We start from the raw sequence: 284,449 nt of genomic DNA, 5'->3' as shown, positions 1-284,449 counted from the left end.
AGCACAGGGTGGGGACTCTCAGCTCTGGCAGCACCATCTCCCATCCCCAGTAGATGTTCAACCAATTAAACCTCTTCATTCTGAATTAGGACACTCCACTCTGCTGCCCCGGTCTGTTCTGGTGGGCAGTTCCCAGGTCACCTGAGAGATGGAAGGCCAATCTTTCCTTCCTCTCCAAACCAGAGCTCCAGCTCTCTGCTCTCAGGGTCTGTGCTGGAGTTTCTCAATGGGAAGAGGGAAGCCCTGCAGGCAGGAGGCTGAGCTGGCCTCCAGTTGGCCAAATTCAGGGGCTGTGGAGGGGACTCATCCCAGCTTGCTGGAGCTACACAGGGCTGAGAGTCACCAGCTGAGCAGCCAAAATACCCCCAGGCAGCACAGCCTGCCTGTGCCAGGGAGTGCTGGCATGAGAACCAACGTGCTCATGGCCCACAGGACCTCAGGGGTGGCTGAGATCCCTGCCATGGTGCCGTGAGCCCAAGGAGCAGGTCCTGATGGTGACTGTGCCACCACCATGAAGGAGCAGGTCCCGATGGTGACTGTGCCACCACCTTGAAGGAGCAGGTCCTGATGGTGACTGTGCCACCACCTTGAAGGAGCAGGTCCTGATGGTGACTGTGCCACCACCATGAAGGAGCAGGTCCTGATGGTGACTGTGCCACCACCATGAAGGAGCAGGTTCTGATGGTGACTGTGCCACCACCTTGAAGGAGCAGGTCCCAATGGTGACCGTGCCACCACCATGAAGGAGCAGGTCCCAATGGTGACTGTGCCACCACCATGAAGGAGCAGGTCCTGATGGTGACTGTGCCACCACCATGAAGGAGCACATTGTCTTGGCATGTGGTGGGACTCCCTGTTCACATCAACACCAAGAACCACAGGCCCCTGGTGACAACACTGCAACACCCCTGGTTCAAACACAGGCTCTGTCTCCCCCAGCTTCAGCCAAAGGCAAAGCATAAACTCAAATAATGCATTTCCATCCACGTGTCATCACTCCATGGCACGAGCAGACAGCCAAGGCAGCTCTGTGACCTCCCCTGGTGCTGACAGCAGGTCCCTGGTGCAAATCTTACACGTTTGTCTTAGATTTGTTCTTAAACAAAACGAGCAAAGGTCAAAACTGAGCTCCCAGAGGAGGGCACATTTGCTGTCCAGATGGTAACAAACATGAAGGCCCTTTCTGTGAGCAGAATGGACCCACAGATGCTCTGCAGCTCCAACAGCATTCTGACATTCCTGCTGTTGGGAATGTGCCTTTTGCCTCGGGCTTATGCATTGGAGATGGAGTTTGGACTAGAAAGGGAGAGTGTAGGGAGGTGCCTGGTCTGTATTGAAACCCAGAATCATGGAATTGTCTGGGTTGGAAGGCACCTTAAAGATCATCCTGTTCCACCCCCTCCATGGGCAGGGACACCTTCCACTATCCCAGGTTACTCCAAGTCCTGTCCAACCTGGCCTTGGACACTTCCAGGGATGGGGCAGCCACAGCTTCTCTGGGCAACCTGTGTCAGAGCCTGCCCATCCCCACAGTGAAGAATTCCTTCTATACATCTAATTTAAACCTGCTCTCTTTCAGTTTTCAAGCCCAAGGAAGCTCATCCTACAGCTCGAGAACCTCCACAAAGCCTGGGGCAAAGTTCAGCCTTGGGCTGAAATCCCTCCATGCAGCACGTGGGGTTTCATTGCCAGCCTTTGGCACAACCCTGGAGTGACTCCAGAGTAGTCTCCAAAAGCAGGAGCTCTGCTGGTGGACAAAGAGAAGACAGAGCCAAGGCTTGGAAAAGCCCTCCCAGCCCACGGAGCCCACCCTGTGCCCGATGCCCACCTTGGCAAAGCCCTCCCAGCCCATGGAGCCCACCCTGTGCCCGATGCCCACCTTGTCCCCCAGCCCAGAGCACTGAGTGCCACGGCCAGTCCTGTCTTGGGCACCTCCAGGACTGGACACTCCAAACCTCTCTGGGCAGCCCCTTCCAATGCCTGATCACCCTTTCCAGGAAGAAATTCCTCCTCATGTCCAACCTGAACCTCCCCTGGCACAGCCTGAGGCCGTTTCTTCTCATCCTGCCACTTGTTCCCTGGGAAAAGCAGCTGAACAAGGAGAGGCAGAACCCTCTGAGCCTCCACCGGTGGTTTGGTGACTTCTCCAGGTCCCACGACAGGGCAGACGCCCATGGAGCTCCATCCAGACCACAGAGCACGAACTCCCCCTCACAAAGCACTGAGTGAAATCTCAGAGAGGGGGAAAAAAATCCACCAGGGCCATGGCCTGGAGTCAAGGAGTGTCCAAGAGCGTCCTGCCCCGCCGCCCTGGAAGCAGCTCTGCAGACTGAACTGCAGCGAGTCCCAGTTGGTTCTGCTTTGTTTTCTTGGGCTAATTGCTTTCAGGCTGTCAATAGCTGCATGTCCTCTGCAGAGCCAAGCATAAATCTACTCAAATCTGACTTATCCCAGAGCAAAGAAATGTCCTTATTGTTATTCTAGCCAGGAATGAACACGCTTTTATTGGCCTGAGAAGAGCAACCAAGCCCCTCAGAGCAAGACTGCCCACCTGCCACCTCCTCTGTCCCTGTCCCACAAAAGGGATTGAGTTTCTCACAACCTGGTTCTTCTGGGGCTGAACTACCAGGTAAGAGCAAAGGTCTCCAATGGCAGGAGAGTTGTTGCTCTTCAGCTGGAGCTTCTGTATCTCCCTCCCAGCACTGAGACTGATGGGATGTGAAAACTATTACCCAATGCAGAAGGAAACTAATTCTCCAGGACAGTCTGAAACATGCAAATATAACCATGATCTTTGCCATTTGCAACACAATGGAAAACTGCTAATAAAAGTTCCCATTGTGTCGGGGATGTAATGCCAACCCCATGGCATTTCTCTCTCCCTCCCTCCCTCCCCCTCTGCAGCCAGGCAGCTAAAAATGGCTTCAAACAGGGATGCTGGAGCACCACGAGGAGAGGTCTGGAGGCTTTGGCCTGCACAGCCCACTGGTCCCTCCCAGGCTCAGGGGATGCAGCGCTCCCAGTCCATGCTGGAATGCAGATGGATGCTGCAAGCATCCAGAGATACTGCTCCAAGCCTGACTGAGTCGAGGGTGGACCTCCCTAAAGCACTGTCAGACTCCCCTCTAGACCCCAGTTAATTCCACCCCACCAATTTATGGGATGAAGTCCAACTGGCCTCTCTCATCCCTGACATCTCCAATCCAAAGGCACTGCTCACATTGCCTCTGTCCCATGGAATGTGGTAAAAGACCTTTCCTCATCCTCAGGGGTGTGATGCACCTTGTTTTGGACACATTTCTCCCTCCTCCTCCTCCTCTAAAGAGAAAAAGTACACACACACACGTACAGCATCCATGTGAGCTGGTCCCAGCCCCAGGAAAGGCAGCCCAGACACAAGAAGGAGAAACTGGGCCAGTAATTCCAAGGCAGGATGCCCAAAGTGGGACTCCTTGCTCCATCCCTTGGCACGGAGACAAATGACCTGATTGCTCCCCAGAGCCTCCTCCTTAAACGGGATTGCACTTACAGGGATGCCAAGAGAGGGACTGAAACCCAGCCCAGGGCTCCCTGCTTTGAGGGCTCTGAGTGTTCCAGAGCATCTTCCCAACTCATTACCAGCTTTCCAACTCAATTCCATCTGTCCAACACAATTCCATCTTCCCAACTCAATTCCATCTTCACAACTCAATTCCATCTTCCCAACTCAATGCCATCTTCACAACTCAATGCCATCTTCCCAACTCAATTCCATCTTCCCAACTCAATTCCATCTTCCCAACTCAATTCCATCTGTCCAACACAATTCCATCTTCCCAACTCAATTCCATCTTTCCAACTCAATTCCATCTTTCCAACCCAATTCCATTTTCACAACTCAATTCCATCTTCCCAACTCAATTCCAGCTTCCCAACTCAATTCCATCTTCCCAAGGCTTTCAGGCTCAAGCAATGAAGTGGCAGCAGCAGGACAAGGGTCAAGCAGGCAAGAAGAGGCAAGTGCAGCTCAAGATCCTGCTCAGCCTCCTTGGATGGCCAAACATCTCTCCACTTTGTGCTTTTCCCTTTCCTCCTGCCAACCCCTCATGACCCAGAGGATCAACATCCCTATTTTTCCCCAGCCTGTCCTCCAGCCCTTCCTCAGGAAGAAAGTGTAGGATGAAACTGTGACACCCACAAGATGCAAACCCCAAAGCAGAACCTGAGACCTTGCCAGGCTGCAGGAAAACCCCCCATCACAGGGCAAATGGGGCCAATGAAGAGATTTCAGCTGGAACCAGTGGCTTGAGTGTTTCACTGAGGCAGCCAAATGGCTTTATTTCTGTCTATTTGTTAATAATCTCATTATTTACAGGACACATGTGCTCTCTATTACCTTCCCTATTCCAATATTGACAGCACATCTGAGGCTGGTTAGTCTGTTTGTAACGGGTCCATCTTCAGCTTTTTGGTATTTCCTGGTTGGCATTTGACCAAATCAACACACTCCTCTTTCCACTTAAGAAAAAAAAAAGAGTCCCTTCAAGGAGCTGCACAAACCAATTACCTCGTTGAGCAATTCCTAATGCACCAGCTTTAGGGAATTTACAGGGTTTAGGAAAAGAAACCAACTCAAAACTCAAACCCAACAACTAAATGCAAACCCTCTTTGACTCCTGCAGTTTTCTGCTGTTAGTGCAGGCAAGAAAAACAGTCTAGAGACTACTGGGAACACTTGCAATGAGGAGGAATTGGGGGGTTTTGCTTGGGGTGGTGGTGACTTTTAGGAGGATGGAGGAATTAACTGTGGATCTCACCTGCAAGAAAAGGACACACTGCCAGCACCTGAACCTCCTCCACCTGGTTTTCCCCTTCCAGCTGCAGCTGACAGAAGCCATGGAAGAAGCCACACCAGGCAGCAGCATCTTCCTGGATGCTGAGGGCATCTGCTCCAGCTGATTTAGGGAGCAGCAGACTGAAAACCTCTTATGGCATTTGGAGTAGAAGGAACTCCAGGGACAATTCCCAGGCAGCTGTGAAGGGCACCTGCAGAGGTGCCAAGACAGATGACACCCTTTCTTTGCCCCTTCACGCCCTCCTGAGAGCAGCTGAAAGCCATGAACAAATGATCCCTGAGAAATCTGCCTCCATCCTTGCCAGAAAACACCTTCAGCATCGTGACCTTACACACCAAGGAGGTTCTGACTTCCAGCAAGGATCCCACAGGATGGGTCAGGTTGGAGGAGACCACAGTGGGTCGTCTGGTCCAACCTCTCTGCTCAAGTAGGGTCATCCCAGAGCACCCCCACAGTTATGGACTGTCTCCAGTGAGGGAGACTCCACAACGTGCCCACCAGCTGGGAGTGGTGGGGACCATCAAAGCTGCAGCTCATGACCCCTGAGCTGCTGCCAGATGCCCCTGGCACAGGAGGTGGCTCTGCTGGCATTTCCAGCCCCCCTGAGGTTCCTGGGTGGCCCAAACATGACAAAGCATTGAGCTGTTAGTGGAGCACAGAGATCTGGGCTGGAGTTCCTGCTGGAACTGCCAGATGTGTCACTTCTCTCAGAGATCCTTTGGCTCCTGGGGAGAAGGCTGGGGGGGAAGGAATGGAAACCAAACCCCCCAGTCACCTGTTTGCTCTGTGCCAGCTGTGCCAGCCTCCTGCGGCAAAGCACGGCCTGAAGGTCCAACCTGAGCCAAAGGGGACTCCTCCTGCATCCTCCATTCCTTCCCCACTCCCTCTGCATCCCTCGCCCAGTCCCAGGCATTTCACACCTAATTATTTCCGATCCCTAATGGATGCTCATCACGCATCCACTCCTGCTTTTAATCGGCAGTTGTGCAATCTCTGGGACTCATCAACCACCAGCCCTGTCCCTCCTCTACTTGTTCAATGCCAAATAACGAGTCCTGAGGACTTTCTCTGGCCTGGCTGTTGGGGAGAAGAGGGAGAAAGGGACCTCTCTGCGATGCTGCTCCAGGCTGAGCTTTAACCATTGATGGCCTCATGAAGAGCCCAGCCCAGATAACAACCCTCCAGTGCTGGCACTCCTGGGGGCTAAGCAGGCACTTCAGAAACCCAGGAGAGGTTTGGTGGGAAAGACCAGCCCAGCTCTGTTCCCAGGTGCTTGGGTGGTGCAGCTTTCCAGCCCCAAAACTCTGCTGGGACGGAGTAACCGGCGATAATCGACCCCTCCTGCAAACACCTCCTCGAGCCCCAAGGTGGGACCCATCGGTGGGGGCAGCTGGAGATCTTGGACACCACCTGTAGAGATGCTACAATCCATTCACCCCGAGGAAAAGCAGCACCTGAACCCCCCCCAGATGCCATGGCTGCCATGACAAGCTCTGCCCTCCCTGTTCACTGCTCGGAGCCTCAAATCTGTCATGGCCAACAAGGGAGATGTTGGCTCGTGTTTTGCTCCTTGTGATCCCTTTGCCAGGCTGTGGTCCCAGTCCCAGCTCCTGCCTGGCAGAAGGAGGACAAATAACCAGGGCTGCACCAGCCCCCACCCAGCCTGGAGTCCCACCATGCCCATCCCAGACTGGTGGAGCCTCTCCCAGCACTGAATCCATTCACTTCAAGCCTCCATGAAAAGAAACTCTTTGAAAACTGTGGCAACAAAAAGGGCACAGAGCAGTGCCTGGTGCTGCAGAGTGGAGCTGGGCCTGGCAGCCACCCATCCCACAGGGGAAAATGTTTGCTTTCCACTCCTCCCTTCCAGGCAGCCTGTGCTCTGTGCTGGCCTTGGGGAGGAGCAGCAGGAGATGAATCCAGGCCCGTTACGGACAATTTTCCTCATCCCACAAACGCTCCCAGGCTCCTGCTGCCATTGGCATCCTCTGAGGGCTGAGAGATGAGCTGGTCCAAGGCAGAGAATTGTCTTCTCCTCACAGCCCAGGTCTCCTGGAGATATGCCAGGCAGGATTAGAGCTTGTGAGCATCCCAGCAGGGTTCTCTGGAGAAGTTCAAGGCAGAGGGATGGAGGGAAAGGCCAAGGGGAAATCCAACAGCACAGAAAGTTTTCATTAAGCCTGGCTTCAGATTTGGCTTTCCTGCTCTTCCCAAATCCAGGCTTACTCACAAGACAGTACAGTTTTCACCCCAGTGAACAGCAGGGTTTAGATTTACATGGAGGAACTAATTATTCCTTGGGAGCTCTGGAAATGATGGGACCCTTTCCAAAAGAGCCTGACATGTCCTTGTTGGGATCTCACCTTGCCCTTGGCAGCTGGAGGAATTTCAGTGCATCTACCTTACAACAGGAAACAACCCATGTGGTTTGGAACAGAGAAACAGTCAAGAATCTGGAAAGAGGAGGACACAAAGAGTCCCACAGACCAAACCACTGACATCCAAACCGCCTCGTGCCGGGGCCTCGGTGCTGCTCTCGTGTTCCTCAGCACAAGAATCTCTTGAGACTCTTGATCCACTTATGGATTTTTGAGGTGTTTGAAATCTGTCCCAAATGCCTGTCAGGGCTTGGACCCATCTCTGCAGTTCATTGTTCAGCTCCTCTTTTACTCGGGTCTCCTTCCCAGATCGGTGTATTTATTTTTCCATTTATCCCAGAGTCACAGAATTCCTTCTCCAGAGTTACCCTGCAGGGTGGAGAACATGTTGCAAATTGAAATGAAAATCTTCACAGCATCCCAAGTCCAAATGCTAACTGTGGTTTGCAGCTCTGCCTGGAACAGGCTTGCAGTGACTTAGGCAGACCTGGAAACCAGGTCCTGATCCCAGGGAGCTTCTCCTCCATCCCCTCTGGGGCTCCAGGACCTCTGTCATTCCAAAGCCCTTTTAAAATGTCATCACTTCAGGAGAAGCAAGTCGGTTCTTGAGCCAGGCCTGGCCTGCTGGGTGGTGAGACTAAAGCCTTGAACTCTGAGCAGTCTGGAGAGCTGAGAAGAGCCAGAGCAGGGGTGACATCAGCTCCCAAAATGCCCCGGATTCCCCCCAGCCACCGAGGGCCAGTGATGGGCAGCCAGGGCTGACTCACTGCCTGCAGCCTCTCCTGGGAGGAAGGAGCAAGAGTTCCCTCTCCACAAGTAGCTTTTTTCCACTGTAAATCTTCTAAGTACAGTGATGAGTCTGAAAGGTCACTGGGGCTTGGCACTGGTTTGGCAACTGGGAGCCAAATGGCTTTGATGGGAAGGAGGATCAGGCGCCTCCTCCCGAGGGCCTCTCTGTGTTCAGGCTTCACCTGCACCTCCTCTGGGTCTCCATGGACCAGCTTTCCTCACCTCCTGGCTGCTCCAAGGCAGGCAGAGGTCAAACACGGGGCTCTGCAGGGCTGGGAGTCCTTGTCCTACCTGAGGGAAGGGGAGTTTTGTCTTCCTTTGGCTTCAGCAAGGGAAGGATTCTCAACAAAGATCCCAGTTCTTCAGAGGGATGTCCAGTGAGTGAAGATCCAAACCTGCAGCTGTTCTGAGGGTCCTAAGTGGACCCAGAGCTTTGAAATTTGCAGGGAAGGTCCTGACCCCAAATACCATCAATGCTTTGCCCCCATTGAGGTCAGTGAGGTCCCTGCTAGGACCCAGTTCCTTCCACACATCATGTCCCTTTTCTTGGATTTTGGAGAGGAGCATCAACATTACAGAGCACATGGAAAGGAGACCCTTCATCCAGAAGGTGATTTTCAGTGCTCCATGATGGAGCTGACACTGCTCTGGCATCACCAGAGGTGCCCCAGGGGAAAGGAATCCCACCCTGGAGACCTGAGCACCCCCAGGAGTGGAGGGTGGGAGACCAAACCCCACCAAAGCAGCCCTGCAAAGCTTTAGCCCATCCAAGACTGACCCCTTCAGAAGGGCTGCTGGTAGCACAGGCAGAGGCAGAGCCAGTGAATTGCAGGGCTGCTCAGGGCAAAGGTGAGAAGAAAAGCAGGTGATGATGACAGAAATCCCTCTGTGCAACTGTCCCTCAGCACTTCCATAGCACTAATTAAAGACAAAGGAGCAACCTGGTGACACCAAGTGGGATAATGACTTTCCAAGGTCCTCCCAGCTCAGTATTTTGTCACTGGAAGTGGCCAAAAGCAGCTGGATAGGGAAAGGTTTAAGAATACAATAAACATGCTGTGACTTTTTTCCCCCCAAATATTCCCCCAGCCTAAAAAAACAAGCAGCTCAGGGATTTCCTGAGCTGAAGGAGGTGTTGTCTTTGCATTAAACAGGGCTCAGGGGATTTGCCTTCCACAAACCTCTCCATTGTCCCTCAGTTCATAATGAAAGAAGAGAAAGAAACACTGCAGCCTGTGGTGATGATTAGGTGTCAGCCTGAAATGTAGGGAAAGAAATTAAATTTATTCACCTGCCCCTAAAAGTCAGGTGGGAGAAAGCCCCAATTCTTCCTCTGACAACAAAGTCTTGGTTCATTAACAAAAGTTTTGCTGTAAAATCTTTCCCCTGACTTAATGGGACGGCTCCAAAGTCCTTGGGAGGATTATTTCACCACTCCAGGCTCAATCAGTTGGTTCATTAAGCAGCAAAGGTCGAGGAAAGCCACCGGGATTCCTTCCCTCAGCCTGTTAGTGCTCCCTCCGAACGTCTCCCTGCATTTCTCAAGCAGCTGTTGCTTTTAAAGCGAATCACTTGGAGACCCATCAGCACCCAAACACATCTGGGGCACGTGTTAATGGGCCTGTGGGGCTGAACTTGAGCCCTGGAGAAGGGTATTGAAAGAGAGACACATCCCTGCTCCTCACACATCTGCAAGGGGCTCCAGCTGCACCTTCTCCCCCTCCACAAAGCCCCTTCCTGAAGGAATTTGCTGTTTGCTCCATGATGTTCCCTGGGCAAACAGAGAGGAAAGGCCCTTCTGCACATGCCTGCCTGGATGGCATCCAAGGAATGCTGCTGGAGCTTTCTGCTCTGCTGGAGACATCGGTGTGTGCAGCAGGACAAGTCTGGGCAGAAGGTTTGGCCCAGAGGACCCGCCCCAGCCTGAGTTGGGAATCAGGAATTCCTGCCTGGCTTGAGGAAAGTGGATTTTTTTCTCAGAAAATTCATCACTCCAAGATTTTTATCCTTACTCTGTCTCCTCTCCTTGGTTTGACACAGCTCTGGGTTATCTTCTCAGGATAGTGGGAGGTGTCCCTGCCCATGGCAGGGGTGGCACTGGATGAGCTTTGAGGTCCTCTCCAACCCAAACCATTCCATGATTCTACCATGGAAAAGGGTACTGGGACCTGTTTCCCAGTTCACTCCTGTGCAGAGTTTTAAATTTGATCATGTCCAAAGAGATCAGGAACCCAAACTCCACATGAGCCACATCTTCACAGGTCACAAACACGGGACTGATCTGCAGTGGGACACTCACACTGTACTGGGATCATCCCCAGCTCACTCTGGTTCCCACTGATTTGTCTTGGATATCCTGCCAAAACTGGGCTTGAAAGGATTGAGGGGGAAAGAGTGATGCAGCTTAAGAGCTCCTGGTTGGTGCTTTATGTGCCACCAGGACCATGGAAAACAGCAGAAAGGACCTTGGAGAGGAGCCTGGAGGGACAGGACAAGGGAATGGCTTCCCACTGCCAGAGGGCAGGGATAGGTGGGATATTGGGAAGGAATTCTGCCCTGGGAGGGTGGGCAGGCCCTGGCACAGGTGCCCAGAGAAGCTTTGGCTGCCCCATCCCTGGGAATGTCTCAGGCCAGGTTGGACAGGGCTTGGAGCACCCTGGGATAGTGGGAGGTGTCCCTGTCCGTGGCAGGGGTGGCACTGGATGGGCATTGAGGTCCCTTTCCAACCCAAACCATTCCATGATTCTAACATGGAAAGGGGTACTGGGAGCTGTTTCCCAGTTCACTCCTGTGCAGGTCCTCCCTCCTGGGACACCTCCAGACACCCCAGTGACACCACCAAAGGCCATTTTTTGCTGAAAAGCAGCTGAGGGGCTGGAGGAGTGTCCAACCTGACACTGATTTCCACCCCAATCCCTCCAAACAAGGCAGGGCTGCAGCACCGAGGGGGGTGTGTGGAGGGGAATGTTTCTAAACACAGTGATGGGAAGAGGATTTTGGAGAAAAGAGGAGATCAGCACAATGTCAACACTCAGCAGGACAGAGGAAGAGGAGGGCACAAGGCTCTTCACCACCCAAACCTGCCAAATTCCTCATTTCCATGGCAAACACAAATACCCCCCACCACCCCCTGCCTTGGCTTTGTGACCCACAAGGCCAGGACTGGGACACAGCACTGGAGCAGCTAATTGCTGTTTCAATCATTAGCAGGGTGCCAAATTAGTGGCAGGGCTTCCTGCACCCTTGGGCCGTGCCCTGTTCCTGCAGCACGATCAGAGAGTGGCCCTGCTCGCTGTTAATGAGGCATTTCAGCACCTCCTCGGGGTCCTCCTGGCTCTCTAATGAGGGCAGGGCTGCTCGGGGGATTTGCCCACTCGCCTAATTAGTTTATAGCACAAACGTCCCTGCTGAGCCTGAGATTTACGAGCTGCAGTTTGTCCTGGACAGGGAGGTGGTGGCTGCAAAGCTGCTTTCTCCAAGCTCAGCTCCCACCCACCTGCTTATCCCCCTGGTGAGACCCCAAACACCAACCAGGGGGCACCTGGGGGGCACCTGGGTGGGAAGGGACCGTAAAGCCCAACTTGTTCCACCTCCTGCCATGGTCAGGGACACCTCCCACCAGCCCAGGTTGCTCCAAGCCCTGTCCATCCTGGCCTTGGACACTCCCAGGGCTGGAGCAGCCACAGCTTCTCTGCCCAGCCTGTGCCAGGGCCTGCCAACCATCACATTTTTCCCTGCAAGCAGCAAAACAGGGTCAGCTGCTAAGACCAAAGCTCTTCTGCCCCAGTCCATGGCCTGCAGACCCCTCAGTGGCTGCAGACCCCCCTTCCCAATGGCAATTCCATGGGCAGCAACATCTGGCTATGCCTGGGCACCCTTTGGTGGCACAGATGAAATCCTCCTCCTGCCCATTCCTGCTCCCAGTATTGGGGTGCCAACAACACCAGCTGTACCCTGTGAATGGAGATGGAGACAACACCCCCAAGGCTTAATTTTCCTCCCCAAACCCAATTTGGGTGATCTCCAAACTGCTTTTGCTTCCATTTTTCCTCATGACTCCCATGCCCCTGGGCAGTGCCATGGAGGGGGGCACTCAAGGTGGGCACCAACTCAGTCTGACCCGTTCTTGGACCTCTCCTGCCCCAGCCCCAGCCCCACAGCCCCAGTGGAGGCTCTTTCAGACAAGGCATTGGGTTTCAGTGCTAATGGGAGAACAATTGTGGTGGAACTTCAGCAACGCCTCAGATTAACCAGAAAAAGCATCGGAAATTTTAGAGCTTTTGACCAAATTGCGTCTCAGACCTTTGGGACTGGAAATCCCTGATGTGGCTGCACAACCAAGACAAGAGCTACTATTTGTTGACAACCTCTTGAAATCCTGCTCTCCAAAACGTCCAGTGGCTGGAAAGCATTTCCCTCAATATTTTCAGCTCGTTAAAAAAATGTTATAAATGCAATTTGGATGCCTAAAAATGGCTCTCTTTGCTTTCAACCCGGGGCTTCTTTCATATACATTTTTGAGTCTGATTTAGGAGACTTTCCAAGGAAGAAGCAGTTCCAAGCACTGCAAGAATTCCTGCCTTCCAAACCCCAAAAACCTTAACATCTAAAAAATGTGATATAAATGAAAAGAGAGAAGCAAACCCAGCGTGTACATGTGGTCAACTCCTTAAAGCTCCGTGTCTTCTGCCCGGGAGGAACAGAACATTTAACTCAAAGCACGTGGCACCAGCTCAGCTTTGCCACGGCGACCCCACGAGCTGCCCCAAATTCCCTGGAATTCCGAGACACAACCCCCTCCCACCACCCTCTCCTCTGTTCCCCTCAGCGGGAGGAGTTGTTTGGTTGTTTAAGTCGCAGCAAATGGTTTAATGCAAAGCAGGAGCAAAGAACTGATGGTGCTTGCCAGAGGCAGAGCATCCCAGAATCCCAGAATCCCAGAATCCCAGAATCCCAGAATCCCGGAATCCCAGAATCCCAGAATCCCAGAATCCCAGAATCACAGAATCCCAGAATCACAGAATGAATTGGGTTGGAAAAGACCTCCGAGATCAGCAAGTCCAACCTTTGATCCAACCCCACTGTGATCACCAGCCCAGGGCACAGAGTGGGGGCTGGTGATCACAGTAGGGTTGGATCAAGATGTGGTGGATTCTCACTCAGTGCCACATCCACAGAATCACAGAATGGATTGGGTTGGAAAAGACCTCCAAGATCATCAAGTCCAACCCTTGGGCCAACTCCAGTCCCTTTACCAGATCATGGCACTCAGTGCCATGGCCAAGCTCAGCTGAAAAACCTCCAGGGATGGGGAATCCACCCCCTCTCTGGGCAGCCCATTCCAATCCCTGAGCACTCTCTCTGCAAAGAATTTCTTTCTGCTCTCCAACTTCAATTTCCCCTGGCAGAGCTTGAGCCCATCGTGCCCCCTTGTCCTATTGCTGAGTGCCTGGGAGAAGAGACCAACCCCCACCTGGCCAGAACTTCCCTTCAGGCAGTTCCAGACAGTGCTGAGGTCACCTCTGAGCCTCCTCTTCTCCAGGCTGAACACCCCCAGCTCCCTCAGCCTCTCCCCACAGCACTTGTGCTCCAGTCCCTTCTCCAGCCTCGTTGCTCTTCTCTGCCCCCGCTCCAGCCCCTCAATATCCTTCCTGCCCTCTGCCTGTGGCTGGGCTGCTTCCCCCTGGAGCTTTTGTTCCTTGAGTGTGTTTGGGTTGAGTTTTAAATCCTTCCTGACAGCCCCAGTTGGTGACTGTGCCACCACCCCATGCAGGGACTGCAGGGACTGGCATCAGGCTAAGGCTTGGCTTGGTTGGCACAGCAATGCCCCCCTGCCCCCAGAGACCCTGGTGCCTCCTTCCTTCCCCCTGAATTTCCCCTCCTCTGTCCCCAGGGAACACTTGGAATTACAGGAGTACAGGTGTTGGAAACCCTCAACTCACCTCAAAATCCTCACAGGACAGAAATAATCAATACTAATCCTCCAGCCTCATTTTCCTCTGGTTTTCCCAATTTCTCCTGTTTTTCCCCATTTCCCCTGTTTTTCCACATTTCCAGTTTTCCCCATTTCCCCTGGTTTTCCCTATTTCCCCTGTTTTTTCCCCATTTCCCCTGGTTTTCCCCATTTCCCCTGTTTCCTCCCTTTCCCCTGTTTTCCCCCATTTCTCCTGTTTTTCCCCATCCTTCCTGGTTTTCCCCATTTCTCCTGGTTTCCCCCATTTTCCTTGTTTTTCCCAATTTCCCATTTTCCCCATTTCCCCTGGTTTTTTTTTTCCCATTTCCCCTGTTTTTTTTCCCATGTTCCCTGTTTCTCCCCCCTTTCCTATTTTTTCCCCCATCTTTCCTGGTTTTCCCCATTTCTCCTGGTTTCCCCCATTTTCCTTGTTTTCCCCCATTTCTCCCATTTTTTCCCCATCTTTCCTGGTTTCCCCCATTTCCTCTGTTTTCCCCCAATTCCCCTGTTTGTCCCCATGTCCCCTGTTTGTCCCCATTTCCCCTGTTTGTCCCCATTTCCCCTGGTTTTCCCCATTTCTCCTGTTTCCCCCCATTTCCTCTGTTTTTTCCCATGCCCCCTGTTTGTCCCCATGTCCCCTGTTTGTCCCCATTTCCTCTGTTTGTCCCCATGTCCCCTGTTTGTCCCCATGCCCCCTGTTTGTCCCCATTTTCCCTGGTTTTCCCCATTTCCCCTGGTTTTCCCAATTCCTCCTGTTTGTCCCAATTTCCCCTGGTTTTCCCCATTTCTCCTGTTTTCCCCCATTTCCTCTGTTTTTTCCCATGTCCCCTGTTTGTCCCCATTTCCTCTGTTTTCCCCCAATTCCCCTGTTTGTCCCCATGTCCCCTGTTTGTCCCCATTTCCCCTGGTTTTCCCCATTTCTCCTGTTTCCCCCCATTTCCTCTGTTTGTCCCCATGCCCCCTGTTTGTCCCCATTTTCCCTGGTTTTCCCATTTCCCCCATTCCCCCTGGTTTTCCCTGTCCCCAGTCCTTGGCAGTCACCCCATGGGCTGCCCAAAGGCTGCCCAGGGCAGGAGTTCCCTCATCCCTCATTCCTGCCCCAGCAGCACCTCAGGGGGTTGTGCAACAGCTCAAGGACAAGTGGAACAATCCCCCTTCCAAGTGGGAGGTAACAAGATGCAATTCTGTCTGTGCAGGACCATAAATCACCTCTAGAGGCTTTTCCAGCCTTGAAATATGTGGAGCAGAGGGCAGGGATGTGGCCAAGGGAGGAAGGACTGAGGCTGCTCTTGCCAGAAGGAATAGATGGAAGCTGAGCAAAGATGCAACAGCACTTTCAGAGGAAAGGAATCAAATCTGATCCACACCCCTGAGCATGAGACAGGACATGCTGGAAGATGTTCCCCACCACAGCCCCAACAGTGAATGAGGCTCTGCAGGCAACTCACATTCCTGAAAAGTCTCAGTAAATGCACATTTGGGACAGCAATGAAGGAAATCCAAGCCAAATGTGCTCTGTCACCACCACCCAGGGCCAGCACAGCTCCCCAGAGCTCCCCAGGGCCTTCTCAGCTACAAGTGTCCCCAGAATGGTTTGGATTGAAAGGACCTCAAAGCTCATCCCATCCCACCCCCTGCCATGGGCATGGACACCTCCCACTATCCCAGGGTGCTCCAAGCCCTGTCCAGCCTGGCCTTGGACACTTCCAGGGATGGGGCAGCCACAGTTTCTCTGGGCACCTGTGCCAGGGCCTGCCCACCCTCCCAGGGGATGATTCCATCCATTCCATTTAATGTTTGTTAAGAGCCCAAACGGGACAGTCCAACAGTGCAGTAGGGGAGATAGAAGCAACCAGCAGCACTTGCTAAAGAGGAGGATTTTCCCCAGAAAAGAAGCACTTTCCCCAGAGGAGATTTGTAGAATCACAGAATCATTTAGGTTGGAAAAGACCTCCAGGATCATCAAGTCCAACCATTCCCCAGCTCTGCCAAGGCCACCACTGACCATGTCCCCACATGGCTTTTAAATCCCTCCAAGGATGGGAACTCCACTCCTGCCCTGGCGGCTGTGCCAGGGCTGGGCAACCATTTCCATGAAAAACTTCTCCCTAAAATTCAACCTAAACCTCCTTTGGCACAACTTTCCTCTTGTCCTACTGCTTATTACATAAGAGACTGATCCCCAGCAACTTCCCAAAATGAAGGAGCACTTCCCCAAAAAGCCTGGAGTTGTCTGCACAAACACCTGCTGTTGGCTCCTCTCCATGTCCAGCTGCTGCATAATGGCTCAGATTTCTGCTCTGTTCACATCACACATTCTCCAAATTCTCTCTTGCCAGGTAAGAACCTGCAGCAGCTTCCCAAGGAGAGCTGGCCATGCCAACACATCGAGGAATGCCAGCCAGGACCTCTCCCTGGAGCACATTTGCCTGGTGGATGGTTGGGTGGAGATGGCAGCTCTTTTTAAAGCTTCAAAATACATTAAAAATCCAGCAGTGAAGTCATTTGAGCAAATCTGAGCTCAGCTCCAGAGCCACACTGGCATTCCATGCCTCCTCTCCAGCCCTTTTTGCTGGAGAAACCCCCCCAGGAACGTGGGTTGGGTTGGAGTCTTTGTGCTGAGGTTGCTGGTTCCCCCCTCACCACAGCAGCTTTTGCTGTGTGGGCATCTTTTCCCCCATGAGATCACCCCCCACTTTCCATAAGCTCCCAAACCCTCCTGAGCCATCAGGGCAGTTTGGTCACGGGCTGGGCACTGACCAAGACTCCACAGAGCCCTCTGCCAACCTGAGCTGCTCCATTCTCCTCCAACTGGGCATTAACTTCTCTCCTCTCCATCATTTTGTGGTTTGTGGTGCTCCTGGAGGAGCCCAACTGAGCTGTGACAGCCCCACAAGAAACCAAACAGTGGGGGTGGCTCAAGCTGGGACTTTTTGGAGGCAGATGGACAGATGGAGCCAGGAAGGAGCATCTCCCTCCGAGCCCCATCTGTGTTCCTCCTTCACTACACACACTTGGAGGACATTTCCATTGCACACCTTTGCCCTCTGCAGGCAGGAGGGCTCTGCAGAGGGATCTGGAGAGACTGGAGAGATGGGCTGATTCCAATGGGATGAAGTTCAATAAGGCCAAGTGCAGGTCCTGCCCTTTGGCCACAACAACCCCCTGCAGTGCCACAGGTGGGCACAGAGTGGCTGGAGAGGGACAGGCAGAGGGACCTGGGGGGACTGAGGGACAGGAAGCTCAACAGGAGCCACCAGTGTGCCCAGGTGGCCAAGAAGGCCAAGGGGATCCTGGCCTGGATCCAAACTAGCGTGGCCAGCAGGCCCAGGGCAGTGACCCTTCCCCTGGACTCTGCCTTGGGGAGGCCACACCTTGAGTGTTGTGTTCAGTTCTGGGCCCCTCAGTTGAGGAAAGAGATTGAGGGGCTGGAACGGGGCCAGAGAAGAGCAACGAGGCTGGAGAAGGGACTGGAGGTGGCTCTGAGTGTCCTCTGAAACACCTCCAGGGACAGAGAATCCAACAGGTCTTGATCCAACCCCACTGTGATCACCAGCCCAGGGCACAGAGTGCCCTGGGCTGGTGATCACAGTGGGGTTGGATCAAGGGTTGGATTTGATGATCTCAGAGGTCTCTTCCAACCCAACTGAGAAGAGCAACGAGGCTGGAGAAGGGACTGGAGCACAAGTGCTGTGGAGAGAGGCTGAGGGAGCTGGGGGTGTTCAGCCTGGAGAACAGGAGGCTCAGAGGTGACCTCAGCACTGTCTGGAACTCGCTGAAGGGAAGTTCTGGCCAGGTGGGGGTTGGTCTCTTCTCCCAGGCACTCAGCAATAGGACAAGGGGGCACGATGAGCTCAAGCTCTGCCAGGGGAAATTGAAGTTGGAGAGCAGAAAGAAATTCTTTGCAGAGAGAGTGCTCAGGGATTGGAATGGGCTGCCCAGAGAGGGGGTGGATTCACCATCCCTGGAGGGTTTTAAGTTGAGCTTGGCCATGGCACTGAGTGCCATGATCTGGTAAAGGGACTGGAGTTGGCCCAAGGGTTGGACTTGATGATCTGGGAGGTCTTTTCCAACCCAATCCATTCTATGATTCTATGATTCTATTCTATGATTCCTGCTCAGATAAATCCCACACTGTGGCTTCAGTGCTCATAAATAAAAATGCAGGACACACACAGTCCATGTCCAGCCAGGAGGATCTTCCCCAAAGCCCCTCTGGTGCTCTGCAGGAGGAGCAAAGTGCACTCAGGGTACATTATGTGCCTCCTTGGACCAAGCCCTTGGCTGTGTGTCCTCGTTATCAATTCAAAATGTGCCCTCAGAGCATCCTGACATCCTGCTGGAGAGGAAGAATTTAGAGACAGGACTCTCTGCTCTCATTGCCACAGACATAACTTGCACTGACCACAAGCAAAGCAGGAAAGAACAGAAGTAGAAAATTAATTCGCTGCTTTGAAATTCAAATGTGGGGTTTGTTTTCAGAGGCTCAGAAGGTAAATATTCAACATGAGCCCAAACCACAACATTCAGCTCCAAATCTGAATTTTCCCAGCCTTCAGGGGTACAAGGATTAAAGGCTTTGGTTCAGGAGTGAAGTCTGGCCTTCACGTTTTCCTCAAATTCAGGGATTTCTGGAACAAATTCAGCTTCTGGGCCATCTCTGGGCCACAATCAGTGTCACCCCTGCCTGGACCAAGCAGGGAACCCTGAGCTTAATGAGCCACACCCCAAAATCTTCACATAGGAGAGAGGCATCAGACATGTGTTGGGTACCCCATAATGAGGAGAACCCCAGGAGAAGCTCACCAGGGGTTGAAAAGGTCCAGGGGGGTAAGAAGATGACGTGGGATTTGGAATTCCACCTCCCTTATCAACTTGCTGAGCAAGAGATTACTTTTATCCTTCTTTGGCACATCTCCACTCTCTGCCTGGGAAACAGCAGCATCTCCCAGCCTGAGAGAAGCTTCGTGGAGGTAATAAATGGGTAAATAAATAAGGGGATGCAGTGCCTGGACACTTGTGTGCTGCAGCAGCCCCAGCTCATCACACCAAGGGCTGGAGCATTTAAGGACAAGTAGCACTTGTTGATCTTTTTATCCCCCTCACATCCATTCCCTCACAAGGGCTCCAGAGCAACTGGCCCGTGGTGTTTCCCATCCTTTGTCTAAACTCAGAGAGGAAAAGGCATAAACATTCCAGCAACAGCCACTGAGGCATTTTGCTAATTGGCAAACCCTCTCCCACACTTGCCCCACGTGCTGCTGAGTGCACTGGATGTTTCTGGGACCAACCCCAGCCCTGCATTAACTGTGCTCCTCACGCCACAGTCCTGCCCTGAGACCAAACAACCACCACTGGAATAATGAAGAATTAATAACAGTGTCTGGCACTAATGAGCCCTTCCATAACATGTCCCCAGCTTTATGCAAATTAATGATTCCCATGAGCAACATGAAAGTCAGATGGTGCACGACTCCAAAGGGATCACAGGCAATCCTGGAGCATCAGGAATGAGTTTGCAAAGCATTTGTCACCCCAGGGTGTCCCCTTAGCCTGGAGAATGTGGCAGCTGGTCAGGGAGGAGACTCCAAGCTCTGCATGTTCATGGCCATCAAAGCAGGCAGGAGCACCCTGGGAGAACCATCCACAGAGACACAGCAGTGCCAGCCACACATGGCAAAAGGGAGCTCTAATGGCACCCAAAATAGGGGTTTCAGCAGCTAAAGCTGGAGCCATAAATAGTCCAAGATGAGGGTCATGGTTCCCATCATGGGGTGGGTACAGGTGGTACCTAAAACCAGCCCTAGACCAGCCAAAGTGCCAGCAAGGAATGGGAAAAGTGCCTTGAACCACCTTTAGGTGACCCAGAGGCTGTAAAATAAGGATTTGGAAAGGTTTCCAAGCAGAAACACTCCTCCACCCCCTCCATGTTCACAGGTTGCTGGAGACACAGCTGGGTCCAGTGGAAGGTGTCCCTGCTCATTGCAGGGGGCTGGACTGGATGGCCTTTGAAGGTCCTTCCAACCCAACCCAGTCCATGATTCCTGCCTGCTCAGAGGACTCTGCCTCATGCCAGGAGCACCCTTGGACAGTTTCTCCTGTAGTTCAGCCCACCTGGATCTCCATGAGCTTCAGAAGCCCCTTTATTTTCAGAACTGCTGAAGGGACAAAACCTTTGGTAAAGTCACTGCAGGTACTCACCACCTCCAAAAGCCCTTCCCCACCCAAAACCCAGTTCAGCAAACCCATGGCAAGGATTAAAACCCATCCCTTGAGCTGGCTCAGGTTTGTACACTGTGCTTCAAATGAGCCTCTTGCAGGTAGCCCTGAGAAAAGCCTCCTCTTCCCAGGTTCCCTCCACCAAGTCAGTCCAAAACACACTGTGAGCTGCTCTTTGCTGACCTGAAACCTCCTCCAAGAGGTTTGGCAAGAGCCAGGTGGGTCCCTGCCCTCCTGTCTCTGAGCCAATGATCACAAGTCTGGTCAGTTCATATTTATGGCATGTTGGTACCCAGGAGCTCCAGGAAGGAGAAGGATTCCACTTGGCAAAAGGGAGCTCTAATGGCACCCAAAATAGGGGTTTCAGCAGCTAAAGCTGGAGCCATAAATAGTCCAAGATGAGGGTGATGGTCCCCATCATGGGGTGGGTACAGGTGGTGCCTAAAACCAGTCCTAAACCAGCCAAAGTTGGTGCCCAGGAGCTCCAGGATGGAGAAGGATTCCATCCCACTCCAGGGTGCAAACAAACCACTTGGAAGGCAGAGACTGGCCCTGCTCTGAGATGCTCAGGAGCTGCAGCAGAGCCTGCCCAGCGCCTGGAAAGCCAGACAGCAGCTATAAAACCCCTGCTGCAGGGAGGAACTGGGGCATGGAGGACGAGAGGGAAGGAATTTCTCCATCTATAAGCATCACAGCCCCATAAAGTTGTTTAAAATAGGGAACTGAGATTGTTTTCTTTGTGGCAATCCTGTGTTTATTATTAGTTCTGCCTCTGAGTATAAATAAATACGAAATGGATTGCATGTTGGTTAATTCCCTTCATTGTGCCCTTAATTGCTTCCTTGTTTGCTTTCCACTTTCCACTCTGCTATATCCTCATATTTCAGCATAAGCTCATCCCTTCCAAGCTTGTTTATTGTGTCTACATTCCCAGAAACTGAAAGGTCAAGAGAAAATATGATTTTTTTATGGAACTTCCTAATACCAACAAGGCTTTTACATACAGCACAGCTCCCCACCCACCCTTGGCACACAAAGCCTGACTTCCCTCCTCACCCAGACTCCACCAGGCTGAAGACCAGGAGAGTTCCAGCATCTCTGGAACATCCTCCCTTGTCTTCTTTCTTTGTGTTGGAGCCCTGAGCTCACACCCCTCCAGAGAACATCCTCCTCACCCCCAGGAGGGATGTTCCTTGGGCAGGGATGCTGCCAAAGCAGCTGGAGCCCTGCCAGCACCTCCTCACCCTGGTGTTGTGGGACCACTCCTGGCTGGGAAATGAACTGCCAGCCCTTGTGGCACCACGGGGTGACTCTTCCCAGCAGGACCAGTGGCTGTGGCTGCGTGGATGTCCCTGTGAGTGAGTGGCAGCAGAGACTGCTGAGTGCTCTGGAGCACAGGGAGAACCCCTGGGAGACCCTCAGGGCAGGAGTGCTGGGCCAGGAACCTGGAGCAGGGATGTGCTCCATGAGGTTTGGAATGGTGGAGGTGTCACCAAGCACTTACAGAGGCTAAATCTGCTCCCCAACTCACTGCAGGGCATGACCCACACCTTGGCATGACCCACATTCTGGCAGGACCCACATCCTGGCATGACCCACACCCTGGCAGGACCCACATCCCGGCATGACCCACACCCTGGCATGACCCACACCCTGGCAGGACCCACATCCCGGCATGACCCACATCCTGGCAGGACCCACATCCCGGCATGACCCACATCCCAGCTCCATCTCATCCCAGCACCCTCTGCATCCCTCCCTCCAACACACCATGGCCTTGGCTTCCAAAATGACTGGGATGCAGCTGAAATTCTCATGGCACCCAACGTGTGTCTTAACACTGGAGCCTCCACAGGCAGCTCTGGACACGTGGGAAGGGTTTCCATGTGTGATTGTTCCATGGGCAAAGTGCTGGGTTTGCTCTGCACGGGGACATGGGTGGGTTTGCTCTGCAGGGGGACATGGGTGGGTTTGCCCTGCACAGGGACATGGGTGGGTTTGCCCTGCACAGGGACATGGGTGGGTTTGCTCTGCAGGGGGACATGGGTGGGTTTGTTCTATGGGGACATGGGTGGGTTTGCTCTGCAGGGGGACATGGGTGGGTTTGCTCTGCACGGGGACATGGGTGGGTTTGCCCTGCACAAGGACATGAGTGGGTTTGCCCTGCACAAGGACATGAGTGGGTTTGCCCTGCACAAGGACATGGGTGGGTTTGCTCTGCAGGGGGACATGGGTGGGTTTGCTCTGCAGGGGGACATGGGTGGGTTTGCCCTGCACAAGGACATGCGTGGGTTTGCCCTGCACAAGGACATGAGTGGGTTTGCCCTGCACAAGGACATGGGTGGGTTTGCCCTGCACAGGGACATGGGTGGGTTTGCCCTGCACAGGGACATGGGTGGGTTTGCTCTGCACAGGGACATGGGTGGGTTTGCCCTGCACAAGGACATGAGTGGGTTTGCCCTGCACAGGGACATGGGTGGGTTTGCCCTGCACAGGGACATGGGTGGGTTTGCTCTGCAGGGGGACATGGGTGGGAAATGAGGGCTGGGGATGAGCATATTTCCAAGGTGAGTGCATGGGGAAGGAGCTCTGAGTTCATCATTGGGACTCCAGAGAAACACACACTTTTTCCAAAGAAATACTAATCAAGATGACGTTTGTGCACAGCGGATGAACCAGTTCTTCAGCCTGGAGAAGAGAAGGCTCTGGGGAGACCTCAGAGCCCCTTCCAGGGCCTGAAGAGGCTCCAAGAGAGCTGGAGAGGGACTTTGAAAGGGCCTGCAGGGACAGAACAAGAAGGGATGGTTTCAAGCTACAGAGGGGAGATTTAGGTTTGACTTTGGGAAGAATCCTTCCCTGTGAGGGTCCCTGGCACGGGTGCCCAGAGAAGCTGTGGCTGCCCCATCCCTGGAAGTGCCCAAGGCCAGGTTGGAGCACCCTGGGCTGGTGGAAGGTCTCCCTCCCCATGGCAGGGGGTGGAACAAGATGAGCTTTAAGGTCCCTCCCAGCCCAAACCATTCCTTGCTTCTGGCTGTCAGGCCCAGCAGCCAGTGCTGCTGCAGAGGTGAATCAGGCCATGTGCAATGTTTTCCAGTCCTGCCAGCACTGCCAGCCCCCAGCCAGCACTGGGGTTCATTTGTGTCATTTCTCAAGTCTCTCCTCAGACCATAAAGCTGCCCAGAGTTTCCAATAAGCATCTCCCCGTTGGGGTTCCCACCCTCAGTCTGGTTCCTCCTCTGCTTCTCAAAAAAAGGGCTGAGTTTTGGTAGGGAACCAAAGGCTTAAAATTCCTAACTCAACCTTAGGAGAGGTAAGGAGAAAAATATGCAGGGATGTGGAGCAAATTCCTGTCTAATTCCTCGGGAGACCCAATCAATGGGAGACTTCTCCTCTCTGTTTATTTTCTTCCCAGCAGAAGTCCCAGTCTGTCCTCTTCCCCTTCCAAAAATCCCAGCCCGCTCCACACCCAGGAGCTGTGACATCAGAGGATATTTTAGGAAGGCAAATTTGTCCCCAACCCAGGTCTGGTCTGGTTCCCTTTCCCTCACACAACCCCAGCCCAAGCCCAGAACTCGCTGCAGAGGAAAGTCAGGGCTGGCTACTGGATGCCAAAGCTGGAGGTAAAATGGGAATTGAAAAAAGCAGGAATTGTCTTTTCCAGTAATTTCCCTCCGAAGAAATAATATGCTTGGCTTGTCTGTGTGTTGATACAAGGGTGAGTCATTGAGCCAACAATGTGAGGCTGTTGGGAGGTTAATGGCAGCAGCTCGAGCTGGCACGGGCTCAGTTGGCAGCCCCTGGGCTGGGCTCTGCAATGTGCCTTTATCTCTGGGCTGTACCCAGAGTGCACCATCCCCACACCATCCCCACACCATCCCCACACTGTGCCCACACCGTGCCCACACCGTGCCCACGCCATCCCCACATTGTGCCCACACCATCCCCATGCCATGCCCACACCGTGCCCACGCCATGCCCACACCATGCCCACACCATGCCCACACCATCCCCACATTGTGCCCACATTGTGCCCACACCATCCCCACACCATGCCCACGCCATCCCCACACCATCCCCACACCATCCCCACGCCATGCCCACACCATCCCCACGCCATCCCCACGCCATGCCCATGCCATGCCCACACCATCCCCACATCGTGCCCACACCATGCCCACACCACCCCCACGCCATCCCCACGCCATCCCCACGCCATCCCCACGCCATCCCCACGCCATGCCCACACCATGCTCACACCATGCCCACGCCACGCCCACGCCACGCTCACGCCATGCCCACGCCATGCCCACGCCATGCTCACACCATGCCCACGCCATGCCCACACCATGCCCACGCCATGCCCATGCCATGCCCACACCATCCCCACATCGTGCCCACACCGTGCCCACACCACCCCCACACCATGCCCACGCCATCCCCACACCATCCCCACACCATGCCCACGCCATGCCCACGCCATGCCCACGCCATGCCCACATCATGCCCACACCATCCCCACACCTTGCCCACACCATCCCCACACCACGCCCACACCATGCCCACGCCATCCCCTCGGGTTTCACTGCCAGCCTCCCCTCAGGGGCTGCTGCAGAGCCCTCTGGTTCCTGGCTCCAGGCTTGGCTGCAGAACTACCCTGGCAAACCACATTTGTGCCACCCTTGGTGGTGTCTCAGCCCCTCATTGTGTCTCTGCCTGTTCCTGTTTAATGCAGGTCTGGTCTAAGCAGAGACTCTGGGGCTCAGGATGGGCTCAGTGTCCTCCCTGCAGGAGCTCTGTGACCCTCTCAACACCCCCTTGGTCCCATCCCTGGGGACATCTGAGAGCCCACTCTGAGATACCTTCTGATCCTCACCTGAGAGCTGAGAAAAGCTGCTCTCCCTACATTTTTCATGGATTTTCCAACCAAACCAACCACCAATAGTGGTATTCCTGCTATGAAATAGGGGAGGAAAAAGAGCTAAAACAGCTCCTTCCACCCTCCCTACATCATAAAATAAAGGGGACAAAAAAAAAAAAAAAGGCAAGAATATTCTGTACCCGCACGTCACCTCTGAATTTTCCTTTAACTTTTCAAAGATGTTTGGTTGGTTGGTTACAGCCATCCTGTGGACAGATGCCTGCATCCTTACTCACAAAGTGCTCAGGCAGAATTCCCAGGGAAAACAGTGGGCCAAGTGTTCAACTGCTTCATCCCAGTCCTACCAAAGCAGGGCTCTGTCAGCCAGGGACACGCAGACTGCTGGAAACAGCCACCCTCCGAGCTGCCTCCAGCCAGAGGAGATGGGAAAAATCCCTTTGGCGGCATCCAAAGCCTCCCCTCCCTCCTGGGAGGGGCACAGGGCACCCTGCAAGCTCTGCCACACCAAGGAGGGTGATGCAAGACCGATGGAGTGAGCACCAGAGTGGCCATACCAGCACCAGGGCAGGAGTTGCTTCCAGCAGTGGCTCCGAGCCATGGGAAGAGCACGAAAACCAGAAGCATCAAGTGATCCTCCCCCATGAGCCTCTCTCAGCCTCCAGCTTTTTTGCATCACCAGGATGCACCGTGCCAGGTGCTTTGTCTTTGGAGCTATTAGTCCTTGGCAGCTGCTCCTGCCAAGGTCCCCATGGGGCAAGTTCTCTGCTGGCCTTCCAAGATGCCGTAACCACGCGGAGCTTCGAGGCACAGCACAACCCTCTTGCAAAAGTGGCCTGATGAGTTGAGCATTACTCAGGTTAGGCCTCATTAAACATCTGCTCAGCGTTTGTAGGGCCATGCCTTAATGCTTAGCCTTGTTTTTTTCCAGAGATAATGATCCTTTCTCCGTCAGGTTCCCAGTGACAGAGCAATACATCATTGTAACCATGGGCAAAGCTCTGGAAATGCAAACCTGCTGCTGCAGCTCCCTCAGAAAGGGGAATACTCAGCCTTAGAAGCCCAAACTTCCACACCTTTAAGCAGAACAGACACATCCCAGAGATCCAGGGCGAGGAATCCCATCTGCTGTCAGGCTTTGGGAAAGCTGGCCCTCATCTAATCAGCACAGGGATGTTATAAATGTAAATAAGCCCAAAAAGTTATCTCAGTTTTCCATCTTATGGAATCTTCCAGCTTTGTTTGTCCTGAGGAACGGAGCCCATCATATTCCTAAACTCATCCCTCTGAGATATTTGCTCATGTGCCATAAATTTTATCTGCTTTTTCCTGCCCTGGCTCAGATTTCCTAGAGAAGCTGTGGCTGCCCCATCCCTGGAAATGCCCAAGGCCAGGTTGGACAGGGCTTGGAGCAACCTGGGCTGGTGGGAGGTGTCCCTGCCCATGGAAGGGGGGGGGGAAGGGATGAACCACCTCTCCCTTCCATCATTCTCCTGCATTCAAAGAGCATCTCAGATCTGGTGTATCCCGACATTAGGAAGCCGTCCTGCTGTGCTCCAGAGGCCCTTCCCAGGGAGCAGAGCTGGCCGAGGGCAGCAGAGGGCACTGCTCGATTCCCGCTGCCCCTTTGTCCCCTGGCACAGAGACACGAGTTGCTGACCCTCCTCATAAACTACAGAGGTGGCCAAACTCGACCTCAAAGGTCAACTCTGGGAAATCAAAGTCAGCAGGAGAAGAGGAGGAGAGCACAGAATTCCCCTCGGGACAGTGAGCAGCAGGGATTTCCCACCACTCCTGCAGACACACAGACTGTTTTTCCCCCCTTTTCCTTAAGATTTCCCCCTTTTCCTTAAGACTTCCCCCTTTTCCTTAAGATTTCCCCCTTTTTCTTAAGATGCCAGCACATGGGGCAGTGCCTCACTTCAGGCAAACCCAAAGATTTCAAAAAACCTCCTCAGAAATAACCCCCCAAACGCCCAAATCCAACATGCAGCTCTAGTAGCAAGGATTTTTTTCCATTCTCCATAAGTTCTGTTTTGTAAAACCAGAAACAATTCTCAAGCAAAACAACCATTTTCTGTTTTATTCAACCACCCTGCCAGTGTCAGCCCTAATCTCCTTTGCAATTTGTCTTAATGAATTGCTTTTAATTGAGGCATGAGGTCCAGAACCTTCAGACCCAGCTGAGCATCCTTCATTCCAAGGGAGAGAACCCCAAAAGCCTCCCCAGCAATCCATGTGCTCCTCCTCACCCTCCTCCTCCTCTTGCACATCCAAAGCTGAGACTGTCCAGCCCCTTCCCTTTCATTTTATCAATCACTTTTATTTTTTAATGCAATTCCTCCCCGGGCCAGACAGCCCTGAGAGGAACAGGAGGAGAAGAGGGACAATTAAAAGCTTTTTAAACCGACCATGCTAATGGTGAGCAGCTTTCCTGTTTCACTGCACGTGAGGTCAGGGAAGGGGAGAAGGAGGATGAGGAGGAGCAGCTGCTCTGATGGGTGTCCCAACACGCTCCACACGCCTCCTCCTGCTGCTCCTCCAGCCCAGCCCCACATCCACAGAGCCCAGACCTCCCACATGCAGCCCCACATGGCTCCCCCCAGCCCCCTGATGTCCCCTCTCCCAGCCCCACATGTCCCACCCCAGCTGTCCCCTCTCCCAGCCCCACATGTCCCACCCCAGCTGTGCCCCAGCCCCCTGATGTCCCCTCTCCCAGCCCCACATGTCCCACCCCAGCTGTGCCCCAGCCCCCTGATGTCCCCTCTCCCAGCCCCACATGTCCCACCCCAGCTGTGCCCCAGCGCCCTGATGTCCCCTCTCCCAGCCCCACATGTCCCACCCCAGCTGTGCCCCAGCCCCCTGATGTCCCCTCTCCCAGCCCCACATGTCCCACCCCAACTGTCCTCCTGACCCCTGGTGTCCCCTCTCCCAGCCCCACGTGTCCCACCCCTGGTGTCCCCTCTCCCAGGCCCCTGGTGATCCCTCCCAGCTGTGCCCCAGCCCCCTGGTGTCCCCTCTTCCAGCCCCACATGTCCCACCCCAGCTGTCCTCCTGCCCCCTGGTGCTCTCCCAGCCCCACGTGTCCCACCCTGACTGTCCCCTCTCCCAGCCTGACGTGTCCCCTCGCAGGTGTCCCCCAGCCCCCTGGTGTCCCCTCTCCCCGCCCCATGTGTCCCACCCTGACTGTCCCCTTTCAGCTCTCCCCAGCCCCCTGGTGTCCCCTCTCCCCGCCCCACGTGTCCCACCCCTGGTGTCCCCTCCCAGCTGTCCCCCCAGCCCCAGCCGTGCTCCTCTGCGTGTCACCCTGACATTGGAAGCCTCAGCTCCACAGTGGAGATCTCTTGGCTTGTGGCACGCCCCGGACAGGGAACAGCTGGGAAACCTTTCAGGCCAGACAAGGAGCCCTTTTCTAGCACCGAGAAGGTCAGGAACCAAATCCATCCCTGCGCTGAGGCCAGACTGTCCCTCTGCCGGTGCTCTGGGGACACTGCGGAGTGGGACACCATCCTGGGGATGCTCCAGACCTTTGGAGGGTGTCCACCCCAGGCTCACCCCCCACCACGCCGTCCCAGCTCCCTTCTGAAGGCTTTCCCTTTCTCACTCTGGCCCCGTGCCTGTAGCTGGCAGAGGGAGCATCCCAGCAGATCCATAAATAATTCAACAGCTTGCTAAAAAAAGGGATCAATCTTGTTTATGGTTCTGAGACATGCCCAGGACCGAGGCAGAGACCCCAAGAACCAGGAGTGGGCGAGGAGAAGCCAGGGGGACACGGGGAGGGAAAGCTCTGGAGAAGGTGACTACCCCAGGCTGAAGGAGGGGGGAACCCTCTGCCTTTTAATGAAATCTCCAACAAAAGGGAAAAACCACAACCTTCCTATTTCCAGACGAGGCTATTTCAGGGCCCTCAGCAGCCATGTGAGAAGTTCCAGCGAGAGGAAAAGCCTTTTTACACATCTTCCAGTAGCATGTGCTTTAAAAATCACCCCGGAGAGGAGCACGCACTGCCTTGGCTCTCCGTGCCTATTGATTTCCCAGCTCCAGGAGCAAAGGCTGCCACAGAGACAGAGCCCCCTCCCCACAGCTACTGCTGCTCTGCTTCTCTGCAAACAGCAGCCCTCCCTCAGCCTCTCCTGGAAGGTCATTAAACCCTCTTGCCACGGGGCTGTTGTTTTAGTAACGCCATCCCGAGCACAAATGGCAATTCCACGTCCTGTGCTCTGCAGATATTGATGTAGAATTAAAAGGCTCTTTTCTTGCTCAGAGATCTCCAAATCCTCCTGGCAGGGGAATGGCTGACAACTGCCTGGGCTGCAGCCCACGCTGCTGAGTGCTCCTTTCCCTGCACTTCTCCTTTCTTTGGCTCTTGGGCTAAATGGAGTGAAAAGAGACCTTTTTTTATGTCCCTATCACAGAAATGTATCTCAAATCAGGGCATTAGTTCAGCAGGAGGAGCTGCCAGGGCTCCAGCCCCCCTGGCTGTGCAGGCTGGAAAGGTCCTCCCTGAGCATTGACAGGAGGACACACTGCCCGCATTTGCTGTTGGAAACCCCACTAAAATCCTGGGGTAGAGTCAAATCCTCATTTTCCACCCTATTCAGCAAGAAACCCGGGATGCTGGGATGAGTTTGGAGCTGAGTCAGGATGAACTGAGCTGCCCACCCACCCACAGCCCAGCTGGGCTGGGAGCAGCACCCTGGGCTCAGCCTTAGGTGTCCTGCCCGCCTCCTCCCAGCTCTCTGCAGCCTCCCATTGCTCCATGAAATGACATTAAGGAGGAGGAGAAAGGCACAAAGGGCTTTAGGATAGAAAATGCTGCCTTCTTTTTATTTGGAAGTGCATTTCATTGGGGTGAGTGCTCATGGTGAGGGATCAAACACAGTGTTCAAAGGGTGGAGCAGAATTCCTGCTGCTCTGCCTGGAAAGGTGATTGTAAGACCTTAAAAGAAAACTCCCTGTAATAAAACCTGGTCCCAAACCTTCCAGCAGAGCTTTGGAATGCTGGAATACCCAACACAACCCCTCTGCTCCCCTACACAACTCACACATGGCCCTCAGTCCTTCCCTGGCCTGTCCTCGTGGTCCTGCCCTGCTCTGATTCCACGGGAAGAGCTCTAAAGCAAAGAGACTTGGGAACATCCCGAGTTTCTTATGCAAAACCTCTTCCCTCTCAAGTAAACAACTCTAATCCAAAGTAAAAATAGCACACAGAGTCAAAACTGCTCCCAAATGCCAGCACTTCTCTCTTTCCCTGGAATCAGGCAGGGAGCCGAGAGCAGCAGGACCAGCCCTGTGGACAACTTGGATTAGTGGCCCAAGGAGTGAGATCCTGGATTTCCTGAACATTGCAAGCCACTGATTTTCCTGCTGACACCACGTGCCCCCTTTGTGTCTCAGTGATTCACTCCAGTCCAGCTCTCTCCAAGGCACGTGCTGTGTCCAAGAGCTCTGGAAACAGGGGATGCTTCCAGCCCAGCAGCTGGAGGGGACACCCTTCCCACCCTGTCCTGGGGTGCTCCCCACGGAGCAGGAGGTGCCTCTGGAGCCCCAGCACTGCCCCAGCACCTGCTCCTGCCTCTGCTTCCTGCTCCATCCTTCCCACAGAGAGCCCAGTCCTGAGAGGAGCTTTTCAAAGCATGAACTCCTTTAGCCTGGAGGAAAACCAGCAGGAAAGAGCCCTTAAAAATCTCCCTGCTTTTTCCCACTCCTTGTTTCATCTTTTTCACCTGATGCCAGGAACTTGATGCCTTTCTGGTTCTACCCCACCATGCCCAGTGAAGCTCCCAGGGGTACAATAAAGCCTGGATTGGTCTCAGGTTTGGTAAATGGCACAGTAAGACTCCCCTTGGAGCCATCACCTGCCCAAGGGTCAGGAGAGCAACGACCTGGAGCTCAGGAGGAGAGGGAATGGCCTCCCACTGCCAGAGGGCACAGCTGGATGGGATATCCTTCCCTGGGAAGCCCTGGCATGGGAAGAGGAAGAGGAAAAGGAAGGGGAAGAGAAAAAGGGAGGGGAGGGAAAGGGAAGGTGGAAGGGGAATGGAAAGAGGAAAGGGAAGGGAAATGCAAAAGGAAAAGATGGGAAAAGGGAAGAAAAGGGAAGAAAAAAGGAAAGGAAGGGGGAAAAATAGAGCAAACCAGAAAAGCATCCAGGTAACTGTTTCCTTTGTGAACAGACTCCTCCAGAATGTAGGTGGTTTCTGGAGAAGCTCTATGGAGAACTTGGCCATGGTGAGCTTCCCATCCAAAACATGCCTTGTTGCTGTTGGGCTGGGAGGCTGCTTGCAAGTCCAAAGAAAAGAAAAAAAATAATAATAATAATAAAGAAATCAATGGAACTGAGCTTTAAAGCCAGCGAGTTCCAAATGCTCTTTGAGCACTGACAAGCAGGAGCTCCATCTCAAACTGGAGGAGAAGGGAAAACAAACATGCCATACTGGGAACACACTGGAGGTCCTTCCTGGGCTGTGCAGAGGGAGCTCCATCTCCAAGGGGTGGGGCTGGATGAACTTTAAGGTCCCTTCCAAACCATTCTGGGATTCTGTGATTCCCAGAATGTCCTTATAGGAATAAACTTCCAGCACTTCCTCCTGCCAGCAGCAGGTTGGAAAGCAGTGCCTGCTCCTGGGGAGAGGGTGGGCAGCTCACCCAAGTGGGGGGACAAAGGTAAAGGAGGGACAGGGAGGGCTGGAGAACCATCTCCACCTCTGCCTCACTCCCCAGGCCAAGCACAGCCCTCCATGACTTCCCTGCAGACCAGGAGGGTCTGGGCTCTCCAGAGGATGGACAAGAGAAGCTGCAGCTCTTTGGTCATATTTGGTCACCTGGAGGTGACACTGAAAGGTGACATTCCAAATAAAACCTCAGAGCCCTTCCCAGGGCCTGCCATGCTTAGAGAGAAATGGAAAGGGAGGATTTCCAGGTTGGGGGGTGGTGGGATAAATTAAGAATCAGTAATTAAGTGTTGCCACACACCTCGTGCAGAACCACATCCCACTTGGGACACTCCCCACTCTGCTGCCCAAGCAGGACCCGGCTCTGAGGCTGCTCTGCTAAACCAGAATCAGTTGGTAGGTGACTGGCTGATCCTGCCTACAATACAAATGACTTGCTAGAGAGCAGCAAGAGCTTTTTTGTTTCCTGAAAACATTCCCAGCCATCCCAGGAAGGGTAATTCCCATTCGTCAACTTGAGTGTTTCCTGGCAGTGCCTTCTAATCTCTTGGCACTGCTTTGCAAGGCAAAGCCAACAGATGTGTCTGCAGCTCTGCCTCCTGCACACACCTCGGGGGGAGAGCTGAGCCAGAGCCCCCCAGCACGTGTCAGAGGTGCATTTGATGACAAATTAAGATTTGATTGAGCCTTTGAAGTGATCCCTTTCCCCAGCAGATATTAACGATTCGTCAACAACTTGGGAACGAGTCTCTCGCCTTTGCTCTGTGGCAGTTTGTTCTTTCTCCTGAAGAAAAGCCAACATTTCCCTTGGGCAAACCCCTTTTTCCTTTCAGCTCCAGCCATCTCTCTGTGCCATCACCAAACTGTGCCTGAGCAAGTGAAAAGGATCACAACAAATCCAACAGAAGCAGCAGCACAGAGCTGATTTTTTCTGAAATCTCCTCTTTTCCCTCAGCACTCCCACAAATGTTTCCTGATAACCTCACGACAACAAATCAGCTCCAAGCAAAGCTCGTGTGCCATAATGGGTTGGATCAGCCACTGCCAGGTTCCCTGGGAAAAAATCCCACCTCTTCCCACCTCCTCCCATGGCAGCCCCCCCACTGAACACACCCCCAGCCCAGATGGGTGAGGGGGACAGGTCTGAATCAGCTGTCCAGGTGTCTGCCCAGCCATGGCAGAGCCCAGTCCTGACTGATCAGACCCATGGGAATGTCCTGGAGCTGTGTCAGAGCAGGGTTGGGTTGGGTGTCTGGGAAAGGTCCACCCCAGAGGGTGGTGGGCACTGACCAGGCTCCCCAGGGCAGTGGGCACAGCCCCAAGGCTGCCAGAGCTCCAGGAGTGTTTGGGCAACACTCTCAGGGACAGTGGGGATCTCTTGGGATTGGTCCCACGCAGGGTTAAGAGTTGGATCTTTGTGGGTCCCTTCCAGCTCAGCACATTCTGTGCTTTACAGGATCAGTGGCCTGGAGCTCCCTGTGATGCTCCTGCATCCAGGAGGATTCCAAGCTCAGGGACAGGCTCTGGGATCCACATCAAGTGTAGATCCTAAATTATGTGGGTTGGAAAGGACCTTTCAAGCCCATCCCTTTCAAGGGACATCTTCAACTAGATCAGCCTGCTCAGAGCCTCATCCAACCTGGCCTTGGATGTTTGCAGGGATGGGGCATTCCAGGGATGTTTGGAGGTGCTCCATGGCCTGGATGGGGCTCAGTGCTCCGTTACATCCTCCCCCCAATGCCACCCAGGATTAGGGACACTTCTGCTCACACTGCTTCCTCCCTCCAGCCCAGCCCAGCCCAGCCCAGCCCAGCCCAGCCCAGCCCAGCCCAGCCGGGGTTGTGCAAACCCCACGGCCCCAGGGAAGGCTCTGGATCCCCTCCCAGCAGCGAGTCCAGCCCTGGCCGAGCTGCTCCGCACGCGAAGCTGCCGGGACAGGAGATCCCTCCTTGCAGTTCAGGCACAGGAAGAGGCTCCATCCCCTCCCCATGGCACCATTCCCTCAGCTGGCCAGCCTGGTGGCTCCAGGGGCTCAGCTGGCCAGCCTGGTGGCACCATTCCCACAGCTGGCCAGCCTGGTGGCACCAGGGGCTCAGCTGACCAGCCTGGTGGCACCACTCCCTCAGCTAGCCAGCCTGGTGGCTCCAGGGCCTCAGCTGACCAGCCTGGTGGCACCACTCCCTCAGCTGGCCAGCCTGGTGGCACCATTCCCTCAGCTGGCCAGCCTGGTGGCACCAGGGGCTCAGCTGGCCAGCCTGGTGGCTCCAGGGGCTCAGCTGGCCAGCCTGGTGGCACCAGGGGCTCTGCTGACACTCACAGGGGCTGAGACAGGGTGGGAACCAAGACACAACCAGGCAGTTTGGGAGAGCAGGGGCTGGGCTGTGCTTTGCCATCTCCTGGCTCCCTCCTCACCAAGATGGTCTGGAAGGAGGATCCTCTCACCCTCCTGCTCCCAGGAGTCAGTGATGCTTTGGAGCCATTGCCCAGGAGCCCTTGGGCAGAGCTGCCACCACCAGCTCTGGTGCCACACCAGTCCCCAGGCAGCGACAATTCTGCCAGGAGGTGCCTTAATTTGCCCACAGTTTTTTTTGCAGTGTTTGAATCTGTGCCATGAAAATGTTGACTGAGGTAAAAACGAGCTCAAAAATGTAACCCTGCAGCAGGCCTGGGGTCCTCAGCACAAGAAAGACACGGCCCTGTTGGAGCAGGTCCAAAGGAGACACAAAGATGCTCAGGCTGAAGAAGAGAAGGCTCCAAAGAGACCTTGGAGCTCCTTGCAGTGCCTGGAAGGGACTCATAAAATAAAATGAGAGTGACTTTTTACACAGGCAGGTAAGGACAGGACAGGGGGAATGGCTTCAAACTGACAGAGAGCAGGATTGGATTGGATATTGGGAGACTTTCAGCCATGTAATCACACAGACCTTCAGCGAGGGCAGGGCAGAAGTCCACGAGGCATTTTTCCAAGTGGTTATGCTGCTGGGATGGGAAGCAATCAGGAATCCCCTCAAGGGCTGCAGGAATGCTCGTGGTGCTGCTCACACTCATCTCACACACGCAACACAGTGAGGGGGTTCAAAGGGAACTTGTGCTGTGGGATGGCCCCGGGAAGGTGGAACTGGAATATCAGTTACAGGAAGAGGTTTTAGTCCAGTACAAGTGAAATCTGGGCAATTGATTTACTCCATTTTCCCTTTCTTTGGAAGCACAAACAACACGCTTTGGGAAGTGCAAGTCCTGGTGTTCCTGCTCTGTTCAGAGGGCCAGAAGCAGCTGAAGTTTGGGATCTGCTGAGGTGGTTCCAGGGGGTTCCTGGTGCAGCCTGGAATGTCTGCACTTCCCATGGTCCTCCAGCACATCCCTGCTCTGCTGCCTGGGGCTGCCCAGCCAGCACCTCCCTCCTCCAGACCTCATTGCCTCATCCCACGTATTTCAAATTCCTTCAAAGGTCTCGAGTCTGGAGCCAGTTTTCCAGATGCTGGGAATCTCCATCACCACAGGTCAAGAAGAACCACAAATGCATCACACTTTAGAAACCCAAACCAGACTCACTCCCAGAGCATTCCCCCAGCATGAGGATCATCCTCAGGCAGAACCAGCAGGACAGAGAGGAGGTGACAGGCAGGGCACAGGCCACAAGGGACAGGACCTGCAGTGACCAGGAGTCACCAGCAGACCTGGGAACTGCTTCCCATGTCCCTTTGCCAAGAGACTCCTGCTGCTCTTCCCCAGGGAACAACGAGGTGGGATGCAAAGGAGCGAGGTCTGAAGCTGCAGCAGTGGCTTGTTTGAGTTCCTGCTCAGCTGCAGCTGATGTTGCTCTGAGGCAAAGCTGATGGGCCTTGATTTATTTATTGGGTGATGGACCCAGTTCAAAAAACACAGCTCTGAACCCACAGCTCTGCAGGGCCTGTTTAAAGGGGAACATAAATCAAAAGCTCCAAGATGTTCCTGCACGTCCTCTCCTTCCATCACCTCTTCCCTTGTCCCAAAGGCAGCAAGAGCTGGGGTTGTCCCACTTTGTAACCTGCTCCTGAGGCTCGTGGCCATGGGAAGGTCTCTTCCCATGGGGAGCTCCACCTCCTGCAGTGCTGGGACAGCCCCACGTTGGCACAACATGATGGAGGAAACTCACTTTGACTCATCCCCCCCAGCCAACCAGAAACATCAAGGAAAGCTGTCCCTGATACACTCAGGCATCATTTCTTCTCCCCTCAGGATAAGGGTGGGCAGGGCCTGGCACAGGTTGGGCAGAGCAGCTGTGGCTGCTCCATCCCTGGAAGTGTCCAAGGCCAGGCTGGACAGGGCTTGGAACAACCTGGGACAGTGGGAGGTGCCTCAGACCAGGGGAAGGAAAAGCCACTTGAGAGGCTTTACTGCTGATGTCTATTTATACTTTACATCAACAAATGTCTTCATTTTTAATAACATTGTCATCTCACCTATGTAAAATATGCATTCAAATCAAAGCCCATGAAGTTTGGGGCTGGTGCTGGAGGTTAAATAAACATCCCCTCAATTTCCAGGAGTCCTGTAGCAAATGCTCAAATTGCTCACATTATTCAGCCAACTCATTTTTTATTAAAAAAATGAGAGAACCTACAGATTAATACAATTCATGCTCAGAATCTGCAACTATTCTGTGAGCTTTCCTCACTCCCAAGGGATGACCCAGAAGATTTCAGGCTTATCCCAACAAATCCATGCTGCAGGATTAGAAGCAGCACAAGATCTAAGCTGCTGCTGCAGGTTTTCCACCTGGAGAGAACTGTCACAGTTCTGGATGTCTGTCAGTTTGTTCCCAAGAAATACAATTAACAGAGCCCTCAAAAGAAGTGTGGCTTACAAGGACAGTCCTACAAAACAGTCACACAACTGGGCTGGGGGCTGAAGCAGGTGAGGTTTGTTACAAGGGTGGTAAAGCCCTGGCACAACCCCTGAGAATCCCAAACTTCCACACCTTTAAGCAGAACAGACACATCCCAGAGATCCAGGGCTGGGAATCCCATCTGCTGTCAGGCTTTGGGAAAGCTGGCCCTCATCTAATCAGCACAGGGATGTTACAAATGTAAATAAGCCCAATAAGTTATCTCAGTTTTCCATCTTATGGAATCTTCCAGCTTTGTTTGTCCTGAGGAACGGAGCCCATCATATTCCTAAACTCATCTCTCTGAGATATTTGCTCATGTGCCATAAACTTTATCTGCTTTTTCCAGCCCTGGCTCAGATTTCCCAGAGAAGCTGTGGCTGCCCCATCCCTGGAAATGCCCAAGGCCAGGTTGGACAGGGCTTGGAGCAACCTGGGATGGTGGGAGGTGTCCCTGCCCATGGCAGGGGGTGGCATTGGATGGGCTTTAAGGTCCTTCCAACCCACATCATTCCAGGATTCCAAGGATGTGCTCGAAGATGCAGCTCCCCCTCCCTCTCAGCTGTGCAATCTGATCATCCCTGATGTTTTTCTTGGCTGCACAAGGTTGTTGAGAAGAACAGGCACCTGAGAGCAGCTCCTCACACCCCCCAGGCACTCACCTGGGGGATTCTGGCTCAGCTGCCTCTCCATCCCAGCAGGGATGATGGTCCAGGGGCAGGACTGGGGCAGCATTACATGAGGGTGTAGGAAGTTTCTAAGATTAAACACCTTTGAAATGCAACACTCAGCAGAGCCTTTCCAAGGGAAAACTCATCTTCCAACTGCTTCCCTACAGCAGAGGGAGAGCCCCTCTCCTCCCACCAAGGCTGAAACTCAACACTAAGCATGGATTAAGATACAGGAGGAAACTCTTTATCCCTGTGACATTCAAGTCTGTGTGAACCTACAGCAGTTCTTTGACAGCATAAAAACAACCCCTGTCCATCATTTCCTTCCAGGGAGAGCCCAAAGCAGCAAGTCGAGTCTTGCTGCCCATAAACGTGCTGGGAGCACAATAAATATTATGGAATTCCACTAAACATTACAAACTTTCAAGCCTCATCTGGGGGAGGTGGGAGTTTCTGACAAAGGGATGATTGATTTCCAGCAGAGAGAGGAATGTGATGCTCACTAAAAAGAAGTCAGAGATGCCTCTTTGCGTCCTCCTACTCACCAGGAAATCAACGTGCACGTGGCTCAGTCTCAGTTGGAGAACTGAGTTACTGAAGGGCTGCTCAGTGGTAAAGTGATCCTCAGTTCTGACCTGCTCTGCTCCCAGCTAAATGCACATCACCAGATGGGACAGATGAGCTGTGGCAGCTGCACCTCTCCAAAATGTGGAGAGGGGAAAAAAAACCCTACCAAAACACACCACGCAGGAGGATAATGTTGCAAAGGCCTTGGCTTTGTGTTTGTGCTGAGGAGCAGCTGTGTGTGCACGCCCAGAGCCAGGCTCTAATACCTGCTTGGACAGGCCTCGGTGCTTCCACACCATCCCCTGGATCCCTGGGCAGGAATTGCTGGAAAAGCTCCATGGACAGCAGAGATAACATCAAGAGGAGGTGCCAAGCCGTGCCCAGCACGGGATGTCGGGAGACCAAGCACGGCTGTTCCTGGTGCCACAACACAGCTGGCTCTGTGTTCTTGGCTACACATGGTTCTTATCTCCCCCTGCTTGGCCAGTTCTCCACGACAGCAGTGCTGAAAGCACGAGGATCCCTCCCTGAGGATGGAGCTGGGGAGGTGCCACAGCTGAACACAACACCAGGACTCAGAGCACGAGGATCCCTCCCCAAGGGTGGAGCTGGGAATGTGCCACAGCTGAACACGACACCAGGACTCAAAGCATGAGAATCCCTCCCCAAAGATGGAGCTGGGGAAGTTCCATAACTGAACACCACCCCAGGACTCAAAGTATGAGGATCCCTCCCCAAAGATGGAGCTGGGGAGGTTCCATAATTGAACACAACACCAAGACTCAAAGCACGAAGATCCCTCCCCAAGGGTGGAGCTGGGGAGGTTCCATAACTGAACACAACACCAGGACTCAAAGCACAAGGATCCCTTCCTGAGGATGGAGGTGGGGAACACAACACCAGGACTCAAAGCATGAGAATCCCTCCCTGAGGATGGAGCTGGGGAGGTTCCATATTTGAACACAACACCAGGACTCAAAGTATGAGGATCCCTCCCCACGGATGGAGCTGGGGAGGTTCCATAACTGAACACGACCCCAGGACTCAAAGCACGAGGATCCCTTCCTGAGGATGGAACTGGGGAGGTGCCATAACTGAACACGACCCCAAAACTCTGAGCATGAGGATCCCTCCCTGAGGATGGAGCTGGGGAGGTTCCATAACGGAACACAACCCCAGGACTCAGAGCATGAGGATCCCTCCCTGAGGATGGAGCTGGGGAGGTTCCATAACGGAACACAACCCCAAGACTCAGAGCATGAGGATCCCTCCCTGAGGATGGAGCTGGGGAGGTTCCATAACGGAACACAGCCCAGCCCAGCCCAGCCCAGCCCAGCCCTGCCAGCCCAGCCACTTCCAGGGGCTGCTTCCACGGGTCTAAGGTTTCTAAGAACTGCTCCCAGATGCTTGGAAGCTGAGGATGCAGCTCAAACAGCCTGGAAGGGCTGGGCAGGACAGGAGGAAGCAAACTGGGGTCAGTTCACAGCAAGCCCACGAGGTTCCCATTGAGCCGAGCTTGGGGAGTGCAGCTGTGGGGAGGGAACACAGGACTGGCCCCTGTCCTGCTCTGCATGGAGCAGAGGGGTGTCATGGACCTGCAGAGTGGCCAAGTTCTTCCTGAGAAACATGAGGAACCCAGAGTCCAACACAGCTTTGGCCTGGCTGGTGCAAAGATACAACCCTACAAAAACAATCCCAGGACTGGGTTGGCTCTGAAGCAACTGAAGGTTTGTTACAACAGATTCCCAGAGAAGCTGTGGCTGCCCCATCCCTGGAAGTGTCCAAAGCCAGGTTGGATGGGACTTGGAGCAACCTGGGCTAGTGGAAATTGTCCTTGCCTATGGCAGGGGGTGCCACAAGCTGAGCTTTGAGTTCCCTTCCAACCCAAACCATTCCAAAATTCTGTGATTTTTCTGGGAACAAAACTACAGACACACACAGACTTTTTTTTCCCCCAAATCAATAACTCAAGACTTCACTAAAACTACTCCCAGGGACTCCCAGCCTCTCAGCAGCCATCCCTCCCAGAAAGGCCAGCAATCCCCACTGGCCCAGCAGCAGGTTCCTGTTAACTTGTCCTGGGCTACATCAGCAGGGGCTAAAAATAGTTCTCCTTCAAGGAAATCCAAACACTGCAATCTCCTCTTGCACTCACTACCTAATTAATAGTTTCCAGGTCACCCCTGGTGTTCTGAGAACATCTGTTTGTGTTCACTGCGCTCAGGGGAGGGCAGAGCTGGCCTGGAAGGGGAACAGGAGAGAGGGTTTAATGTCTGCAGAGTGTCCCTGCCACAGGCACAGCCGGTGGTGGGGCCTTGAGTGAAAACAGTGCACCCTCAAAGGCAGACTCATGGACCTCCTGAGGAGCAGGGAGATCCTCCACAGGTGCTCTGAGGAGCATTTTTGTGAAAAATGTAGGAATAAATGCAATAGTATCAAAAGACACCCAAGTTCATAGAATTATAGAATGTCCTGAGTTGGACCCACAAAGGATCATTGAGCCCCTGCCCAGGACACCCCAACAACTCCACCCTGTCCCTCAGAGTGTTGCCCAAACACTCCTGGAGCTCTGGCAGCCTCAGGGCTGTGCCCACTGCCCTGGGGAGCCTGTTCAGTGCCCACTATCCTCTGGGGGAAGGGCCTTTTCCTGAGATCCAACTGAACCCTCCCTGAGATCCAACCTGGCACTCCCTGGTGCAGCTTCAGGCCACTAAAGTTACCTAAAAGTCTTTGGTGGCTTCATCACATGAGGAAGTTGCACTCAGGAATAACTTCAGCCTTTGGTTTCTCCACGTGGTGGTTTCTTGAGCCACCACAGGGGCACACAGTGATGGCCTTGGCTTTTGGTTCCAGTGAGGTTTGCACCTTTCCAATGCTCACATTTGCAGCAGGACAGGGCACGTTCATCCTGTTTGTGTGGACTTGACAAGAGGCAGAAGAACAAACTGCTCCAAATTTGCCCCATGGGCCAGTGGCATCACTCCTGTGATCCAGAACCACTCTGAGACACAGCCCCTCAGCTCCCCTCTGCTCCCCACCTCCATAAAACAACAGGCAAAGCTTGGGAGATGCAACCACAGCAAGAGTTTTGGAGGTACATGGCAAGGAACAGCCACCAGAGCAATGGAGAAGATGGAAAATCCTGGACAAACTGCTCCAGACACCAAGGGCTGGAGGAGCAAGGAGGAGTCAAGAGCAGGAGGATAAGCAGAAGGAAGCACAGGGAGATAAATCTTCCCAAACAGACTTTCTAAATGAAGAGCAATGGGTAATAAAATGAAAAATGGCAGAGGAAGAGCTGGAAGATGCTGGAGATACAAATGTTCTGGTTTTCCAAACACCCTGGGACAGAACCTGGCACCAGGAGCTCCCCCAGAATCTGTCAGCACCTTCAGCCCAGCCATCACTCCTCAGCACAGCCCCGATACGAGTCCCAGGCTGGAGGAGAAGCCCCGTGTGGCGCTCCCGGCTCCTCCCGCGGCCAAGGATGCGCATTCCAGCAGGCAGTGCCGGAGGTGCTGACAGCAGCGAGGCAATCAGTCACTGCTCCTCCTTGTCAGAGCTCTGATCCACCCAGGAACACCGAGTCCTGGGGTGGCAGGCCCTGCAGGGGCCTCTGGGAGCTCCTCAAGCATCGTCAGCCGTGGGATTGCTCCCAGACACGTGGTGGGGACAGAGCTCTGTGTCCCACCACATGATCCAGGGACAACGGGTGTTCCCTCCATCGGGGGGAGCCAGCTCTGTATCCCAGTCCATGACACACCAAAGGGCTCTGTTGTTTTTTCTCCTGGAGCAACCTGGGCTGGTGGAAGGTGTCCCTGCCCATGGAACAGGATGAGTTTTGAGGTTCCCAGTCCATGACACACCAAAGGCCTCTGTTGTTTGTTCTCCTGGAGCAACCTGGGCTGGTGGAAGGTGTCCCTGCCCATGGAACAGGATGAGTTTTGAGGTTCCTTCCCACCCAGATGTTCTGTAACTCTTCTGCTTTCAGTTCCAGCCCAGCACACACAGTCAGGGTCAGTGTCATGGAGCAAGAACATCCCAACTCTGCCCAACCCACAGCAGGGACCCTCTTCAACCATAAGGAACACGGTGTTGGAAAACAAAGACATCCTGTGGACACATTCACAGGGCTCAGACTGCTCACAGTGAGGTGCATGGCTCACAAAAGCACATCCTGACCTCAACATGCTCATTACTAACTTAGTGAGTGTGTTAATTGAGTTAATTATCCAGTTAACTGAGGTCTGACTCTGCCCTTCTTGCACTTCACGGGCATCTAACCTGTGTGCCAACAACCAAGTGACCATGGACCAAGGGTGGGGACATGTCTAGGGACAGCTGCTCCTGGGAGCAGGCCCGAAGGAATGAGGCTCCAGGAAGCTCCACTTCCCATGATCAAAGCCTTAATTAAGCACTCACTCATCCCCATGATGAGAAACTATGGCTGAGAAAGCACCCGGAACGTGGAGATTGGCTCTGCCTCACAATCAGGCAAAGCAGACAATGAGAATCCCTGGCTCGGTCCAGGGGTGAGAGGAGGTCATATTTTCACTAGAAGTGAAAAGCTTTTGATTTATTTTCCCTCTCAGGAAAAAAACCAAACAAAAATAATCCTTTAAATTCAGGTCAACCAAAATGCATGACCAATCCCTTCGCTTTGGTTTGATATTCCAGATAAATCTTTCCCTTTTGCAAAAAAAGGTTTGCAAGCTGTGAATCAAAACCTTACTCCAAACTGGAAGAACAGGAACATGTAGCTCTGAAAATGCTGAAACAAAACATAGTTGCCCTTGTACTAAAAGATTTGCTACTGGTGCCAATTCAGTAAATAGTTTCAGTCAACCCCAAAATTGCATTTCTCGGCAAATAAACTACTTGTCCCAAAAAAGGTTGCCCAGATTGTTGCAGAATCCAAAAAACAAAGTGCTCCTCTCTCTGAGCTCAGATCAAATCCCCACCACCACAACCAGGGTAATGACTTGGATCCTCTCCGAGCCTTCCCAGGCCATTACATGGGAACATTCAGAGATGAATTTGTATCAAAGGGATTTAATGGTGTTTAGTTTTGTTCTTGAGAGGAAAATAAGAGAAATAATGACATTTGCTCCTTTCTTCAGGGGAGGAAAAAAAAGAAGTGGTGTGGACATGGGAACTTCATCAGGCACTTGAACTGGATAAATGATCTGTGGAAGCAGAGATGGTGGTTGAGGAAACATGACCTGGTTACCTGGCTGTTGATATTTTTATGTTGTCCTCAACTGGCCCATTTTGTGGTCTTTTGTAGTGGAAAGAATGGAGGGATTTTCACAGGGGTGGCTTCACGGGAAAAGAAGCCCCAGTGGATGCCAGTGGCAGAACTGGAGTCCCTCTTGGGTTGGGTTTGTGATGGGTTTGCAGCAGCGCTGACAGCAAAGTCCTTTCATCTGCTGGGAAAACAGCAAATGGTCTCCACTAAAGGAGCAGAGCCATGACCCTGGAAATTCAAGTGCTCCAAACCAGGCAGCTCTGCTGAGACTCTCCCTCTGTTCCCAGCACTGCTCCTGCCCTGGCAGAGCCCAGGAAAGAGGAGCCAGCCCCCAAAATTCACTTCCCAAACAGCAAAATCACAACCCAGCCCTGGCAAAGACCTGCTGGGGGGGGAAGGGCAGAGCTCAAGATGTGGCACACTGGACATCAGCAGTAAGAAGAGCTTGTCCCAGCCCTTCCTGAGGAATGACACCCCAAAATCTGAGCCAGCAGAAGCAGCACAACTCTGAGAACGTGTCACCCAAAGGACTTGACCTGCACACACCCAGCAAGGCTCTTTGTGAAAACACTGCCCAGAAGAAACACAACAAATAAAATACTTCAAAACTCCAAGATTTAAACAAGTAATGCTGAAAGAGGGGCTGAAAAAGGTTATACCTGAGGATTAGACCCTCTGTCTGTCAAGGAAACCAAATATTGCTGCTCCAGGTGGGCAAAGCTGCAGAGGGAAACTTGAAGCACCAGCAAGAACCACCCTCGATTTGAGCCACCACAGAGATAGACCCAGTTTAACCTGGTTCAGTCATCAGAGCTCAGTCACTTTGCACAGCCCTAAAGAGAGGTCTGAGAGGTGGCAGAAGACAGGATTCCCCTTCACCAGTGCCCCAGCCCTCCAGGGAGAAGATTTCTCAGGAGTTTTATGCTGCTGTTTGCTTTACAAAATACACCTTGTCCATCAAGCTGTCTGGACCTCTCCATCCCTCTTCTCCCTCCCCTAAGACCTTCTCTTCATCACTAGGATCAGCTTTGCCAGCAAACTAAGAGGGCTGAGGTTGGAACACAAACATCTACGTGAATGCATGAATACATCAACCCTGAGATGAGCTCAGTTGGTTAAAACTTGGCTGGAACAATGCCAAGGTCAGGGGTTCAATCCCCTGTGTGGGCCATTGACTGAAGAGTTGGACTCGATGGTCCTTGTGGGTCCTTCCAACTCAGAACAGTCTGTGAGTCTGTGATCCTTGGGCATCCCATTGCCCCCCAGTGTGCCTTGGTGAGCAGGACTAACCCAGTCTCAGCTCTGGACAGACGATGACCTCTCAAACCAGGTCAGCATGAGATAGGGATTCACTTGCTCCTCGGAACAGACAAATAACTGCCTGAGGGTCTTCTCCTGCTCACACTCACGAGTGCCTCCACACTGGGGGAGTCCAGCAGGTCCCCTGGGAGCTGCCCTGTGGCTGTGCCCGTGAGCAGGGCCGGGGCTGTGCGTGCTCTGCAGTGCTGGCCCCGCTCCACGGCGACCTCATCTCAATCTGCATCTTCATGAGGCTTGTGGGTGGTTCAGAGAGAGGGTTTGATTGGGCTCAGGGACAGCAGGGTGCAGCTGGGAGTTTGCATCCGGATCTGAACTTGCAAAGAGTTCAAATCCAGGGGGTTTGGGCCAGTTTTCCAGATATCACAATCCCACCCTGGGACTCACAAAAGCAGGGCCAGCTCTGGCTGCAGAGGTGTAACAGCACTGCCCTGGTGGAGTCTGTCCTGCCTCACACCAGAGACACACCAAAACCCCAGCCAGGGCAGCAGGGAGGCTCTGCTTTCTGCTCACTGCCACCATTCCAGCAGACACAACCCCAGCTGCTTGTTCCAAGGCAGGCAAATATCCTGATGTGCTTCCCAGCAGTGCCAGAACTCCTCCAAGTGCATTGTGAGCTACTATTTTTGTTTTGGGGGAGATCTGCACAGTTCCTCTGCTTTCACATCCAAATGGTCTTTCTCAGCCTCCTCCCTGGCAGCTGCTCCTGCTGCATCTGTGCTGGGGTGTCTTCTCAGGGCTGGGAGGTGGCACTCGAGGTCCTGGTCCCTGCTGTGCTCTGGCTTCTGCTCCAGACACATCCAACCAAAGCTCCTCAGGACTCCCAGCACTTCCCACTCCATGGAATGTCTCCAGGTTGGGAGGTCCCTCAGGGTTCTGGTCCCTGCTGTGCTCCAGCCACGTCCAACCAAAGCTCCTCTGGACTCCCAGCACTTCCCAATCCATGGGATGTCTCAGGGCTGGGAGGTGGCTCTTGGGGTGTCCTGGTCCCTGCTGTGCTCAGCCATGTCCAACCAAAGCTCCTCAGGACTCCCAGCACTTCCCAATCCATGGGATGCCTCAGAGGTGGGAAGTGGCTCTTGGGGTGTCCTGGTCCCTGCTGTGCTCAGCCATGTCCAACCAAAGCTCCTCAGGACCCCCAGAACTTCCCAATCCATGGGATGTCTCAGGGTTGAGAGGTCCCTCAGGATTCTGGACCCTGCTGTGCTCCAGCCACATCCAACCAAAGCTTGTCAGGACCCTCAGCACTTCCCAATCCATGGGATGTCTCAGGGCTGGGAGGTGGCACTCAGGGTCTTGGTCCCTGCTGTGCTCAGCCATGTCCCACCAAAGCTCCTCAGGACTCCCAGCACTTCCCATTCCATGGGATATCTCAGGGTTGGGAAGTCCCTCAGGGTTCTGGTCCCTGCTGTGCTCAGCCATGTCCAACCAAAGCTCCTCAGGACTCCCAGCACTTCCCAGTCCATGGGATGTCTTAGGGCTGGGAAGTCCCTCAGGGTTCTGGTCCCTGCTGTTCTCCAGCCATGTCCAACCAAAGCTCCTCAGGACTCCCAACACTTCCTGCCCCACAGAGGTTTGTGCTTTCTAGGAGGGTGTTACAAAAGCAAGGAAGAAAATACAACCTTATGCTTAAATAGAAATGAGCACCAAGCGTGTCTTGCCCAAACTGAAGGGCCCATGAGTTAATCCAAGCTCAGGAAAGCTGGGAAGGAGCACAGGAACTTTGACCAAGCCCCCAAAGTCATCAAGATTCTCAGTGCCACAAGACTTTGGATTGCAAAATGAGGGAGTTACTGCAGGAACAAGCCTGGGGCTGTTCTGCCACAACCACCTGTGCTCACACCAAAGGGAGGTCCCTGGGATGAGCACTCAGGGTCAGGAAGATGCTCCAAGGGCTGGAGCTGGGGACAGGCTGGGACATCTGGGGGGTTCAGCCTGAAGGACAGAGACCTTTGCCAGGGCCTGAAGAGACTCCAGGAGAGACAGAGATGGAGTTTGAAAGGGCCTGGAGGGACAGGACAAGGGGGAATGGTTTTAAACTAACAGAGGGGAGATGTAGGTCAGATATTAGGACAGAATCCTTCCCTGGGAGGGTGGGCAGGGCCTGGCACAGGTGCCCAGAGAAGCTGTGCCAGGGCCTGGAGGGACAGGACAAGGGGGAATGGTTTTAAACTAACAGAGGGGAGATGTAGGTCAGATATTAGGACAGAATCCTTCCCTGGGAGGGTGGGCAGGGCCTGGCACAGGTGCCCAGAAAAGCTGTGGCTGCCCCATCCCTGGGAGTGCCCAAGGCCAGGTTGGACAGGGCTTGGAGTGTCAGCTCTCCCTGCACCCCAGCAGTGCTCCCTGGCTCAGGGAGACCCTCAGGAGCTGCAGCCCAGGCTGAGAGCAGGGCTGGCCCGGGCTGTGTGAGCAGGTCCAGCTGCCAAGGTCGGGCTGGGAGCTGCTCGCACGCTCTGTGCGCCTGCACGGGGGAGGTGAGTGCACATTGCACAGGGCTCAAGCACAGCTTAGTAAGAGATTCCTGGAAATTCTCACAGCCTCAAGGGGCTTCACCTTTGGCCAAGAGCAAAGGAAGATTTGCTCCCACTTAGTCCATCCCCACCATAAACAGGGGCCCTTCTCCAGCTGCAGAGAACTGAGGCTGGTGGGAATTCACACACGCAACAATTCCTATGGAAAGCCAGTCCATCCCTTCTTCACTGATGGGAAATCAGGGATGGGTTTATTAATTCTTTTTTTTTTAACTTTTTTTTAACTGCCAGATCCAGTTGCAGGAGCTGGGGAAGCAGCAGCATTGCTGTCCCCTCCAGCAGGTGACCAGAGACAATCCCTGAGGAACATCAGCAACTGGAACTGGCTCTTCCTCCCTGGGCATCATGCCAAGGACAGGGGCACATCATTCCTTCTCCTGCCCTATTCCCACTGCTTAATAAGGTCTCAGGAAAACATGAGAATGTCCCAGATGAGTTTGTGCACCTGGTCTGTGCCACACAACACCCCTGTGATTTCCAACCAAATTCCTTGGCTATAACAGGCAGTGATACACAGAAAATGTTTGTTAATCCATTATCCTGACAACTTAAAGCCAGAAAAATGCACCTTCACCAAATAGATTATACTCAGCATGGCATTTCTATTAAAGTCAGATTTGTTTCAGATGACACTGAAAGCAAAGAGAGCAAGGGGACACTAATCATGGTTGGGTTGGAAGGACCTTAAAGCTCATCCAGTCCCACCCCTGCCATGGGCAGGGACACCTTCCACCAGCCCAGGTTGCTCCAAGCCCCATCCAACCTGCCCTTGGACGCTTCCAGGGATGAAGAAACCTCCACAGAGAGCAAGAACAGGAAAACTTAAACTATTTCTCCACTTACCCAAGCAAAAATCAAACAAATAACAACCTACAAACCTCAGTAGTGCAGGATCTCAGATGCCAGCAGGGGGTGGGATTCTAAAGGATTCCATATAAATAAAGCCCAAATATTGGGAGTTCTCACGTGAAATACTGAGGAAAACCCCTGGAGTTTGGAATTGCTGTACAGCCCCTCCTGATCCAGAGATCTGGGTAAAATTAAACTACCACAAGCCAATCCCCAACCCCTCCATCAGCAGGTGCCCCCACCAGGGGCAGGGACCCCAGGGACACCCTGGGCAGCTGGGCTGATGCCCAGAGCAGGGCCAGGCCTGTGAGGGTGCCAGGTCCCTGCAGCCCCCTGGCCCTGGAGGAGAAACAACTGACAGAAACAAAGAGCAAAGGGTGGCCCGAGGGGAAGGAGCAGAACCAAACAGGGCAGGAGCTCCTCCCTCCCTCTCCTCCCTCTCTGAGGAAGGAGCCAGCCTGGCTGCCCACCCCAGGCACCCTGGAAATGCCCCTCTCTGCCCACAAACCTCACATCCCACCACGTGGTGCCCCTTCAGCTTTAACCAGCCCAGGTGGGCAGAGCTAAGGACACACATCTGGAGCTGAGCCACATCTGGCTTGGCTGGAGCCTTTCTGTCACCCCCACCTTCCCCTGCCTTCATCTCCTCTCAGGATCCTCAGTGCAGCCCTTGCTTTGAGTTCTGTGTTTTATTTGGGTCTCCTTAAAGTGCTCCTTAATTAAACAGAGGTTTTTCTGGGGATGTTTCTGATTGTATCACATTTAAACCAGACCCCCGAGCCCAGATCCACCACTGACACAAACCAGAGAGCTCTCCACAGAACAGCTCCCCAAACCTTAATTACTTTGATGTTATTGCTTTTCTGCTTCAGAGGCCAATGAAGGGGCTTGGGGCAGAGAGACTGAAGCACTGAAATTACCCCCAAAGCAAAGACAACACATCCTGCCCTGGGAAGGTCTGGGCAGGTGCTTTAGGAAGCCACTGGCACCTCATTCCCAGCTCACCCCTGAGGTCAAAGAAGGGGCTGCTCAAATCCTTCCCCAGCGTGGAGAAACACTCAGATGCTGAGCAGTAACTGCCCAGAACCCTCTGTCCTCTGTCCCACCACCTGTGCTGTTACTGCTCCATCACTGCCTCCCCTTGACTATCCAGCTGATCCAGAACTATTCCAGCTGCTCCAAAACTCTTCCAGAACGGACAGCAGGTGCAGAGTTCGGGGATTTTGCAGTCTGGGCCTTTGGAAATCCTGCCTGGAAAGGGCTGGAGTGTGACCTCAAGGTGTTTCCAGGAGGAAGAGCCAAGACACACGTGTGGAGGCAGCAGGGGCTCCTCCCGGCAGTGGAGCAATTAAACCCACGGCCCTCCAGAGCTCTGTCCACAGGCAAAGGGAAGGGAAGGAAGTTGGAAGGCTTGGGAAAAGCTCGGGGAGTTCAGCAGGCTGCTGAGGAGAGGATTGTGTTACTGTGAGCACTCAGACTTCCTTCCACAGGGATCCTTGCAGGGATTGGAGCCGGCCTGGAGCAGCCACTGGGGCTGGCCAGTGCCCAACAGCCAGCTGAGACCTGGGGACATGCAGGGAGGGGCAGAGGAACATCCCCTCCAGCAGCAAACCCTCCTCAGAGCTCCCAGGAACCAGCACACCTCCCTCTGTCCTGGGGCTTTCCTTCCCAACACAGACCAGCCACGCAGTGATATCAGCGAGTGCCTCCATCCCAAGCTGAGCCCCTCCTGTCCGGCTCATCCTCTTGTTTCACTCACCAAACCCACCCAACTCCCACTCCTTTGGACCTCCACTCTCATCAATCTTTGTCCCTGGGGCAGTTTCAGCCACCAGGGAGTTCAAACCTACAGCAGTGAAGTCGCTCTCAGAGCTGGAGGGGCTGACTCAGAGGGGCTCAGCACTTGAGCAGCTCCAGGGGCTCCTCCTGGACCCACCAGAGGGCTCTTTGCTGGCACTGCCCACTGAGGTGTGCCAGGGCTTGGCACAGATCCCACTGGGAATGCTGAGAGCCAAGCAGTGCCACTGCACCCTGCTCAGTGCCCACAGCAATGGGAATGCCCCAGATGATCCACCACCCTGTGCCAGGGGGAGATGGGCTGGCCCTGCAGCAGCCTGGGAAGGCTCAGCTTTGGTCCTATTCCCATCCTCCTGCCATGGACTGAGACTAAAGACAGGAAAAGCAGACCTGAGAGGAGCTTCCAGAACTGCTCCTTGGCAGAGCTACCTGGGAGCAGACACACAGTAAGGACAGTTTGCTTTGGCAACTTGCTTGTAGGAATATATATACATATATATATTTTTATACATTTTAATACCTTTGGCAAATAAAGGATCATAAAAAGAAAAGTTGGTTGGCTTTCCTGGCTGGGCAAAGAATGTACTTTAGGTGAAAAAATAGACTCTGCAAAGGATAAAGCAAGAAAAAAACCCATAAACCATTTACAAAACCCCCATAAACCTTTTACCATAAACATTTGACATCCCTCTGAGCCTGCCCTGTCTGTCACTGATGCCACAGGTCAGTGTTGGGTGAGAGCACGTTGCTCGTGGCTGATCAGCACAACAATCCTGCCACACCTTTAGGGAGACACTTCAGGGACAAACCTCTCTTCAGGCAGGTCCAAATCCCCATATTTAATAATCTGCTCATGCTCTGGAATGAATTTCCCCCAGCGGAAATCCCTGGGCTGACAGTGCAAGGCCAAAGAGCAACCACATGTTCCACTGTGGAGTCCTCCTCTTCCTTCCCCCCTTTCCTCTGCCCCTCCTGATGCTCATCCCAAAAGCTGCAGACCTTCTCTGGCCCCTCAGCTCCTCACCAGCCTCAGGGTCACAGCAGCATCTCCACAATGAATGCAAATGTCTTTCATATGGAGGAGGAACTGCTCAATTTGGGTCATCTCTAAAGCACTGAGACAACTCCTAAACGTTGCCTTCAAATGTTCACGTTTTCTGTGCATGCCTAAAAATCCTGTGCAGAGTGAAAGAGGCATAAAATAAGTTACAGACTGTTAAAATGGTGTCACTCCTGTGTCAAATGTCCATAAAGGTAATTGGCCCGTCCCTTCCATCACGTAAATGGCTCTGAGAACACTCCAGGAGGCCAGTTCTTGGCCAACACAAAGCAGGCCAAGAAGGAAAAGCATCTTGCAAGTCTGAAGGACGTTTATGAACAAGATCTTAGTGGGAAAAGTCTCCAAGCATGTGGCTGCCCAGGGGAAACTTGGTTATGGTGGGGTCCACTCCAAGCCAACCTGCACCTTGGGGATGTGACACTTGGACACGTGCAAGTGGTGAAAGACCATCACATTCCTGGGAGAAGAGGGCTGGGCCAAAGCCCACTGAGTTCCTGGGAATGCATCCACTGATGACACTGGGCTTTGCACCAGACACCCTGCAGGATCTGGAAAGATACTTAGGAAATCAAGGAAGGCAGGCTGGGAATGTTGGGGGAGTTCACCTGGAGAAGAGAAGGCTCCAGGGAGAGCTGAGAGCCCCTTCCAGAGCCTAAAGAGGCTCCAGGAGAGCTGGAGAGGGACTTGAGAAGGGCACAGAGTGGACATTGGTACCTCAGAGGGCACAGGAACTCTGCCAGCCATGCAGCTGGACCTTATTTCTTTGCAGGCTGGGGGCTGGTTCTCCCCAGATGTGCATCCAGCAAACCCAACCGAGCCTGACCCTGGTGCTCAGCAGCAGAAAAGTTCCAGTTCCATTCCCTTCCTCCTCACCAGCTTTTCAAACCCCTGGAAACTCAGAGGGCCATGAGGGGCAAACAAAAAGCTTTTCCAGGGCAATGGAATACCCTGTGCTCTGGGGAGAGAGCCAGGGGAGCCAGGCCATGATGGGCACAGAGAGAGAGCCAGGGGAGCCACCATGGGCATGGGGAGGAGAGAGCCAGGGGAGCCACTATGGGCATGGGGAGGAGAGAGCCAGGGGAGCCACCATGGGCACAGGGAGGAGAGAGCCAGGGGAGCCACCATGGGCATGGGGAGGAGAGAGCCAGGGGAGCCAGGCCATGATGGGCACAGGGAGAGAGCCAGGGGAGCCACCATGGGCATGGGGAGGAGAGAGCCAGGGGAGCCACCATGGGCACAGGGAGGAGAGAGCCAGGGGAGCCACCATGGGCACAGGGAGGAGAGAGCCAGGGGAGCCACCATGGGCATGGGGAGGAGAGAGCCAGGGGAGCCAGGCCATGATGGGCACAGGGAGAGAGCCAGGGGAGCCACCATGGGCATGGGGAGGAGAGAGCCAGGGGAGCCACCATGGGCATGGGGAGGAGAGAGCCAGGGGAGCCACCATGGGCATGGGAAAGAAGGAGCCAGGGGAACCACCATGGGCACAGGGAGGAGGGTGCCCATTTTATGAGTTTTCCCTTGGAAAAAGCTCATGCAGGAAGGGCTGGAGATGGAGAGGGAGAGGAGCCAGAGTAGCTCCCCAAGCAGGGGGTCAGAGCCCTGCCAGCAGCAGCACAGGGGCCACACTCTGAGGCACCCCCAAACCACGAGGGACACCCCAAGCTCCCCTTTGCTGCCAGAGGAACCAAGACCCTTCAAGTTCCAGCCCTGGATCACTGAGGTGGATGTTGACCAGTGGCTTTGCCTTCCTGCCATGTGAAACCAGCAGGTGGGAATGGTGGGTGATGGCAAGGCTGAGGCTTCTCCTCGTGCCAGCCCTGCAGTGACATCACTCCACAGCGACTTGGCTGGAGGGAAGCACAGAAATGCCCAGTGAGAACGTTTGGAGCATGTTCTCATCTCCCTCAGAAGGATGTGATGCTTCCAGCAGAGACCCCACCCCACCTCCTCCTCAGGCACAGCAGGATCCCCTCACAAGACAAATTCTATCACTGCAACAAATCCATGTTTTGGGAGGCAACTCCACAGGGTTCAAAAGTGCAGCTTCAGTGAGAACTGACACACAATCCCCTCTTCAACACCAAGATTTTTCCTATAAATCTGCAGGACTCACAATTCCCAGTGTTCCTGCTGCCCCTCCCTGGAGAGGTGGGGGAGTTCCCTCCAAGGGATGAGCATCTTGAACAGGACAACGACTTCCTCAGGGCCCCAAAGCTGAGACATGAAGCTCCCTCCAATTCCATAAACACTTGCAGGGATGGTGACTCCATCTCCCTGTAATTCCAAAAAAACCCACAAATCTCTCACCAGTGTCCAGGGGTTTTCTCTCTTTCCCCTCCCTGGGGAAGGCCACCAAGAAGAGCTGGTTCATTCCAGGTTTGTTGCTCACCCCAAATCCTCCTCCATTCCCACATTTCTGGCTGTCCTTCTCCCTTCCTGGAGAACAAATCCATTTGCCACCAAGCAAGTCGTGAGCAGCAACTCTGGGGTCGTGTTGGCACAAAATAAACAGCCCCTTCTCCAGGGCATTTATAAGCAAAAAATAAAATTAAATAAAAACTAACCCCCCCCCCCTCCCCGCTTTCCAGTCCAAGAAACTCCAATAACTGCTGATAAATAATCCTATTTTTATTACAAAGGAAAACATTTTTAAACTTTGAGAGCCCTTTCATTTCTGTCTGTACAGCAGAGACCAAATTTATGTCCCTCTTGCCACTATTAATACAAAGCATTAAACCAAGAGGGGCATCCAGGACCCCCAGAAATATTTATGGGCAGGGCTGGGCCTCTCTGTATCTGCAAGGAGTGTTGGAGCAACGACTGGAGGAGACACTTGAAGAGATTTATTCCTTCCCCCTGGGAATTCAGTGTCTGAACCAGAAACAAATTCTGCCATGACATAATATTCCATAAAAGAAAAATATGGCCCAAGTATTTTATTTGTACATAAAAATCGTCCTTTTAATTAAAAGGAAAAACATATAGAGGGTCTTATCGGGGGTTTTGGCAAGAACTAAGTGATGCATTCAGTGTTATACAACCAAAAACTACTGGATTTTTATTCTGAAACGTCATTTTTATCTGCCCTGAGACACATTTCACGAGCAGAGTTACTGCAAGGGCTTTATTCTGGTTCTGCTTAAAGGAATAAAGGGCAGAACTGCAGTTGCCAAGTACATTTGAATTGTGCCACTGCAGAGCAGAGCCCTTGAGGGCACGGCCCGAGGCCCTCCTGGAGAGGAGGTGCCCACCAGAAGGAGCCCAGCCCTGCCCTCCATGGCTCCTGCTCCCAGTTCTGGCTCCTTCTCCCAGTTCTGGCCCCTTCCCTGCCCCTCCATGTCTCCTTCTCCCAGTTCTGGCCCCTTCCCTGTCCCTCCATGGCTCCTTCTCCCAGTTCTGGCCCCTTCCCTGTCCCTCCATGGCTCTTTCTCCCAGTTCTGGCTCCTTCTCCCAGTTCTGGCCCCTTCCCTGTCCCTCCATGGCTCCTTCTCCCAGTTCTGGCTCCTTCCCTGTCCCTCCATGGCTCCTTCTCCCAGTTCTGACCCCTTCCCTGTCCCTCCATGGCTCTTTCTCCCAGTTCTGGCCCCTTCCCTGTCCCTCCATGGCTCTTTCTCCCAGTTCTGGCCCCTTCCCTGTCCCTCCATGGCTCTTTCTCCCAGTTCTGGCCCCTTCCCTGTCCCTCCATGGCTCTTTCTCCCAGTTCTGGCTCCTTCTCCCAGTTCTGGCCCCTTCCCTGTTCCTCCATCCAGTGCTGGTTTGCACCAATCGCGATTCCAGCTCTGGGAGCCAAACTCCATGACTCAAACCTGGTGTGGTCCAAGGGATCAACCTCTGCCTGGATGCTGGTGGAGACCACACAGCACCTTCCCTTCCCCACCAAGGGATCAGCATCTGCCTGGCTGCTGGTGGAGATCTCATGCCATGTTCTCTTCCCCACCAAGGGATCAGCATCTGCCTGGCTGCTGGTGGAGATCTCATGCCATGTTCTCTTCCCCACCAAGGGATCAACCTCTGCCTGGCTGTTGGTGGAGATCTCATGCCATGTTCTCTTCCCCAGCCCTTGGCATGGCTCCCACCCCCACATGGGGACCCACCTGAGCTCCAGTGAGAGCCACATCTGCTCTCTGGGGGTGAAATCCTCCCCCAAGGTGGGAGCAGGACACAGTCTGGGCATCTCTGAGCAAAGGTCCTGGAGGTGCCTCTGTGTCTCCATGAGCCACAACCACTCATGGAGAGTGTCCCACCAGGCATGTGCTTCCCATCACTGAACATTCCCGTTATTTCCTGGAATCCAAGCCTGGCTGACCAACTGCACAACTCCCTGCAAACCACCCTGCTCTTGTTGCCCAGTTCACTTGGGCCGTTCCAGTGGCCACCACAGGATGGTTTGGGCTGGGAGGGACCTCCAGGCTCATCTTGCTCATGCAGAGACACTTCCCACTGCACTGAGCTTCTCCAAGCCCCACCACCAGCAGCACCTGGGAAAGGTGAGAGCCTACACATACCAGGCAGCAACTCCAGGGCACAACCCACCCCTGGAACCACAAGAGGGTCACCCAGCCCTTTGTGCTCCACACCAAGACCTTCATAACACCCCAACCCTCCAACCACTGAGTCCAGGCAGATCCCAGCACGGCTGAGTCACCCCAGAGCTATTTTGCAGCAGGACCTTCCAGGCCCTCAGAGCAGAGCTGAGGCTGATCCCACAGAGCAGGACACGGAGCTGCAGGAGCCCCAGGGTGACTCATGGCACACACACCACTCTGGGCTTCTGGGTTTTATTTTTACTTCAGCGAAATATTCAGCTTGCCCTGGAGCAAAGCCATCAGTCACACTCAGTGCTGGGAACGGGCAGAGCAGAGAGGAGAGGGAGTTAAATGTGGTTTCCTTCTTCTTGATTTCATTGTTATTCATCAGGAGTGAAATTCCTTCCTCGGCACAAGCCCTGTCTGTCATCCCCCCCTCGCATGGAATATGGGTCACCTCATTCCACCCCCACAGGAACAAACATTTGCTGGGAAAAATCCCTTTCAGATTCCCTGAGAAACTTTGCAGGATGCTTTTTCCTCAGACTCTGAGCCCACTTAAATCAGAAATTCTTGAGTTAAAGCACAAGGTCTCCATCCTTTCAGAGGAGAAACATCCAGGGAAAACAGGGACCATCCCAAACAGCAAGTCCTATTGGAGCAGAAGTAGAATGAGAATACGATGAAGGGCTTTAGCAGGACCTCTGGGACTTCCTGCAGGCAGAAATTATTGGTTGTATTTATTGATTCCACCAAGATGAAACCACCTGCTGTAATTTAGGGCCATAACTTGGAGCTCCAACTCAGCTTTCAGATGAATCTCCAAGCAAACCACCCAGTCCTTGGGATGCTCCAAGAGAGGACAGCCCAGCACAGCACCTCCCCAGGCAAAGGGGCTCCAAATTTCCCTCCAGCCATGGAGAAAACCTGCCCCTCCACACACAAACCAGGCAGCCAAGCACTAAATGCAGCATGAAGTGGCTGCTTTCCTCATCCTTTCAGAGAACAACTTGTCCTGGGGGACAGGGGTGGGGAGTTCTGGGCAATGAGCAGAGTTAAAAGATGGATTTGACTCCAACCCACTTCCAGCCATGGGTGCTGGGAGGGTTCCTCCTTCCCAACTGCCCATCCCACACTCTGGGATCACTTCTGGAGCCCCTGCCCATCCATCCAGGTGGGCAGGAAATCACTGGCCAGCAGAAGGTCACCAGCTCTACTTCACCCTTTCCTAACAGAGTCTGGAACTATGAGCAGGACGGGCCTTTTAATGCCAACCCCAAAGCTTTTAGTGGTGTTTTAATGGGGGAAGAATTGCCCTCGAAGAAAAACACCATTAAAAGCAGCATTTTGCACAAATTACTTTCACTGGGATGTAAAGAATGTGAGAAGTTTTCACAGCTTTAGTTGGACCACAAGTACCTTTGCATTAGAAATACAAATAGCAACTTAATCCAAGCCAGACCTTTTCCCAAAGAGGGACAATCCCTGAGATTTATTCCAACCCATCCAGATTTTATCTGACTTGCTGTTAATCCAGCAAACAACTCCTGAGCTACAGCAACAGGGAGAGCAAAATAAAGATCCCTGTGGGAAAACAACAACTTGTTTTCAAGCCTCTTCACTCAGTGCCTGGTCAGACACAACATCCCTGCACAGATAAAGGGCTTTTAGCACTTCCAGTGGCCCTTCTTGCCAGGGCAGCAGGAAAATGGGGCTTGTGGAACTGGGAAAACAGGAATGTGTCTCTAAGGGACTGTGAGAGTCCCATCTTTGCTGCATCTGCTTCTCAGCATCCCACAGTCCTGCCCAGAGCAGGACACGCTGAGCTTTCCATCATTCCCACCACGTGGATCCATCCCCTCCCAGCTGCCTTTGGTTTTCAGCCCCAAACTCAGCATTTCCCAGTCCCAGCCAGTTCTTCTGAGCACAAATCACAGTTGTCTCCAGTTCAGAGCACGAGGAAGCCCAAGGGACACACACAGAGGAATCAAGGAATGGGTTGGATGAGAAGGAACCTCAAAGCTCATCCCATCCCACCCCTGCCATGGGCAGGGACACCTCCCACTGTCCCAGGTTGCTCCAAGCCCTGTCCAGCCTGGCCTTGGACACTTCCAGGGCTGGGGCAGCCACAGCTTCTCTGCCCAACCTGTGCCAGGGCCTGCCCACCCTCCCAGGGAAGAATCTTGGAAGCTTCTCCCTGGAATTGCAGCTCCTTCCCTGGGCTGAAACCACCTGGGCTAAACAATATCTCAGATTATAATTAAAATATTCCACCACATTTGCAGGTTGTGTTGGGTTTTCTCTACCAATTTGTCTTAAAGCCAACACAGGCACAATAAGACATCCCAGGACAAAATCCAGCTCGTTTTCCCCAAGCCATAATGAACCTTTAAGCTCCTTACTGACATTGCACCTGACATGACCCTGAGGGGCATCTTTGAAGGATGTAAAACCAGGCAAAATAAGGGATGTGAAAACTGCAAAATTAATAAAAACAAACAAAAAACCCCCCAAACAACCAAGAGTTTTGAGTAGAGCCACGGAGTGCAGAAAACCTTCTTAATAAAACAGACATTCTGGAGTGAAACACATGCAGAATCCATGGATTTCATCTCCAAAGACTCCAAGATGCAACCCAGGGCAGGATCCTTGGGTTACACTGTGGGACACAGGAAGGAACTGAGGAGGAAAATGTTGTAATGAATTCTAAGAGGGGAAAGACACTCGTAATTCAGCATCCTGATGAGTTTTAAAGCACTTCCAGAAGTCTGCCCTTCCCTCAGATTGCATCAGAACTTTGTATCTAATCAGAGCACACTTTGTTGGAGCAGCAGAGATACATATTTCTGAAGAAAGAAAGAGGCTTTTATATGTATATAAATATATATAAAGGCTTCAGCCTGCCTTGCAAAGCACACACAGGTTTGCAGCTCACAGCAAGGGCCAGGAGCATAAAGGTCCTTTGATTCCCCAACTCCCCCAAGGCACAAACACCCCCTGGGCCTCTGGGCAAAGCTCCAGCTGCAAACAGAGAAAAACTATTAAGACCAAACAAACAAACAAAACCCCAAAATGAAAAGAAAGAGCCCAACAAACCAACCAAGCAAGCCAGAAAACTGCCAAAGCCATCCTGACTCCCCCTCACTGCTGCTCCCTTCGGGAACAGGCTCAGAGATCCCACTGGCTGATAGGAGGAGGGTCAAGCCCTGGGAGCAATCCCATCCCTCCATTTGGGAGGAATAAGTGGGATGGGGAGAGCACAGGACACGGCCCAGGTGGCACCTCCCAAGGGCCTGGGTTCACTCAGACCTTGCAGCTGCCACGTGGGTGGAAGGGCCTGGTGTTCCTCAGCAAAGAGGGGGAGACCCTCACCTGGAAGGTCAGTGCCTCCACCTTCCCTCCAATTTACCTCTGGGGGATGGGATCCCATGGGATTCTCCTGGTTATCTTTCCCAGATTCCTGTCCAGGAACACAGAGAGTTCCTGGAGAAATGGTCCACAGAAAGCTGGAGGTCCCATGGCAGCCTCTGGGCTACACTCACCCTTTATTCCAGCATGGAATAAAGACTGGCTCCCACTTATGCACCAGACAACAGCTCTGTGGCTGGATGAGGAGAGTGGTGGGTGATCCTGAGTCCAGCTCCAGCCCTGGGATCACTCAGTCCATCCAGCTCCAGATCCAGCCCTGGGATCATTCACTCCATCTGAGTCTGGATCCAGACCCTGGGATCACTCACTCCATCCAGATCCAGCCCTGGGATCACTCACTCCATCCTGAGTCCATCTCCAGCCCTGGGATCACTCACTCCATCCGGATCCAGCCCTGGGATCACTCACTCCATCCGGATCCAGCCCTGGGATCACTCACTCCATCCAGCTCCAGATCCAGCCCTGGGATCACTCACTCCATCCGGATCCAGCCCTGGGATCACTCACTCCATCCGGATCCAGCCCTGGGATCACTCACTCCATCCATCTCCAGCCCTGAGATCACTCACTCCATCCGGATCCAGCCCTGGGATCACTCACTCCATCCGGATCCAGCCCTGGGATCACTCACTCCATCCATCTCCAGCCCTGGGATCACTCACTCCATCCGGATCCAGAGCTAGGATCACTCACTCCATCCTGAGTCCATCTTCAGCTCTGGGATCACTCACTCCATCCAGATCCAGCCCTGGGATCACTCACTCCATCTGGATCCAGCGCTGGGATTGCTCACTCCATCCCAAGTCCATCTCCAGCCCTGGAATCCCTCCCTCCATCCCATCTCCAGCCCTGGGATCCCTCCCTCCTGCCCACTCACCCTTTGGCCACTGGCAGAGCAGCAGCTCAGCCCCATCTGCCTCCAGATGGCCCATCCCTGGGTGGTCCTGCTGACAACATCTCCACTCGCCCACTCCCCCCTGCAGCCAGTCCTGCTCAGTGAACAGCAGGGCCCATCCTGAACTGCAGCATCCATAAAGTCTGTGGGGTCACTCATTAACTGTGTCATCCTCCAAACATTCCCTGTTAATGACGTTCCCAGAGTCCCCAAGGGAAGAGTGCAGCGTGGAGAGATGAGTCCACAGCCCCTTCCACTGCTGGAAGGCTGTGCCAGGAGACAGGAGGAGAAGGAAAGACAAGGCCAACACAGTTTGCTGCTCCCTCTTCCCAGGTTTTCCAGCCCTGGATACACTCAGTTCTGCTCAGCAGCAACACCAGGTGCTGCAATCCCTTCATTCCAAATTAAAACATGGATCAGCCCAATAGGAGCTTTGATGCTTTAAACCCATCATTTGCCATGAATCAGATACTCTGGTCACAGTTTGGAAGCCCACACATGACAAGCACAGTTATCCTGCCCTTTCCCAACCTCCAAGACCTCATTAAATGCATTATCCTGGCAGGCAGCAGGAATGGGAGCACCAGGAGAGGAGGGGATGTTGCCACCCCTGGGGAGTCCCACAGGAGAGAGCAATTCCTCCCTGCTGAGGAAGATGGGGAGGTGAGACTCAGTGTCCCTTTGAGATCAGCCCCAGCCTCATCTCCAGAACTTGGCATTACCTCCACATTCCTCTCTGCATGCCCAGATTCCTTCCCCACTCCTGGATGCTCAGAGGTGGGAATTCCTCATGCCTGGAAGTGTTCAAGGGACCTGGAGCAGCCTGACCTGCTGGAAGGTGGTCACGACAGAGGGTGGGATGGGTGAGCTTTAATATCCCCCCCAGCCCAACCCACGACTCCACTATGGAGCTCACACCCCACCCAGGCTGGGAGTGACACCCTTGGGGAACACCCAAGAAGAACAGGCAGAGGGATCACCCCCCTATCCCTAGAAAGGAAAAGGTGTGGGATTCCTTTCCCTCCTTTTCGGAGCTGCTCCACAGCTCAGCAACCACAAAGCAAACAATTGCCATCTGCAGGGCCCGTGCTGGTTCCCCCTGCAGGAAGGAGAGGGGGTGTGGAGAGCTCCCAGGAGGGGGCTCAGCTGCTCTGCAGGATGTTCTGAGGAAAAGACAATTAAATCAGAGCTGCCTAAAAGAAGGCAGGTGTTTGCTCCCTCTTTTCCTCCGTTTTTCTTGCACACACTGAGGTTTCTTACAGGGACAGTCTGTGCCTGCCCATCCCACAGCCCATCCTGCCTCCCCACCTCTCCTATGGCCAGAGGGGGTTTTTACAAGAATTATCCCTTCATTTTAGGGAAGGCAGCACAGGAATGGTGAACAGCCCAGCCAGGACTGACTAGCAGAGTTTGTAGGTCCAGATTCCACCTTCTGGCTGCAATCAGAACAGGATTTGCACTCCTGATGCAATTTCCCCTTCCACTGCTCCCTGCTGGAGATGAGGAGGGTGAGGAAGGGGAGCAAACAGGAGGGATCCCAAGGTGCATCCCGGCTCATCCCTGTGCTGCTCAGCTGTCCAAGTCTGGTGACAGCCCAGAAGACACCAGGAAATGCCTCATTTTCACAAGTGTGAGAAAACCCACAGAAACGCTGTGATCTCAGCTCAGCTCCATCATCATCATCATCATCATCATCATCATCATCATCATCATCATCATCTTAACTCTCCCTTTCCCCCATCAATTCAAAAGAGGCTTCTCGTTCCCTGAGCAATAAAGAGCAGGAAATTGGAAGTTTCAGTAGGATTTTCAGACCCATTGAATCCCCAGGTCAAAAACTTACTTGTCCCTTGGGCGAGTTCAAGGCTGAGAGCTTGAATAAAGGGATTTTCCTTCTTCCCTTTCCCTGGGAGAGCAGAAATCCTGCAGAATTTCCTTTCATTTACCCTCTGTCCACCACGGCCCGAGTGCATTAATGACATTCACATTACACTGAGCTGCATCCAAATGGATATGGAGATCTCCAGATGTTTGCCTCAGCAATGAGCTCAGGGAACTCTTCCACTCCTGTGCACCAGCTGGAACTTTGGCAGAGCGAGGGGGAACATCTGAGTGTGAGGAGCCCCAGCAGGACGTGCTGAAGGACCTCAGTAGGTGTTGGGGAGGGCTTTGCTCCCAGACACCTCAAATCCACACTGAGGCTCTAACTCAGCCCTGTTGTCACACACTCCTGGGGATCAAAAGCTCCTTTGCCACGATGTTTTAGGAGGGAGGAGAGCCCAGAGCTGGCAGGTCCAGCTCCTGTTCCCTCCCACTGTCATCACCAGCCTTTGCTCCAACATCTGAGGGTCACCATGGAAAATTTAACCTGCACATTGTTCTGAGTTTCAACTTGCAAAGTCAACCAGATGAAGGTCTCAGCACTGTTGATGACCTCACCTACACAGAGTCATGGAATGGTTTGGGTTGGAAGGACCTGGAAGCTCATCTCATTCCCATGGGCAGGGACACCTCCACTGCACACTATTAAATTCTTCACTCAAAGTACTACAAAACTTTCCAAAAATACTGAATTATCCTCAACAAAGGCACTTGTGCACAAAGGAGATGTCTGGAGCCCTGAAAACATTTTCCAGCTAATTCCAGTGAACACCCCTAAGTCAAAGGCAACCTGAAAGCACCCCCAGAAGTGACAGGTGACCCACAACTCACACTGATTTCTGCCCCCCAGTGATTGATGACAGCACATCCCATCATTTGGCACCCAGGACAATCCCATTCTCCAGGATTTCTAATTACCCTCATGCTGCTGAGTCCAGAAATCCCCATTTTGCTTGCAAAGGTTCACTACAAATATCCAGAGAGCCATTTTTTGGAGCAGGTTTCCTTGACAATATGATTAAAGCAAACCCAAGCACAAAGCACAGGTGGATTTTCCTCCCTAATTCCTCCTGTTCCACACTGGACAACCTTCTCCTCAAAACCCACTTGGGAGAGTTTATCCATCAGAGGGAGAAGCAGAAATCCTGAACTGTTTTTAGGCAGAGTTTTGGTCCTGTGGGACACTTTGGGTATCACCAACATGAAGGCAGTAAAACCATCCCAGCCTCCAGAATTTGGGGTTGTACCCCATGGAACTCCCCTGCCAGCACATCTGGCCAGCTGTGCCCCCCTCTGCTCCCCAGGGACAATCCTGCAGTGGATCCAGAGGGATATTAAGGCAAAAAGTGCTAAAATCTCAGCATGCCCAAGTGCTGCCCGTCCCCCCACACCCAGTCCTGCAGCCAAAGCACCAGCCTGGGCACTGCCACAGCTTTGCTCCGTGGCATTTGGGTCTGGCATTTTGGGAAAAAAAACCCCCACATTTCTGTGCCCAGGGCCAATTTTGCTAAAAATTCCCAGATCAAAGATTCCTTTGGTGCCACACTGAGCTCTTCCCATGCTCTGCTGGGTTGTCACCCTTCGGAAATATTTGGCCACTCAGCATAAACTTCTGGAAGAAGAGAGCAGCGACTCATCTCCCTGCTTGGTCCTTTGCAAAATGCTCTTTTTTTCATGCTCAAAACTCCACATTTTCAGTTGGCTTCAGCTTGTTGGGATGAGCAGAGAGTTCAGCAAGAGACCCACGCCCTGAAGATCTTTTATCGCCAGCACTTCAGGCATTTTTTTGAGGTTAGAAAACCCATTTTCATTTTGGAGCTTGTCAACTTCTCCCCTTCTTTAGGAATCCAGAAAATGAGAAAATGCTCAGAGACAGAGGTTTCCTGGGGAGCATTTTCCAGGCTGGAAACACAAAGAGGCTCCCAGGATCACACAGGTTTGGGATGGGGAATTCCCTGGGCTTGGGGCACTCAGAACATGGACAAGGAACCACCTGTGGCATCTCCAGGCTGGTGGGGACAAAGTCAAGGCCTGGGGGGCTGCACTGAGGTCTGAGGAGCAGCCAAGAGCTTTTGTGGAGCTGCTCAAGGGCTTCAGTTGGTTAAAACTTGGCTGTAATAATGCCAAGGTCGTGGGTTCAATCCCCTGTGTGGGCCATTGACTTGAGTTGGACTTGATGATCCTTGTGGGTCCTTCCAACTCAGAATAGTCTGGGATTCTTTGTGTCTCCTGGAGGCTGGTCCAGTGTTGGGGTCCCCATTTGTAGGGGTGAAGGGGGTGAGTTAATGATGGTCAGGAGAGGATCAGGCACAGCAACATCAGAAGGTTTGAGCAGAAGGCTCAGAGTTTACAGCTCACAACTACTTTAGTCACAGCTTCACCTTTTCTCTGCTCTTGTATCCAACTTGCCATCACACAGTTGGGCAGCTCACCAGGCAGAGATGGAAACATTCCCCTGCCTAAAGGTGTCCCACGTTCTCCAGGTGGCTCCTTCCTCCCCAGGGGTGCACTCCAAATGCTTTCCTTAAGGATACACTCTGAGCTCCCCAAGATCAATCCCCTCATCAGTGACTTCAGACATCAGAGGATCCACAAACACACCGTCACCCCCCAGTCCAGCTCCCTCTGAGCACCCTCAGCACTCTCAGTAGGTGCAGCCACAGGAGGTTGAGCAGCACCAGAAGCATCGAGATGAGAGAATCATAGAATGGATTGGGTTGGAAAAGACCTCCAAGATCATCAAGTCCAACCCTTGATCCAACCCCACCGTGATCACCAGCCCAGGGCACAGAGTGCCCTGGGCTGGTGATCACGGTGGGGTTGGATCAAGACGTGGTGGATTCTCACTCAGTGCCACATCCACAGAATCACAGAATGGATTGGGTTGGAAAAGCCCTCCCAGATCATCAAGTCCAACCCTTGGGCCAACTCCAGTCCCTTTACCGGATCATGGCACTCAGTGCCACGGTCAAGCTCAGCTGAAAAACCTCCAGGGATGGGGAATCCACCCCCTCTCTGGGCAGCCCATTCCAATCCCTGAGCACTCTCTCTGCAAAGAATTTCTTTCTGCTCTCCAACTTCAGTTTCCCCTGGCAGAGCTTGAGCCCATCGTGCCCCCTTGTCCTATTGCTGAGTGCCTGGGAGAAGAGACCAACCCCCAGCTGGCCAGAACTTCCCTTCAGGCAGTTCTAGACAGTGCTGAGGTCACCTCTGAGCCTCCTCTTCTCCAGGCTGAACACCCCCAGCTCCCTCAGCCTGTCCCCATAGCACTTGTGCTCCAGCCCAACAGGAGTTCCTGGCTGAGGAGACGCTGTTGGAGCCTTGGAGGTCTCTCAGGGTTTTGGGAGCAGACATTTCATGGCCTTCCTGCTGTTCAGGCTGAGAAGAGAAGGATCTCAGTGAGGTCTGCAAGGCAAAGCCATTCTCCTGCAGCCCATCAATGCCCCAACCCAATGGAGGGGCTGGCTTGGGGTCAGGATGTTCTGGAGAGGAACCAGAGCCCTCCAGGTGGGATCCAGGTGGGATCCAAAGGGGCTGGATCCTCTCCTGGGGAAGGGAACTGCTCCAGGAGGCACAACAGGAGCTCCTGCCAAAGTTACACAGCTCAGTCATAAACTGAATTATTAATTCTTTGGTGATGGGAAGAAAAAGAATGAAAAGGACCCCAAACCCACCAGCTTTGAGGTCACAGAGCAGGTGAAGGGAAGGCTGAAGGAATGAAGGATCCATAACAGGAAGAAGCTTTTCCAGACCACTATCAGACCTGATAACATTTTAACAGAAAGTTTTAGGGACACACTCAGTAGAAGGAAATAGTTTTTTAAGTAAAGAACATTCCTACAGAAAAACCATTTTGTTTTTCTTGTGGAAATATGTCCACATTAATTAAAAGTTCACAGCACTCTTTCTTTGCATAATTATTACCCACTTTCAGAGTCAAAATTTAATAATTTACATTTCTGACATAAACACTAAAAATAGCCCTTTTTTCAGTAATATTTTTGATAGACATATTTTTGATTGGGACTCCCCATCAGCCTCAAGTGAACTGTTATTCATCCTATTTAGAATTATAAAACACACTGGTTTGGGTCAGGAGGGACCTTAAATATCATCCAGTGCCACCCCCTGCCATGACAGGGACACCTCCCACTGTCCCAGGGTGCTCCAAGCCCCATCCAGCCTGGCCTTGGACACTCCCAGGGCTGGGGCAGCCACAGCTGCTCTGCCCACCCTGTGCCAGGGCCTGCCCACCCTCCCAGGGAACATTTATATTTCCCATTATCCAGCCTAACCCCCCCTCTGGCTGTTTGAAGCCATTCCACCTTTTCCATAAGATACAGAAATTTTCCAAGGAGAAGAATTTTGGGGTTTAATCTGTTCACACTCATCACCCAGTTGCCAACAGGTCAGGATCCCTCTCCCAAGGGCTCACCTGGGACCTTCTAGACCAGGATGTGCTCAGAGGGTTCACTCAGAGTTATTAAAAACACCAAATATGATCTGGGAAAGGTGCTGTTTCTAATCAGAGCTAGAGGATGCAATCTGGAAAGGCTGGAGCTGAATCCAGGGGAGAGGAAAAGCTGAACAAGTGACAAGGAGCTGCTTTTATGGCTTTCCAATCTCCTCTCATGCTTTGCCCACTCTGAAAAAGGACAAGAATTCTGTGGAAATAGAGAAGAAAAAAGGGGAAAGGGAAAGGGAAAGGTTTCCTCCTGTCAAGAGGGATTAAATTTCCCCAGGGGGAAGGCAGGGTGGGATGATGTCATCCCTCCTCCTGCTTTCCATCACTTGGACACATCGAGTGTGGATCGTCAATTCCTGGGGAAAACCCGGAGCAGCCACGGATCAGAGATGGGAGACAGGACGGGAATGATCCAATCTCCTGTTCCAACCCAAATCCTTTCTGTGATCTTCCCTGGGAGGGCGGGCATGGTGCCCACCCTGGCACAGGTGCCCAGAGAAGCTGTGGCTGCCCCATCCCTGGGAGTGTCCAAGGCCAGGTTGGACAGGGCTTGGAGCCACCTGGGCTGGTGGAAGGTGTCCCTGTCCATGGCAGGGGGTGGGATGGGATGAGCTTTAAGATCCCTTCCAATCCAAACCATTCCATGATTCCCTGATCTTGGTGCTTCCAGGTCCCATTCTGCTCATCCCCACAACCCTCATTAAGTGATGATGAATCCTCAGATCAACATCAGACTCCTTAAACTACACCAAAAACCCCTCTCTGTTCCAAAGTCCAAACCAAAACTAACCCTCCAAGCTTCCCAAAGGCTCTTCCCACAGAGTGAACTCCTCCAGAGCTGGATCCATGCTCCAATATGTGCTGGATCCACCAGTTAACTCCCTTAGGGAAAGGTGTTTCTTCCTCCCTCCCCTCCACTTTTCCCTTGGGATTGGGAGTGTTTGACTCCCTGGAGCCCCAGCAGGAACATCCCCCAATTCACTGCAGGAAACAAGGACTGGAATATTGAAAAGACCCATCCTAAGGCACAAATCCTTGCAGGATTGGCCCTGGTAGGACCCCTGTGCAAGGTGACTCCCCAGAGAAGGAATGTGGTGCTTTTCCAGGCTCTGGGAATGGCACATGGAGCTGAAGGGCAGTTCAGCCCCAACCCACATCAATCCAACCCAGGGTGGTGAGGAGAAATGAGCTGAAGGACCTCCAGGCTGGATGTTTGGCAGGTCCCCATCCCAGGGAAGGGCCACCAGGGCTGGCATCTCCTGCAAACCATTTCTGGCTGCCACAGTGAGGGATCTCACCCTCCCAGACCACCCAGGAGAAGGGAGGGGGTTCAGCCACCGCAGCATCTGCACTGTCACCACTTCTGGGGACACCTGCACCCCCACAGGCCACTCCAGCCACCACCACCTCTCCTGCCACACTCCAAACAAGCACCTCAGAACCACAGAAGAGGTTCTGGCCCCACCTGTGGGAGCCCAACCTGCAGGGAAACAGCAGGAAGCAGCTGGCTCAGGGAGTTCAGGGGAGGCTGAGCATGGAAATGCCACTCTGGAACACTCTAGGCAGGCACAGAACACAGAGAAAAACTGGGACCAGTTTGTTTGCTGCAATTCAGGGGAACCCAACCCCAAAGGATTGTGGCAAACCCAAAGCAGAGGCTGCTCCTGCCCAGGCAAACACAGAGGAGACCAAGAAACCAGACCCAGAGATAATTCCTCCCCAGGTTTGCTCTCCCCACCTGAATCCTGCTGTGTCTGCACAGAGGAGCTCACTCAAGTTCAGGCAAAGAGCAGCAGCCCTCAAAGAACAGGAGAAGTCTCTGCATCCCCAAAACAGGCAGCAGGGGAGATGGTGCAGAGGTGCCAAGTGGCAGAAAACGAGCAGGGAACAGAATATTCCTAAGAAACCTCCTCATTTCCCCCCTTGATGCTCCGAGCCAATCCAGAGGGGTGAGGAGAAGGGGGGGGAGCTCAAACCTTCTCCCTGAACTGGGGGAAGAGGGAAAGAAAACACTGTAATTCCAGAAGGAGCCGACCACACAGGAAAAAGAACATAAAAATAGTAACAGAGAAAGCAAATTTCTTTCCCCTTCTTTAACTCTTTGTTCAGGACTAACCAGACAAGATCTGAAACTCAGATCAATCCCTGCCCATCCCTGAGGACCTCACAGTGCCAAGGCCAGAAACAGGGAAGAGAAAGAAAGGATGAAATCCATAGGGATGGAAGGAACAGCCAATGAAACCTCAACTTGCAGGACAATCCTTTAGGAGAAAATAAAATTCCATTAAGGTTCTCATCACACAGAGTCACCACTAAGGTGGATCAGGAGTCCATAAAATTTAAAAAAACAAACATCATTTTGCCCTCCACAAAAAGAAAAATGTGCCCTGAATCCTGTGGGGCTTGAGGGTTTGTCATGGTCCTGCCAGAGACAGAGCCTGATGTTCCTCAAGTCTTCTGCCCTTCCAGGATTGACAGGAAAACTCATTTATTTAGCCATTGTTTGCATGGCTAAGGAGGAATTACTGGAGCTGCAGCTCCAGAGAGAAGAACAGAACTCCCACCAGAGATCAGAGTTTTCCAGAAGGTCCTGGAGGAAGGAGGAAGAAATGCCAGATCTCCAGCTGGAATCTTTGAGAGGACTCACCTGAAGGACACACAAGGCAGGGGGATCAGCAGGGAGAAGGGATGGGCAGAGTTCTTCCAGCCCCACCACAAAGCAGCCAACCAGCAGCTCTCTGGGACAGACTCCCTGGGCACAAGGGGTGGAGGAGCTAAAGCCAAACCCAAGACTGTCCCTCAGCAGCCCCAAGGCTGGTTTGGATCACAAACTGCCACGAGGTTTGGTGCTTTTGTCAGCATTCCCCACCACCCTCTGGAAGGGCCCCACGCTGTGGTGGCATCTGGAGATGCCCAGCAGCCCTGGTGGAGGACACAGACACTGGAAAGCACCAGCCTTGCCTCCAGGGCACTGTGGAGAGCTGAGTCCAGGGGATGACTCCTACAGAACCCACAGGGATGTTGCTCAAAACCCACAGCATGGCCAGGAAGCTCCATCACTGCTGGGGCAGCAGCTGCTCCATCTGCCTGCCCTGGGGATGGGCTGGAAAACAGCCCCAGGTCCAGGGGAAGTGGCCCCAGCAAAGCAGGAGAGCTCCAGCAGCTCTCCCAGGGGAGCCTGGGCTCACATGCTGGGTCAGTCATGCCAAGGAAGATGCCCTGGAGGGTGGTGGGTTCCCTGAGACCCTCAGCAGCCCCCCAGCTGCAGTGCTGACTCAGCAGAGTGGCTGCCCCTCAGCACAGGGGCTCACCCCTCACCTGGCACCCCCAGCTCAGGGCACAGGGACCTGCCCCCACCCAGCTGCAGCCCAAGTGCCCACTGTTCCCACAGCAAACACCCCTCTGTGCCCTGCTGGCACCAAACACATCTCCATGGGCATGCTCTCCTTTGCCTCTCAGCCATGGTCATGGCTTGCCTTGATCTGGACATTCCCCAGGTCACTTATTTGCAGCTGCAAAACACTCTCCCTGCTCCCTTCAAACATCTTGTTTTGCTGCTCCCCAAGACTGAAACACTTGGTGGGTGTCAGGAATATCTGAGATTGGAAGCCACAGACAGGACTCAGCACAAGGATTTGTCCTTCCTGCAGCTGTGGGATGTCAGAACTATAAGAAAAGCCCTGGAGAAAGGTGGTGCTGGAGACCCTGAGCCAGCAGAGCTTTTTTCTGAGATTTGCCCCCTCCTCCTCCTCCTCACACCGTGACTCTTCTTCACCTCGTTTGCACTTTGCTCTCTCTCTGGTTCTTGTTCTGCCTGGGCACCACCCTGGGCATGACAGATCCCAGGCACGGCCTCCAGGCACTTCCTGACAGCACCAAACAACCCTTTTAATAACACAGGGATGATCCCAAGAGAAGGATTATCACAGGAAGCTTCAGCCCTCCATCTCCAAAGCTGTTTTCCCCTCCAGGATCTCACTTGTCCAGCACTGGAGCTCCCTGAAAGCATCTCACCAAGATTCAGAGTCCAAGATGAAAAGCACTTTCTTCTTAAGCTTCTAATGTTCACATGAAACCCCCTTTTTGGCTAAAAAGCCTTTGAGCTTATTCTTAGCTCATGAGGGATTCAGAGACCTGGAAAGTCTGGGGAAAGTTGGACCAGAGGCTGCACCAGCAGCAGATGGAAACCAGAACCAGCTCCCCAGCCCGACCCCCTGCCCAGCCCCACTCTCAGAAACTCAGGAAATTAAATGGACTTCCTAATCACCCCTGCACGACTCTCATTTGCATCTTGGTTTGCTCATCCCTGTAGTTTCACGCTCACTTTGGCTGCACTTTGACTCCTCTCTCACAAAAGGAGGTACAATGTGAGTTCTGACTTTTGGAAAGATTTTCCTGGCAGATTCAGACAGTTCTCGAGGTCCTTGTCCCCTTGGCTCTATTCTGACTTCTGGATCCACCTGCAGGGATGAACGTGTGGGCAAACACACCAGGACTAACCCACCCTGGCACTGTGGCCCATCCCACAGCTGCTCCTGGGCCACCTGGTCATGATGAGCTCAGTGCCCTGGTATTGCAGCAGGAAAACAGCAGGACAAGGTCAGGGCAGGAGGGCAGGGCACGAGGGCAGGGCACACCCATGTTCACACCCACACCTGTGTATTTGCGCTGCACAAACCCCTCCATGTGCCACCCTCGGGGCTGGCACATGGGCACACGCCCTTGAGTAACCACCTGGATTCCACAGGGGAAAATCAGCCCTTGGGAGTTCCCCAGTGCAGGGAATTGGGCACAGAACCCCAGAGGATTCTGAGCATCCCACAAGGATGATCAAGTCCAACTCCTCAGTGAATGGCCCATCCCAGGACTGAACCCCCAACCTTGGCATTATCAGCGCTGGTTCTCCCAACTCCTGGTGCTCCCATGGACAGGACACAGTAAGTCCATGTCCCCTCTGTCCTCCTCTATCTGCTGCTTGTTCTGGCTCTCCCTGCACCCCCTTTGCTACCCCGGTCCCCTCCCAGCCAGCAGCTCCTCCTCGTGCCGTGGCTCCACCACAGGACACCACGAACAGCTTGCAAAGGTCCACGTGACTTTTGATGTTCTCAAAACGTCTGGATTCCTTCAGGATTTCCCTGGAATGAAGCAAGGGGGGACAGGCAGCCCCAACTCCAGGTGCAGCCCACCCCAAGCCCTTCCCAGCCAGCTGAGCTCCCCTATGGGCATCTGCTGAAACCCCCAGAATGCACAGGAGCAATCAGGTGATCATGAGACACGGAGCTGCTGGCAGGAAATTTCTCCACCGTGGTTTGAGGTTGTGTCTTTCAGTCTTATTTCCCTCAATCTCCCTTCTCCTTTCTTGAAAATAATCAGCTCGCTCAGATTCTTGTGGTGAAAAGCTTCCAGTAAGTTCCAGCCTGGAATCCAGGCCGAGGGACGGATTATCTGCCTGCAGTAGGACACCTCACTTAGAGCAGCCTAATAACATAAAAATGATATATTTGAAGTCCTGCTCCCTCAATAATACCTTTTAACGTACTCAACTTCTTTCAGCATTATAAATAAAAGTTCTGGCACCCACTGAGGTTTCTCTTGGAAGGAGGAGCAATGAGCTCTCCAGCTCCTTCACCTCACCGAGCTCTGGCTGCCAACCTCGGAGCTGGGACTCCAAGTTACTCTAATAAGCAAAATATTCCATTTTCCATGTATTGTTGCTCTTCAGAATGGATCCAGTTCTTGGGACTGACAAGGAAAAGCTGCAGATTTCTGCAGAGCAAAAGGCAAAACTCATCAGAACCACATTAGAGCCCACGACGCTGGGGCTGCGACCATCGCCTCGACTCGGCTTCATCCTCCTCCAGGAGAAGAGGACCAGCTCCAACTTGCCCTGCTCATCTCCATCAGCTTCCAGGTCCCTCCTGCTGCTGGAGGTTTGGTCACTCTTACCATGTTACACTCAGTGCAACGGAAGCCAAAAGATTATTTCAAGCTCCAAATCCCCAGAGTGTGGAGAACTGCAAACCCGACCCCAAAACTTGGTACTTTGAGCTCATCTTTTCATGTGGGAGGTTGGAAATAGCCCTGAAAAGATATTATCAGTGGCCTTTTCCAGAGTTCCACAAACCAAACCCTCACTGCCTTTTGTTTTCAATAATTCCAGTGTGCATTGGAAGCTCGGGGGGATTTTTCCACATGTCCTAACCCGTTGCCTCCATCCCCTTGGATGCAGCTCCGTTGCTGCAGGGACGGCTCGGGTGGTGCTGACAGTTCTAAGCACCTCATCCTCCAGGAAAGAAGAGCTAAGAGCCTTTTCCTGGACAAAGAAAGAAAGGAAACTTGACAAATCTGAGCTGATTGGAGGTGGGATGAGGCTCTACCGCGAGCGCTCGCGGAGCGCTGGGAACGCCAACGCCCGCTCACAACGCGGCCCAGAAACGCTTGAGGAGCTCTGGAGGTTGATTGGCTCCCTGGGTTGATGCTTGCAATGACTTCATCCCGCAGAAGGGTGGCCACTGGCCTTGGGGGGACTGCTGGCAGCAGCACAGAGCTGCTCTCCAATCCTCTTGGCTCCATGCCCTCCCCGAGCCCCATGACCTGCAGTGGTGCTTGGATCCCATCCCACCGCTCCGGAGCGTCCCCAGGCACCTCCTCGCACTCCACGGGCTCCTCCTTGGCCAGCAGAGCCCATCAGCTGCTCCACAGCATCCCCAGGCACCTCCTCACACGCCATGGGCTCCTCCTTGGCCAGCAGAGCCCATCAGCTGCTCCACAGCATCCCCAGGCACCTCCTCACACGCCATGGGCTCCTCCTTGGCCAGCAGAGCCCATCAGCTGCTCCACAGCATCCCCAGGCACCTCCTCACACGCCATGGGCTCCTCCTTGGCCAGCACAGCTCTGACCAGCACTGACCTCCCCGTCCTGGCGTCGCCCCTTCCCGTGGAACGCGCCGCTGACTCCGTGGCCAACGGGGAGGGCTGAGCCTGTTTGTGCTGTGACCCCGAGGCAGCTGCAGGGCTGAGGTTCAGGCATGGAGTGCTGGGGACCAGCTGCCCTGCCCTGCTGCTCCTGGGATGGGCAGAGCAGCTGAGGGGTGGGTGTGGAGCTGGCACAGCTCAGCCCAGGGGTGTTGGCAGCTCCATGCCCGGAGGGTTCCACTGGTTAACCAGGGGTGTGGTAACACCATGGAACCAGAGTGGCATCTTGGCTGCATGGAGTGGGAGAGGCACACCCAGGGGTTGGGCACAGGGAGGAGATGCCCAGGGAGGAGATGCCCTGGGGTGGGACTCTTCCAACATCTGCCCAGCACACCTGTACTCACACCAAACCCTGCAATGCTTGGCCTTTGCTTTCTCCAAACAGGTTAAGTAGCCAAAGGGTCCCACAGCAGCTGGACCTCGAGGACATGGATGGTGGGACACACAGCACACCCACCACAGAAGGATTCATGGAATGGTTTGGGCTGGAAGGGATCTCAAAGCTCATCTCACCCACTGCACACCATGGGCAGGGACACCTCCCAGCAGCCCAGGGTGCTCCAAGCCCCGTCCAGCCTGGCCTTGGACATTCCCAGGGCTGGGGCAGCCACAGCTTCTCTGCCCAACCTGTGCCAGGGCCTGCCCTCCCTCCCAGGGAAGGATTTCCTCCCAATATCCTGTCCAGCCTTGCCCTCTGCCAGTTCAAAGACATTCCCCACTGCCCTGGCACACCATGCCCTTGCCAAGAGGAGCCAAGTTCATGACCAGCATTCCTTGACATAACCACAAAACAAAAGCCACCCATCATTTGTCATGTCAACCTTTGGAGTTAAAACCTGAGACTTTTGGGCCAGGCTCAGTGTGGCCATGGACAAGGCCCTGTGAACTCCCCCTTGGTGCTGTTGGTGCAGCTGTGGCTGCCCTGCTGGAGCTGGGACCAAGCAGAAGGTCAGAGCTGCAGAGGGAAAGGTCTGTCTCTGAACACATTCACATTTTGAACCATCATTTTGTTTCAGATCAGGAAAAAACCCACACTGAAAACCTGGAGCTTTCTCCAGACAAGTTCAGAGGGGAGGGGGGGATTAAATAAATAAATTAATAAATAAAGCTTCATTTGAGGTCAGCTGAAATGTTCCATCTCACTTTATACCCCAAGTATGTACTTGGACGTGTGAGAGTTGGGTACATTCTTTTAATTAAGCCTGAACTGAACACAGCACACCAGGAGAACATCCCAAATCCCTTCTGTGACACGTAACACTTTATCCCAAAAATGCATCTCAGCTCAAGGAATCTCCCCTCAGTTTTAGGCCCTTCTCCCCTCCCAGCCACAGAAACAGCCGAGTCCTCCTCACACCGAGGGCTCCACCTCAGGCAGCCCCCCCTGCTAACAAAGACATCCTGAGCTATCAATCCCTGCAAAACTTCTGGAATGCCTTTGTTTAGAGAGGCAGGACCTACAGCAGGACACTCAAAATATTTCATTCTGTGCTGTGCTCCAGTGCCTTCCTGAGTGGCATTTCACAGAACCCTTGGAGCAGAAGGAGCAGGGTCAGAGCTGCCAGGCTGGGGATGGGAACCCTCAGGAAAGCCAGGAATGATAAGGAAGTCAGGATGGTGAAAAGATTCTATCCAAATGAAAGCTGTTGGCATTGTCCAGACACAAGCAAGCCTCCCTCTGGGAACCATATCCTGTCTCCTGCTCAGCTGGATTTAACACTTCCCTGAGATCTCCTTGCAGAAGCTCCGAGTTTTCCAGCAGAATAACCATTAACGTCAAAGATTAACCCCAAGTGGCACAGAAAATTCCCCAAACATCACCCAGTCCTGCTCTTCAGTCACCCCCACACACAAAACTGGATGTATTTCAGCTGAACAAGAGTCCTCCTGGACAAAAATGCGAGGAGAATGCACTTCATCAACAGCAGTTTTGTAATTGGTTTTGCAACATTTCCTGCTCTAGGCCCTCTCTCAATGTTCTGCTTCTCTTATCAGCCAAGAATCTCCTACAGAAGCAAGAAATGGTGTGTTATTTTCTCCCTCAGCCCCAGCAATGATCAGCCATGAATGCTGTTCCCAGCACTCAGAGCATCTCCGTGTCTCAAGAATAAAGACAAGGGTGCCCCAAACCACTGGGCAGGGATGGCACAGGGCTGGCATGAGCTGCATGGCAGGGACAGGTGAGGGAGGGCAACAGACCCTGCTGGTGCCTCATTGCCCATCTCAGAAGCACATTGAGCTACACATGCCAAGCAATGACTCTGTGATTCCACCAGCTCCTCATCTCTGCAGGAATCCAGAGCCACGTGGAGTCAAACTTGGGTCAGAGCACTGAGCAGAAAGTGCCAAAGCAACAGAGCAAAGCTCAGGTATCGTTTCCCTGCTGAGCTTTGCAGGTTTTCCTGCTGTTCCAGAGGAAAGGAAGAACATCTCCCACCCTGAGCAGCACAATGTCCTGAACCCTCCCCTGAGCCCATCACTGCTCCTGGATTTCAAACAGGTCACCCAAGCAACACCTTGCCCGAGAATTTCAACTCCAGATCAGGCTCAGAGCACAAATCTTGCTCAACCTCACAAAGCACAACTTTAATCCTTGAGCCAGATATTGAGTCTTGCTCAGCTTTAGATACAACGAAACTGCAAAGGAGAAACCCTCAGGTATTTAATTAACAGAGATATGGGACAAACTTCCATATATTCCAATTTTTTATAACTGTGAATCTTGGGTGCTGTGAAAGGCTCAAAGCTGCAAGTGAGGCACAAACAGGAGAGAGCAATGAACATCCATTCAGCAAATCTCCTTTGAAATGGGACCAGTGAAGGGCAGGAACTGGCCATGGCAGGGAGCAAAAGGGCCTGCAGGGGATTCCTCCCTCCCTCTTTAGGGCAGGAAAGGGCTGGATGATTCCTCATGGTGGCTCCTGTTTGAATCAAGGAAGGCTGGGGAAAGGAAGGAAGGGATAAAACAAACAGGCTAAACCTGCTTACAAAAGTGAAGAAAAACTTATCTATGAAACAGAACAACTGAAGAACCACAATTCAACAGTGACATGGCAGGGGAAACAGAAAATAGTCAAACCATGATCTCTGAGCCCCAGGTCTGGTGAATTTATGGATGGGTTGGAAGCCCTGACTCCACAAAGGACCAGCCCCAGCCTTGCAGGGAGATGAAAGGCTGGCCTGAGGCTCAGCCCCACAGGGAGCCCGTCCTTGGCTCGGCACCACCGGCCGATACGGAACGATTTGCTCACGTGCAGATTTCTGAGCGATCTCAGCGCCTTCGGACTTGGCTAAACCTCGGCCCTTAAACACACTCCAGACCTGGATGGCTCAGAGGGACACAGCCTTGTTTGAAAGCTCCAGACCTCCAGGAAATCCATGGAAACCGTTGGGGCTCGCGTGCGAGCGGGGCGGGAGCGCCGGAGGGACAAGCGCACGGAGCGGGGTCACCACGGGGGGCTCAGCCCCTCCAGCCCCTGCCCACGGCAGGGAGGGGAATGGGGGGACTGTTCTGGACCTCCCGGGGGCCAGGAAAAGTCAAGTCATGCCTTGGCCTTGCCAACATCTCCTTGTGCCGAGTGGCTGCGAGGTGGAGCGTGGAGCCAGGGTGGGATCCTGCCAGGGTCTTCCCTCCTTGCAGGGAAGGGGAGGGCAGAGCTTGCCTGGCTCAGGATCCTGCCAGGGTCCTTCCCTCCTTGCAGGGAAGGGGAGGGCAGAGCTTGCCTGGCTCAGGATCCTACCCAGGGTCCTTCCCTCCTTGCAGGGAAGGGGAGGGCAGAGCTTGCCTGGCTCAGGATCCTACCCAGGGTCCTTCCCTCCTTGCAGGGAAGGGGAGGGCAGAGCTTGCCTGGCTCAGGATCCTGCCCAGGGTCCTTCCCTCCTCGCAGGGAAGGGGAGGGCAGAGCCTGCCTGGCTCAGGATCCTGCCCAGGGTCCTTCCCTCCTTGCAGGGAAGGGGAGGGCAGAGCTTGCCTGGCTCAGGATCCTGCCCAGGGTCCTTCCCTCCTCACAGGGAAGGGGAAAGGAGAGCATGGAGCCAGCACAGGATCCTGCCCAGGATCCTTCCCTCCTGAAGGGGAAGGCAGAGCTTGCCAGTGTGGGATCATTTCAGGGTCCTTCCCTCCTCACAGGGAAGGGGAAAGGAAAGCATGGAGCCAGCACAGGATCCTGCCCAGGGTCCTTCCCTCCTTACAGGGAAGGGGAAAGGAAAGCATGGAGCCAGCACAGGATCCTTCCAGGATCCTTCTGTCCTCGCAGGGAAGGGAAAGGAGAGTGTGGAGCCAGCACAGGATCCAACCCAGGGTCCTTCTCTCCTGAAGGGGAAGGCAGAGCTTGCCTGGCTCAGGATCCTGCCCAGGGTCCTTCCTTCCTCACAGGGAAGGGGAAGGCAGAGCTTGCCTGGCTCAGGAACGTGCAGCCTGCCCTGCCATGTGCTCCTGGAGCAGCCCTGCTGTGTCCCAGCCATCCCTACTGGAAAACTCACAGCCTGGTGCCAGCCCTTGCTGGTTGGACTCGCTCAGCACTATATTTAGGTTTTTGGGAAGGAAAAGGGGGTTATTGGTTGTTATTAGAACAAAAACATGTGATTCCGTGGGCAACAGCCCCATTCCACCGGCCCCCAGGATCATGTGAGTCCCAGGAACAGCCCTGGGCCCTCCCAAGCCTTTTGGAGCACTGGATTTATTTACTGTGCTCTCCACATCACGTTGAGCAGAGACAGACCCGCTGCACTCCGAGCCCACCGTGGCCCATCCAGAGCAGAGCAAAACAGCCTGGATTGGGCAATGCAGGAGCTGCTCCGTGTGGTTTAACCCATAAATCTGGGATTTCACTGGCACAGCTGCTCAGTGGGGTTTAACCCATAAATCTGGGATTTCACTGGCACAGCTGCTCGTGTGTAACATCAGCCCAGACATCAATAGGGAACGAGTGTGCTGGCGCTGCAAAAGCCCATCATGTGGCTCAGCTAATTAAAAACTGACCTCGGCCCCCATCATTAAATGTTGTAATCACATGCCTGCGAGTGATTAGATGGAAAAACAGACACCCCCCCTCCTGGTTCCCACAGATCAGCAGCTGAGTAAGCCCAACTCAAGGCGCTGATGCTCAATCCTTTCTATAAACACCACAGCTCAGCTTTTGGAGCTGAGGACCCAGGAATTCCGACCATTCATCGTTTCCTCTTGTTCCACAACCATATTTTTGCCAGACTTGGAGTCAGCATTGACTCCAACCCCTCTGCTTCCCTCTTCCACCAAAGGCTTTGTGCTTAAATTTTGCAGCCATGGTGCTCAGGCTGCTCCATCTCAAGCACTGCTGGGAGGGGATTGAGGTGGAGTTGATACCATCAGACTCTGGAGGACAAATCCCAGCCCTGGCACTCAATCCCTGACAGGTACATGAAGACACAGAGATTGATTTTCAGTTCTCTGGGAACTCTGCCCTCCCTCCTTGGTTCATCTCAGGAGCTGGTGCACCCACCACAGGGGGAGGTTAATGAAGGGCAGGTGGGAGATGATGGAAGCAGAGGAAAGGATGAGAGGGACAGATGAGAGGCAGAGTGTTCCCTGGAGGATGGAGAGAGGAGGTGGCATGGAGAGCCCACAGTGGATGGGGTTCCTCACCCCCAGCACTGCCCTGCTCACAAATCCTGGCTCACAGAGGAAATTACAAAGATAATTATGTGTTTTTCTGCAGCTGCCTGGGTATAGCTGGGGGTTCCCACTGGATCTCTGTCACCACGAGGAGAGGAAGAAACTGCTCCAGGTTATGCCAGAAGCAAAACACCCAAACCTCACCTGCTTGGGCATAAATCCCTTTGTTCATCTTGGTTCATTAGAACCATTAAGGGTGGGAAACCTCTAAGACCACCAAACCCAGCCATTAAACCAGCACCACCATGTTCACCACTGAAACATATTCCAATTACCTTGGGATTTCTCCTCTGGGATACTCAGGGATTTGTTTAGTTGGGATTTTTTTTCTTTTGGGGGTGTTTTTTGAGGGTTTTTAGGGGTTTTTTTGAGTGTTGGGGGGTTTTTAACCTCCTTAAACCTTATCTCAGTGTCAGCCTGTGGAGCTCTTGGCCCCAGCCTGATTCTGTGACAGACACCCCACCTGACAACCCAACTCCTGATTCTCCAGCTTAGCTGAGCACCTCTTTGGTTGTGTATTCTCACAAAGAACACCCAAGTCAATGTATCTCTTTGCTTTCTAATCCCTCCAATCCCTCTAAATCTCACTATGGGCCAAACACCTCCCAAACACTAAACCACTCACCCCTCTCCTGCCTCCTTTGTGAGACCAATTTACTCGAAGGAGACACAACAACACTTCAGGCACAGGCACTCAGCCCATTTATACAATGGCAAGATATTTTCCATGTGTCCTGTAGGCCTCTTAGCACTTCTGTTTGCTTTTTTTCCACCACTGGTGTGTGTGGTGCCAAAGGCTACATTGAGCAACCACTGAGAAGTTTAAGTACTTCTTCTCCATTAATATAATAAACTCCCAGCAGAAAAACTGGAGAGGCAGCTCCAATTATTTCTTCTGCTGTGGATGAGTTGGCATTTGGAGAATTCAGTCCTCATTAATGTCCCCAGGTGGCCAAAGGGCATTTCCCAGCCCTGCTGCTCCATGGATGGACTACAAGGACACCAATGGCCCAGGTAGAGGCATCATAGAATATCATACTGAGCACTCAGCCAGGATTTTCTGGGTGTAGGAAGGGAATAAATACCTGGGAAGGGTCTCTGCATGCAGTGAGGATTTGTCCATCTGAGAATGGAGAAGTCTTCCAGAAGGAAGTCCCACCTCACTGCACAGGGCAGTGCCCACAGACCAACCACTGATACAGACCCAGGAACATCTCAGGCAACACTGAACGTGGCATTACAGGAGATTCAGCCCCTCAGGAGACACAAAGCCAAGAAGAAAAATTTCTTCCCCCTTTTCACACTCCCAACAGCAGCAAATGTGCTGAGTCAGCAACATTTCCCAGGGCTGTTCCCTCCAAAGCCACAGCCAAGCCCTCAGACCCAGGAGCTCTGCAATGCTTTGGGTTGGGAGGGACCTTCAAACTCATCATTCCAACCCCTGCCATGGGCAGGGACACCTCCCATCAGCCCAGGCTGCTCAAGGCATGGAAATAAAGATCATCAGGAGCTGCTGAGCCACCAAATAATTACTTATTTTGAGAAAAACAACCAAGCAAACGTCCTGCCCTTCAGTGCCCCCAACAACCAGGCTGTGAACAGGGTTTGTGAGTTAAAGGTGACACTCATTTTGGTCCTGGGGGCTCCTCCTGACCAGCACCAGACCCTCCCCCTGCTGAAGGGGAACATCTTCCATCCCAGGCTCCTTCTGGTGGCTCCTGGCACAGCATCTCTTGTTTGGAGGAACCCAACCTTTGTTTGGGACATTTATCTGAATCAATGACAACCTCCATGATGGTGATGGAATCACACCCAGAATCCAAAGGTTTCTGGGGCCCAAAAGGCTGGGAAGAGGCATCCAGTGATCCTGGGATTTGTTCTCGTGCTCCTCTAACCCTGCAAACAACGACACTGATGCACAACACACCAAACAAACGTGCTGAGAGACTTCTCTGAGCAAAACCCAAGTGTTCTGCTTTCTGACAACACCCAAAACACCTGCAGAGTGGGAAAACTCCAGGAAAGTACTATAAAATTCTGGAAAATAATGAATAGATTTTTCTGTGCTTTCATAACTCTCACTCGGGTGACCATAAAAAGCGATTATTATGGTAATAAAAAGGATGAATAATTTATTATGAGTCCCAGACAAACTGTTCCCTTCCAGAATTCTAAGATGACTCCATGAATATGAAAATCAGCTCTTCAAAGTCTGGCCTTGCTGCAGCCATGGGGCCAGACAGGTCTGCCATTGTTTTGTTGGATGGATTTTCTTTTCCCAAGTTGAGTGGAAGTACAAACCTGACCCCTCTGGCACTCTCTGGATCTTTGTACCCTGAACATCCAACCCCTTCAGCACAGGGGGCAGTTTGTTGTTTGCTGCATCTCAAAACACACAGAGCCATCTGGGGAGGGGCTCCATGTGCAATTCCCTCCAACTGGAATCTCCTCAACAGGAAAACTGATATCCAGAATGCACTTGGCTTATAAATGTTGTCTGCAACAGCAGCATTCACAACTTGGAGCCTTTTTTTGTTGCATGGACTGACCCTCCCAGTGCCTGTAAACTGCAGGAATCAGGGACTAAACCCAAATAATAAATCTCAAATCCAAGAGGGGAACTTTTCATCACTGAGAGCAGAACATGCCATTAAAAAGCTTTTACAAACTTCAGTGTTATTAAAAACAAACAAACAACAAAACAGAACTGAAGTCCTGTGGCTGCTCCTCAAGAAGGGGCTGCTCTGGGCCAGGTCCCAGCTCTGCCATGGCCTGGATTTATTCTCCTGGATCAGCAGCAAGTCCAGATCCAGCCGTGGCCACAACTCCAGCCCAACATCCCCAGCACCTCAGCACTGACTCCAAGTGGGTTTGCTGAACAGAGAGCCTGAACTTTGCAGGAGTTTTCCCTGACTGGGGCACTGAGGGGCCACACTCCATGGGTTTATTTATCAAGAAGCCACCCTGGGTTCCCTGAGCCTACTCAAACATTTCTGATGCATTTCTCCATGCAAGTACAACCTCTGACAACTCCTTAAACCCTTGTCCCAACCTTGGGTCTGTCCCCATTTTCCTCAAGGGTTGTTCCTTAAGAGAAAAGGTTTTTTGGCCATTCCAAGATCCCATGGAAGAATTTTTCATCTCCTGTTAAACACCAGGTTGGCTCCAGAGCAGAAGAGTCTTCTCTAACTATGACACTTCTACAGCTCAGCCCACCCAGAGCAGTGCAAGGACAGGGAGAGCTTGGAAGGTCTTCAGGGGCTTCCACATGAGGAAATATTGGAAGAGAAGGGGGAAAATTATGAACTTGAGACAGAACATGAAAAGGATAAAGCAAAAGAGAGAAGGGGGAGAGAACAAAACTGCTGCTCATCAGGAGAACATGACAAGCCCAGCAATAACCAAGCCCCAAATGGGAATGGCTTCCCACTGCCAGAGGGTGGGTTAGATGGGATATTGGGAAGGAATTCTGCCCTGGGAGGGTGGGCAGGCCCTGGCACAGGTTGGGCAGAGAAGCTGTGGCTGCTCCATCCCTGGAAGTGTCCAAGTCCAGGCTGGACAGGGCTTGGAGCAGCCTGGGATAGTGGGAGGTGTCCCTGCCCATGGCAGGGGTGGGATGGGATGAGCTTTGAGGTCCCTCCCAACCCAGACCAGTCTGGGATTCCATGAACAGTCCAGTTCAGGGGGATGTTGATCCTCCCTCCACACCTGCAGGACAGGAGGCTCCACAGAAGCCCTGGGTTAGCACAAGGCCTGGATTCCCAGAGAGCACAGCCCAGGGAAGAACCACTGAAACACCTTCCAAAACAAACAGCCATAATTCAGTACTTGAGACACTTCCCAAATTACCTATCAAACCCAGGAGAAGTTAATTCTTAATAAAGCACAACTGCCTGGCTCGGGTTTCCCAGATGTTTGAAGTGTTCCCAGTCTGGAATTAACCCAGGCTAATCTAAACCATGAAGAGGAGCCATCTCTTGGATTGCATCTGCCACCCCCTGGTTCAGTTCACAGCTAATTATTGCAGAGTTCAACAAGTGACAAATAAACCTCAGAGAAAGCAAAAGAATTCTGTGACACTCTCCTGTAATCTACTATTAAATAAGTCCTCACACAAACCATAATAAAATTCAATTTATTGTACTTTGTAAAATGTGATTCCCCACCTTGATAATTAAAAAGATATTGTAATAAAAGTCTTTAGTCCTCTTGTGCTCACATTTGTTACCATCTGATTTTTATCCGAGTGGGAGCATTGTAAGAACATGGAATTGCTGTTGCAGCCTCTGTGTGCAAACACAATGTCAGGGGAGATAATTCTGGGGTTACACCCACAACAGGCCAGGAATTTACATCTCTGAGCCCTCAGCAGCTGCTGGGATGGTCCTGCAGCTCCCGCTGGGATGGTCCTGCAACCCCCATCCGGGACGGCCCTGCAGCCCCCCCCTGGGACGGCCCTGCAGCCCCCCCCGGGATGGCCCTGCAGCCCCCCCCTGGGATGGCCCTGCAGCCCCCCCCTGGGATGGCCCTGCAGCCCCCCCCTGGGATGGCCCTGCAGCCCCCCCCTGGGATGGCCCTGCAGCCCCCCCCTGGGATGGCCCTGCAGCCCCCCCCTGGGACGGCCCTGCAGCCCCCCCCTGGGACGGCCCTGCAGCCACCCCCTGGGACGGCCCTGCAGCCCCCTCCCCCCCCGGGATGGCCCTGCAGCCTCCCCCCCCCCCCCGGGACGGCCCTGCAACTCCCCCTGGGATGGCCCTGCAGCCCCCCCTGGGATGAGCTTGGCTTCCCAGGAGGGAAGATCTTGAGATCTTGGCACCACTTCCAACATGCACATTGGACTGGACAGTGGGATTAGTGCTGCCTTTCCACTTTGGATTTAAAGCCAAGCTCAGAGGAAAGACCCTGGTAGTCACCTGAGAGGCAGAAGAACCAGAGGGCAGTGCCAGCCCTTCCAAGCTGCCAGTTCAGCCAATGCCCAGGAGCTTCTCCCAAGGGGAAGAGCAGAGTGGCTTCCCACTGAACTGGAAAATGTGCACACAGAGCCATTTTCCCCTGCCTCAAGTGGGAACAGAAGGAAAATCCCCTCACAGACATTTCCAAGTCTCAGTTCAGAGCCTGAGGACCCCCTGGCTGTCCTGGCATCACCCTGGGGCACAGCACCACCACCCCTGGGGATCTCTCCTGGCCCATTTGCCACTTGTGCCACATTCCCAGGAGCCAGCTGGGCATCCAGCCCTGCACCCACAGCCACACTCTGGGCAAACCCCCTGGATTACTCTGAGCTAGTTCAGCATCAGCTCTTCTGCAGGGCTGGTGCTATCCCAGGCCAGGGTGGGCTGGAAGGGACCCACCACCCTCTGTGTGGTGAGTCCTGTGGTCCAGTTGTCCTGGCCAGTAAAGGGGCTCATTGCTCCTCCCACCAAGATGGTGAACATGAGCCCCACTCTGAAATGTCCACCCTCTGGAGCAGTGACTGATGCTGGAAGCACAAAAAGGATCTTACAGAATCATAGGCCAGTTTGGGTTGGACCTTTAGAGCTCACCAGGTCCAACCCTGGACAGCGAGATCCAGAGGAGCAGGAGCTGCCCCTCCCACAGCCCTGCTGGGCAGAACCCTCTGAGCTGTCCCCATGGCCAGGGGCTCTCCCTGTGCCATCCCCCTGACCCCCCTGAGCTGTCCCCGTGCCCAGGGGCTCTCCCCCTGAGCTGTCCCCGTGCCCAGGGGCTCTCCCCCTGAGCTGTCCCCGTGCCCAGGGGCTCTCCCCCTGAGCTGTCCCTGTGCCCAGGGGCTCTCCCCCTGACCTGTCCCAAGCCCTCCTGCCTCTCCTTGGCCGCTTCATTCTCCTGGATCCCAACACCAATTCCCAGCCCTGCAGCAAAACAGAAATCCCTCATCCAAACACATCACCCTCCTAAAAATCAGGCAAACACACCCAATTCCAGCAAGAGCCCAAACTTGATGTTTATTTAACATGAATTCCTCCACCTCGTGAGAGATTAAGTCCATCAAGTTGGACAAACACTCCCATAACACAGGGGGAAAAAAGAGACTCCAATCTCCTACAGCAAAAAGTTTGGAGCACAGGGTTAGAAACCTCACAAAAGGATTAAGTCCTATGAGATGAATAATTTTTCAGTGTGTTCAGAAAACAAGCAAGTTGATTCCCAGCACAGGTTTCCCTGCAGTGGCCTCAGAGCACCAGTCACACCTTGGCATCATCACCAGTTCATGGTGCCCAGGGGGGCTCATTTGTGGTGCCCTTGTTATAGGACTGGTCTAAATCACCCCAGCACTTCTAACCCCCAGGTTGGCCTGGGATGGAGTTGGTTTGTTCCCATGTAACCAGACAGAAAATAACATCTGTCCATGAAGCAGCTCAGACCCTTGGGCTGCATAACCTCCCTCACATCAGTCACTGCACAAAGGGAACCAAACCTGGATAATTCAGGGAGTAGCCAAGAGTAAAACGTGGTAATAGATGGAGAGAGAACAACACAAGGACCATCCCTGCCACAGGCTGGACTTGACCTTGGAGTCATTTCCAAGCCTAATGATGTGCAGAAGGCAATTTATGACACCTCACTAGTAAAATGATCACAGTTTTGCAAAACAACTGGAAGGGAAACGTTGCCCAAAGAGCAGCACAGCAGAGAACACTCAGGTTTGTCACTGGGGAGTCTCTGGCAAAACAAGGACTTGCACTTCACTCAGCACCTGAGGAGGTTCCCACTGCAGGGACAAGCAATGACGAAGAATAAAAAACCCCAACCCAAACAAGAGAAACCCCCAACAATGTGTAAGGCAGAATTGGCTCTTTGGGGACTGTTCTGGAATTGGGTTCTACACCTTAACCCCCCATTCCTGGCATGTGAGCCCAGGTGGTGCCACCTGCACACTGAGCAGTGCCACCTGGGCCAGCTGCAGCTCCAGAGTCACACAGAACCACGAGGCTTTTCCCCACTGCAATAAAAACATTGATCCACTGCACTGAACCATCAAATCCAAAAAAAATGCTCATTCACTGCCACGCTTTGAAACCAGCACACAAAACAAGCCCCTCCAGCCCCCACCACCCCACAGGCACCACCAGGAGGCAAAGCCAAGCCTGTGCCCACAGGGCAAGGCTTCGTTTCGCTCCAAGAGCCGGGTCCAGCCTGGGTAGGGCGCTGTGTGCCAGCTGCCCGTGCCGCACACGAGAGGGCACTGTCCCCGCTCTGTGGGCACTGTCGCCCCGCTCACGAGAGGGCACTGTCCCCCCGCTCCCAGGGCACTGCCCCTGCTCTGTGGGCACTGCCCCCCCCGCTCCCAGGGCACTGTCCCCCCCCCCTCCCAGGGCACTGTCCCTGCTCTGTGGGCACTGCCACCCCCCCGCTCCCAGGGCACTGTCCCTGCTCTGTGGGCACTGTCGCCCCGCTCTGCGGGAACTGTCCCCCCGCTCTGCGGGCACTGCCCCCCCCCGCTCCCAGGGCACTGTCCCTGCTCTGCGGGCACTGTCGCCCCCGCTCCCAGGGCACTGTCCCTGCTCTGTGGGCACTGCCCCCCCCGCTCCCAGGGCACGGTCCCCCCCCCCGCTCCCAGGGCACGGTCCCCCCCCCGCTCCCAGGGCACGGTCCCCCCCCCCGCTCCCAGGGCACGGTCCCCCCCCCGCTCCCAGGGCACGGTCCCCCCCCCCGCTCCCAGGGCACGGTCCCCCCCCCCGCTCCCAGGGCACGGTCCCCCCCCCCGCTCCCAGGGCACGGTCCCCCCCCCGCTCCCAGGGCACGGTCCCCCCCCCGCTCCCAGGGCACGGTCCCCCCCCCCGCTCCCAGGGCACGGTCCCCCCCCCCGCTCCCAGGGCACGGTCCCCCCCCCCCGCTCCCAGGGCACGGTCCCCCCCCCCCGCTCCCAGGGCACGGTCCCTGCTCTGCGGGCACTGCTCCCCCGCTCCCAGGCCACTGTCCCCCCCGCTCCCAGGGCACGGTCCCTGCTCTGCGGGCACTGCCCCCCCCCCCCCCCCCCCGCTCCCAGGGCACTGTCCCCCCCGCTCTGCCCACACCCAGCGGTCGGAGCTGCTGCAGAACAACAGCCAAACCCGCCACCAGCGCGGCATCCTCGGCACCTCAGGGGTCCTGCCTCTCAGGAGGGTTTTTCCCGCAGAAAACGCGGATTATCCAGCTGTTTATCTCAGCCCAATTATCAGTGCTGGAATTCATTAACACGGGGCTGGAGCTCTCACTGCACACGGGACAGTTTGTGCTGTGCTGCACAAACCAGGAGACAACACTGGGTGGGAAAACCTTCAGAAGGTTCCCAGGTCCAGCCCAGGGGGGAGAACCATTCAAATTTACTATTTCAGGTTTAAACAAATTGATCCAAACCCTCCTATTAAATCCAGTGCTGAAGAGACTGGTTGGCAATTCAAGTGCCACTCCAGTGCCCCCAACCTGTGCCTCCAACAGGTGCCAACACTTCAGGTGTCTTGTTCTGCTACCAGGTGGCCTCAGGAGCAGCAGAAGGGGCAGGAGAAGGTTTCAGCCCCAAAAGCCAACCAGCAGGCAGGTGTGCCAGGCCCCAGGGCACTCAGAGCTGTGGCTGCTGCACTTGGCTCATTGTGGCACAACCATTGCAGGCTCCCCTTGCTCCAAACCACCCGGGCTGGGCTTTGCCTTCACCCCCACACCCCCTGGCACCTGCAGGTCTAACACATCCTCTGCCCTCTGGGCACACAGTGCCCTCTGCAGCCTCCCTCCCTCCCCCTGCAGCTCAAGGGAAGGGTATTTTCTGCCTCAGACCTGCTGGCAGTGCCAGGGTCAGGCTGCTGTGTGTGCCCTGCAGCACCTGCAAGGCAGGAAATTGCTGTCTCTTGGGTATCAGAGGCAATGCCCACACGGCTCCTCTGAGGAACAGAGGGCAGTGCCCCCAGCTCAGGTTACCTGCACCCCCAGCACTTCACACCCCTCCTGTTCCCATCAGAACTTTCCAAATCTTTCAGCCAAGTGGCCAAAAATTATATCAGTCCAGTCACCATGTCTGCCTTGCGTGTGCCTGTAGCTCCCTCTGTGCTGGGGCAGGGGGCACCACATCACACCCACAGCACCTGGGCATCCTCAAACTGCCCATCGTGGCAGGGGGGACAGCCTGTCACTGCCATCCTGGGGGCCACTGCCATCCCCTGGGGGTCACTGCTCTGCCATCCTGGGGGCCACTGCACTGCCCTCCCCCGGGGGGGCCACTGCACTGTCAGCTCAGTGGCCCCAGCCAGCTCAGAAGATCCCCAAGAGCCACTTGGCATCAAAGGGGCTTCACGGGAGAATAAATGTGTAAAAGCTCTGGATTGGAGCCACCCTGCAGGTGCCAAGTGGAGGTTTCCCTCACCCCCAGCATGCTGGAGGTGCTGTGGGCCCAGCAGAGCTGTGTGACCAGGGCCAGAGCTCTCCTGGAACACCACCCGGTGTCCTGAGGCAACCTGTGAACTTCCTGACCTGCTGAGGCTCAGGAGTTCATCCCCACGTGCCACACCGAGGGCTGTTCGTGTCTCCCCTGCCAATGGATGACGGTGGAGTCATTATATCATCAGCTGCACTTCCCAAAGATGTTTCCAACATCTGGTTGGCTTTAAAGGCTCCAACAACCCCCTCGCACGCAGCGCTCGCTCCGCACGGGGAGCTGCTGCTCCCCTGGCCACGAGAGGAGAACCTCAGGGACTCCTGACCCACCATGGACACTCTGGTTACACTTCAGCTGCCACCACCAAGGGCTTTCCTTTCCAGCTGCAAACAACAAGGAGGCAACACCAGCAAAACCCTCAACATGAGTTCAGGACTCAGCACTGCGTGAGCTCCAGAGGTGACACCACCAAAGCATCCTTAGGCATGTTCCAAAGGGATGAACATGGAGAGCATCATCCCACCTGGTGCTCACAGCCACTTCAGCCCCAAACTGGAAAGAATTTCACACAACAGAGATCACTAAACTTGCTCTCTGGGTTTGATGATAAGAGAAGCAAACTGGAATTGGACTGAGAGGAAGGTGGGGGTGGCACAGCCTGTAGGGACAGGGGGACTCCAGGGGACCACTGGGACCAATCCCCAGCTCAGCACAGGAGAAGAGCAGGAAATCACCACAGCTCTGACCTGAAAACAGTTCCTGCCTGGCTTGGCTACACAAGTCTGGAAAGGGTCCACCAAACCCCACATTTTTCTATAGAACTGCAACTGGAACAGTTTGTTGGTGCTTTCTCCTCCACTGCAGGAAAATGGAGCAACCAAGTGACAGTGAAACCCAGTCTGAACATGGATGGAAACAGCTGCTTTTCCCAGGACTTTGCAAGGAGAGAAGCAGAAAACCAGATCAACATGTCCATCAGTGCAGGACACTTGGAGCAGGGAATTTGGGATTCCCCAGACCTCTCCATCATTCAGTAACAGCTCTCCAGGAGGACAGGCCTGAACTGGGAATGGCTTCAAGAGCCCTCAGAACTGAAGGGTAAATGGAGCGTTCACGTTTCCCTAACACTGCTCAAGTAACACTGAGCTGCTTTATCCAGCAAATCCAGCCCTTGGGCCAAGTCCTGCCAATCCCTGGAGTCCCTCAGAGCCTTCCAGCAACAAAGGACAACCCTGAGGCACCACAGGCAGCAATGAAATGCAGATCCATCCCCTGGAAATGCAGTTCCCTCCCCTGGAAATGCAGATCCATCCCCTGGAAATGCAGATCCATCACATGCTCTCTGAGAACCTGGGAATGCAGATCCATCCCTTGGAAATGCAGATCCCACAATGTGCTCCCTGAGCACCTGGGAATGCAGATCCATCCCCTGGGAATGCAGATCCCACCGTGTGCTCCCTGAGCACCTGGGAATGCAGATCCATCACATGCTCTCTGAGCACCTGGGAATACAGATCCCTCCCCTGGGAATGCAGATCCCACAATGTGCTCTCTGAGCACCTGGGAATGCAGATCCATCCCCTGGGAATGCAGATCCCACAATGTGCTCCCTGAGCACCTGGGAATGCAGATCCATCCCCTGGAAATGCAGATCCATCCCCTGGAAATGCAGATCCCACCATGTGCTCCCTGAGCACCTGGGAATGCAGATCCCTCCCCTGGGAATGCAGATCCCACAATGTGCTCCCTGAGCACCTGGGAATGCAGATCCATCCCCTGGAAATGCAGATCCATCCCCTGGAAATGCAGATCCCACCATGTGCTCTCTGAGAACCTGGAAATGCCGATCCCTCCCCCTGGGAATGCCGATCTCGGGTCCTGTGAGGTCTCCAAGCACCACTCAATTCACCCTTGACCGACACCCCCCAGTCCAAGTTCCCAAGGCTCCCATCCCATCACCTCCCAGTTTCAATCTTCTTGCAAGGAAAATGTGCCCCCCTCCCGTGGCATCCCAAAATATGGAGCCCAGACCTCTGGAAGCAAAATTCCAAAGCAAGCACAGCAATTATTGCAGCATTAAACCCTCTGTGGAATGGCAATAAATGGGAGAACACAACGAAAGAAATGCAGTACCTGGTGCAGGTGAACAGGAGATCAACTCAGCCAGGGCAGAGTCAGGGGGTTGAATCAATAATCCTGCCTGGAAAAAGAGAAGAAAAAAATAAGATTTTTTTTTCAAAATTTAAAGATTTTCTATCATTGAACAAAATAATTAACTCATTAAAACTGTTGACACAAATATATTCATTATTCATTCTCTTATTCATTAAGAGACTGTTTCTTTTCTTTACACCATGACTTTTTCTGTCCAAAAAAAGAACATTTACTAAGGTTTGTAATTATAATTCTTCTGCCTTTTATTCTCCAAAAATATTTTGTACTAACAAATAAAAGGCCTGGAAGAAAAATCTGAAATACTCTTTAAAAAAGACCTATAAGGGGAAAGTTCCATGAAGAGGCTCCTCCAGCAGCTGGAAAGGGACTTGGGACAAGAGATGGAGGGACAGGCCAAGGGAATGGCTTCCCACTGCCAGAGGGCAGGGATGGGTGGGATGTTGGGAAGGAATTCTGCCCTGGGAGGGTGGGCAGGCCCTGGCACAGGTTGGGCAGAGCAGCTGTGGCTGCCCCAGCCCTGGGAGTGTCCAAGGCCAGGCTGGACAGGGCTTGGAGCAACCTGGGATAGTGGGAGGTGTCCCAGCTCATTCCAGGAGGGTTGGACTGGATCACCTCTAAGGTCCCTCCCAACCCAACCCATTCCATGACTCAGCAATCAGGGATCCCCCTCCTCAAATCCACAAGATTCCAATAACTTCCATGCCTGGTTTTCCATCCCAGTTGCAGGTTGGGAAGCCCAGAACCATCAGAAAGCCAAACCCTCCAACGTTCTGAAAGCACTTTGGGCCTCTGCAGCTCAAGAGTTCCAGCTGTGGAGCAGCACCAAGCCCAGCTCGTTCCCAGGGAGCCCTCCTGGGATGTCTCTTGCAGACATCCTGCTTTTCCCACCCTGTAAACTTATTCCAGAAATTCCATATAAACACTTCTCACACTGCATTCCACTCCCCCAGCAGACACAGCCAGATAAGGAACCTCTGCCCACCAGGCTTTCAACACTTCTGAACTTCAGAGAGGCCAATCTGCTCATCCCAGGAAAGCTTTGCCACAGCTCCTGCTGCCAGTGGCCCTCAGGTGGCTGGGAAGCAAAGCAATGGATTTTCCCAACCATTCCCAGGTGACTGAGGAGCTTCTCCTAAACCTTCCAAACGGACCAGTGAGGGAGAACAGAAAACACCCCAGCACGTGGTGGGAGGTTTGAGCACAACGGTTTGTAGAGGAGACAAAAACTCCCCGTGGGCTCCACCTCCTCCAAACCCACCCTGAGAACAGAGAGAGGCCACCCTGGGGTGGAGAATCCTCCTCAGAGCTCCAGCAGAATGTGGGTCAGCCCTCCCTCCTGGGAGCTGCAGGACTCCCCAGTGGTGCTTCCCAAGGGATTCTAAGGCAGCGTTTTATGGAGGAACTGGCAGGAACATCTTCTGCAACTCAATCCTCTCCCAGAGCCAGAAGTGACACTTGCAAAGTGCTGTTGGAAAAACAAGGCTGGCTGTGCCCTCATTCCAGGGGAGCAGAAAAGGAGATGATTCTGGGTAACAAACAGGGTGTCCTCTCCTCCCAGCTGTGACAATCCAGAGGTGTCCTCTCCTCCCAGCTGTGACAATCCTTCCCCCAAGGTCCCCCAGCTCCCACCTCCATCACCCATCCTGTTTGCACCATCCCAGTTTCAAATGGGAAGCAGCCCCAGGAAGTTTTCTATGGCACTGGATTTAAGCAGGACCATCTTTGCTGGCTCTGCAAGGGCAGTTTCTCAGCCCAGTTTTTGGGACTTGGTTCCTCTTGGCTGCACTGGAGGAACTCGGTGTGTTCTGCCCAACCAGCCCACAGGGACGTGCATTAATTTGGACAATCTTTGGTGGAACAGAATCTGAGGTCCAGCACGAGCCTTTTGCTGCCTCCAGAGGGATGGAGGGAGGCACAAAGAGGTGGGAGGGGGAGCTTTTCCTATCCAAAACCTCATGTTTTGACTCCTTTCCATTCAGAGGAGAAAAAAAACCCCAACACCAAAGAACAAATGGTCTCGTTTTCGTTCCTTTGTGAGAATCAACCCCAGTTTAAACCCCTATTTTTGTACAAAGCAGAGTTTTGGTTTCTGGGCGTGTAGAACTTTCCCTCCACAATCAACTCGTGGTCCCAGGGAGCAGGTGACACCCAGGGGGAGTCCCCAGCACATGGAATTCCTGAGCCAGGAAGGGTTTTATTCCCCCTCCAGCCCAAGGCAGGAGTGATTTCCACCAGGACATAAAGAGCTCTGGCTACAAAGTCTCTGTAGAAACAACAACAACAACAAAACCAACCAAACAAAAACCCCAAAACAAACAAACAAAAACATTGAAGGAGAACCTGTCCCTGCATCTCCACCTCACCAAACTGGGATCCAGCTCCATCCCACTCTCCTCCCTCTCCCAGGGCCACCAGTTTGGGGGAGCTCCTGCAGGAGCCCCAGCACAGCAGCTGCAGGACCTGGGGCAGGGCAGGGCAGGAAAATGGGGATGAGGGGAGAGGGAAGGAGGGACATTATCCCCCAATTTTCGCCATTTTACAGCAGCTGGGTGTGCACATGGGGGTGGCTTTGAAATCCCTCCAGGCATGGAGGAGCCACCCCTGCCCTGGGCAGCTGTGCCAGGCCTGGGCAGCCCTTTGAGGGAAGAATTTATCCCAATATCCGACCTGAACCTTCCCTGGCCCAGCCTGAGGCCGTTCCCTCTGCTCCCATCACTTCCTATTGGGAGAAGAGCCCAATTTATGACCTTCTACACCATCAATGAACAAGAAAACAAATCCTGGAGGAGCAACACCTTCTCCAGCCACTCTGCCCACCCAAAGCAATGCAGTGGCTGCATCCACATTCCCGACTTTAGCCAAGTTTTCCCATCCATTCCGTGTCCATTTTGCTGGGTTTATTACCCCTCTCTGTGCCCCACTATCTCCCCAGAGCCTCCAGTCCCTTCCTGGATGAGCCATTTATCTCCAAACCCAAACAAAGAACATTTTTAGGCTGTGCCACTGCATGGGAAACACGCACTTGGAGTTAACGACTTGAATTAACGGGGTAGTAAAACTCCAAATGACCTTCTTTGTGCTTCTTGGCATGGGAGGAAGCAGCAAGTCCTCCTCCTTTTTGTTACACTGGCACGAAATTGGTGATCACAGCACAGCTTATGGTATCAAGTGATCCGTTTGGGTTTTATTTTTTAATAAATAAGAGGAAAAAACCCTTCTTTTTCTTTCCTAAGACGGCTCCTCTCCCAGACAGGCTGATAAACAGGGGCATTATATTTTAAGGAGGCTCAGCCGCTGCACCCTGAGCGGCTGAAAAGGCTCTGAAAAGCCACATTTCAACAGGATGCTCGTGTTTCCCGAGGCAGCGAGCAGGGAGAGGCTCCGACCCCTCCAGCGATCCCTCCGCATCCCTCGGGACGGGGCTCCGACCCCCCCCTCCAGCGACCCCTCCGCATCCCTCGGGACGGGGCTCCGACCCCCCCCTCCAGCGACCCCTCCGCATCCCTCGGGACGGGGCTCCGACCCCCCCCTCCAGCGACCCCTCCGCATCCCTCGGGACGGGGCCCTGACCCCTCCAGCAACCCCCGCATCCCTCGGGACGGGGCTCCGACCCCCCCCTCCAGCCATCCCTCGGGACGGGGCTCCGACCCCCCCCTCCAGCCATCCCTCGGGACGGGGCTCCGATCCCCCCCTCCAGCCATCCCTCGGGATGGGGCTCCGACCCCTCCAACGATCCCTCCAGCCAACCCTCCGCATCCCTCGGACGGGGCTCCGACACCCCCCCCCCAGCCATCCCTCGGGTTGGGGCTCCGGCCCCTCCCCAGCCATCCCTCGGGATGGGGCTCCGGCCCCTCCCCAGCCATCCCTCGGGATGGGGCTCCGGCCCCTCCCCAGCCATCCCTCGGGATGGGGCTCCGGCCCCTCCCCAGCCATCCCTCGGGATGGGGCTCCGGCCCCTCCCCAGCCATCCCTCGGGATGGGGCTCCACTCCCTGGGGATGGATGTTCATCACCAACCTGATTCCAGAGAGCCCAATCCAGGCACCCCTCGAGAAAAGGGATTTTATCCCTTCTCCATAAAATCATGACGGTCTTTACTAATTTTTAATCACACCTGCACTAACTTTGTGTTTTATATGAATTTTGATTTTAGCTTTTACCTGAGTTTGTCAGTCTAAACCCACACAGAGCTTTAGACAAGGAGGAATTTAACCCTGGAGCTGTAGGATGGACTTGGAGAAATAAACCAAAACCTTGTTGTGATTAAAGGTTAAACTAAGAAATAAATCAGAAACCCTGTCTAGGTTGAGGCCTGAAGCTGTAACGTTGTTAATTATGAGATGCAGAGATCAGAGCAGCCCCTTGGAGCTGTTTAAAGTCACCCCAAATATCCTGCTTGGCTTTGGGGAGGAGTTTCAGTTGTAACTCAGGATATAAACCTGGAAACACAAAAACCTCGTTGAACATCTTTGGTGGGGTCACCCCCTCGTGTTCCCAGAGCTGAATAAAAGGAAGGATTTTGTTCTATTCTATTGGATTTGATTGTTTCTTAACTCAACCTGCCCAACCCTGACACCCCCAATGGGCTCCCACCCCCCTGGCAGTGCCCACCTGCCCCAGGGCATCACTCTGCGCTTCCCAGGGATGCTCCTGCACATCCCGAGGGCAGTTTGACCCCAGCATGGCACGGTGGAGCTCAGTGTGCCCCTGGAGGGGCTGCCAGGGGTTGGCACCACCCAGGAGCAGCCCCTGCCCATCCTTCCAGCAGGTGATGCTGCACTTGGTTTGGCACTCAGAGCTTCAGGAGCTCATCAGCTTTGAGGCAGCAGTGCAGGACATGCCCCATCACCCACTGGGGACAGGGAGAATCCTGGAAATCCTGGGCTCCAGCACCACTCCTGCCTCCTGCCCAGCCCCAGCCTGGCCCTCACCACAGAAAATTGGCATTTTCCCCCACCCAGAAGGGCTGTTTGACCTCCAGCTGTGAAGGAAACACCACCCTGGCCACGGAGCAGCACAGACAGAACAGCTTTGCAGTCAGAAACCCAAACCAAAACAGAGCCCCAGAAGGTTTCTTGGGAAAAAGAGGATGGGTTTGCATTGTCATGGAATGGTTTGGGTTGGAAGGACCTCAAAGCCCATCCAGTGCCACCCTCTGCCATGGGCAGGGACACCTCCCACAGACCCAGGGTGCTCCAAGCCCTGTCCAGCCTGGCCTTGGGCACTCCCAGGGATGCACAACGTTCAGCCAGAACCCCTGAGAACCTGCAGAACTCCCCACTCCACCTGTGGGCAGCTGCCAATTCCTGCTTCCAGCCACCAAATTCCCTTTTTTCCCCTCCAGCCCCTGTCCCTGCACCTGGATTGGCCTGGCCTGGCTTGGCTTGGCTGGCAGAGGACAACTTTGTCCTTGGCTTTGTTGTGTCCTTCTCAACTCTCCAAAAATAGTCTTATTTTTTCCACTTGGAATTTATTTTTAGCCATTGCATTCCTTTCATCAGAGCAGGCAGCAAATATATTGAAAGATATTTTTCTTCCTTTGCTGGCCTGGCTTTGACTGTCCCCACTGAGGAATCCTGGAATGGTTTGGGTTGGAAGGACCTTAAAGCTCCCCCTGGGCATGGGCAGGGACAGCTCCCACCACACCAGGAGCTCCATCCAACCTGGCCTTGAAACCAACTGGGAATAAATCCCTGAAATCCAAGTATGGAACAGGGGTAGAAGTGGCACCACCCAGTCCAGCAGGAAACATTGCCATGGATTGTCCCAGTTTAACCCTTCAGAGAAGAACTCAACTCATCCTGCCTGGCCTTGGAGCCTGATCCGACTCTGTCAGATCTGCCAGAATGTGGGAAGTGGCATTTTCAGTCACCTGCAGCTCTGAATTCCTCTTGGGAATATTGGTGGCCACAATGAAAAACCACAACCTGCTCTACAACAGCAAGTTTGGAGAAAATTCCTCAATTCCAGGAAATTACTTTTGTCCAACAGATGAACAGCTTCACCTTGCAAGAGTGTGCCACAGTCTGTGCTAATTGTGTGGCGAGAATTCCATGGGAATTCCATGGAAAAAGAGGACATCAGGGAGGGTTTCAGCCCCCAAACCAAACCCCTGCAGGGCCCTCCGGGTGGCAGCAGCCCCTGGGTGGGTGACCACCCACAGCAAACACCTGAGCATCCCTACCCACCCTCACCTGCATCTTCCCAAAGACCCCAGGTGTGCCCACCCCCTCCAGGTGCGCCCCCTTCCACCCAGGTGTGCCCACACCTCCTCCCCCCCCCCCCTCCAGTTGTGCCCACACTAACCCCCCCCCTTCAGGTGTGCCCACACTCCCCCCTCTCCAGCTGTGCCCACACTATCCCCCCCCAGGTGTGCCCACACACTCCACCCCCCCCTCCAGGTGTGCCCACACACTCCACCCCCCCCTCCAGGTGTGCCCACACACTCCACCCCCCCCTCCAGGTGTGCCCACACACTCCACCCCCCCCTCCAGGTGTGCCCACACACTCCACCCCCCCCTCCAGGTGTGCCCACACACTCCACCCCCCCCCTCCAGGTGTGCCCACACACTCCACCCCCCCCCCCCCTCCAGGTGTGCCCACACTCCCCCCCCCCCCCCCCTCCAGGTGTGCCCACACTCCCCCCCCCCCCCCCCCTCCAGGTGTGCCCACACTCCCCCCCCCCCCCCCCTCCAGGTGTGCCCACACTCCCCCCCCCCCTCCAGGTGTGCCCACACACTCCCCCCCCCCCCACTCCAGGTGTGCCCACACACTCCCCCTCCCCCCACTCCAGGTGTGCCCACACACTCCCCCCCCCCCCCCACTCCAGGTGTGCCCACACTATCCCCCCCCCACTCCAGGTGTGCCCACCACCACCACCCCAGTTGTCCCCACACTCCCCCCCCCTCCAGGTGTGCCCATCCCCCCCCAGGTGTGCCCACACTATCCCCCACTCCAGGTGTGCCCACCCCCCCCCCCAGGTGTCCCCACACTCCCCCCCCCCCTCCAGGTGTGCCCACCCTATCCCCCCCCCTCCAGGTGTGCCCACCCTATCCCCCCCCTCCAGGTGTGCCCCCCAACACGAGCCACAAACCCAAGGTGTGCAGCCCCCAGAGGCACCAGCCCCACATCTGATCCCACCCACCCTCCACAACAATCCCGACTCATTTTGCAGGGAATTCTGGCTCAGCCCAGCAGTTCCACAAGCACTTCTGCATGTGGTTCCTTGGCAAACTTGGCCCGGGTGGGAGTTTAGGGGGGAAGGACGTTGTAGACACTGAAAAACCAGACCTGCCCAAGCATCAAATAACTCTTTTTTTTTTTGTCCTGCAGACTGAACTCTCTGGAGTTCCAATCCCTGCTATTTTATGGAGCAGCACCTGGGAGAAGGTTTAACCCTCAGAAAAAGCACTACCCTAAAACCAGGGAAGTTTATTAGTTCTGTTCTTTAGAGGGATATCACTGGATCATTAACAGCATGGGGGGTCATTAAAACCTGCTGAAAGCAAATTAAAAGCTAATTCTGTTCTCACCATTTCCTGATTTTTCCCAGCTTTTCCCAGCCTGGAGTGTGAGGAGCTGCAGGGGAGGGATGGGGAGGGATGGGGAGGGATGGGGAGGGATGGGGAGGGATGGGGAGGGATGGGGAGGGATGGGGAGGGATGGGGAGGGATGGGGAGGGATGGGGAGGGATGGGGAGGGATGGGGAGGGATGGGGAGGGATGGGGAGGGATGGGGAGGGATGGGGAGGGATGGGGAGGGATGGGAAAGGTGCCCCCAAGTGTCTTCCCTGCCACTGACAACTCACATTTTCCACTCCTGCTGAATTCCCTTTCTTGTCCACACTCCTGGGGAGGGAAAAGCAGGAGCTCCCAGAGCCCCAGCAAAGGGCTTGGATTCCCCCCTCAGATCCCAATTTGCATGAAAACCCCTTTTTCTGCACTGCATTTTATAAAATAGAAAAGGAGAGGAAATCCAAGCCCTTGTGGTCGGAACACAGACCCTGAGCAAGGAAAAATGACCACTGGGAAGAGACTCAGCAAATTAACTCATTCCTGGGAGAGCAGGAAAGTGCCCTTAAACCTGGGATTAAACCTGGGATTACACACAAGGAGTCCAACACAGGAATGATGAACACCCAGCCCTGGAGCTGCTCCACCTCACTCTGCCCTTCAGGACATTGTGCACAGACACAAATTAGTCATTATCAAAGCACTAATTATTTTTCTTGCAAGATACAAACAAACACAGGCTGCTCTTCCCCCAGGGTGGGGGAGAGAGAAAAGGAGGCAGGAAAGACTCCTGTGCTTACCTGGCCTTTTTGGAGCCCCTCTGCACTCCCTGGGACCCCCCTGCAGGTGCTGCTCATCCTCCAAAGGGGATTCCACCTCCCGTTGCAGTTCCAGGGTTTTTTTCCAAAGGTTGACACATAAAATCAAGTCACCTCGAGCCCCTGTGGGCTGAGAGCTCAGGTCACCCCACACCTCTCCCACTCCTGAGGGAGTTTCCTGCAGGAACCTTTCCTTTCTTCCCCGCTGGAAGATCCAAACTGCCTGAGGGGAAGGATCAGCCTGGGCTTGGGGGCTGAAAAGGGCTTTGCTGGGGCAAAGCTCCACCTCGATCATTAAGAAAGGGGGTCAGAGCTAATTGGAAACAGGTGATTTCAATTAAGCTCTGCAGGACCTGCTGGGTGGGGCAGACACAGGTGCCCTGCGTTGGTGTAACGAGCTCCTGGGCAAGGGGCAGGTGCCAACACTCTGCCCCTGCCAGGATGGGCTCCCTCCTCCTCACATGGCTCCAGAAAGGCTTGGGTGCCCTGCCTGGGGGGAGTGTCACATCTGGAGGGCACCAGGTGGTGCTTTACCAGTGACAGCAACTCCTGAAGACACCACAGTGTGGAAGGAAAAGGAGATGGAACAGCAGCTCAGGGAGGGGGAGATGGGGGGATGGAACCACGTGCCACGTGGGAGGGACAGTGGGTTGGGTGGCCCTTCCAGTGCCACAGAGAGAGGGAATTCTGTGCTCTGGGAAGGGGATGAGCACAGATGGCACTGCTGGGAGCCCTGGAGGGACAGGCCAGCTCTGTGTCCCAACCTGGCATGGCTCTCACCATGGAAAAGGATCCCCAGCAGGAGCTGGAATCCAAACTGGTGATGAGGAATTACAGCATGGACCTCCAACACTTCTGCTTTATTAATGAGTAGAACAGGGTGGTGGAATGAAGACCAGACTGGAACTCAGCTGGTTCATGGGACTGGGAATGGAGTGGAAGCTTCCAGAGATGAAAACTCAGACCTGGCAACAGGTGAAACCAAATCAACCAGCCTGGAAGGAGGTCACAGAAGCAGCTTTATTTCCATGAGAGGAGGGACAAGACCAGAGCCAGGAGGGCTTGGAGGGTCTGGCAATGATGGGAAGAGACACAACAGTCACAGGCACAGGGAATTTTGAGGCCTGTGCTTAGTCCTTGCCCTGTCACAGAGAGCACATGGAGAGCTGTTCCTTCCAGGAGCTGAAGGCTTGAGATGCTGGGAGGAGTGGGATGAGTGTGGTGGCCTTGGCTTCACCTCCCTGCCAGAAAAACCAGGGAATTCCAGGCACAGCGTGGAAAGAGGGAGCACCAAGTGCAAAAGGGACTGAAGGGAGAGAAGTTTGAGGAGAGATTTTGTTCCTGCCAGGAGCAAGTGGCAGAAATGGGGAAGGAACAGACCTTAAATGAGCAGCAGGGTCTGGGATGGGCCAAGGGGGACAATGAAAGCCCAGACAGGATTTTGATGTGATGGAGAAGCAAGAGCCAGAGGAGAGGAAGTTTGTGAATGGATCTGATCTGGGCAAGAGGCAGCAGTGACCAAGGCCAAGAGCAAGGATGTTGTGTCAGTGAGATAACAACTTGGCCAAGGGCTGGGGGGAGGAAGAGGTTGAGCCCTCGTGGCAGGAGCAGCAAAACAGGAAGATGTTCCCTGGCCAGAAGAGAGGGGAAAGCTCTGCCCACCACCTGAAGTGTCTCAGCTGAGACAGGTCCTCTCTGGAGACCTCCCTTCCCCTCCCGCACGGTGCAGCTTCTCCTTTAACCTCCTCCCTCCCCAGCCCTGTGTCATCCCTTCCCTCTGTCCGTCTGTCTGTCCCGCTCAGGACCCGCCAGGCAAACAGCCCCTTCCCTTTGATGTCCCGCAGAGCAGCCCAGGCTGCTCCAAGTCGTGGTTTCCAAGGAGGGGAGACAGGGGGGAATTTATGTTCGGAAACTGTGAGTGTCATCCCCGTTTATCTCGCGGTTTGTAATGGAAAACAGGCGTTTGACAGACACATCCTCACAACGAGCCGGGAAAACCGGGAATGGGGATGGGAACCAAACCCCAGCCCAGCTGCGGCATCGCATCCCACCACCTGGCAGGAGAAACCCCCGTGGGCAGGAGGGCAGCAGCACCTCTTCATCCTTCATTCGGGATCAACTGGGGAGATTTTGGGTCCTCCAGACTGACCACAAACCCTCCTGCTCTTGGTACAGGCAGCAAACACAGTGCAGAGGGACCCAGATCTCCTGAGGATGTCCCCAAGGTCATCTCGAGCACATGGACCACCTGGAGGGCCCCAGCCAGGAGAGCAGCTCAGGCTGGAAGGGGTTAAGCCTCTCCAACAGAAACGCTCCAATGTGTGCATTAAATACAGACAAATTTGCATTCCCACGAAGTGTTTGGGCAGCTCGTTTGCACTCTTGGCTTCGCAGCAGGGAAGGGATTGCGGTTCACACCCCCCCAGGTCACCCCTGGGATGGTTTACCAGGAAAGCTGCGATGGCACAAGGGGCAGAGGGCACCTCTTTGGGCTGGGAGCAAACAATGCACCCCCATTCCTGCAGTGCACCCATTTCCAAGCATTTCCAAGCGCTCAGGTGGGGAGCTTTGCCATACTCACCCTGCGGGAGGTGGTGGCACCACTGAGGAGTGTCCTGCCATACCTGAGGGTGGCCCTGGGGTCACTGAGGTGTCCTCCTGACCTCCTGTGCCTCAGGAGCCGCTCGCAGAGCTCTCTGCAACTCTGAGTCCTCCTTTCTCAGCTGGGAAGTCTCAAGTTCCAGGCTGGGATTCCCTCTCCACCCCCTTCCCATGGACTTAACTCTCCTTCTGCTGGAAGTGTGTGGTCAACACCCCCCAGACCTTGGGTGAGGTGAGGTGGGAAGGCAGCACTTCAGGAGAAAGCCCCACGTTTTCTCTGCTTGTTAACTCTGTGCTATCAGGCAGCTCTCACTAATTCTGGTATTTTGAACTATGGACACCCTTGGAGATCAGTCCTGAAGGATTAGGGAGTCCAAGTCTGTTTTAAATTGGTTTTGCCCTGAATTGCTTTTCCCAGCCCTGGGTTCCCAGATCACCCACACAGGTGGTGCCACCACCAACAGGGTCTGTGCACAAGGGCCCTTCCCTTCTGTCCCACTGCTCCCCAGAAAGGGCACTTTGAGCCCAATTTAACTCTTGTACATCAAGAACTTCAGACAAGAACATCTGAGCAGGTGATGGACAACCCTCAACACCCTTCCTGATGTACCTGGTGCCTCCATGTGGCCCCTCTTTCCAGCTCAGCACACAGAGCAGCCTTCTGGGAAGGGGTGTTCCCAACATTTCCCTAATTCCAGGGAGAATCCCTTCCTGGAAAGGGCTGTCCAGCCCTGGCACAGCTGCCCAGGGGAGGGTCCCCATCCCTGGAAGGATTTAAGAGCCATGTGGATGTGGCACTTGGGGACATGGTCAGTGGTGGCCTTGGCACTGTTGGTTTCCATGGTCCTAAAGGTCTTTTCCAAGCTAAATGACTCAATGAATTTAGGATATTTCATGTATTTTGGGTTGTTCTTTCTGGCAGGGGAAGAGAACAGGGGGAATGTCCTTTGACAGAGCCCAGGGGGTGGATCCAGTGGCTCTGGACCCTGTGGACACACCCCTGGGAGCCTGGAGAAGCTGCAGGGTGGGCACCACAGGCATCCCTTGGGATAATCCCTGCACTCCAACACTCCACATTCCCACCCCTGTGGGGTTCCAGAGGTGGAACTGGACTGTCCAACTGGACATTCCAACCCACAGAGCATGAACTGAGGGACCAAGCCCAGACCTTGGCCTGCCTCCTGGGCAATTAAAAACTCCTGATTGGTGGCTAAAACCCCTTTGAAATAGATGAATTTTCTGCCTCCTGGGCAATTAAAAACTCCAGATTGGTGGCTAAAACCCCTTTAAAATAGATGAATTTTCAGCCCACGATGTAAAATTTAATTCCATTAAAAGACATTTTTTCCTTTGTGAGATGGAACTTTGGGAAAGCTGCAGAGAAGGCAAAGAGGAGAAAGCTTTGGCTCCACTCACATCTCTAAGAAGCCAAACAGTCCAACAGAGAGATCTGCTCTGGGATGACACTTTGCAGGAGATGCTGCCCATGGGAAAACCAGGTTTGGCTCCAGTCCCCTCCAATTTATCGTGACCGGGAAGATCTGATCAGGACAGGGAGTGCTGCCCCTGTGCCCTGTCACGACAAACCATCCTTCAGCTGAGTCCAGCCTGGTGCAGCAGCAAAGCCAGGGCACTGCCCAGCCTGCCCAGGCAGAATTCCAGCTGGGATGAGCTCCCTGTGCCCAGCCCATGCCAGGGAAGGGGCTCCTGTGCCCGCTCGGGGCTCCTCGGAACCAGCAGAGCTTCCAGCAGAGCTCTGGGAACAACAGGAATGTTCTCACCCCGATAATGGGAACCAGTGCTGAGTGCTCAGTGCCTGGATAATCAGGAATTCAGCAGGAATGCTGATTGCTCCCAGCAGTCTCTGTGGAGGAACATCAAGGAGTGGGAGTTTTTTAGGGATTGGTTTTCCTGTTGGATTTGCTGACGTGAAGCTCCAGATCCAGAGGAGTGGACAACAAACCCCAGGGAATATCCAACCACCAGGACCTGCACTGGAGACAGACAGCAGAGCAACACTCTGGGCAGAATTCCTGGGTTTACAGGCAAACTCTCAGGGCTGAGATGCCTAAAAATGCAGCTAATTGAGGACATTCCAGTTTATTTGGGTCACGGGAGGGTGGTGGGTTTTATAGATTTGTTTTGCAAGACCAAATGCATAAAACTAACAAGGAATGAAAGCAAGAGAAAACCAGGAAAGAAATAACCCAACCCCTCACTGGTTTTAGACCAACTTCTGGCTGTACAATCCATTAAACTGGAATATCTTGATTAGTTTTAAAGCAGGACCGTGGAAATCCTTCAGAATTCACCTCTTCAAGTGGGATCCAAGGACCAAGAAGGGCAACCAGAGGCTCTTCTCCCCCAAAGCCTGAACACCAAAATATTATTGCACTCAGCCAAATCAAGCCCATGGAAAGAGGATTCTGCAGGTCACAAGATGAATTAAAATCATTAAAAATAAAATCCACAGCTGATGAAGTCCAACCTTAGAAGAGACATCCCCCTGAAGGCTCCTGGTCGTTTGTTCTCAACTTCTCTTGGACAAAAACAGCACGAGGGGGGAAAAAAACCAGTGAAAAATGAACATTTTGGATGGTTTGCTGAGGGAAAAAGAACCTTATTAGAGCAGGAGCAGAGACTGGGAGGACCAGGAGACACTGGGAGGACCAGGAGACACTGGGAGGACCAGGACACACTGGGAGGAACAGGACACACTGGGAGGACCAGGAGACACTGGGAGGAACAGGAGACACTGGGAGGAACAGGAGACACTGGGAGGAACAGAAGACACTGGGAGGAACAGGAGACACTGGGAGGACCAGGAGACACTGGGAGGAACAGGAGACACTGGGAGGAACAGGAGACACTGGGAGTGCATTTCTAGTTGACCCACTGAAAATTGTCCTCAAGGGCAGACCCACATCCCTGGAGAACCAACACCAACCTCCCTGCAGTCCCTCAGAACCCCTGGGAGATGCTGATTCCTTGGGATATCTCACCACACTTTTAGGATTTCTTAGTGGTTTTGTTATAACCTGTAGATGGAAGTGTCCCAACCCTGCACAGAACCTCCCACCCACTCCCAACCATTTTCCCAAAGGGAATTCATTCCTCAATGAACCTTTTTGGGGATGAGTTGTTTGGACGTGACAAAAAACACATGCTGGAAAACACACCCAGCATTGCTGAGGAGGTGGGGGTCACACCCTGGGGTGGGTGAGTCCCAGAGGACAGAGAGTGTCCCCTTGCCCTGGGTGGGGGTACCAGGGTGGGGGTCACACCCTGGGGTGGGTGAGGACAGAGGGTGTCCCCTTGCCCTGGGTGGGGGTACCAGGGTGGGTGTCACACCCTGGGGTGGGTGAATCCCAGAGGACAGAGGGTGTCCCCTTGCCCTGGGTGGGTGTCACACCAGGGTGGGTGTCACACCCTGGGGTGGGTGAGTCCCAGAGGACAGAGGGTGTCCCCTTGCCCTGGGTGGGTGTCACACCAGGGTGGGTGTCACACCCTGGGGTGGGTGAGTCCCAGAGGACAGAGGGTGTCCCCTTGCCCTGGGTGGGGGTACCAGGGTGGGTGTCACACCAGGGTGGGTGAGGAGAGAGGGTGTCCCCTTGCCCTGGGTGGGTGTCACACCCTGGGCTGGGTGTCACACCCTGGGGTGGGTGAATCCCAGAGGACAGAGGGTGTCCCCTTGCCCTGGGTGGTTGTCACACCCTGGGCTGGGTATCACACCCTGGGCTGGGTGAATCCCAGAGGACAGAGGGTGTCCCCTTGCCCTGGGTGGGGGTACCAGGGTGGGTGTCACACCCTGGGCTGGGTGTCACACCCTGGGGTGGGTGAGTCCCAGAGGACAGAGGGTGTCCCCTTGCCCTGGGTGGGGGTACCAGGGTGGGTGTCACACCCTAGGGTGGGTGAATCCCAGCCTGGGGCACTGCTGGGCACAGGAGGCAGGAGGAACTAAAAGGAGGGCTCAGAACTGCTCCCCCTGAACACAAATTTCCCCCACTCACTGTACAAAACAGGACCTGCAAAGCTCAACTCTCCCATTTTTCTTGCACTGAACATTTAGATAATGAAAAGATCCGAGTCTGAGCCCCTCCTTGGAGGCCTTGTGTGAGCTCTCACTGTGGCAGCAGCTCCTGCAGCCACCAGCCCCTCCTCACCCCCAGGCACAGCATCCTGGAGCTGCACTATCCATAAATGCACATTTATTTTCCATTAAAAATGCGTAATTACAGCATTTTAAAGCCTTTTCCCCTAGAAAAGTAGTTAAGCAGCAGTACAAACAAACCTGTGAGTCTCCTGCAAGTACAGTTGTCATTACACTGAACAGAAACAGCAGCAAAAGGCCAAGACTTGCTGTTGGGGCTTCTCCTCTTTTTAAATATTTTCCTCCTTTTTGTTAAAAACACCGTGGCAAATAAAACCCAAAGCTGTTTGAACAGTGGAAAAGAGCTGAGCTCTGGGACTCCTCTCTGGGGTAAAGCAAGTGCTGCAGAGCAGCAGAGCAGCTCCCCAGGGCCCTCAGAGCTCCAGAGGGCTTGGCCACGGCAGCCAAGGCTGGGAAGGAGCTGAGCTGGAGGTGCCAAACCTTCTCCTGGCCTTCTACAAGGTCTGTGTCCTCCTCTGGGTGATCCTCTGATGTTTTCCTGAAGGTCAGACCTTCAGCTGCTGTTGTGGTGCAGCTCCAGCTGGAGACAACGGGTGGGAATCGTTCCAGGAGAGGACCCCCAGGTCCTGGCTGGAGCTGGCTGAGGTGTGAGAGGAGTTCTGGAGGTATCTCCACCCTCCTGCCCTGGCCCTGCAGCTGGAGCTCAGCAGCAGCTCAGGCTCCTCACTGGATCTGGATGGCTCCGTGCTCGATCTGCATCTCTGGCTGCATGGCTGACTGGAGGGGGTCAGTGCCCTGCAGAGGGAACAGCAGGACATCAATCCGAGGGTGGCACCACCGGAATGGGAACTTCTTGTACCACCAGAGAGCTCCTGTAGGTACCAGTGGGAAAATCCCAGGGCAAAACTCACATGGGATCAGCTCTGGGATGGAGTGGGAATGGGAACACACTTAGGAGGGCACCAAAAGTGACATGGAGAGTCCTCTGGAAGACTAAGCAGACCTCGAGGCTGGAAGGAGGAGGTGAAAGAATGCAAGTTTGGTGAAGATCTACACACTCAGGAGTGGCACCAAGAGAGCAAACGGGAAACAAATATTCCCTTTCTCTTCCCAGAGAAGAACCAGCTCTAAATAAAGCAAATAAACTCCATGTGTGGCACAACATGAAGGTGTGGAGGGGTATGGGGGACAGTGGGGACACAGAGCTGGGCACGGCCCTGGATGCAAAGGCCCCCAAGGGGGTTTGGATCCTCCTTGCCAGGGAGGTGCTGGAGGACAAGCACCAGGAGCAGAGCCAGGAAAATGCCATGGGAGGGAGAGCTGAGGGTTTCCCAGGTCTGGAGTGAGGGCAGCAGCAGAACCACCTCCCTGCCTGCTGCCTGTGTCCTTCACTGACATGAAAGACACTTCATGATCCATGGGGATCCTGATATTCCACGATTTACTCATTGCACAGGCCCAGCAGTGATGGAGCACTCAAAAAACAAGGTCCATCCCTGTGCAACACTCTCAGTGCAGAGCCCTCCTCCAGGTGACTGGAGAAGGCAACAAAACCTTGAGAAGGCAACAAAAACCCCAGAACAGCAGCCCAGGAAGTGGCATTGGAAAAACACCCCATGACCACCCTCAGAGGGACCTTACAGCTCTCCAGGACAATTGTCCTGTGCTGTCACCAGAGCTTGGAGCTGATGAGAGGCTCGTTCTGGGCTCAGCTCCAGCTGGTTCAGGAACCAAAGCCCTGGTGATTCCTGCCCCACCAGGAGAGAAGCCCCTGCAGGTGCCATGGGAGATCCAGGCTGTGCACCAAAACAGCTGGGAAAGTGCTGGGAGGGAATAACACCCTGAGGGGAAAGCTCAGCCCAAACAGCCCTTCTGGCTGTGCTCTGGCACCTTCCTTGCCCTGCGCCCTGCAGTGCTCCTCAGCCTTGGGGGTCCCAGAGGAGCTGCTCTCCAGGGGCACTGAGGGGCAGCAGGGCAGGGGTGGGCACAGGATCCAAAACTATTCTGAGTTGGAAGGACCCACAAGGATCGTGGAGTCCAACTCTGAAGTCAATGGCCCACAGAGGGGATTGAACCCATGACCTTGGTGTTGTTTCAACCAAGTTTTAACCCACTGAGCTCATCTCAGGTTTCACCATTCACCCTTTTAAATAACTCTGGAAATGGGGTGGTTTGTGGTTTGGAAAAGGCTCCCACAGCTCACGTTTGTGGGCAGACACATGGTGGGTGTTCCCACCAGGAGGAGCCTCCCCAGGGTGCCCCCAGAGCACCCCAGGGTGCCCCCAGAGCCCCCCCAGGGTGCCCCCAGAACCCCCCAGGGTGTCCCCAGAGCCCCCCAGGGTGTCCCCAGAGCCCCCCAGGGTGTCCCCAGAGCCCCCCCAGAGGCCAACAGAGCCCCTCAAGGTGTCCCCAGAGCCCCCCAGGGTGCCCCCAGAGCCCCCCAGGGTGTCCCCAGAGCCCCCCAGGGTGTCCCCAGAGCCCTGGCCATACCTGTGAGGTGGCAGCGTGGTCTGGCACTGGCGTCAGCTGCACATATTGCACTTGGATGTCACTGCCCTGCAGGGGAGAGCCGTCCACGGCCCCGGGCGCGGGCTCGGCCGATGCCACGGCGATGAGCTGGGCACCCTGCAGCACCTGTGGGGGACAGGGGGCAGGGTCAGCACCTTCTGTGCCAGCTGGGCACTCTGCAGCACCTGTGGGGCACAGGGGGCACTCTGCAGCACCCTCTGTGCCAGCTGGGCACCCTGCAGCACCCTCTGTGCCAGCTGGGCACTCTGCAGCACCCTCTGTGCCAGCTGGGCACTCTGCAGCACCTGTGGGGGACAGGGGGCAGGGTCAGCACCCACTGTGTCAGCTGGGCACCCTGCAGCACCCTCTGTGCCAGCTGAGCACCCTGCAGCACCTGTAGAGGACAGGGGGCAGGGTCAGCACCCTCTGTGCCAACTGGGCACCCTGCAGCACCTGTGGGGGACAGGGGGAAAGGTCAGCACCCACTGTGCCAGCTGGGCACCCTGCAGCACCCTCTGTGCCAACTGGGCACCCTGCAGCACCCTCTGTGCCAGCTGGGCACTCTGCAGCACCTTTGGGGCACAGGGGGAAAGGTCAGCACCCACTGTGCCAGCTGGGCACCCTGCAGCACCCTCTGTGCCAGCTGGGCACCCTGCAGCCCCCTCTGTGCCAACTGGGCACCCTGCAGCCCCCTCTGTGCCAGCTGGGCACCCTGCAGCACCCTCTGTGCCAGCTGGGCACCTGCAGCCCCCTCTGTGCCAGCTGGGCACTCTGCAGCCCCCTCTGTGCCAGCTGGGCACCCTGCAGCACCCTCTGTGCCAGCTGGGCACCTGCAGCCCCCTCTGTGCCAGCTGGGCACCCTGCAGCACCCTCTGTGCCAGCTGGGCACCTGCAGCCCCCTCTGTGCCAGCTGGGCACCCTGCAGCACCCTCTGTGCCAGCTGGGCACCTGCAGCACCCTCTGTGCCAGCTGGGCACCCTGCAGCCCCCTCTGTGCCAGCTGGGCACCTGCAGCACTGTGCCTGATGGTTTGGGACATGCAAACAATGCTCTCCCCCATTTCTGTTTTTCATCCCTTCTTCAGTGAGATCTTTGCCATAAAAAGCTTCATCAAATTAGTGCTAATAATGAAAACCAGCCCCTTGCCCTGCTCCCTTTCTTCCCATGTCAAACCCACTTTAGCCCACAACTATTTGTTCCCATTTCACATTCAACTGCCAGGGCAGGAAAGAGAATTTCTCTTGAAAACATTAAAATGTCGTGTTTTCTTCCAGTTTCTTCCACAACTGTCCCACCACTTTCCAGCCATGGCCCAACTCACATCACACCCTTCTCACTGACAGTTCCTCCTTGCTAAGCCCATAATAACTAGATATAAAATAATAACTAGAATAAGAGCAAGAAATACAATAATAATAATATATATAATGACCAGATAAACAATAATGACTAGATTAACAACAATAATATTAATAAACCAGTAATAGTAATAATAATAGTAATAATAATAACAGTGACAACAATAATAATAATATTTTCTATTTTTATCTCTCTCCATATAACCCCTTGCTGTGCCCTGGGCAGAGCAGCCCCCTGGGAATTCTGGGCTGCTCCAGGGCCAGTCCAGGGGTCTCTCTTCATAATCTGCTTTTTTGGAGTCTAATGAGTGGAATTTTTAACACCAAACCAGCATGTTCTGTGTTAGACATAAAAAAGTGCTTTTTATGAGCATGTTCTGTGTGGGACCTTTCCCTGAGTTGTGTCCCTGCAGTGCTGGACCCTCTGCAGCCCTTTCTGCTCCTCAGAACAGCCACTGGGGCTCAGACTGGGATGTGCAGGGACTGGGGAGAAATCTGGGACTGGGGAGAAATCTGGGACTGGGACTGGGGAGAAATCTGGGACTGGGGAGAAATCTGGGACTGGGGAGAAATCTGGGACTGGGACTGGGGAGAAATCTGGGACTGGGACTGGGGAGAAATCTGTGACTGGGGAGAAATCTGTGACTGGGACTGGGGAGAAATCTGGGACTGGGGAGAAATCTGGGACTGGGGAGAAATCTGGGACTGGGACTGGGGAGAAATCTGGGACTGGGACCGGGGAGAAATCTGGGCCTGGGACTGGGGAGAAATCTGGGACTGGGGAGAAATCTGGGACTGGGACTGGGGAGAAATCTGGGCCTGGGACTGGGGAGAAATCTGGGACTGGGGAGAAATCTGGGCCTGGGACTGGGGAGAAATCTGGGCCTGGGACTGGGGAGAAATCTGGGACTGAGTCAGGGCTGGGATTGGTGCTGGGCTGAGGTTTTTAAACCTGTCAGGAGGAGGATAATTTCAAACTGACAGTGGGGGTGGGTGAGAACATCCACCCCCAGGGAGGGAATCCATCCTTTTTCCCAATGGCTTTTCTTTGGAACTCTGCTGCAAGGAAAATGGCATCAAGCAGGGGATTTGCTGAGGTGGAAGATGATGTGTAACATTTAATATCCCTCCCATCTGCTCTTGCTTTGGGTCATCACCAGAGCAGTTCACAGCAGCGCTGGCCTTTTCAGTGCCAATAATGGGAATAAAGTGGATAAAGCTCCTCTTATTTTGGATTCTTTTGACATGAACTTGCCTGGGAGATGAAAGCCAAGCTCAGAGCTGGAGTTGGGTGTTTGAATTCCCTTCCTACCGGTGTCCTGGAACTCTTTCTAGGAGTATCAGGAGAAGTCCAGGTGCTCTGGCATGTGTTTTCCATCCTGCAAACCAGGTTTATTTTTAGCCTAAATTCTGGATTTCATATTCCCCTTACACAGGGACATCCCCACTGGAACATGAGGAGAACTCCTCGTGTCCTGGTGTCTCCCAGCTCTGTCATTGCTGCCACCAGATTTGGTGGGAAAGGGAAACCAAAGCCAGCAGACAGTTCCCAGCTCTGCATTCCTTCCTAGTCTGGGAATTCAGGGATCATCTCCCCTCGGGTGGAGGGAAACCCTGAGGGTTCAAATGTGCTCTTTAACTGTGTCAAGTTGCCTCTTTCTCTTGTCCTTGGGATGGGGTTTTTTCAGGAATTCCATGCACAGCAGGATTTTTTGGTGCAAGTTTCTCTTGTTCATGCAGTTCAGGTGACTCTCCCAGCACAGTTTGCTCCTCTAAATGCTCTTTAATTGCCCAGTCCTGGCTCAGCTCTTGCCCAGCTGCTGATCCTCCAGCCCAGGCTCCTCCTGGGGCTGTTCCTGCCACCTCCTCCTGCTCTTCCTTCCACTCCATCACGTCCTCCTGATCCTCCTGGATGGAACTTGAGCTGGTTACATCATCCCACGGTTCAAGTGGGGGAGGGAGAATGTTCCTTTGCTTTTCCCTGGGCCTTTCCCTGGGCACTGCATTCCCTGCTGCTCCTCAGGCTTTCCCCAGCCCTGGTCCTTGGAGCTCTCAGGATCCTGCCCTGCACAGTAGGACCAGTGTTTTGTTGCCCTGGCTACAAGAGCCAAACTTTCAGATGTTATTTTGCTAGAATTAAAAAAAAAACAAACCAACCCCCTCCCTGCCAGTTATGATGTAAATAAACGTTGCAGTTCCCCTGCCTGCTCTTCCCTCTGCAATCCGAGTGCAGTGGCCATTCCAAGGGCAGCCTCAGGAATTGCTGGGGATGTTTGGACTGTGTGTGACTCTGGGCCACCCTCAGGGGGCTGCTCCTCTGGCTCTAAGTGCCATATTTACTACCAGCCTCATTGGAAGGGATGGACCTTCTCAGCAGCTCTGAGTCCAAATCCGCCTTGTTGGTTATTTATGGAGGGGTTGGACGTTCCTTGTGCTGAAACTGCCTCAAGAATTCCCTGAATGCTCCATGTCCTTCAGCATTTCTCTGGAGCTTTTGTTTGGAGCTGAACTAATCCCACCAGGAATGGGGAGGAGAGGATGGGACCAGCAGGGTGGCACTGGGAGCCACCTTGGCATTTGTTGGAGCCACAGGAGGTGCAAAGGGACATGGTCCCTCTGGAGGGAGGACCTGCTCCCTTCTGTGCTTTAGGAGGAGGACCTGCTCCCTTCTGTCCCTCAGGAGGAGGACCTGGTCCCTCCTGGACCTGCTCCCTTCTGTGCTTTAGGAGGAGGACCTGCTCCCTTCTGTCCCTCAGGAGAAGGACCTGCTCCCTCCCATCCTTTAGGAGAAGGATCTGCTCCCTCCTGTCCCTCAGGAGAAGGACCTGCTCCCTCCTGGACCTGCTCCCTCCTGTCCTTTAGGAGAAGGACCTGACTCTGTGTGAAGTATTATTATTTTTACCTGTGTGACGACTTTTATATTATTATTATTATTATTATTATTATTATTATTATTATTATTATTATTATTATTATTATTATTATTATTCTTTCACCTGACTGTGTGAAGGAGCAAATTGCACTGCAGATTTTACATTATTGTATTTTCCACTAATTACCATTACCCTGATTAGTGACATCATTACCATAATTAGTGACATCATTACCATAATTAGCAACACACCTCCCTCCTTCACCCAACACACCCCAATTAAATCAACAGTTAAATCACAGCAAAGCAGCCGCAGTTTGGGAATTCCTCTGGAATTTGGGAATTCCTCTGGAATGTCTTTGTTTCCTTCACTAACAGGGAAAAGTCCTCAAGTTTTGGAGCAGAAATTCCCCAAAAGGGAGAAAATGGTTTGAGGCTCCACTTGGATGTGTTTGAGCCTCAGCAGAACATCTCGGGATAAAGTTCCAGTGGGATAGGGAAGGATTGGAGGGAAATCCTGGGAAAAACAGCCCCTTCCAAAGGCAGGGATGGATGGAGGTTTGTATGGCAATAAAATAAAAATAAAAATAAAAATAAATATAAATACACAGGGGACAAGATTTAGATGTTGGAAGCAGCTCAGAAATGTGCTGGTGAAATCCCAGTTCAAGATAATTCCACAAACAATTCTGTGGAAAACAAACTTAGGACAGAGGAGAAAAGTCTCAGTGCTGAGAAACGATTGGAAATTGCTGAAAATGCCAGAAATTCCAGTTCATTCCACATGGAAAGCACAAAGTGCATCAGGGATGGAGGTACTTTGGAAATCCCGAATTTCCCCTCCCGCAGCTTCACCCCTTGTGCAGGGAAAGGGAAGTTCCCCTTCCAAACTTCCAGAGAACCTTTCAGATATTCAGATAAAATTCAGAAGGCACCAAATTTATCACTGGAGGGGGAGAAAAGGGGGGGAAAAGCAAACAGGAGGTTTGAGGCTCCACTTGGATGTGTTTGAGCCTCAGCAGAACATCCTCAGGATAAAGTTCCAGTGGGATAGGGAAGGATTGGAGGGAAATCCTGGGAAAAACAGCCCCTTCCAAAGGCAGGGATGGATGGAGGTTTGTATGGCAATAAAATAAATATAAATATAAATATAAATATAAATACACAGGGGACAAGATTTAGATGTTGGAAGCAGCTCAGAAATGTGCTGGTGAAATCCCAGTTCAAGATAATTCCACAAACAATTCTGTGGAAAACAAACTTAGAGGAGAAAAGTTTCAGTGCTGAGAAACGATTGGAAATTGCTGAAAATGCCAGAAATTCCAGTTCATTCCACATGGAAAGCACAAAGTGCATCAGGGTTGGAGGTACTTTGGAAATCCCGAATTTCCCCTCCCGCAGCTTCACCCCTTGTGCAGGGAAAGGGAAGTTCCCCTTCCAAACTTCCAGAGAACGTTTCAGATCTTCAGATAAAATTCAAAAGGCACCAAATTTATCACTGGAGGGGGAGAAAAGGGAGGGAAAAGCAAACAGGAGGTTTATTGTTTTACTGCGCCTGCAAATTCAGCTTCACATCCAGAGGGAAGAGCAAATTTGTGTCTCAATCCGGGTTTGCTCCCAGGAAAATAAAGCCCCAGACCCGACTTAGGGAAGGGAGAGGGAGATTCCAGCCTGGGGGGACACAAATCCTGGGAAATTCGGGGGGATCAGGAGCAGTTTGGGAGCGTTTGGTGCCGGGTCCCTCCTGATATTCCCTCCATCCCCTGCCCAGCAGAGCCAGGCTGAGCTTGGGCAGCTAAGCCAGGTTTAAACCGGGATTTAGGGGGGTTGGAAAGGGAGGAGATTCTGCTCAGAAACTCTGGGAGATCAAACCCATCACAGACATAAAAACAGCAACAGAACTGAAAAGTGGGCTGGGAATTCCCAAGTCTCTGTGCAATTCCTGCCCTAATTCCCTGTGTCTGGTTGGACTCGGGGCTAAACTCGACCTGACAGGTTGGGGGCCTGACTTTGGAAATCCTGTTTCCAATCCTTGTTGTTCCCACCAGGAACGTTCATGGGGTTTGTTCCACGGTTCCATCCCTGGGGTTCATTCAGGGGCAGCACAAGGACCCAAGAATTCCTTGGAAAAAAGGGATTCTGAAATCCCTGCCTAATGAGTGACTAATTGGGGAGGAACTCGCTGAGTGCAGGCCCTGGAATTCCAGGTAAGGAAGAGCTGCCCAGACACGGAATGTTCCCAGCAAAGGGGCCAAGCCTGGAGACTCTTCCAGGGGAACTGGCTCGGGATGAGCCACGTGAGTTCGGGAACACGAGGCCGGGGAAGGAGCGGGAAGGACTCGGGGCCAGGCTGAGCTGGGAGTGCCCAGAGGTGAGGGATGAAACCCTGACCTGCCCCATGGAAATCACATTCCAAATGTAAAGAGATGCTCAAACTCTGGGGTCGGGTTTGCTCTCCAGAGTGGGCCCAAGGAAGGAGGAATTTTGGGGAAAGCAGCAGAGCAAGGAAAAGAAATGCACAGCAAGGAAAGGAAGGGCTGAGCCTAAAAGGGACAGTGGCAAAGGCACAGAAATTAAACAAGAACTGAGCCTAAAAGGGACAGTGGCAAAGGCACAGAAATTCAAGAGCTGAGCCTAAAAGGGACAGTGACAAAGGCACAGAAATTAAAACAAGAGCTGAGTCTAAAAGTGACAGTGGCAAAGGAACAGAAATTCAAGAACTGAGTCTAAAAGGGATAATGGCAAAGATACAGAAATTCAAGAGCTGAGCCTAAAAGGGACAGTGACAAAGGCACAGAAATAAAACAAGAGCTGAGTGTAAAAGTGACAGTGGCAAAGGTACAGAAAATAAAGAGCTGAGCCTAAAAGGGACAGTGGCAAAGGCACAGAAAATAAAACAACAACTGAGTCTAGAAGTGATAATGGCAAAAAGGTACAAAAAATAAAAGAAGAACTGAGTCTAAAAGTGACAATGGCAAAGGCACAGAAATTAAAACAAGAACTGAGTGTAAAAGTGACAGTGGCAAAAGCACAAAAAAAAAAGGCTGAGTCTAAAAGTGACAATGGCAAAAAGGCACAAAAATGAAAACAAGAACTGAGTGTAAAAGTGACAGTGGCAAAGGTACAGAAAATAAAGAGCTGAGCCTAAAAGGGACAGTGGCAAAGGCACAGAAATTAAAACAAGAACTGAGTCTAGAAGTGATAATGGCAAAGGCACAAAAAATAAAATAAAGGCTGAGTCTAAAAGTGACAATGGCAAAAAGGCACAAAAATTAAAATAAGAACTGAGTGTAAAAGTGACAATGGCAAAGGTACAGAAAATAAAGAGCTGAGCCTAAAAGGGACAGTGGCAAAGGCACAGAAAATAAAACAAGAACTGAGTCTAGAAGTGATAATGGCAAAAAGGTACAAAAAATAAAAGAAGAACTGAGTCTAAAAGTGACAATGGCAAAGGCACAAAAATTAAAACAAGAACTGAATGTAAAAGTGACAGTGGCAAAGGCACAGAAATTAAAACAAGAGCTGAGTCTAAAAGGGACAGTGGCAAAGGGACAAAAACCAAGAACTGAGTGTAAAAGTGATAATGGCAAAGGCACAGAAATTACAGTTGAGTCTAAAAGTGACAATGGCAAAAAGGCACAAAAATTAAAATAAGAACTGAGTGTAAAAGTGACAATGGCAAAAGCACAAAAAAAAAAGGCTGAGTCTAAAAGTGATAATGGCAAAGGCACAAAAAATAAAACAAGAACTGGGTCTAAAAGTGACAGTGACAAAGGCACAGAAATTAGAGCTGAGTCTAAAATTGACAATGGCAAAAAGGCACAAAAAATAAGAACTGAGTCTGAAAGTGACAGTGGCAAAGGTACAGAAATTAAAACAAGAGCTGAGTCTAAAAGGGACAGTGGCAAAGGCACAGAAACTCAAGAGCTGAGCCTAAAAGGGACAGTGACAAAGGGACAGAAATTAAAACAAGAGCTGAGTGTAAAAGTGACAGTGGCACAGAAATTAAAGAGCTGAGTCTAAAAGTGACAATGGCAAAAAGGCACAAAAAATAAGAACTGAGTCTGAAAGTGACAGTGGCAAAGGCATAAAAAATAAAACAAGAACTGAGTCTAAAAGTGAAAATGGCAAAATTATAGAAAATAAAATGAGAACTGAGTGTAAAAGTGACAATGGCAAAGGCACAGAAAATAAAGAACTGAGCCTAAAAGGGACAGTGGCAAAGGCACAGAAAATAAAACAAGAACTGAGTGTAAAAGTGACACTGGCAAAGGCATTTAAAATAAAACAAGAGCTGAGTCTAAAAGTGACAATGGTGAAAAGGGACAAAAAATAAGAACTGAGTCTAAAAGTGACAACGGCAAAGACACAAAAATTAAAACAAGAACTGGGTCTAGAAGTGACAAAGGCACAGAAATTAAAGAGCTGAGTCTAAAAGTGACAATGGCAAAAAGACACAAAAATAAGAACTGAGTCTGAAAGTAACAATGGCAAAGGCACAGAAATTAAAACAAGAACTGAGTCTAAAAGTGAAAATGGCAAAATTATAGAAAATAAAATGAGAACTGAGTGTAAAAGTGACAATGGCAAAGGTACAGAAAATAAAGAGCTGAGCCTAAAAGGGACAGTGGCAAAGGCACAGAAATTAAAACAAGAACTGAGTCTAGAATTGACAAAGGCACAGAAATTAAAGAGCTGAGTCTAAAAGTGACAATGGCAAAAAGGCACAAAAAATAAGAACTGAGTCTGAAAGTGATAATGGCAAAGGTACAGAAAATAAAATGAGAACTGAGTGTAAAAGTGACAGTGGCAAAGGCACAGAAATTAAAACAAGAACTGGGTCTAAAAGTGACAGTGGCAAAGGGACAAAACCCAAGAACTGAGTGTAAAAGGGATAATGGCAAAGGCACAGAAATTACAGTTGAGTCTAAAAGTGACAATGGCAAAGGCATTTAAAATAAAACAAGAACTGAGTGTAAAAGTGACAGTGGCAAAGGCACAAAAAAAACAAGAACTGAGTCTAAAAGGGACAGTGGCAAAGGCACAGAAATTAAACAAGAACTGAGTCTAAAAGGGATAATGGCAAAGGCACAAAAAATAAAATAAAGGCTGAGTCTAAAAGTGACAATGGCAAAAAGGCACAAAAATTAAAACAAGAACTGGGTCTAAAAGTGACAGTGGCAAAGGCACAGAAATTAGAGCTGAGTCTAAAAGTGACAGTGGCAAAGGCATTTAAAATAAAGAAGGAGCTGAGTGTAAAAGTGACAACGGCAGAGGCACAAAAAATGAACGAAGGGCTGAGTGGAAAAGCCTCGGGCAGGGATTCCGAGGGACGGACACGGAGCCCCTTTCCCAGAACTGTTAAAAGGTAAAAATGAAGAGAAAATGAATCACTTTAAAAGGGAAAATCTTCCCAGCTAACCCGGTGTGTTCAACACTCGTTTTACACGACCCCAGCAGTGACAGGAGCAGCTTTTGCCAACATTTCTCTTTACAACTGGAGCAAAATAATTCTCATTTCTCGCACTTCGTGCTCAGCAGGACCCGGCTCAGTTTGCTCAGCCAGGCACTCACCAGGCACTCACCAGGCACTAACCAGGCACTAACCAGGCACTCACCAGGCACTAACCAGGCACTCACCAGGCACTAACCAGGCACTAACCAGGCACTCACCGGGCACTCACCGGGCACTCACCGGGCACTCACCAGGCACTCACCAGGCACTAACCAGGCACTCACCAGGCACTAACCAGGCACCCACCAGGCACTCACCAGACACTCACCAGGCACTCACCAGGCACTCACCAGGCACTCACCAGGCACTAACCAGGCACTCACCAGGCACTCACCAGGCACTAACCAGGCACCCACCAGGCACTCACCAGACACTCACCAGGCACTCACCAGGCACTCACCAGGCACTCACCAGGCACTAACCAGGCACTCACCAGACACTCACCAGGCACTAACCAGGCACTCACCAGGCACTAACCAGGCACTCACCAGGCACTAACCAGGCACTCACCAGGCACCAACCAGGCACTCACCAGGCACTAACCAGGCACTCACCAGGCACTCACCAGGCACCAACCAGGCACTCACCAGGCACTCACCAGGCACTAACCAGGCACTCACCAGGCACTAACCAGGCACTCACCAGGCACTCAAAGCTCAGCTTACCACTGACTCTGGGGCTCTGCAGCTTAAATTCCGGGTGGAATTTCCTTCTCCTCACCCTTTTTCCCTGTTCTCTCTCCCCCAACATCTCCCTGCGCTCCCCCCTTTGCCATTCCCGACCCCGCGCGGGCTCCTCGGGCTGTCAAACTTTTCCTTTGCTTGTAAATCACCGCAGGGAGAGGGAACAAACCCCAAGAGTGAACACCAGCCCGGGCTGCCCTGGGTATTTTTTTAATAAACGTGGCGATTTTTTCAATAAAAGCCCTCGGGGTCCTTTCTCTGACTGCAAACGAGTCGCTCCTTCCCCGCAGCTGTCGGCGAGTTTTGTTTCTGAGCAGAACCAACCCCAGCTCAGATATCGAGATTATTAAAACCAAAACTCGTTAAAACACACCAAGAGGTGACCCCGGGCTGTGCCTGGTTGTCACTTCAGAAGGGCTGCCAAGAATCCCTGAAATGTTTCGGAAATCTCTGCCCTTCACTCGACACCAATCGGGTTTTTTTTTTCCTCGGAGAGGCTCCAATTTGCTGGAGGGGCTTTAAGGAATATAAAAAAATTCCATCAAACCCCAGCGTTGAAACCCTACAAATTAAAAGGGTTCACCCAGCAGAAAAAGCAAATTATTTCGATTGGAAATCAAGCAGAGAGGTTGTAAAATGCTCCGATTTTCCATCAGAATAAACAAGTCCTTTCGTTTGGTTAATTAACTTTAGAGTTTCCTGAAATTCCTCACACGACAAAGGAGAATTTTTGGGAAATGTGGATTTCCAAATTCTCCTCATCCTGCCCAAAGCAAAGCAAGCTCTGCTAATTCCCACAATTTCCAGAGGCTCCTGGAAAGCTGAGCTTAAGCTGCAGTTTAGTCCTGGTTTAATAAAAGTTTTTCCAGGACTGGGAATATTCCCATGGACAATCCCAGGAATTCTTTTTTGTCCTTAAAAGTTTCCTCCTCGATAGTTGGTCCCTCTAAATTTGGCCAATTTTTGGGACTTTATTTTAGTCATTAAAAAGGCATTTTGACAGTCAAAGAACTGCAGGGGGAAAGAGCTTTAATTCCTCCACGATTAATTAATTAATGTTAATTAATGCACCTCTCAAATTAGAACATCAGAGGCTTGTGGGAACGAGGAATAATCCGGGAAAACTCCTCGAGATCCTTCCTGGGGTTTGTTAAAATGCAAAAGGGGGAGGAAAAGTCACTCATGGATTAAAAAAAAATCATTAATTAGATACAGTGCAATTATTGTTTAATTGGGAATTCCTGGATTGTAAAGGAAACAAATAGTTCTGCTCTAAAACTGGCAATTTTTTATCCCTTCCACCCCATCCAGGCAGGATTTGATTCTGTTGAAAAGGAAAGTTTTGACTTGCACGGAAATTAAATTCTCCATTCACAAATTTCAAGTTGCTAATTCCGATTATTTAATTTGCATATTTAATGAATGAAAAAAAGAAAGGGAATAAAAAGCTGAGACGCACAAAAATATTGGTACAAAAAAAAAAAAAAAAGAAGTTTTTCTGCTCTTTCCGGAATTCAGGATATTTGTGAGGATTTGGGGCAGATCAACACAGAAAACAGCAGTTTTTTTAAAAGATTAATTCTAAAATATCCCTAAAAAAGCATAAAACTTTAATTAATGTAATTAATTCCAAAAGGGAAAAAAAAAAACCCCGTATTTTAAAAGCCAAAAGATGAGTTTTGCCTGTGGAATCTTTGCTTAATTTCCAGTATCTTGTTGTCTAAAATAAAAGATTTTTATCCTTATTCCTCTTAACTTGTTATCCTTAAATCCCTAATTTTTCTCTCGCAGCACCTGGGCTGTCAGGAGTGCTTTTATCTGTCCTTTTTTATCCTTTGTTTTTCCCACTTTTCCCCTGGAATCTCTCCAAGAACAAACCCGGCAACGTTTACAGAGAATTTACAGCTCGTTTTCCGCAGGATTATCCACAAACCCCGGCAGGAAAAAAGGGCTTGATCCCGATTTATCCTGGGGATTTCCCCCCGTTTTCAGCGGGAAGAACAGCAAAGGGAAGGGCGGAATTCCAGAGGGAAATGCAGTTTGCATGACACTGAATCTGCTTGGACAGGAAAACCGGGAACAAACGATTCCATTTGTCCCAGACACTTCCAACCTCTCCAGCATTCCAGGGCCAGCCTGTCCAACTGGGCTCCAAGATGCTCCCAGTGCTCCTCCTGCAACATTCCCAGTGAATTCCCACTCCTGCTGCTCTCAGACCTTCCCCTGCTGCCAATTCCAAGAGTTTTCTCTCCCCCTCCCAAAGCCCAGAGGGAATTTCACATGGATTCCATTCCTGGGCTCTCATTCCGGGGGTTTGTTTGCAGGGAATCTTTGGGAATGTCCCAAGTTTGGGCTGGTGGGGCAGGGATGAACCAGCCAGGAGAAGCTCCAGAGGGACACAGGGGAAGGCTGGAGATCCCCCAGGAATGGGATTTGTGCTGCTCCAAGAGTGGGACACAACATGGAATGTGGCAAACACAACAGGGAATGTCACAAACATGGAATGTCACAAACATGGAATGTCACAAACACAACATGGAATGTCACAAACACAACAGGGAATGTGACAAACACAACAGGGAATGTCACAAACATGGAATGTCACAAACACAACATGGGAATGTCACAAACACAACAGGGAATGTCACAAACACAACATGGGAATGTGACAAACACAACATGGGAATGTCACAAACATGGAATGTCACAAACACAACAGGGAATGTCACAGACACAACATGGGAATGTCACAAACACAACATGGGAATGTCACAAATATGGAATGTCACAGACACAACATGGAATGTCACAGACACAACATGGGAATGTCACAAACATGGGATGTCACAAACATGGGATGTCACAAACATGGAATGTGACAAACACAACACGGGAATGTCACAAACACAACATGGGAATGTCACAAACACAACATGGGAATGTCACAAACACAACATGGAATGTCACAAACACAACAGGGAATGTCACAAACACAACATGGAATGTCACAAACATGGAATGTCACAAACACAACATGGGATGTCACAGACACAACAGGGAATGTCACAGACACAACATGGAATGTCACACACACAACATGGAATGTCACAAACACAACATGGGAATGTCACAAACATGGAATGTGACAAACACAACATGGGAATGTCACAAATATGGAATGTCACAGACACAACATGGAATGTCACAAACATGGAATGTCACAAACACAACATGGAATGTCACAAACATGGAATGTCACAGACACAACATGGGAATGTCACAAACATGGGATGTCACAGACACAACATGGGAATGTCACAAACATGGGATGTCACAAACATGGGATGTCACAAACATGGAATGTGACAAACACAACACGGGAATGTCACAAACACAACATGGGAATGTCACAAACACAACATGGGAATGTGACAAACACAACATGGGAATGTCACAAACACAACAGGGAATGTCACAGACACAACATGGGAATGTCACAAACACCACCCCGAGCTCATGGAATCTCTGAGCTTGGAAAAGCTTCCCAGAGCATAGAGTCCAACCATCCCATCCCTGCCAAGGCCACCACTGCCCATGTCCCCAAGTGCCACCTCCCCAGGGCTCTGAGATCCCTCAGGGATGGAGGATCCACCTCTGCCAGGGCTGCTGACCCTTCCAGGGAAGGAACTTCCCCAATATCCAACTAAACCTGCCCTGGCCCAGCCTGAGGCTGTTCCCTCTGCTCCTGTCCCTGTTCCTGGAGCAGAGCCCGACCCACCCCAGATCTCCCATCCTGGAGGGAATCCTGGAGAGGGAGAAGGGCCCCTCTGAGCCTCCTTTTCTCCAACTGAGCCTCCCCAGCTCCTCCTGCTGCTCCAAACCCTTCCCAGCTCCCACCAACCAAACCCTGCATTCCACCAGCAGCACCTCCTGACTCTACAGAGCAGAAAACACCAAGAAACAAAAGCAATCCCAGAATCCTGAGATGGTTTGGGTTGGAAAATCCCCCCAGGACCATCAGTCGGTCCAACCCTTCCAGCACAGCCCCGAGCGCCGCGGCCTCGGCTCCCAAATACCTCCAACCACCAGAGCCTTCCTTGGAGCTGGAGCTCCAAACCTTCCAGGGCTGCTCCAGATCCTGTCAAATCACTGGAAAAATTCCTGACAGCTTGAAAGGGAAGGGCAGGGAAGCAAAGCATGGAGAGCACAAGGAACAGACGCTCATTCCGAAAGCAGCTCGGCTGAGAATTCCCAGGCACAGGAGACAGGCAGGGAAAGCCAAGATGCCCTTCCCAAGGAACCTCTGGAATGGAGGGAAACACAGAAAGCTGTTCCCTGTCCAAGCCCTGAGCAGCTTTTGCTGCGAGTTTGTAACTGTAGATCCCGGAATTCCTCAGCTCTGCCTCCCGAGGCTCCGGCTTCAAACGCCACGAGCAGGGAAGAGCAGAGGAGCTGAGAGAAAATCCATGGACACACCACCCCAAACTTCCCAAAATTCCCCCTTCCAGCTGCTGAGGGACAGTCTGGAAATGGGGGATCCACGGAAATTTGGGGGGGGGGGGTTACATTGACTGAGCAAAGTGAAACTTGTGGTGCTTCCAAAAAAAAAAGCTCCTTCTTCCCACACTGTTGTCCCGTTACAGGGAAAAGGAAATTTTTCTGTGGGACACAGGGAAAAAATCGAGCAGAACTCCAGGAAATCCCTCAGACTCTCCCTCCTAATACAAGGGACTTTCAGGAATTCAATTAATTAGACTGACAAGTGAATTAAGGTACATGAATGAAATCCACTGCAGGTCTGTCAGGGTGTCCACACAGGGAATTATTCTGGTTTAAAATAACCCACTGGATGGAGATCTTGGCTGATTTAGAGGAATTTTTGGGGATCCTCCTGTCCAGAGCAGCCCAAAGGAACACAAGTTTCCTGAGGGGGCACTCTGTGCCCTGGGCTGGTGATCACAGTAGGGTTGAATCAAGACAAGGTGGATTCTCTGTCCCTGAAGGTGTTTCAGAGGACACTCAGTGCCACATCCAGTCCCTTCTCCAGCCTCGTTGCTCTTCTCAGTTGGGTTGGAAGAGACCTCTGAGATCATCAAGTCCAACCCTTGATCCAACCCCACTGTGATCACCAGCCCAGGGCACAGAGTGCCCTGGGCTGGTGATCACAGTAGGGTTGAATCAAGACAAGGTGGATTCTCTGTCCCTGGAGGTGTTTCAGAGGACACTCAGTGCCACCTCCAGTCCCTTCTCCAGCCTCGTTGCTCTTCTCTGGCCCCGCTCCAGCCCCTCAATCTCTTTCCTCAACTGAGGGGCCCAGAACTGAACACAACACTCAAGGTGTGGCCTCCCCAAGGCAGAGTCCAGGGGAAGGGTCACTGCCCTGGGCCTGCTGGCCACGCTAGTTTGGATCCAGGCCAGGATCCCATTGGCCTTCTTGGCCACCTGGGCACACTGGTGGCTCCTGTTGAGCTTCCTGTCCCTCAGTCTCCCCAGGTCCCTTCCTGCCTGTCCCTCTCCAGCCACTCTGTGCCCACCTGTGGCACTGCAGGGGGTTGTTGTGGCCAAAGGGCAGGACCTGCACTTGCCCTTGTTGAACTCCATCCCATTGGAATCAGCCCATCCCTCCAGTCTCTCCAGATCCCTCTGCAGAGCCCTCCTGCCTTCCAGCAGGTCGACACTCCCTCCCAACTTGGTGTCATCAGCAAATTTGCTGCTGATGGACTCAACCCCCTCATCTAAATCATCACTAAAGATGTTAAACAGGACTGGACCCAACACAGACCCCTGGGGGCCACCACTGGTGACCAGCTGGACACAGCTCCATTCCCCAGCACTCTCTGGACCCTCCAGCCAACTCCTGACCCAGCAGAGGGGACACCTGTCCAAGCCATGGGCCACCAGCTTTGCCAGGAGTATTTTATGGGAGACAGTGCCAAAGTCCTTGCTGAATTCCAGGCAGACACACCCACAGCCTTCCCCTCATCCACCAGGTGGGTCACCTGATGGTAAAAAGAGAAGAAATAACTCAGGGAAACTCAGGGCTAACTCAGGGAAAAGCATCTTCCCAAGAAAAGCTTCCCTGAAATATTTGGGTTATGGTTCCAGAGTGCAACGTTCTGGTTTCCCTTCAGTGCCACCCAGGGATGGGAATAAACCCCAAATTGATGTGCCTGTAATTCATTAATCCACACAAATAAACACCAATTACAGTCACAGGGGTAAAAAAACCATCTTAGGGTTTTCCTTAAATTTCTGGAGAGATCTGAGGAGCATTTCAAGCACTGCAGGATTATTAATTAATATTAATTAACCCCCCCTGTGTGAGCCCAGACTCACCTTTGCCACTCTCAGCTGATGGAAATTGGGCTTGGAGGATTTTCAGGGTGTTTTTCAAAATTCAACCATTCACTTTTTGGTTGTTTTGTTGTTTTTGTTTTTTTTTTTTTTTCGAAAGAACAAGTTGAACATTCCCATTTTTCTCCCCCTCTTTACTATCTGAGTTTTCCAAAGAATTACTTCACGGAAAAGAGGAAAGTTCTTCCAATTTCTTTCTTTTGGTTAAACAGATTTTCAAGAACAGAAGGTTAAAGTTGAGAGATGCCCCTGCTATTGTTGGCTGAGTGTTTGTGAGTTGTCTGAAACATTAAATATGGGGAAGTCTGGCTGGAAAAATGACCTTTCCTTTGGATAACTTCGATCAGGATTTGCTTGGCAAGTGTTTTCCCAGGGAAAAAAAAAACAAACAACACTTTAGATATGGGATTTTTTTTTTCCCAGAAAAAAAACATAAATGAAAAGAGAGAGAAAAAACCCACAAATCCTTCCCCTCCTCAAGGCTGGAGGGAAAAGGTGCAAAAGGGTTGAAGGGAGGGCTGGGGCAAAGCTGGGCTTAATTATATGGGAATATGGAATTTTTTTTTAGCAGGTTCCTTATTTTGAATTAATAATAAAAGGTATTTTAAAGAGTTTCAGCCCTAACTCTGGATCTCCAACCCTTTGGCTTCAGCTGTGCTGAATTTGCTTCAGTTCTGTGTTTTCTGGGAAGTGGATCAGGCAAATATTGATTTTTAATTCCTGTCCCAGTGAATGGACAGGAATAATCAGAGACTCAGAAATGCAGAATTTACACCCAACTCATCAGGGTCAGAAATGCAGAATTTACAAATTTATCAGGCTCAGAAATGCAGCATTTATATAGAATTTTTTAGGCCCAGAAATGCAGAATTTCCACACAATTATCAGGGTCAGAAATGCAGAATTTACCCAATTTCTCAGGTTCAGAAATAGCAGAATTTCCACCCAATTTATCAGGCTCAGAAATGAGGAATTTACACACAATTTTCAGGCCCAGAAATGCAGAATTTACAAATTTATCAGGCTCAGAAATGCAGCATTTATATAGAATTTTTTAGGCCCAGAAATGCAGAATTTACACACAATTATCAGAGCCAGAAATGCAGAATTTCCACACAATTTATCAGGATTAGAAATGCAGAATTTACACTCAACTCACCAGGCCCAGAAATGCAGAATTTCCACTCAATTTATCAGGGCCAGAAATGAGGAATTTACACCCAATTTACCAGGATTAGAAATGCAGAATTTCCACACAATTCTCAGGCCCAGAAACGCAGAATTTCCACACAATTATCAGAGCCAGAAATGCAGAATTTCCACACAATTTATCAGGATTAGAAATGCAGAATTTACACTCAACTCACCAGGCCCAGAAATGCAGAATTTCCACTCAATTTATCAGGGCCAGAAATGAGGAATTTACACCCAATTTACCAGGATTAGAAATGCAGAATTTCCACACAATTCTCAGGCCCAGAAACGCAGAATTTCCACACAATTATCAGAGCCAGAAATGCAGAATTTACACAATTTATCAGGCCCAGAAATGCAGAATTTCCACCCAATTCTCAGGCCCAGAAATGCAGAATTTCCACACAGTTCTCAGGCCCAGAAATGCAGAATTTCCACACAGTTCTCAGGCCCAGACTGGATTGTTGAACAACTTCAATGTGACCCCCCCTTGTTCCAGCTCTGTCCTGTTTACTGATGACAATAAAACCTGGCAACGAAATTCCCAATATTTTTCCTCCAAATAAGCTGCTCCCAGAACGTTTTTCTTCTCAAAAGCACCTTGATAAAAACAAGTTGTGGTGGGAACGTGAAGAGCCTGTGAAACATCAGCCCTTCAGTCCAAAAATTCTGTGCCAAGGACTGAAGGGCAGGAGGAACTCTTGGAATTGTCAGGAATTGTTTGCCCCGAGCCAGGGCAGGTTTCCCTGAGGGTCTTTTTGCCCCCTGCACACACCGAGAGGGTCTGGGAATGTTCTCAGCTCTGTGGGGGCAATTCCTGGGTGGAATTGGGGGGCAGAGGATGGGCAGGGGCAAAGCTGGAGGCACAGAATTCCAAGCAATTCCAGAATTCCCATCCCTGGAAAACACGGGGGGAAAATCCAACCCCTCCTAACGAGCACAAGTGGATTTGCAAATTAACTAAGATTGCAAATGGATTTACAGGTTTATGGAGGGCTCTGCAGAGGGATCTGGAGAGACTGGAGGGATGGGCTGATTCCAATGGGATGGAGTTCAACAAGGCCAAGTGCAGGTCCTGCCCTTTGGCCACAACAACCCCCTGCAGTGCCACAGGTGGGCACAGAGTGGCTGGAGAGGGACAGGGGAAAAGGGACCTGGGGGGACTGAGGGACAGGAAGCTCAGCAGGAGCCACCAGTGTGCCCAGGTGGCCAAGAAGGCCAATGGGATCCTGGCCTGGATCCAAACTAGCGTGGCCAGCAGGCCCAGGGCAGTGACCCTTCCCCTGGACTCTGCCTTGGGGAGGCCACACCTTGAGTGTTGTGTTCAGTTCTGGGCCCCTCAGTTGAGGCAAGAGATTGAGGGGCTGGAGCGGGGCCAGAGAAGAGCAACGAGGCTGGAGAAGGGACTGGATGTGGCTCTGAGTGTCCTCTGAAACACCTCCAGGGACAGAGAATCCAACATGTCTTGATCCAACCCCACTGGGATCACCAACCCAGGGCACTCTGTGCCCTGGGCTGGTGATCACAGTGGGGTTGGATCAAGGGTTGGCCTTGATGATCTCAGAGGTCTCTTCCAACCCAAGTGAGAAGAGCAACGAGGCTGGAGAAGGGACTGGAGCACAAGTGCTGTGGGGAGAGGCTGAGGGAGCTGGGGGTGTTCAGCCTGGAGAAGAGGAGGCTCAGAGGTGACCTCAGCACTGTCTGGAACTCCCTGAAGGGAAGTTCTGGCCAGGTGGGGGTTGGTCTCTTCTCCCAGGCACTCAGCAATAGGACAAGGGGGCACGATGGGCTCAAGCTCTGCCAGGGGAAATTGAAGTTGGAGAGCAGAAAAAAATTCTTTGCAGAGAGAGTGCTCAGGGATTGGAATGGGCTGCCCAGAGAGGGGGTGGATTCCCCATCCCTGGAGGTTTTTCAGCTGAGCTTGGCCATGGCACTGAGTGCCATGATCTGGTAAAGGGACTGGAGTTGGCCCAAGGGTTGGACTTGATGATCTGGGAGGGCTTTTCCAACCCAATCCATTCTATGATTCTGTGATTCTATAATTAACTCTGGAAACTCAGGGGAGGGAGCCAAGCAGAGGGTTGATGTGAAAGGCACAGGGGATTCACTCCATGAAATGTGGGTCCAATTTTAACTCCTCCACCTGAGAAACAACCCCCAAAACCCCGAGAAAAGCACTAAAATACACGAGAGTCCCAAAAGCTTTTCAGGAGCTTGGGAGGCTCAGGATTCCTGAGGCAAAGAGGCTGGAAAACACCTCGACCTTCCCTGCCTTCAGCACCAGGAGACTCTTTGCAGTTTGTGCAGCATTCCCAGAACATTCCCAAGTGCCAAGGAACATCCCTGGCATCTCCTCCAGCCCCCAGTGCCCCATTCCCAGGCCCTGCAGCTCCTCAGGTCCCACAGAACCTGCCCAAGCCAAGGGCAGGAGGAGCAAAGCTGCCAGGGAAGGATGTTCCTTAATGGAACCCACTTTGGAAAGGGCTGGCAAAGGTTCCACAGTGTTGGTGCCAACCCAGGGCAGTGCCAGAGGAACTGGAGCAGCAGGAGGGGGCTGTGGAAGGGCAGGATTTCAGCCTGGAATTCAAAGCTCTGTGTCAATAAATATGAAGTTGTGCCTGGATGTGACAGATCTCCCCCCACTGCCCCACGTGCCATTAACAGCAGCACTAATTGCTAATTGATTATCACAAAAAAAGCCCCAAATGACTCAGTTTGGTCAATGCTGAGCCCATCAAGAACTGCTTCTCACATCCTGGCAAGATGAATTTACCACAACACAACCCAGGAGGGAAAACTGAGATCAAAGCCAAGAATTAAACAGGAGAAAATAAACCTCTTACCCCTTTTCTGGCTGTTCCCTGGGGGAGGGTGGGAGGCAGGAGCTGAACCAAGGCTGGGAGGGATTCCTGAGCTCATCCTGAGCATTCCCCCTGCCCTGGGGGCAGAGTCTGTGCCTGCAGCTCCCGGGATGGTCCTTCCCAGCCTGGATTTCTTCTGCTCCTCCAGCCCTGTTGGCTGAGCCAGCTGGAAAAGCAGCTCCCAGGGAGCTGAAGGCACTGCACAATCCAGCCCTGATTTATCCCATTCATAACTCTCCTTTTTGCAGGTAGAGGAGAAAAGGTTATTTTCTATCACTCTTTATAACAGAAAAATTGCATCAAGAGTAATAAAAATATCTCCTTCCTCCTTTATATTATCATTTTTTGCACAAATAACCCTTTTTCCAAGCCCCCAAACCTGCATGTCCTGCAAGGATCAGCAACAGATGGAATCACCAAGTTCAATCCACGACAAAAACATTTGCCTCTATCAGGAAAACCCACAGAAAACAACAAACCCCAACTTGCTTTTAACACATCTGGTTGACATCAGGAAAAGAGAACTTCTTTTCCCAAATCCTTCAGCAGAGATACCAGTAAAAGCAGGGCAGTAAATTAGGGAGGGTTTTTGCTCTAAGTGCATGGATTTTATCAATGCAGTAAAATCCCACCTCCACCCACATGGCTCTGAGCATTCTCAGACAGGATATTAATAAAGAAGAGCACAAGGACACAAAGCATGTATTCAGGAGGGTATTTTTGCAATGTTCCTTTTAATCCATTAACTCTTGGGCCTGGTTGGGGCCATTCTTCAAAATAAAAAATGGAGTGATCAATAAGGAATGTTACTCAGGGAATAAATGACTTAAGGGATCAGAAAAACATTTGTTATTCTACCATTTCTTCCCAACAAAAGCACATCCAACCTGCTCTCTGCAAAAGGGAGTAAAAACCAGCTTGGCAGAGGCACTGCCAGGTGTCCCTTCCCCACTGGGGCTGGGGGGTTATTCTGCCAAAATAATGCTGAGTAACCAGGAATTGTTACATTTTGGATTTAATTATGCACCAAACACCAGCGATTCTTCCCCCAGGGTAATTCTGGAACTCAGGACTCCTCCCTTCATTCCACCAAGGCTGCAGGACACTCAGTGCCCAACAGGATGAGAGCTCTGGTGGGCATTTCATCACCCCCAAAACTCATGGAATGGTTTGGGCTGGAAGGACCTTAAAGATCATCCCATTCCATCCAGGACACCTTTCCCTGTCCCAGCTGCTCCAGCCTGGCCTTGGGCACTGCCAGGGATGGGGAATCCACAACCTCTCTGGGCACCCCATGCCAGGCCCTCCCCAGGCCCCTGCAGGGCACAGCCCATGGAATATCCAACCAAAACTTATCCCAGTTACTGCAGGGGACATTCTCTCTCCAACTCCAACAGCCAGAATTGAAACCAACCCACTCCATTCTAGCCCTGATTCCCTGAGTTTAGCCCCAGATGTGCCAAGCTGGCATTGCTGCTCAGCAGTGCAGGATCTGAGCTGGGAGAGAGGCTCGTTATTAATTAACAGGTGACTTGATAAAGTCCCTAAATGACTTCCCCAGCCCATATTCAGCCTCCCCAGGTCACCTCAAGGCCTTTGGGGACAGGGCAGGACACCAGAGTGGCCCTGGTGGGACAGCAGAGGACACAGAGAGCCCAAGGGACCCCAGAGCAGCTCCTGCCCAGCCCCAGGGAATGGTCTGTGTGAAGGAACAACCTGTTTGGTGTCTCCAGCAGGTCCTGAAACCATCACAAACCCCTCTGCCTGTTACCCAATTAACAGCTGCTGTAATCACCTTGTTCAAGACAAAGCTGCAGGGACTGAGCCTCCAGTCAGAGCCAAGAGACAAAGGAAAACTGTTTATTGCTCCTCCAGCACCAACCACCCCATCCTTCTCCCTGAATTACTGGCCAAAACTCCACAGACTATTCCATAAATCAAGTCCAAATTTGAAAGGAAAACACTGAGAAGATCTTTGTTAAAGCAAACTGTAGAATTACTTGGAAGCACAGAAAGCCAATTATAACCCCAACTCCTCAAGAACAATTAAACTGATTTTTCCTTTATTTTATTCATGTTTTCCCCCCCAATAAGGCAGGTGTGGCACCCAGAGTGAGTGAGCAGAGCCAAGGGCAGGGCTGGGCTGTGCCACTGGTGCTCCCCTGGCACTGCCACACGTGGTGGGTTTGGGCTCTGCAGAACCCTGAGCAGGCACTTGGATGTTCCAGACAAGAGCCCTGGCTGGGATATCACATTCTAAATCCCAAGGAGCTCATAAAGGATGAAAATAGCCTTATAAATATTTATAATTTATTCTTATTACGTTTTATTTATTCCTGAAGTCTCAACCATGGAAAATTACGGCGAAGCCACAGAGCTTAGCGGGGACCATTTCAACAGATAAACACAAAGGCTTCTAAACAAACCCTGCACAGCTCCCAGTCCAAGACAAACAGCATGACTGGGACTGCAGGAGGCTCCTGCAGAGCCTGCTTGGGGGTTTTCATGGTTTCCTGGGACAGAAATACCCTCCCTGGCAGGACAGACTGGAGTGAAAAGTTGGGGGACACCTGGGGGTTCTACACACCCTGAAACAGCTCCTGGAGCAACAGCCACTGAAAAGGGGGGAAACAACCAGAAATTCAGTAGCACTGGGAGCTGCTGCAGTGAAACCACTGCCACCAAATGAACCGAAATGGAGAACTGCTGAGGGAGAAAACAGCAGCTCAGGCTCAGGCTCAGGCTCAGGCTCAGGCTCAGGCTCAGAGTCGGGCTCAGGCTCAGAGTCGGGCTCAGGCTCAGACTCGGGCTCAGGCTCAGACTCAGGCTCAGTCAGAGTTGGGCTCAGGCTCAGGCTCAGGCTCAGGCTCAGGCTCAGTCAGAGTTGGGCTCAGGCTCAGGCTCAGGCTCAGGCTCAGGCTCAGACTCAGGCTCAGGCTCAGGCTCAGGCTCAGGCTCAGGCTCAGACTCAGTCAGAGTTGGGCTCGGGCTCAGGCTCAGGCTCAGGCTCAGAGTTGGGCTCAGAGTCGGGCTCAGACTCAGACTCAGACTCAGACTCAGACTCTCCTGCCCTCCCCTGTGCTTCACCTCTACCCCTGGGGCAGGAAAGGGCAGGAAGGGGCAGAAAAGGGGCAGGAAAGGGCAGGAAGGTGCTGGAAGGGGCAGGAAGGGGCAGAAAGGGGCCACAGAACAAAGGCACTGTCTCTCTGTGAGTCACCTCCACTCTGCACTGCCTTTTCTCTTCAGCCTCCTCAAACCTTGGAACCCCACTCTGATAACATCCCAGAGCCATCAGGGGGATGAGCAGAGCCTGTCCCTGCACTCAGAGCTCACACAGGACACTCCATCAGCCCAGCCCTGCACTCAGAACTCACACAGGACACTTCCAATCCAGCCCTGATGACATTCCTGAGCTCAGGGGGATGAGCAGAGCCTGGCCCTGCACTCAGAGCTCACACAGGACACTCCATCAGCCCAGCCCTGCACTCAGAGCTCACACAGGACACTCCATCAGCCTGGCCCTGCACTCAGAGCTCACACAGGACACTTCCAATCCATCACTAACATTCCTGATCCATCAGTGGAATGAGCAGAGCCTGTCCCTGCACTCAGAGCTCACACAGGACACTCCATCAGCCCAGCCCTCCACTCAGAGCCCACACAGGACACTTCCAATCCAGCCCGGATGACATTCCTGAGCTCAAGGGGATGAGCAGAGCCTATCCTTGCACTCAGAGCTCACACAGGACACTTCCAATCCAGCCCTGATGACATTTCCCAGCTCAGAGGGATGAGCAGAGCCTGTCCCTCCACTCAGAGCTCACACAGGACACTTCTAATCCACCACTAACATTCCTGAGCCATCAGGGGGATGAGCAGAGCCTGTCCCTGCACTCAGAGCTCACACAGGACACTCCATCAGCCCAGCCCTGCACTCAGAGCTCACACAGGACACTTCCAATCCAGCCCTGATGACATTTCCCAGCTCAGAGGGATGAGCAGAGCCTGGCCCTGCACTCAGAGCTCACACAGGACACTCCATCAGCCTGTCCCTGCACTCAGAGCTCACACAGGACACTCCATCAGCCTGGCCCTGCACTCAGAGCCCACACAGGACACTCCATCAGCCTGGCCCTGGCTGGACACCCTCTCTAACACAACAAAAACAGCCCTTTCTTTCCCACATGTTCCTGCCTGCCTTGTTTGTGCAGCCATTCAGCAGACCCAGCTGGAGCCCAGGCACTGTCATCAAAGAACACTCTGGGGCAGCCAGGAGTGGATGCCAAGTGGCTAAAAATAAGCAGAGCCTTTGTCACTGGAGGATAATTTTAAGGCCCTTGTAATGAATAATGGAAGAGAAAAAATCTTCCCAACCAAGTGGGACACTCTGATTTCAAGCAGGAAGATTTCACAGTTGTGGTAAGCCCCAGATAACCCAATTTTTGGTTGATTGCAATAGAAGAGCTGCAGAGAGGAGCCTGTTCAGAGGTTTGCTGTGGCTGGGAACACTCAGGGAGCTGCAGAAGGGGCTGGGGCTGAGCCTGTCACAGCCCTGCTGGGGGCAACCAATTTCCTCCAGGTCACCCAGTGGCACCCCTGGCATCAGATTTCACACTTCCCAGCTCTTATCCCTGATATCATGCACAAATGATTTCCTCTGAGCTAAAAGAGGAGACAAGATAAGCCCACGTGGCTGTATCAGCTCAGCCTAATTGCTGGAGATCTTGGAGGAAGGAGCTGAGCACCTCCCAAGCCTGAGATGCTGTCACAGCTCCAGAGTGGCCCTGGAAATGCATTGCTTTAAAGAAAATACTTAGCTAAATTCCTTCCCCAAAGTTTTGAAAAGCTACTTCCTCACTGGATAAATAGGAAGGTTTTCCAGCTGACACCAAGCCAGGACTCAGCAGCAGAGCTGGGGTTTAGTCTCCAGTGCCTGAGGAGGAAAAAGATGGTGTGGAAACTCACTGCAGACCTGGAAATCAAAGGGAATTTCTGCTCCAGTTTCTTTGGGCTTTGCTGAATCCTACACAGAATATTTTCCAGGTTTTTTCTACCCAGCTCGAGGTGCCCTAAAAAAGGAGAGGTGAAAGGAAGGGAAAACATCCACTCCAAAGAGGAATGATCTCCTGAGGGTCTCCTGCAGGTGTGTCCAGCACCACAGGGAGCAGCAGGCACAGAATGGAATCCCAGAACCACTGAGGGTGGGAAGGGCTTCCAAGAGCCAGTCCAACCACCCCAGCACTGCCCAGGCCACCACTGCCCATGGCCCCAAGTGCCACATCCACAGGGCTGTTAAACCCCTCCAGGGATGGGGATCCAGCCCTTCCCATAAGGAAATTTTCCCTAAAATCTGACCCAACCCTCCCCTCCCCTTCTCCTGTCCTGCCCAAGAGCCAAGGAAGCCCAAAGGTGTGGGAGGAGCAGCACCAGGCTCGTTCCCACCATGTCAGAAATGCCATCATGTCATTATTTTCAGAAAATGCCAGTTTGTGCCCCAGTTCCTTCAATGTGCTGGAATGAATCCCATGTGGCAAAATGAACTCCAGTCCTATTAAGGACACACTAATTAGAGAGTTGGAAAAGACCTTTAGGATCATCAGGTGCCACCATCAGCACCATGGGCACCACCAACCACGTGCCCAAGTGCCACATCCACACATTTTCTGGGCACCTCCAGGGCTGGGCACTCTCCCCCTGCCCTGGGCAGCTGTGCCAGTGCTGGACAACCCTCTCCAGGAGAAAACCTGCCCTAATATCTCATCTAAACCTCCCCTCCTCTCATCCTGGCTTTGCCAGGGATTTCCTGGACCTGAGGCTACTGCAAACTTCTGGATTAAACCAAATGAAAAAGAATCAACAGTTTAGAGTGGGAGAATTTCCAAACACTTGAACAAAACACTGAAAGCTTTTGCCAAGGGGCTGAAATGCCAGGCCAAGGGGAATGGCTGCCCACTGCCAGAGGGCAGGTTAGGGGGGATATTGGGAAGGAATCCTTCCCTGGGAGGGTGGGCAGGCCCTGGCACAGGGTGCCCAGAGAAGCTGTGGCTGCCCCATCCCTGGAAGTGTCCAAGGCCAGGTTGGACAGGGCTTGGAGCAACCTGAGCTGGTGGGAGGTGTTGGGGTTGGAACTGGATGAGTTTTAAGGTCCCTTCCAACCCCAACCATTGCATGAAACTCCTTGTTTTCCACCTCAAATCAAAGCTCCTCAAGCCATGGCCAGGCCTCCTGAGCCCCCTGGGGCTGAACTGGGTCCTGCTGCCCACCCCGGGGCTGAACTGCCTCCTGCTGCCCACCCTGGGGCTGAGCTGGGTCCTGCTGCCCACCCTGGGGCTGAGCTGCCTCCTGCTGCCCACCCTGGGGCTGAGCTGCCTCCTGCTGCCCACCCTGGGGCTGAGCTGGGTCCTGCTGCCCACCCTGGGGCTGAGCTGCCTCCTGCTGCCCACCCTGGGGCTGAGCTGCCTCCTGCTGCCCACCCTGGGGCTGAGCTGGGTCCTGCTGCTCACCCGGGAGCTGAACTGGGTCCTGCTGCCCACCCTGGGGCTGAACTGGGTCCTGCTGCCCACCCTGGGGCTGAGCTGCCTCCTGCTGCCCACCCTGGGGCTGAGCTGCCTCCTGCTGCCCACCCTGGGGCTGAGCTGGGTCCTGCTGCCCACCCTGGGGCTGAGCTGCCTCCTGCTGCCCACCCTGGGGCTGAGCTGCCTCCTGCTGCCCACTCTGGAGCATTTCCTGCCCAGTCCAAGCTCTGGGGTGGCTCTGGCAGCTGTGGCCAGGCCTCCCTCCTGTGGGGTTGGGTTGGAGCAGGTTGACATGTGCTAAATTTAACTCTGCTCTTTGTTCCACTGTGCTCTTGGCAACAGCTGCAGAAACAATGGCTGCAAACACAGAATGTCTCTGGCTGAGCACCCAGAGCAGTCAAAACAGCACCTCTGCTCTGCTGGGACATCCCAGGAGCTCTGGTGGGACATCCCAGGGGCTCTGGTGGGACATTCCCAAAGGCTCTGGTGGGACATCCCCAGGGGCTCTGGTGGGACATCCCAGGGGCTCTGGTGGGACATCCCAGGGGCTCTGGTGGGACATCAGAGCCCGCTGGGCACCACCAGCGTTGCCAAGGCTCAGGTGGGCTGTCCCCAAGGACCATCCAAGCCTTTCCCAGAGCTGCTCCACAGTCAAGGCCTCCTCCTCCTCCTTCACTGCTCTGCTGCATCCTTATTTTCTAAGGATCTCCATCCCAGTCCCTGAGCTCCTGGTCACATCCAGGGCATGCAGAAGGCAGGGAGGTGAAGCCATTCTGCTCCTGCAGCTCCTGTGTTTGGTTCTTTGGGGTTTGGGGGCACAATTTTGCACTTATCATCATTCCACAAGTTCTCTTTGTCCACCAGCATTCCTTGGTGCTGATCCAGACAGGACTCCCCTCTCCATCTCTCCCCAGTGTGTCCAGCACAGCACAGGAGTGGCAGCTACACCTTTGGTGTGACCTTTTGGCACAGCCTGTTCAGCTTCTCCACATGGGTCACAAACCCCTGGCATGGACTTGATGCTCTCCATGGAGATTCCTTTCTTGTCTCTGTTTTAAACTTTAAACTCAGCTTCTTTCAGCAGAGGTTTAAAGACATGGAGAGCAGTGTTTGCTCCTTCCCTCCTTGTTCTTCCCCCTGCCCCAGGCTCACCTAATTCCAGACATCCTCCTTTCCTTCTCCCAGACCTGCCCAGTGCCCAAAGTGCCCCCAGCCCTGGTTGGGACCCCCCCAGCAGCTCCTGCCTCTCCAGAGGCCCTTCCCAGTGCACCACAACCCCAGAATGCTGTTCTTGCTGCTCCTCCCAGCTGCAAACACCCCCAAATAGAGTGATGGAGCTGCTGAGGCTCAAAAGAGCCTTTTTTCCAGCACAGGAATACAGACAACAAACTTGCATCCAGTCCATAAATCCTTCTGGCAGGGAAAAGTGTCCCCTGGGCTGGCCTTGGCCACCCCTGCTCTGTGTGAGCAAAGCCAGGCCTCAACACTTACAGAGCAGCTCTGGGGTTCAAGGCACTCCAAGGAGAACCTGAGAAAACTCTCTGGAAGAGATGAAAGGCCAAATGAAAGCAGAATGGTGCTTGTTGTTGTGGCCCTGCTGCCCTGGGGAGCAGCAGAGCTGCTGGAGTGTCCCAGATGGAATATTTAACAAAGGCACTTCTGCTCCTCCAGCCCTGGGAGCCTCGGGGGGTGTCCCCAGGTCTCCTTTGTCATGCCCAGCACCTCAAAGGGCTCCTAAAGGAGCAAACCCCTCAATGAGGGGCAGTGCCCCAGCCCACCCCACAGCCCTGGCCCCCCAGATGAGCCCAGAGATACCTTTGTGCTCTCTCTGCTATTCCACAACTGGGATTTATTACCAACCCTCTAATAAGAGGTCTCTGCCTTCCTCCTATCAAGGTGCACCAAATTATTTTCCCTTCTATTTAAAAGATTATCACTTGGTATCTCATCTCTTCTTATTAAGTTTACAGCAATATTAAAACAAGATTTGGGTGAATAAAGAACATAATATGCTCCAAAACAGAGAACATATTCTTTGGAGCATTGTAAATGCTGCTCCTGCTGCTGCTTGAATGGAATTTTAATGGAACGACCCACCTGCTTAGGAGGAAAATAAAAAAAGAGATGACAGAAAATATTATCCTTTTCCAAACCCTCATTAAACCATCTTGCTTTACAACTACCACAGACCACTCAAAGAACTGAGGGACTGTATCAAAGAGATACCTGCAAGAGATTAACAAATCACCTCAATTAATTCTCTCCACCACTCAGAAGGTTTTTACAAATGCAAAGAATTCATTTAGGGATGGAAAAAAATCCTAATTCGTGCCAGTATTAAAATAAAGGCTGATCTTCTGCAAACCCACACTCAGTTCTGCACTGCAACTTCATATTAAACACATATTTATGTTATAGATGTGCAGGTCCTGCCCTTTGGCCACAACAACCCCCTGCAGTGCCACTGGTGGGCACAGAGTGGCTGGAGAGGGACAGGGGAGAAGGGACCTGGGGGGACTGAGGGACAGGAAGCTCAACAGGAGCCACCAGTGTGCCCAGGTGGCCAAGAAGGCCAAGGGGATCCTGGCCTGGATCCAAACTAGCGTGGCCAGCAGGCCCAGGGCAGTGACCCTTCCCCTGGACTCTGCCTTGGGGAGGCCACACCTTGAGTGTTGTGTTCAGTTCTGGGCCCCTCAGCTGAGGAAAGAGATTGAGGGGCTGGAGTGGGGCCAGAGAAGAGCAACGAGGCTGGAGAAGGGACTGGATGTGGCTCTGAGTGTCCTCTGAAACACCTCCAGGGACAGAGAATCCACCAGGTCTTGATTCAACCATGTCTTGATCCAACCCCACTGTGATCACCAGCCCAGGGCACGGAGTGCCCTGGGCTGGTGATCACAGTGGGGTTGGATCAAGGGTTGGACTTGGTGATCTCAGAGGTCTCTTCCAACCCAACTGAGAAGAGCAACGAGGCTGGAGAAGGGAGTGGATGTGGCTCTGAGTGTCCTCTGAAACATCTCCAGGGACAGAGAATCCAACATGTCTTGATTCAACCCTACTGCACGGAGTGCCCTGGGCTGGTGATCACAGTGGGGTTGGATCAAGGGTTGGACTTGGTGATCTCAGAGGTCTCTTCCAACCCAAGTGAGAAGAGCAACGAGGCTGGAGAAGGGAGTGGAGCACAAGTGCTGTGGGGAGAGGCTGAGGGAGCTGGGGGTGTTCAGCCTGGAGAAGAGGAGGCTCAGAGGTGACCTCAGCACTGACTGGAACTGCCTGAAGGGAAGTTCTGGCCAGGTGGGGGTTGGTCTCTTCTCCCAGGCACTCAGCAATAGGACAAGGGGGCACGATGGGCTCAAGCTCTGCCAGGGGAAATTGAAGTTGGAGATGAGAAAAAAATTCTTTGCAGAGAGAGTGCTCAGGGATTGGAATGGGCTGCCCAGAGAGGGGGTGGATTCCCCATCGCTGGAGGTTTTTCAGCTGAGCTTGGCCGTGGCACTGAGTGCCATGATCTGGTAAAGGGACTGGAGTTGGACCAAGGGTTGGACTTGATGATCTCAGAGGGCTTTTCCAGCCCAATCCATTCTGTGATTCTGTCATTCTATGGATGTGGCACTGAGTGAGAATCCACCAGGTCTTGATCCAACCCCACTGTGATCACCAGCTCAGGGCACTCTGTGCCCTGGGCTGGTGATCACAGTGGGGTTGGATCAAGGGTTGGACTTGATGATCTCAGAGGTCTTTTCCAACCCAATCCATTCTATGATTCTGTGATTTTATATACACTGACATAAACTCAGTATTTTACTAGATCTATTTTTACTTAACCAACATTAACACAGATCTCCTTATGATATTAAATTTTCCAGGGATATCTTGTGTTTTTCTGCTCCCCAGGTAACAGGTTTGCCCTCCAGCTTTTTTCCCCCCCTCCACATCTGTCAGTTGTAGGGCCCTGAACTGCTCTAAAATTAAATTTCCCCCTTTCCACTTGCTAAATTAGCACTTTCTTCAGCAAATGAAGCTTTCAGAACCAGGAGTGGAGTGTTTTGGAGGAACAGAGTGGAGACACCTCTTGTGTGAAGCTCCAAAATCCTGCACAGAAACCTTCAAGCACAGCTCGAAAATCCTGTCATTAAAATGCTCACACTTAAGTGCAATTAAAACCACTCTGACTTATCATAAAAAGTGTTGCCATAAACAGTTTGTGTTTCCATAAATACAGGGATTTTACACAAAATTCCCACGTTGTCCCAACTATTCTTTTCCCTAAAACTCAGACCTGCAAGTACAATTAGTACAATTACTGAAGGAGTCTCAGTCAGAAATACCCATTTCTTTCCCCCAAACCCCAATCCAGCAGTTTTTAACTTCCAGCTGAACAACACCACGTTTTTAATTTGATTCATTCCCTCCTGCCAATCATTTTTCTGCCTGTGTCACTCCAGCCTTAATTATTACTGGAATGAAGAAAATTAATTGGATTAATTCCAATTATTATTGGGCTGACTGAAGTTCAAAGCCTTCCCAATCCTCCCTCTCTCTGCCAACCCCAGGGCAGCACAAGGGACTGTCCCTCAGAGCATCCCTGGCCCTTCAAAAGGGATTGATTTCCTTTACTCCCAATTTCCTTCTCTCTCCCAATTTCTTCCTCACTCCCAATTTCTTCCTCACTCCCAATTTCCTCCTCACTCCCAATTTCCTCCTCACTCCCAATTTCCTCCTCACTCCTTCCAGCTCTGGAAAATAACTGGGAATCTCTTCCTTCTGCTGCCCTCTGCTGCTGAGAGAGCAGGGAGAGGCAAACCCTCCCTGCACTGGGTTAATTATTGTCTCAACGAGCTGAATAACAGAATTTTAGTCTATTTAAAGCTTGATTTTTTTTAAATTAAATGCATTGTATGGAAACTACAAACTGCAAAAGATGGGGCTGTTCTCAGTCTTGGATAACACATTATTATTATTGAAGTTGTTAATGCTGAGAGAAACCACAGGGTCTATTCCAAAGGCAATTAAAAAGCATATTCAGAAAATAAATCGGGTTGGTTTTTTTCCCCACTGAAATGACAGTTGGAAAAGGCACAAACAAAACAGAGGAGTGGCCAAGTTCAGATGGAATGGCAACAATAGTTTTGTGGAAGTTGAAATTATAACTTAAATGTCACCTCTGAAAAGGCAGTGCCCTCCCCCAGGAGCTGTGAATGCCCAGCAGTGCCCGGCGGGGGCACAGGGAAGCTGCCAGGGCTGGGTCAGGCTCTGCCACAGGGCTGGGGACAACTGGAAGGGGCTGCCCAGGGAGGTTTGGAGTGCCCAGACCTGGAGGTGCCCAAGTAATGGCTGAATGTGGCACTCAGTGCCCTGGGCTGGTGGGCACAAGGTGGGCATTGGGCACAGGGTGGGCTCCAGGGGCTGGGAGGACTGTGCCAAGGTGGGCATCGGGCACAGGGTGGGCTCCAGGGGCTGGGAGGGCTTTGCCAAGATGGACATTGAGCACAGGGAGGGCTCCAGGGGCTGGGAGGGCTGTGCCAAGGTGGACATCGGGCACAGGGTGGGCTCCATGGGCTGGGAGGGCTGTGCCAAGGTGGGCATTGGGCACAGGGTGGGCTCCAGGGGCTGGGAGGGCTGTGCCAAGGTGGACATCGGGCACAGGGTGGGCTCCATGGGCTGGGAGGGCTGTGCCAAGGTGGGCATTGGGCACAGGGAGGGCTCCATGGGCTGGCAGAGCTTTTCCAAGGTGAGCATCAGGCACAGGGAGGGCTCCATGGGCTGGGAGGGCTTTGCCAAGGTGGGCATTGGGCACAGGGTGGGCTCCAGGGGCTGGCAGAGCTTTTCCAAGGTGAGCATCAGGCACAGGGTGGGCTCCAGGGGCTGGGAGGGCTTTGCCAAGGTGGGCATTGGGCACAGGGAGGGCTCCATGGGCTGGCAGGGCTGTGCCAAGGTGGGCATTGGGCACAGGGTGGGCTCCATGGGCTGGGAGGGCTTTGCCAAGGTGGGCATTGGGCACAGGGTGGGCTCCAGGGGCTGGGAGGGCTTTGCCAAGGTGGGCATTGGGCACAGGGTGGGCTCCAGGGGCTGGGAGGGCTTTTCCACCCTCAGGGATTGTGGGCTCTGATTTCCACAACAAACCAACCTGTTTCCATGCCAGTTTGAACCATTTGGATGCCAGTTTGATCCATGGCAGTGCCAGAGCAGGTTCACTGCATTTTACATGGATCACCAGAACAGGTTTGATTTCCCTGTGACCTTTTGGAATTGTTTCTCCCTATTCTCTCCCCCTGCCAGAATTCCTGCCCTTCCCTGGGCTGCAGCAGAGCCCAGGCCAGATGTTTCAGCCAGAGGTGGGGAGGTGGTTTCTCCTCCTGAGCTGGTGGGTGAGGATTAAACCAGACCTGACCCCAACTCGGCTCCAGCCCCAACTCAGGCTCGTTCATGTCCCCAGCCCAGCCCCAACTCAGCCCCAGTCCCCATCCCAGCCCCAACTCAGCCCCATCCCAGCCCCATCCCAGCCCCATCCCTGTCCCCATCCCAACCCCAACTCAGCCCCATCCCAGCCCCAACTCAGCCCCATCCCTGTCCCCAGCCCAACCCCAACTCAGCCCCATCCCTGTCCCCATCCCAGCCCCATCCCTGTCCCCATCCCAACCCCAACTCAGCCCCAACTCAGCCCCATCCCTGACCCCAGCCCAACCCCAACTCAGCCCCATCCCTGTCCCCATCCCAGCCCCATCCCTGTCCCCATCCCAACCCCAACTCAGCCCCAACTCAGCCCCATCCCTGTCCCCAGCCCAACCCCAACTCAGCCCCATCCCTGTCCCCAGCCCAACCCCAACTCAGCCCCATCCCTGTCCCCATCCCAGCCTCAACTCAGCCCCATCCCTGTCCCCATCCCAACCCCAACTCAGCCCCATCCCTGTCCCCATCCCAACCCCAACTCAGCCCCATCCCTGTCCCCATCCCAGCCCCAACTCAGCCCCATCCCTGTCCCCATCCCAATCCCCAGCCCCAACTCAGCTCTATTTGCTCCTCCAGGAGGTTGATTTCAACAAAAAAAAGGCCATTAATCCTGATTTTCTTCCCTCACACATCCCCAGATATGTGCCCAGACACACAAATGGACACATGAATGGGTATTTCAAAAAAAAGCTATCAGGTTTTAAATTAAAACAAAGAAATCAAAATAAATTCAACTTATTCTACATGCCACACCCACCCAGTATTTGTCTTGCAGGTGTAATTTGGACAGCAACAATTCACCAAGGAAGAAAAAACCCAACAAGTGCTAAACCAAAATCTCTGACACACAAAAACCTCCCAATTCTCACTTCTGCAAAAGTACTGCTGGTGAAACCCTGAGTGAAGAAGACCTCAAAGTGGGTTATTTTGCTTGTTTAAAACCCCTGGAGGTGGGCAGAGCTGCAGGCCCTGATGCCACAGTGCCCAGGGCAGCTCTGAGCTCTCACAACTCACATTCAGCAGCACCCAGAGCACCCCTGAGAGCCCCTCCAGCAGGTGGGACCTGAGAGGTGCTCCAGCAGGTGAGACCTGAGAGCTCCTCAGCAGGTGGGACCTGAGAGCCCCTCGAGCAGGTGGGACCTGAGAGCTGCTCCAGCAGGTGGGATCTGAGAGCCCCTCCAGCAGGTGAGACTTGAGAGCTCCTCAGCAGGTGGGACCTGAGAGCTGCTCCAGCAGGTGGGACCTGAGAGCCCCTCCAGCAGGTGAGATCTGAGAGCTCCTCAGCAGGTGAGACCTGAGAGCTCCTCAGCAGGTCAGACTTGAGAGCTGCTCCAGCAGGTGGGACCTCAGAGCATCTCCCACAGGTGAGACCTGAGAGCTCCTCAGCATGTGGGACCTGAGAGCCCCTCCAGCAGGTGAGACCTGACAGCATCTCCCACAGGTGAGACCTGAGAGCCCCTCCAGCAGGTGAGACTTGAGAGCCCCTCCAGCAGGTGAGATCTGAGAGCTCCTCAGCAGGTGAGACCTGAGAGTTTCTCCAGCAGGTGAGACCTGAGAGTTTCTCCAGCAGGTGGGACCTGAGAGCATCTCCCACAGATTTGCTGCTGTGGGTCCCTCAGCAGAGCCCAAACTTCAGCAGAGTATTTGAGGTCAAACTGCAGCAATTCTGGCTCCACCTGCCCCAGGAATTCTGCTCATTGAGCCCTTTGGTGGCTCAGCACTCCAAGGAAAAGCTGCTTTCCCTCCATCATGTGCCATTTTCTCAGCAAGAAGGGTCTGTCTCTGCCAAGACAGGCATGGAATGGAAACCAGAACTGCTCAAAAACCAGCTCTACACACTGGGAGCTGAGCCCACATCTGTGGAGAAGGGACAAGGACAGGACACACCAACCAGGCCCCCTCCAGCCCCTACAGGCAAAGGGGGCAAAGCTCAGCCATGGAATATCCTGCAGGAATGATGAGATAAAGAGCTCTGGTCTTTAAAGCATCTCATGGTCATGTCACCCTTTGGCAGGTCATTTGTTGCAGTCTCCTCTTTCCAGCAGCCACAATTCCAGCTGGGGGTAATTCCAACTGGGGTAATTCCAACTGGGGGTAATTCCAACTGGGGGAAATTCCAACTGGGGGTAATTTCAACTGGGGTAATTCCAACTGGGGGTAATTCCAACTGGGGATAATTCCAACTGAGGGATAATTCCAACTGAGGGTTAATTCTAACTGAGGGTAATTCCAACTGGGGTAATTCCAACTGGGGTAATTCCAACTGGGGGAAATTCCAACTGGGGGAAATTCCAGCTGGGGGTAATTCCAACTGGGGATAATTCCAACTGGGATAATTCCAACTGGGGGGTAATTCCAACTGGGGGTAATTCCAACTGGGGGGTAATTCCAACTGGGGTAATTCCAACTGGGGTAATTCCAACTGGGGGGGTAATTCCAACTGGGGGGGTAATTCCAACTGGGGGTAATTCCAACTGGGGGGATAATTCCAACTGGGGGTAATTCCAACTGGGGGTAATTCCAACTGGGGGGATAATTCCAACTGGGGGTATTTCCAACTGGGGGATAATTCCAACTGGGGGGATAATTCCAACTGGGGGTAATTCCAACTGGGGGATAATTCCAACTGGGGGGATAATTCCAACTGGGGTAATTCCAACTGGGGGATAATTCCAACTGGGGGTAATTCCAACTGGGGGGTAATTCCAACTGGGGGTAATTCCAACTGGGGGAAATTCCAACTGGGGGAAATTCCAACTGGGGGTAATTCCAACTGGGATAATTCCAACTGGGGGGTAATTCCAACTGGGGATAATTCCAACTGGGGTAATTCCAAGTGCAGCATTAAAGCCCAAAGGAGAAGCTGCCCCAGCTCAGGGCTCTTCCTACCTGTCCATCCTGCCCCACATGGACTTGGTGGATCTGCAGGTTTCCCTGGAAGAAAACAAGAGCAGTGACAATAAACACAAAGTGGGAATTTCTCTGTATTATTTCTGCAAATTTAAGTCAAGCCTTTCCCAAAGCAGAATTAGCAATTTAACACTTTTATATCCATGGAGTTATTCACTAATTGGGTTTTATCTTATCAAAATCCCAACAATCCTGCTGCAGGAATTACAACTGTCACAACAAGAAGTCTCAACAATGGGAAGCATTTGAAAGGAAACTGGAAGTCTGAGCTGGAAATCTTTAGCTAATGAAGCTTTTATTCCTGATGCCTCTCCAAAGGCACACCTGGAATAAGGAAAAGCAACTTCCCAAACAGGGAAATTGCACATTTCTTGGAGGAAAAAAACTTCCCAGTGCTTTGATTTGCAAGTTTGGGGCAGTTTCTGTTCCTTGGGACAAACCAACCCCCAGCTGGTTTCAAACAGAGCCCTGAGAGGTGCCAGGCAGGGGGTGCCCAGCCCTGGGTGGGGGTCCCTGACCACGAGATCTGCTCAGGCAGAGCCTCCTCAGGGGCTTTTTCCCCCCAAATTTTTGTTCCTCTGCAGCACACTCTGCATTCCTTCACAGCCACAGCATTTTAATCCCTTTTGTTTCTCCCCAGACAACTCCTCCAAGCAGAAGCCTCTGCCTCCAACATTTATGGACTATTTAGGATAATATTCATGGCACAGGAGCTGCCTGTGTTATCAGCATTGTGGCTTTATGGGATGTGATTTGGGTGCTTTGGAAGTGAATTAAAATAACCCACACTCAGATATTCTTACCAGTCAGGGAGAAACCTCTGCAGGGAAATGGCACAGACTCAAACTCTCACCTGCACTGCTCTTTAATCTTATTTTTCTGTCTCTTCTTCATCTCAGCAGAGAACACAGAGCTGTGACAGCCACTGGGAGCATCTGGATGCTCCTCAATAACCCAGAATTGCAGTCCCACATTGGGGAACCCTCCTGGCTTTGGGAGCTGCTTCACCTCAGCCAGACCTGGAGGGTTCAGGACTGAATTCATCCATTTTCATTCCCCTGAGCTGTTTTAGTGGCAAAAATAAAGGGGTGCAAATCCTGCAGTGCCCAATTAGCTGGGCAGTAATGAGGGTGAGTTCATTCTGTGAACTCTCTTCAGGAGGTGGTGGCTGGAATTTCCTCCAGCTCCTGTTCAGCAGCTCCCACATTTCAAGACCCTGAATATTCTGGACACATTCAGTTCCCAAACCTGAATAAAATAATTGCATTTTGATGGCAGGACAAGCAGCTAAACTGTGAGTGTTACAATTCCAAAGACCATCAGCTTTACACAACACCCATTAATGGAACACACCCAGGGCTGGATAAGGAGAATAAACCCCCCCAAAATCCCCAAACATGCAAAAGGAACCCCCCAAAACCCCAGAGACACAAAGAGCAGGTTGTATTTCCCACCCTCCAGCACATCCCACCCTGGTTGCAGCACACCCTGGGATCTCAGAGGGGCAGGGCTGGGCTCAGGGCCCCCCAGCTGTGCCCCAGCTGTGCCCCCACCCCTGGCTCACCTCGCTGTCCTGGGTGATCTGCACCTGCTCCCCCTGGGGCACCTGGGCTATGTGGAGATGGCCCTGTGGGATCCACAACAAGAGAAAACACCAAGGAGCATCAGAGGGAAATCAGGGACTCGGGAAGCAGCTCCTGCCTCGGAGCAGAACAGCTTGAGGTGCAGAAGCAAAGGGTTTGTTCAATGGAAACCATTAAAAATAGCTTTAAAAACGAAGTGTAACAGTATTTCCCCCTCCTTCTATGTGAAGTGCAAGCAGAGAGACTGGGAGCAAAGGATGGTTTGATTTCACAGAAAAAGGCCCAGCAAGGAAGGCCATCCCTGCCCTGGGTTTCTCTGTCCCAAGTGGCTGTGTCTGTCACTGTCACACCAGGCTGGGGCTCACCTGGGGCTGGGACAGAACTCAGCTCAGAGACCCCACAGGGACAGAGCAGGAGGCACATCCTGGGGTGAGGATTGGCCAGGGCTGGCACAGCCACAGTGCTGGGGCACACACACCATGCCAGGGACCCCCACACTGCTGGCACTGGGGAACAGTCAAGTCACCAGGGACTCCCACACCGAGGGGATTGGGGAACAGTCATGAATTTGGGGCACAGCTCCTGCCCCAGGGACCCTCACACTGCTGGGATTGGGGACCAGTCACCAATTCTGGGCACAGTTCCTGCCCCAAGGACCCCCACACTGCTGGGATTTGGGAACAGACAGTCATCAGGGACTCTCACATTGCTGGGATTTGGGAAAATTCATCAATTTTGGGCACAGTTGGTGCCCCAAGGACCCTCACACTGCTGGGATTGGGGAAAGGTCACTCATTAGGGCACAGTTCCTGCCCCAAGGACTCTCACACTGCTGGGATTGGGGACCAGTCACCAATTTTGGGCACAGTTGGTGCCCCAGGGACCCCCACACTGCTGGGATTTGGGAACAGTCACCAATTTTGGACACAGTTATTGCCCCAGGGACCCCCACACTGCTGGGATTGGGGAACAGTCACCAATTTTGGGCACAGTTGGTGCCCCAGGGACCCTCACACTGCTGGGATTGGGGAACAGTCACCAATTTTGGACACAGTTATTGCCCCAGGGACCCTCACACTGCTGGGATTGGGGAACAGTCACCAATTTTGGACACAGTTCCTGCCCCAGGGACCCCCACACTGCTGGGATTGGGGAACAGTCACCAATTTTGGACACAGCTCTGCCCCAACAGTGTCACCCACATTAATCCCCTGCACTGGTGCCCAGAGCCACCACTCCAGACTGGCACAAGCCCATCCCCTGATCCAAACTGGGAGGAGAAGAGCTGGAATTCCTTGTGCATCCTGCCTGTGCTCCTGTGATTTACCTGAGATTGGATTCTAAATAACCTCCCTGAGGGCTCCCAAGGCTTTGTGTTCATTTTAATATGCCTGCCTGAGATTAAAGATAATCATTTGGAATTCTCTCAAAGGCTCTTCTTATTTTCTAACCCAAGAACAATTGCATGTGATTTTCAAAGACACACAGACCCCTCTATTTCCAACCCTTTCATTTCCTTTGGAAGGAAACCATCTATTTACAGGGGGAGAAAACACACTGGGAGGCTCCCCCTGACAGTGGGGGCTGGAGAGAGAATTAGAGCAGATTAAAATCACTGCCCCCTCCTCAGCAAGAAGCTCTTGGGGCTCCCAGGAAGGAGATTCATTTGGAGGGGGTTTAAATAGAAGGGATCTTTTCTGGCTGGAGGGAGGGGCAGAAAGGGGCTTTATTCACCTTTTTATGACCAAAAAAACTGCTCCCTCATGTCTGGCAGACACAGAACTGCCCCTCAAGGACAGTCCTTCTCCAGCACTGATTTTTTATCATATATTTATTATAAATTTCTGCATCATTAATGACCTGACTCACCTCTGGATCTGATTGCCCAGAGCTGAACAAACAAAGCTTGTTCTCCTGTTTCAGCCTCTCTGTGTCTAAATCATGATATTCAGAAGGTGGTTTGGGCAACAGTGGATTTTTCCTGGATCCCACAAGCAATTTAAAGGCTCATTAATGAGTCCAGAGCTTTTAATGAGGCAGATTTTCCCCACCCACATCTCTGACTGTACCCATTCTGTGTGTTACATCCATGAGATTTTCCTTTCTCCCTGGTCTGTCAGGACTTGAGCCACAGTCACCAATTGAATCTCACACACAGACCCATCAAGCACTTAAGAAGATACAACTATTTAAAATCCACAGGGAAAACAAGAGAGAAGGAAATTCCCAGGATAATAGTGGGAAGTTCTGGCAAAACTGAAGTGGAAATGGAGCTTCAGCTGCTGCAGAAAGAGCACTGGTTCACTGAGGACACTTTGCAAAAATAATTTGAATTTAAACCACTTGAACTGTAATTTAAACTGACCCCTTGGGCCAGGGGAGCTGAAAGGGAGGTGGGTTTTTTTTTCCAGAGGACACAAAATCCACGTATAGAAACAAGCCCAGCCTGAGTCTCAGGCTCAAAAAATGTCAATATTTATAACTCTGCCTTCTATACATGCAGCTAAATGAACACACATGCACAGGACTCAGCCAACAGATGGCCCAGAACAGCTGAGAAGGCAGTTTTAAAGCAGAACCAGTAAATAAATGCACTTTGGTTGTGTCATTCAGGGCTAAAAGCACCTCTGGGTGGAACTCCTGCCCTTTGCAGGGCTGCTGGTGCTCTGGCAGGTGCAGGAGAACAGACAATTTCATCTCTCTGCAATAATTACGTGCAGGAGGAGTTTTGCCAAATGACTGATTTTTTTGTTTGTTTGTTTTGTTTTCTTCCATAAACCTCCAAAAGTTTATTTACTGAAAACCTTCAGTGATGGCAAGTCCCTGTTTGAAAATCAAGCACTAAATTCCAAGTGAAGCAAAGTTTGCAAGGAATGAGAGGGTGGGAATGGAGGGGTTTGGAAAAAGCTGAGGACATACTACTTGGACTTCTCCATCTTCTCCTATCTGGTGGATCTGGACCTGCTGGGCATTGGCCAGGGCGTAGTGCAGGGCCTGGGGCTGGTTCTGCTGCAGCTCATTGGGGGCTGGCACAGAGCTCTGGGAACCCTCTGCAAGAGAGAGACAAAAATCCCTTTATTATTGGGCATATCCCACCCCCAAACCCTCAGGAAATAAAACCAACCACCCTTTACATCCATATCCTTGTGTGTGTTCATTGTACAAACTCCACAGGAATTCCAAAGGCTGGTTTGACTCTGAAAGTAAATTTAAAAAAAAAAAACAACCTTTTGAACTTCAAATAAAGATTCTGCAACTCTGAAAGTCACATCAGAGCAAAGCCACGACTTCCTTTGTGCACCAGAGAGTCATTTCTGCCCCCCAGCAGCACAAAAAGACCCAAAACTCATCCTGTGCATCCTGTAAAGTGGAATTACCCTGAAAATAAAGGAAATATCTCCACTGTTCCTCGAGATTTGCCCTCTGGAATTGTCTCTCTTACACAGGAATGTGGAGTTGGCATTTCTGAGCCCCAAAGGGCCAGGCTGATTTCCTGATTTGCCTGAATTCAAACACTAATTCACACTGCAAAGTGGAAATGTCCCTAAAAAGGGGATTTTAACCACAAAAAATCTTCAGGTGACAGTGACAACATCAACCAGAGGATTTCCAGAGGGGAACAACCTACAGGAGACACATCAGAGACCCCGTCTGAGGGTTCCCACCTGCAGGGAAAGGAGGATTCTCAATATCAGAGGCAAAAGGCAAGTAAAGAGAAAGAAAATGATTAATATTTTTTAGCATAAGAACTCGAATACTTTGATTTTAGTCATTTTTTTGAATGCATTTGGTGTCAGTGATGCCAAAGAACTTGTCCTGACAATGACTCTGTGCTGAAAGGGGCAAGTGAAATGCAGGGGAATCCCTGCAGGAATCAGGGAGGAACCGGGAGGAACTGGGTGGAATTAGGAGAAACTGGGAGGAACTGGGAAGAACTGGGAGGAATTAGGAGAAACTGGGAGGAACTGGGAACAACTGGGAGGAACTGGGAAGAACTGGGAACAACTAGGAAGAACTGGGAAGAACTGGGAGGAACTGGGAAGTACTGGGAGGAACTGGGAACAACTGGGAGGAACTGGGAAGAACTGGGAGGAACTGGGAACAACTAGGAAGAACTGGGAGGAACTGGGAACAACTGGGAGGAACTGGGAAGAACTGGGAGGAACTGGGAACAACTAGGAAGAACTGGGAGGAACTGGGAACAACTGGGAGGAACTGGGAAGAACTGGGAGGAAATGGGAACAACTAGGAAGAACTGGGAAGAACTGGGAGGAACTGGGAACAACTGGGAGGAACTGGGAACAACTGGGAGGAAATGGGAAGAACTGGGAGGAACTGGGAACAACTGGGAGGAACTGGGAACAACTGGGAGGAACTGGGCCTATGGATCAGTGACACTTCAGCAGCATGTGGGGCAAGTCCAGGGACACTTTGCCTGGAAAACCTTCAACCACACCAAGAGTCAGCACCATCCAAGTCCTCTTCCCCTTTTCTTTCCATCTGGGACATCCTGGGATACCTTGGAAGGTGTCCCTGCCCATGGCAGAGGGTGGAACTGGATGATCCTTAAGGTCCTTTCCCACCCCAACCATTCCATGATCCTGCTCCACATTCCACATCTCGACTTCCAAACGGTGCTGGTCTATTTGCAGCCAAATTCCATAAAATTTTAATCCCTCTCTTTAATCCTGCAAGGTTTGTGCTGCAAACACTCTGTCAGTTTTGCAACAAGGAGCTTTCTCCCCTCAAACATTTTAACGAAGAAGTTCTTCAATAAAATCAGCCCCTTGGGGGTTATTTTTCCCTCCTGTCTCCAAATGTTTGTGCAAGGAGACGATTTTGAGGTTTCAGTCGAAACGTGGGAACTGCAAACTCCAAACCACCAAGTTCAGTTTTACTTCTTTGGTTGAAAAGTTGAGTTGTTGAACAATTCCCACAGCAGCTCCAGCTGTGCTGAGGAGGGGAAATGCAGAATTCCAGGCATGGCACTGCTGCAGGACACAGCCCAAATCCCTGCTGGACACACACACACACCCCTTCCATGGCTCAGGTCTGAACTGCAGGGTCTGAACTCCTCAAACTGGTTTTGTTCTTGGTGTGCAGTTCCCCAATTCCTGTCCTGCTGCCCACTGGGATTTGCTGGACACAGTTCTAGGTGGGAATAACAAATCCCAGGTGGCCAAATCAGAACAAACCTGCCCCTCAGCCAAATAAAAAGGGGTTTGTTCCAACTTGGATGTTCCATTGGCAGTGGCTTTGCCATGGGCACTGAAAGGAAAGGATATTCATGGAATCCAGAGTGGGTTGGGTGGGAAGGGACATTAAGGACCATCTCATTCCATGGGCAGGGACACCTTCCACTGGCCCAGGTTGCTCCAAGCCCTGTCCAGTCTGGCTCATGGAACTTTTTACTCACAAATTAATTGAGTGGAATTAAGAGAAAAAATGAGTTTTCAGCTCAACTACAACAAAAAAAAAAACCCACCAAAATTTATTATCTCGTGGCCTTCTGAAGGCAGGAACTCCCTGAGCCTGAGCCTGTGTTTGCCTTCCCTACACAGGTCTCTCCAAAGCAGGAGATTAAATAATAGATTTAGTAATAAATCTCAACACCAGTCAAGGGGTGCAGGGTAATGAGCACAGGCCCCTCACAGCCACTTACTCTAAAACACTGATTGCTGAGAGACTGAGAATAAAGATCCCATCAACAGAGAAGGCTTATGGTTATCATTAGGTTGATTAGTTGTTTTAATTTGAGGATTTTGGAAGTGATTCCCTGTTCCAGCACATAAAACTTTCCATTGAAAGCAGATTTTGGCATTCCTTGCATGAGATACAGTGGTTAGTGTTAACATGCAACCAAAAATTTTATGCAGGCAAATAAACTTCCTTCCTTTTCCTTGGGCTCCCTTCCAGAGCCCTGGATTTAATACAGGAGTACAAATGTCCCCTAATGCTGCTTTGCATTAAGAGCAGGAGGCAGGAATGGCCTCTGAGAGCACTCCCAGCTCAGGGGCTGCAGCTGGTGGGATCATTCCTGCCTCCACAGCTCCATGGAAATGCAGGAACTCCTTCAGAAACAACCTTTAGCACTGCCTGGGGGGAAGGATTCACTCCCTGAGGAGCAAGAGTGGCAGGAACATTTTGGTTCTCTGCTCAAAGAACTGAGCATGGGGAAAAGAAACCACAGGAGAGGGAGCACAAAGATGCAGGAGCTGAGGCTTTGTAGTTAATACAAGTGGATGGACTGGAAGAGGGCAGGGATGGGTGGGATATATTGGGATGGAATCCTGCCCTGGGAGGGTGGGCAGGCCCTGGCACAGGTTGCCCAGAGAAGCTGTGGCTGCCCCATCCCTGGGAGTGCCCAAGGCCAGGTTGGACAGGGCTTGGAGCAACCTGGGACAGTGGGAGGTGTCCCTGCCCATGGAATGAGATGGTCTTTAAGGTCCTTCCAACCCAACCCATCCCATCATTCTTTGATTCCATGTTTTCAGCACCTCAGTGGAGCCAAACACTCCAATTCCCATTCAGGGATAATGCAGAACAAATTGCACTGTGAGTGTTCCTTTCTCTTGGGGTTTGGTTGGCTTTGGGAGGGGGTTGGTTTGTTACCTGAGCCACTGTAGGAGGAGGAGGGTGTTCTTCTGGAGAAGCTCTTCACAGCCAGGCTCTGCCCCCTCTGCTTCCTCCTCCAGGCTGTCCTGCACTTGGAGTCGATGCTCTGCTTGATGCGGTACCAGTCGGACTCGGTGATGCCAAACTTGTAGAACAGGTGGCCTGGAACCACAGGGAACAGGGCCCAAATCAGCACCAAACACAGCATGGCACCCCCAGCCCCACCCTCAGGGGGAGCAAAGGGACACTCCAGAGCTGCCCACAGGACAAGGGAATGGTTTTAAAGTGCCAGAGGGCAGGGTTGGATGGGAGATTGGGAAGGAATTCCTGGCTGGGAGGGTGGGCAGGGCTGGCACAGGTGCCCAGAGAAGCTGTGGCTGCCCCATCCCTGGGAGTGTCCACGGCCAGGTTGGACAGGGCTTGGAGCACCCTGGGACAGTGGGAGGTGTCCCTGCCCATTGAGAGGGTGGCACTGGCTGACCTTTAAGGTCCTCTGAGGTTTCTATGATTCCAGGAGGGTCAAACCCCCTCAGTCCAAGCAGATCTGCCTGAACATTGAACAGTCTCTCAGACTGTGCCTCCAAACTCTCCAGCTGCAGAAGAGCAGCTGAACAAGCCAGAGCTGCAAGAGGAGCTTTTGCTCACCATGACAATGCCTGAAGGGTCACTAAAATTCTGACTTTCCTTTTGGGATCAGTTCCTTTCCACCCCTTGCAAAGTCAAATGATCTTCCCCACTTGCTGGGCTTTCAATCTGCCTCCCCAGTGGGATCCTGACCCTGTGAGGTGCCTGCTCAGGCTCTTGGGTACAGAACACACAGAGCAGGACACCCTCTGCTGCAGCAGACAAATGATGGGAGCTCTGGAGCCACAACATTCCAGGTCTGCAGGAACCCAAAGCCTCACAGCTCCTCAGTATTGCCAATGAAACCAGAGACCTCAGGGTGTGAACTCTGCAGGGTCCAAGTGCACAACTGGATCTTTGAGGGCATCATTTTTACACCACGTTTAGTTTTTGATGCTCTGAGGTTTTCTGTAGATGTGTTTAGGGAGCCCTTTGAAATAAAGGAGAGAATACACAGGAGGAAAAACACTGGCACCAAAAATCTAACTCAGAAGTGCCCTAAAGACTCTAAGATTTCTCATTTTAAAGGGACAGCAAGAACTCAGAGAACTTTACAACCCTTGTTGTGTCTCCAAAAAGGGGGTGGGAGAAGAAAAGGAGGAAAAAGGGCTGGAATTACCATTTGCTGCTGTTCCCTTTCCATAGGTGTCAGCAAAAGGAAAAGCACATTCCATGCTGCAAAGCCTGAGCCCACATTTCCCAGCCTGATCCTTTGCTGCACTTCATCACCCAGAGAAACAGCCCCAGAAACGTTTGCAGGGGACTCCAATAAAAATAGTTGTGCCTTAACAACTCCCCCAGCCTGGGCTGTCAGGACACCCAAAGCACTGGTGGGTCCCACATAAAACACAATCCTGTGCTCTGTGGTCAGCTGGGGGAAACAAAGCCCATTTTTCATCCCTAAGCACATTTTAATGCCTTTCCATTTGTGCTGCTCTGGTTGGAGAAGTGGCTGAGCAAGTGCAGGCAGAGGAAACTCCCAGGGAAAAGCTGCCTGGTTTGGAATCTCAGGGCAATTCATGGGATATTCCAGGATGTCACTTAATTCAAGGGGAAATCAAAAGCAGTCTCAATTCTCTGGGACAAGAGTTCACCAGGTGAGTTGTTCCTGTTCAGCTCTCCTGGAATGAGGAGCCAGAGCTGGGAGACAAAACATCCCAGAAATTGCTTTATTGAGGGAAGGCAGGAAAATATCCAGACTAAAAGAGAAGGTTTGGATGGGATATTGGGAAGGAATCCTGTCCTGGGAGGGTGGGCAGGCCCTGGCACAGGTTGGGCAGAGAAGCTGTGGCTGCCCCTGGATCCCTGGGAGTGTCCCAGGCCAGGTTGGACAGGGCTTGGAGCAACCTGGGATAGTGGGAGGTGTCCCTGCCCATGGGATGATCTGTCCAAACCCAGGGATGGTCAGCACTGATGGATAAAAGGAGGACACAGCCCCAAACTTTCAGGGCATCTGATGTACAAAACAAGGAGAGAAAGGGTTGGGTTGCTCCAAAAACCAGGACTAATTCTAAAATAAGCAAATCCCAGGAAAACAACGTTCCTGAGAAGGAGATTCCCTCTTTCCTGCGGGTCAGGAGCGAGGCAGCAACGCCCAGAGAACACAGAACTGCAAAGAAATCTAATTAAGAACAAACTGAGGAGGAAGAAAAGCCACTTGTAAGATCAAAACCAGACATGGACCATCCCACCCTGACACCACACTCCAAACCAGCTCCTAAAAAACAACCTCCATGTCAGCAGTTTGGATGTTGGATATTGTTTTCCACAGACATATTTCCTTAGAAAATTCAAAGGTAAATCCTTATTTTCATGGATTTGGCAGAGCTCCCTTTATGCTGGGAAGGCCCAGAACTTGCTGCTGGTTTTGCCACATTTGGAAGGATTAGGGACCACCAGAAAATCCAGCACCACATGTATAAAATAATGCAGTATTTACATTAAATACATAATCCAAGCAGGTTTGGTTCACTGCTCCCTCAGTTTCAAATTCAACCTGATTTTAAAGCTCAGAGGAAAAACAACAGAGTGTCACAATTGTCCCTCAAACCTTAAGGGATGAGCAGAATTCCTTTAAACTGGCAGGGAAATGATGGCTATTCCCAAACTCCAGGGCTCAGATCTGCTCCCACTCGGGCAGGGGGGAGAATTTTTGGGGCCTTGGCTCACCAAACACATTTTTCCTCAGCAGGGTCATACATTTGGAGGCCTTTTTATTAAACCAAGAGCACATGACAACAGAATGTGCTGCTCTGAGCACTGGAGGGCCAAGGGAGAGGAAGCACCTCTGAGGCTGCTCCAGCAGAACCAAAGGCTTGGGCTGCCCATCTTGAAACCATCTGAACTGCATCATTGTTTACTCCTCTGAAGCATCTCCACAGCTGGGAGGGAGTTTCTCCCCTCCACAAACCAGAGTGTGGAGGTTTGGGCCAAGGGATGCAGGAGGGAAGGGCAGCACTGAGCTCCTGTGAGGAGGAGGAGGAGGAGGGATGGCAGAACCTGGAGGCTCCTCCAGCCTCACCTCCCTTGTGTGCCTGGAAAATCCCTGTCCATCCCTTTGTTCCCATCCACAGTGTCCAAAACCAGAGCTGTAGAAACTTGGAGAGAGGGAGGAGGGCAGGAAAAATCAGCTCCCAAGGAGTCAGCCCAGTTTGCACCTCACTGTTCCATTTATGCCCTTTGGATCATCCTTTCCAGCCATGAATTCCCAACCATCGTGTCCTGTGTGCCAAATGCTCAGGGGGCACTTCCCAACAGCCCCAAACACAACTGGGACCCTCCTGGCACACACAGAGGCATTTCCTAACCAGTGTCAGTGCCCAGAATGTTTCAAACAGTGAAAGGTAAAAGCCAAACAGTAAGAAATGGTTGTAAAATTTGAGGTTCTCAATTATCAGCTTTTAAAGAAAAGAAATGCCTTGCTAAAGGAATGAGATTCCCTGTTGCCCCAGGTATGGAAGATCCAATTAAAGAGGGTTCCTGCAAATAAATTTCCATAGAAAACTGATTATTTTATCATCCTCTAAATTAAATTATCAGCAGGAACTCAGCTCCAGACTGGAGAGCACCACAGACCTTGGGCAGCTTCATGACCAAACTCAGAACTGCTCATTTTGCAGCTGCTTTACAACAGATCCCTCAAAACTGTTTATCTCCAGTAAGCAAATGGAATCTGCCATGAAAAGAGGATGGAAATGCACAAATCCCCCTAAGGACAGAGCTGATGAGGGCGGGAATGCTGAGGGAACATTCCAGATGGAAGTCTGAGGTCCTCGGTGTGAGCGGGGATTGGACCATGTAGGGAATGAGGACTAATTTAAGGACAGCAAAGATGTTTTTGCAGGGGTGTCTTGCTAATAGTGCACAATTCCCCTGGATCCAGGTGGTGCATAAATACAAAGATAAATGTACACACTAAGGCACAAACCTCTGTGCTGTCATCCCTTCTCCAAGATCTATTATCTGTACATTCCCACTGGAACAGCAGGGAGGCTGAGGACACACATTCCTGCAGACTGAGCTGAGAGCCCCCCACCTGCACCCAGCCCACTCCCCAGAATCCCTGGAATATGGGTCTGAAAATTCCCAAGACACCCTCTGTCCCAAACTCTGACTCTTCTAAATTCCCTGAGGTCAGGAAGGGAATGGGTTGAGGTCACATCTCTGCTTCTCTTTTGGAATGAAATCTCCTTTCTAATATAGATCTGTGTGTGTGTGTGTGTGTGTGTGTGTGTGTGCACCCACAACAACCACCACACACAATAACCACAGACAACAACAACCACATACAATAACCACAGACAACAACAACCACAGACAACAACCACCACAACCAACAACCACCACAACCAACAACCACCACAACCAACAACCACCACAACCAACAACCACACACAATAACCACATACAATAACCACATACAATAACCACAGACAACAATAACCACAAACAACAATAACCACAGACAACAATAACCACACACAACCACCATACACAATAACCAAAAACCACATACAATAACCACATACAATACACAGACAATAACCACAGACAATAACCACAAACAACAACCACCACAGACAATAACCACAGACAACAACAACCACACACAACAACCACCACATACAATAACCACAGACAACAATAACCACAAACAACAACCACATACAATAACCAGACACAACGACCACACAGAATAACCACAGACAACAACAACCACAGACAACAACAACCACAGACAACAACAACCACAGACAATAACCACAGACAACAACCACAGACAACAACAACCACATACAATAACCACAGACAACAATAACCACACACAACAATAACCACAAACAACAACCATATACAATAACCACAGACAACAACGACCACACAGAATAACCACAGACAACAATAACCACAGACAACAACCACCACACACAACAACAACCACACACAACCACCACCACACACAACCACCACACACAACCACCACCACACACAACAACCACACACAACAACAACTACACACAACAACAACCACACACAACCACCACCACACACAACCACCACCACACACAACCACCACCACACACAACCACCACCACACACAACAAGGGCTCTGACAGGCACGAGTTTACAGAGGAGACCCAAGAGCTGTCTGTGCCTCCTGGAGCAGCCCAAGGTGCTGTGCCAGGAGCAGAGCCCATGGAAAGGGAGGGGTGTTGCTCCCACCAGCCCTTCCCCAGCCGCCTGTTACACAAGCACGGCCTCGGGAGCCCATCTGGATGGCAAAGGTGCTGCCAAGAAAAACTCCCTGGTGGATGAACAACACACTCCCCCCTTCCCAAGGAGCTCGTGGCTTTGGGAAGGATGGCCCAGCAGGAACCCCAGTGCTCTGGGATTTATTTTCATCTTCTCACAGGCACCTCTTCACTGGCTTTTTAACCCTTGGAGAAAGAGAAAAGGAAGCTGCAAGCCAGGAAAGTCTGGGACTCTCTGGAATCCCATCCAGGAGGCTCTGTGAGCTCCCAGCCCTCCCTGCAGGCAGCAATGCCTTTTCCAGATGAATGCACAGGATTTGTGTGTGGATCAATCCGTGCTTGGTGGCTGAGCTGCTCTTCCTCTCCAAACATCAGGGATCAGACGCCTCCTTACACTCTCCCTGTCTTCTAAAATCACACTGTAAAAGTTCAATGTGGTAGTTTATAGACTTTCAATATAAATATTTCTTGTTTGGAGCCCACTGGAGATTCAGTAGGAGGTTGTATTTATGCCAGACTGAGCCTGAGACACTGAGTGAGCAGCAGCATCCCCTGCATGTGGAGGGAGCAGAGCAGCCCCTGCACCCCCCTGAGCCAGGCCCTGCAGGGGCTCCAGCACTGCCCACTGCAGTCCCCCCCAGCACTGGGGCAGTTCCTTGGGGGGGAATGAGCCCAAAGCAAACAGGGATTGGGGATACAGAGAGTTCCCTGTTCCCCTGAACTCCAGCGCTCTGATGGGTCTGCAGTGCTGATAAAGGAGGACATCACCCAGTAAGTACATGGATAATAAACAGCCCAAGGCTCCCCACAGGGTTGGGCTCTCACAGCAGGGCTGGGGCTTGTTCAGACAGGAGTATGTAAGGAGGTCTGAAATGCACACAAGACCAGCACTTGTTCAAGTGAGTTACAACAGTTGCAGCAGTACCTTCCCCAAAGAGCACTTCTCCAACTGACCCACCTCGCCCTCTTTTCCTCACCCACTCCTGAAGCAGCACTTACAGTCCCTGAGAAAGCTGGTTCTGTGCTCCCAGCCTGCTGGAGCTGCTCTGCAGCACTGAGGACCTGCACACTTCAGCACGTACTTGCACTCAGTCTGGCCAAAGTGGGAGAGCATCAAAGGATGGAACAACTGGGGGAAGAGATGGTCCAAGTGACCTCATGCATTCATCTATTTTCTGCAGAGCCTGAAAGCTCAGCAGGGCCTGACAGCACATCACACACCATCACGTTACACACATCACAGCTGGGACTGACAGAGGCTGCTCCATCCAAGAATGGAAAATGCAATTCCTCACTTGTGTAACACGGGAACAACGAGGGAAGTGTGAGCAGCAGAGAGAAAACACCCCACTGATCCCACTGCCCCAAATCGCTGCCTTTCCCTCAGTCTGGGCACAGGAACTGGCCAGGAGGGGAACTGAATAAAGAGGTGCCCAGGCAGGAAGCAAAGGGGAGGCAGCACAAACTGCAGCCTGTAGGCAGTGCCAGCAGTGATGCCACTCATGAGAACTGTGGGCAGAGATAAACTCAGCGGGCTCTGCCCATGCCTGCCTGCCCAGCCTCCAAAGGGGTGATCACTGCCCTCCATGTGGCAGCACCGAACTGATCCCCACAGCAGCAGCAGCTCCTGCACTGCAGCCAGGCTGGTGTGGAAGGAGCAGCAGCACACAGCCCTCCCCAGGGTGCTGGGCCCACAGCAGGGCAGGATTTGCAGAGCAGGAAATGCTTCCTTGCACTGCTTTCCTTTTAAGATGTGCTGAACTGCCTGACTTTGCTCCTCGCTCTCCTGAGGATGAGCCAGTCCAGCAGCGCTGCAAACTCTCCCTCCTCCTTATTCTATCCCTAAGTCACCAACTCTCCCTCCTCCCTCTCTCCCCAAATTCTGTCCCTAACAGTCACCAACTCTCCCTCCTCCCTCTCCCCAAATTCTGTCCCTAACAGTCACCAACTCTCCCTCCTCCCTCTCTCCCCAAATTGTGTCCCTAACAGTCACCAACTCTCCCTCCTCTCTCTCTCTCTCCCCCCAAATTCTGTCTCTAACAGTCACCAACTCTCCCTCCCTCTCTCCCCAAATTCTGTCTCTAACAGTCACCAACTCTCCCTCCTCTCTCTCCCCAAATTCTGTCCCTAACAGTCACCAACTCTCCCTCCTCCCTCTCCCCAAATTCTGTCCCTAACAGTCACCAATTCTCCCTCCTCCCTCTCATTCTATCCCTAAGTCACCAACTCTCCCTCCTCTCTCTCTCCCCAAATTCTGTCCCTAACAGTCACCAACTCTCCCTCCTCTCTCTCTCTCTCCCCAAATTCTGCCTCTAACAGTCACCAACTCTCCCTCCCTCTCTCCCCAAATTCTGCCTCTAACAGTCACCAACTCTCCCTCCTCCCTCTCTCCCCAAATTCTGTCTCTAACAATCACCACTCATGGACTTCACCAGGAGCCAGACACAGCCTTTGGGCAGTGTCAGCTGCAGGAAGGCCCTTGGTGAGACTCAGAGCAGAGGTTTTTGGACCAGCACAGGGCTCAGGAGGACCTTCTGGCACTGCCCTCCTGCCACAGGCCCAATGCTGCAGAGCTGGGCATGTCCTCCCTCTGCACACACCAAGTGCCACCTGTCCTGCCCTGAGCCATGGCCTGGCAGTGGAGCAGGAATGTGCCACAGCATCAGTCTGAGCACCTGGGCCAGGGGAAGGTGCCCCTGCCCATGGCAAGGGGTGGAACCACATGAGCTTTAAGGTCCCTTCCAAGCCAAACCAGTGCAGGATTCTTTGATTAAACCACAGGAACAGGCTGGAGTACGTTGCTATTTCCCAAGGACTCCAGTCAGTGGGATTTATCTCTGGGAGAAGAAAATGTTGGCAAAAAGGATTTCCAGGGACCACAAGCTGAGCTCATCCATCAGACAGAAACCACATAACTCCTGTTGAGGCTACTACAGCTTGGAAGAGTAACTGATATCCTACAGAAGGAAGAGACAGAGTAGAGATCCCCAGCAAATTAGTTGGAGCATTGTCACTCTCCCATATCCCATCCTCTTCCCCCAGACTTCCAGAGTATCCAGAGCCTGAGTCATTCCCAAGCTGCCTGTCATTCCTCATCAAGGGGGACGGATTGAAATGACAATTAACAATCCAAATAACAGAAATCCATCCATTCCCAGGGCTGATACAAAGGGATAGGCCAAAATGCCAAGTGGATAATTTCTCTTGGAGCTGTCCAACACTGCCCTGGTGGAATTCAAGGCCTGGAATTCAAGGTCTGCAAGTGCTGACAATCCAGCCTGGAGCATCCTGGTTTACTCCATGAAACCACAGCATGTCACTGAGCACCTCCAACTGGAATGATACCCAGAAATGAGACACGAGAAGCCCAGAATTATAAACAGGAAATGAAAGGAAGACAGAGAGAAAAGGCAAAAAAAAAAAAGGCTGTAAAAGGAACAATGGGCACAGTTAATAAAAATACAGTAATAAAGTGGAACACTAAAAAAACCAGAAGTACTAATTATATTCAGTATTTATAGAGCACAACTTCAGTAACTGTAATGTTTGTTTATGGTACCAGAAGGGACCTGGAGGGACAGCACAGGGGGAATGGCTCAATCAATTAATCCATTAATTAATTAATTAATTAAACCTGACAAATAAGTGACAAAATGACAGGTGAGAGTCTGCAAAAACCCCGATGTAGAGCAAGAGGCTTGCACAGAAATCACACACTGACAACATCACACACACTAATATAGATATAAACATACAGATTACATAGATAAAATATATATTAAATGTACATAAAAATATATATTATTATATATTTTGCTATTTTGTTCTCATTTAATTATTTACATTATTTTCAAGAACTACTGATAGATTTTCTTTGCTGAACTTCCAAAATCTTCTCTCAGTGTCTTCCAATGACACAAAAAATCATCCTTTTTATTTCAAAATCTCTTTCAAATTTCTGAATTTGAAAATCTGGTTTTTTTTTTCAAACTCACTCGTGGAAATTGCTGCAAAATCTGACAAGAACCAAACCTGTATTTTCTGTCAGGCAAAGAAAACTAAGGATGTTCTTCTATTTCACCAGAAAAAGTCTCCATTTTTAGCAGGGCTGAAGTAATGAGCTATTTAATGACATATATTGTGTTTAAGTCATCTTGGTTTCCTGCCCAAAAACTCTTTTCTTTACCACTGCCACCCCACAAGGGAAAATTCATCCTTCCAAAGATAACCTTCCCTCCCTCTTGTGGTAAACCCTGTGCAGAGGGTCAAGAATTTTTAATAAGCACACAGCTCTTCATCTGCTGCACTTTCTGCAGATTCTAGAAAATATCTGCTCTATTAAATACAGATTTACTCGGTGTTTTTCTTACAGAAAAAAAAAAAAGAATATCTTTCCACTGACAAACTGCAAGAAACTTGAAGCCCAAGGAAAAAATCAAACCCTTTCTGTTGGTTTGAGCCCCTCCAGCTGTGACTGGCAAGGCTGATGACAGTGGGGTTTTCATGGATGTTTAAATTAAAGCCTCAAAGTGCAGACTCAAACCCCACTGCTGGGACACCCCCCTGAGGTGGTTCCCATGGCAGAGCTGCCACAACAATCCCAGCAAATCTTTGGAAAGAACACCCATCAGTGGGAAGTAAAAAAGCAAGATTCAAGATCACACCTTTTGAGCACCTGAAGTGTATTTCAATTTGTGTTATTTGTCTGAGAAAGCAGCAGGTCTGTGGCATTTGCTGTGTGTTTGTGGATCCTCTGATGTCTGAAGTCACTGATGAGGGGATTGATCTTGGGGAGCTCAGAGTGTATCCTTAAGGAAAGCATTTGGAGTGCACCCCTGGGGAGGAAGGAGCCACCTGGAGAACGTGGGACACCTTTAGGCAGGGGAATGTTTCCATGTCTGCCTGGTGAGCTGCCCAACTGTGTGATGGGAAGTTGGATACAAGAGCAGAGAAAAGGTGAAGATGTGACTAAAGTAGTTGTGAGCTGTAAACTCTGAGCCTTCTGCTCAAACCTTCTGATGTTGCTGTGCCTGATCCTCTCCTGACCATCATTAACTCACCCCCTTCACCCCCACATTGCTGAACTCACAGCTGGGAGCTGGGAAGGAACCTGAACTGAGAATCCAGCACTGAGGAGTTGTGGTGAACACCCAGAGGATGCTGAGGGTCCAGAGAAGAGCAACGAGGCTGGAGAAGGGACTGGAGCACAAGTGCTGTGGTGAGAGGCTGAGGGAGCTGGGGGTGTTCAGCCTGGAGAAGAGGAGGCTCAGAGGTGACCTCAGCACTGTCTGGAACTGCCTGAAGGGAAGTTCTGGCCAGGTGGGGGTTGGTCTCTTCTCCCAGGCACTCAGCAATAGGACAAGGGGGCACGATGGGCTCAAGCTCTGCCAGGGGAAATTGAAGTTGGAGATCAGGTGGAAATTCTTTGCAGAGAGAGTGCTCAGGGATTGGAATGGGCTGCCCAGAGAGGGGGTGGATTCCCCATCCCTGGAGGGTTTTAACCTGAGCTTGGCCGTGGCACTGAGTGCCATGATCTGGTAAAGGGACTGGAGTTGGACCAAGGGTTGGACTTGATGATCTGGGAGGTCTTTTCCAACCCAATCCATTCTGTGATTCTCTGGATGTGGTACTGAGGGAGAATCCATGTCTTGATCCAACCTCACTGTGATCACCAGCCCAGGGCACGGAGTGAGAATCCACCACATCTTGATCCAACCCCACTGTGATCACCAGCCCAGGGCACTCCGTGCCCTGGGCTGGTGATCACAGTGGGGTTGGATCAAGGGTTGGACTTGATGATCTCAGAGGTCTTTTCCAACCCAACCCATTCTATGATTCTCTGTTGGTGGATTCCCCATCCCTGGAGGTGTTTAAGGTGACACTGGCCGTGGCACTGAGTGCCATGATCTGGTAAAGGGACTGGAGTTGGGCCAAGGGTTGGACTTGATGATCTGGGAGGTCTTTTCCAACCCAATCCATTCTATGACTCTATGACAGCAGCCTCCAGATGCCCTCACACACAGACACCCCCTAGCCCTGCGGCAGCCCCGCCGTGCCCCTCATGCCTCCCGGTACCCAGCGTGGCACTCCCAGCACACACTCACAGCGGATGCCGTAGATCATCAGCGGGTCCAGCTGCTTCTTGCCGTGCTTGCCCTGCCCCGAGAGGTTGGAGATGGCCTGGATCTCGCGGTGGAACAGGTAGTCCAGCAGGGTCAGCGCCATCTTCTCGGCCGTGCGGCAGTTGGTGCTGATGTGCAGCATGTCCGCGGGCGTGATGGGGCAGCGCACGCGCATCTCCGCGTTGTTCTCGTCCCCCAGCCACGTCCCGTTGGGGTAGTCCTCTGCAACACACACACGGGGTGACACTCACTGGGGTGACACACACACACTGGGGTGACAAACACACACTGGGGTGACACACACTCACTGGGGTGACACACACACACAAATGGGGTGACACTCACTGGGGTGACACACACACACAAATGGGGTGACACTCACTGGGGTGACACACACACACACATGGGGGTGACACTCACTGGGGTGGCACAAACACACATGGGGGTGACACACATACATGGGGGTGACACACACACACACGGAGTGACACTCACTGGGGTGACACACACTCACACGGGGTGACACTCACTGGGGGTCACACACACACTGTGGGTGACACACACATGGGGTGACACTCACTGGGGTGACACACACACACACACACATAGGGGTGACACTCACTGGGGTGGCACACACACACATGGGGGTGACACACATACATGGGGGTGACACACACACACACGGAGTGACACTCACTGGGGTGACACACACTCACACGGGATGACACTCACTGGGGTGACACACACACACACATAGGGGTGACACTCACTGGGGTGGCACACACACACATGGGGGTGACACACATACATGGGGGTGACACACACACACATGGGGTGACACACACACGGGGGTGACACTCACTGGGGTGACACACACTCACACGGGGTGACACTCACTGGGGCGACACACACACACTGGGGTGACACACACTCACTGGGGGTCACACACACACTGTGGGTGACACACACATAGGGGTGACACTCACTGGGGTGACACACACACACATGGGGGTGACACTGGGGTGACACACACACAACATGGGGGTGACACTCACTGGGGTGACACACACACAACATGGGGGTGACACACACACATGGGGGTGACACACACACACACATGGGGTGACACTCACTGGGGTGACACACACACACACGGGGGTCACACACACTCACTGGGGGTGACACACACACACACATGGGGTGACACAGCCACTGAGGTCACACATACACACATAGGGGTAACACAGCCTCGCTGGGGTGACACACACACACACATTGGGGTGAACACACACTCACTGGGGGGTCACACACTGGGTGACACACACACACATACACAGTGGGTGACAGACTCACTGGGGGTGACACACACACACGCTGGGGGTCACACACACACACACACACACACATACACAGTGGGTGACAGACTCACTGGGGGTGACACACACACACACACTGGGGGTCACATACACACATACACCGGGGGTGACACCCACACTCACTGGGGGTGACACACACAGCCTCACTGGGACATTTATATCTGTTCCTGCTCCTCAGTTTGGCACAAAAAAAGGCCTACTACGAATTAAATTAATTAAATAAAATTAATTAAATTCAAAGGAATACCAGGCCCTCATTTACATTAATCAGCGCAGACAATGCCAGAAGTCAGTGGATTCAAGACTAACCAGAAACCAGAACAGAGCCCAGGACCAATCCCTGCTCAAGTGCAGGACAGAGCACAGCACTGAGGATGAGCCTCATTCCAGATAAACCTCAAAATCCCAGATAACAGAACTGGGCAGAAGAACATCCCAGCAGTGCCTCAGTGTTCCCTGACAGGAACCATTTGGGTCTGGTGTCTGTGTCTGCTCAGCCCTGGGCAGGAACACGAGGCCTCCTGGCTCAGGGTCACCACAGCCCTGCACGCCAGAGCTCTGCAGGGATTGATGGAGAACAACCCAGGCAGTTCCCTGACTGACCTGCCATGGAGTGACTTTAAAGGGCAGCCTGGTGGTGCCTCCAGAGTCACGGGTTCCTGGGGGCCACAGCCCTTTGCCACCAAACAAGGTGACAGAGCTCAGACCCACCAGCACCTCCTTTCCACCCTGAGCATGACCCTGAACAGCATCTGTGTTTCCAAATCCTGGCCTGGGCTGAGCAGCCTGAGCTTTATCAGACCCCAAGCCAAAGGCAGTAAATAAAATGCAACATAAAAGCAGCTCAAACACTCAAAGCTGCCTTTCCCCCGTGACCCCTGGGCTGAGTCACTCCACGTGGCAGGGCAGGTTTACTGCAGTGAGTAATGACAGGATGGAGCAAACCTTGGGTTGTGCAACGCTGAGATAGCACCAGAACAGCAGATTATCAGCTGGGATGCAGCCAGGGGACCCTGCAGTGCTTTGGGTTGAGGGGACATTAAAGATTATCCAGTGCCACCCCTTCCATGGGCAGGGACACCTCCCACCAGCCCAGGGTGCTCCAAGCCCTGTCCAACCTGGCCTTGGACACTCCCAGGGCTGGGGCAGCCACAGCTTCTCTGCCCAACCTGTGCCTCCCCACCCTCCCAGGGAAGGATTTCTTCCTGATACCTAATAATTTGTAAGGAAAAATATTTATTATTGCACGTAGCAACTCAGCCCTCAAACTTTTGTCTGTTGACATCAGAACTTCATGCCCTGTTTGAACACACTTTTACAGCCTCCCAAAATGGTTTTATAGATATATTTCAAACTAGGACAATTTCCTTGGAGCCTCCCTTCTCCCTGAGCCTACAAAGGGCACACTGGCTGCCTCCTGCTGCCAGCACCAGGTGCCACCCAGACAATCAGGTGGTTGGCAGAAATTCCAGCTGGGTTTGGATGTCACTGTGTCTGGGCTCACCACAAGTCTGCTGAACACTCTCTGGGAAAACAACAGGCTGTTTCTCAAGATAAATGGCCTGGTTTCTAAAAATCTGGGCAGAGCTGGCAAGGCCAAAGCATCTCTGGACAAATGTGTACGTTTTTCAAAGCAGTTCTAGGAAGGCTGAATCAATTCTTCTCATCCTATGACAAAGTGATTTCCTCCCCAGCTGACAGGGCTGCTGTCAGCCATAGGATATTGGATCTATTCCTCCTTGTGGAACACCTTTTGCCTGCAGACTCGTTTAACACACTTTTAACCCACGTGAACCAAAGACTTTCTTCAATTTGCAAAATAATCCCTTTTTTTCTACTGGCACTGAGTCCAGAACATACTGTTTTTACCACATGCAACTGTTCTTTTATTGCTCACAGCCTGGAAAAAAAGACACTATCTTGTTATTCTGACCTATGACCACAATCCCCCCATTAAATTATCTCCTGCATTTTCCTCCTGCTTGAAAAGTTTCAACAGAAAGGGAATTTAGTTTATAACCATTTTGCATTAAGCAGGACTTGCATGACTGGAGTTAACCATGAACCTACTGTCTCACTGCAGGGCACAAAAGCTGAATTATTCTTTATTATATCCAAAAATAATTCCTCCCAGGCTGCCAACACATCTGGCACTTTGCAGGGAGCAAAGACAAGACTGGCACATAAAATCTGGTGAGAGGAGGAAACCCAGTGCAGTTCTGAGGAGGCAGAAACACTCTGAGCTCTGGTGTGGGGGGAGATGGAATAATAAAGAAAAAAGAGATTGGGAATTGGATGGAAATTCCCTCTGGACAATTAAGCACAGAAAAACTATTGACTAACTCTGCATCATTTGAAGCTCCTCCACTCAAACAGCCCTTAATGCTTTGGAATGGTTCTGGATGTGCATTATCAGGCTGCATATGCAATATCTGGAGGGAATCTGGGGTTGTTCAGCACATGCACTGGAACATCCCCCCACTGCCTGGGCCCTGCACACACCCCCAGTGCTGCCCCTCCTGAAAGGCTGCAGGGACCTGGCAGGGAAGGCACAGGCAAAGAACACACTCTGCTCAAAATTAAGGGAGCAGAAATGCACTCAAGTCACCTGCAACTCAGATAATCACACACTTTCCTTGTTTTGCCCTGAAGTATTTTGCTTTCCTTAATTAAGAACTGCTTGCCAGGAGGGTGGCAGAGCCTGGAGCAGCTGCCCAGGCAGGGCATGGAGTGTCCCCTCCAGAGACATCCCAAACCCACCTGGATGTGTCCCTGTGTCACCTGGGCAGGGGGCTTGGAGTGGGGCGTCCCCAGAGGGCCCTTCCAACCCCAGCTGTCCTGGAATTCTGGGAATTTTCCCAATGACCTCTCTGCATTTTGGGTGCTACATGGAAAGGCACTTCCTGCCTTTTGTCACCCCCAATGCTGTATCAGCACAGAAGTGGCTCTTGACCATTTCTGTTCCCACACACCAAGTCCTGTGGGATGAATCCTGTTCCCCCTCTGCACTCAGAACCTCATCCCCAGGACACTCATTTCTAGCTCCTCTGCAATGCTTTCTTGGGGATCACAGGACTTCCCTTCATCTCCCTCCTACTGGATCCAGACCTAGTTCACCTTTCCATGCTGTTTTGGGGATCACAGGACTTCCCTTCATCTCCCTCCTACTGGATCCAGACCTAGTTCACCTTTCCATGCTGTTTTGGGGATCACAGGACTTCCCTTCATCTCCCTTCTACTGGATCCAGACCAAGTTCACCTTTCCATGCTGTTTTGGGGATCACAGGACTTCCCTTCATCTCCCTTCTACTGGATCCAGACCTAGTTCACCTTTCCATGCTGTTTTGGGAGCCTCTTCCTGCACTGAGCCCATCCCTCTCTCTCCCAGCCCAGCACTGGGCAGGGACGTGCCAGGGGCTGCCATACAAACACGGATTTCTGTGGCAACAGGAGGAGCCAGGCTGAGGTTTGCAGCAAGAAAAGTCCTGTCAAGAGGACAAAAGCCAGAGAGGGGCTGCTGGAGCTCCGAGGCTCCCTCTGGCTGTGCTCTCCTGCCCAGGGAGAGGACGGACATGGAGCTGCTCCTGGTTTTCCCACTGGGATACACTGCCCTGCTCTGGCATGTGAGCCTCAGGCAGGGCCAGGCTCTGCCCTCTCCCTGGGAGCTGCCAGTCATGCCTTTCAGGCCAGGGAAACAAAGCCCACACCTGCCCACATGAACACTTGGATTACCCTGTCCCATTGCCCCAGCACTGTGTTTGTTTTCCTTTATCCAGGCTGGGGGCAGAGCTGGCAGGGGCAGCAAACCCCTGGTAGGTACAGAAAGGCAGGAAGATGAATTAATCTTTGAAAAATTTAAAGAAAACCCCAAATCCCAACCTACAAAAATAAACCTCCCTGCCTAGAGAAATGAAATAGCATTTTGGCAGATGTACAGAAGATTCAACATCATCATGTTGGGGGGGTTGGAACGAGAGGAGCTTCCAGGTCCCTTCCAAGCCAAACCATTCCATGAGTCTGTGATCTCTTCAAATAAGCTTCTGTCAATTAGCCCCTGCTGGAGTTCACAGGGGCAGTGATTAATTGGCAGGGACTACAGAGCACTGACTTTATTAATTAGCAATCATCCCACATATGGAAGGGAGTGACAGGGGGGCTGCAGATTCACCTACAAGTCCAGCAATGGGGTTTAAAGCTGTGCTACAAGAAAGGTTGAAGAGTTCATTTGGGCTTTGCCCACTTTTTCTTGGTTTTTGCCTCTTCCTTACACTGCACCTCACACAGTGGCCCCTGTGAACTCCAAACCTCACCGTGACAGACACCTGGAAGGAACCACCACTCATTTGTTGGCTCCCAATAAGGGAAAACCCATCAAAGCAATTCCAGTTCTACCATTTTCTTTGGCTTTAACCAGCCCCTGCAGCTCCTGAACTCTCCTCTGTGCCTCCACATCAGCTACACATAATATTGTTTTAAGGTACAAAAGGCTCATTTTTGTTCTGGTGGGGTTTATTCTGCCTCTGTCTGGTCATGAGGAGCTTGGCAGGGAAGGGCTGCAAAGGCTCATCCAACATGTGGGATTGGATCCTGCCATGCCCTGGAAAATCCTGGGGACAGATAAGTCTGGGCCATACAAAGAGCTGTTTGGATTCACACTTGGAAAGGAAACCCTGAGCACTATTTAATGCTACTGTTGTCAAACTGCTGTTCCAGGTGCCAAGATGAAGAGACAATACGTGACTGAAGAGTTTTCCTTGGAAAAAATATTACTCATCCTTTAATTACCACACAGTCCACAGCAGTTTGCCCTTATCTTCTCTAAAAATACATGTTCCATTTCTAATTTGATACTCTCTTCCTAAGGAACTGGAGGGACAGGACACAGGGAATGGCTTCCCACTGCCAGAGGGCAGGGATAGATGGGATATTGGGAGGCCCTGGCACAGGGTGCCCAGAGAAGCTGTTTAGAGAAATATATTTGAGACTGTCAGGATGTTTTCTGACAGCTCTGGGGTGGTGCCAGGTCATGGCTTGGCCAACTGCAAACCTGCCCTGGGCAGGATTGTGGCCCCATTCCAGCAGGAGAGGGCTCATTCCAGCCAGGAAACCACACAGGTGCTGAACAGGAAGGGTTGGAATCTCCTGTGATTTAAAGCTCGTGTGCCTCTAATGTCCTTCACAGGATTATTTTTTTTCCAGTGGAAGGCAAATCCAAAAGAACACAATTTTAGGATGAAAGTTGTGAGGAGAGGCTGTTCATGAGGCCTTGCTTAAATCAGCACCAAGGCCAGGTTGGATGGGGCTGGTTGGAGGTGTCCCTGTCCATGGCAGGGGGTGGAATGGGATGAGCTTTAAGGTCCTTTCCAACCCAAAGCATTCTGTGATTCAGCATCTTCAGAGACACCAAGGCCTAAAGAATTGACTCACAAATTCTGTCCCAGACAGTGAAAGCTCAGAGTTTTTTCCCTTTTGCTGTGACTTTGGCCTTTCCCTGCAGCAGACAAGGAGTGTGCCCTGCAGCCCTGCTATTCCTCATGCCCTGCTTTGCTAATGACTCCATTTGTGACAGCCTGGGCAAGGGCAAGGGCAGCAGGGTGGGCACCACTGATCTGATTCTCACAGCATTCATCCATCTCACAGAGACTTGTAATGGATGAGTGTTCCAAAGGTCTGAAGAAAATCAGATCTGTGGACATTAATGGATTAGCTGTTTCTTCCAAATTTACATGTACAGCAATGGCATAAAGGGCCAATGTCACGTCTGTCTGTGCAGACTGTGCCAGACCCAGCCAGAAAGGGAATTACACAGCAAATATCCTGCTCATGTTGGCAACTTGTTCCTGGCAGAGCTGACAGAGCTGTAGGAATCAGTCACTGCTGTTGGAAAAGCCCTCCAGGATCAGAGCCCACCCTGTGCCCGATGCCCACCGTGTCCTCCAGCCCAGGGCACATCCCATCCTTCCTTGGACCCCTCCAGGGCTGGGCACTCCAAACCTCCCTGGGCATCCCCTTCCGATGCCTGACCACCCTTTGCAGGAGGAAATTTTCCCAATATCCAACCTCTTCCCTCTCCTCCTGTCCCTGTGCCCTGGAGCAAAGCCTGACCCCCCCAGATCCCTCCGTCCTGCCCTCCAGCCTGTCCAGGTCCTTCTCCAGATCTCTCCAGTCTGTTCAGGTCCTTCTTCAGATCCCTCCAGCCTATCCAGGTCCTTCTCCAGATCCCTCCAGCCTATCCAGGTCCTTCTCCAGATCCCTCCAGCCTATCCAGGTCCTTCTCCAGATCCCTCCAGCCTATCCAGGTCCTTCTCCAGATCTCTCCAGCCTGTCCAGGTCCTTCTCCAGATCTCTCCAGCCTATCCAGGTCCTTCTCCAGATCTCTCCAGCCTATCCAGGTCCCTCTGCAGAGCCCTCCTGCCCTCCAGCAGGTCCACACTCCCTCCCACCTTGGTGCTGTCTGCGAATTTGCTGCTGATGGACTCCATCTCCTCACCTAAACCATTGACAAAGATGTTGAACCAAACTGGGCCCAGCACTGACCCCTCCTGGGGGACACCACTGGTGACCAGCTGGGCACAGCCCCATTGCCCAGCACTCTCTGGGCCCTGCCATGCCCCTTCCCTGCCCTGCCTGAGGATCCCAGAGGTGAGACCACTGGGCAGTGCCGGGTGGGCTCTCTGACCCCTCCCTGCCCACGGCCAGTGCCAGGTGGGCTCTGGGTCCCTCCCTGCTCACGGGCAGTGCCAGGTGGGCTCTCTGACCCCTCCCTGCCCATGGGCAGTGCCGGGTGGGCTCTCTGACCCCTCCCTGCCCACGGCCAGTGCCAGGCGGGCTCTCTGACCCCTCCCTGCCCATGGGCAGTGCCAGGTGGGTTCTGGGTCCCTCCCTGCTCTCGGGCAGTGCCAGGTGGGCTCTCTGACCCCTCCCTGCCCATGGGCAGTGCCAGGTGGACCCTCTGTCCCCTCCCTGCCCATGGGCAGTGCCAGGTGGGCTCTCTGAGCCCTCCCTGCCCACGTGGCAGTGCCAGGTGAACTCTCTGACCTCTTCCTGCTCACGGGCAGTGCCAGGTGGACCCCCTGACCCCTCCCTGCCCTCGGGCAGTGCCAGGTGAACTCTCTGACCTCTTCCTGCCCACGGGCAGTGCCAGGTGGACCCTCTGTCTCCTCCCTGCCCACGGGCAGTGCCAGGTGGACCCTCTGTCCCCTCCCTGCTCACGGGCAGTGCCAGGTGGGCTCTCTGACCCCTCCCTGCCCTCAGGCAGTGCCGGGTGGGCTCTCTGACCCCTCCCTGCCCACGGGCAGTGCCAGGGTGGGGGGCACACGTACCCTCGCAGTTGAGCGTGATGAGGGTGACGTTGTTGCCGATGCTCTGGCTGCCGCCCTGGCCGCTGGTGGACACTGAGTCACTGGCCTCAGAGCCGCTCTCGCCATCCTCGTTGTGGCTGTCGTCGTGGCCTGGCACCTTCACCACGATGGTGTTCTGCCGGCGCCCGGGCACGGCGCTGGGGGCACAGGGGCAGTGGGGTAGTTAGTTGGTTATGGTGGTCAGAAGAGGCTGATACAGGTTCAGGCAGCAGCAGGAACTGAAGGCTTTGAACTCAGAACAAAGAGCTTTGAGCTTAGAACAAAGAGCTTGAACTTTTAGTTGCAGCTTCATCTTTTGTCTACTTTATTTTTAGTTACAGCTTCACCTTTTCTCTACTTTATTTTTAGTTACAGCTTCACCTTTTCTCTACCCTTGTGTACATCACACTATTGGCTGGTCAGTTCAGCTAAGCATGGATGGACATCCCATGGCCTACAAGGTCTGTCACATTCTCCAGGTGACTCATTCCTTCCTAAGGGTGCACTCCAAACTGCTCTTCTGTCAAGGATACACATTCAACTCTTTCAGATCAATTCCCTCATCAATGACCTCAAACACCAGAGGATCCACAGAGTCACTGTCACCCCCTCAGAGTCACTGTCACTCCCCCAGAGTCACTGTCACTCCCAGAGTCACTGTCACTCCCAGAGTCACTGTCACCCCCCCAGAGTCACTGTCACCCCCACAGAGTCACTGTCACTCCCACAGAGTCACTGCCACCCCACAGAGTCACTGCCACCCCACAGAGTCACTGCCACCCCCCAGAGTCACTGTCACTCCCCCAGAGTCACTGTCACCCCCACAGAGTCACTGTCACCCCACAGAGTCACTGTCACTCCCCCAGAGTCACTGTCACTCCCCCAGAGTCACTGCCACTCCCACAGTGGGAGGCAAGGCAAGGGTGGGGCTTTGGGAACACACAGCCCCTCAGCAGGAATCCCATGGGATCAAAGGATAACCCAAGCTGGAGAGGACCCATGGGGTTCATGGAATTGAGGATCAAGCCTTCCTGGGCTGCTGCATATTCCTCCTCCAGCTGGGATTTTGAAATGTTCCCAAGGGACTGAGCAAAAATGATGTGGCTGTGGCCACCCTTTCTTTAAGTGTCAGCTCTCAGCTAACATGGGACCAGTCCCAGGTACTCCAAGATGTTCCTTCCCACCAGGATTGAAGCGCTGCCTTCCCTTCCGTGGGAATGTCCCGGTTCAGTATTTCCCACCCTATTCCTTGAGCATCCCTTATGTGGCACCTCAAAGTGCACTTGCCACTGATGCTGCCCTGGGACAGCACAGAAGGGGAGGATTCCTGGGAATGCTGCTTACTTGCTGAGGATGTTCTCCAGGGAATCTGCTGCCCTGCTCAGTGGCTCCTCCTGCCCCACCATCTTGGCCACGATGGAGTTCTGCCGGTCGTTGTTGAGGATCACCGTGGTCTGAGGGACAACACTGTGGGACAGAGGGCAGGGAGGGGAAAGGTGCTCAGTAACACACTGGAACAGCCCCGAGGTGGCCCCTGGGCCAGGCTCCTTCTCCAGCATCCAACGCTGCTCATCCACCCAACCCAATCCCTGCACCTCTCTGAGCACTCCCATCTTCCCACAGGGTGGATGGATGGATGGATGGATGGATGGATGGGATGGGATGGGATGGGATGGGATGGGATGGGATGGGATGGGATGGGATGGGATGGGATGGGATGGATGAGTGGATGGATGAGATGGGATGGATGGGATGGATGGGATGGGATGGATGGATGAGTGGATGGGATGGATGGGATGGATAGGATGGATGGGATGGATGGATGGATGGATGGATGGATGGATGGATGGATGGATGGGATCGATGGATGGACAGATGAGTGGATGGATGGACAGATGGATCCAATGGAATTACAGTAAAGTCCAACAGAGAATTCATCAATTTGAGACAGGCAGGGGGAAGTCTGGAAATCCCAGCTCTGAAGAGCCACCAAATTCTTCTTTGGGAAGTCTGAGTGAGCATTTTCAGAGGTACTGTGGCCAACTTCCCTGGGAATGCACCACTTTGAGGAGGGTAATTCCCAGGGAAAGAAAACTGGAAGGATTCCTTGCAAAACTGGATGATGAGCTTGGTTAAAGAACACGTGTTGTTTTGAGGGAAGGGACACAGGCACAGCAAAGGGGCACCAGAGCAAACAGGGCCAGGCTGGAACTTCAAATAACAACAGGACTAAACTGTTTCTTCTGTGCTCTCACATATCAAAAAAATCTAAAAACAACCAGCAGAAAAGCACGAAACAGAAAACCTTCTGTGTCCCCCTGATGACAATGCAAAGGGAACAACCAGAGAAATGCTAAGTCTGCACTGTACTGCAAAGGGAAATATGAAGCAAATAATTGTCTCCACATGCAGATTAGCATTTAATCTGATCTCAGAGATTACTGACATCATTCCCACACCACTACTCAATATTCTGAGGGTTTGAGAGTTAAGGCTGTTTCTGCTCGTGGTGAATTTCAGCAGAGAACTTGGAAGAAAACTGGTGTTGCAGTGACAGGGGAGGTTTTCCTCTTGCCCTCTGCTTCCCACAGTGAGCAGCCCACTCTTGTTTTTACTGGTCCAGCACCTCAAACACGACTGATGGTCATTTATTTTCCCTTGGCAATGGCTGAAGCACAAACTAAACAAAGCTGATGACAGAGCTGTGTTTGTTTGAGCTGCAGCAAAGCTCACCCTCCCTGCAACCTTCCTGTGTCCACACCAGACCTGAAGCAGGAAATTCTCCATCCCTGAGCCCTAAGGGAAGGTAAGAACCTGCCACAGGAGCTCACAGTGAGTGGAGCCCAGTTTTGGCCCAGACAGAGGGGTGAGCAGAGGGGTTTTGGCTCCAGAAGGCCCAGGCTCCAATGCCCTGCCCTCCCCCTCCCAGCAACTGCATCTGTTCCCAACAACATATGGGATTCCTCATGGGCTGCCAATGAGTGCTGGATGGAAACCTGGGGAAGCTCTGGAAGATGTTTGGCTGATCCCAGACAAGAACAGGCTGTACCAGAGCTCCTCATGTGCATGTGGAGCTTAAACTGCAGCAGGCAATAAATGGGGGGGTTCTGCTCTGTCCTTTCTCTGCTCTCTGCAGCCCCAGGGTTTGGGGTGCAAGATCTCCTCCATTAGCCACAGGAAAACCACTCACACATTCCCTGTTTTTTTAAAAAAATGACAACTCCTCTCTATTTTCTCAATGCCAGCAACAAACTTTTGAATAAACCCCCCCCAAGACTTGATACCACAGCAAGACATGGTCCAGTGTGTCCCATCCCACCCCCCAAACTGCCCCCAAAAGGCTTTTACAGGGCAGTTTAAATTATTCAAGTATTTCACACTTCCTTTCAGCCACTGCTCTTTATCACCATCTTCCTTGCAATCACTTCTGCCTGGTTAAAATGTCACTTACCAAAGCTTCTTTTTAATGAAGGCTTTGAATAATTAATTTCAACTGCAGAGATAAATGCAATAAAATTACATTTAGAAAGTCCTTAGCATTTTGCTCTTATTAAGTTTATAGTTGGAAAAAAGTCTCAGCACTAAAAACTGGAATAAAATAAGGAAGAAGTTGGGGGGGGGGGGGTGTTGCCTTCTTTTTAGGAATGTTCAGTTTTATGAGGTCACTCAATTTTCTCTCAGTCTCAAAGGAGAAGGAATTTCTTGTGTTTAATGAAGAATGAGGGTGTCAAAGGCTGGATGAGGAAGAGAGAACATTTCCACTGAAGGCATCCTGAAAGTTCACCAAGAAAGGACAATTCTGGTCAGTGTTCCACATGGAACACCAGTGGATGTGGAATTTGCTGACAAAGAGGCAACACTGAGGCAGAGCCAACACTGTGAGCCTTGAGCTGGGACAGAAGCAAAGCAATAATTGGGACTGGCACAGGCTGGGCTTGGAAAGGAGAGTCTCCCAAGGGTGTCTTGGACTCCAGTTTGGACACAGGAGAGAGGGAGATCCACCACATTCCCTGCAGATCACAGAGTCATGGAATCACTGAGGTTGGGAAACACCTCCAAGGTCATCAAGCCCACCCTGTGCCCAATCCCACCTTGTCACCCAGCCCAGAGCACTCAGTGCCACATCCAGACATTCCTGCCTTGGGCACCTCCAGGGCTGGGCACTCCAAACCTCCCTGGGAGCCCCTTCCAGGGCCTGACCATCCTTTCCATGAGGAAATTCCTGGTGCTGTGCCCCCTGTCCCTGCCCTGGCCCAGCCTGAGGCTGTTCCCCCTGTCCTGTCCCTGTTCCCAGCTCTCCCCATCCTGGCAGGAGCTCCAGAGAGGGAGATGGGAATTTGCCTCCCACTGACTTCCCTGTGGGAAGTTCTAATCTCTGCTTTCAGATTTATTGAGAAATCTGCTGAATATGCACAAAATTAAACATGGAATTCTATGTAGAATCAGAACCTTGGGCCAACCTGCCCAAAATCCACCAGAGGAATTCATCAGAACTCATTACAGCAAGAGCACCCTCACTTATTACACCCAGTTCTCTTTCACTCTGCCCATCTCCTACTGGAGGTGAAACTTTACTCATTCCTCATGTACAGAAGGACAGAAAGCACCAAGGAGGAGGAAAGTTTCTGAGATTCCCTGATCCCAAGTGAAGCAAAGCTCTCTCTGAGTGCTGCCAGGCCTCCTGCAGGAGATGGAAAGAAAACATTCAGGGGGTCAGGGAGTGTGTCCCGAGCCCAGAGTGTCTGCACAGCCCCAGAACTTTCCATGTGTGCTCACATATTCCTTTCCCCACAAGCATCAGGACTTGGAGAGGCTGGGGCTGCAATTTGCCTGTTCTTGGACACAGCTTGAAGTGCATGAAACCTACAGATATCATTATATTGAGGGATTTTTTTAATTAAGTTTACTGAATAATCCGTTAAACTACAGGTGAAAATATTCCTATAAAATAAACATTCCCACTAATGATTTTCCAGTGTGCACATTTAGCCTCTGATCTTTTTTTTTTCAGTAGACATTCTATATTTTGCATAAGAAACTCGCTGCCAAAGGTCACAGTGAGCATGGAAATGTGTGAGTCAGAGATGCTCATTAATCTCAGTTTCCATGGCCAACAACCTGCAGTGACAGAGCCACTGGTGGAGCACAACTCCTGCCAACACCAGCCCAGCAGCTCCTCCTCTTCAGCTGGAGAGAGGCAAAAACCCTCCAGGAGGTCCAAGACCAAGAGCATTTCTCCAAATGGATGACAATTACTTGGGGAAACTTGGAGGGAGTTTTTCAGACAAGTTCTTGCCCCTGTTCTCCGAGACACGGCCCGAGGAGCAGCTCAGGAGAAATTGGGAAGCAGGACCTGGAGTGGTGCTGGCACAGCCTCCAGCCAAGCACATCCTTAAGGAAAGCCAGGCTGGGAATGAGCCCCTGAACTCTGGGATTTTCCAGTCTGCTGCTGGGGATGAACATGAACACTCAAATGTACAGTTCATGCTCTGGAGCAATGTTACAATTATTATATTACCCCTAAATATTTTTCCAATTACAGAGACAGTTTTTAAAGTGTGGTGTTTTCCTTGGGGTTTTTCTGTTTTATCTTTCACTACCACTTGTGTTCATCTGGAAGAACAGCCACTCTTTGCACCTTCTCATCCCTCCCTCCTCCTGATGGCACCTGCTGCCTCTGCACACCCAGCTAAGGATCCCTGTCCAAAGAGGAATGAGAAAACCCAATTTGAACTTGCACACAAACTGCAGAGAATCCAAGAGGATCCTGCAAACCCAAACTGAGATAATCCCACAGCAGTTCCTGCAAACACAAACTGCAGATAATTCAAGATGAGGTTCCTGCAACCACAAACTGAGATAATCCCACAGCACATCCTGCAAACACAAACTGAGATAATCCCACAGCAGGTTCCTGCACAGAGAATCCCAGTTCCTGCGAACACAAACTGCAGAGAATCCAAGAGGATCCTGCAAACCCAAACTGAGATAATCCCACAGCAGTTCCTGCAAACCCAAACTGAGATAATCCCAGAGCAGTTCCTGCAAACACAAACTGCAGAGAATCCAAGAACAGGTTCCTGCAAACACAGAGAATCCCACAGCAGTTCCCACAAACTGTAGAGAATCCAAGAGCAGTTCCTGCAAACCCAAACTGAGATAATCCCACAGCAGTTCCTGCAAACCCAAACTGAGATAATCCCACAGCAGTTCCTGCAAACCCAAACTGAGATAATCCCACAGCAGTTCCTGCAAACCCAAACTGAGATAATCCCACAGCAGTTCCTGCAAACACAAACTGCAGAGAATCCAAGAACAGGATCCTGCAAACACAAACTGCAGATAATCCCACAGCAGTTCCTGCAAACACAAACAGATAATCCCACAGCAGTTCCTGCAAACACAAACTGAGATAATCCCACAGCAGTTCCTGCAAACACAAACTGAGATAATCCCACAGCAGTTCCTGCAAACCCAAACTGAGATAATCCCAGAGCAGTTCCTGCAAACACAAACAGATAATCCCACAGCAGTTCCTGCAAACACAAACAGATAATCCCACAGCAGTTCCTGCAAACACAAACTGCAGATAATTCAAGATGAGGTTCCTGCAATCACAAACTGAGATAATCCCACAGCACATCCTGCAAACACAAACTGAGATAATCCCACAGCACATCCTGCAAACACAGCAGTTTGTAGGGAATTCCCAGCAGGTACCTCTATTTTCCTGCCTTTCCAGCCAGCCCTGCCCATTTGCCACCACCCAAAGTTTCTCTGGGAAGGCCAAGGATGCTGCTCCCAGCTGGGACTGAATGTGGAATTTCCAGATGCCCTGAAGGCATTTTGAGAAATGCCACTCAAGAATCCAATCTAAAGGTTATTAGGAGCAGATTTCCTGCCTCCTGCTCCACCCTGTGCTATGGAACAAAGGGACTGAGCTAAAGATATGCAAAAATGTAGTTCCCCAAAAAGGAAAAAATTCTGTTTGGAAAGACACTCAGATTCCAACCAGGGTGTTTTTCAGGGCTGGAAATGCATCAGTTAAATGGCATCTGCTGCCAGAGGAGGCAGATGGGCCTCTGGCTCTTTGCCACCTGACCAACCTTGAGAGATGGCACAGAACCAGAGAGGCTGCAAAAGACCCTGAAGATCACCCAGTTTGGGTCATTTCATCCCTGGGAAATCCTGAATCCACTTTCTGCTCTTTTCCATCCAAGCAAATCTGGGACTCTCCAAAACCACTTTTAAAACCACATCACTGTGTATTATTTTCCAAAAGAAGTGCAGTTGGGTTTGCAACTTCTAAACCCAGAATTGCTGGTACTTTAAACTGCTGTGAACTGGTGGGCAGGTTATTTCAGAAGACAATTTCTAAACTTTTATAACCTAATTTCTAACTCTTCCACTTCCACAGGCAGGGGAAGTCTTGCCCTTTAACCCACTGATTCATTGCCTGATTTCCTCTTCCCTCCTTCCTCCTGCTGCACTCACAGAATCAAACACCCAACTCACAGCAACAGTTTCTTCCTGCTGGATTTTCAAACTCCCAGCAAGTGGAACATTTGAAATATTTAAGATCTCAAGGCTGGAACCCAAAATAATATATAAGGCTTTTCTGCCCCCTTCTGTTTATTATATGCTGAATAAATTACTCCTTAAAATACACACTTAATTTTGTGGAGATATTAAGATTTTTTGACTTTCACTAAACTATAATCCCATTTTACAACATCCAGGAGGTAAAACCTGCCCACTGTCATTAACTACAGTAATTATTTTAATTGTTTCTTTAGGCAGGAGGAGAAACACGAGCCATGTGAGCCAAACTCCAAGTCCTGCACCTTCCCTTAATTCCTGGAATGCAGAGGCTGCCTGTGCTCCTGGAAACATGGAATTCATGGCCTGCTTTCCCTGGAATTCATCTGTGGAGGAATTTTAGTATTTTAATACCACTAACATTGGGTTGAAATGTTCTTAGACATTAATTAGACCCCCCCTAATCTGTGTGGAAACTCAAATCCCACCTGGTTCCCAGGAATTCCTCCTCTCCCCTTCCCAGAAATCCTCACTATTAAGGGATGTTGGTGCTCAAATGAAGCCAAAGGGACTCACTGAGGTCCCAAATCCAAAGGTCCTGCATTTCAGCAGAGTGGGAATAAACAAAATGTTTTCCCACAGGTGGTCCAGGGTGATTATGAATTATTTCTTACCCTTCAAACCTCCCAGATTAAAGGATTTCCCAGCAATTATGGGCTCAGAGTAACAACCAGGAATATCCACTGCAGGATTCCCTGGGCAGGAGCAAAATCCCAAACCTTGGAACCACCTCTGACACCTGAAGGAACTTCAGCACCTGCAGTTTGATTTTCAGTGCATATTCTATTTAAGAATTCAAAATCTCACTTTTCCAGAGTTCCTTTTTAATGTTTTGAGCCTCACAGGCACATTTGAAACACCACAATTAGAAGGGGCCAAGCCACACATTTTGCATCCACTGCTCAGCCCTTGCCTGGCTCTCACTTGAATCACTGGACTTTTATAAATGGTTATTTCCTGAGAAATCACTCACTTCAGAAAAAAAATTGGGCTTGGGAGAACGAACTCCCAGTTCAACCCTTGCTCAGTGTGCAGAGTTTTCCAGCCTCAGTCCCATCCCATCCACTCAGGAATTCCTGAACTCTCCCAGCCCAGCTGAGCTGCTCCATTAATTGTTCTCTGAATGCCCTGCCTGACCTTGCACTCTCCCCCCAAGGGCTTGTCTGCAAGTCAGACTGTGCTGCTCCATTTATCACATCCCAACACCAAATTCCTAAACATTTGGCTCCCCAATATCTCAGTGCAGCAATAATGGAATGTGGAATTCCGACAGAAACGCTGCTGGACGAGCTGCTCAATTCCAAGATGCCACTTCTTGGTCCTGTGGGAATTCTAAATGGATCAAAATCACAGCCACTGTTTTCAAGCCAAGGTTGGATTGGCCAGAAAGGATCACAGAAGTTCATTTGATTCCCAGCAGGGAATTCTCCATGTGGGTAAAACAAACCCCTGGGACTCTCCAGAGGTTGAGGTTGACAAGTTTGGTGACAAATTAGGAGACTTTGGAAAGAACTGTCAGGGTTTTCAGGGAATCAAATATGTCAAATTTGGGGCTTTCTTTCCTAGCAAAGCCAAAGAAACTGAAATGAGCAGGATAAGGAAAAGAGGGGCTGACAGATAATCAAATAATTACTTTAATTCATTAGTTTTGTTTCATGAATTGAATTTTTGAAGGCAAGACAGAACAGTAATTTGCAGATAAACGTGGCAAGTGCAATTCCAGAAGGAATTTGGGGTTTATCCACCCACTTCCAGACCTCATGCCCCAGTAATTCCCCCAGACTGGAATGCTGCTCAGTGCAGGCAGGAAGGGGATGGTCCCCAACCTCCTCCAGGTCACAACAGCACACAAGACATTCCACACCCTCAGCCTGAGCACAGGGAGGGTGTTCAAACATCAGAGAAAAGAACCCTTTATCTGTTCAACAGCAGAACCAAACACAGAGGCCCCCAAAGGCCTGAAAAGTAACACCTTTGGGGCCCAATAAATGCAATTACCACTTCAAGTTCTGACTCCCTCAGTCAAAACCCCATTTTGGCAAAATTTATCAAAAATATCAAGATTTGGTTCCATTTCTGTGCTCTTTAAAAACCCTTGAGACTCCAAACAGAAGGTTCAAATCCATAAAAAGGGGGTCAAATCCTGGGAAGTCAGGAAGTTTCAGAGATGATCTCCAATATATTGACTTTGTTCCCCACTGTGACCACAACGATGGGGGTGAAAATGGAGCCCAGACAATTGGGATGTTTTCCTTCAGCTCCTTCCTCCCAGACCTGGAGGAAACCCCCAGGAGATGGGACTGGCACTGGGGAAGCTCCAGATGGGACAGCTGGGCTGGGAATTCCAATCCAAGTTTGCTCCCTGCACTGCTGAGTGATGGCAGAGAGGGAAGGGCTGGAATTGCTGATCCCAAGCAGTGACAAAAGGCCGTTTGTGCTTTTGTGCCACTCTGCAGTTCTTGCACTAAAAACGCTGCTGGAGGAGCCCTGGAAAGGCTGGAAAAATAAACCAGGAGTGCTCAGAGAGGGGCAGGAATTCCTGACAGACAACCTGCTGGACTGCAAAGCTCCTCCAACCCAAATTCACCCCCCAAAGTGCTGACTCAGTCCCTGCACTCCCTCTCACCCCCAACACCACCCTGAGCTGCCTCCAGAGCTGCAGCTGCTTCCAGGGAAATGTTTTTCCAGGCCTGGAGCTCCACGTGTGAGCTCAGGCTCCCAGCAGGCTGAGGAATGTACCTGCAGCTTGAAAATAAACCTTACATCTTGCAGGACACTCCACTCCTCAAGCCAGGCTTTGTTTTCAACTGGCTACTTCAAATAAATCAGATAAAACATTCCTGCAAATTGAGGGTCCTCAGGTATTGCCAGGAAGGCACAACTGGCTCCTCATTTCAGTTAAAGGCAGCAAAAATCCTGAAGGTTTATAACAGGAATTCATTGACCACTGAATGAAATAAAAGGAAAGGAAAATTAGCCAGAAATGAAACTTGGAGAGTGGTTTCCATCACCTGCTGAGTTATGGGATGCACTGCAGGGAACACAGGACAGAGGTGAGTGAGAGCCAGCAGGGAATGAACAGCCCCCAGCAGTGATAAGGGCTGAGGAATTACTGTTCTTCCCCAAATTCTGAATTAGCATAGGAGATAGTTTATTATCATCTAGAAAAATGCTTCTGATAAAAATGCAATTGAGTTGGTCAAGGGGTTTGTAACTCACAGGAAAAAAAAAAGAAATACATGAAAATTAAAAAAATAGAATTCTGGCTGGTTTAGGTCTTTGTTACCAACACCTTGGTTATATTTCTTGAGGTTGGGGTTGTTTTCCTAAAGGTTTTATGGAGGAAAAAAAGGAGCTGTGGCTGCCCCATCCCTGGGAGGGCCCAAAGCCAGGATGGAGCATCCTGGGATAGTGGGAGCTGTCCCTGCCCATGGCAGGGGGGAACTGGATGGGCTTTAAGGTCCTTCCAACCCAAACCAGTCCAGGATTCCATGAGCACACTCCAAGTGGAAGCTCCACTCTGCCTTCTGTGCTGGAAGAGAGCTGATAAAGCAGAACAGGCTTTAATTGGCACTAATCAACAAGGGCCAAGGATTTTATGAATGAGACACAAGAATTCAGGCAAACATTCTGTCCCTGGGCAACTGCAGGGGCACCAGTGCCAAGTCAAACACATCCAGCTCTATTTTCTCTTGAGTCCCACAGGGCACAGCCTGCTCAGGACAAAAAGCCCTCAGTGCTTTATTGGCACCACAGGTTCACCCTGTGCAACTTCACAGCAACACCAACAAATATTTGGGGCAGAGAATCTTCAAGATCTCTGTCTAAGTTTACACTCAGGCTGTCTGAGAAGCTGCCAGAAAAAAATCTGTGCACTCCAAGTAAAAGATTAAATGTCCAGTTCACCATTAACACACAGGAGGGGTTGGTGGTGGTGGTTACAGAGATGCAAGAACACCAAACCAGAGCAGCTCAGAGCTGATAAATCCCTGAAGAAACTCCAAGCAGTCCAATGTACAGAGGAAAACATTCCCTGAACATTAATTAATAGGGTCCCAAAGGGGCCTCAGAGCTGATAAAACCCTGAAGAAACTCCAAGCAGTCCAATGAACAGAGGAAAACATTCCCTGAACATGAATTCATAGGGTCCCAAAGGGGCCATTTCTTTCTGAGAAGGTTCCTCAAGTCTTCTGTGCACAAACCCCACCAAGTTCAGCTGATGCACAAGAACCTGAAAAGTTCTAAAATAACAACAAAAAACCCCCCCAGCCCAGATTTAAAGAAGGTTCTTTAAGAAATAACTACTGATAAAAGAGTATTTAGGAAGAACACTGGTGTGATCCTGCAGTTATTGCTCTCTGAGGCAGTTTATTCCACGGGCTTTAATTATTGTCTTACAGAACTTGGCCACAACTGACCTTTTCAGTGTAGGACTGGGAATCTCTCAAAAGCAGAATAAAAGGCACCTATTTTAAAGAAAAATTCAATGCCTACACACTTTTGTAATGGAGAATAAATAGCAGTTATTTAAAGAAGCATTAAGTGTTCTCTAGCTACGAAAATATGAAAGAGGAGGGAAAAATTATTAGAGAAAAGAGTATTTTGATAAACAGCTTCCTGTGTCTGGAATCATCTCCACAGGAAAATGACAGGAACATCAAGATTTAGGTATTTCAAACCATATTAGGCAACTCTTACACAAAGGGACTGCAGGTCAAGCCTGCTCTTTCATCAGAGTGCATGAGATTATGCACCAGATTTTCCATCTCCAGCTTCTCACTCCAAAATAAGCACAGCTATTTTTCTAGCAGGAGCCTTCAGAAAACAAGCCCATAAAACAAACTCCATTGTATTTCTGGTGAATAGAAGTAAAATGAGAAGCAATTAGGATGATGATGAACTCATTAAGTCAAAGCAGCTACATAAATAAAAGCCAAGCAGGCCTGAAAGACCTGCCTGAGGTTTCCCCAGAGGATGGAGGAGGAGGTTGCTCCAAGTCAGAGGGAAATGTGAGAGCTGCAAACTGGCCCAGTCTCACTCTGAGCAACATCAGCACAGAAACACCTCCAAGATAAATGAATTCCACCTCCAGAACAGCCTACCAAGGTCCTGACAGCTCTGCAGACAGCAGGAAATCACAGAATCAGTTGGGTTGGAAAAGACCTCCCAGATCATCAAGTCCAACCCTTGGGCCAACTCCAGTCCCTTTACCAGATCATGGCACTCAGTGCCACGGCCAAGCTCAGCTGAAAAACCTCCAGGGATGGGGAATCCACCCCCTCTCTGGGCAGCCCATTCCAATCCCTGAGCACTCTCTCTGCAAAGAAGTTTTTTCTGCTCTCCAACTTCAATTTCCCCTGGCAGAGCTTGAGCCCATCGTGCCCCCTTGTCCTATTGCTGAGTGCCTGGGAGAAGAGACCAACCCCCACCTGGCCAGAACTTCCCTTCAGGGAGTTCCAGACAGTGCTGAGGTCACCTCTGAGCCTCCTCTTCTCCAGGCTGAACACCCCCAGCTCCCTCAGCCTCTCTCCACGGCACTTGTGCTCCAAATGGGCTGTTGTTGGATGGGCTCAGTGGGGAGGGAAGGGAAGGGAAGGGAAGGGAAGGGAAGGGAAGGGAAGGGAAGGGAAGGGAAGGGAAGGGAAGGGAAGGGAAGGGAAGGGAAGGGAAGGGAAGGGAAGGGAAGGGAAGGGAAGGGAAGGGAAGGGAAGGGAAGGGAAGGGAAGGGAAGGGAAGGGAAGGGAAGGGAAGGGAAGGGAAGGGAAGGGAAGGGAAGGGAAGGGAAGGGAAGGGAAGGGAAGGGAAGGGAAGGGAAGGGAAGGGAAGGGAAGGGAAGGGAAGGGAAGGGAAGGGAAGGGAAGGGAAGGGAAGGGAAGGGAAGGGAAGGGAAGGGAAGGGAAGGGAGGGATAGAAGGGAGGGGAGGGAAGGGAAGGGAGGGATAGAAGGGAGGGGAGGGAAAGGGAGGGGAGGGGAGGAGGGAAGGAGGGGAGGGGAGGGGAGGAGGGAAGGAGGGGAGGGGAGGAGGGAAGGAGGGGTCCTTACCAGCGCACTTTGTTGCAGGTCTGGGTGGCACCCAGTGGGGACCCGGCCACCATGGGCACCTGGATGGGGCTGTGCTGCTTGTTCATCACCAGGTCCAGCTTCTCCTCCAGGGATTTGCAGGTGCCCTCCAGGGCCAGCAGCTTGGCCTCGATGCTGTCCAGCCTCAGGCATATGGTCTGGTTGATGGAGTACAGGAAGGACTGCACGGGGAGGAGGCAAAGGAAACTCAACTCAAACAGGGATTTATCTCCGGCGACACGGGCAGGAGGAAGCTCTGGAAAAACGTGACTGGGAAGCGATTCCAAAGGAATTAGAAGGGACAAAACTCAGCCATGTTCAAACCTGATGACATCCAGGAGCCTTTCAGCATCCCCAGACTCATCCAGCCCTTTAGTGAGGAGCCAAGAGCTCCCGAGCCAAAGGCATTTGCACCTAAGCACTTTGTAGGGATGAGTTCATCCACCACAAAGTCACTTCCAGGGATGTGCCAAAGCCTTCCATTCCACATGTGAAAACAGAAGGATTATAAATCTATCAATGCACCCTCCTGGATGAAGATAACTAAGTCTTCTTCCTGCCCAAACAGATAAACTCAGATGATTGCACTGGAAATTCTATCAACACAATTAATGCCCCTCACTTCACTTTCCCCCTCAGCAGCAAATCAAGGAAAGCAAATAAATAAAATCAGTCTTCCTAAGCAATCTTTTGCAAAAGAAAACATATTCCCCTCAGGTTCTCTTGGGAAAACAGGCCCTTAAAGGGAAGTTTTGCAAACAGCAGCTGTGCCATCTTGTGGCTCTGCACTCAAAGACACCCCAAGCCACGGCGGGTTCTGGGGCTGCTGCTCTGCCAACAGAGCTCCAGGTGCCCTGAGCCTTCTGAAAATGCACAATTACACACTATTTAATGTGTGTGGTGTAAAAGATTAGTCATAAATTAAGCTCCAGGACAAAAAACAACCCTAAAGCAAAGTAGTGAGAACAGCAGGGGAAGTTCTGAGCTACTGAGCCTGAACCAAACATCAATTGTTTTAGAAGAATGTGGTTAACTTCAAATAATTTAAAACGTGCTGAAAGGATTTACAAATTGTAATAGAAATACATGCTCGAGTTTGTCTCTATCAGCAAACCTGTCTTAGTGATGTTTGAGTCACTGAAATTATTCAGATATTTTAAATTGCATCTAAAACTCCTCACCTAAACAATCCCCCAGATTGTAAAATTCAGGCACAAAAAGGAACAGGCACCCACAGGAAGGCCATGAACAATCCCAGCAGGACGGACAAACAGTTTATTTTGCATTCTTGGAATGTGTTTGCTGCAGCAAGTGAATCTCAGTGGTTTCCCAGCACTGTTACCTTGATGGAGGGGTCCTGGCAGTTGATCTCGATGCGCTGCCGCTTCAGAGCAGGTTCCACATCGTCCTCTGCCACCTCGTGGTTCTCCAGCACAACTGCAAGGGAAGAGGGCACTGCCAGGGCTGCCAACACAGCTGGGCAGGGCTCAGACAGAGCACAGAGCAGGAGAAAACTAAAGAATGCCAAATGTATCCAATTAACACATTGAACGGATTCTTTTCCATTCCCTTGGGTTTGTTTTCAGTGCCTGACAATGGGTTTGTTTCTCTACCTGCAAACCCTGAACCTCAGCAAGGCTGGAATGGGCAGGTCCCACCCTCTCCTCCAGCTCTCTGAGAACATTCCTGAAGAAACTTCTTCATTTTATGTCAGCAAAGCAGTTTTTTGGTGTGTGTTTCTGTTTTCCACCACTGCAGTTACTGCTCTCAGTCCCTCCTTTGCAGTGGCCACAGAGGATCAACACCCAGAGCTGATCTCAGTGGATTTTTGCTTAGTGGGTCAAGCCCCTACCAAGGGATGTCACAGCATCTATTTTACTGCACAAAGAATTATAATAATGTAGGAGAGAAACTGTTTTAGAAGTAAAACAACAATTCCTAATAGATGGGTGGCAGCTCCCACTTGAGGGAAAGCCTAAACCATAGATCTGGTCTGGAGAAACAAAACACTGCAGGAGGTCACACTTCATTCAGTTTTTGGGACTGACCTACCCCTGCACAGAAAAAAAAATCCAGGCAATTAAGCCTTTAAAAGAAATTAAAATAAACAAAATAATCTGATCTAAAGGGTTTGAACACACACAAGGGCAGCTACTGAAAATGTGGGCTGTGACCTTAAGGAGCACATTTTGGAGGAAGGTTTGCAGGTTGGTTTGTGTTTCCAGGCAAAGCTCAGCAGGGGTTTTGCTGGGAAGGTACCTGGGTCATCTGAAGTCAGGTCCTCCACTGCAATCTGCACAGCATCTGACAGATCCTGCTCTGACATCATCCAGAAGCAGCTGCAGAGTGTCACACAGCACTGAGGGCCCAGGGCAGGCAGGGCATGCACCCCTGGAAGAGCAGCAGGGAGAGAGAGGGTTAACAGAGCCCACCCAGCAACCTGAGGGCTCCTCTGCTGCTCCAGGAGGAGGGTCAGCTCCCAAAGGAATGGCCAACCCAGTGGTGTCCATGGATGTTCCATCCCAGAGCAGCAGGGAGAGAGAGGGTTAACAGAGCCCACACAGCAGCCTGAGGGCTCCTCTGCTGCTCCAGAAGGAATCATAGAATAGAATCATAGAATCAGTTGGGTGGGAAAACACCTCCCAGATCATCAAGTCCAACCCTTGGTCCAACTCCAGTCCCTTTACCAGATCATGGCACTCAGTGCCACGGCCAAGCTCAGTTTCAAAACCTCCAGGGATGGGGAATCCACCCCCTCTCTGGGCAGCCCATTCCAATCCCTGAGCACTCTCTCTGCAAAGAAGTTTTTTCTGCTCTCCAACTTCAATTTCCCCTGGCAGAGCTTGAGCCCATCGTGCCCCCTTGTCCTATTGCTGAGTGCCTGGGAGAAGAGACCAACCCCCACCCGGCCAGAACTTCCCTTCAGGCAGTTCCAGACAGTGCTGAGGTCACCTCTGAGCCTCCTCTTCTCCAGGCTGAACACCCCCAGCTCCCTCAGCCTCTCCCCACAGCACTTGTGCTCCAGTCCCTTCTCCAGCTCCCAAAGGAATGGCCAACCCAGTGGTGTCCATGGAGATTCCATCCCAGAGCAGCAGGGAGAGGGTTAACACAGACCTGAGACACCATCCCAGAGCAGCAGGGAGAGGGTTAACACAGACCTGGGATTCCATCCCAGAGCAGCAGGGAGAGGGTTAACACAGACCTGGGATTCCATCCCAGAGCAGCAGGGAGAGGGTTAACACAGACCTGAGACTCCATCCCAGAGCAGCAGGGAGAGGGTTAACACAGGCCTGGGATTCCATCCCAGAGCAGCAGGGAGAGGGTTAACACAGACCTGGGATTCCATCCCAGAGCAGCAGGGAGAGGGTTAACACAGATCTGGGATTCCATCCCAGAGCAGCAGGGAGAGGGTTAACACAGACCTGGGATTCCATCCCAGAGCAGCAGGGAGAGGGTTAACACAGACCTGAGACTCCATCCCAGAGCTGAGCTCTGCTGGAGCTGCAGCACCTGCAGCAGGAGATCAATCCTGCTCAGTCAACCCTCAGCTCCAGCTTTGCTGACCCACCTTCCTGCACTGCCCCAGTGGACAAACAGGACCTTCAGGCTCACAGACTTGGCAGCTCTTTAGCAGAAAATCCAAAGTGAAATGTTTTCTTTTTGCTTTAGAAGGTCTAAGAACATGCAAGACCATTCCTGAACTGCAAAGTTTTAACCTACAAATCATGACTTGGTTCCTGGAAGTGATCAGACTTTGCTATTTAATCTTCATGAAGCACATGAAGCTCCCAAGCCATGTCAGATTTGCAATTGCTGCAAATCCACATTTGTACCTTAACAGGCCTCTAAAATCTGCCCAAATTCGGTGAGAACAAGGTCCCTCCCAGCTAATTAAACCAGAACTTGAAGCACAACCTGACTGTTTTCTTGGTTATGAACTTGTCTGGTTTTTCTACAAAACCATTTTCAGAACAGGGTCCTGATTTTAAAGCCAAAATATTTCTCAGCCTTCTCCCTTGGAATTCTCTGTCAAGGTTATTTATTAGTGTTTTGAGAGAAACCTTCAGCCTGTAAAATTGAATTTAAATCACTGGAATCACTCATTTCTGTGCTTTCCCACAGTTTAGGAAGGGATGGACAAGGAATACCAAGAGATCAGTGGATTTTTGCCCTTTTGAACCTGAAGTAAAAAACACCAGAGAGACACTTTGAGGTTTACTGGAAATGATCCCTCATCCCTTAATGCTGACACAGATTTTCCTCCTTCCCTCTTCCACTTGAGCACACGAAATCCATTAAGCCAGACAGGTGGAGGATACATTTTTAGGGAGGAATCCTGAGCAAGCCCATCTCAAAGGACTCCAAAGTGTTTTCCCAAAGCCCCAGCACTGCCAGCAATGAGTTATTGGGAATTCTGGGGCCGGGTCCAACCTGGCCCTGGCACATTCCATGAGCCATTCCTGGGAAATTGCTGCTGCCTGGACAGCACAGACCAGCCAGTTCACCATCCACTCTCTGCCTGGAGGGTTGAGCATCCCCCAGACTGAGGGAAGAACATCCACTAAAAAAGGCCAAATTAGAACAAACCCCAACTGCTAAAAATGGGATTTACAGGGATTGAGTTTTCACTGATGTGTTGTGGTTAAATCAGCCATAGCTACAAATATATCAGTACTTTTTAAAGCATTCTGAAGGAATTGCAGTGGGTTGGTTTAAAGCTGCTTTAACACTTCATGTGCTGCACAGATTTATCAGAAAATCACAGAAAATCCTGAGTCTGAAGGGACCCACAAGGACTGAAGTCCAGCTCCTGGTTCTGCACAGAACACCCCAAGAATCAGACCATGTGCCTTCAAAATTAACTACCAAAAAGCAGCGAATTAAACCTTATTCAGCCCAAACCCAGAGTCATTTCACACTTCAACACCTGTTCTCCACCTCTCTCACCTCACAAAGTGTCCAACCTCACACCAGAAACAGCCCAACCTTCTGCCCCTGAGCCCTGAAACGAGGGCACAACCCCCAGACAGGGCTGGGACAACACACCCCCAGCAATGTGGCTGCAGAACATCAACATTTACTGCCAGTTAAACGAATTCCCTGCAGTTTCCCTCACTCAGAGCCACCCCGGGGCCATCAGTCCCCTCCTGATGGACACCAGTCCCAGCAGGCAGGACAGAATTCCCTTCTGCTGCCACAGGGAGCTCCTGGAGGAAAAGACAAGGAAAATAAATGAATCTGGGACTAGTGCTGGGATTTGCTTAGGAAAGGGGTGTCCAAGGAAGCTGCAGCCACTGCAGATATCACAGCCTGCATAAAATGCCCCTTTCCAAATCACCATTTCAATTCAGAGCAGGGAATTTTAGCAGTGGGCTGACCTTGCTTTCAGAACCAAGGGCAAATCCTGATAAAACTGAACAGGATGAGAGTTAAGAGGAGTTTATCAGCTTCAAAACCCTGCAGTCAACAAGCTAAGAATAATTCTGCCAATATGGTTCCCACATATTCTACCCAGTGAAGTATTTACCAGCATTTCTGCATCTCTTTTCCTGAAATTTGCTCCACATTCCCTGCCTTTTTATTTTCCTACTTTCTTTCTTCTGGATGAAACTCCAGTCCCCATTAATTCTAAATTAAGTGTATGTACATTGGCACTGACCTGGGGCAGATATTAAGTTATAAAAGAGAAATATTAGCAGGAAGCTGAGGATAAACCACACCAGGAACGTGCCCACTTTTCCTCCCACCACCACCATGTGGAAGTTGGACCAACAGAGAGGGATTTTATAGTCAATTTGCCCTTTTCTGGGGGAGGGAATAGGAGACAGGTTCTGCCAGGCAATGGAAAGTATCCCATTAAAACATCAGCTACAGGAAGTCTTGGCCAGCCAAGGTGGATCTACGTTGAATTCAGCATTTCTCTGGGGGGTTCTGGGGTTGGAAGAGGCTCCTTTGACTCTCATCCAATGAAAACACCAAAAGCAGGTTATGGTGAGTCCTGGAGGGATTTCCTCCCATACAAAGAAAACACCAAAACCAGGTTATGGTGAGTTCTGGAGGGATTTCCTTCCACCTCCCACCCAATGAAAACACCAAAAGCAGGTTAAGGTGTGCACTGGAGGGATTTCCTCCCACCTCTTACCCAAAAGAAAACATCAAAAGCAGGTTATGGTGAGTCCTGGAGGGATTTTCTCCCACCTCTTACCCCAAAAACCATCAAAAGCAGGTTATGGTGAGTCCTGGAGGGATTTCCTTCCACTTCCCACCCAATGAAAACACCAAAACCAGGTTAAGGTGTGCACTGGATGGCTTTCCTCCCACCTCTTACCCAAAAAAACCATCAAAACCAGGTTATGGTGAGTTCTGGAGGGATTTCCTCCCACTTCCCACCCAATGAAAACACCAAAACCAGGTTATGGTGAGTCCTGGAGGGATTTCCTCCCACCTCTTACCCCAAAAACCATCAAAAACAGGTTATGGTGAGTCCTGGAGGGATTTCCTCCCACCCAAAGAAAACACCAGAAACAGGTTATGGTGAGTCCTGATTTCCTCCCACCTCCTCTCCAGCTCCAGCCCTGAGTGCCCTCAGATGGCACAGCTGGATCCATGGGATGGACAACAAGGGGAAGAAGTGCTGGGTCCTGCCCTTGGGCCACAACAAGGCTTGGAAAAGAATGGCTGGAATGCTGGGAAAGGGCCTGGGGTGCTGGTGCCAGAGGGTGAGCTGAGCCCAGGTGGGCAGAAAGGCCACCAGTGGCAAAGTGACTGTCCCTGTGCTGGCACTACTGAGTGACTTCAGGGCTGGGGACAGCCCTGGGTCCCTCCAGGACAGACATTGGGGGGCTGGAGAATGTCCAGGGAATGGAGCTGGGAAGGGGCTGGAGCAGCAGGAGGGGCTGAGGGAGCTGGGGGGGCTCAGCTGGAGAAAAGGAGGCTCAGGGGGGACCTTCTGGCTCTGCAATCCCTGCCAGGAGGGGGGAGCTGGGACAGGGGGTCGGGATCTGCTCCAGGAACAGGGACAGGAGCAGAGGGAACAGTCCCAGGGGAGCTTTAGGTTGGACATCAGGAGGAATTTCCCCATGGAAAGGGTGGTCAGGCACTGGAAGGGGCTGCCCAGGGAGGTTTGGAGTGCCCAGCCCTGGAGGTGCCCAAGGAATGGCTGGATGTGGCACTCTGGGCAGGGGGCCAAGGTGGGCATCGAGCACAGGGTGGGCTCTGATCCTGAAGGGCTTTTCCAGCCTCAGGGATTTGGGGATTCTGTGACACCTCAGTGAGCCCTCAGAGCTCTGGGTCCCACAGCCCATCCCCAGAGCAGCTTTCACTGTCCCCCTGTCCCCACTGTGGGTCCCTCCCCTGAAACACCCACCAGACACTGTCCCTGTGGGGCAAAACCCACAGGTAAAATTCCCTCATGTTGCCTCAAGAAGCTTCAACCATTCCCTACAACCACTTGCTTGGAGGTGGGTCCAGCACTGGAGCACTCAGAAAAACCCATCACAGACAACTGAAGGTACAAATCTAAAGCAGATTAGAGAAATTGCACTAAATATCTGCCCATACTCTCCCTCAGAATTGATACACTTAACACAGAATTAAATCCGCCCCTGTTTAATTAAGTAAATTAATGTTTGTAAGCAACTAAATTAAATTCACCTGAATTCCAGATTAGCTTTTCCACACACGAGTTTAATTGAATTGAATTGATCTCTTTTAAAACAGCAATTCAGAATAATTCTGCTGAGCAGCCCCTTGTAAACAAACAACATCTGATGGCTTCCCAAGGTCCTGGGGCAGCATTCCCAGGTGGATAATCCAACCCATCCAACAAACAGGCACAAAACACAAATCTTGTCTCTTACACTAATTAGAGAGGGTAAACAGTATGGGTTTTTTTTAAAAAATATATATTTTCCAAAGTCTATTGGAGTGTTTATTGGCCTTCTCTTCTGGAGCAGCTGATGCTTCTCCTGGACAACACCTGTCAGTGCTATTGATGAATAAACCAACTTGTGTCCTGCTCCAACAATGGCAAATATTTGATGCTGATTGTGTGAGAAAAGCTCTGAAGGGTGACATTTGCCTCTGCCCAAGCCCCAGATGTTTTTCCTCTTCTTCATTCCACTTTGAAATCAATTAGGGCAAATTGTCACATATGTCATTTCTGTCACAAATATAATCTCTGTTATAGAACCACATTTGGAATCCTGGAATGATCTGGATTGGAAGGGACATTAAAGCTCATCCCATCCCACCCCCTGCCATGGGCAGGGACACCTCCCACTGCCCCAGGTTGCTCCAACCTGGCCTTGGACACTCCCAGGGATGGGGCAGCCACAGCTTGTCTGGGCACCTGTGCCAGGGCCTGCCCACCCTCCCAGCCAGGAATTCCTTCCCAAAATCCCATCTAATCCATCCCCTGGTTAGCAGGGAAAGCCTGGAGCAAACCATCACAGGAAGCCATTCCCCTTGAATGAGTTTAGCCAATGAATTAGCCCAGCATTTAAAAGCCCACCATCCTCATCCTCCACTACCCTCATCCTCCACTATCCTCATCCTCCAAGGTCCTTTTCCTCCAACAACTCTGACTGACACTTTGAAGTTCTCCAAACCAGGTGACCACAAAGCCAAGTCCAGTGATGGGCAGATATTCAACCAGTGCCAGTGAATCAATGCCCTGTGAGGACAACTCTGACTGACACTTTGAAGTTCTCCAAACCAGGTGACTCCAAAGACCAGCCCAGTGATGGGCAGATACTCAACCAGTGCCAGTGGATCAATGCCCTGTGAGGACACTCTGTGCACTGCAATGACCTTGTGCTGAGGATATTCCAGGACAGGGATCACCCACCCTCTGACAGGGAAACCCAGAGGGCAAAACACTCCTGAAGTTCTCCAAACCAGGTGCCTCCAAAGCAGAGCCCAGTGATGGGCAGATATTCAACCAGTGCCCTGTGAGGACACTCTGTGCACTGCAATGACCTTGTGCTGTGAGGGGATTCCAGCAGGGATCACCCACCCTCTGACAGGGAAACCCAGAGGGCAAAACACTCCTGAAGTTCTCCAAACCAGGAGACTCCAAAGCAGAGCCCAGGGATGGGCAGATATTCAACCATTGACAGTGAATCAATGCCCTGTGAGGACAACTCTGACACTTTGAACTTCTCCAAACCAGGTGACTCCAAAGCCCAGCCCAGTGATGGGCAGATATTCAACCAGTGCCCTGTGAGGACACTCTGTGCACTGCAATGACCTTGTGCTGTGAGGGGATTCCAGCAGGGATCACCCACACTCTGACAGGGAAACCCAGAGGACAAAACACTCCTGAAGCTCAGTGAAGTCAACCCAGCATCCCTGAGGCCTCATCCCTGCAGGAAACCAGCCCAAAAGGCCTCTGAGCCTCAAGTCTCTGTGTCAGGAAGAACCCACAGCTCAGTTCAATCCACCTGGGAGGCAAACTATGGAATCCCAGCAAAAAGGCACCCAAAAAACTGTTCATGTGAAGGTCTCCACGAGGAACAACCTCCTGGGGAGGGTCTAACACAGCTCATCTGGACACAGGTCTGCTGTGGGCACCCTGTGGTCCCTGCAGAGCAACCACCTCCCTGAGCATTCCCACAACTGGGAATGTTGGCCTGAGGAATCAGGAAGTTACTGCCAGGTGTGACACAGCTCAGGACCCACCAGGGCTCTCTGAGTCCTGCTCAGGAACTCGCAACAATTAAACAACCCAAAGGGGCTTTTCCTCCCAGATAAAGTCACTCTGGTGAGTGGAGCCTTCCCACACTAATTCCTGATGCCCAAAAAAGCCAATGGGTGCAAATAAAGAAATAAATGTTACTGTAACAGAGGGGGAATAACAGGGTAAAGTAACAATTTAAGAGCATACAGGGTTCAATGCACTGTAAAGACAAGAATTACCAATCCATCAGAATGGGAGGCAGAAAATCAGTTCTTAGAGGGAAGAGATCAGATTTACTCTTCTTTATTACCACCAAAAACTACAAAGGAGAATTATCTTTCTTAGCATCTCTTCAGCTTTCATCCTTATTTTCCATCCATCTTAAAAGGCAAGTGAAAACTGTGTTGCAAGGAAATCTCCCAGTAAAGCTACAGAAATATTTCACTTTAACACTTTAGTGCAGTAACATCCAGGCAGCTTTGGTTCAGCCAAAGATCAGGAAAAAGGGCTGTTCTCCCCAGGAAGGACAGAAATATTCCTTATCTGGGAAAGCCTGGACAGCAGCCACAACATCCTGTGGCCAGATCCAGAAAATAAATCTCCCTCTCAGGGATGCTGTGCCAATGGACTCCAGTGCAAGTGCCTAAATCCACACAGCAACCAGAAAAAGGGAATGGCTGCTCCAGGAAATGGGAGCTGGAAACTTCTTGGAGTACAAAACCTCACAAGGAGGCAGAAATTCTCAAGTACTACCAGGAAAGCTCATATTATTATTTTTGTTTTATTGGTTTGCTTTCAGAAATATTCAGCTTTTGAGATGTGTTTTTTTTTCAATCCACCTGGTACAAGTTACTGTTTTCCTTGGATGTGTTTTCCTGACTCTCCTACCACGCTGCCCTTGGCCATAATCCCAACACAACATCCAACAAACCCTCCAGGAACACACTTCCCAGTGTCCTCCCAGCTCTGGCACCAGCAGTGACAGTGGGTGGTCACACAGCAGCAGCTCCAGCCCCAGTTCCCTGTGGGTCCTGGCCAAGCCCTCCTGCTGCTGGCACTGCCAACACCTGCCCTGCCACAGCTTGGCTGGAATTGCTCCCAAGGGAGCTGGGAGGGATTTGTTCCCACCTGCTGCAGATGCATTTCCAGCTGCCTGGACATGCAGAAAGGGCTGAACTGAATTTTGCAGCCGTTTAACCCCCCCCCGAGCTCCCTGAGCAGCCCCAGGGACTGGGCTGAGTGTTCCCAGAGCCAGGCAGGGCTCAGCAATCCCCATCCTGCTGGAATTATTCCTCACACAGCTCAGTCACTCGGCCACCTTTGTACAGTTTGCTGAAAAGCAGCAAAGAAGAGACCAGACCTGCCCAGAGAGCAAATTCTGTCGGGTTGTTTTCTTGGGTTCAGCCACTAGATGGAGAATTTACTGATAACAGCTCTGAAAAACCTGCAAGTGCTGAAGGGGAGGGGTGGGATGGGAATTGGGAAAGGTTCTTCCCCACAGGGGGTCGGGCACTGAACCTTTCCAGGTGCCCAATCCAACCTGAGCTCTGATAAAACAGGGATTCCAGGATTGGAAACTGCCTGGCAGGAATACCCGACCTGAAGGGACTCCAGGATTGGAAACTGCCTGGCAGGAATACCCGACCTGAAGGGACTCCAGGATTGGAAACCTGCCAGGAATGTCCAATCTGAGCTCTGATAAAACACAGGAATCCCAGGACTGGAAACTGCCTGGCAGGAATACCCGACCTGAAGGGATCCCAGGATTGGAAACCTCCTGCCAGGAATACCCGACCTGAAGGGATCCCAGGATTGGAAACTTCCTGCCAGGAATATCCAACCTGAGCTCTGATAAAACACAGGGATCCCAGGATTGGAAACTGCCTGCCAGGAATACCCGACCTGAGCTCTGATAAAACACAAGAGATCCCAGGATTGGAAATTTCCTGCCAGGAATACCCGACCTGAAGGGATCCCAGGATTGGAAACTCCCTGCCAGGAATACCCGACCTGAAGGGATCCCAGGATTGGAAACTTCCTGCCAGGAATATCCAACCTGAGCTCTGATAAAACACAGGGATCCCAGGATTGGAAACTGCCTGCCAGGAATACCCGACCTGAGCTCTGATAAAACACAAGAGATCCCAGGATTGGAAATTTCCTGCCAGGAATACCCGACCTGAAGGGATCCCAGCATTGGAAACTGCCTGGCAGGAATACTCGACTTGAAAGGATCCCAGGATTGGAAACCTCCTGCCAGGAATACCCGACCTGAGCTCTGATAAAACACAGAGATCCCAGGATTGGAAACTTCCTGCCAGGAATACCCAACCTGAGCTCTGTTAAACCACAGGGATTCCAGGATTGGAAACTCCCTGCCAGGAATATCTGACCTGAGCTCTGCTAAAATGCAGGAATTCCAGGATTGGAAACTCCCTGCCAGGAATACCCGACCTGAAGGGATCCCAGGATTGGAAATTCCCTGTCAGGAATACCCGACCTGAAGGGATCCCAGGATTGGAAACCTCCTGCCAGGAATATCCAACCTGAGCTCTGATAAAACACAGGAATCCCAGGATTGGAAACTTCCTGCCAGGAATACCTGACCTGAGCTCTGATAAACACAGGGATTCCGGGATTGGAAACCTCCTGCCAGGAATACCCGACCTGAAGGGATCCCAGGATTGGAAACTGCCTGCCAGGAATACCCGACCTGAGCTCTGATAAAACACAAGAGATCCCAGGATTGGAAACTTCCTGCCACAAATACCCGACTTTAAGAGATCCCAGGATTGGAAACTGCCTGGCAGGAATACCCGACCTGAAGAGATCACAGGATTGGAAACCTCCTGCCAGGAATACCCGACTTGAAGGGATTCCAGGATTGGAAACTGCCTGGCAGGAATACTCGACTTGAAAGGATCCCAGGATTGGAAACCTCCTGCCAGGAATATCCAACCTGAGCTCTGATAAACACAGAGATCCCAGGATTGGAAACTCCCTGCCACAAATACCCGACCTTAAGAGATTCCAGGATTGGAAACTGCCTGGCAGGAATACCCGACTTGAAGGGATTCCAGGACCGGAAACTTCCTGCCACCAATACCCGACTTTAAGAGATCCCAGGATTGGAAACTCCCTGCCAGGAACCTGAGAATACTCCGAAGAGCATCACTTCAGTAGGAACATGCAGAGGGAGTTCTTCATGTTCTGCAAGGCTGGCAAAGCCCTCCCTGCCCACGGAGCCCTCGCTGTGCCCGATCCCACCTCGGCCCCCAGCCCCGAGTGCCACATCCAGCCATTCCTTGGGCACCTCCAGGACTGGGCACTCCAAACCTCCCCGGGAGCCCCTTCCAATGCCTGCCCACCCTTTCCATGGGGAAATTCCTCCTCCTGTGCCCCCTGCCCTGGCCCAGCCTGAGGCCATTCCCCTGTCCTGTCCCTGTCCCTGGAGCAGATCCCGACCCCCATCTGGCCTCACAATTTTTAATTTTCTGGCCCTGCTTTGTCATTTCCCCTCCCTCTGGTTAAAAAACCCAAACTAAACTCACATTCAAACACACAATGTGACCAATTCCCAGGATTTTCGAGGCGGGCTGGTCCCTGTAACACACCCGTGCCTGAGGAGAGGGACACAAAGGGGCAGGAATTCCCAGTGCCAGGAATTCCCTCCATTAAACCCACGGGCTGATTTCTCAGAGGAAAACTTCACCTTCAGGTATTTTTTTCCTCCTTAAGTGCTCCAAGTCAGGAGTTACAAACAGGAAACAAGATAAAATGATTTTGTTCACCAGACAACATTATTTTATTCAAGTCCCAAACGCAAAGGGGGTGATAAAAGTTAAACCTTTTCATGTATTTTGCACTCCAACAACTGGTAGGGGAAACTCAGCACTTAAAAGCAGCTTTAAAACCTAAAACTGCAACGGGACAAGTGTTTGATGTGACTGTGGAGGTGGTTTATTCCTTTTATTTTTACTTGGGAAAAGAAAGATTGGCTTTAAATGAACATGGAAAAATAAAAAAAAACAGAAAATAAAATTACTTTGATTGCTAATAAATAAATATGAAATTTCAAACTAAAGGAAATGAATCTGGGACAAGATTTTATTGGCAAAGTTTCACATGGAAAGAGATTTTGTGGTTCTAATTCTAATCTTTGCTCTGGCTCCTCCTACAAGGGGCTCAATCCCAGCAACTCCAACTCAGGGATTTCTCCAAAGCAACAGAGGAAACCCCTCAAGTTCTGACGAAATTAAAACATTCTCTCACTCCTGCACAAAAAATGATTCACCAGTTTAGGGAAAAGCTCAAGAAAAAAAACCAGAGACACCTGAAATCCTTGCAAAGCTCCTCCTGGAATTCCCACAGCTCTGAATCCCAGGGACAGCCCCACTCCATTACTCTGGGTGTTACTAATCAATTACCTCATTAAAACAACCTTAATTAACACCTGTCCTGGAATCCCCAAACTTGCACATGGCTGAGTAATGACAATGACAAAGCCACTTTCTGTAAAGCAGAGGATAAATTAAAAAACAAAATGAAAAACTTTTGTTTTCCTCCTCTGGAGGAGAGTGAAAGTTTCCCAAATCCAACCTCAATCTTTTTATTCTCTCACTAAATTAATTAATCTTTTCTTCCTAACAGCTGCTGGTGAAAACTGAACTACTGCCAAGATGTCACTCAATGATGGGAAAAGGTGCTGAGTTTTAGAATTAAACTCTTTATATTCTGGTCCACTTTTACCAACATCTATTTATATAAATAGAAATACTTTCTAACAGAGAAAAGCGACTGTTCCAACAGTGACTTAAATTCAGGCACCCAAATTCGGCCACTCCAGTCCGGCCACTCCAGTCCGGCCACTCCAGTCCGGCCACTCCAACCCGGCCACTCAGGCACTCCAGTCCGGCCACTCCAATCCAGGCACTCAGGCACTCCAATCCAGGCACTCAGGCACTCCAGTTCGGCCACTCCAGTCCGGCCACTCCAGTCCGGCCACTCAAACTCGGCCACTCAAACTCAGGCACCCCAATTCAGGCACCCCAATCCGGCCACCCCAATCCGGCCACTCCAATCCGGCCACTCCAATCCGGCCACCCCAATCCGGCCACTCCAATCCGGCCACTCCAATCCGGCCACTCCAATCCGGCCACCCCAATCCGGCCACCCCAATCCGGCCACCCCAATCCGGCCACCCCAATCCGGCCACCCCAATCCGGCCACTCCAATCCGGCCACTCCAATCCGGCCACTCCAATCCGGCCACCCCAATTCAGGCACCCCAATTCAGGCACCCCAATTCAGGCACCCCAATTCAGGCACTCAAACTCGGCCACCCCAATCCGGCCACCCCAATCCGGCCACTCCAACCCGGCCACTCCAACCCGGCCACTCCAACCCGGCCACTCCAACTCGGCCACTCCAACTCGGCCACTCCAACTCGGCCACTCCAACTCAGGCACCCAAATTCGGCCACTCAAACTCGGCCACTCCAATTCAGCCACTCCAATTCGGCCACTCCAATTCGGCCACTCCAATTCGGCCACTCCAGTTCGGCCACTCCAGTTCGGCCACTCCAATCCGGCCACTCCAATTCGGCCACTCCAGTTCGGCCACTCCAGTTCGGCCACTCCAATTCAGCCACTCCAATTCAGCCACTCCAATTCAGCCACTCCAATTCAGCCACTCCAATTCAGCCACTCCAATTCAGCCACTCCAATTCAGTGACTGTGCTAAGAAATTCAGACATAGGCACTTTTTTAATATTTTAAACCCTTGAAATATTCAAAATCTGCCATCAACAGGGCACTACATCAGAACTAGAAGGCAAAAAAGTAGCAAAAAACCCACTCCAAACTATCATTTTCTAACCATTTCAAGCTGCTGCCCCTGTGGCCATCGCTCAGTTCCAATCACACTTGTTTACTTCAAAAAAATCTTCCCTGGAGAGCTCCAAAAATAAACTGATCCATAAACTATCCATGCCATGGCAGGATAAAATGCCTAAATTTGGAGAAATACAGAACTTCCCACCGAGGAAGGATTTAAAAATAAAACAAACTGAAAAAAAAGAGGCAACACTTGAATTGCAAAGAGGGGAAAGGGACGACCGAGGGTGTTCAGAGAATCTGGGATGGTTTGGGTTGGAAGGACCTCAAAGCTCATCTCATTCCACCCCCTGCCATGGGCAGGGACAGCTCCCCCTGTCCCAGGGAGCTCCAGCCTGGCCTTGGACACTCCAGGGATGGGGCAGTGCCCAGCTGGAGATGGGGATGCTTTGAAAGCACCCAACAAACTGGACTTGGTCTTTTGTCACAGCTGCAAAAATGGGAAGAGTCATTTCCTGGAATCACAGAATGGGTTGGGTGGGAAGGGACCTCAAAGTTCATCCAGTGCCACCCCCTGCCATGGGCAGGGACACCTCCCACTGTCCCAGGTTGCTCCAAGCCCTGTCCAGCCTGGCCTTGGACACTCCCAGGGATGGGGCAGCCACAGCTGCTCTGCCCACCCTGTGCCAGGCCCTGCCCACCCTCCCAGGGAAGGATTCCTGCCCAGTCTCCCATCTGACCCTGTTTTGTGGGACAGCTCCCTGGTGTGAGCAGGGCACAAACCCAGCCCTGCCCCACCCCACAGAGCACACACTGCCCCACAGCAGCCACTTCTGCTCCTGCTTGGGGATCCCAGGGCTGTTCCCTGTTTCCCAGGGCTGCTCCCAGGGCTGTTCCCTGATCCCAGGGCTGCTCCCAGGGCTGTTCCCTGTTTCCCACGGCTGCTCCCAGGGCTGTTCCCTGATCCCAGGGCTGTTCCCTGTTTCCCAGGGCTGTTCCCTGATCCCAGAGCTGCTCCCAGGGCTGTTCCCAGAGCTGTTGCCTGTTTCCCAAGGCTGTTCCCTGTCCCAGAACTGTTCCCTGTTTCCCAGGGCTGTTCCCTGGCAGTGGCTGCTCCCTGGCCGAGGCTGCACCAAGCACGTCCTGCTCCAGGGGCAGGGATGGAGGGAGTGCTCCCATCCCATTCCACCCCATTCCATCCCATCCCATGGACACTGACCAGGCCCTGTGGCCCCAGAGTGGGGGGCACAACCACCCCTGTGGCTGGAAGGGCCTAAAGGTTACCCAGTGCCATGGGCAGGGACATCTCCCACCAGCCCAGGGTGCTCCAAGCCCTGTCCAAGCTGGCCTGGGACACTCCCAGGGATGGGGCAGCCACAGCTGCTCTGCTCAACCTGTGCCAGGCGCTCACCCCGCGGGGCATCTCCCAATATGAGATCACAGACCCCGGGCTGAGCAGGGAGACAGGAGGGGATGGGGAGCCAGGAGGGGATGGATGGGGAGCCAGGAGGGGATGGATGGGGAGAGGGAGCCAGGAGGGGATGGATGGGGAAGGGGAGATAGGAGGGGAGGGGGATCCAGAAGGGGATGGATGGGGAGGGGGAGACAGAAGGGGATGGATGGGGAGTGGAGACAGGAGGGGAAAGAGAGACAGCAGGGGATGGATGGGGAGGGGGAGATAGGAGGGGATGGGGAGGGGAGAAAGGAGGGGAGGGGGAGCCAGGAGTGGACGAATGGGGAGGGGGATCCAGGAGGGGATGGATGGGGAAGGGGAGCCAGGAGGGGATGGGGAGACAAGAGGGGATGGATGGGGAGGGGGATCCAGGAGGGGACGGAGAGCCAGGAGGGGATGGGGAGACAGGAGGGGATGGATGGGGAGGGGGAGCGGAGACAGGAGGGGATGGATGGGGAGAGGGAGCGGAGACAGGAGGGGATGGATGGGGAGAGGGAGACAGGAGGGGATGGATGGGGAGGGGGGCCATGGGACAGCGCAGGAGAAGCCATGGGGGCCGTGGGACAGCGGAGGAGAGGCCACGGGGGCCAGGGACAGTGGAGGAGAAGCCACGGGGGCCGTGGGGCAGCGGAGGAGAAGCCACGGGGGCCGTGGGGCAGCGGAGGAGAAGCCACGGGGGCCGTTGGGCAGCGCAGGGGGGGCCATGGGGGCCGTGGGGTCCCCCCGCCTGTGGCGCTCCCTCCCCGCCGGGCTCGCGGCCCTGCCCGCGGTGTGCGGGGTGCTGTGCGCGGGGCGGGCGCGCTGTGTGCGGGTGTTTGTGCCGGGGCGGGCCCGGCCCGGAGCGCAGCTCAGTCCGCGCCGCCGCCGCGTTACCGTGTGAGGCGGGCGCCGAGTTCTCGTGGTGTTTTGTGCGGCCCCGGCGATAATGGCGTCCTTCCTCGCGAGAGATCCGCCCGTGCCGCCCGAACTGCGCATGCGCGCCGCGCCCGGGCGGGTCCCGCGCTGCGCTGCGCCGCCGGGGCGCCGGGAGCGGACTACAACTCCCATGAGGCACCGCGCGCGGCCCCGCAGGGGCACGCCGGGACCTGTAGTACGCCAGGGCCGCGCGGGGCGTGCCGGGAAGTGTAGGCGGGAGGGGCCGGCAGGGCCGCGGTGGGGCCTGGGCCGCGCCGGGCAAACACACTGGATTAAAAACAATCAAATCCGATAGAATAGAACAAAATCCGTCCTTTTATTCAGCGCTGCGAACATGGGGGGCAATTCCACCAAAGATGTTCAAGGAGATTTTTGTGTTTCCAGGTTTATGTACTGAGTTACAACTGAAAACTCCTCCCCAAGCCAGGCAGGATATTTGGGGTGGTTTAAACAGCTCCAATGGGCTGCTCTGATCTCTGCAGTTCTGTATTTCCTTTTAACTAAATAATGTGACAGCTTCAAGCCTCAACCTAGACAGGTTTTCTGATTTATTTCTTACAGTTCAGCCTTGAATCCAGACAGGGTTTTGGTTTATTTCTCCAAGTCCATCCTACAGCTCCAGGGTTAAATTCCTCCTTGTCTAAAGCTCTGCCTGGGTGAGAGAACTGACAAATTAAAGTACAGCTAAAATCAAAAATTAATATAAAATACAACAGTAGTACAGGTCTGATTAAAAATTGGTGAAGACCATCATGATTTTATGGAGAAGGGATAAAATCCATTTTCTTCAGGGGTCCCTGTGCCCACCTTGGCCCCTGCCCAGAGTGCCATGGCCAGTCCTGCCTTGGGCACCTCCAGGGCTGGGCACTCCAAACCCCCCTGGGCAGCCCCTTCCAGTGCCTGACCACCCTTTCCATGGGGAAATTCCTCCTGATGTCCAACCTGAAGCTCCGCTGGGACTGTTCCCTCTGCTCCTGTCCCTGGAGCAGAGCCCGACCCCCTGTCCCAGCTCCCCCCTCCTGGCAGGGATTGCAGAGCCAGAAGGTCCCCCCTGAGCCTCCTTTTCTCCAGCTGAGCCCCCCAGCTCCCTCAGCCCCTCCTGCTGCTCCAGCCCCTTCCCAGCTCCATTCCCTGACCATGTTCCAGCCCCTCCATGCCCTTCCTCATCCTCAGCACCCCCTGAGCCCTCCAGCCCTGAGGGACCCACAGGACGCTGTTCTTGGTGCTGCAGTTTTGTTTAAAGCCCTTTAGTCCCTTCTCCAGCCAAAGTTTTTGCTATTTAAGAGCTTGGAAATTGGGAATTGGGAATTGGGAATTGGGAATTCAGTGGTGTGGCAGGAAAAGCCTTTCTCCTGCCCCGGGCTGGAACTGCTCAGCTGCTGCTTTATCCCCCTGTTGAAAGGTTAAGCTGCTCACTAAGTGACTTCTCACGGGGTCGTTTCAGGCTTTGCTGCAGGAGTTTGCCCTGACAGTTTTCTAAAGAGTCTCTGCTGGACTGCAGGAATTGCCAGGTCCCAGCCTGGAAAACAGGGGTGGGAATATCAATGCTCTGCCTGCTGTGGGGAGCTGCTGGTAAAAGCCTTTGCCATCCCAAACCAGCCCATCCTGGGCTCTGATCCCTCCCAGGGATTCTGAACTCCTGCTCTGCTGCAGGTGAGAGGTCCTGCTGCTCTGCAGAGCCAGGGAATCAGCTCTCAGCACAAACAGGGACACTGTGATTGTCACAAACCAATTCTAGGCTTTATCTGAAGGGGTGAAATGACCTGGAAATACTGGTGGGATCCCCCTGATCTCTGCAGGTTCCCCCAGAGATAACAGCACAATAAACCAACAATAATATAACAATTAACACCCAGAGAGGCTGCAGCACCCTGAGCCAGCAGGGCAGTCTGAGCCACCAGTCTGCAATCTACAATTAATTTATCTCTTGTTTTTCCCTCTTTACCAGAGCAATGATGTTGGATATTCCCCCTATAATTTTCCTTTCACAATTAGGAATTACACCAATAAATCCCACTAAGATTCCACGTCACAGCCTGTCCCTGGTTCCTTGAGTTGGCCACACTGCTCTGACAAACACTTCCCAAAGTCTGACTGCAAACCTTGGGAAAGAGCAGGAGAAAAAGGACCTTTCTGCTCACACTGTGCCACATCAGAAGGCCCAGATTTGGCTTTTAGTCTCCCACTCACATGATTGAGTGAGCTCAGAACTGTTGTCTGTGCTCCACAACCTCCTGAGCTCCAGGAGCTTCCAAAATGAGCTCACCTGACCATTTCTGCAACAATTGATTGAAATTCAGTGTAATCTCCCCCTGGTGAACAAGGCCTGGGATGAGTCTGCCCATGAGCAAACTCCAGGAAGAAGTTGATATTCTGATTTAAACCATCATAACTTGCTCAAGTGCCCACAGCAAATCCATTCTTATTTTCCTTCCCCCAGACAAAACTGACTGAGAACTTTGGGGTGCTAATATATTAATTTAGTTTTTAAATCTTAAACAAGAATACACATCCCTGGAGAAGAGGAGGCTCAGAGGTGACCTCAGCACTGTCTGGAACTGCCTGAAGGGAAGTTCTGGCCAGGTGGGGGTTGGTCTCTTCTCCCAGGCACTCAGCAATAGGACAAGGGGGCACGATGGGCTCAAGCTCTGCCAGGGGAAATTGAAGTTGGAGATCAGAAAGAAATTCTTTGCAGAGAGAGTGCTCAGGGATTGGAATGGGCTGCCCAGAGAGGGAGTGGATTCCCCATCCCTGGAGGGTTTTCAGCTCAGCTTGGCTGTGGCACTGAGTGCCATGATCTGGTAAAGGGACTGGAGTTGGACCAAGGGTTGGACTTGATGATCTGGGAGGTCTTTTCCAACCCAGTCCATTCTATGATTCTATGATCTTGTTGCCCTGTCAGTTCATGTTCCCAAATAAAACAACAAGGTATTTCTTTGTTGTTTAATTTCCTCACCTTTTTAACTCTCTTTTGTTCAGTCTCTCTCTTGCATTTTCTGTCTGTGCAAACATTCCTTGCCATGTTATGAAGAACCATTTGGTTCCAGGAAATATCAGGCTTGTTTTCCCCTTGTATCAGCATTGGTTCCCTGTTGTTTTCTGAGGAAGTCTCTGCTTTCACATGTTTGTGTGGATCAGGAGAGATCAGTATCTCATTCATTGGTTTCCTTTTATATTTTTGTTAAAAGGGAAAAAAAAAACCAACTTCCACAGCATCAAAGGTAAAAAATTAACACACTGTGCACACGATTTTCAGCTGCAGCAGCAGCAGGAAAACAAAGGTTGCCAAAGAAAGAGTTTGTTTAAACGAGTGAGAGGCATTTCTAATTATCCTCATTGCTGAGCACAGGAACGAAGGGATGGGGAATACACACGATGTGAGCAGGGCATGGAAGTGACTCCAGGGATTGCTGTAAGAGCTCTGCAGGAGTAACTCAACCCTGAGCCTCCCTCCTGTCCAGGTTTGTCCCTGGTTTGGCCCTAGGGAGGACTTTGGACCTGAAGGGAAGTTCTGGCCAGGTGGGGGTTGGTCTCTTCTCCCAGGCACTCAGCAATAGGACAAGGGGGCACGATGGGCTCAAGCTCTGCCAGGGGAAATTGAAGTTGGAAAGCAGAAAGGAATTCTTTGCAGAGAGAGTGCTCAGGGATTGGAATGGGCTGCCCAGAGAGGGAGTGGATTCCCCATCCCTGGAGGTTTTTCAACTGAGCTTGGCCGTGGCACTGAGTGCCATGATCTGGTAAAGGGACTGGAGTTGGACCAAGGGTTGGACTTGATGATCTCAGAGGTCTTTTCCAACCCAATCCATTCTGTGATTCTATGGGTGTGGCACTGAGTGAGAATCCACCATGTCTTGATCCAACCCCACTGTGACCACCAGCCCAGGGCACTGAGTGAGAATCCACCATGTCTTGATCCAACCCCACTGTGATCACCAGCCCAGGGCACTGAGTGAGAATCCACCATGTCTTGATCCAACCCCACTGTGACCACCAGCCCAGGGCACTGAGTGAGAATCCACCATGTCTTGATCCAACCCTACTGTGATCACCAGCCCAGGGCACGGAGTGCCCTGGGCTGGTGATCACAGTGGGGTTGGATCAAGGGTTGGACTTGCTGATCTTGGAGGTCTTTTCCAACCCAATCCATTGTATGATTCTGTGAATAACTCAGCCCTGAGTCTGGGCCCCTCAGCTCTGCTGGAGGCTCCCCTGGTGTCCATGTTTGTCCCTGGCTTTATGGAGGACTTTGGACTCTTGTTGCTGCTTGTCTTTGGCTCTTCTCCTTTTGCTCCTGTCTGTGTTCCCTGGCTGGGTTTTGGCTGTGGTCTGTCTCTCAGAGGGGCTGAGGCTCTCAGGGAACCCTTCAGTGCAGGCACCTTGGGGTGAGGGCACTGGTGGGATGGGTAATCCTTGGATCCCTCCTTCCCTGCCCCTGGGAAGGGACCCTCTTCCAATGGCTCTTCATTCCCATTTGGCCTGAAATGATCTGTAACATTGGGAAGCCTTTCGAGGAAGTGTCTGTGCCACTGACGTGGATTTTGGCCATGGGAGGAAGAGCAAACACCCCAAACAAAATGAAAGGGTGAGGTTTTTATACAAATCCTTCACGTAAGTCAACAAAGATATTGGAATTGCAAGTGGAAATAGCAAGACAGTGACATTCTTGTTGCTTTCATCTCCAAGAAATGTGGGTCAGGAAAACATCTCCATCTGTTCTCCCCTCTGGAGGAACACAAACACTTCCCCAAGTGCTGTGTGAGCAAAGCAGCAACTGGGAGTCCTTATGTCTGTTTCTGTTTTAGTCTATGCAAAGTAACAGGATGGGGTTTGTTCCTGACAAAATCTGTTGTTAAATTTGTTGGTAAACTCCTCACCTCGAGGCTGCAGTAAACGCCCAGAGCTAAAATGTTCCCCCCTTTCTCCTGGGTGAGCTTTGCATTGTGCTGCATTTCTGGGAATTCCTCCCTCTGAGCAGCCAGCAGCCCTCAGCATTCCAGCTGTTCCCGATAGCAACCCCTGGCTATCACTCTTCAAATACCCAACTACTCAAATTCACAGCCTGCAGAAGTGATAAGACACCTCTCCATCCATACCAAAGTGGGGCTTTCTGTAACCCTTGGGTGTCCTTTGAGCCAGATGAGGGGAAAAACCTGCAAAACAACACAGAGAATAATCATCAACCAGTGGGGCCATCTGAGCAAATGAAGAAGACAGTCCGGGGACGGGTTGAAGATTAACCACTTGTTTGGCTCCACCTCGGAAGCAGCAAAGGGTGTTCTCAGATTGTTTGTCAGTTATCTTGGAGCTCTGTATCCATCGGAGATTTGCATCCTGCTTTGAGTGGGGAGGTGCATGGACTCTGCAGAGCTGCTGTGAGCCAGGGAGTGAAGCCCCGCAGCGGTGGCAATGCCTGGAGTGAGGGCACCGGCCCTGGCCAGGCTGTGGCACCAGCTGAGGAGTGCCCGGAGCTGCAGCCTGGCCGCCTGCCCCGGGAGGGACCGCAGTGCTGCCCGTGAGTGACTGCCCTGCTCCCAAACACGGGGGGGCTGCAGCAGGGGGGGCTGGGGGAGCCTGAGATCAGCTCAGCTGGGGAAAAACTTGGTTGTAATAATGCCAAGGTCATGGGTTCAATCCCCTGTGTGGGCCATTGACTGAAGAGCTGGACTCGATGATCCTTGTGGGTCCTTCCAGCTCAGAATAATCTGTGAGTCTGTGACTTAAGGACTCGATGATCAATCAGCAATAGGACAAGGGGGCACAAGTGCTGTAGGGAGAGGCTGAGGGAGCTGGGGGTGTTTAGCCTGGAGAAGAGGAGGCTCAGAGGTGACCTCAGCACTGTCTGGAACTGCCTGAAGGGAAGTTCTGGCCAGGTGGGGGTTGGTCTCTTCTCCCAGGCACTCAGCAATAGGACAAGGGGGCACGATGGGCTCAAGCTCTGCCAGGGGAAATTGAAGTTGGAGAGCAGAAAGAAATTCTTTGCAGAGAGAGTGCTCAGGGATTGGAATGGGCTGCCCAGAGAGGGGGTGGATTCCCCATCCTTGGAGGTTTTTAAGCTGAGCTTGGCCGTGGCACTGAGTGCCATGATCTGGTAAAGGGACTGGAGTTGGCCCAAGGGTTGGACTTGATGATCTGGGAGGTCTTTTCCAACCCAATCCATTCTGTGATTCTATGGATGTGGCACTGAGTGAGAAGGCACCACATCTTGATCCAACCCCACTGTGATCACCAGCCCAGGGCACAGAGTGCCTACATGGCTGTGCCTACATGGTCCAGCTGTGCCACACGAGCCAGCTGTGCCACACAGGCTGTCTGTGCCTACATGGTCCAGCTGTGCCACACGGTCCAGCTGTGCCTACATGGTCCAGCTGTGGCACACGAGCCAGCTGTGCCACACAGGCTGTCTGTGCCTACATGGTCCGGCTGTGCCACACGGTCCGGCCGTGCCACCCCTCTCGCCGTGGGGCGCAGGGCAATGGCAGCGAACGCTCCGCAGAGGTACCCGCAGCCGCGGCCGTCCAGCTGGCACAGCGCGCCATGGCGGGACCGCCCTCCCATCCCGGGCCGAGGGGCCGTGCCGGAAGGGGCCAGGCTGTGCCGGGCTGTGCCGGGTTGGGCTGTGCCGAGCCGGGCTGTGCCGGGCTGGGCGGCGGCGGCTCCTCCGCGGTGTCCCCGGCGATGCTGCCGCTGCTCCGCCGCGCCTGGGCGGCCGCCGCTGCCTCCTCCTGCTCCTCCCGGCGATCCGCCCGGCCCTGCAGCCTGGGCGCCTGCTGCTCCTACCGCCTGCGGGACGCCCGTGAGTGCCGGACCCCCGGACGGGCCCTGGGCACGGACGGGCCATGCCCTCCCTGAGCTCTCCAATCCCCTCTCTGCCCATCCATCGCTCCCTGCCCTCGCTGCCCCTCCATCCCTGCCCTCCCTGCCCCTCCATCGCTCCCTGCCCCTCCCTCCCTTCCCCTCCATCCTTCCCCTGCCCCTCCATCGCGCCCCGCCCCTCCATCGCTCCCCTCCCTGCTCCTCCATCCCTTCTCTCCCTGCCCCTCCATCGCTCCCTGCCCTTCCATCGCTCCCTGCCCCTCCCTCCCTTCCTCTCCCTCCCTTCCCCTGCCCCTCCATCGCTCCTGTCCCTCCATCGCTCCCTGCCCCTCCCTCCCTTCCCCTGCCCCTCCATCCCTCCTCTCCTGCCCCTCCCTCCCTTCTCTCCCTGCCCCTCTATCCCTCCTCTCCTGCCCCTCCATCGCTCCCCTCCCTGCCCCTCCATCTCTCCCGCTGCTTCCACCCTCTGTGGAGTGTCGCCGAGTTCAGCCTGGCTTTGTCCCCCCCTTTGTCCCCGGTTTTGTCCCTGCCTTTGTCCCTGCCCTCCGCCTCAGGAAGTGACCGTGTATTTTGAATACCGAGAGAGTTTTTGCGCCGCCTTCCCTGCGGGAGGTGACCTGATACGGCCCGACAAAGTTTGCCTCTGGCTAAGGGAAAGGAAGGAAAGTTGTTTGGCCTCCCTTGTTACGAGGGGTTTGATAACAGATTTAATTTATTTTCTCCCCGAGCACCTACACCTGTCTGGCTTTAAACGCAATTAACACAATTAACTGCCGTGCAGACTCTATTTGTGCATGTCCCTGTTATCCCGAGCCTGGTGCAGTCCCAGGGCAGCTGATGGGGTGATGTCCAAGGAAAGCTGAAGGGGGAAAGCTCAGTTGGTTAAACCTTGGTTTTAATAATGCCAAGGTCGTGGGTTCAATCCCCTGTATGGGCCTTTGACTTAAGAGTTGGACTCGATGATCCTTGTGGGTCTTTTTAACTCAGAATAGTCTGTGAGCTCATAATGGGGTGCTGAGCCTCTGGCAGAGCTGGAAAGCAGAACCCACCTTGAAATCAACTGGCAATAAAAGGAAAATACTCTTTTCTCTGGGATACAGGGGACAGGATTCTCTGAAGGGCCCTTTGCAGATGCAGAAAGGTATTGACACAGCTCTAAGTCACATCCCTGTGTGGTTTGAGTCATGCCACTGGAATGCAATATTTTTGTTGTACTTTTCCTGCTCATCAGCTGACTCGAATTAGCCTTTGGTGACAAAGCCAGAACGTTCTGAAGGGCTCGGTGTGTCTCTGCAGCACAGCCTGACTCTGCTCTCCCCTCCCAGTGCATCCCCTGTGGCAGAGCCCGCTGACCATTCCCGGGGGCACCCGCCAGTCTCCCATCAACATCCAGTGGAGGGACAGTGTCTACGACCCCTTTCTGAAGCCCCTGACCATCAGCTACGACCCCACGACGTGTCTGCACATCTGGAACAATGGATATTCCTTCCTCGTGGAGTTTGATGATTCTACTGACAGATCAAGTAAGCAAAGCTCAGAAAAATGGTGTGGTTACTGTCTCAGTGATGCTCGGAGAGGAGAAATACAGTGTGGGGTGGATCTCAGGACAAGTGTTGGAAATGAACAGACAGTAAAAAATGCTGTAGCCAAACATGGATTTCCAGTGGTGGGAATTGGAATGAAGAAAGTCTGTACAGGCTTCATTTTCACTCTCTTGCACAAATCCCCTGTTGCATGTTGAAATTTATTTCCCAAGCCTCAGTGCCCTGTCCTTTAGGTCTTGTCCTATCACAGCTTTGCCTCCCTGAGCCAATGTTCAGTCAGATGTGTGTGTATTTACCTCTTTTAAATCAGATTCCATGTTGCCCTTTATTGGAGTAATCTGCCACTTATCTCTTTGTGGTGCTAATGGATATATTTAATGCCTTTGAAATAATCAGCTGCCAAATGAGTTGCAGTTGGAAAGCACACAGGCTTATCTTATCTCCCTGGGCTTTTGGGAATTCAGGGATACTGAGCTGCTGCCCAGCGAGCAGGAGGTGGGTCCCTGTTGTTTCAGGGTTAGAGGAGTCCTGCATGCAAAATCCAATCATGCATTCCAGCAGTTTCCTGGGAACAAGTCTCTGACCTGAGCTGCTCCATCCTTTTAACTGCTCAGAAGGGTCAAGTAACTTCAAATCAAGACGTTGCTCCCAAATTCCAGATTCTTCTCTTCCTTTTGAAAGTTGCCTTTACCAAAGGTTATTGCAGGTGTGTGTAAGATTATTTCACAAAGTCAGGTGAACTGGCAGCAGCTGGTCAGGGCTGTTGTGAAACATGGGATTAATCAGCTTGTCCTGGAGGGAAAACTGAGGGACCCTGAGCAAGTTAGAACCTGTTGGACTGTGTTCAGTTCTGGGCCCCTCAGTTGAGGAAAGAGATTGAGGGGCTGGAGCGGGGCCAGAGAAGAGCAACGAGGCTGGAGAAGGGACTGGATGTGGCACTGAGTGTCCTCTGAAACACCTCCAGGGACAGAGAATCCAACATGTCTTGATCCAACCCCACTGTGACCACCAGCCCAGGGCACAGAGTGCCAGAGTGATCCCAGTGGGGTTGGATCAAGGGTTGGACTTGATGATCTCAGAGGTCTTTTCCAACCCAATCCATTCTGTGATTCTATGGATGTGGCACTGAGTGAGAATCCACCATGTCTTGATCCAACCCCACTGTGATCACCAGCCCAGGGCACTCTGTGCCCTGGGCTGGTGATCACAGTGGGGTTGGATCAAGGGTTGGACTTGATGATCTCAGAGGTCCCTTCCAACCCAACTGAGAAGAGCAACGAGGCTGGAGAAGGGACTGGAGCACAAGTGCTGTGGGGAGAGGCTGAGGGAGCTGGGGGTGTTCAGTCTGGAGAAGAGGAGGCTCAGAGGTGACCTCAGCACTGTCTGGAACTGCCTGAAGGGAAGTTCTGGCCAGGTGGGGGTTGGTCTCTTCTCCCAGGCACTCAGCAACAGGACAAGGGGGCACGATGGGCTCAAGCTCTGCCAGGGGAAATTGAAGTTGGAGAGCAGAAAGAAATTCTTTGCAGAGAGAGTGCTCAGGGATTGGAATGGGCTGCCCAGAGAGGGGGTGGATTCCCCATCCCTGGAGGTTTTTCAGCTGAGCTTGGCCGTGGCACTGAGTGCCATGATCTGGTAAAGGGACTGGAGTTGGCCCAAGGGTTGGACTTGATGATCTGGGAGGTCTTTTCCAACCCAATCCATTCTGTGATTCTGTGAGAGTCACTTATGTTTAAGGTGTCTGTGCACTGTGAGAGATCCTCCAGCTTCCTGAGGGGTTTGGCAATGCCCTTGGGAAGGGAGCTTTCAGCACACAAATATCCACTTTGTCTTCACAATACCAGGAGTTTTGGTTGATGTTTGGAGAGGGACTGATGAAACAATGCAGCAGAAATGGTAGTTGTGGATTGCAGGAGGTTGTGTGATGTTTGGGGCTGCTTCTGGTTTTGTTTTTCCAGCTCTTCCCTCAGAATATCAGTTTCCAAGAGGGAATATTCTTGGCCCTGCTTATTTGAGAGCTGTTGTATGTAATGAAGGAGCCAAGTCCTGCCCTGCTGTTTCTACAGCACAAACTGCTGTTGCACTATCCCAGTGGGATTAGGGCAGAGACATCCCTTGTCAACTCACCAGTGATTGTAACTTCCTGACTTTAGATTGGGTTTGCTTTTCATTTAAGAGTCTTTGGCTTTAGAAAGCCACACTCCACTCTCTGTTGGGGGATATGATCCTGAAAAGCCTTTGGTGGATAAGAAAGTTGTTTTCCCCTGCAAGAACTGATGTAATGGAGGGGAGTTGCCTGTAGGAGGCTCAGAAATGTGCAATATTTAACCACACAGGCAGTTTTTGTGGCACAGAGACAAGTGTGGAACCTTCAGGGCCGAGCCCTTTAGCACAGCCAGGCCTGCCCAGTTAGAGTTTCAAACTTGCTGGCTGGCTCTGAGGGAAAAAAAAACCAAACAAAACAAACACATGAAAAGCTCTTAATGCCTCTCATTGCTTTCTCCTTAGCATGAAGGTGATTAACTTATTTTCAGAGCAGTGCTGGGATTAGCTGGTGGCCGGTCCCCAGTGGTGTCCCCAGGGGTCTGTGTTGGGTCCAGTCCTGTTTAACATCTTTAGTGATGATTTAGATGAGGGGGTTGAGTCCATCAGCAGCAAATTTGCTGATGACACCAAGTTGGGAGGGAGTGTCGACCTGCTGGAAGGCAGGAGGGCTCTGCAGAGGGATCTGGAGAGACTGGAGGGATGGGCTGATTGCAATGGGATGGAGTTCAACAAGGGCAAGTGCAGGTCCTGCCCTTTGGCCACCCCAACCCCTGCAGTGCCACAGGTGGGCACAGAGTGGCTGGAGAGGGACAGGGGAAAAGGGACCTGAGGGGACTGAGGGACAGGAAGCTCAACAGGAGCCAACAGTGTGCCCAGGTGGCCAAGAAGGCCAAGGGGATCCTGGCCTGGATCCAAACTAGCGTGGCCAGCAGGCCCAGGGCAGTGACCCTTCCCCTGGACTCTGCCTTGGGGAGGCCACACCTTGAGTGTTGTGTTCAGTTCTGGGCCCCTCAGTTGAGGCAAGAGATTGAGGGGCTGGAGCGGGGCCAGAGAAGAGCAACGAGGCTGGAGAAGGGACTGGATGTGGCACTGAGTGTCCTCTGAAACACCTCCAGGGACAGAGAATCCACATGTCTTGATTCAACCCCACTGTGATCACCAGCCCAGGGCACAGAGTGGGGGTGGATCAAGGGTTGGACTTGATGATCTCAGAGGTCTCTTCCAACCCAACTGAGAAGAGCAACGAGGCTGGAGAAGGGACTGGAGCACAAGTGCTGTGGGGAGAGGCTGAGGGAGCTGGGGGTGTTCAGCCTGGAGAAGAGGAGGCTCAGAGGTGACCTCAGCACTGTCTGGAACTGCCTGAAGGGAAGTTCTGGCCAGGTGGGGGTTGGTCTCTTCTCCCAGGCACTCAGCAATAGGACAAGGGGGCACGATGGGCTCAAGCTCTGCCAGGGGAAATTGAAGTTGGAGAGCAGAAAGAAATTCTTTGCAGAGAGAGTGCTCAGGCATTGGAATGGGCTGCCCAGAGAGGGGGTGGATTCCCCATCCCTGGAGGTTTTTCAGCTGAGCTTGGCCGTGGCACTGAGTGCCATGATCTGGTAAAGGGACTGGAGTTGGCCCAAGGGTTGGACTCGATGATCTGGGAGGTCTTTTCCAACCCAATCCATTCTGTGATTCTGTGAAAATCAACAGCTGCTCCTGGGTTAGTGCTGGGAGAGCAGCTGGACCCAGGGACCTTATGGCAAAACAAAGAAGGAAGGGCCATTATTTTCTAACCCACTTCTGTGATTCTGTGTGTGTTATTAGCCCTTTGGCACTAATTGTGGTTCCTCATGTACCACATGCTCTGATGCAATAACTGGCAAGATGAATTTGCAGGATGTTCCTGGTTCAATTAGGAGGAAATGAGTGAAATTAGAAAGCTGGGTGTAGATTTTTCATTCATAGCTTTGCAGATGGGGAGAGGCCTTCTGAAATCAGGAGAGCAGACTGAAGCTTTGCCTTTATTCATGGCTAAAAAGTGCATTAAAGCTTCCAGAAACTCAGAGTCTTGCCCAGAGGCAAGTTTAGATCCTTCATGAATTGCAGCTTGAATAGTTTGCAGGTACAATATTTGCATATTTGGCTGTGCAGGAAATCTTTTTCCCTTGGTTCTGCAGCCTGGAAGGTGATTTGAAGCAGAATGGTATGTTTGGGGGGTTGTAACTTGAAGGAGAATTGAACATTTGACACAATATACTGATTTTTTTTTTGGCAAAATTTGATTTTTGATTTTTTGAGTATTTTTTCCCAGCTGGTGAGGCTTTGCTGGGATGTCATTTAATAGATGTGTCATTGCTGTGCCATCACACAAGTCCCTTGGGTCAGGCAGTTCTTGTTCCTGCTCTGAGACAGGAGTGACAACATGCCATGGAATCACCATGACTGCCAAGCTTGCTGTGAGCTGGAAAAAATTCCCTTGAGGGGAGATGGATGAGGAGACTATTGAGCTTATCCTCAGCCTGATCTAGGAAAAACCAGGGATGTGTTTGCTTGAAGAACTTTGTCCAAAGAAGCCAAGCAAGAGGACCCTGTTTAAGTGTGAATTGTTGCTTTGCCTATTTGGTTTTTTTTTATTTGTCTGGGCAATTCCAAGTCATGTTTGTTAATGAGTGTCTTGTTGTGTTTTTCAGTAATTGTTGGAGGTCCCTTGGAGAACCAGTACAGGCTCAAGCAGTTCCACTTCCACTGGGGAGCCATCAATGACTGGGGCTCTGAGCACACAGTGGACAGCAAGTTCTACCCAGCAGAGGTAGGAGCTGACATGCTGAGCAGTGCAAATGCTTGGGCAGGGCTCTCTGGGACTGGGCCACCTGCTAGAAAGCTCCCAAATTCAAGGGCTGCATCTTCACTCCAGGATCAGACCTGGGGGGTGCCACAGCTCATGTGCTCTTTTATTCTAAGTTCATCTCCACGGTGTTTCCTGGAGCTGCACAGTCTGAAAATTGCACATTGGCCCCATTATTGAAAGTTAAAAGTCACTTTGTTTGTTGTTATTAAATTCTCACAGAGAAACAAAGCCCATGCTAAGTACTCTAAAAAAATATTTAAAGAGAAAATGGATTATTTAATTTTCCCAGCCACAGCTGTAACTCAAGAGGCCTCACCCTCCTCACCTGGTAGGCAATAACTGTCTGTGTGTGAGCCCAGAGCCTTGGCTGCTGTTGCAAAGTTCATTCCAATTATGGACAGGTTTTTTTGGTGTTTTTAAGTTGTTGGAATGATGTCCAGCAGAGTTCTGTGGCAATGTAGTGGTTATTATCATTTTATCTTCTGTTTGCAGCTCTTAAGCAATAACTAAAAAAAGCAAAACTTCTGTGCTTAAGTAACTACCAAGGAAGAAAGAGTCACCAAAAAGGAGGGAGTCAAGGGGGAAAAACAGGACAGTGTGCTCTGATCCTCCTCTTAACTGAGGACAGTCCCTCCAGCTCCAGGAATGCTTTATCTGTGCCTTACCTGTAGCCAGACTCCCACAAACTAAATCCTGCTCATAAATGGCTCTTTGGCTGTTGTTTGAGGCAAGAAAAAAAAGAGGGAAGGGCCATTACCTTCCAATAACACTTTGGTCCTCTCTTCAGTGGTGTGTGGGGTCTCAGGCACTCCCTGAGTGTCTCAGACTGCCAAGGACAAAGGTGGCAAAGATGAGAAGTGGTTCCTGTGCAGGTGTTGATCTCTCCCCCTTGTGTTGCAGCTGCATCTGGTGCACTGGAATGCTGTGGAGTACCCGAGTTTTGAAGAAGCTGTCATGGAAGGGAATGGCCTGGCTGTCATTGGGGTGTTCTTAGAGGTGATTTCATCAGCTGCAGTGAGGCCTTTTTGCTTTCATGCTGTTAAAACCAGTTTAGGGCAAAATACCTCTGGATTCAGCAAAGGCAAGTGCAGGGTCCTGTTCCTGGGGAGGAATAACCCCAAGGAGCAGCACAGGCTGGGGACTGACTGGGGGAGAGCAGCTCTGAGAAGGACCTGGAGGTCCTGCTGGGTGACAGGGTGACCATGCAGCGTGTCCAGGGGGTCAGGAGGGCAGTGGGATCCTGAATCTGCTCAGCAGGTCAGGAGTGATCCTGTTCCTCTGCTCAGCCCTGGAGAGGCACATCTGGAGTGGTGGGTCCAGTCTGATTTCCACAGTTCAGGAAAGACAAGGAGCTATTGGAGAGGGTCCTGCAGAGGCCACAGAGATGGTGAGGGGTCTGGAGCATCTCCCTGCTGAGGAGTGACCGTGGGAGCTGGGACTGGTCAGTCTGGAGGAGAGGAGGGAGAGGGGATCTCATCAACCCATACAAATGTCTCCAGAGGGTGTCAGAGGACACTCCCAGACTCTTCTCAGTGGGGCCCAGGGACAGGACAAGGAGCAATGGCCATAAACTAAAACAAAAACAGTTCCACCTCAGCCTGAGGAAGAACTTTCCATGGAGGTGGCAGAGCTCTGGAACAGGGAAGGTGTGGGGTCTGGAGACATCCCAAACCCACCTGGATGTGTCCCTGTGTCACCTCTGCAGGTGACCCTTCCTGGGTAAGGGGGTTGGACTGGGGGGTCCCCAGAGGGTCCTTCCACCCCTAAATATTCTGTGATTCTGTGATTGTTGTTCTCATAAAATATAGTAAGATGGATAAGTAGAATGTCACTTACCAATTCCCACCTCCCCTGTCCCCTGCAGCTGGGATTGTTGTTCTCATAAAACATTTATTAATACAGATAAGTAGAATGTCACAACAAATTTGCTGATGACACCAAGTTGGGAGGGAGTGTTGACCTGCTGGAAGGCAGGAGGGCTCTGCAGAGGGATCTGGAGAGACTGGAGAGATGGGCTGATTCCAATGGGATGGAGTTCAACAAGGCCAAGTGCAGGTCCTGCCCTTTGGCCACAACAACCCCCTGCCCACTCCAGGCTGGGCACAGAGTGGCTGGAGAGGGACAGGCAGGAAGGGACCTGGGGGGACTGAGGGACAGGAAGCTCAACAGGAGCCAACAGTGTGCCCAGGTGACCAAGAAGGCCAATGGGATCCTGGCCTGGATCCAAACTAGCGTGGCCAGCAGGACCAGGGCAGTGACCCTTCCCCTGGACTCTGCCTTGGGGAGGCCACACCTTGAGTGTTGTGTTCAGTTCTGGGCCCCTCAGTTGAGGCAAGAGATTGAGGGGCTGGAGCGGGGCCAGAGAAGAGCAACGAGGCTGGAGAAGGGACTGGAGCACAAGTGCTGTGGGGAGAGGCTGAGGGAGCTGGGGGTGTTCAGCCTGGAGAAGAGGAGGCTCAGAGGTGACCTCAGCACTGTCTGGAACTGCCTGAAGGGAAGTTCTGGCCAGGTGGGGGTTGGTCTCTTCTCCCAGGCACTCAGCAATAGGACAAGGGGGCACGATGGGCTCAAGCTCTGCCAGGGGAAATTGAAGTTGGAGATCAGAAAAAAATTCTTTGCAGAGAGAGTGCTCAGGCATTGGAATGGGCTGCCCAGAGAGGGGGTGGATTCCCCATCCCTGGAGGTTTTTCAACTGAGCTTGGCCGTGGCACTGAGTGCCATGATCTGGTAAAGGGACTGGAGTTGGCCCAAGGGTTGGACTTGATGATCTGGGAGGGCTTTTCCAACCCAATCCATTCTATGATTCTGTGATTCTGTGATTCCCCAACTACTCCTGTCCCCTGCAGCTGGGATTGTTGGTCTCATAAATAAATATTAATATAGATTAGCAGAATGTCACTTACCAATTGCCACCCCCCCTGTCCCCTGCAGCTGGGATTGTTGTTCTCATAGAATATATGTTAAGATGGATAAGTAGAATGTCACCTGACCATTGCCACCCCCCTGTCCCCTGCAGCTGGGAGCACGGCACGAGGGGCTGCAGACCCTGGTGGATGCCCTGCCCGCAGTCAAACACAAGGTTGGTGCTTTCAGGTGTCCCCTGGAGGTGGGAGGGGAAGCTCAGTCTGAAGGAGCAATTGAATACTTGAATCTTTCCAAACCTCTTGGAGAAATGGTGCTCCTGAGGTTGCATCCCCTTAAAAAGGCACACAGATGTTTCATGCCTGAAGGGGTGGTTGATTTACTGGGCAATTAAAGCTTTTTGATGTTTGTCTTATCTTCGAGGAGGAGATTATTTGCTTTTTGATAAACACTAAATTTCTCCTGGGGGAATGGGATTCTCTCCTCGTTGATTCCCGACTCCTGCCAGGAGAGGGAGTTGCTGGATCTCTGATCCTGCTCAGGAGCAGCTCCTGCTCTTCCAGTCCCCAAATCCTTTATGGAAGTGCACAAAAAATACACACGGACAATTGTAACTTGTAGGCACGTCCAGCTGAAGTCGCTGTGCCACTTATTTCTCACAGGAAGGATTTTAAAAATCCAAATAAAACAAATATTTATGGCAGGGCAGTGACAAAATGCCAACCAGGTCGATTCAATGTCAGAAGACCTACAAGGTCTGTGAATGTCCATCCATTATGAGAGTGGAATATTTCACAGCGTTTGGATTTGAAACAAAACAAAGTCAAGCTGAAAAAGAAAAACATCAGACTCACCAAGCTGGGCTCTGGCAGGGCTCTCCTTTCCAAAGGGTGTCACCCACCAGCTCATCAGCACTTGGTTTAAAATGTTTGCAAACATTTGTTGCCTTTGCAACATCGTCACTGACTTAAGGACCAAACCCTGAGAAACATCACCCTGGGGAGGAAGAGGAGGAGGGTCAGATAATGCCCATTCTCTTGTCTTTCCTCCCATCTCTATCTCTGGTCCAACCTTCTGTTTTTGAACAGTTCTCCACTGTAATATTCCCAGTGGGGAGTGGATAAAGCCTGTCCTGGAAATCCCCCAGGAGCAAGGTTTGGGTAGGAAATCCCAGGCTCTGGAATTCTCTGTGGAGTCTGACACCTCACCTGGGGGATTGCACATCCTGCAGACAGGACTATTTGCCATGATTTAAATAAAATTTTATTCTTCTCTCCCCCCTGCCTAAAATCATGCAGTGAAAAGTAAGACTTTTAAATGTGTCTGGCAGAAATACCTGAATTCATTCCACCCTTTTTTCCTGTTGCATCCAGCTCCCACAAAGCCACAGGCATTGCTCCTCCACACTCCTTGTTTATCCTACCCTGAATTCCTAATGGCTTGTTGGGACAACAGAAACATCCCAATTTTGTCTGCTCAGGATCTGCCTTATCCCTCAAACCCCCGATTTTGTACAAAACTCTGTGACTATTATGATTTTATGTAGATCTCTATTAATATTCACAACAAATTTTCTATAACATGTATAATATTTCCTCTCATGGTGAAGATATTTTTTAACCCGTTGGGGTTTTTTTCCCCTCAAAATACAATCCTTAAAACTCTTTTTTTTTTTCCTGGTGTTCAGGACACTGTCATTGAGTTTGATGTCTTTGATCCCTCCTGTTTGATCCCCTCCTGCCCTGACTACTGGACCTACGCAGGCTCTTTGACCACTCCCCCCCTGACCGAGTCTGTCACGTGGATCATCAAGAAAAAGCCCATCGAGGTTGATGAGGATCAGGTAACTCTCGGGCTTCCCTTTCACATCATTCCTGTCGCTGCCACAGAGAGGAAGACACAGGGAAGTGGTTCCTTATCACCAATTCTCTCTGAACACACAGAGAATTCAGGGGTTGAGGAGGAATCCTGATATTGAAAGGCTTCACACTCTGCAGGGTGTTTCTCCAGCTCTTCTCAAGGGTTTTGTCTTGATCTGTGGCAATGCTGGAAGCTGCCCCTTGAAAATTTGGGAGGTTTTAGGAATTTCTGTGATTATTGGAGCATAATTTTGCTCTGCTCCCCAGGGTGGGGTTTGTGGATGGACAGAAGAAAGGGAAGGTTTTGTTAAATTCTAAACTGAGCTTTTGTGCCTGTTCTTGGAGACACTCAAGGGGCTGATCCTGAGTTCTTATATCACAGAGGGTGTAAATTAGATGTAGAGACAAGTGGGAAATGGTCAGAAGGAGAACTCGCTGGAATTGTGCTACAATTGTGGGGGTTGTTGGAAATTCTCAGGATTTTTTTGCCTCTTTGAAGAGGTGGAGAGGACTTTGAGGGGCATCACAGCATGGACAGGCCTTGGGAGTGTCCTGCAAAGCAAGTAAAGATGGACAGCCCCAAAAAATCCACCATTTATTCATGGTTTAAAAGGAACTGAACATTATCTGTGCATTGTTGCTGGTTTTTGAGGGTTTGATTAATAATGGAGAGCACAATGACATGAGGCCAAATGGAGATTTATTTTGTTTAATAGAGTTGTGCCTGGACCTTGTCCATCAGAAAGTCAAGCTCCAAACAAACACAACTCTGAGGAATAAGCCCATGTATGATCTTCATGTTTTACTTTATATAAAGGAGCAGGATGGGGAGAAATGGAGGCTGTTAACAGAGCAGGGAACTGCAGGCACAGTGCAGCAATCTTGTCAATTGAAATTTTTCTCATTTTTCCTTTTTCTTGGGGCTTTACTCTCACTCTTTTATGGCATGACAGTGACTTAGGCCTGGAATGCCCTTGAGAGTGTTAGAAGCTGCTCTGCTGCATATTTTATCTTAATCCCAGTCAGAAACCACGGAGAGAACAACCCCCTGGGCTGATGCTTGCTGGGGTTCCCTCTGTGCTGGGATGTCTGTCTCAGGTGCTCCAGGAGAGGTGGGAATTAAGGCTGGAGAGGTTTATTTCAAGATGACACAAATTCCAGTACTTGAACAGGGGTTGGGTCTCTCTCAGGTGTGCCACACTTGGCATTTACCTGCCTGAAGGTGGCAGGGGGGTGACAGCTCCTCCTCTGCCCTGGTGGGATGGATGGTGGGAGAATCTCTCCCAGCAGCTGACAGTGCACTTGGTGCCAAAATTCCTCAGCATGCAAAAGCAATACCCCTGTGATTTTCTCCCCAAGCATCGATGACTTTGTGTTGTCACAAGCTCCAGAAAAGTCACTCAGGTGGCCTGTGCTGTCCCCTCAGCTGGAGGCGTTCCGGAGGCTGCTCTTCACGTCGGACGGGGAGGAGGAGAAGCGCATGGTGGACAATTTCCGGCCGCTGCAGCCGCTGATGGACCGCACGGTGCGCGCGTCCTTCCAGGTCAGGCAGCGCCTGCCGGCCCGGGGGCAGCCCCAGGAGCGGGGGGCAGAGCTGCCCCTCTGAGCTGTCCTGAGAGCTGCCCCCCCTCTGAGCTGTCCTGAGAGCTGCCCCTCCTCTGAGCGCTGCCCCTCCTCTGAGCGCTGCCCCTCCTCTGAGCGCTGCCCCTCCTCTGAGCGCTGCCCCTCCTCTGAGCGCTGCCCCTCCTCTGAGAGCTGCCCCTCCTCTGAGCTGTCCTGAGAGCTGCCCCTCCTCTGAGAGCTGCCCCTCCTCTGAGCTGACCTGAGAGCTGCCCCTCCTCTGAGCTGCCCCTCTGAGCTGCCCCTCCTCTGAGCTGACCTGAGAGCTGCCCCTCCTCTGAGAGCTGCCCCCAGAGCTGCCTCTCCTCTGAGCTGTGCTGAGACCTGCCTCTCCTCTGAGCTGGCCTGAGAGCTGCCCCTCCTCTGAGCTGTCCTGAGACCTGCCCCTCCTCTGAGAGCTGCCCCTCTGAGCTGCCCTGAGAGCTGCCCCTCCTCAGAGCTGCCCCCACAGCTGCCCTGAGACCTGCCCCACCTCTGAGCTGCCCTCTAAAAGCTGCCCCCAGAGCTGCCCCTCCTCTGAGACCTGCCCCCAGAGCTGCCCTTCCTCAGAGCTTCCCCCAGAGCTGCCCTCTGAGAGCTGCTGCCCCTCTGAGCAGCCCCCTGAGAGCTGCCCCTCCTCTAAACTGCCCCTCCTCTGAGCTGCCCCTCTGAGCAGCCCCCTGAGAGCTGCCCCTCCTCTAAACTGCCCCTCCTCTGAGCTGCCCCTTGGAGCTGCAGCCCCTGCACACAGTTTGTTTGTCCCTGTGTCCCTCCCCTGTCCTGCACTGTGTCCCTGCACTGCCACAGCCTGCTGAGTGCCCTTTGGCCTTCAGCAGAGAAGCTCTGGGGATTTTAGTTTGGCTTTTCTTTAGAAGTAAATATTTAGTCTGGCTTTTCTTAAGAAGCAAATATTAACCCTTAACAAAGTGAGCTGCTTTGAGGCAGGGATCAGTAAGGAGTTACTTTGACAGCTAAAGCTGAAATAAGGACAGCAGAGCTCTCCCTCTGCCTGTGCTCTGAATTGTTCTGTTTCAATGCTCTTTCAGTGCCTTGCATAAATTAATAATCCAGGCTAAGAGCTCGTTAGCAAGGAGGGAGTGTGAGGAAGTGCAAAGTATTAATAGTGATCAATTTGTGGAATTGTTTGAGGTCTGGGAAGAGAACTGGAAGAGAAGTAGCTGCTCTAGTCACACATACAGAGACATTTTGCCTTCCCTTTCCCTGGGATGACAAGAGGAGAGGACAAAAAATGGCTTGGAGAATAAAAGCTCTTTCCATTCTCTTGGCTGCACCATCCACCTTTGATGTGGATGCCCCACAGTGTCCACTCTAAATACATCACAAGCCAGAAGACCTTTCCTTAAACCTTTTAACAAATGTAGAAGCTTTTGCTCTGGCAGCTTTTACTCTTGTGTGTTAATAATGTATCAGAAGAGAGCAGAGAATTCACCAGTATCAGCAAATTAGGTGAAAATGTCCAGTTGATCCCAGAAAACTGATCACCTCAAAGGAAAGCAAGATTAGATAAAGGGCCAGCTGACCCTCCCAGTGGGATTTGGGGGGATTAAAAAAAGCCCAAACCACTTTCTGAAACCTGTGCTAGGACAAAATGCAGCACTCAGAAAGGGTTTGGGTTTCAGTGACTCAGAGCACTCTCTTCAGAGTTTTGCCTTAAGATGTATTTAAAAAAAAAAAACAAAAAACAAAAACCCTTGTCCAGCTTCAGGACAACTGGGGACCAGTTTGCATGTCCAGCACCTTATGGGAACCATGTCCAGTGGTGGCTGATGCTGCTCTGTGGACCAGGCCAAGCTGCCACCTGCAGAGCCTTGCCTGGAGCTGTGGCCCAGTGCCACAGCTGTGACCTACCTCTGCACAGCCTCATTTTCCCTCAAGCACCTTGTCCAGTGGCTCTCTGTGCTTTGGTGAGGTTTCTTCTGAGGAGCAGGGCTGCAAACCGTGGTGAGACCTCCACAAACCGTGGTGAGACCTCCACAAACCGTGGTGAGACCTCCACAAACCGTGGTGAGACCTCCCCAAACCGTGGTGAGACCTCCCCAAACCGTGGTGAGACCTCCCCAAACCGTGGTGTGACCTCCCCAAACCGTGGTGAGACCTCCACAAACCGTGGTGTGACCTCCACAAACCGTGGTCTGGTCTCCACAAACCGTGGTCTGGTCTCCACAAACTCTGGTCTGGTCTCCACAAACCGTGGTCTGGTCTCCACAAACCGTGGTCTGGTCTCCACAAACCGTGGTCTGGTCTCGCTATACCACGGTGTGACCTCAGTTGTGTTTGGTCCTTGAGGATGGTACTCAACCTGCTCCTCATTGCTGGTGTGTTCATGGCAATGCTAAACCCAGAGGTTCACAATCGATCCTTTTGGTTTTTTTAAGTCCCAGTGTCCAGCTGAAAAGCACTTTAACACTTTTTAGTGTGACCCTGATGATTTTAAGGGTTTGTAATGATCTTGTTTAACCAGTGAAGTGCCCAGATCCTGCCTTTGCTTCCCCCATGGCTCTACCTCAGGCTGTTGTTGTGGTGCAACAGTTGTGCCTTTCTCCCCTGGCCATTTGGAGTGTGGCCACTTAACTCTACATGGGAAATGTGTGAAAATCTCCCTTCTGTCCCAGTGCAGGGTGTTTTTCCCGTGGAGTGAATTCAACATGGCAACATCTCTCTTGAGTTCCATTATTTCTCCCTCACCCTCAGTGCTTGGGGGAACGTTTCCATCTTGGCTGTGCCATCTCCCTTTGGATGGGGCTTGGTCTGATGGGAGGTGTCCCTGCCCATGGCAGGGGGTGGAACTGGGTGATTTTTAATGCTCTTCCCACTCAAACCATTCCATGATTCTGTGATTCCATGATCCCAGTTGAACTCTACATTCTCTGGCCTCATCACACTGACTTCTCCCCCCACACACAAACACCCCAGTGGTGATTTTTGCTAAAGAATGAGACGCTCCAGAATAAATTTTGAAGGAATATCTACAGTTCTGCCAATAGGAAAAGAATTATTTCCCTTTTTGCCTGAATGTAGATGATCTGGGCATTAAATTGGAGATTCTTGCCCAGTTCTGTTCCTGAGCAGGACCCTGTAGAAGGGTGGCAGCAGCTCAAGATGTTGTGCTGCTCAGTATTAATGGGAAAAATTGCAATATAAGGACATTTTGCCTTGTATTTCAAAGCAGAGCTGCCTCAGCAGCACTTGGGCTGTGGGTGACCTGCATCAGGAATAAATATCATTCCCATCCATCAGTGGATCCTTTCAAAACCTTCAGATTTTCAGTTGCCTTGGTGATTTCACTGAGTTTTTGGGTGTTTCTGCTCCACTGAGGTTGTTTCACTCCTGGAAACACAAACCAGAGATCTGGGGAACCCCCCCAGGCTGTAAATGTTTCCCCTCCAGGGGCTCTGGAGGTCTGTGGGGCCTCACACCCAGCTTGGGTCTGCTCCATTTCCCTCCTGGCTCTGTAAATCCTTTTCCATCATCCCTCAGAGGTGATGTTGAATATTCCCTTATTTACTTTGTTAGAGTGTTGTCATTTATTGGCAGAGAATGGGTGAATTAACTGGTTAACTGCTCCCACCTGTTAAACTGGGACACCCAGTACTACAGTTAATAAGCAATAATCATATTTAGATAAAACCCCATCTATTTTTACTGCCATAAAATGAATAAATTTCACTTTCAGCACTGATCAAATATATGGAAACAGGGTCAGTGTAGAAAAACCCCTCCTGTGCTACAAAAAGGAGTTTTCTGTTACAGTCATTTTGCTGTTTCCTGCAGTTCTGTGTAGTGTTTTGGCATCCCTGGTTGGGGCAGGGCAGATTGTTGTTGGAATTAGCCTGGAAATGAACAGAAAGGGAATTTCGGGGTTTTGTTTTTAGTTTTAACTTCTGTGTTCCAATGAATGTATTGGCCTTGTGGGTGGTGACTTCAAGGAAATAATTGTGTGCCTGCACAAGTGTAAAAGAGGAGATGGAATTCTCTTGCCTTATTTTCTGTTGTGTGTGTCTGAAAATGATTTATTGTTGGATAAGAGCTGATATTTGTAATAATTTTGCACAATTGAGTTGAACTCTCAAAGAGGAATCTTTGGGGTGGTACAATACAAAGGGGTCAATGCACATATTTGTGTTTTCCTTGCATAATGGTCACTTTTGTTACTAAATGCTGCCCTAGGAGGCACTCCTGTGGCAATAAATCCTGGGAATTACAGACTGTAATGGAAATAATTGTGGGACCTGAAATGGAAGGTTTCTGAGCACAGACCTGAGTCTGTGTTGGCCTGACTTCCAATACTGCTGTTAAATGCTGCTCTTTTCTCACTCTGGGTCCTTTCCTAGTTGGACCAAGCTTTGGCATGTGGATGTTTGATCCATATTCCTGAATTCCAGGAGTTCTCACTTCAGGTGCCTCCCTGAGCACTCCTGGGCTGTCCTGCCAGGAGTGACCCCAGAGCTGCCAGGAGTGTCTCCCTTGGCTTTGCAAGCTCAGCAAACAGAGCTTGCTGAGATCTCTACAGGGTTTTACAGGACTGGACTTGTCCTTTGGGGGAAGGTCCCTTTGGGCCTCAATTCTGGATGGTTTGATTTGTGTTTCTTGGCCCACCTTTGCTGTTTGTGCTTTGTGTTTTCATGGCCATCATTGCACTGTGTATTAATGTGTGTTCTCTGCCTGATCATAATTGCCTGAAATCGCTGTCTCTGCAGACAAATCTGTACCAGGGAGTGCCTTTTGTCCCCCTGGGATCCAGGTCTTTTCCCTCAGTTTTTCCCTGATGTCCAGGACCTTCCAGCTGCTGGATCTTCCACTGTTCCATTAGTGAGCAACTGCAATAAAGGACCAGAGAAACCCGTGCCTGGATCTCATTGTGTAATTAAGCTCTTCAAGTTAAAAACCAGACTTTCTGTCAAGACAATAATACAATTCCTCTTGGGGACTGACCCAGTTCATTAGGAGGGGAGTCTAATCAGCTGTCAGATGTGCTGAGACACTTCCAGGCTCTGAAAGCCTCTGCTGAACTGTGTTAGGATGGGAATGAAAGCACAAAGACCTCTCTGTTGCTGCTGTGCTGATGGAAGGGGAGCTCATTAGTTATTACATCCAGCCAGATGCAACGTGCCATGTCCAAGGGGATTCCAGATTTTCAGGATCTTTGCTAAACTCCTTCACTGGACACTGATCAATAAGCTGAGCCCCTGTTGTGTAACTGGCCTTGATAAAACTGAGCCCTTGTGTGGTGTAAGAAGTTTCACCTTTAGTGGTTGTGGCTGCAAGAATCTTATCAAATAACTCTAAAAAACCCTTTCAGTAAAATAATTTACTTGTCACAATTAAAAATTGATATAAGAAAGTGGGTTTAGATGGGATATTGGGAAGGAATTCTTCTCTGGGAGGGTGGGCAGCCCCTGGCACAGGTTGCCCAGAGAAGCTGTGGCTGCTCCATCCCTGGGAGTGTCCAAGGCCAGGTTGGAGCAACCTGGGACAGTGGGAGGTGTCCCTGCCCATGGTAGGGGTGGAACTGGATGATTTCTAAGGTCCCTTCCCACCCAAACCATCCTGTGATTCTATGGAAGTGGCTAATTAGCTGAAATGGGCATTAATTTCTGTCTCACTGCTGAGCCATGCTTGGGGTTTGGCTATCAGAGAGAGAGGGTTTGCACAGCTGAATTAATTCAAACAAGTTTCCTCTAATTTGGATGGGAAAAACAGGAGGTGACACTCTTGGTTAAGGAATCCCCCTTAAAATAATAGTAGATAATATTTACAGGAGGCCTTCCCAGTGGTGCTGTTTGGTTGGCAGCACATTTTGGAATGAGGACCCAGTGGCACAGGTGAGCAGTGAGATTGAGGTTTTCCTATTTAAGGTTCTAGAAGCTGCCACCACTTCCATTTAGCCACGAAAACAAACTTTGCAAGCTGTTTCTTAGCAGGGCTGAGGTGTTTGCTGAGGAAAGGGCTGGTTTGGGTCCAGCTTGGTGTGATCAAGGCAGCCCCGCTGGGAGCTGCTCAAGAACACCCACATTACTCCTGACAAATGGCCAATTTGCTCCTGCTCCTGGTAATTATTTGTCCTTCTGACAAATCCTTCCTTCCTGCTCCTGTTTGATGTGACAAACTCCGAGTGCCTGAGTATTAGCACATGGAGGACTGATTGGATAATCAAATAGTCTTCAAAGATCCTGCGGAATAACTTGGGGGCCTGAGGAGAGTTAATGTTGGAGGGCAGGGCTGATAATAACACTTGGCATTTGGGAAGTGCTTTGAAGATAGAAAGCACTCTGGGAACACACCAGCAGGGCTGGGGTTTTCTCAGGAATACAAATGGAGTTGCAGAATTAGCTCCAATGGATTAATTTGCAAGAGAGTCAAGTGTGTGGTTGACTTGAAACAGGGCAGTGCAGTGGCTGCTCCACTGGCTCTGGATCCCGGGATTTCCACATGCTTAGCTGTGAGTCCTTTGGAAGAATTAGAGAGAAGAGAACTCCATCCCACTCCTGTGACAGCCCATGGAAATGTCAGTGGATTAGGTCAGTGTCAGGTGTAAATCCCACAGTCATCCAGCAGGTCATGGTGGGATCCCTGGGCCAGGAGCAGGACTCGATCCCAGTGGGGCCCTCCCAGCTCAGGAGATTCCCATTCCAATTGATAGATTTGCCTCAAGGTAAGAGCTTGGCTTAGAGAACTGGTGGAGTCAATCCCTGGCTTGAATGGTTCTGTTCACCCAGAACTGAATTGGAGCATTCACCTGAAACACCCCAAGCATGTGTTTCATTTCTAGCCCAGCCCTGTCTGCTGGATCCTGATTTACCAAGGCCAACACAGAGACAATCCCACAAGTTGTAAGTACCTGGTTTTTATTCTGATTTCACAGTCCTGTGAATGTTCTGCCCAGGGTAAAAGCATGAAATGCAGTAACAAGAATTTCTTTAGGTTACAGCCATAGAGCCTGTAATGTTAAACTAAAAAAGGCTTTGGGGGTTACAGAACAAATCTGATAAATACATTTTGCTGCTTAATGAACTGTCACAGTCTTTTCAATCCTTTCAGGTTCCCATTTGTAGTTGAAATCTGGAAGAACATGCTCGGTGCCAAGGTAATTTGTTTTCTAAGCTTGCTTTGTAAATCTGGGTGTTTCTATAAACCCAGCAGCAGTTTGGAGCCCTGGCCTGAGCAGCCACTAGATGTCAGGTTGGGATCAGTGCTCAAGGTTCCTGGAATGGTGGGAGGTGGTGGCGGTGGCAATCAGTGTGAGGTACCTGAGGATGTAACTGAAATGTCACCTCTTTCCCCAGAATTCCCATCTCGTGTTTTCTGAGCTATCTGGGAGAAAACTCTCCAACCAACCCACTGAACCCATCATGGAGGAGGAGGAGGATGGTCCAGCAGGATGGACAGCCTTGGGTTTGGAGCTTGGGCACGACTTCTTGTGTGGCACCACCTGACCCCTGCTGAGAAACAGCTCCTGAGGTACCACTTCCACCTCCCAGTGGGAAGGATTATTGTTGGGAATTAGGGCTTCGAGGCTCTGAGCTCCTCTCCTGTCCCACGAGGGCAAGAGAGGGTCTGAATTTGCTACAGAATTGATTCCTTAGGCCTTAGTGTGGTATCCAAGTGAGTCTCCTTGGATGCAAAACCTTTGCCTTCAGTGTGGCAGAAGCCTGTTTTGCCTGCACAGTTGCCAGATCAGTGAATGATTTATTTCCAAATGAGGTTTTTTTGGTGAGTTGGGTGATTTTCCAACATGGCAGGCGGATTTCAGGTCGCCCAGTTATTTTTGTGATGGTGATTTTGGCATCTCACGTGACAGGCTCCAGGTTCCTGCAGCGCCTCTGCAGAGGTGCAGGTGGTGCCGCTCCGGGGCCTCGGGGGGAAGGTGGGATGGATGGAAGAGCAGGGCAGGACGGGGCTGGGAGACACAGGAGGTGCTGCACTGCAGGGACACACCCAGGGAATGGATCTATTCTGTTCAGGAAACATATATATGTATTCTGTTCTCTATAGGAACACACAGCCCTTCTCTATGGGATCACATCCCCACCCGGGCAGGGGAACGGATGGGGACAGGGATGGTGACAGGGATGGGAACAGGGATGGGGACACACCTCCCCTCCCGGGCCGGGGACAGAGATGTGCGGTGGCCGCTCCGCTCCCTCTGTGCCCTCCTGGGGCAACGGGGAGGGTAGAGGGGCACGGGATGAGAGAGATGGGGGTAAGGGAAGGGGGACCCCTGATACGGACCGGGGACCCTCGGTAAGGGAAGGGGGATCCCTGATACGGACCGGGGACCCTCGGGAAGGGAAGGGGGACCCCGATACGGCCACAGGACAGCCCGGAAGGAGCGGTTATGCCCGGTACAGAACAGGTGCCCCCGGTAAGGAGCCAGGACCCCCGGTACAGTGAAGGTACCCCAAGTAAGGAGCCAGGACCCCCGGTAAGGAGCCAGGACCTCCGGTACAGAGCGGGTACCCCCGGTAAGGAGCCAGGACCCCCGATACAAAGCAGGTACCCCCGGCACAGAGCGGGTACCCCGCCCGGAGCACGCCCCGCTCTGCCTGTCTCAGTCGCGCCGCGGCTGCCGCGCAATCCCGGGGCGCTGCACCACCCCCCTTCCTCCTCCCTCCTCCTCCTCCTCCTCCTGCTGTCCTCTCCTCCCCCCGGAAAGCAGCCCGGCCCCTCCGCCGCCGGAACAAAAGGGGCGGCCGGTGGTGGCGGCGGTGCCGCTCCGCGCCCGCCCCGCTCCGCTCCGCGCTCCGCCACCATGTCGGGCAGCGGCGGCGGCCCCGGCGGCGACAGTGCCGTGAAGAAGCGCAGCCCGGCGGGCTCGGCCGCCTCGCTGGCGCAGGAGGAGGACAAGCAGGCGATGGAGAAGATGCTGGAGGCGGCGGGCGCGCAGGAGAACGGCTGTGCCCGCTCGCCATCGCCGTGCGGCTCCGCCGAGGGGGTCACCCTGCAGCGCTCCATCACGCTGCTCAACGGCGTGGCCATCATCGTGGGCACCATCATCGGCTCGGGCATCTTCGTGACCCCCACGGGCGTGCTGCGGGAGGCCGGCTCGCCCGGGCTGTCGCTCGTGGTGTGGGCGGTGTGCGGCGCGTTCTCCATCGTGGGCGCGCTGTGCTACGCCGAGCTGGGCACCACCATCACCAAGTCCGGCGGGGACTACGCCTACATGCTGGAGGTGTACGGCTCCCTGCCCGCCTTCCTCAAGCTCTGGATAGAGCTGCTCATCATCCGGCCCTCCTCGCAGTACATCGTGGCTCTGGTCTTCGCCACGTACCTGCTCAAGCCCATCTTCCCCACCTGCCCCGTGCCCGACGAGGCTGCCAAGCTGGTGGCCTGTCTGTGTGTCCGTGAGTACCGTTTGGTGGCTTTGGACTGACAGGGAGCAGCGTCAGGAGGGGTATTAGGGAGATATTCTGCCCTGTGAGGGTGGGGAGGCAATAGCACAGGTAGCCCAGTGATGCTGTGGCTGCCCCATCCCTGGAAACATTCAAGGGAAGGGAGCCCTTACAGACATTAATTTACAAAGGGCAGGGTTAGGTGGGATACTGGGAAGGAATTCTTGGCAGTGAGGGTGGTGAGGCCCTGGCACAGATTGGTCAGAGAAGCTGTGGCTGCCCCATCCCTGGGAGTGTCCAAGGCCAGGTTGGACAGGGCGTGGAGCAACCTGGGCTGGTGGGAGATGTCCCTGCCCATGGGACAGGGATGATCTGTTAAAGATTCTCATTGATCTTTAAACTCCCTTCCAAGCCAAACCATGCCATGATCCTGTGCCCCTCTCCAGGTCCCTGCAGCACGTGGCTCCTCACCCCCATCACCTTCCTCCAAAACGCTGCCCGTACCTCCCTCGGGAGGAGATGCCCCGTCCCTCCAGCACCGAGGCTGCACCCCGAGCCTTTCTGCCTGTTCGGAACGGCAGCAGTGGGAAACGTGGCCCCATCCCAAATTAATCGAGCAAAAAAAAATCCCCCTAATGCCAGCGGCAGGTTAATGAGCCCCCGTGAATGCAGCGGGCTGGAAACACAGCGTGAGTTTCTCTGCGAGCTGGAATGGGGTTTGTCGGGCTGTCCCACAGGGCTGTGTTTGGGCAGGATAAAATCCCCTCCTGCAGAGCCTGGGGCGGGCTCGATGTGCAGGCTGAGGAGGGGGGATAACAGCCCTTGGGGCATTATCTGTCACGAGCAGTGGGTGCTGAGCGTGGCCTGAGCTCTGCCGGGCTGCTTTCAGCACCAGTGCCGGGGTGGGATGTTTCTGGGCTGGGCGTGCACCGATACGGTGCTCACACCCTGGTTTGATGGGGGTCTTGGGCCAGCAAACATTCTGTGCCATGAGGTGCTGCCTTGCAGAGAAGTTCAGTCACACTGTGATGAATTCAGGGCCACTGGTGCCTCCCAGGGCACACAGAGCTCACCCCCAGGGCACACAGAGCTCATGGAATCATAGAATGGATTGGGTTGGAAAAGACCTCCAAGATCATCAAGTCCAACCCTTGGGCCAACTCCAGTCCCTTTACCAGATCATGGCACTCAGTGCCACGGCCAAGCTCAGCTGAAAAACCTCCAGGGATGGGGAATCCACCCCCTCTCTGGGCAGCCCATTCCAATCCCTGAGCACTCTTTCTGCAAAGAATTTCTTTCTGCTCTCCAACTTCAATTTCCCCTGGCAGAGCTTGAGCCCATCGTGCCCCCTTGTCCTATTGCTGAGTGCCTGGGAGAAGAGACCAACCCCCACCTGGCCAGAACTTCCCTTCAGGCAGTTCCAGACAGTGCTGAGGTCACCTCTGAGCCTCCTCTTCTCCAGGCTGAACACCCCCAGCTCCCTCAGCCTCTCCCCACAGCACTTGTGCTCCAGTCCCTTCTCCAGCCTCATTGCCCTTCTCAGTTGGGTTGGAAGAGACCTCTGAGATCATCAAGTCCAACCCTTGATCCAACCCCACTGCGATAACCATGACTTGATCCAACCATGACTTGATCCAACCCCACTGTGATCACCAGCCCAGGGCACTCTGTGCCCTGGGCTGGTGATCACAGTAGGGTTGAATCAAGACATGTTGGATTCTCTGTCCCTGGAGGTGTTTCAGAGGACACTCAGTGCCACATCCAGTCCCTTCTCCAGCCTCGTTGCTCTTCTCTGGACCCGCTCCAGTAGGTCACACAGATCTCACTCTCAGGGCACACACAGATCTCACTCCAGGGCACACAGAGCTCTCTCTTGCTGCAGTTTTTGCCACCTCTGATGTTTTGGGCTCTGCAGTTGTGCTGCTCAAGCCCCATTTTCCATTCCTCTGGTGAACGCCAAGTCATCCCATCCAAATTCCTCATCCTTTAAGAGCACCACCATTTTCTGCCCTTCCCTCCTCATTTCCCATTCAACCTGTTCTCCTCCACTGGTGGTTCCTGTGCCTCCATGAAGATGTGCTTTGGGAGAGGCTGTAACCTTTGGGAGGGCTCCCTAAAGCGTTTCCTCCCTGCCCAAAGCCCCAGCCAGGTGATCCCTTTCTCTTTGCCTGTTGGGGTGGTGCAGAGGAGGCTGCTTGTTCTGCTGCCCTTTGCAGGGGCCTGGCTTGGATTCCTGCCCCCTCTGGGATCTCAGGCATCCCAAAGCTGCAGCACATGGTCCTTAGGGGAAGATATACTGTCTGTAAATGCCTTTAGCCCCTCCCTGCCCGAGGCTTTGGGAGGTAAATCATGAGGCTGGTTAGTACTAACAGCATTAATAGTGGGCAGGGCAGTGAATTGTCCTTTCTCTGGGCAAGACTGAAATTTCCTCAGTCCCCACATCAAGTTTAGGAATGTACATGTACAGGTTTTTCACCAAGTGGAGGGCACGTTTGAAGGAAATAGAATTATTCAACTAAGCTGTACCAGGGTTAGGAAATAGTTGTGCCCTTGGGTGTTTTACCCTTTGGAAATGTGATTGTAGAGCTTTCCTGCCAGTCTGTGCTGTGGTTTCCTCAGGTACACAGAGGAGCAGGGCATGGATGGATGTGGCATTCCCAGTCCTTGCTGAGAAGCCAAGGAATTGGGGCACTGATGAATTGGGGCACTGATGAATTGGGGCTTGATGAATTGGGGCTTGATGAATTGGGGCTTGATGAATTGGGCTTTCTTACTGTGGCAGAGTTTGGATGTGCAAGCACATGCTGGAGTTGACAAAGCCTTTGAGAACCTATTTCTGAGTCCCTTTTAATCTGCAGGATCATTCCCAAAAAAAGGTAGGATGAGGTGCCTCTTCCCCTTCTGTTGCTCCAAACCCAAGGCAGGGGTTAAGCAGCCTTGCCCATGCTGAGATCTGTTCCCTCCCAGCCTGGATTGCAGCATCCAGCTGCTCAGAGCCAGGTCTCATTCCCAGTCCTGCTCCTCCACTAAGTGTCTCCAGCTTTCCTTTGCTGGCAGGGAGGACTTTCCCTGGAGCAGAATTTGTTCTTGAACCTTTATCTCGAAATGCCAAGGGAAGAGTTCCGAGTTCTCCCCAAGTGCCTCAGCTCCTCCATGTGTTTCTCCTTTAAACTCTGCTCCCCCCACTCTGCTGGCTCCTGCTTTGTTTATGCTCTGGGTTAAGTCTGGGGTTGTCTCCTTTGCTACAAAAGGTTAGTTCATCCTGCATTGCCCTCAGCAAGTCAGCTTGGGGGGACTTTGATTTTTTGGACTGAGCTTTGCAGCTCTTTGCTGCCAAAACCACATCATGGACTCGGAACAATAAATGAAGTAAATCTGCTCCAAGGGCTGCACAGCCACACCACACTGGGGTGGACTAACAAGCAGCTTTGTTCCATGGCTGTTCCAAACAGCAGCTACACCCAGGGAGATCCTTAGTTCTTTTCAAAAGCAGTAGAGTAGAAAAAAAATGAGCAATTAGTGCATATGCTGCAGCACATACATTAATGAGCTGCCTCACAGAAGAGAAGAGCTCTTTAGGAAGCAGTAGAGGAATCTGGAACTTGGGGCTGGACTTCCAAAATCCAACTTTCTAGAGCAGTCCCAGCTCTGTTCCTTGCACAGTTTGTCTCTCAACATGAGGACAGTTGGCTGCAGACTTTCTAGTAAGAGGAGGAATAACAGGAGTTATTTGTTTCCCCTTTGCTGGTGTTGAACACTTGGATAAATAATGTGCTGCTTGGTATTTGCCACAGTGAAATCCAGAGGCTGAATTAGGGCATGAGAGACTCCAAATCACAGTCTTAATGAAAGAAAAAAGTGGTTGGAATAGGGAATTTTGTTCCCCTGAAGGTGCTGAGGAAAACAAGGTGGGTGGTGAGTGGAATTTCACTACAAATAGGTGGGTTTTTGCTGTGAAGATTGGAATCTCCACACAGTTGGTGTGCAGGGCCTCTCTCATGAATGTTTGGTGGGTTTGCCAAAGGGAGTGTGGGAATTCACTACAGGGAAGTCTTCCTGGAGCAGGATGGGCCAAGCTGCTCATCAGCAGCCAGTGCTCCTTGGGTGCAGCAATCTGGGGAGTTTGGCTGCAGGTTCCTGGGGAATTCAGAAACTTCAGCATCTTCTTTTGCCTGTCAGATCCTGTGGCTGATGCTCTTAGAGCTGATGAATCACACCAGCAGCTGCCAGGGGAAAGCAAACAGAAAGTCCATCTTGCATCCAAGTGGGACAGAAAGGGGTCCTGGAGCAGAGTTTGGGCATGAAAACCCAATGATAATTTGAATTCCCTCCAGTCTGGTCTCACCTGATCCAGTTCCACCCCTTCTGCAGCAGGGGGGACACTCCTCAGGTCCTGACTTTGCACATTTGCTGAGCTGCTTTACAACATCCACACTGTACATGGCCAAGAGTTGGGGTGCTGAGGACACTCCCTGTGCTGCTCAGGTGGGAATGGGGCACATCCCCTCCCACAGCTGGCTCCAAGTGTTCCCATGGCTGAAATGCAGCTGGTGGACCTCCCCAAAATTCCTCCAAAAGCAGAGAGCACAGCCCAGCACACCCTGGGTGTGCTCCAGGGGTGGCTCAAGGGTGGAGGGTTTCATAGAATCATAGAATTGATTGGGTTGGAAAAGACCTCTGAGATCATCAAGTCCAACCCTTGATCCAACCCCACTGTGATCACCAGCCCAGGGCACTCTGTGCCCTGGGCTGGTGATCACAGTGGGGTTGGATCAAGACGTGGTGGCTTCTCACTCAGTGCCACATCCATAGAATGACAGAATGGATTGGGTTGGAAAAGACCTCCGAGATCATCAAGTCCAACCCTTGGGCCAACTCCAGTCCCTTTACCAGATCATGGCACTCAGTGCCACGGCCAAGCTCAGCTGAAAAACCTCCAGGGATGGGGAATCCACCCCCTCTCTGGGCAGCCCATTCCAATCCCTGAGCACTCTCTCTGCAAAGAATTTTTTCCTGATCTCCAACTTCAATTTCCCCTGGCAGAGCTTGAGCCTGTGCCCCCTTGTCCTATTGCTGAGTGCCTGGGAGAAGAGACCAACCCCCCACCTGGCCAGAACTTCCCTTCAGGGAGTTTCAGACAGTGCTGAGGTCACCTCTGAGCCTCCTCTTCTCCAGGCTGAACACCCCCAGCTCCCTCAGCCTCTCCCCACAGCACTTGTGCTCCAGTCCCTTCTCCAGCCTTGTTGCTCTTCTCAGTTGGGTTGGAAAAGACCTCTGAGATCATCAAGTCCAACCCTTGATCCAACCCCACTCTGTGACCTGGGCTGGTGATCACAGTGGGGTTGGATCCAGGGTGGTGGATTCTCACTCAGTGCCACATCCATAGAATCATAGAATGGATTGGGTTGAAAAAGACCTCTGAGATCATCAAGTCCAACCCCTGGTCCAACTCCAGTCCCTTTACCAGATCAGGGCACTTCAATTTCCCCTGGCATAGCTTGAGCCCATCGTGCCCCCTTGTCCTATTGCTGAGTGCCTGGGAGAAGAGACCAACCCCCAGCTGGCCAGAACTTCCCTTCAGGGAGTTCCAGACAGTGCTGAGGTCACCTCTGAGCCTCAATCTGCCCAGTTAGAGACCATGAATGTTCCTTTTTCCCACCTGTTCCATTGCACATTTCCTGCTTCAAAGCACCTTCCCATGTACTTTGAGGTGTTTGAGTTGTGGAACAGTGAATTTCTTCCCAGCAGATAAGGGAGACCAGGGATAGAGCTGCTGGTCTATAATTCACCTATTTCTTGACAATATAATCTTCCCAGAAGCTTGAGAAAGCACGAGTTGGACTTCAGTGATCCTTGTGGGCCCCTTCCAGCTCAGGATATTCTGTCTATGTCATTTTATCCCTGACCTCCAGTGTCACATCAGCAGTTTGATTGTTTGCTGCTGAATTCTTTTCTCACTTGTTAATTATATGTGCAAATCTGGCACTAATAACCCCAGCACAGCAAGATCTGCTGCTTCCAAAGCCACAGTGTTTTAATCTTCTCCAGGATTTATTTAGACTTTCTTTGCTGCTTCTGAAATATTATTTTGGGCGCTCCTCCTGCAAGTGTGGAATTCCATGGAAATGAGGATGGTTTCCTCGTTTGTCTCTTTTGTTTTGAACAGCCAAAGAGTGAAAGAATTAGCAGCAGCCAGAGCAGAGCTGAGTCATGTCTAATAACACATGTCATGTGGAAGTGCCTGACACCCTCTGAGTGAGTTGTGAGTGAGAGGAGGGGCAGGGAATCAAAGCCAGGCTTTGGCAGGAGGGACAAACACAGCCCTGACCTCTTGCCAAGTCGCAGCCCTGTCCATAAGTGAAGGTTCAGTGTCCCCCCAGAGGTCACAGATGTTGAAAAGCAGGAAGGTCTTTATTTGATATGAAGGTTTTCCTTCACACCTGCCAAGCTCAGCCCTTTGCCCAGGTGTTGTTTGAAGTGGAGAGGTGGATTTTCAGCCCCTCAGGTCTGAGCTGGGGATGGGGCAGGCACAGGACACGTCCCCTCCCTGCCTGGCTCAGAGGGGCTTGTTCTGCAGCATCTCCACTGCTCATTAATCTCTGGGAAGCTTTGAAGGTTTAGTTTTCCTCCTCCAGAAAGGTGGATAAAGAGCCCAAAGCTGCATCAGTAAATAGGCCCTTGTTTGATCAGAGTGGAGGGAAGGGGTCTGTGCAATCCCTGCTGCAAGGCTGGGCCTGCCTTTTTAATCTGCGTTTAATTAGAGCAGTTAATGAAGCAGGTCTGACACTGGCAGGACTCTGCTGAAGTCAGGGGAGGCTTGGAGGGCTCTGACAGCACAGCAACCTCTGCACTTCAGCAGCTCCTGCTTGGCTCTCCCAGCAAACGTGCCATTAAATTTTATTGTGTTTGGATGATTTGCTTTATCACTGAGATCCTTCAGAGTCTTTCCCTTGGGGCATGAACACATTGGGAGGGTTTTTGCAGGGAAATCCTCCGTGGTCAGTCTCATTCAGAGCAAAACAAGTGGGTTTGAGTATCTCAAGTCTCACAGTGCCATGTCAGGTGTGCCCAGTGGTCCCAATCCAATGGATGAGAAGCAGATTTTTCCAGCCAGGATGCAGAGCTGGGTCCTGCCCCCTGCATGGCTCAGGTGACATGGCTCACACCAAAACCTGCCTGGAATTCTTCCTGATGGAGCTCCTGAATTTAGCCCTGAGTGCTGAATTTCAGCCACCTCCTGTGGGGCTGTGGAATTTATTCAGTGCAGCTGTGGGAGTGTCACCTGAGCGTGGACCAGCTGGGGTGGGGTTTGCAGCTCCAGTTTGGCCAGGGTGGTGATGTCCGTGGGCTTAATGTGCATGTTAATAATTTAATTTGTAACAAAAATTCATACATTAGTAACTATTACATTCATATGTTAGTGTTGCTCTCTGTTAGGAAGGTGCTTCCATGGGGTGGCCCTGGGGGGGATGTTCAGCTTGTGGTAGTTAATTTGCTGTGAAGGGAAGAAACCTGGAAACCCTTTTTCTCCCTGGCTTTTCTCTCTGTATTTTGTTTGTCCTCCTGTCCTAAAATGACCCGTTTGTGGAACTGCTGCATCATGTCAGGTGGGAACTTTGGCAGTAAATCACAAGCTCCTTCCTGAGGAGACAAAACAGTAACTCCTGCCTGGAGTTTGGGGTCACCTCCCCAAAGTCTTTGTGGTCTGCAAGTGCCCCAGAGCCCCACACAGGGCAGGGCTGCTCTGGTGGGGGCTGTTCCCACTCAGGGCTCAGCCCCAGCAGTGCCTGGGCAGGTGGAATTCCAGCCCTGGAGCTGCCTCTGGCCCTGCAGTGCCTGGGCAGGTGGAATTCCAGCCCTGGAGTTGCCTCTGGCTCTGCAGTGCCTGGGCAGGTGGAATTCCAGCCCTGGAGCTGCCTCTGGCCCTGCAGTGCCTGGGCAGGTGGAATTCCAGCCCTGGAGCTGCCTCTGCCCCTGCAGTGCCTGGACAGGTGGAATTCCAGCCCTGGAGCTGCCTCTGGCCCTGCAGTGCCTGGGCAGGTGGAGTTCCAGCCCTGGAGCTGCCTCTGCCCCTGCAGTGCCTGGACAGGTGGAATTCCAGCCCTGGAGCTGCCTCTGACCCTGCAGTGCCTGGCACAGCCCTGGAGGGATGTGGCAAGGAAGGGCTTGGCACCTGATCCCTGCAGAATTCTGCAAACCTGAGAGGGTGGGTAATTCTGGGATCACAGGGTGACATCCCAACCTTGGCCAAGCCTCTGTGCCCCCTGGAGCTGGAAGGCAGTGGGAGATGGGGCTGTGACACCTCCAGAGTCTGGGGCCATTTGCTGGGGGCATCCAGAGTTCGTGATCTCAGGGGGTGGGTTTGGAGGGGATCCCTTCCTTGCTGGGGGCATCCAGAGTTTGTGATCTCAGGAGGTGGGTTTGGAGGGGATCCCTTCCTTGCTGGGGGCATCCAGATCTCCTGGTCTCAGGGGGTGGGTTTGGAGGGGATCCCTTCCTTGCTGGGGGAAATCCAGATCTCCTGGTCTCAGGGGGTGGGTTTGGAGGGGATCCCTTCCTTGCTGGGGGAATCCAGATCTCCTGGTCTCAGGGGGTGGGTTTGGAGGGGATCCCTTCCTTGCTGGGGGCATCCAGATCTCCTGGTCTCAGGAGGTGGGTTTGGAGGGGATCCCTTCCTTGCTGGGGGCATCCAGATCTCCTGGTCTCAGGGGGTGGGTTTGGAGGGGACCCCTTCCTTGCTGGGGGCATCCAGATCTCCTGGTCTCAGGGGGTGGGTTTGGAGGGGATCCCTTCCTTGCTGGGGGCATCCAGAGTTTGTGATCTCAGGGGGTGGGTTTGGAGGGGATCCCTTCCTTGCTGGGGGCATCCAGATCTCCTGGTCTCAGGGGATGGGTTTGGAGGGGATCCCTTCCCTGAAACTCCAGTGGCCAGGCAGCCTTTGCCTTCTCCTCTCTTTTGTTGATGCCCCATTCGTGGATTCCTGTTTTGGGAAGAGAAATAAAAAGGCCACTCTGAACTGCTGCCAGGTATGTTGATTATTATAAGTAGATTTTAATATAGACACATTTGCTCTGGGGCCAAGTGCTCCTTTCCAGCAGCCTCATGTGCCCCAGCCCTTCCCTGTCCACGCTGATTGCTCTGGGTGTTGAGTTTCTCCAGGGATTTGTCCTTGAAGCAAGAGCTGCAAAGGTTTTTCCTTCTGCTTTCTCTCTTCACCACCTCACAGGGCACAAGGTTTCAGTTGATCCCCTTCCAGTTGAGAATTCCTGAGCCATTGTCTCTCCTGTGTCCTTGTGTGTCCCATGTTGGATTGTGCAGTCAGAAATAGTCACCTGAGACCTTTTGGGGACACCTTCACAGCCACCAGGATATAAAACTGGTGTTTTGTTTGGGGGGTTTTTTTTGCCTTAATGAGTTGATTTTCCCATGGGTTTAAATGTCAGTATAACACAATTCCCTGTTTTCCTGCATGAAGGAATTCTTTATGGTGAATTCCAGCCCCTGGTGAGCTTTAGTTCCCTGAAGCCCATGGACTGGTCTGTGCCTGGGGCTTGTCCCTTGGTGGCCACAGGCTCAGCTTGTCTGTGCCTGGAACCTGGTTGTGCCTCCACTGGTGGCAGAGAAAACTCCTTGTGTGTCATCTGCACTCCATAAGGAGTGAAAGGAGCTGTGGGGAGTGGGATGAGGAAGAGCTGGAGCTGCTCTGTGAGTAATTGTGAGAGAAAAATCAACAGCATCCAGTGGCAGATGGTAAATGGAAGCATCATCTTCCCATTCCAAAGGCCAAGCACTGGGGAAATGTGAGTTCCAGGCAGGAGTCAGGCATGGGAGAACAGCTCACAGTGTTTTCCTGGGAGGGAGGCTGAGGTGGGAATTTCCCTTCATTATTCTCCTTATTTTCCACAAGTTCCTCACCCTCCTGTGGATTTTCCCTCTATGTAATGCCACGAGCAGGAATCTGTGGGCAACTTGTAGCAAATGAATGAGTTTCCTCCTGCAAAGCAGCTCCTTCACACAGGTATCCAGGTCCAGAGGTGTCCATGGAAACACAGGGAAAGCTGGGGGAGTGCACTGAGGGACCCAGGGACACATCCAGGATCCCAAGGGCTGTTTGTCATGGAGCTGTTCTGGGAGGGATTGTCAGGATCTCCTTCTCTGCCTGCTCTGTAGGCAGCTATTCCTTCTGCCATCCAGGAATTGTGTTTGGGAGGGGTCTGGGAAGTCGAGATCAAAGGGATAAAATGTGGATTGTGGGGTAAAGTCCTGGGGCAGTGTTGGCTCAGTGAGTTTGTCCCTGTTGCCATCAGGGGTGGGAGTTCCCTGGCTGGGCAGGGGGTGCCAGTGGAGCAGGTTCAGTGACGTGCCTGGAGCCAGCAGGGCCCTGGGGCAGAGCAAATAGCAAAGCCAGACCTGCTGCTGTTTGTAAAAAGCCACATTTCTCTTTGAAAGCCTCTGGCTGCCCCTGTGGCTTGAGTTCCTTGGAATGGAGATAAGGAAGGGGGGCTGGAGCAGCCACCAGGGAGGGGTGAAGGGGTGAGGAGCAGCTGGTGAGCACGTTCTGCTGTGGTGGAACAGCAGGATGGCTCTGCCTTCTGCCAGAGGGATCTGTAAATAAGGAGTGGGATTTAAGGAGGAAATTGGTTACAGTGAGGGTGGGCAGGCCCTGGCACAGGTGCCCAGAGAAGCTGTGGCTGCCCCATCCCTGGGAGTGTCCAAGGCCAGGCTGGAGCAGCCTGGGTTGGTGGAAGGTGTCCCTGCCCATGGAGAGGTTGGAACTGGATCTTTAATGTCCCTCCCAGCCCAAACCATCCTGGGATTCACCCCCCCTGCTGCACCTGCCATCCCTGCAGCTTTCTGACTCCTATTATCCCAATTATGCCAAGCCTTGGAGAGGGGCTGCAGGACCAGCCAAACTGTGTCACCTCAGGTCACGCTGAAATCCCTGTTCCTAGAAGGATTCCCTGCCCAGAAGGGTCACTCCAAGGCAGTTGGCACGGCCTCCATCCACCCCAAAACAGGGTGTTGGGACCCTGGCAGTGCCTCCATCCACCCCAAAACAGGGTGTTGGGACCTTGGCACGGCCTCCATCCACCCCAAAACGGGGTGTTGGGACCCTGGCAGTGCCTCCATCCACCCCAAAACAGGGTGCTGAGACCCTGGCAGTGCCTCCATCCACCCAAAAATGGGGTGTTGGGACCCTGGCAGTGCCTCCATCCACCCAAAAATGGGGTGTTGGGACCCTGGCAGTGCCTCCATCCACCCAAAAATGGAGTGCTGGAACCCCAGTCAGTGGTGATGAACCCCAGCCAGTAGTCCTGAGCAGTTCTCCATCGGGATGGGTGTCCCTGTGCCCAAGCGGAGTCCCTGTGGCACCTGCTGCACCCAGGAGGCAGCTTTTGCCCCTCCTCAGGGTTGGTTTGTGCCAGGGAATAAATCCCACCAGTTCCTCAAAAACCTCAACCTTCCTCCTCCTCCCGATCCCAAGGTGGAGCTGATGGGGACATGGGCAGGGGGGTACTGGGGATGCAGGGTGGGAGGATGCTGGGAATGTGGGGCATGGATAAGCCAAGGATGCAGGGCAGGCAGAGCCAGTGCCATGCTCACTCCCACACTGACACAGCACCCAGGAAGAAGAAGGAAAGGTGATTTTTCCAACTAAGCACATGGCACTGCTGCATAGGAACAGGGAAAATGATGCCAAGAGGGATGGGGAGGCCTGGGAGATGCTGTGTGTAGCCCAAAGCCAGCCAGCCATGCCCCCATATGGGGAGCAATCCCACCCCTCTGCTCCCTGGATTCAGCCACATTCCCCTGCCTGCACACTGGGAGGTTGGGAAGAGCTGGTGCCAGCCTGTGGGGTGTCCTGCAGAGTGTGGGGCTGGTGGCTGGAGCCTTGGGCAGGTGCAGGAGGGCTGGGGGCACTGCAGGCTCAGCCCTGCCTTTGCAGAGCTCCAGGAGTGGTTCAGCCGAGGTGAGCTGAGCCAGAGGTGCCAGCAGGAGCCCAGCGTGCCAGGGCAGCACTCGGATCAAAGCCATCCAACTGGCTGCTCCAAGAAATCCCAGCCCTCTGCTCCCCTGAGAAGCTGAGCAGCCACTGGAATTTGTCCTGAAAAGTTCTCATCCCTGGCTTTTTTTTCCTGTGGGATTCTTCCTGATGGGTGAGACTGGGGGTGTTTTTCAGCCTTTCCTGTGTTGAAAGGGTTGGAGTAACTGCCCCACACTCCTTTAGGAAAGACAAATATTATTGTTATTATTATTCCTGCATGGTGGGAAGAGCGGAGGGGTTGGGCTCAGGGCACTGACAGAAGTTCTCAGCCCTGGTCAGAGCCTCCCCCAGAGCGTGTTCCTGTTTCCAGGGAGCCTGTTTGTCGGGATTTAGGGCTGGATATGGACACGTGGGCTGTGGAGGAGGAAGCTCTTTGCCCTTTATTTTTACCACCTCCTCCCACAGTCTGTCCAGGGAACTCTGTGCAGAACCAGGGCATGAAAAACAGCTCCAAAAAATCAGTTTTTCACTGGGATGCGAAGCATCCATTGTCCCAGACCCAGAATGCCTAAATGGGAAGGGAATGTCACTGTCACACCTCTCAGGGCTGTCCTCACCCACGGCAGGGGCTTTTTGCTGCCTGAGCTCATCCTTTAAATATCCCTCTGTAAACAAGGGCAGGTTTATTTTTAGCATAATCTCTGGTCGAAGGGAATCCTGGATCTCGACTCCCTCCATCAGGATCCACTGGAGGTGCTTCCAGGAGGGAGTTGTGACCTGGGCTGTGTTTGCTGCCCTGCCCTGTGGCACAGGCAGAGGTTGATGTGGTTAACCTGGATTTTCTCCTTCCCTGTTACTGGCAACAGCCCTTCAGCCCGGGGGTGGCAGAGCTGTCCCAGTGTGTGTTGGCAGAGCTGTCCCAGTCTCTGTGTTGGCAGAGCTGTCCCAGTCTGTGGTGGCAGAGCTGTGCCAGTGTGTGGTGGCAGAGCTGTGCCAGTGTGTGGTGGCAGAGCTGTCCCAGTCTCTCTGTGATGGCAGAGCTGTGCCAGTGTGTGGTGGCAGAGCTGTGCCAGTCTCTCTGGTGGCAAAGCTGTCCCAGTCTCTCTGTGATGGCAGAGCTGTCCCAGTGTGTGGTGGCAGAGCTGTCCCAGTGTGTGGTGGTAGAGCTGTGCCAGTCTCTGTGTTGGCAGAGCTGTGCCAGTGTGTGATGGCAGAGCTGTCCCAGTGTGTGGTGGCAGAGCTGTCCCAGTGTGTGGTGGCAGAGCTGTGCCAGTCTCTGTGTTGGCAGAGCTGTGCCAGTCTCTGTGTTGGCAGAGCTGTGCCAGTGTGTGATGGCAGAGCTGTCCCAGTGTGTGGTGGCAGTGCTGTCCCAGTCTGTGGTGGCAGAGCTGTCCCAGTCTCTCTGTGATGGCAGAGCTGTGCCAGTCTGTGTTGGCAGAGCTGTGCCAGTCTCTGTGTTGGCAGAGCTGTGTCTCTGCAGCCCAGGGATGGTGCTGGGCTGCTCTGGGTGCTGAAAAGCCTCCAGGCCTGGGTGTGGGGCACTTTGTAGCTGCTTTATCTCCCTGGAGCAGTGTGGGGTGGAGGGCCCGGGGGCAGGGTGGGGACAGTGGTGGGGCAGGGTGGGGACAGTGGTGGGGACAGTGGTGGGGACAGTGGTGGGACAGAATGGGGACAGTGGTGGGCACAGTGGTGGGGCAGGGTGGGGACAGTGGTAGGGCAGGGTGGGGACAGTGGTGGGGACAGTGGTGGGGACAGTGGTGGGACAGAATGGGGACAGTGGTGGGCACAGTGGTGGGGCAGGGTGGGGACAGTGGTAGGGCAGGGTGGGGACAGTGGTGGGGACAGTGGTGGGGACAGTGGTGGGACAGAATGGGGACAGTGGTGGGCACAGTGGTGGGGCAGGGTGGGGACAGTGGTGAGGACAGTGGTGGGACAGAGTGGGGACAGTGGTGGGCACAGTGGTGGGGCAGGGTGGGGACAGTGGTGGGGCAGTAGTGGGGCAGGGTGGGGACAGTGCTGGGGACAGTGGTGGGGCAGGGTGGGGACAGTGCTGGGGACAGTGGTGGGGCAGGGTGGGGACAGTGGTGGGGCAGGGTGGGGACAGTTCCTCACTCCTGCACTTGGCCCTGAGCCAGAGCAGCTCAGCTTGTCCCTCCCCAAACCAACTCTGGGTCCTCTCCACATTTTCATTACTAGAAGGCCCCGAGGGTCTCTCAGGGGCTTGAAGGGCTCGATCCAAGACAAAGCCAGTCTCAAATTCCTTGTTTGCTTCTGGCTCCCACTCTGGTAGGATGGAGTGGCCCACGTGCTCTGCTTTGTGGAGACATCCAGCTCTCACTTCTGCAGACTGAATGCTCTTGTGTTGAGATGGCTCTTGCACTGATTGCTTCTGTAGTGAACTCTGGGCATGGGAAGGAGCCCATGATCCTGAAAAAGCCACTGTATTCTGGGATACTGGCACACAGGAGCTGTGGCTGCCCCAGCCCTGGTTGGACAGAGCTTGGAGCCACCTGGGATCGTGTATTTCCCAATGCAGCAGGACCATTCCATGTCCCCAGGACTACAGGCACTATTCCAACCCCCTGCTGCCAACATGAAGGCTGGAGCTGAGAAGGGTGACACCCTGAGCCTTGCTCTGTTTGAGGAGACTTTGGTTGTGGTTTAGCAGAAAACAAATCATGGAATCACAGGATGCTTTGGGTGGGAAGGGACCTTATAGATCATCTTGTTGTAACCCCTGCTGTGGGCAGGGATAAAGTGAACAATTTCAGGCAGAGGAAAAGGACTTCACACAACAAGCCTTTAAGGTTTATGGTGAAAGCCCTTTAATACACACTGCACATGGTTTATACAGCTTAAGGCTGCATTCTGTTGGCTAAATTGAACCTCACACCATCCAACTATAAATTCTAATTGGTTATAATCCTTATCTCACAACTCCAGTGTTTTGATGAAATCATCCCAGCTGTTTTCAGGTACATCTCTGGAGTCCTGAGGAGTCCCACATCTCTGTGGGAAACCTGAGGAGTTCCTATCAGAAACTTCTGGGGAGTTGCTAAGAACTCTCAGGGTGTGATTTCTCCTTTACCAGTCAACAGCAGCTTTGCCCTTGATGATTCTTAGCTGGCAGCTGCTCCAGTCTCATATAGACACAGCACTGCTCCTTCATTAGCTCAGTTGGTTAAAACTTGGTTGTAATAATGCCAAGGTCATGGGTTCAATCCCCTGTGTGGGCCATTGACTTGAGTTGGACTCGATGATCCTCGAGGGTCCTTCCAGCTCAGAGTAGTCTGAGATTCTGAGATCTGAATTGCTCACCTTTCATTTTTCTGTACCAACACAAGGACACCTCCCACCATCCCAGGCTGCTCCAAGCCCTGTCCAACCTGGCCTGGGACACTCCCAGGGCTGGGGCAGCCACAGCTTCTCTGGGCACCTGTGCCAGGGCCTGCCCACCCTCCCAGGGGAGAATCCCTTCTGTGTCCCCAGCCCACCAGTGTGCCAGAGTGTGTATGAGGGTTGGTTTCTTGTCCCCTTGTTCTGCTGTGTGCTGAAGGAATCTGCAACGTTGTGGAACTTCTCCTGGTCCTGGATTATCAGTCCATTAACCCAGGAGAAGTGAGTGCTCTCTGCTCACCCCGACCATGTGGTCTCTGAGAGTCCCCAGAAAGGACACGCAGGGACCACCGGTCAGGACAGGAACAAAGAGGAAGTTTAATCAGGGGTACAGGTTTATATGGACTTTGGAGGGAGACAAATTCACCAATAAGGGACAAGAGGGAAGTCTGGATTTGTGCCAGTTGGAGTAAGGGGATTTACATTCAGTGGGAGGGGGTGACAGGAAATATGAGGTCACTGTCCTTCTCCCAGCCCCCTGGCCTGGCAGGGGGTTATGGGAAGATGTTATGGGTTGACCTCGGTGGGCCTAAATTTGGGCTCTGAATCTGGACTAGGCTGAAGCTGTCAGCTGACTTGAGCTGGGCTGAGCTGACAGTAACTTTGTATTCCATACCACATTATGGCATCATCTCCAGGGCAGTAGAAACCAGTGTGGGAGTGGTTAGGCAGTCACTTCTCAGCCCTCCTCTTGGGAGGACACACGATGCTGTCCCAGGGGGGATGGAGAGGACCAGGCCCACCACTGGCTCACAGGGTATCTCAGGAAAGTAAACTGTGTTGTTCTGGGTCTCTCCTTTCTGCTTGAGTTGTCTCCCTGGGGAATAAGTCTTTTCTTAAGTAATGTGTAGTTAAAACAGTAGAATTTGTGTGTTCATTAAGAAGTTGAAGTGGGGAATTTGTTGTTGCAGACTTGTGTGAGTGAATATTTGTACTCTCTTCTAATTGTCTCTTTCTTTCTGTGAAAAATATATGTAGTTTTAGTATAAATGCAGTTTGAAGTGGTTTTTTCTTTCCCCTCTCTTTTCCTCCCTTTAGGTGTTAGGAGGGAGGTTTTTCTCTCTGTGCTTGGGGGGGTTGGCAGTTGCTTATCTCAAACCAAGACAGAAGAAGAAGGAATGACTGTACACATTTTACATTTAGTACATTTAAACCACATTAAAACCATCAGTTGTTAAAGCATTCTCAGTGCCTGGTGGGTTTTCTTCACCAGCCCCTTTCTGACATGACATTCTCCAAGCCATGTATTGAGGATGCATTGCCACAGGTGGGTGCCTTGCCAGGCAGTGCCCGCTGTGCTGACGCTGTCCCTGTCCCTGTCCCTGTGTGTCCCCAGTGCTGCTCACGGCCGTCAACTGCTACAGCGTCCGAGCTGCCACCCGTGTCCAGGACGCCTTCGCCGCCGCCAAGCTGCTGGCACTGGCCCTCATCATCATCCTCGGCTTCGTGCAGCTGGCCAAGGGTGAGTGCTGGGCCTGGGGAGGGCAGGGCTGGGGGCACAGAGCCCTGGGGTGCCACCCTGAGCCTGCAGATGTGGCAGGAGGGCATCACAAACCTGCTGCGCTCGGGGGTGTTTCAGGGTTGAGGTTTGGTGGTTTGTTTGGGACATTCTGGGTTTCTGTCATAGTTTGGGGCTGATTTCCTGCTGTGAAACTTCAGGTCCTTCCCATTGCTGCATCACTGTGGCCTCTCCCTTGGGATTGCAGGGAATCACAGAATGGATTGGGTTGGAAAAGACCTCTGAGATGAGCAAGTCCAATCCTTGATCCAACCCCACTGTGATCACCAGCCCAGGGCATTCTGTGCCCTGGGCTGGTGATCATAGTGGGGTTGGATCAAGACGTGGTGGATTCTCACTCAGTGCCACATCCATGGAATCATAGAATGGATTGGGCTGGAAAAGACCTTTGAGATCATCAAGTCCAACCTTTGGTCCAACTCCAGTCCCTTTACCAGATCATGGCACTCAGTGCCATGGCCAAGCTCAGTTGAAAAACCTCCAGGGATGGGGAATCCACCCCCTCTCTGGGCAGCCCATTCCAATCCCTGAGCACTCTCTCTGGAAGGAATTTCCTCCTGCTCTCCAACTTCAATTTCCCCTGGCAGAGCTTGAGCCCATCGTGCCCCCTTGTCCTATTGCTGAGTGCCTGGGAGAAGAGACCAATGGCAGTGCTGGGGCTGCTGCACTGGGATGTCTCTCTGGTCATGACAATTCACTGGGAGAGAATTATCTGTGTGTGGAGAATATGGATAAACCACTCACTCCCAGCTGTTTTAATCCTCCCCCAGACTATCTCTGAGTGTTTCCCTTCACCCTGCTCTGGGCATGGCACAGCTGGGTCGAGCCAGGGGGGTCACCCAGGGCCACCTGGGCCAGGCAGGGCTGGAGGCACCACATGAGGAGCAGAGACCTGGAGCTCTCACTGCCACTGCCACGTGGCTGTCAACCAGCACCTGGAAAAGAAGAGAAAAATGGGAAGATAAAGCAAATTTTCTGCTGGTTTTGCTTGTTTGCTTCTTGCCTACATGAAACCCTCTCAAACCCAGGGAGCTGCTTTGTTCCAAACCCATCTCACTGACTGATCCTCACAGAGGAGCTTTGCTTTTGGTGCTGGTTTTGTGGGAATAAACGTTTCTCAGGGAACAGCACAGCCCTTATTTGCTAACTGGGGGTCAGACCTGCAGGGAATCCTGTCCCTATGCCTGTGGCTCTCCAAGTCCTGCCTCAGCCCTGGGAGCCAGTGCTGTCTTTGCAGAATTTCCTGCTTTGTCAGAGGTTTTATTTTCTTCCAGCTCGGTGCTGACACTCAACAGGGACATTGTTTGGGGCTTATCACAAAATACACCTCCCTCCACAAGTGCCCAGCTTGCTTTGCTGGGCTGGTTTTGCTCTTTTAGGAGGATAAGTCACCATAAATCTCTGTTGGTTCGTTCCCATTTTGCCATAAAGGCCTTTTACAACTGTGCTTTGTTTGCAGATCAAATCTTAATTTGCATCTTCAGAGTCACCTCCCCTCCCTCTGGGCTGTTCTTTTGGCCTTTTGATGAGGGGGAGCCACTTTCTGTTTGTTTAATGTCAAACTTTTAGGACCCTGTGAGTTGCTGGTTGTTTAATATCGAGCTTTTAGGACCCTGTGAGTTGCTGTTTGTGAGTTGTTGTGTGTGAGTTGTTGTGTGTTTAATATCAAGCTTTTAGGACCCTGTGAGCTGCTGGTTGTGAGTTGTTTGTTTAATATTGAGCTTTTAGGACCCTGTGAGCTGCTGGTTGTGAGTTGTTTGTTTAATATTGAGCTTTTAGGACCCTGTGAGCTGCTGATTGTGAGTTGTTTGTTTAATAATATCAAGCTTTGAGGACCCTGTGAGTTGCTGTTTGTTTACTATCGAGCTTTTAGCACCCTGTGAGTTGTTTCTCAGGGATTTGCAGGTGGATGCTCAGCACTGCCTTAACTCCTGAGGGTGGGAATATGCCTTGGACATCCCAGAGCTGCTTTAGCCAAGGAGCTGTGCACTGTAAGCTGTTCATTTTGGTACCCAGGTGCCAAGCTGGGGCAGGGGGAGGCTCAGGGGGCACCTGGGATGTGCCACAGGGGTCCTGCCCACCCCTTGGCTCCCTTGGCATCTCCTTTTCCCAGCACTGCCCCAATCCAGTGGAGAGCAGGGAATGCTTTGGGATTGGCTCTGCAGCTCTGTGTCCTCTCCTCCCTCTGGGTCCTGCCAAAGCTGTGTCAGTGCAGTTGTTGTCTCCATGTCTGTGTGTCCAAAGGGACTTTTCCTTGCTCTTTGAATCCCTCCTTTCCCCCAGCCCTGCACTGTGGGCTAGGAGTGAGTGGTGCCTGCAGAGCTGCAGATCTGCCCTCCCCAAACCTTCCTGGCTCTGCAGGTTGGGCTGGTTGGCTCCTTGAACCCCCCCAGTGGCTCCTTCCTGTGTGCCAGCCTCAATCCCAGGGGTTTATGGATCTGGACTGACCCTGTTGTGCAGATATGGAAGGGAAAAACAAGCTCCTGGAAGTGGCTGGAACCCCATTGGGGGTTTGTTCAGGGTTTGCACCTTGCTGGGTGGGGACAGACAGGGGGGAAATGCCTTCCCATGCTGTGCCAAGGACCAGAGAGCCCTGTTTGTCCATCCGGGGGCTCTGCAGTGCCCTTGGATTCTCTGATCCTGGAGAGACATCACTCCAGGGCTCTGGGACTGCTGCCTGTTCCCATCAGCAAACGTTCTGCCAGCAGGGATTGGGAAAGTTGGGAGGGGTTTGTTTAGGAGGAGGGGAAAGGGTTTGGTGTCTCAGCAGGATGCAGAGGAGGTGGGAGAGGAGACAACATGATGTCTGGGCTGGGAGCAGAGGGACTTCTCCATATTGAGCTGGAATGAGGGGAGGGGTCATGGCCTGTCCACAGCTGGGGGTGGGAATGGAATCAGGATGTACCCAGGAGCTCTGGCTCCTCCAGGGATGCCCTCCCTGCCCTCCAGGGCTGTGTGTGCCAGACCACAGTCACCTCAGCCTGGCATCCAGATCCAAAGCCGCTCCCCTGACCTGCCCAGGGGCTGCAGGGAGGAGCAAACAGCCCCTGTGGGCACTGAGCTCCGAGCCCTGGGATGCCCCAACCCCTGCCCTGCCCCTGGAGTTCTCCCTGCCTTCCTCAGGGATGGCTCACAGCTCAGGGGGTTCCTCCTCTGGGGTTTGGTGCCCACACCAGTTCCCTCTGCCTGGGTTTCTCCCCACTCTGAGCTCTCTCCATGCCCATGTTCCCTCTCCTGGCTGGTGGGGCAAGTTAAACCCCTTAATTCCCATGCCATGCTTTCTGCAGGAGCAGATCCTGTGCCAGTTGTGCCAGGACGGGCATGGCTGGGCAGCAAAGGCAGTTTTTAGGGAAAGGCTCTGAACAGGCAGTGCCTGGACCTGACCCAGCCCCTCCTGGCACAATCCCCACAGCCCTGGCAGCTGCAGGACCACAAATGGGGCTTATGTCAGAGCTTGTTACCTTAATTTGCTTAATTGTAGAGCAGAGTGCAGTTGAACAGCCAGTTCAAACCAGGTGCCAGCTCTTCAGGGTGCCCTGGGCAGCTGGGCCAGGGCTGGACAGCCCTTTTGGTGAAGCATTTTTCCCTGACACCCAACCTGCACCTCCCTTGGCACAGCCCGAGACAGATCCCGACCCCTCGGGGTGTTCCTGAATCCTGTTCACTGTGGGGCACAGAATTGGGCAATTCAGCAGCTCACTGGGAGTTCCTGGGGAGCTGCAACTCCCACAGGTGAGGTGGGGACAGGGCAGGGGGTTACAGCCCCTCAGGTGCTGAGAAGCCAAAACCCCTTCCCTCCCTTCCCTCCCTTCCCTCCCTTCCCTCCTCCCTCCTGGCTCCCTCTCCTGGCTGCCCCTGTGCTGACTTGCCCCTCCTGTGACATTCCAGTGCCTCAGAGGGATGGGCTGGGTGCAAGGAGAGGTGTGGGAGCAATTACAGTAATTAGTTCCCTCCCTCCATCACCCTCACCCACCCTCAGGGTAATGAAATTACAGGCTTTGATTTTGTTCCTCTGCTTCAGCTCTGCTCCCTTTCCTGGAGTCCTGGAATCCCAGACTGGACTGGGTTGGGAGGGACATGAAAGCCCACCCAGTGCCACCCCCTGCCATGGGCAGGGACACCTCCCACTGTCCCAGGGTGCTGCCCTGTCCAACCTGGCCTTGGGCACTCCCAGGGATGGGCAGTGGGTTGGAGCCTCCCTTGCCCAGAGGCTGAGGATGCCTGTGGTTCCCTGGTGGGTGGCACATCCTCAATCCAGGAATGTGGTTCTGGGCAGGGACCACCAATGCTGCCCTGTCCTCCCCCCTCTCCAGCTGTGCCAGGGCAGCAGCTCAGCCCTTCCCTGGCAGCACCAGGCCCGTGGGTTGGGCAGCTTTGGGGAGGCAGAGAGTGAAACCTGCAGCTGCCTCAGCAAAAGGAACAGTTGGGCACAGAGGGTTTTCCTGTGATGAACAGAAAGAGCATTTGGGGAGGAGCTGGTGGCCAGTTGGGGACAAGAAATACTTGTGATGCTTTTTGTGCTGTGCTGCTCCTGGACTGGAGATCCTCCTCACCTGGTGAGGGTGATGGTCCATCCACTGATCCAGGTGGGAACATGCAGAGAGCCTGAGCCCCTCTGAGAACAAACAACCCCAGGGATGTCTGAGCTGCCTGCAGAGCCTCCTGCTCTCCCAGTCCATCCCTGTGCTGCTCCAGCAGCTAATTACAGGCACTGCTAACAAAAGGGGTATCTTATTCCCAGAACAAAAGACCTGGAAAGGACTAGAGTGGTAATTATTCAGGAAGGGCAGCAAATGAACTGGGAAAGCTGAGCCTTAGGGCTCAGTGATGCCCTGCACCCCCTCCTGCCCAGCCCTGAGTCATTTGGACTAAATTAGGATTCTGTGGCTGAACCTCTAAGCCAGGAAAGGTTAAACTCAGCTTTAGATCAGTCTCTGCATCTCCTGGCTCTCCTCTTGCACTTGGATGTGTTTTTAAGCATTTTGCTAAGGAGGTTCACTGGCTCAAGGGGCATTAAATGCATCCAGCTCTTCCCAAGGTGGGAGCAGGACAGACCTTCCTGGTGCCAGGAGATGCTGGAAGGGAGGGACAAGGTGGCTGCAGTGGAGAGGAGCAGTGGGACTGGATGTGGACAGGCAGAGCCCTGCACTCCTGCTGGACATCCCTGTGCTGGGGGTCCCATGCCCAGCTCTCCTGCAGCTCATGCCCACAGCATCCCCTGCAATGGGGTGGCTCCTGCCAGGGCAAGGGCAGGGGGGGCTGCATTGCTGGGCAGCAGAGCCCAGAGGGAATGTCTGTGTGCCTGGTTAGGATTCAGCAGGAGCAGGAGGGGAAGGGAGGGGAAGGGAACAGTGCCCAGGGTGGAAAGGATGGGGATGGAGCTGCAGGGGGAGGGAGGGAGGGGGAAGAGAAGAGGCAGCTGTGCCACCCACAGGGCAGCTCCATGCCCCTGGCACAGGGTTGGAGCAGTCCCATGGATGGCAGACACACAGCAGGGAGTGCTGTTGGGAAAAATCACTTTGCCAGCATTGTAAGAGGACTGGGAGGTATTGCAGGGCCATGTGTACCCTCAGCAGTGGCTGTGGGTGGCACAGGGGAGGGAAGGATCCAAAGGGAGCCCCTCAGAGGGCAATGCCCAGTGTTTGAGCATCCTCTGCCTTTCCCAGCAGCACATCCTGGTTCCCTTGAGCTGAGGCAGGAAGGGTTAAACTCCAGCCACCCTGTGGTGCAGTTGCTGGGGTGATGGGGCAAGGTCTGTGCCCTCAGAGGAGTCCCATGGGCTTCCACATGGGTGCAGAGGTGCCCCTGGGTGCCACCACAGCGCCCCTGATGCCACCACACTCCCTGTCCCCCCACACCGAGGGGATTGGGAACGGGAATGTGGCTTGGCCATCCCAGGCCCCACATCAAAAGGCAGGGAACAAAACAACTGCAGAGCATTTGGAAGCAAAACAAATAAACCCTGGGCTGCTCAGGGGCAGTGGGGACCAGAGGGACAATCGAGGGCTCTATTTCTGGCTGCTCCTTTCAAAGGCAGATCCATAACAGGAACTTTTGATCGTGGGGCCCTAAAGAAGGTGACTTCTGATATCCAAGCCCCAAAGAACCTGACTTCCCCCAATCAAAGGCATTGCCACAGCCCTCTGCTTTATCAGGTGGCTGGTGGGACTGGAGGAAATCCTGGGTTTCTGCTTCACTGGGTGGCTGGTGGAAGTGGAGGAAATCCTGGGGCTTTATCGAACCTCAGCAGCCTTCAGCCGAGAGGACAACGTGACAATCTCTGTGTTTGCAAAGCATCTTCCAGCAGGAAGGTCCCCAGAATGTTTTCTTCACAGGGAGAAGGTGTCTGGGAGATCACCTCAGTGATGGCACGTTGCCCTGTGGGAAGGTCTGGAGGGGCCACTCCTGGCCAGCTGCTCATGCCCCATATTTTTGAGGCTCATTAAGCACTGTGAGACTGGAGGAATCAGCCCAACCTGAAATGCATCAGGATGATAATGAAGATAATTATCCTGAGAGCAGCTTTCCCCCTAAGGTGCTCTGAAGCCCCACAAAGGGCTCTGGGGGTTCCCAGGCCACCCCTGACCCTGTGCTGTGTCCTGTCCTGCAGGTGATGTGACAAACCTGACTCCTGAGCACTCCTTCGAGGGCACCAAGGTCGGGGTGGGCAACATCGTGCTGGCCCTGTACAGTGGCCTCTTTGCCTATGGAGGATGGTAAGAGGCTCCCTCTGCTTTCCACACTGAACTGAATCCCCACACCGATTTCAGTCCCAAATGAAGCACCTGGAGGGTTCCTCTGTCAGTGCTTGGAGCACCTGCAGGCACGAGGAGCTGCTCAGTGTGCTGTGGGAATGGGCCATTTGTGCTCCCCATGGAATCATGGGATGGGTTGGAGGGACCTTAAAGCCCATCCAGTGCCACCCCCTGCCATGGACAGGGACACTGTCCCAGGTGGCTCCAAGCCCCGTCCCACCTGGCCTTGGACACTTCCAGGGATGGGGCAGCCACAGCTTCTCTGGGCACCTGTGCCAGGGCCTGCCCACCCTCACAGGGAAGAATTCCCTCCCAATATCCCATCTAACCCACCCTCTGGCAGTGGGAAGCCATTCCCCTTGTCCTGTCCCTCCATCCCTTGTCCCAAGTCCCTCTCCAGCTCTCCTGGAGCCCCTTTAGGCACTGGAAGGGGCTCTCAGGTCTCTCTGGAGCTTCTCTTCTCCAGGTGAACACCCCCAGCTCTCCCATCCTGGCTCCAGAGGGGCTCCAGCCCTTGGAGCATCTCCATGGCCTCCTCTGGTCCATGATCTTATCACCTGGAAGGGTGGCCCTGTCACTTATGGATCCAGCTCTCCACTTGCAGTGTCTTGCAGGGTTTGCTGGATCCACCAGCACCATCCTGGCTTGTTCCTTGCAGTTTTAGCACTGTAGGTCTTGGAATTGGGCATCAGCCACCCTCAGTGTTCCCACAGCCACCTCTGTCCCCCTCCTGAACTGCCTGTGAACATGAGTTTAAACTCCAGGGCTTTATGTATCCCTTGGACTAACCAGAATTAACCCCTGTTCTTTTTCCATTCCAGGAATTACTTGAATTTTGTGACAGAAGAGATGATAAATCCCTACAGGTGGGTGTGTGTCCTGGGGTGACATTCCTGGGAGCAAACCTGTGTTTTGGGGCAGCTTCTCCCTCCTGTGTGTGGCAGGGGCTGCTGCTCAGCCCAGGAGCCAAGGATTTTATCTGGAGAAATAAAAAACAAGATAAATTAATGGCCTTGTCCCTCCCTGGAATCAGGGAAGTGGAATAATAATCTCTGTAGGAGAAGGGCTGTTGTTTACGCTGCTTTCCTGTCCCTCTGCTATCTGAGCTGCTGGAGGGCTCTGCTTCCTTGGCTGACACCTCTGTGAGTTATGGGTGAGGAAGGAGCACTCAGGCCTTTATTAGTGCCCTGGAGAAGCTCCCCCAGAGGGTTTGTGCTGCTCTCCACGTGTTTGTCTCGTGCTCTTCCCGTCCTGTTGAGCAGCAGCTGCTTCCTGAGCTGCTCGTGCCTGTCGGGGTCACTCGAGGGCTCAGCTCGGGCCACAGCAAAGCAGGACAGGCCTGGGAACCCCCTTTGCCCTTGGCTGCTGCCTGGGAGTCACTGGGAGCCACTGGGATCCTCTGGGAGCTGCTGGGATCCCCTGGGAGCCACTGGGATCCCCTGGGAGCTGCTGGGAGCCACTGGGATCCCCTGGGAGCCCCTGGGAGCCACTGGCAGCCACTGGGATCCCCTGGGAGCTGCTGGGAGCCACTGGCAGCCACTGGGATCCCCGGAAGTTGCTGGGATCCCATGGGAGCTACTGGGATTCCTGCTCAGGGTCACTTGTGCAAGAGCCCTGCCTGGCCCTGGGGGATTGGTTCCTGCTGGGAAGGATTTCAGACTCCCCTTCCTTCAGCAACAGTGGGGAAAAAGGGAGTTTTTGGTTTTGCAATTCTTTTCCTGTCTGCTGAGTGCAGTCATGGGATGTGACTCTCCCCTGTGGCTTTGAGCTCCTCTGCTCCAATCAGACATGGCACAAACAGGGGCTGCTTTTCCCTTCCCAGTGGCAAATGAAGTTAAACTGTTTGGAAAGGCAAGTTTGTACCAGCTGGGCCTGTTTACAGACCCACTCAGGCTGTGCCTGGGCTCATTTCCCTGGACTTTCCTCAGCCCAGCCATCTGCACAGAGTTAGAGCCTGGAACTGCTCTCTGGATCCTCCCTGAGCTTCCTATGGCCCACAGGAGACCCACCAGCAAAGTGAACCTGCTGTGCCCAGAAGAGAATCCACGTGCTGATGCCACGGGGTGCTTTGAATTAATTAATTGCCATTGCAGTGGTCCTGGACTCCTGCCTGCCCAGCCAGCCAGAGCCTCTCCATGGAAAGTCCCTTCTGCCATAATCCTGCACTCCCCATCAGGCTGTTCAGAGGATTGTGGAGTTGTTAAGGGTGGAAGAGACCTCTGAGATCACCAAGCCCAGCTGTTCATGCAGCACCACTAAGCCATGTCCTTGAGTGCCACATCCACATGTTGGTTTTGTTTTTGGAGGGATGGGGACTCCAGCACTTCCCTGGGCAGCCCATTGCCATGTGGGCATCTTCCCTGCCTTGGCTGGGGAGGTGGATGTGCTGAGGAGCCAGAGGGCAGAGTGGCTCAAACACAGAGCGAGTGCAGCAGGATCTGGGATCAGCAGGATCTGGGATCAGCATCTCCTTGATAATGTGTGTCTTTTCCCAGGAACCTGCCCCTGGCCATCATCATCTCCCTGCCCGTGGTCACTCTGGTCTATGTGCTCACCAACTTGGCCTATTTCACCACACTCTCCACCGAGCAGATGTTGACGTCCGAGGCCGTGGCCGTGGTAAGGCAGGGCTGCTCCAAGGGGACTCTGCTTTCCAGGGCAGGTTAAACCTCACCTGCAGCCTCTGCTCCCTTCTCCTGGACTGTTCCATGGCTGAGAATCCCCTGGTGTTGGGCAGGAGATGAGGAGCAGCTGTGGTGGGAGCAGGGGGCACAGCGTGGCACCACCTGGGGCTCGTGGCAGACAGAGGGTGGGCAGGGCTGCTCTGAGCTCTCAGACAGGGAGGGTTCCTGCTGCCCTTGTGACTGCTCACCACTGACCAGAGCATGATATCTATGGGGAAAGGTCATCCAGGCAATACTGAGCTGTATTGTCCTCTCTCTGTATCTTCCTTGTTTTAATTAAGAGAGAAAAATAATACTTCTGTTAATTAGAATGCCATTGTGGTCAGAAATCCTGATTGCTCTGGGAGAGAGCAGACCTTGGAGACTGAGCATGACCAGGATTGTTCAAGACTTCAGGGGGCATCTCCCAGCCCTGGGTGGGCTGGTCTGACCTCTCAGGTGACAGAGCTCCATCCTTGGGTTGGCTCCAAGCCCTGCTCGAGCCCACATGATGTGGTGCTGAGTTGCTGGAGGTGCAGCCTGTGCTGCATCGAGTCATGGAGTGGTTTGGGTTGGAAGGGACCTCAAAGCTCATCCTGTCCCACCTCTCCATGGGCAGGGACACCTTCCACTGGCCCAGGTTGCTCCAAGGCCCATCCAGCCTGGCCTGGGACACTTGCAGGATGTTGCTGCTCCCTGCACCGTGTGCCATGGCAAGGCTGGCAATGGATACTGGGCACAGGCTGCAAATCAGTGCCAGCTGCTGGTGCCCAGCTGGAGCAGCACAGGGGGCAGTCTGGGGCAGACCTGCAGCTCTGGGTCCCTCTGTGTCCCAGACTATGTCCCTGTCCCAGGCTGTGTCCCAGGGCTGTGTCCCTGTCCCAGGGCTGTGTCCCTGTCCCAGGGCTGTGTCCCTGTCCCAGGGCTGTATCCCTGTCCCAGGGCTGTATCCCAGTCCCAGGCTGTGTCCCAGTCCCAGGCTGTGTCCCAGTCCCAGGCTGTGTCCCAGGGCTGTATCCCTGTCCCAGAGCTGTATCCCTGTCCCAGGGCTGTATCCCTGTCCCAGGGCTGTATCCCTGTCCCAGGGCTGTGTCCCTGTCCCAGGCTGTGTCCCCATCCCAGACTATGTCCCTGTCCCAGGCTGTGTCCCAGGGCTGTGTCCCTGTCCCAGGGCTGTATCCCAGTCCCAGGCTGTGTCCCAGTCCCAGGCTGTGTCCCAGTCCCAGGCTGTGTCCCAGGGCTGTATCCCTGTCCCAGAGCTGTATCCCTGTCCCAGGGCTGTGTCCCTGTCCCAGGGCTGTGTCCCTGTCCCAGGGCTGTGTCCCTGTCCCAGGGCTGTGTCCCTGTCCCAGGCTGTGTCCCCATCCCAGGCTGTGTCCCAGTCCCAGGCTGTGTCCCAGGGCTGTGTCCCCATCCCAGGCTGTGTCCCAGGGCTGTGTCCCCATCCCAGGGCTGTGTCCCCATCCCAGGGCTGTGTCCCCATCCCAGGGCTGTGTCCCAGTCCCAGGCTGTGTCCCAGTCCCAGGCTGTGTCCCAGTCCCAGGGCTGTGTCCCAGTCCCAGGGCTGTGTCCCAGTCCCAGGGCTGTGTCCCTGTCCCAGGCTGTGTCCCAGTCCCAGGCTGTGTCCCCATCCCAGGCTGTGTCCCCGTCCCAGGCTGTGTCCCCGTCCCAGGCTGTGTCCCAGGCTATGTCCCAGTCCCAGGCTGTGTCCCAGTCCCAGACTGTGTCCCAGTCCCAGGCTGTGTCCCCATCCCAGGCTGTGTCCCAGGCCCTGACTCAGCACTTGGCAGCAGCTCCGTGTCTGAGTCTCCGCAGTTTCCGTTTGCTCCCGAACTTCCCGATGGCTGTTCTGATAAATGTCCTGGCCCCGAGGGAAGGGCTGGCTGCTGCTTTGTTGGAGCAGCCCCACAGAATGTTTTTCAGGAAGGAGGAGCAGCAAATGGCAATGTGGGAAACTCAGAAACAGCCTCAGCACCACTCCATGCCCTTCGCTCTGGTTTCTGCAGATACCAACTCTTCGTAGGCAGCTCTGAGTTCTTTTGGACTTTCTGGGTGTGAAATGGCTCTTGTTGTGCCCCATGCAGGATTTTGGGAACTACCACCTTGGTGTCATGTCCTGGATCATCCCTGTCTTCGTTGGGCTGTCGTGCTTTGGGTCGGTCAACGGGTCTCTCTTCACGTCTTCCCGGTAGGTTTCTTGCTCAATCCTGTGGGCTCTGTTTGCAGGCTGGGCTCGGTTCCTCTTCCTTTGGAGCTGCCCCCAGAGAGTGGCTGTGGGCAGACACAGAGGCTGAAGGGTCTGGAGGCCATGTGGAGAATGCAGGGAAAAACAGCCAGGCTTTAAAAGCATGAAAGGAAACCTTGCAGTGGTCTCAGTCCTCTGTTCCTCAGGCAAAGCCCTGCTGGAGTCAGTAAACCAGAAACAGGCACAGGCTTGGGGATGATGAGAAAGTGGCTTTAATGAAAAGCAGAAAGTTGTGAAACTTCAGGGCTGAGAATGGCTCCAGGCAGGGGAGAAAGGACAGGGCAGGACAGGGACTGAGATGGTTCCAGCTCTGACACATCTCCTGGGTCGTCTGAGGGAAGTCACTTAAGGGCTGTCTCTGGAATGAAGGTGGAAATGTCCATCTGCAGCCTCCTGCCTAAGTCAGGGATTGGCATTGCAGCCCTGCTGCCTTGGGCTGGAGGCAGAGCCCAGCTGGGGCTGCAGGGCTGCAACTGCTCTGTGTCCCCCCAGGCTGTTCTTCGTGGGATCCCGAGAGGGACACTTGCCCTCGATCCTGTCCATGATCCACCCCAGGCTGCTCACTCCTGTGCCCTCCCTCGTGTTCACAGTAAGCTCCTGGGCTGGGCTGGGCTGGGAGGGAAGGGTTGGGGTGGGACCCCAGCAGGGTGGTTGGTGGGAGAGGGTCCCACCTCCAGTCAGAGCCATTCCTGCATTCACCCACAGGAGAGGGACCTTCTCATCATACCCTCATGCTCCACTTCAGTTTGAATCCTCCCCATCCCTGGAGGGATCCAGAGCTAGGCTGGACAGGGCTCAGAGGAGCCTGGTCTGGTGAAGATGTCCCTGCCCATGGGTTGGAACGAGATGAGCTTTAAGGTTCTTCCAACCCAAGCCATTCCACAAGTCTATGAACTTATTCCAGGCACCAACTGAAAATGGCTTAAATAAGTAAAAATGAATCCACACAATTCTCTCCCTGGCAGGCAGTTCTGAACTCCCTGTCTTCAGTGCTGTCCCACACGTGGTTTTCCCTGCTCCCTTTGCTAATGGCTTTTTCCCTGGATTCAGTGTGTCATGACCCTGCTCTACGCCTTCTCCAACAACATCTTCTCAGTCATCAACTTCTTCAGCTTCTTCAACTGGCTGTGTGTGGCCCTGGCCATCATTGGGATGATGTGGCTGCGTTACAAGAAGCCAGAGCTGGAGAGGCCCATCAAGGTGAGAACTGGGGGAAATGGGAGGTGGGTCCTCCCCAAGTCCCTTCCCAGCTCCAGGGAAGGCTCAGCTGCTGGTCCTGCGTGGAAGAAGGGCTGGGATTGTAGGGAATTGTGGGGTTGTAGCTCAGGGAGGTGTCCCTGCTGCTGGAGGGAGTTGGTGGGGGAGGATGAAGAGCTGCCATGGCCGTGGGGACAAAGTGGAGGTGGCTCTGGGTGTCAGGGACAGAGGTGGTGGAGGTGGCTCTGGGTGACAGGGACATGGAGTAGAGGTGGCTCTGGGGGTCAGGGACATGGAGTGGGGATGGCTCTGGGTGTCAGGGACACGGTGCTGTGCTGAGGATGCTCTCCAGGACCAACACTCTGCCCAGGACACAGCCCAGGCCGTGGCTCTCAGTGAAACTCTCTGTACCCTCAGGAATTCACCCAGAATAGCTCCCTGCTGAGGCAGCCCCTGCTCCCAGGGCTTTGTTCCCTGTGTCCTTGGCCAGCCTGGCAGCCCCGTGGCCCAGCTGGGAGGAGGCCAAGAGCGTGTCTGGTGGCCTTCAGGGCATGTTTCCCACTCATGCCCTGGCACGGGCAGGTCTCTGCCAGGAACAGCACCCAGAGAGAGAAACAAACTGCCAGGCCTGTGCTGGCACCTTCCCCAAGGGCCTCTTTACAGGGTGTTTCTTTAGTTTTTGGGGTTTTCAGAGTGCCCTGAGCAGTGCCATGGCTTGAGCTGTGGCTGTTACAGAGTTTGGTGCTGTTGGTCCAGCTGCTTTGTGGAAGGAATGATGGGATTGTGGAATTGGGGTGCAGAGAGGGGCTCCTGGCCATGGGGGAGCATGAACTCTGTCCCTGCCTGGGCTGTACACCTGGATAAACTTCCCTGGTCCCCCTGACCCATGTCCTCTCCTGTGCCTTGTCCCTGCTCAGGTGAACATTGTCCTGCCCATCTTCTTCATCCTGGCCTGCCTGTTCCTCATCGCCGTGTCCTTCTGGATGACGCCGAAGGAATGTGCCATCGGCTTCGCCATCATCTTCAGTGGGATCCCTGTTTACTTCTTCGGGGTCTGGTGGCAGAACAAGCCCAAGTGGGTTCTCCAAGGCATCTGTGAGTACCTCCAGGGAGGGGCAGGGCTGCAGTTTTTGCTCCCAAAAGAGCAGTTTCCCAGTTCCATCCAACAGCTGGCAGTGCTGGCTCTGCCTCCCGTGGAGGACATTCCAAGGTCTTGGCTCTGACCCATTCTTTCCGTGATCACAAGTTGAACCTGATGATTATCATGTCTGTCAAACACCCAAAATGCTCCCTGACTTGCAGTAATTGCAAACTTGGGGACAAATACCATGTTTTGGGGTTTTTTTTTTATCTTGGGAAACAGGAGGTTGTTACTCAGCAGAGTGAAGTTCCCTGAGCACGTTGCTCCTCCTCCTGGAAAAGCCTTTGCTCAGCAGAGAATCCCTTCCCAGTGGTGTGGGAAGGCAAAAGGAGGAACTGAGCACAGCTGGCCTCAGTCTGACTGCTGAAAACTCACAATTCATCCCAATCCGTGGCTTAGGCAGTGCCAGCATTTGGGATCCAGGCACAGCTTTCCCTGGCATCCCTGTGGCAGCAGAGCAGAGGGAGGGGTGAGTCCCCTGGATGTGCTCTCATGGAGGTTTCTTTTTAAGGCATCTGCTCTAAGGTTTTCCAACAGCTGACACTGCCCCATGGTGTGTTCAGGGATGGAAGGGCTGAGCTTGGCACGTGGAACCTCTGCCCAAACAACGGAATCCAGAGTCAATCCGTGTTGTCCAAGTGACTGAGCCCCACCAGCTGCCTCCCAGCCCCCCTACAACAGGCTGGCCTAGGAAAGCAGGCCAGGAGAGGTGCCCACCCAGCCTTGGCTGCTGTTGATGGGGGAGAAAAAGGCTTTCAGGGCAGTGCTCAGCACTCCTCAGTCCCTTTTCCCCTGTCTCTGTTTCCCTCTGCCACACTCACTTTCTTATCCTGGCTCAGATCCTGGAAAAGCCATTTCTGCAGTGCCTGGGTGGCAAATTACCATAGTCAGGGTTTTTCTCCACCAAAAGAAGAAAGAGAATATAGAAAATATTCTGGGACCAGGGAATGGTAATCCTGCAAACCCTCAAACACAGCACCTTTGAACCCTTGTTGCTGATGTGCTGCAGATAATTTGAGCAGCTGCAGCTGCTCCGAGTCTGAGCTGGGCAGATTCAGAGTTAGTTCTACCAGGCAGGAGGAGAGTGTTGGGATGTCCCAACATGGAGAGGAGCAGCAGGGACCAGTGTTTGGATATCAGCCACCAGCACTAAAATGGGTGCAAAAAGAAAATCCCTCCAGCTGAGCACCTTTTCCAGGGCAAACCTGCTCCTGAAATGGTCCCTTTGCTCCCCCCTGCCCTGGGCCAGGCTGTGGCCTCGGCCCTGTGGGCAGGACAGGTGGGTTTAGGTGGGTTTGTCCTTCCAAGGTCTCACTTGGGTTTCCAAATTGCAAGTAAAATCTTCACCTTGGATTTTCCATGCCCATTCCTGACTCAGTTTTGGCTGCTCACACTTAAGGCACCCAAAATTAGTTCCCATATCACTGTGCAGGTGGCAATGGGATCCAAACCCTGGAGCCTCTCCTGGAGCATCCAGGGTTGCGTTTGGGACTTCTGGGATTGAGTAGGGAGTACCCTGTGGGTTATTCCAAGCCTGAAATTGGGAAGCAGAGGGGTCAGCCCTCCTGTCTGAGCCCAGCCCCAGGTTTGGTTGGGCCCTGTGTGGTCCCTCACCCTGCTCTCCTTCCCCCCAGTCTCGGCGACCGTCCTGTGCCAGAAGCTGATGGAGGTGGTTCCGCAGGAATCGTAGGCAGAGACATTCAGCTCGAGGAAACGCACAATTGCAGTGTCAGAAGACCCAAGAATCTGCTCACTCACCCCAAGCCCAGGCCTTGGAGCCCCGTGGAGCTGCCTCCTGCTGACACCACACTCTGCCTTGTCCCCTCTGCCCCCTGGCACTTGGATGAGCCTGCGAGGAGTTCCTGGTACGGACACAGCCAGCAGGAGGAATTCCAGAGGGCACTTCCAAAGGGGTCCCTCCTGCCTGTCCCATCAGCATCTCTGTGTGTGTGTATGTGTGTGGCACTGAGGGCTGGGCTTGGCTCTGGGTGGGCTCTGCTGGTTTGGGACAGGGATGCCCCAGATGGAGGATCTGCTCAGGAGCTGGTTTGGGTGTTCAGACATGCCTGGGGCTGTCCCAGGGCCATGGAGGGTCCTGAGCCCACCCCACCTGGGGTCCTGAGCCCACCCTACCTGCCTTTCCTGGCCAGGGAGGGTGGTTGGGAAGCAAAGGCTTGCTGGTGTTGGCTCACACACACACAAACTCACACCAAAACGTGCTGGGGACACTTTGGACTCCACTGCCAGTGGCTTGGGTGAGACAAGGCAGAGCAGAATTAGTGTCAGAGACTGGGCAAGGGGAACCTCCTGTGCCTGTCCCTGTGCCCCTGGCAGAGCACTTGGAACCCCCAGCTCCAGTGCCCTGCTGCTGAGCCAGTTCCCCAGGGTGCCCTCACCAGAGTGCCCATCCCTGTGCCCTGTGCAGGAGCAGCCCCAAGGGTGGAGGTCCTTCCCCCTGGTAAACCCAGGGAGCTGCACCCAGCACAAGGCCAAGTGCTTGGCTTGCTCATCCCCTGCTTTTCTGGGGACAGCCTTTCATCCAGCATGGGATGAGCAACACTCTGCTCTCCATGGCCCTGCTCGTTGCCCGTGGTGTGATCCCTGCTTGCCCCAAAGCACTTGCAAGGGGAAATAGAGGGTGGGGTGCCCTTGGCACGTGCCCTGGGGCTGTCCCTGCATTTCCCAGTGCCATGGCCTTTGTCACACTTCTGGAATGTGCCATGGAGATGGGACCAACCAGGGCAGTGGCTGGAGCTTGGCTGTAACCTCAGGCTGCTGGAGGCCATGGGGTGGTTTGGGTGGGGAAGGACCTTAAAGCTCATCTCGTTCCATGGACAGGGACACCTTCCACTAGACAGGCTGCTCCAACCTGGCCTTGGACACCCCCAGGGCTGGGGCAGCCACAGCTTCTCTGGGCACCTGTGCCAGGGCCTACCCACCCTCTGAGCAGCGATGGTAGATGGTGTGTTTTGCTCCAAGGAGCTGTCCTGGGGCCTCCTTTGTGCACCAGGTTTGGCTTGGGGAGATCCCTCCACCCCCCTCCGCTCCCCTCCCGGGAGTGATCCTTGAGCACAAACCCTGCTCTGCATGTGAAACCCTCTTTGGCTGTCGTGGGTGGTGCCATCCCGTGCCCTGGGCACACCCCACATCCCCGTGGCCCCTGTAGTCCCCCTGTCCCTTAGGGACAGTTGCTGTGTCTGCTCAGAAGCGTCGCCTTTGCAGCAAAGTCTTTGAACACTTGCTTGTTGTGCCTCTGCTCTGCTTTTTGCTGCCACCCAGGGCATCTCCTGCCCCAGCTGAGCTGCTCTGCTGCAACCCAGGGCATCTCCTGCCCGACCTGAGCTGCTCTACTGCAACCCAGGGCATCTCCTGCCCCAGCTGAGCTGCTCTGCTGCAACCCAGGGCATCTCCTGCCCGACCTGAGCTGCTCTACTGCAACCCAGGGCATCTCCTGCCCCAGCTGAGCTGCTCTGCTGCCACCCAGGGCATCTCCTGCCCCACCTGAGGAGCTCTGTTGCCACCCAGGGCATCTCCTGCCCCACCTGAGCTGCTCTTCTGCAACCCAGGGCATCTCCTGCCCGACCTGAGCTGCTCTGCTGCCACCCAGGGCATCTCCTGCCCCACCTGAGCTGCTCTTCTGCAACCCAGGGCATCTCCTGCCCCAGCTGAGCTGCTCTGCTGCCACCCAGGGCATCTCCTGCCCGACCTGAGCTGCTCTGCTGCCACCCAGGGCATCTCCTGCCCCACCTGAGCTGCTCTTCTGCAACCCAGGGCATCTCCTGCCCCAGCTGAGCTGCTCTGCTGCCACCCAGGGCATCTCCTGCCCCAGCTGAGCTGCTCTGCTGCCACCCAGGGCATCTCCTGCCCCAGCTGAGCTGCTCTGCTGCCACCCAGGGCATCTCCTGCCCCAGCTGAGCTGCTCTGCTGCCACCCAGGGCATCTCCTGCCCCGGCTGAGCTGCTCTGCTCTCTGCTCCACATCTCTGTGCTCCTGCTTTGTGCCAGTGGCTCCTTGAACTTGTTCTCCTCCGTGTCTTTGTGCACTTGGCCGTTGGGAAGGTGGGATCCTGCAGGAGCTTTCAGATGGATTCTCCTCGGAGCCCCCAGGGCTGGTGTGGGGGCTGTGCCATGGAGTCTGTGCCATGGAGTCTGTGCCATGGGGGCTGTGCCAGAGGGGCTGTGGCAGGGGGGCTGTGTCAGGGAGTCTGTACCATGGGGTCTGTGCCACTGGGGCTGTGCCAGGGGAGCTGTGTCAGGGAGTCTGTGCCAGGGGGGCTGTGCCACGACCTGGGCAGAGCCCAGACTCTGAATGTCCTCCTTGTGCTGGCCCCAGAGCATCTCCAGCCACGGGATGGGCTGGCAGAGCCAGATCCAGGGCTTGGCTGCCAGGCAGGAGATCCCTGCAGGGATGGGCATCTGCTCCCTGCTCAGTGCCAGGGCAGCCCAGGGGGCCTGGGCATTCAGGGGGGCTCCAGGGGCTCTCTAGGTCAGGGCTCTCTGGAGCAATTCCAGGACGATGCTGGGCTTGGTTTGGCTGTGCTTGAGGAATTTTCCCAGTTTTCCCTCTCCAGACTGGCAGCTGGGTGGGTGGGGGGTGGGGGTGATGCCAGGCTTGGTGGCACCAGGAGCTGCCAGGCTGGTGCAGGTGTGAGATGTGGTGGTGGGAAGCGTGGCTTGGGATCAGCCATCCCTAAGGATCCCAAATCCAGAGGATTGTTGCTTTGCTCCCCGTTCCTCAGTCAGAAGGAGTGTTGCTTCCTCCAGCTGTCAAAGTGTTAATGAGAAAAAAAATATAAAAGTATTTTTTTAAACACTGAATTAATTTCTAAACTGCCTAAAAAGAGACTTTATAGCTGCACCTGAGTTATTCCCGAGGGGTGACATCCAGCTCAGCCCAGGGACAATCCCACATCCCACGGACTCGGTGTCACCTGCAGGGAAAAACATCCTGTTGTTCAGGGACAGGGACAGGTCTGGCCCATCCCCAGGGAGGGGCTGAAGCGGCTCCCAGACCTGCCCCCCACCCCAGAACAAAGGGAGGGTGTCGTTCACTCCTCGTGAACAATCTGACTTTTCAGAGATTCTTTTCTTTGTACTTTTGTTGAGGTTTTTTTTAAAACACAAACACACACACAAAAAAAAGAGTTTAACACACACAAGCAAACTTAGGTCTGATTGACAATTTTATTACATTTGGTTGCTTTAAAAAACTATTTTACTAATTTAAATGTTGCTGTAGATGACAATTCTATTTATTTTAAGGGGTAAATATCTTTTAGTCTTAATCCTTCTCCAGTAAGTGCTGTTTATTCCCAACGTTTGTGTTCCTGGCAACACAGCTATTCCACTGGTCAGCCAGTCGTTCTGAATCCAATGGCCTTGTACAACAAAACGTCTCTTGCAATGTACTTTTTTGTAGTATTTCTTGATTCTTTTATGTCTGTGGTTTAACAAATCTGTTGAATGTTTGGGTTGTTCTTTGTTTTGGGGTGTCTTGTTTTGTTTTTTTAACAAAGAAAGCTGAATTACAACTCTCTTGTCGCTGGTTTTTCCCTCCAAATGATCTTGCCTTGTTTATCCCACATCCCTCAGCACCAGCCCTGGGTTTCCAGGGATTCCTCTTGCAGGGGGTTGGGAGCATGGCAGAGAACTGGGGAATCCATTCCTCCTTTTTGGATTCTGGGTGTTTGTCAGACCCAAGGGAGTGGCAGAGTGAGGGAGTTTTGGGCCTGAAGTGGGAGCAGGGGGTGGGTATCCCAATTCCCAGGGGTTTTTCCATGATTTTATGCTGGAGATGCTGCTCATGCTGCAGCAGGATTCATGTCCAGCAGGAGGAAAACACCAAGTTCCTAAGAGGAAAATGCTCCTCTGCTGCAATCCCTCCTTCCCATGTCCCTCCATGCTGGAGAGGGGGATATTCCAGTGGGAATTGCAGGGCAGGGATGCCCAGGTGGCAGGGCTGGTGCTGGGGGTGCACATGGCAGAGCTCAGGTTTGCCTTCCTCAGGGACAGGGAGGTGCCCAGGAGGTTCTGTTGGCACACACACATCCCAAGGGGAAGAAGTGGGCAGGGAATGCCAATGGAGCTTGGAAAGGCTGTGGAGAAATCCCAGGAGTAAAGCAAGACCTCAGTGGTGCCCAGGGGGGCTGAGATGTTCCCCACAAATTCCAAACCAAACTGAGGGGCCACAGTCAACCCATGCCTTGAACAAGGAGGGAATTGGTGAGAAAAAGGCAATTCTTGATTTACTCCCAAGTGTTGTGGCTGTTTTGGGAAGTGACACTGGAAGAGAATCTGCTCAAGGCCAACCCCCTCATGAAACCCAACCCAGCACCACAGCAGGATTTCAGTGAATATTCCCTGATAAAAGGGGGGAGTGGGAGGGGAGGGAAGGGGAATGGAGGTACAAGACCCCTGTGTGTGACAAGGGGGCACAGAGGCTCTCCCAGAGGCTCTCCCAGATGGGATTGGAGGCTCACAGTGAAGGAATTAAGAGTAATCTAAGGAAAACATCTCCAAAAGCCAGTGTGGAATGGGCTGTGCCATCAGTGATTTAAAGGGGATCATTCCAAAAGTGACAGCTGTGGCCAAGGAAGGAAAGCAGGGGAGAGAATAAACTCTGGAAAATTAAATGTAAAACCCCAATAAGACAAGAGGACACTGAGCAGTGGGACAGGGACAGCACAGGGAGCAGGGCTGGGACACCCCAGGATCCTGGCAGGGACATGGAGGGAAAGGCACCCAGGGAGCAGCACAGAATGGAAGGAGTTACATCCATGCACAGGCTCGTTGGAAAAGCTCCCAAGCTGGAGCATTTCTTCCCATGGAGCAAGCTCAGGGAATTGCTGCCAGAGAGAAGGGTTGTGTTTGGGAGCAAAGCTCCAGCTGTGGCATCCTGAGCACATCTGGGGCTTCCAGCAGGTGTGTGCCCAACACCAGGATTCCTGGCATGTGGAAATTGTGCCAGCACAGGGAGAGGGACCAGAAGCAGCCAGAGGGGGCCAGGGGGTTGCACAGACATGAGAGGAGCATCCTGGGGGGAAACAGGGAGGGCAGCCCTCAGCAGACCACTGGGCTCCCAGTACCCCCCTCCCTGGTTTTCCAGGTCTCACTGAGCTTCCAGGACCCCCATCCCTGGGTTTCCAGCAGGCTCAGGGCTCACGGAGCTTCCAGAACCCCCATCCCTGGGTTTCCAGGACTCTCTGAGCTCCCAGGACCCCCATCCCTGGGTTTCCAGCACTCATTGAGCTTCCAGGACCCCCATTCCAGGGTTTCCAGGACTCATTGGGCTTCCAGGACACCCATCCCTGGGTTTCCAGGACTCCCTGAGCTCTCAGGACCCCCATCCCTGGGTTTCCAGCACTCATTGAGCTTCCAGGATCCCCATTCCAGGGTTTCCAGGACTCATTGGGCTTCCAGGACCCCCATCCCTGGGTTTCCAGCACTCACTGAGCTTCCAGAACTCCCATCCCTGGGTTTCCAGCAGGCTCAGCACTCACTGAGCTTCCCACGAGGCTTGGAAAAGGGATTGTGTCTGTGATAATGGTTTGGGGGAGAGGGAGCAGGTAAAGGTGGGTAACCATGGAGGGAGGTCCTGCAGAGCTTGTGGGTCTCCTCCTGGCCCAGGCCAGTCCAGCACAGGGGCTCTGGAAAGGGAGAGGGACAGGGAGGCAGAGGCTGCGGGATGAGCATCTTCAGGCTCAGCAAACACAAAGTTGGGGAGTGAGGATGGAAAGGAGAAACTCCAGTAAAGTTGCCCATGTTCCTGGCTGGGCACTGGGCTGGGCTGGGAAGCAGGAGAGGCCCTGGAGAGCTGGACAAAGGCAGGAAGTGTTGTTTGCTGCAGCCACGTCCCCCACGCGCTCTGTGGCGGGGCATGTGCTGGAACCACCTTCCTGTGTGCACTGGAGTTCAAAAGGCCCAGATCAAAGGGTTTGTTGTTGACTGCAGGAGCCCTGGGGCAGCCTCAGGGAACACTCTGTGAGTCCAGGGAAACCTGGGAAGGGCTCAGCCCTCGTGTTTCAGAGGAGCTTTCCCTAAAGGCCACTATTGTTGGCTGATGGAGACGTGGCCCTTTGGCCCACACTGACCTTTCCTTGGTGCCACTGGGGCAGCTGTGCCTTCAGAGAATCTTGGAATCATGGAATGCCTTGGGTTGGGAGTGACCTTAAAGCTCATCTATCCCAGGTTGCTCCAAGCCCAGTCCAACCTGGCCTTGGACAATTCCAGGGATGGGGCAGCCACAGCTTCTCTGGAAAGCTCATGCCAGAGGATGGGCATTGATTCATTAATGGTGCCAAGGGAAGCCCCACCGTGCCAGAGGGACCCTCGTGGTGGGCTTTGCCCAGGGAGGACTCGTGGCATGGGAGCCATGGATGACCCAGTGATATCCAGACACATCCTCAGCTTTGTCTCGTGGCTTTGTCTTGATGGATGGAGGTGATGGGAGGGGGGAAACAGCCCCCTGGAACCCGCACAGAGAACAAGACTCACGTTCTTCCACCCCCAAAGCAGAAATGTGACATTTTCCTGCCCAACCCCAGGAGTGGGAGTGACCTGGAGAGGGGACAGGAGCTGCCACCAGGGAAGGGAGAGCCCTTGGAGCAACAGGTGGAAAAGGCTCTGAGGGCAGAAGGCAAAAAACCCCATGGGTTGGTTGGTGAAGATCTGAGTGAAAGATGAAAGGCACATGGACTGGGACAGCTTCAAATCAAAGCAAGGAGCTGACAAGGAACTGTGGATGGAACTAATAAAGGGATCCTCCAGGGCAGATAAATTAATACAATGGAAACAAATCACAGGTCTGAGGAAACTGGATAAAAGGAGAACTGATGCTGACAAACTTCCTTGCAGCAAAAAGCACCCCACAACCAGAGTGTTCCCTAAATATTGAGGCAACAGAAGTTGTGCCTGGAAGGGGTTTTTTTAAATCATTTTTAAAGGAGTTGCTAATATTTCACCTCCTGCATAAAAGCCATGAAATAAAAGTGTCCCTTCAGCACAGGCTGATTTTCCTGCAGCCTTTTTTAGGGGCCAGAGCTCAGGGGCCCAGGATTTATGGAAAAGTGGGTGTTAGAGACCTTTACCTGTCCAAACCCTGACCACGTGGTGGGAACATGAGGGGTGTGCTCCACCTTGGACCAGTTTTCTGGCTGCTTTGCTCGACATCTCCTGCAGCCTTGGCTCTGGATCTCAGTGAGGTCCTTTCTGCTCTGACTTGTCCAGGAAAATCAGGGGCTCCCCCCTCTCCACATGACTTGTGTAACCAGCCTTGGGCTCCACAGAGCTCATAAATCAGGTCTGGGCACCTCAGGAATTCGGGAGGTTTGTGGTGCAAGGAGGGGCTGCTGCGTGTTGGGTCTGGGAGCAGGAAAGCCACAGCTCAGATAAAAGGCAGTGTCTGGAGGGGCCGTGCTCTCTGTGCCAGGGGAGGGCAGGGGGGAGCTCCTGCTCAGCCCACAGTGGGGGATAAAGCCCTGCAAGGGCTGGTGGAGAATATGCCAAGCACACCTGGGGCCTGGGAGGGCTTGGAGGAGGTTGTGTGGCCCTGCCCTGCAGCAGCCAAAAACCAGCACAGCAATTGCTGGGGCTGATCAAACCTCCATCCCTGCAACGTTTCTGCATCCAGGCTTGGGAAAACTGAGCTGAGCTCCCTGAGGTTGGAGCAGGAGCAGCTGGGGAGGGTTCTGTGGGCACAGGGAGAGCCAAGGACATGCCCAGAGATGTTCTGCATGGACTGAAGGGGATGCTCAGCCTTAGCAGAACATCCTGCCCGGCCCCTCTGCCAGGCACTGGCAGCCCTGGCAGCTCTGCCTGCAAATCCCTGGGATGTGGGTCCTGCTGGGAGGGAGCTGGATCAAAGGAAAAGCCACCTCATGCCACAGGGGCCCCCAGGGAATGTGCCTGGGGGAGCACGAGCTGCCCACCCTCCTGGGCATCACCACCTTCTCATGCACAGTTGGGGTAACTGATCTCCCAAAGAAATTCCAGCTGTCCTGGAGAACTGCAGGGCTGGGAATGCTGGGAAGGCTCCTCACTCTGTCTGTCTGTCTGTCTGTCTGTCTGTCCTCAGCCTCACTCCTGCCAAGAGGGATTTAGCCTTGTGCCAACATTGTGTTTGCATTGGGGGAAAAAGGAGTAATGCAGACTGACAAAGTTGCTTGAAAGAGGCTTTTCTAAGAGGCTCCCCCCAATGTAAAGGGGTTAAGCTCTCACATGATGGATCAGGTTGTGCAATCCCTGCAGGAATCAGCACTGGCTTCCAGGGAGAGCAGATCCTGGGAAAGCAGCCCCAGGAAAGGTCTGGGCTGACTGGGGGGTCCTTCCACAGGTACACACAATAATGGCTTTAAAAGCAAAATGCCAGTTCCTAAAAGAAAGTCATTTATGGGCACAATAATTCCAGACCCTCTGAGAAACCCCAAATTGCTGGTCCCTCATTTCCTTCAGAAGTTTTGGGGATGGAAAAATCCTTTTGTCACTTGTGTTTCTTTTCCTCATCTACCTCCAATATCTCCCAGCAAACCCAAGGGCCTGGCATGGCATAGTTAGAAATTCTGCCAGCCTCAAACCTCTGCCTCTTTATTTTCCATATTGATTTAAAATTAATAAATTAAAACATAGAAAACTTAAGGAAAACAAGTCCATCTTTTCTCTGGTCCCCCATGGAATTCCTGAGCAGGTGCTATTGCTGCTGAGCAAAGGTTAAACTGGCCTTGTCTGCCTCATTCATTAAACCAAACCTGAGAGAACCTCCTGCACCCAAATCAAACAAGATAAGCCCAAAAATCCTGCAAAATATTCTCTTGGGGATTTGCTTCTCGCTGTGTGGGCCAAACACCAGCTGGATTCTTTCTCTGCCCTCCACACAGCAAAATAAGCCTGAAAAAGCACTTTTATACCCTCCCAATTCTGGCCATGGCTTGCAGCATCCCCAGGGACTGATGCAAGACCCTGCCAGGGGCTGTTGCATCAGAGGGAAAGAGCAGGAACCAGCTGGCTCTGCCCTGTGTCCCCCCCAAATCTGCAGAATCTGCTTCCTCCCTCACAGGAGGCTCTTTTTTTGGAGGAAAGGGACTTAAAGCTGACCCAGCAACCACGAGGCTGCTCCAGGCAGAGCTGCCCTGGTGTCTCAGGAAAGGGAATTTCTGCAGCAGGACAAGATTCCTGCAGAAACACAACTTATGGCAACTGCTGGATTTAAGCACCTGCCTGTTGTGGCCTGTTCTCCCCTGGGAAAAAGGCTCCAGCCTGGAGCCTCTGGATGCTCTGCTGATTCATGCAGGGGATTAGGCAGGGAAGGATGCTTTTATTTGATTTTCCTTGTCCTTATTAAATGAATTCCAGCCTTTCTGTGGAGCCCTTCTGGCACACGCCCTGCTTTGTGTGCCAGGGTCTGCCGGCGCCAGTCCTGAGCCTCTGGGCATCGACCTGCCCCGTCCTCACTCCCCAAATCCTGCCAGGATGGGAGCTGGGAACACACAGATGTGGGGCAAAGTCCTGTCCCACCCACCTCTGGGAATGCAGCATGAACATGGAAGGAGAAAATTAAACTCAGGGCTGGTTTGCTCCAGTTGTGGCAGAAACAGGGACTGGGGAGAGATGAGGAATTGGGGAATTGGAATGAAAAAGGGATCTTGATCCTGCTTAGATCAGAGCAAGAGGCTTGTCAGGAGGAGATTCCATGCCAGGCACAGTTTGGTGGTGGAGCAGGAAATCCTTCCCTGTAGACATCACCCCAAAGGGGTGCAGGAGGGAGGACTGGCCAGAACCTTTGGACTGCAGTGCCTTGGGAAGTGCAGGGCTCTGGAAACAGCTGCTCGAGGGCCAGCCCAGACTCCCTGCACTGTCTGGGTGATGTTCCCCACATTTCCAGGCTGATGGAGTTCCCCCTGGAGCTACAGGATTTTGTAGGATTTGGCAGTGCCCTGACTCACTGCCTGCCCTCCTTCCAGCCCCCCTGGCCTCCAGGGGCAGGAGAAAGGGGAAGGATTAGGCAGGAATGAGGAGCCCCAGCACCAGCCCGTGCCTGTCTCCAGCTCAGCCCTTCTGCAGGCAGGTCTGAGCCTGGGCAGAGCTGCAGCCCCTCCTGGGAGCTGCTGTGCCCATGGGGCACCACCAGCTGCCCGGCTTTGTCCCACAGGCTCTGATAAACCCCGTCCCTGGCTCTCTGGGATCCCTGAGGGATGTGGCCATTCCCTGGTGGATGTGGCCATTCCCTGATGGATGTGCCCATTCCCTGGTGGATGTGCCCATTCCCTGATGGACGTGCCCATTCCCTGGTGGATGCGCCCATTCCCTGATGAATGTGGCCATTCCCTGGTGGATGTGCCCATTCCCTGGTGGATGTGCCCATTCTCAGATGGATGTGCCCATTCCCTGATGGACGTGCCCATTCCCTGATGGATGTGCCCATTCCCTGGTGGATGTGCCCATTCCCTGATGGACGTGCCCATTCCCTGATGAATGTGGCCATTCCCTGGTGGATGTGCCCATTCCCTGGTGGATGTGCCCATCCCTGATGGATGGCCCATGGCACTGGTGTCACACAGAAGGACTCTGTGCCTTGAGTGGGCTGTGCAGCTTTCCTGGTGTCCTGGAACATCCCAACCCATCTCCAGGGATGCCACAGGTGAGCAGGAGGAGCCAGTCCAGGAGAGCAGAGGGCAATGGGCAGCTGGCACTGCACAAACACATCCCCTGTGCCCTCCTCCTCCAGCTGCCTGGCCTGGCCTCTCCCTTGGCACCTGGAGAGCAGGAGAGAGTGATTGTATTATTATTGATGATCCCTGTGGGTTCCTTCCAACTCGGGATATTCTGTGATTCTGTTATTCCAAACCAGAGCTTTTCTGGGATAATGCACAGCTCCCACTGGCTGGTGTGGGGATGGCCTGGAGAACAGGAATATCCTCCTGGACACCCCAGCCCCAGCAGCTCAGCCACCAGCCCTCTCCTCTCTCCCTCAAACAGGGCGGTCCATCCTGTGGGAATTGAGGAGCTGTCCCCCAGTGCCACCATGGAAACCCATTCACACCTCTGAGCGGTGCCAGCCAGCCCTGCCCAGCAGCTGGCAGAGCAAATATTGGTTTTCAAGGGGGGCCTCATTCCCCTCTGCTTCACCAGGGGTGGATCACGTGTGTCATGTCAGGTGTTCTCACAGGGATAATGAAACTGGGGCCCAGAAACCCCACGGTGACACCTCCTGCCACCTGGGGCCGGCCCTCCTGGGTGGCTCTGCCTTTTCTAGTCCCAGAAATGACATCACAGGTCAGGAAACCAAGAGAGCAGTTCATGCCCCAGGGACAGAAACACCATCAGCAGGTGTTGTTTTCACTGGGATTGTGAGTTAAAATTACACTTTTCTTTACAATGAGTCAGTGACAGACAGATATGGGACAATCCCCTATTGCACCACGTCTGTAAAACCCCCTGAAATGTGCTCAGAAGTGGATGGGATGTCTTTTAAAAACTAAATTACATTAATTGCTGGGGTATGAAGCCCTGCCAAGAGCCAGTGCAGGAGGACAGGCTGGGCTCTGTAGATGACACACAGTGTCCTCCTGCAAGGAAAAAAAGTTTTATTCCCATTTCATGGTCCCTGAATTGCCAACCACCCCCAGAGGGTCTGCTGAGACTTTGGAGGTTCACAGGGAAGAGTGAGAAAGAGGCAACTCCTATAATTACAACCATGGAGCAGACATTTCCCATGTCTCCTGCCCCATGGATGGTTTCTCATGCCCATCATGACCAACACAATCACATCAGAACACAAATCCCACCACCCAAACCTTTGGGAGAACATTCCTGTTCAAGAAGGTGGTTAACACACCCAGTTGTACCTTTTTAAGCCCTTGAGAATGAGCAAATATTTTCTTTTCTTTTGCAAAACCACAAGGAATCTTGCCAGGGTCATCATTTCCTGAAGGGTAAATGTTTAGCAAGATAAGGGATTAATGGAGATATCTTTACTGAGGGGCTCAGGAAACCAGATTGAGCTGGAGCAGGACACTCCAAGTCCTCCCCAGTGCCTTGCTCAGACTGGTAAAGCCTTTGCCAAACGCCTGGAGAGCAGCAGGGAGGGCAGTAAGTCCATAATCTGATCCCAAAGGCTGTCACAGCACTGGCAGGACAAGCAATGCCAGTCAGGGGTGCAAAAAGCCACTCACCCACCAGGCTGGGTCAGAGGGTTCTGGGGAGGATAAACAGAACTAATTTCATCAATGTCACAGTTATCGGGGCTGAGGGAGGTAAAAATCAAACACTAAGGGTCACTCCTTGTCCTTTAAGTCCTCACCTGTGAAAGCTGGGCATGGGAGGACAGGGACAAAGGATCCATATCCACTCTTTCCCATCCCTGCTGGCCACTGGGGGCTTGGACACAGCTTTGGAAATCCCGTGGGCACCCCAGTCAGTGCCTTCTCATGCTTTACTCTCCTGGCAGTCAGGCAGTTCACTCCAAAGCTTCAATCAACATTTCCTGGTAGTACCCAAGGCACTCAGCTCACTCCCCTTGGCACGAGATCCTCCCCTGTGAACTCCAGGTGAGCCCAGGTGGATGTGCTCCCTTGGCAGCCAAGGGAAATGGTGCTGGGTGAGGGCATTGGATCCTCGATGGCACCAACAGCCAGTGAGACCCCAAGCCCTGCTGTGCCCAGCCTGGCAGTGCCTTGCTGATGATACCATCTGTCCCCAGCACTTCCTTCCCTGTGAAAACGAAACTCTGAACAGTCCTGAGGGCCCGGGAGGGTTTGCCCTGAGTGCTGGGGGTGTTAACAGAGTGTTTGTAGTGAACCTGCATGTGCTCTATGAGGACAAACTGTAACTCCCTGAAGGGAAGTTCTGGCCAGGTGGGGGTTGGTCTCTTCTCCCAGGCACTCAGCAATAGGACAAGGGGGCACGATGGGCTCAAGCTCTGCCAGGGGAAATTGAAGTTGGAGATCAGAAAAAAATTCTTTGCAGAGAGAGTGCTCAGGCATTGGAATGGGCTGCCCAGAGAGGGGGTGGATTCCCCATCCCTGCAGGTTTTGAAACTGAGCTTGGCCATGGCACTGAGTGCCATGATCTGGTAAAGGGACTGGAGTTGGACCAAGGGTTGGACTTGATGATCTGGGAGGTCCTTTCCAACCCAATCCATTCTGTCATTCTATGGATGTGGCACTGAGTGAGAATCCATCACATCTTGATCCAACCCCACTGTGATCACCAGCCCAGGGCACTCCGTGCCCTGGGCTGGTGATCACAGTGGGGTTGGATCAAGGGTTGGACTTGCTGATCTTGGAGGTCTTTTCCAACCCAATCCATTCTATGATTCTATGGATGTGGCACTGAGTGAGAATCCACCACGTCTTGATCCAACCCTACTGTGCCCTGTACCCCGCAGAGTGCCCTGGGCTGGTGATCACAGTGGGGTTGGATCAAAGGTTGGACTTGATGATCTCGGAGGTCTTTTCCCACCCAATCCATTCTGTGATTCTATGAAATGCAACTGGGCAGTGTGGGCAGCCCCTCCAGCACCCACCGCGGGCTCTGCCCCGGAGATGGTGAGTCCCAGAACCAGCAGGGGCTGTGCGGGCACCTCAGGGCACAATAAACCTCCCTGGGTGCAATGAATGTGCTCGGACTCGCTGTCCCGCAAAAACACGGGATCACCAGGGAGTCCCCCCCGGCACCGCTTCCTCAGTCACCCAATTCCTGAGGATTCACAGCGAGGGGAGCACCACCCGAAGCAGCGAACGCTGGAGCAGCTGAAGCACAGCGGGTTTTTCCCCCTGGGCACCTCGTGGTTGCTCTCCCTCCTCCTCCTCCTCCTCCCGCGTCCGGGACTGTGCGAGCGCAGCTGATGCAATCCCTGGGCAGGGGTTGCAGCAGGAGCGGGCGCGGCGCTGCTCGGGCAATGACACCTGCCGGGCACCGCGGCCACTGCAGCTCCTCTGCAGCTCGCCCCATCGCGGCGAGGGTTGCATCAGCCTCCCAGCCCCGAGAATGGGCAGGAAAAACGCTCCTGAACATCCTGAAAGTATTTTTGGCCGCTTTGCGCTGTGAGTAATTTGACCTTTACGTGCTTGTCCTTTCTCACCCCGCACTTTCCGGAGTTTCCTTTCACAGAATCACAGAACCACAGAATCAGAGTAACAGATTCGACTGGGTTGGAAAAGACCTCTGAGATCATCAAGTCCAACCCTTGGGCCAACTCCAGTCCCTTTACCAGATCATGGCACTCAGTGCCACATCTCAGTTTCAAAACCTGCAGGGATGGGGAATCCACCCCCTCTCTGGGCAGCCCATTCCAATCCCTGAGCACTCTCTCTGCAAAGAAGTTTTTTCTGATATCCAACTTCAATTTCCCCTGGCAGAGCTTGAGCCCATCGTGCCCCCTTGTCCTATTGCTGAGTGCCTGGGAGAAGAGACCAACCCCCACCTGGCCAGAACTTCCCTTCAGGCAGTTCCAGACAGTGCTGAGGTCACCTCTGAGCCTCCTCTTCTCCAGGCTGAACACCCCCAGCTCCCTCAGCCTCTTCCCACAGCACTTGTGCTCCAGTCCAAAGCTTTCACTCACTTCATTTCTATCAGGTTCACATAATTACTTGTATGTCCCTTTGGGAATTATAAAGTGGATTAAAAAATACCCTGAGCCCCAAATGGTGCCCCTGGACCCAAACTCTCTACAAAATTCTGCTCCCAGGTGAGGAGAGCCAGGGACCTGTGCAGTAACATTGGCATTTAAAACCCTTCTGGTACACAGATGAGTGGAAAGATATCAAGGCTTGTCCTTAAATAAGTTGTGAATAGAGAAAAACAAGCCTGGTGACAGGTAAGGAAAAGCAGTTCCAGCTGGTACCAGCCAGAATCCATCCCTGATATTGTGAATCCTCCTTGCACAGGGAAGATTAAGCATCTCTAAAGAAGCTTATGCAGCCTAATTAATGGTTCGCCAGCCTAATTAATGAAGATTCAGGACAGACATGAAGCCAGGCTAAGATTTCTTCTTTCTCATCACCATTCTGGGAGCTGGATAAGACTGGAGCAGATTAATGGGGGTCAGTGTCACACCCAGGAGGTGCCACAAGAGCTGGACAGAGATTTTCTGGACAGTTGCTGGAGCATTTTAATCAGGAGCAGCTTCAGTTCTGTCCTGCAACATCCTGTCATGGCTCTGACACCACAGACATACCCAAATTAAAGCTGCTCTGATGCAACAGCAGAAGCAAAGCCCAGTCCCTGCACCCCCCTCTGAGCGATAAAGGACAAGCAAAGGAAGGCAGGGACACGTGCAGGGGAATTTGGCTGCTCTGCAAGGAAGTTTGAGTGGAATAGCAGGAAAACAATCACTCCTCCAAGAGCCCTTGTCCTCTTGAGCTCACTCACAGACATGAGCACACACGTGTGCTGGCACCGAGTTACCAGAAGCTTCCTCTGAAGGGAATCTCTGCACTCTGGTGCTTGGGAGGGTGGTGGTGAGTGGGAAAGCCACGCTCAGCAAACAGTGGGAGCAGATCCGTCCCACGTGGCAGCTGCTCATGGGGGGCAGCTGAGGGAATCCAGCGATGCTGTGCTGCTCTGGGAGAGAAGGGGCACGGTCCGTGCGGGACCCCTGGGCGGCACGGCGGCATTCCCGCATCCCTCGGGGGCACAGCGGAATTCCCGCATCCCTGGGTGGCACAGCCGAGGGATCCCTGGGCAGCACAGCGGCATTCCCGCATCCCTCAGGGGCACAGCGGAATTCCCGCAGAGGGATCCCTGGGGGGCACAGCAGCATTCCCGCATCCCTGGGCAGCACAGCGGCATTCCCGCATCCCTCAGGGGCACAGCGACATTCCCACATCCCTGGGTGGCACAACGGCATTCCCGCATCCTTCCGGGGCACAGCGGAATTCCCGCAGAGGGATCCCTGGGTGGCACAGCGGCATTCCCGCATTCCTGGGCGGCACAGCGGAATTCCCGCATCCCTCGGGGGCACAGCAGAATTCCGGCAGAGGGATCCCTGGGTGGCACAGCGGCATTCCCGCATCCCTCAGGGGCACAGCGGAATTCCCGCATTCCTGGGTGGCACAGCGGAATTCCCACACCCCTGGGCAGCCCAGTGCCATTCCCGTGCGGGATCCCCCGGCATTCCCGCAGCCCCTCCGAGGCAGGTTCAGCTGCTTTTACACAAACCAGACCCTCTGTGTTTCTCCCAGTTCAAACCAGAGCTCAGGGAAGGGAGAGACACACAGAGACTCCTTTGCTCTGGCTCCGTGGTGGAGAATTTCTTACTGATTTGCTCCAGTTTTCTTTTCCAAAGTGCAGAAACCCCAAGGAAATCCCGAGGGAATGGCACAAGTAAGGGCTTTCACACATCCACCGGGAGTTTGTGGCCTCAAGTGTGGCAATTTGCTGACGGATTTAGATGGATGTCCCTCGGGATATGGATCTGAGTTCAGCACTTCCCTCAAGGGAAGCCTCTGCCTCTCTCAGCTTCCTCCGTTTCCAAGATAATAAAGCACCGATTTCCAAAGAGAAAATCCAGGAAGCCAATTGAATGTCTGTGAGATGTTATCAGCTCGTGGTTATAAATGAGCCTTGAATGGAGCGAGAGCTGTTGCTGCCTGTTCCCAACCCACTGCCAGACGCTCCAGGATTAGCAGGGGCTGAGGGGCCTCTGCTGGACTGTGAGCACAGCCAGGACAGAACCCCAGAATTCCCATTTTTTCAAAGTCAGCCTTGCTTATGGACATGCCTTTGACCCTCAGCTGTATTTGCCTTCAGAGATGAATGACTTTGGCTGTCACCACAGCCCAGAGGGCACATTTTGGGTGGTTTCCTGCCTATTTTACATGTGATTTTTAAATGCAGATTGGCCGTGGCACTGAGTGCCATGATCTGGTAAAGGGACTGGAGTTGGACCAAGGGTTGGACTCGATGATCTTGGAGGTCTTTTCCAACTCAATCGATCCTATGATTCTATGCACAGGAGGAAAATTGCAGCCTGACCCTGGGGGAGATGGAGGGACCTGTGTTTTGACTCGTTACATGAAGCTTTCCTGCATGAAAGCTGCTCCCAGGTGACAAGGGACAGCAGGAGAGGAAACACCCTCAGTTGCACCAGGATAAGGTTAGATCAGGTATTGGGAATTACTTTTTCATGTAAAACCAGGACAGTGGTGGAGTCCCCATCCCTGGAGGTGTTCAGAAAACATGTGGATGTGGCACCTGGGAATATGAATAATGGTGACCATATTGATGGTGCTCATGGTTGGACTTGATCTCAAAGGCCTTTGCCAACCACAACAATTCCCTGATTCTCTGGGTTACCACAGAGCAGCTGAGGAAAATCATTTTTCCTGGGCATCCTGCTGTGTGCAGGGCACACACAGCACTTGAGCCCTGGGTCTGCTGATCTACTCCAGCACCCAATCCAGGGCTTACACTGCCATGATTTTGTGTTCCCTGCTAGTGCTCCCCTCTTGCTCCTCCACCACAATCCCAAATCCCACCAGCATGGTTTGACTCCCCACCCCTGGAAGTGTTCAGGGCTTGGAGCAACCTGGTCTAGTGGAAGGTGTCCAGGCTTGGAAGTGGATGGTCCTTAAGGTCCCTTCCAAGCCAACCCATTCCATGATTCTGTGATTTCCCATAAACAGCCCCACAAATCTCTCTGCAGGGTTTATCTTCATCCTCATCTTTCTACACAGACAGAGCCAGGAGAGTCCAACCCCAGCAATTCCAAGCACTGCAAGGCATTTTTGGTGGATTTAGTTCCTGTGCTGTCAGCATGTCCTCCCACCTAATCTGTGGCATTAATTCCTTCCTTGCTACTGGCTTCAGAAAGCATTAACAAGGGAAAAATAAATCAAGTGTTAGAGCACAAAGGAGACTTGTGGGAAAAAGCTTTTGAGCCTTTTCTGAGGCTTTCATGCCTGTTATTCTTTACTTTGCTGATACAGCTGGATTTCCCATCCTGTTGAACGAGCATATTCCAGACTATAAAAAAATAACAAAGTAAAACCACGTGCTCTTTGTATAGGTCAGAGCTGGAGAGGGGCTGCCAGATACAACAGCCCAGGACAACTTCAGAGCAGCAGAATGCAAAGTGCAAACACAGGCAGAGCCCAGCCCGGGCCAGGCTGCTCCAAACAGCGGGAACAAAACCTGGGAGAGACCAGGAATGAGAGCAGGGACAGCTCTCCGTGGGAATGTGTGTGTGGGCCTGAGCTGGGAGCCACATCTGCTGCCAGCTGTGTGCAGATGTTTGGGGGGGTGGGGGAGTTTGGGGGGGATGTGGAGTGGCCTTTTCCTGCGGAAAGAGCTCGGCTAAGTCAGTTGTGAAGCCTTAAATTTGTGTTTTAGGGCAACGAGGCTGGAGAAGGGACTGGAGGTGGCACTGAGTGTCCTCTGAAACACCTCCAGGGACAGAGAATCCAACAGGTCTTGATTCAACCCTACTGTGATCACCAGCCCAGGGC

General features: G+C 52.6%; 3 protein-coding genes across 12 annotated transcripts; 2 read left to right on the top strand and 1 right to left on the bottom strand.

Moving 5' to 3' along the window:
- Positions 1-105,058: 105,058 nt before the first annotated feature.
- On the bottom strand, positions 105,059-204,245 carry BANP (BTG3 associated nuclear protein). Of its 2 annotated transcripts, XM_071567305.1 has the most exons (14): positions 204,166-204,245; positions 188,587-188,718; positions 187,670-187,764; positions 186,310-186,509; positions 174,012-174,134; positions 172,650-172,825; positions 163,934-164,173; positions 152,452-152,616; positions 148,759-148,889; positions 145,821-145,883; positions 144,236-144,280; positions 107,531-107,674; positions 105,952-106,050; positions 105,748-105,835 (listed from the first exon to the last, which is right to left on the bottom strand). In XM_071567305.1, exons 2-13 carry the CDS (start codon positions 188,654-188,656, stop codon positions 105,958-105,960), a joined length of 1,545 nt encoding a protein of 514 aa, XP_071423406.1. In that variant the 5' UTR covers positions 188,657-188,718; positions 204,166-204,245; the 3' UTR covers positions 105,748-105,835; positions 105,952-105,957. The 2 variants fall into 2 exon arrangements, with proteins under 2 accessions (XP_071423407.1, XP_071423406.1); XM_071567306.1 differs by lacking the exon at positions 105,952-106,050 and having other exon boundaries at positions 105,059-105,835.
- A 5,199-nt stretch (positions 204,246-209,444) lies between these two features.
- CA5A (carbonic anhydrase 5A) lies at positions 209,445-231,970 on the top strand. 9 transcript variants are annotated; one of them, XM_071567974.1, is made up of 10 exons: positions 210,790-211,000; positions 212,346-212,543; positions 217,280-217,398; positions 218,338-218,433; positions 220,454-220,516; positions 221,987-222,142; positions 223,585-223,701; positions 230,548-230,608; positions 230,817-230,862; positions 231,062-231,970. In XM_071567974.1, the coding sequence occupies exons 1-9, from the start codon at positions 210,883-210,885 to the stop codon at positions 230,828-230,830; spliced, it is 942 nt and encodes a 313-aa protein (XP_071424075.1). In that variant the 5' UTR covers positions 210,790-210,882; the 3' UTR covers positions 230,831-230,862; positions 231,062-231,970. The 9 variants fall into 9 exon arrangements, 7 of the variants coding, with proteins under 7 accessions (XP_071424075.1, XP_071424080.1, XP_071424079.1 ...); XR_011698917.1 differs by lacking the exon at positions 210,790-211,000 and adding an exon at positions 209,445-209,719 and having other exon boundaries at positions 230,548-230,862; XR_011698916.1 differs by having other exon boundaries at positions 230,548-230,862.
- An 81-nt stretch (positions 231,971-232,051) lies between these two features.
- Positions 232,052-269,539, top strand: SLC7A5 (solute carrier family 7 member 5). The gene is made up of 10 exons (XM_071567973.1): positions 232,052-233,119; positions 249,826-249,951; positions 256,619-256,724; positions 257,585-257,629; positions 259,259-259,382; positions 261,511-261,614; positions 262,164-262,260; positions 262,722-262,871; positions 263,786-263,963; positions 265,644-269,539. Exons 1-10 carry the CDS (start codon positions 232,114-232,116, stop codon positions 265,697-265,699), a joined length of 1,992 nt encoding a protein of 663 aa, XP_071424074.1. The 5' UTR covers positions 232,052-232,113; the 3' UTR covers positions 265,700-269,539.
- Positions 269,540-284,449: the final 14,910 nt, after the last annotated feature.

The sequence above is a fragment of the Pithys albifrons genome, chromosome 12, assembly GCF_047495875.1.
Source record: "Pithys albifrons albifrons isolate INPA30051 chromosome 12, PitAlb_v1, whole genome shotgun sequence".
Classification (NCBI taxonomy): Eukaryota; Metazoa; Chordata; class Aves; order Passeriformes; family Thamnophilidae; genus Pithys; species Pithys albifrons.
Note: the sequence above shows the minus strand (reverse complement) of the source record. Positions and strands in the feature narration are given on the sequence as shown.

Bases quoted from the DNA above. Each gene is read 5' to 3' on its own strand.
- BANP (XM_071567305.1), bottom strand. From the start codon at position 188,656: ATGATGTCAGAGCAGGATCTGTCAGATGCTGTGCAGATTGCAGTGGAG. The intron at 174,135-186,309 runs GTAAGGACCCCT...TCTGTCCCACAG, and splicing joins ACCTGCAACAAAGTGCGCTG to TGTTGTCCCTCAGACCACGG. The intron at 152,617-163,933 runs GTGAGTGTGTGC...CTGTGGTTCCAG, and splicing joins GATGATCTACGGCATCCGCT to GCCACCTGTTCTACAAGTTT.
- CA5A (XM_071567974.1), top strand. From the start codon at position 210,883: ATGCTGCCGCTGCTCCGCCGCGCCTGGGCGGCCGCCGCTGCCTCCTCC. The intron at 212,544-217,279 runs GTAAGCAAAGCT...TGTGTTTTTCAG, and splicing joins TGATTCTACTGACAGATCAA to TAATTGTTGGAGGTCCCTTG. The intron at 220,517-221,986 runs GTTGGTGCTTTC...CCTGGTGTTCAG, and splicing joins TGCCCGCAGTCAAACACAAG to GACACTGTCATTGAGTTTGA.
- SLC7A5 (XM_071567973.1), top strand. From the start codon at position 232,114: ATGCCCGGTACAGAACAGGTGCCCCCGGTAAGGAGCCAGGACCCCCGG. The intron at 262,261-262,721 runs GTAAGCTCCTGG...CCCTGGATTCAG, and splicing joins TGCCCTCCCTCGTGTTCACA to TGTGTCATGACCCTGCTCTA. The intron at 263,964-265,643 runs GTGAGTACCTCC...CCTTCCCCCCAG, and splicing joins GTGGGTTCTCCAAGGCATCT to TCTCGGCGACCGTCCTGTGC.